The following is a 243,793-nucleotide window of genomic DNA, read 5'->3' on the forward strand; positions in this document are numbered from 1 at the left end:
TTTCACACAATCAGCGCCTGGTGTGAGGCAGCGGGATTCAAAACCCTAATTTGGCCTGATTAAAGCTTAATGATTCCAGCTTAATGATTAAAGAAGTGCCCCAATTTCCTCGTTCCAAGCAGCCCAGCCTGCCAGGACTCAGGTGGATGGACACGGCTGGGGCTCGGCCTAGGAGACACCGGCAACAAACCGGGCATTTCAACAGCTCGGGCACAGAGAGGAGGATCCCGGATTCCTGCCCGCAGCTGAGCCGCTTTGGAACGGCAGGGAGACATTAAAGCAGATTAATGAGGATTTCAAGATGAAAAACAACCTGGCCGCCTCTCAAGCAGCAGAGAATCGCTGTGTGCAGTCATTTGGAGAGCCCAGAGCCCAGGCTGGGGCAGGCAGGCTCAGCCTCCGCTCCCCGTGTCACCCGCAGCCCGCGCTGGGTCACCCCCGAGCCCCCCAGGGCTGGGGCAGAGGGACAGGGACTGCACAGAAACGCTCCGGCTCCTTCCCAGCCCTCTTCAGGCAGCGTCTCTGGAGCAGCCCTGGCAGAAAATGGAGCTCCCCATCTGCACACGAGCTCTGGACCCCATTAGAGCAGGACCAGGGGGAGCGGGGTGGCCGCAATGCACACAAGGTGCTCTCTTCATGAAAGCATCTTTTGATTATGTTATTGCAGCTATCAAAATATTGCCGAGTTCAGAGCATTCCTCTGGGATCCCCGAGCTCTTCAAAGGCCGCAGCACCACGGCTGGGGAAAAAGAAGCCTTTAATTATGTCGGCTTCCACGCTCGTTCTGCCGTGGTTTCCTCACAGAAAAAAGGCCTTTAATGAGGAGAAGCCCATATGGCTGCATTGTTCAAGCAGGGAAATAAAGCTGGTTTTGGGGCTTGCTCTCATAGATGCACAAGTTCCCTCCCAGCCCCACGATGTCACGCAGCCCCACATTCCGAGGGGCTCTGGAGCACAGGGACGGCGCTGTGGAAATTCCAGCCTGGCTGTGGAGCTGCTCCCATCCCCATCCCCATCCCCATCCCCATCCCCATCCCCATCCCAGCCCACACTCCAACCATTCCCCATCACTTTCACACCCTCCAGCAGTGTTTTCCTCCTTCCCTGCTCCGTCAAGCCCCACGCACGGCAGGAAGGAGAGGTTGCAGGGGTGCTCTCCACAAACCCCCTCATTTTGCTCAGGTTCCATTTGAATTTCAGTGGAAATCCTCATTTTTACCCCCAAACATAAATAGCAAAGCAGAGCCGTGTGTTACACACGGGCCAACCCCACACTTTAAAGAACTTATTCAGTATATTCTGCTAATAAATTCTCCCATCTGGGGGATGTAATTAAAGACCAGCGTGTGCTGCAGGATCCCAGCAGTTCTGCAAAGCTTTTGGACGCTGGGAGTCCTAATAAAGAGAGTTTTGTTCAAGAAGTCACAGGGAACAACCACAATTAATTGCCAAGGAGGGCGTGTGCCTCGCTGGAGTGATTAAACGCGAGAAATGATGGAGCAGAGGTACAAAAAAGCAACAAACCCAGGGGATTTTTAACCAGAGTGAGGGCGAGTGGCTGTGACACCTCGGTTCCTGTCCTTCCCCACATCCCACCCTGCTTCCGGCTGGATTCTCCGGGGGGTTCTGAGCAGTGAGGAAGTTTCTGTAGACAGCACGTTTCAAATCCACACAGTACCATGGAATCACGGAATGGTTTGGGTGGGAGGGCACCTTCAAGCTCATCTCATTCCATGGGCAGGGAACCTCCCGCTATCCCAGGCTGCTCCAAGCCCTGTCCGTTCACGACGGGAGAAACAAACCCACAAACCCAAACAAGGCAAGAAAACCCAAGAAAAGTCACTCACTGTGAGTAAAAAGTTTTTTCTGGGAATGTTTTCCCATCCTCCCTCCCTTGAGGCTGTGGAGTAGAGCAGGATTTGTCCTCCCTTTTCCTGAGCGTCAGGATCTGTGGGCACAGTTTGAGTCTCACAGGGGATCACGTTTACTACCAAAATACAAATATTTATACTTCAATTAAGGAAGCGTTTCCCACAAAGGATTAAAATCCACCTGAAGCCCGAGGTTCAGACTTTCCCTATTCCACATCATCAAAAATCCCCAACCCCCCAGTCCTCTGCTTCCCAGCCGGAATTACAAAGAGCAACTTCTCAAGGGTTGTAGAGGCAGCAGTGGCATTTTAGCGATTTTATCTGCCAATTCCTTTACTTTCCACGTTTTACATGACAATTGAGGGAAATCTTCCCCAGACAGCAATTCCCGTCCCGGTCAGCGGGACACCGGCACCACAATACACAAATTACAGCGCTGGCAGCGAGGAGCAGCCGGAGCTGGAGACGCGACATTGATGCCAAAAAATTCCCATTTCAAGCCACCACAAAGGCAGAATTTTGCTGTGTTTCCCATGCAGATAATCAGGCAGGAGAGCAGTGGCACCTCTGGCTCGGGGAGCAGAGCGGGGTCAGAGCCAAGGGCAGGGCTGTAAAGTTTAGGGAAAAGCTCTGACAGCATGTTCGGCATCTGGGCAATCCGATGGATCCGAGCCTCAAAATCCCATGGATCCAGCCCGCCCATGGATCCGAGCCTGCCACGGATCCCACCCTCACTGCCTGGGGGTGACCCCAGATCCATGCCCACCTCCAGGGCAGGGAGCCCCTCAGCACCTCTCCCGTGCTCCCCCTGCATCCCAATCCCAAGATATCCAGGACATGAACAGGGATTTGTCGCATTCTCCAAGCCCCTGATGAACCCCAGAGCTGGACACCTCCTGGTCAGGAGATGTTTCCAGCTGGACATTCAGTGGCATCCGGGCTCTGCAAGGATTCAGGGGCTGGAGAATCCCAGACGAAAGGCTGGCTGTAAATCCAGCCCAGGCACCTGCCAAGGCCAGGGCAGAGCCTGGGGCACGGAGGGATTTAATGCCCCAGTTCCTGAGATCACAGCCCTCACTGTCCCCAGCTGGGGCCGAAGATGTGCTTCCATGGCAGCCTGCGGGGATGCAGGAGCAATCCACATGGATGCCAGAGCAATCCACAGGGATGCAGGAGCAATCCACACATGCAGCCCACATGGATGCAGGAATAGCCCCCACGGATGCAGGAACAGCCCATATGGATGCAGGAGCATCCCACATGGATGCGGGAGCAGCCCACACATGCGGTTCACAGGCCCCTGGTTTTTTTAGGAAGGAGCTCTTTCCAACCTGCTCAAGTTCCGAGCTACATCCCACAGAATTCCTGCCAGCTCCTGCTCCAGAAGCAGCTCAGCCGGGGGTGCTGGGGGTGGCACCCGTGTGGTGTTGGGGCTCCCCAGGCTCTGCCCGCCCAGGGGATGCCGCCGGAGCCACGCAGGGATGCAGGAGTGGGTCTGGTCTGGCAGGAGAGGATTTCCATGAGTGTTCCCAAAATCCCAGCCCAGCAAGAGGCTGCGCCTGCCTCCTCAGCCCTGAACACTCCGTGCTGCAGCCACGAACATCCCGCCTTGATTTCATCGGGCAGGAATGCTGCGAGCTTCCAGAACAATTTATTCCCTGCAATTTCTTCTCTGGGTAGAAGCGGCTCGGTTTTCCAAGAGTCACTTTTTTCCAGAGGAAAGCGGGAAGTTAACCATTGGAGTGAAGGCGCTCGGCTCCCTACCGTGGCCTTCCAGAACTGGGATTAGAAATGGAAAGAGGCACCTTTAAAACTTTAATACCATTTAAATGTTGCGGTCTCCCTCCTGCACCAGATCGTTCCGTAAAGCAGCTAATTAAAAAATGGCTGCTGTGATGACAGACTCGATTAATAGCTTTTGAAGAGCAGCCAGTGCACCAACTGCTCCTGGAGCCATGATGAAAGCTAATAATGTAGAAAATTCTGCCAATTCTTCTAATTCATGAATATTTAAGCCTGTGAAAAATCTGTCAGATTATAGCACTTCTCTGGTGATTTTCTGCTTAAGTACAGGGATGGGTCCATGCCAGGGGCTCCCAAACTTCAGGGAAGTTTTATTGCCTGCAGCTCCAGAGCCCTGCGCCCTCCTCCAGCTCTTTAACCTCTGCCAGGGCAGCAGGAGCCAAGGAAAAGGCTGGGCTGGACTCAAAGGGACACCCAGATGGACACAGGCACACCCAGATGGACAGGGGGGACCAATGGAGGCATCAGTGCTGGCATCTATGAAGGGGTCAGTGCTGGCAGCAGCGGAGGGGTCAGTGCTGGCATCTATGAAGGGGTCAGTGCTGGCACCAGTGGAGGGCTCAGCGCTGGCATCTCTGAGGGGGTCAGTGCTGGCATCTCTGGAGGGGTCAGTGCTGGCAGCAGCGGAGGGGTCAGTGCTGGCATCTCTGGAGGGGTCAGTGCTGGCAGCAGCGGAGGGGTCAGTGCTGGCATCTCTGGAGGGGTCAGTGCTGGCATCTCTGGAGGGCTCAGTGCTGGCATCTCTGGAGGGGTCAGTGCTGGCAGCAGCGGAGGGGTCAGTGCTGGCATCTCTGGAGGGGTCAGTGCTGGCATCTCTGGAGGGCTCAGTGCTGGCATCTCTGGAGGGGTCAGTGCTGGCATCTCTGGAGGGCTCAGTGCTGGCAGCAGCGGAGGGGTCAGTGCTGGCAGCAGCGGAGGGGTCAGTGCTGGCATCTCTGGAGGGGTCAGTGCTGGCAGCAGCAGCAGCCCTGCTGCCCAGCTGGCTCTGCAGGGCCCAGAACAAGGGGCTGTCTGAGGCACGAGTGCTCTGCTGGCAGCAGCTCCCTGGCAGCGCTGCTCTCCTCGTGGGGGGCTCGTACTGCTCTGCCAGGTGACTCATTTGACAGCGATTTCCAAAATCCAAATAAATGCACCCGGTGGGAACGTCAGCAGCTCCTCTGCTGCGCCGAGTGCTGGTGGCTGGCACTGCCTGGGAGCGGGGGGTGATCCTGCAGACTGCCACACGAGGGATGCTCTTTTCCATCCTTCCCAGCATTTTCCCCACCAAACTCGTCTGATTCTCAGTGCTGGACTTTGCTCTGCCAGGTGGAGCTGGAGGAGGATAAAGTCAAACAGCAGCAACAGCAATGGGCCCTTCTCCTCTCCTTTCCCATCAGGAAAGTTCACCCAGGGGGTGGGACGTGGCCAGGGCTTGGTCCTGCCCCTCCAGCCGGGATATTCCTGTGGGAAGGGTCTGTGGGCAGGGCAGGGCAGGGCAGGGCAGCTCTCCCTGCCCATGGGGGAGGGCAAAAAGGGGTGAGAGAGAAATCTGTGAGGGGATGCTCAGCTGTCCCCCAGTGCAGGGAGGCCTCAGTTCCAAACATTTCAGGAAGTGAAGCACGGAGTGACTTTGAAACAAAAAAGGGGAAACAAAAATAAACATTCCCCACACATTACCTACAGCTGGAAAGGCAGTGCATCCCCCAGCCTGGCTGGCCGACGGAATGCTGCCATGGCACCACACCCCGGGCTGCTCCCCCTTCCCAGCCCTGCCTGCACACCCCCGCTGCTGCCAGGGTACCTGAGCCCCGCACATGTTCCATAAACATCGCTCTGTAATTAAGGGCTTACAGGATTTGCAGCTCTGGGTTTCGTGGTGGGAAACAGGTCCATTAAAGCTCTCAGGGTTTAGGTCAGCCTAACCCCAAGGAATTCTCACCCTCAGGAATACCTGGCCATTCTCCAGGAATACCTGGCCAACCTGGGCTGGCTTGGGCACCTCTTGTCCCGGGAGGCGAAGTTGCTCCTGGCCCCCTTCCTGCAGCACCCACAGGTTCTCTGTTGCACTGGGAATGAGCTTTTCAGGCTCAGGGGGGACTTCTGACCTTCACCGAGGGCCAGGATTTCTGCCTGGCTGCTGGGGGATCCACTCATCCCATCCCCAGAGAACCCCGAGCACGGGAACAGCCGAGCCCCCCTTCCCCTGCTCGTCACAGACCTTCAGCCACTTACAATGTCACTTCAGCTGAGTAATAAGCAATTATGATTTAATTACTCCAATGCTCTTCAGCAGAATTTTCTGAATAATAATAGTCACTTTTATGGCACCTCATTTATCCTTTCTGCTCCTCATCTGGGTTTATCCCGCACCGCTGCGAGCCTCAGCACTGCCAGAGCCACCAGAGCCGGTCACCTTGCCTGGGCTGCCACCAGCCAGGCCTTTGCTTTTCCCACCATGCCTGCCTTTGCTTTTCCCACCATCCACAGTTTGGCACGGCGGAATAGCAGCCACACTCACTCCCATCCTGGAAACTCTCAGCTCACAGAGAACCCGACAAGTGCCGCTAATTCATAAATATTTAACACCCAAATCTGCTGCCTCCTGATAGCTTTTTCCAGAGTTTCTATTCTAATCCATATTCCACCCTCTTCCCCTCCCCACCGGCCCTCCTCGGTTTTTTTCCCTTCCTCTTTGCTGGGCACAGATCCAAGTGCTGAGATGACTGTTTCACTTCCCTGCTGTCATCAGTTGTTTTTATCTTATCTGGCCCGTGGATGCCAGTCAGCACCCGCTGCGGCCCTGCCAGCGCCGCCTGACCCGCGCTCAGCCCCGCCGCGGCCTGTAGCCAGCAGATACGGTTACTCAGCGTGTCCGTCAGCACTTCTGGGGGGAGACGGGGAAAAGGAGAAAATCCCGGCAGGAGCCGGAGCTGACAGCTCGGGGCGAGGAGCTGCCGGGAGCACGGTGGCTCCGGCTCCTTCCCTGGGAAGCAGCTGCTGGGCCAGGCTGTGGTGGGAATTCTGTGCTGGATGCGGGAGGTGGTGGGGCTGGTGCTGGGGGTCCTTGTCCTGTCCCTCCAGGCCTTGTCCAAAGTCCCTCTCCTGCTCTCCTGGAGCCCCTTGCCCCTTCAAGAGCTCTAAGGTCTCCTTCCCTTCCCAAATCTCTTCCCTTTTCCTGCACCCAGAGCCTCGTCCTTCCCACATTCCTCATCCCCTTCCCGCCTCACCTCCAGCCTCTCGCAGCACCGATTTCCACAGTTAATTTATCAGTTTAATAATGGCATCGCAGGGAAGGGCGAAGCGAGGCCAGCACTGAGCCAGCTCGACTTTATATATACATCTCACCCAGAGTAAAAATGTCATGTAAGATTTACTCAACATGCATTTTATCAAAGTGCTCAAGCGCTGAAGTAAAAGGGCTTTTAGTTCCAGCAGATTGAAGGGGGTGGCATGTGGGGAAGGAGGAGAGAACGGATGGATTTGAGCTCTGCCAGAAGCTCTTGTTGCTTTTGCATCAACATCTTTATTTTCTAAGAGAGGATTTAAGACCTTGTTGTGTATAAACAAGCGAGACTGGAGGAACTCGAACGGTGAGGAACTGTAAAAGGTTATACTGAAAAATGCTCTTAGTCTGCATGAAATAAGATTCTTCCTGGAAACATGACACTGAACATTGAAGGGAGGGGGAGGAATAGCTGTAAAATGGCTCCAGAAAAGGGGTTACAAATTAAATATAATAAAAAGAATCCTTTTGAATGAGATCTTAATTTAACCTCAACATCATGACCATATATTTCAGGAAATTAATCCCTTGGCCTCCAATAAATCCAAAGTATAACACAACCACTTATGGTTCAGCAGTGAGCCATTAGTATGGGCTACAGATCCTGCTAAACCACCAGAGCCATTATTTAGGAAGGTGCTGAATTCCCTGCAGCTGATGTGGCTCCGCAGCCATCGGGGCTGGGCTGCCCCTGGCACCAGCCACGGGAGTACCCAGGGGCTGCCAGATTCCTCCTCCACCCCATCCCACCCTGGCTGGCCTTCCCGAGCCAACACCTGCTCCTTGTCCGCAGGGATAACCTGGAGCTGGGTGCCGGCACTCACTCAGGGCCGCATTTGTGCAGAGCACAAGAACCGAGGACAGAAGTGCAAGAGAAAACTTCCTGGGAGCCTCTCGGAGCTGCTCCGCGCTGCCAGCTTGGCACCGGCCTCTCCTGCATATGCCCCAAGATGAGGAGAAGAGCTTCTAATGAGCCGGGAGTGCAACCTTGCTCTGAGAGGGAACATATGCCACCGCAGCTCCCTTGGCACCGGCTCCTGGAGCCGGCTGTTGCCAGGGAATGCTCTTCCCATCCAGCCTGCAGACACTTCGGGATCCTGAGCAGGAGCACTCGGACCAGGTGAGGAGCACTGAAGCTCTGCAGGAACCAGAGAACCTGCTGGGAGAGCTGCTTCGTGTCAGAGGGTTCCTCCTGGAGACACATCCCTGCAACCCCACGGGGATATTGAGGAGAAGGTGGGGGTCTGGGTGGTAAAAGGGATATTGAGGAGCAGGTGGGGGTCTGGGTGGTAAAAGGGCTCGTTACAAACAGCAGGCACCCCCCTGTGACATAACCCCACGGACAGGGACACAACGGCCCTTCCACAGGCTGGAATCTGAAAGCCAGCCCCACTCCCCAGCTGTCCTTCCCAGGCAGGAGGAAGCAGCGGAGGTGGGAGTGCGTCCGTTCTGATGGACAGCCCTGCGCAGAGCTGGTTCAAGCTGGAAAATGACATTTTGACAGGCAGAAAAAAACCAGTTCCCCATCAGAAAATGTTTTTGTCAACAGCACAAGTGCAGGGCAAAAGCCCAGCACTGAGTCCCAGAGCATCCCAGGAAGCAGTCACAGGAAAAGAGGCAGAAGTGCAACTTCTGGTGGGGAATCACAAATAGATGGGCAGGAGCCAGGGAATGGCTGGAGCTGTGTTAGGGTGGGTTTTGGGAAGAGGTTCTCCACCCAAAGGGTGCTGGGGCACTGACCAGGCTCCCCAGGGAATGGGCACAGCCCCGAGGCTTCCAGAGCTCCAGGAACCTTTGGACACCGCTCCCAGGGATGCACAGGGTGGGATTGTTGGGGGGTCTGTGCAGGGCCAGGAGTTAGAGTGGATGGTCCTTGTGCGTCTTTCCCAACTCACCATATTCCATGATTCCATAGGATCATTCACTGCCATTCTCTGCACCCCAGCAAACCCCTTTCACATGGAGCACCCGACAGGAGCCCCGTGACCACCACCCCGACTCCTTCACGCTGAAAACTTCCCAAATTTCCGGCAGGATCTCCCTCCTGTGGGGTTTCCCACCTGCAAAGGCCGCCTGCGGTGGCAGAAGGTGGGAACAAGGCGAACTCTATTTTCTCATCAAGCACCCAGGTTCCCGTTTGGTGCCCGGCGCGGTTCCCAAGTCGCCGGCGCGGGTCTGCCAGGGCGGATGCTGCGGTTTGGGGCCGAAACGCTGCACGGGGAAGCAGCGCTGAGCAGCAGCTCCAGCAGAGCAGCTGGAACAGAGCTGGCCCCGCACGTTCCGCTGGGAGCCTTTCAACTGATGGGCTTACAAGAGATGAAATATTCAGGAGGATTAAGAATTTAGAGGAGGTGGAAATCAAAGTGAAAAAGAAAACAAGCAAAAACAGTTTAATCTGGCCTTGGAGCGCTAATTGTCATTGGGATTCGGGCTAAAACAAACACAACAGAACGAGCTGCCAATTTGAAAGGGGAAGGAAGAGGGTGAAGACGATTCCCACCGCATCGAAAGCAGCGTTTGTTTCATCCCCGCAGCCACAGCCCCGGGGCCGGGAGGGAACAGCCCCGTCCCTTTCCCTGTCCCCTGCTCTCGCTGCGACCTTCACGGAACGACCGCCCAGGGGGAGTCTCCACCTCTGAAGGTGTCCCAGAAGGGCCTGGACGTGGTGACAAGGTGGACACCAGGCACAGCTTGGACTCGATGGTCTGGGAGAGCTTTTCCAGCCTCAGGGATCCCATGACCACCCTCCTGCCCAGGCAGGGGTGTGTTCAGCCATGGTGCCATCATAAACATCCCAAACCCCCTCAGAGCAGCCCCCCGGCCCTGCAGCCGCCTCTCCTGGCCCGCAGGGCGAGCAGAGCCCCGGGGCTGAGGCTCAGAGAGGCAGATTGTCTGCAGCCCCAGCTCAGTTATCCAACACTGCAATTTAAGTTGACAATTACATGGTAACCGAGTTGCACACAAAAAGAGGCTCTGGAAGTATTCCCAGAATACAGAAGTCTGACAGTATCCACCCAATTTGTTGCAACAACAAAGAATACTGGAATATGTCCTTTCATTTGGCAGAGGACTCTTCTATTTTTTAAGGCTAGGTGGGGAAATTTAGCCTGCTATTTAGGGAGCGTGTTGTGCCTTGAGAGTGACAAGCCAAGAGTTTCACTTGAAAGCCAAACTCCAACACAAATTGCATCGTGCCACCCAAGGAAGGAAACTGCACCAAGGAAAGAAATCAGTGGGATGCATCTGTTGTGGGGGGGTGTGGCTTGGGAAGGTGGGAGCCTTATAGAGCTCCCTTATGTGTCCTCCCTCTCTGCAGGAGCTCCAGGAAAAGGAGCATCCCAGCTGTAAAAAAAACCCTTTTTAAAATTCTCTGTCCATGGCAAACCCGGATCATGAGGATGTGAGGCCCTGGCACAGGGTGCCCAGAGAAGCTGTGGCTGCCCCTGGATCCCTGGCAGTGTCCAAGGCCAGGTTGGACACTGGGGCTTGGAGCAGCCTGGGATGGTGGAAGGTGTCCCTGCCCATGGCAGGGGGTGGGAGCAGGATGAGATTTAAGTCCCTTCTAAGGGTTCTGGATTCCATGTGGGACTGTGCCTGGGCTGCTACAGAGCAGAGCCTGTCTGGGGATGCCCAGCTCCTCTCTTCCAGCCCTGCTCCTGCCCTTTAATCACCCCCTGGGACTGGCTGCAGGAAGCTGGAAGGAAGTGGTTTGTGGAATGGTGGCAGCACTGAGCCGGCTCAGAATGTGGCCGTGGCTTGAGGTTTGTGCCCTGGAACGCTGACTAATTTCCACCAGAAACAAGACCACAGGAATAAAAAACCATCCCAAGAAACGCCTGTGTCACCAACTTCTGACAGGGACCTGCAGAACAGGTCAAGGGGCTCAGTGACCTGGGGGTGCCCAGAGCTGAGCCCCGGGGCCGAGTGTCCCTCCTGCACAGCCAGCACCAGCCCTGGGACCTGTGCCAGGGCCTCTCCACCCTCACAGGGAACAATTCCTTCCCAGTATCCCATCCATCCCTGCCCTCTGGCAGTGGGAAGCCATTCCCTGTGTCCTGTCCCTCCGTCCCTTGTCCCCAGTCCCTCTCCAGCTCTCCTGGAGCCCCTTTAGGCCCTGGAAGGGGCTCTGAGCTCTCCCTGGATCCTTCCCTTCTCCACGCTGAACATTTCCAGCTCTCCCAGTCCCAGGCTTTCTTTTTATGGGACTTTATGACCCAGTAGATCAAGCTGGGAAGTCTGGAGAAGCTCAGGGACAGCTGAGCCACTGCAGGCATCTGATTTTGGGGGAGGATGTGTGGGGGACCCCAGGGAACAGCACCAGCAGGGGAGCCACAAAGAAAAAGAGTCATAAAATTCATTTCACTTGCCCTCAAAATTGGTGCTTCACCAGAACCCTGTGGATGGGAGAGTGCAGCTCTCACTGTGCCTGTCAGCTGGTGACTAAGGCAACTGCTGCTGCTCCTCTTCCTCTTCCTCCCTGCCTCATGCCTGCCCTGCTCCCCATCCACAAAACCTTCCCACCCAGCAGCGCCAATCCCAGCTGCTGAGACCACGGCGTCCAACCATTCCTCAGCTCTGCCAAGGCCACCCGCGCTGTCCCATGTCCCCAAGTGCTGTGTCAGACACAGCGGCAGCACCCAGGGACACAGAGCTGCTTCAGCAGCCGGTGGGTTCCTCAAATGACTCACCAGAAGCCCTGGGGCAGCCCCAGGCGGGGTCCCTCCCCCCCTGCGGCCCGGACCCGTCCCATGTCCCCGTTCCCATGGCCCCACCGCCCCAGCCTGGCCCCGGGGGCTGGCAGCACAGGGGACAACGGGACACGGATCACTCCCATCCCACCTGCAGCCAGAGCCACCCTGCAGCTGCCCAGCCACAGAGGTTTGTTTGTTTTAGAGAATAGCCTGAAGGGGAAAAAATACCTCTAAAAAAAAAAACCAGACAAGAAAAAGAAGCCACGGCCACATCCTGCCTGAACTGTCACCCGTGCTGGGTGCGTGCCGAGAGGGTGCTCGGGCAGCAGCGCTGGGGGCGGGGGCTCTGCTCCACCTGCCCAGGGACCCCTCAGCTCTGAGTCACGGCACCGGAGCCACAAATCCACTTGATCTGAGCAGGAAACCACGGCAGCCCCTGGTGCTGCTCAGGGCCACGTGTGCCACCACCTGCTGCCACGAGGAGCTCTCTGGTGGCCAGCGGGACACTGCAGGGACCAGGGAGGAGCTCTGAGGTGACCAGGGGGACACTGCAGGGACCATGGGGGAGCTCTGAGGTTACCAGGGGTCTGTAGAGCCCCCTGTGAGCCAATCCTGGAGCTCCTCTGGGCTGGGACCCCGGGGTGTGAGGGGGACTGAGCCCTCCCAGCACAGGCTGCAGGGCTGGAGCATTGCTGTGAGCAAGGTGGGAGCAGAAAACTGGAAAATCATGGAATCACAGAGTGGCTCGGGCTGGAAGGGACTCCAAAGGCAATCTAGATCCAGGCCCCTTCCCAGCTCAACTCTGCCACAGCATCCCTGTGAGCAGCCTGGGCTCCCTGACCCATCCCCACGGCCATGCCTGGCAGTGGCGCAGGGATCTCACCTGCACCAGGTGCCAGTCCACGCCCCCAAGCCCCCCAGTGACAGGCATGGTCGGGCCCTGCACCCCTTGGAGAGGGGCTAGGTGGGAGGAGGCTCCTGGAACACAGCTTTGGAATGTGGGTGCTTTTCCCTGTGGGGTCAGAGACACTCAATGTGGGTGGCTCTGGCTCCTGGGCCCTGCTGCAGCCTCATGGGTGCTGCTGGTGAGGGGAAATCCGGCAGAGAAGAAATCCAGAGGTGCTGGAAAAGGGAGAGAGAATCCCGAGCAATTAGGGGCTGCAACCACTGGCCAGCTGGGACCCCCGGAGGGGCTCTGGAGTCCCCCTCGGTGTGACACTGGGGTGACACAAACACCCCAGCAAACAGCCCCAGCTCCGGCCACCCCTGGCCCCTCGGGCAATGCCAGCAGGGCAGGGGCCCCCAGGCCACTGCAGAGTGACCCCCAGGGCTGCTCACAGCGGGGCACAGCCATCAAACCCCCTGGCCAACCCCTGTCACCACAGGAGTTCCGTCCCCAGGAGGGCTCCCCGCAGTCAGACAGGGCAGGGCCTGGGTGGCTTCGGGCACCACAGCCATGCTGGGCTCAAGCACTGGCGCTGCAAACCTTCCCCTAATAACACCTGGGGGCTGTGGGAAGGGCTCAGAGACCACACAGGCACCGCACAGCCTCCTGCAGGCTGCTCAAACACCCCCACTGCTGCTGTGGGTCGGGAGCCAGGTGCCCCCATGCCCCTGGGCACGGCCCCGCTCCCCGCAGCCAGGATGGCTCAGCTCCCCAAAAGCAGGCCCCAGGCTCACACACGCAGCACCTCCTCCCCCCGAGCCAGCATTCTGCTCGGCAGCACAATTAGGAAGAGTAATTATGCAGTAGAAAAACATGAGAGAGAGACAGCAAAGCATGTTTTGGGGGGAGATGTTATCTGTGGAGCAGGATTGTGCTCTCAGGAGCTTTGACAGGTTTGGAATGTTTCACTGGGGCACCACGGCACTGGAATAAACCCTGGATTGTCAGGCAGAGCCACATCCCTGCCACCAGAGAGGCTGGCTCTGCTCCATTCCCAGCCGGACACGCACAGCCTGGGTGGACACTCACAGCCAGGCTGGACACTCCCAACCCGATTGGACACTCCCAGCCCAGCCCTTCCACAGACACTCACATCCAGCCTTTTTCCACCCAAAACCTCCTGCCAGCAGCAGCAGGAGCAACTGAGCTCCGTCTGTGCAGACCCAGAGCAGACCAACCCATCTCCAAGGGGCCGCCGAGCGCTCCGGGGCAGGAATACCGAGCGCCCATCCTGTGCTGTTTCATTAAAGCAGCGCTGCTGGAGCTGCTGGAGCTGCTGCAGCCGCCACGTGCAGCTCTCCCTGCCGAGGGTTTTGCTCCTGGCTCAGGTGATCCAACCTGTGCCCCGAGTTGGCTCAGCAGGAGCAGCACCCACTTCAAAACCCGGGCTGGGCTGGCATTCACCGCCGGCAGCGCTGCCCCGGGAGGAACACGGAGTCTCTCCCCTCCCTGCCGCCTGCCTTTCTCTTTCTTAACCTTTTTGGCTCCTTTATTAAAGCAACTGAAGAGTTTAGAGGGTTTTTTTTTCCTCCCCCCTCCTCCTGTGTGGCTCTCGGTGTAATCTGCCTTGAATATTTGATGTGGAATCTCTCGTGAGAGCGAGCAGGGTTTTTATGGGCGCTGGAGGAAAACTCTTGCAAGGCAGAAGTGGTAATGAGCACCCCTGAGTACCCTCTCGCTTTCACAACCGCCTGTCTTTAAAAATGAGCAGGAATTGGGCAAGTGGTTCTCATGTGGGAGCGGTGCAGCCTCGCGCTCCCAGCCCTGCTCTGCCTTCCAGGAGCTCGCAGCAGCCCAGCAACACTTGTTTATTCCAATTGAAGCTGACACCAGCAGCAGGCCAGACCAACCAGATGAGCTCGTGTGTGTCCTGTTTTATTTCCAACTCGGATTAACAGCATCTCTTTAATTCCTAATAGCCCGTTCTGGGATTTGCAGGCACTGTTCAAACACCAGCCCGGGCTGTGGCACTCGTGTCCCTCCTCTCGTGTGTCCCCTCCATGCCCAGCTCCGTGATTTCACACCCGGAGAGAGCTCCCAGCCCAATTACATGGGGTGAACTCCTGGGAAGCTTTTCATCACACCCACACGCGTTTTTTTTCCACATCCAGGTCTCTGAATTTAACACAGCAGACACGATTCCTCTCCTTTTCAAAGGCAAAATATTCCCTTTCATTTCCAGCCCTCTGTACATCATAACCCTGAGCAAACTCTGCGGGAGCTGCTTGACAGTGCTGCAGCTCCAGGTCGGGATAAACAGCGAGGAGAGTCCTGGGGGGTCCCTGCTCATCCCGAGAGGAGTTTGCCCCCAAAGCACACACCTGTGGAGCACCTGGCCAGGCTGGCAGGGCTGGGATGCAGGGAGCCAGGGCTGGGCTCTGGCAGGGCTGATGGCCCGGAGGTTGGGGTGATGCTCTGTGGGTGTTGGGGCTCCCTGTGCCTGCAGCAGCTCCCTGCACCCCACAGGGCCACCTGTATTCCAATAGGACAGTCTGAATCCCAGCAGGATCACCTACATCCCAACAGGATCACCTACATCCCAACAGCACAGTCTGCACCCCCACAGGATCACCTGCACCCCAACAGGGCCGGCTGCCACATGGGTCCAACAGAAAGCAGGATCTCGGATCCTTCCAGAGCAGCAGGGTCCCCCCTCACCAAGAAGCGCAGGGAGAGGGGCTGAGCAGCAGATGCTGTTCAAGGGCTGTGGCTCATTCACAGGGACAATGGCAAAGCAGCCACCAAGTGGGAGGAGAGGCCAATCCGTGGGACAAATGAGGCCTCGCTGGGATCCTGCCAGAGCCTTGTCCCTGCCCACACCGGCTACAGGAACTGCTGGAGCCAGGGCTCGGTGCCCACAGGGATGCCCGGCTGGGCAGCCAAGCCCAGCACCGAGTTCTGCAAGGGCCAGGGGTCCCTCTCGGCCAGGCAGGGGCTGATTATCGTAACGAGGATTAACGAGTTGATTAGTGCAGCTTGGGCAGGGCTGGGGGCTCCCGCGGCTGCCGGGCTTTGTGCCGGAGCAGCCCCGGCACCTCGTCCTTCCTGTGCCCCGGGGGGCAGCCACGGCCCCTCACCCAAGCGAGACCCAGGCGGGATTTTCCGGCTGCTCCGGACAAAGCCCAGCTCGGCCGTGCCAAGGCTGTCTCCAGGAGCTGGCTGTGTCCAGGAAGCCCCCGCAGAGCCCCAGGGTCACACCCGGTGCCCGCAGCCCCCCACGCCCTCGGGGACAGGGAAAGGGGCATTTCACAGCCCTGGTCTCCATGAGGGCTCCAGCCTGCCGGTATTGGCTGGAGGGACAACACAGCAGGACATAAGGGGTCCAGGAGTTTCCTGCGATGTGCTGAGGATAATTTCCTTCTCCAGGTGTCCAAGGCCAGGTTGGACAGGGCTTGGAGCAACCTGGGATAGTGGAAGGGGTCTCTGCCCAAAGGGCAGGGGGTGGAACGGGGTGAACTTTAAGGTCCATTCTGACCCAAACCATTCCAAGATTTTCTGATTCCATGTCCAGCGCCCTCTGTGCCAGCTGCACCCTCCTTGCTCCATGATCCAGACCAAGCTGGGCAGCTGAGGGAACACCAGGCCTCAGCCAGACTCTCAGCTGATCCAGCACGTTGCAGAAACATGGGAAGGAGATTTGGTTTCCCCTGAGCTTGCTCCAGCCCCTCCCCGCTGTGCTGCAGCAGGATCAGAGAACATTATTAAAATAGTGTCATGTTACCTATCAATAATAAATGACCCGAATAAATTCACTGCTCCCTGCTTAATAACCCTGCCAGATTTCCATATAAATATCTGCACAGAAATGGGTCCTCATTCCAGGAGCCCTTCAGATGGACACCAGTGCCACATCTCAGACACAGCCCAGGAGCACCCAGCCCAGCTTTAATGGGAAAGTGCTTTTTCCTGCTACAGAGGGAGGAAGGGGAACTTGGCACTGATGAAATGAATCCAATATCAGTGATGTGCTCCTGTTCAGATGCAGCCCAAGCATCCCCACTCTCAACTCCCCACCAGGTATTTGCAGCTGGGAAGTGCTACCCCTGCTGATCCCTGGATCCCTTGGCCAGCAGCACCCTCAGGGATTCATTCCCAGGGATGGCATCTGGGGCCAGCAGAGATGGATCTCTCTCATTCTCAGAGATTCAGCAGAATGGCAAAGCTGCCCTAAGGTTCCCCCAGCTCACAAGAGGCTGTGGCAGAGTCCCCAGGGCCCCCAGGGCAAAGGATGGCACAAAGCCACCAAAGCCCTTTTGACCTGCCCAGCACAAGGAGCAGCAGTGCTGGGAGAGCCTGATCCATCCTGCTGCTCCTCAGCCTTGCTGATCCCAAACCCATGGCCCTGGGCATGCTCTGCTCTTTCCCAGGCCTGTTTAGCTCAGATGGCTCTTGGTGTTACCCATGCCCCAGGCCCGAGGGGGCTGTTTGGCAGCTGCAGCTCCTCGAGGGTGATGGAGCCGTACCCGAGTGGGAGGTGCCTTACAGCCCAAGAAATCCCCTTTTCCACCACTGCCAAGTGGGACACAAGCAGGGGCTAGCACAAACAGCCCCCTGGCAAGGCCCAGCCGGCCTCTGGCCTCCTCCTGTGACACAGCCCATCCCAACCCCGCTGTGCCCTGCACAAGGGTGGCGGGGCAGGGCCAGCGCCCTCCAAGTGCCCACACGGGGCTGTGATCCAGAGACCCCTGGGTGCACAGAAAACCCTGGCTCTTCCTCGCTTCCCAGGAGCACTGAGGGGCAATGCCACACCAGGCAGGGAATGCCCAGCTCAGAATCTGTCCTGCAGTGGGACATGTCCAGTCCCAAGAGCAGCAAACACGGGGCTGGAGGGTCAGAGCTGAGCCCCCGATCCCAGCAAACCCCAGCTCGGAGCCGGGTGCTGCCGTGCCGCTCCATCCATGCAGCCCAGCATGCCAGGGGGCTCTTGCGTGCCTTTCATTTGGCTTTTTCAACATGTCAAAGCAGACTGCTTCCCTCCCAGCGCTCTCAGATGTGGTCGGATTGTTTTCGCCAAAACTTCCCAAATACAAAGTTTCAACCTAAAGCAGACGCTGCCCACAGAAAGCTTTCCCCCCCGAGCTAACTGTGAAGTTATAAGCAAATAAAACTGGATTTAATAATGGGAAATATTCCTCATTCTTGTGCATACGCCTCTGAAGTCAAACCACCCTCGTCGAAGACGTCCTTCTCCAGCAAAGGGGGTCTGTGCTGGATGCTCGCTGCTCTTTGGACCAAAGCACATGGAAAACTGGGTTTGTTTCCCTTCATGTGGGCACAACCTCCTGGCAGTATTTAAATCTCCTTCCCTTACAGTCTCAAAATTACTGAGGCGTTGCTTTGTTGCAGCCTTTTTTCCAAGGGCTCCCCAAGCCAGTCTCTCCCAGAAGCTTCCCAGCCCTCGGGTCCGCCAACATCCCGAATCCCACCGGGCAGCTCATGGACACAGGAGGGTCCTACTCCAGTTTTCAGTCAAAAACCAGCAATGAGGGGTATGAGGGCACCTGACAGCAGCTGCAGGAGGGCAGTGTGGAAATACCCGGTGGAGCAGGCAAAGAGCATCCCTGGCACATCCCACCCCACCTCCCCACCACCACTGCCACAGCCAGCAAGGTTTGGATTCGCTGTGGTCCTCAGCACCTCTGAGCTCTTTGTTCTTCCCATCTATAACCTAATTAAACCCGACCAACGCTGGGTTTTCCACATTCTCTGCCTTTTTTAATGCTATAAATCATGAGAGAAACACCCCTAAGTGCAAAAGCCCAACGCAGAGCCTCAGCAGCCACGCAAACATCCACGGGCAGCTTCTCACGACACGGAGTCGTCAGGCCTTTCCTAAATGCTGCTAATGAAATGGTTGGAATGACAGAGCCTCGTTAATGCCAGGCTCCCACAAGAGCCGGGCGCAGCGCCGGCCCCGGCGGGCAGGATCAGGCAGGAACATGTGTTTGGAGTGGGAGGCTCCGGCCCGGCCCGGGAGCTGCTGCAATTTGTTACGGGGCCTTGCGCAAGCGGCACCATCGGGCTTGTGGCTTTGTCTGGGGGGCCACTGCGCACCCCCTGTGGTGGGGCTGTGGGAAGGGCAGCCCGAGGTGCCCGGGGCACCCGCGGAGGTGCTGCCAGGCTGCTCCGACCCTCAGGCATCCCTGTGCCCCTCCAGTGCCACCCAGGCACTGGGGCGGGACTCGATTTGGGGTTTCACAGCTCGAGGTGTTCACCAGTGTGAGGTTTACCAAGGGGGTTGGAGACAGGAAAATAAGCAGGAAGATAAAAGTCCACTTCAATCAAGCACAGTGTACAGACAAATCTCTCCCAGGATGTGAGAAGGGAGGAAAACCAACAGTGCTCCAGGCTGTTTTTCTCTCCCAGGGATCTGGAGCAATGCAGAGGACCACAGCCAGTCAGAACAGCGCTGCACACACCAGGTGCATTGGAAATTTGGGATGGGAATGGCACTTTGCCTTGTCCAATAAAACCTCCAGCTCTTCACCCTGCAGCCCTGGGCCAGTGGGACTGAGCTGAGCCCGATCTGCTGGAGGTGCCACCGGTGCAGGTCCTCGTGTCCCCAGACTCTGGGGAGGGGACGTGGCGAGGCCAAGGTTCAGCGTGACGGCACATCCCTGCTGAGTGTTCCAAACAGAGCCCTTAGAGACACCCAGGTCACACCCCCGGGCTCCTTTCACCCCAAAAATAATGCAAGAGGTGAGAAGAGCTCACCTGACACAGGGACAATCTCACCCTCTTTCATCCAGGAGGCCACACATGCAGGGAGCATGCACATGTGTCCAGCAGGACACACATCCGAGCTGTGGTGAGGAGGAGGAGGACGAGGAGGCTGAGGAAGGACACAGAACACTGCGAGGAGTTCTGCCTCTCTGACACTGTTTGTCTCACTCTTTCCCAATCGCATCCACCACGTGCTCGTGCTCTGCCATCGCAGGGACAGGAGCCTGGGGGAAGGTCGTGCTCCGTAACCCCACATCAAGGCACCTCCCCAGCCGGGGAATTCATTATTCTTCCTGATAAGCTATGATCCCCTTAAAGACACTTCCCTGTATCCTTCCATCTTACACAGCTCTTCCCTGCCAGCCTGGGAGGTGCTTTGAGCTGCTGCCTCTGGTTTAAATGGAGGATCACAGGCGCGGGTGGAAACGCAGCGATAGGGAAGTGACAAATCTCCCGTTTCCCCAGGAGCATCCGCAAAGCACAAGCCTCCAAGCAAAGCTCCTCTTCCCTGAAAAGGAAGAGAAGGAAAAGAGCAATGCTTCAAAAATCAGAGCTTCCTTTACAGGGATTTAAAAGGGAAAAGATGCAAAACACCCCATAAATTCCCCTCTGTGTGAGGCAGAGCTGTGAAGGTGAGAGCGCAGTCGCCTGACAAGGGCAGCAGAGCAGAGTCCCCCCCTCTGGAGCACCTTCTTCCTGGAGCCTGGAGATCCATTCATTTCCACACTAGAGACAGGGATTCTTTGAGAGCATTAGGAAGGACAACATCGGCTTTATCCGAAAATTCTGGATCCCTTTGGAGCTGCCAAAAGCACTCGCCGTGTCCTCCCCTCAGCCCTGCCCACGGTAGCAAGGGGGTGTGGAGCTGTCAGGAAGGGCCAGGAGGCTGAAGGGGCGGGAGGGATTGGGATGAGCTGCTGGGATGAGCTGCTGGGATGCCTGGAGCACATCCAGCCATGAGCTGAGCTCTGGCTCCCGTCACACCTGTGGTGGTACCTGAGGGATGATTGACACACGCGACACCGGGTCCTGCGGGGCTCTGGTCCCTCCTGGTGCCAAGGGCGGTCCCAGGGATGGGTGACACAGGGAAGAGCCACCTGGACACTGCACAAGCTACCCTGATGCTGGGGGTTGGAAGAGGGAGGAACACAAGGGCCTCTCTGCCCCTTATTGATTTTGCATTCTGAGCCACCACTGCAAAACAAGCCCAAGCCGTGAATCCAGCCGGAACAGGCTGTCCCATATCCCAGTCACTCCTCTGCAGGGAAGGATTTACAGAAATCAAGAATTCAAGCCTGGGAATAATGTATCAATCTCTTCTTTTGGGCTCACCGAGTGGCATTCAAAGCGCTCAGAAAAAAACAGTGATTCATCTGTGATGTTATTGTTAAAATCCACACCAAGGTGCTTTTAACAAATATCAAGTGCTCTGAGGAAGAGCATCAGGAATAAAGTCCTTTAAAAAATTAGTATTTCTTTCAAAGGAGAGGTGATTTCTTCCATTTTAATCCTAAAAATCCATAGTCAGAGAGTCCAGAGGAGACCATGGGGAGGCCCTGGCACAGAGTGCCCAGAGCAGCTGTGGCTGCCCCTGGATCGCTGGAAGTGTCCAAGGCCAGGTTGGACAGGGCTTGGAGCACCCTGGGACAGTGGGACAGTGCCCTGGCAGGGCTGGCACTGGATGAGCTCTAAGGATCCCAACCCAATCCATTCCAGGATTCCTAGCAGCACGGGGGCTCCTGTGAGTGCTGCCCGGCAGATGGGGAGGGATGGAGGGATTGATTGTTCCTTCGCCTCTGGAGCTTCCCACGTGCTGCTGAGCCCCTGGCACAGCACGGCCCGACCAAGAACACCCAGGATCTGGGATCAGGCCCAGAACCAGGCACTGCACAAGCCCGTCATTACCCCTGTCTGGGATCCTGGAGGCCTCTGCCAGCGGAGCCGCTGGGGAGGGGAGCTGAGGGCAAAATGCAGAGGGCTCCAGGATCCCTCCCCCATCCCCTCCCCAGCACGGGCAGCCCCACATGCTAATGCAGATGCCAAACCCGTGTAAAATGCCTGCTGAATTCTGGGGAATTAGGAAATTTCCATTTCAATTCAAATACAAATTAAACTCCAAGTTGTCATCAAAGAAAAGAAGAAGATGAGGATCAAAGTGATGCAACACTCTGGGAAAGGAAAAGATTAAAGAAAGTAAATTGAACAAGATTTTAAAGAGATATTAAAAGGTGTTAATGCAAGCTAATGCGGCTAATGAAGAGAAAGGGAGGCTATTCAATTAACATTTGCAGCAAGGAGAGGAGAGCTTTCTACACCTCCGCTACAACATCAAAGGCTGGATGCTACCTCTTATTAAAAGGGAACATAGAATATTTAAAAGGCAGAATAGATTAAAATAGATTTCAGATAATTACGTCTACCCCCATAATGGCAACAGTTTATCATTATATTCCAAAAACAAATCTAATAATATGTGCCACATACTGCGGTTAGAAACATTCTTTGAAGTGTTTCAGAAAAGCAGCAATTAAACCCGAGCACAGACGGGTCTGTGGTTTCTCTGGGCAATGGGAACCTCGGGATGTCCAGCTGGAGCTGGGAATGGTGCCCTTGGCCGCCCCAGGGCCGGTGCCGGGCAGGATGCTCCGCACGGAGCCGGGATGTTCCCGGGATGGGCTGTGAGCAGGAGCTGAGGGCCCGTGCTGGCACAGCCCAGCCTGCGCTCACGGGAACGCTTGGCTGGGATTAGGGGCTGCCTGTTATCCCAAAGGCACCGACTGCTCCGCTCCCACCTCTGAGCCACACGCCCCGCTGCCCTCCCGCTCCGACGGGGCATGGGAAGGGGGAAAAACCCTGGGGAGCACCCACAGCCAGAGCTCAGCCTGGCTACCCACAGGGGACAAGCCAAAGCCTCCTCCTGACAGCCCCTGCGGGTTCTGGTGCTGCCGGCAGCGGGAAGCTCCCCCTCGCTCCCAGCGCAGCCCGGCACAGGAAGGCAGCGCTGGTTAACCCGGCAGAGGCTGGCTGGGCGGTGTTCTGCAATAATTACAGATAATTTGGGTATTTGCAGACACCTCCAAACCAAACAGTGCGGCCCCAGGACAGCCCTGCATCCCTGGTGGGCGGGTGCTCCATAGGTTGGGATTTTACCTGCAGGGTAAAATCCTCTGCATTCCCGCAGGGATCTGATTGTCACACGACAACACCAGGAAGAGAAATGGCAAACTTGAGTCCTGGGAAGAGCAGAGAGCCACGGAGCTCCCACTCAGAGGGAGCAACAAAGCTCCAAACCCAGGATGGGAGCAACCAGGGCAAGGCTGGAGAGCACACGTAGGAAGTGGGGGGTCTGTGCTGGAATTGGCTCCCAGCTGGAATCTCACTGAGAGGCTACAGGTGTGGTATGTGCAGAAGACAGGCCCTGAAGCCATGCCTTGTCCCCCGTCCCTGTGTCTCTCTGCTGCCCATGCCAGGCTGCAGCCAGAAGGAGGCAGGGAGATGCTGAGCTCCAGCCACAGCCCATCCCACCCCACCCCATCCCTCCCACGGCACAGACTTTCCCAGCACACAGCAGACACCAAAGCCCTCCGAAAGTGATTCCCTCTCTGGTTCAGGGGGAAAAGAACAGACACGGCGTTAACCCCCAGGCGAGCTGTCTGGGAAGCAGAATCGATGTGGTTTTAATTTCCGCCCGAGAGGCTCAGCTCCATCCTGGCTTCTGGGAGCTGCTCACATGTCCCTGGGTGTGGACACCTGAGCCAGGCAGGACTCGGCAGTTGCAGAGACTTGGACAAACCTGTCACCTGCTCCTGCAGCTGCTGGAGCCTTCGGTGTCTTCAGAGACTCTCAGCATTTCCCCTAATTTAGCTGGAGAGAGGAGCAGGGAAAGGGCCTCCTTGGCTCTGTTTTGGGGTGGGGCTTTGGCTTCATTTGACAGAGAGAACAGAGCAGCACGTGCCGAACTGGAGGTACGTGGCAGACCCCACGCAGAGGCAGTGGTTTAGAGGTGCTCCAGACAGCTGGAAAGTCGCTCTCACGCAGCTCCCTGCTGTCCTTCGGGGCACTTGTTGGCTCCCACAGAGCCCCTCACCTGCACAAAGGTGTCAGAGCCAGGGCAGCGGGATCCGGCACTGGATTGAGGCACCAGCCCGTGCTGCTGGATGTGGGCACTGCTCGTGTCTCATCCTCACCCTTCCCCTGGGCCAGCCATGCCTAGAGCAGCTCAGTCCCACGGAGGCACAGGCAGCTCCAGATCCCACAGCAGACCCCCTTTCCCAAGAGCATTTCTGCCCTCTCCTGCCCTTGAACCCTTTCAGCTCATTGATCTTGCCATGCAGAGGATTCACTTTGTCAAGATCTCCTTTAGCCTTCCCAGGTAACGCTCCTGCCCCGCACTGCTGTCCAGCTTGGAGCTGCCTCCATCCAACAGGGAGAGGAGTGGGTGGAGCTGTGGTCCAGACTCAGCAGGACCCCTCAGGGTAGGGACACCAAGGACCAGGCACAGATCTCCATGCTCGGGAAGCTCCTGGTTCTGCTCCTCCTCTGATCCCCTGCACGGAGAGGGAGGTGGCAAAGGGATGGAGCTTCCCCAGCCCTCCCCACCCTCCTGGCACCGCTGGGACCCCGAGCAGGAGGGAATCGCTCCCGGCCCGCGCTGGCTCCAGCTGGCAGGAGGTGTCAGTCCCCATCTCATCCCGCTCCCTCGCCCTTCCCAGGACCTGCTCCCGCCCATCGCAGCTGCTCAGCCTCAGCCGTGGCCATGGCCCTGGAGCAGGAGCAAACTGTGCCACGGGAGTGCGGGGGGATGAGGGAACCTCACATGAGGCGGGCGGCGGGGGCGAGAAATCCTCCCCAGCACGTGTGACATCCTGCTCCTTTCTCCCAGCAATCGCCACCGAGCCTGGCTGGAGCCCTGTGGGAGGGACATCCTGCTGCTGCTGCCCAGTGCCCTGTCCTGCCCAGGTGCCCTGCACCAAAGCTCACCTGTGCTCCCCAGGACGCAAGCGTTTCCCTGAGATGGAATCAATGATGCCCAGGCCTGGGGCCAGAGCGCTTCACCTCGAGGAAAGGCTGGACCTCTCCATCCCAGCAAGGATGGCAAAATACTGGGAATGAGCAGAGCTCATTATTTCACATGCCAGAGGATCTGGTGGAGATGCAGCAGCTCAGGAGCTCAGCATCACCCTGTGACCAGCTCAGCTCCGCCACGGAGCCTCATCTGACAGCAGCCAGAGTGGCCGGAGCGGGCTTGGCCACCAACACCCCAAGGATCCCCCTCCAAAGCCCACCATCACCTGCAGAGCCTGTCCAGACACCACCCTGGAAATCCTTCTTACCCCTGCTTGGAGAAACCCCCCGGTTTTGGGAATCTTTCACAGGCAAATGTCAGCTCTGCTGAAACATTTAAATTTTCCCATGGGAGACGTCTAAACAAAACATTAACATTTTGACTTAAAATGTCATTTCATTCTGGTTCTTCAATTAAAAACAAAATGACATTTCAAGTCAAAACGTTGATTTGAAACGGATTTTTTTTTGTTGTTTTACTTCAGGAACCAAAATTCAACTTCAAGTAAGAGAGACAAGAAAGGCTTGTTCAGAGCTGGTTCCTCCCAGGTTTGCTGAACAAACGCCCTGGGAAACCCAAATTCTGGCAACAACCTGTTTTAAGGGTTTTTTCCATTAAAAAAATCTGCCAGGAAGATGCTGCTTCCTGGGCTAACTCATCCCATGAAGCAAAGCTCAGTGAGGGGGGCTGGGACTGTCCCCATGTCCCCAAGGCTCTGCAGGGATTGAGGCATCACCTGAGCTCCACGGTGCCCTGCCTGGAGAGCCCCTCACCTGCCGCAGCCCCCGCTGTGCCGCTTGTCACCCTTGTCACCCTGGGACCACGGGCAGCCTTGGCTCATTTCCTTGGCACTCAACATTACCAGCCCAGCAAGATTTTCCCTCTGGTAAAATCTGAGTCGAGCAAAAATTCCCCGAGCAATTTACTGGAGGAATTTAACATCCTTTCCCTGCCTGTTTTCTTCTCTCTGCACATAAAATATTCTTTTCTGCGCTACAAAAATACTTTGAAACCGCTTTATCCTTAAGTGCTACAAGGCCTTTTCCTTCCAGCTGCAAAAACATCGCCGAGCAGGTTGGGCTGTCCCCTGGGAGGCCATGGCCTCGCTCCATGGCACCTCGTGGCACATCTGGAAAGCCAAGGGAAGGTTGTGGAGCCCATGACAGCGTCCCAGGGAGTATCCAGTGCTGTAATTTAGACACGGAATGAGCAGTTTCCAGAGGAGCAGCTCTGTGTTCGAACCTGCTGAAATGTTCACAGTCAGCTTCAAACCCTCCCAAACTCCCTTGGTTTTGGCACTGGGTGCAGATCCCAGCTCGGGCTGGATCTGCACAGGGGCCTATCTGAGAGCTGGCTCAGCCGGGGGCTTCTACTGTGGGGGAAGATCGTGAGGAATTCCACTGTGCAGTTTCACCTGGAATTCAGCCACTGCAGCCACCTTTGGTTGGGGCTCTGGGCCTGTGGGAAGGGGCAGAGCCAGAGCTGTGACCCCACTGCCACCTGTCCTCGGCTCAGCGAGACCTGGCACCGACACAGAGCTGGGGGTGGCTGTAGGAAGTGAGAGGGGTGGAGGATGGGCTTTGGGAACACCTCTGGCTCCTGCTGGGCCACGATTTTGGTTTATGTAGAGCTTCATGATGAGAAACCACATCAGTGTATAGAGCCATGGGGTCACACCACACAGCGTGACCATCCTGTGTGGGGCCACTGCAAAGTGGGACCTCTCCAGGCAGGAGACTGAGGGCGCCTCGGGCTGGACTGATGATCCCCGAGGGTCCATCCCAGCACAGGATATCCTTTGGCACATCCAGGCTCCAGCTGCTCCAGGGCTGTGCTGCAACCTGTGTTTGGTAAGAAGGGACCTTCCACCTTCAGCTGCCCTGGAGGCTGCTCCAGAGGCTGCTCCAGCCCTCATGGATCTGGAGATGGCAGCTGAGGGACACCCAGTCCGTGCACCCCGACGCGGAGGCAGAGCCCAGCCACTGAGGGTGAGATCCCACGTGGCTGAGGACTTGCATTTCCCATCTGGATGCTCACAGGAATAGCAAGGCTGGATTTAGATGCCCAAGTCATTTTGGGATGGAGCCTACGTGGCTCCCAGCAGGATCTGAGCCTGCTGCGGATACACAGACGTGGTTTTGCTCCAAGGAGGTCACTTATAAGGCAAGGCTGGCAGAGGAGAGGAAAAGCAGCCCAGGGTTGAGGAGAAATTTGCTCGAGGCCACCCCAAACCAGTGCCAGAGCAGGGAACAGCATCCAGGGCTCAGCTCCCACCCCAGGCCCTCGACACACAAACCACATCCAAGGGCTTTCCGGAGAGGAGCCAAACCCAACCACAGACCCGGGCAGTGCTCACAGCTCCCTTTGTCTGAGGCAAACAAAGAGATGGGGAAAGTAAAATCCATCCTTTCCCTCTGATCCTTCCCAAACCTTTCCCCCAAGGAGACACCGCAGCAGAGCCAAGCCCAGAGGAAAGGGAGGATGAGGTTTTGTGGATTCACCACCCCCGGAAGTGTTCTAGACCAGGTTGGATGGGGCTTGGAGTGGCAAGTCGTCCCTGCCCATGGCAGAGAGTGGGACTGGATGGGCTTTAAGGTCCCTTCCAACCTGAACTATTCCACAACTCCCTGGGCTCCAGCCCCCAGCCCTGTGCCGCGCTCCAGGTGCTGCCTACAGGAGCCTTTGGAGGTTGCTGGCACCGACCTTCGAGCTTCCCTCGAGGCTTCCAGCACTGATCCAACACCCACAGCCCCGTTCCCACATTCCCTGTGCTGGCAGGGCAGCCCTCCCGCTGTGCTGGCAGCTCCTGGAGCTCGAGTCCCTGCAGACGGGGCTGAGGAAGGACAGACCCGGCCCCTGTCACCCCCTGTCCCCTGCAGCGCGGGCGCCGGCAGCCGGGAGCTCTGCAGTCACACCGTGTTCCTTCTCCGTGCAGGGGAGAAACTGTCACCTCGCTCTAATTAGCCAATTAGGTCCCTTAATTAGCTGATGTAATTACTCCGAGGAAGTGATTTCATTTAAGAAAAACCTTATTCCCGAAAGCAGACGGAGCCAGCCCGGCACCAGCAGGGATGGCCGGTGGTGGCTGTCACCGGGGCGGGGACAGGACGGGCATGGGGAGAGGATGGTGTGGCGATGGTGGTCAGGGGGACGGGACAGGGATGGGGACAGAATGGGGATGGGGACGGTGGCCAGTGGGGAGACAGGATGGCGTGGGGATGGTGGACGAAGGGGACAGGACAAGGATGGGGACAGGACGGTGTGGGGACAGGACGGGGACGGGGATGGGGATGGGGACAGGGGCCAGGCTGCCCCAGCTGCCCGCGGGGCCGGCGGAAGCGGCTCAGCGTGCGGGGAACAAATGCGGGGACAAACCCGGCGTCATCCCCGCCATCCCCCAGCCCGAGCAGAGTCAGAACTCACAAAGCGCTTCCCACCAACAATTTGTTCTCTCACAAGAGATCAGATAAGCTAATCAGCGTGGCTCCATCTGTCGAAAGGATGGGGGAGGGGGGGGAAATAATACTGCTTATTTACATTTTTTCCTTTTCTTGATGTAACTTCTAGATCTAATCAGCACCAAGCTGTGCTTTAATTGGAATTATGGAGCAGACGTGCATTTCTCTACAGCTCCTTTGTCTCCTCAGCACAAAAAATCCCCAGTCCAGTGCACAAGGCGGCTCTCGGCATCCTCCTACCTGGCCTGGGACAGGTCGATGGGAGCTGAGGGACAGCCCAGCCCCCGCCGGCTCCTTTCCGCAGCCTGCGGGAGCCGGAGGATGGGTGGGAGATGCTGGAAGGGACCCGGTCAGTTGGACAAGCCCTGGGAGCCAAACGCCCTCCCCGAGCGGGAAGAGCTATTCCGGTGTGACGCCGGGAGCAGCTCGGCGCTGCTCTCCCGAATGAGACCCGACAAGCACAAGATCTTCCCCAGCCCTGCAGCAGCCCGAGCTGTAAAAGTCGCTGCAGATATTGTGACCTTTTGAGAAGGCAGAGATCGGGGAGGTTTAAATAGCGCACCACGGCGGCTCCCAGGCGCAGCCGCTGCCGCACAACCCGAACGCGGCGATTTCCAGGTCAGCAGAGCTGGAGCAGCGCGGTGACCCCGCGGCTCCTCGGGCACGCGGCGCTGGAGGCGCCGCCGCCGGGAAGCCGCCTCTGGAGCAGCCCCAGCCCAGGTTGTCGCTGTCACACAAACGGGCACCGCCGGAGTCGCTGCCGACGGGTTTGAGCTGCAAATTAGCAGTCAAAAGCTGTTAAGTGCTTCAATTGAAGCGCGGCAATCAGAAAGGGATGGGGACAGGGACGAGACACCCCGTCTGCTCCCCAAAGCACCCCATCAAGGCAGAATTAATGCGTGTATGCCAGGCGGGTCATTAGAGGACAGGGATGTTTGCATTCCTCCTTTCCCACAGCCCGGCTGGTGGCTAAGCTGGAAAAATCCCCGAGATGGGCACATGCCAGCACACTAAACTGCGGTTTATGTCACCTAGAGCATTCCGCAAAGTCTCAGTGATCTGCAAATAATTAAAGGAGAAAGCAATCAATCTTGTTGTTCAAAACAGCGATTAGCCCGGGAGGACCCGGCATTGTAATTCCATCGGCACCCACGGGGGAAGATGCCGCATGCATAATGAGAGCTGCGAGTCCTCACAAGTTCAAGGACCACGGGGTGTTCTCCGCTTGTGATGGGAATTTCCTGTGCGTCTCCGAGGCTGTGTCATCCCGTGTTTCACAAGCTCTTCGCCGGAGGAACAGGGGAACAGCTCTGCGGCTTGTCAGGCACAGCCCGGCTCTGCTGCCCGGGGCACAGGGCACTTGTCCCTGGGTTTTCCCAGGACACGATCCAGGTGTGATGTGGAGGCCGCGGAGCAGGAGAGCCAGGGCCCCACCCAGCCTCCAGCCAGGCAACCCTGAGCTGTCCCTGCGAGGGGGACAGAGCTCTGGGGAGAGGCCAGGAGGCTTCACCTGGACAGCCCTGAGCCTTTTTAGAATAATTTAGCTTGGAAACCGCTCTAAGATCAAATCCAACCATTCCCTCAGCACTGCCAAGGCCACTGCTAATCCATGTCCCCAAGTGCCACATCCCCACGGCTGTTAAATGCCCACAGGGATGGAGACTCCAGCACTCAGGGCTCGCAGTGACCACAGCCACTAAAGCCATGGCCTGCCCTTGTCCCCACGTGTGACCAAAGCAAAGCTTGTGCAGGAGCAGAGCGGAGGGCAGAACCCAAGCAGCACTGACTCCATCTCCTCGAGCCAGCCTCCCTCCAGCCTCAGCCACGCTCCAGCACGGCCAAAAGCCCAGCAGATCCAGGCAGGAACACAACTCTTCCCCCTGATTACTGTGGGAGCAGCAGAGAGAAAAGCTCTCCCCGAGCAGCACTTCCCACCCACCTTCTGTGGTGTGTTTGGAGTCAGACTCTGCGTCTGTGGCTGACGCAGCCCCCAGAGAGCCGGGAGGGATCGCCCAGAGCTGTGCCGGGCCAGGGGGGCTGGGTTGAGTCGTTCCGGCGGTTTCGCAGCTCCGATCCTGCCTCACCACAAGGCCAAGAGGAAATTGCAATTATTTGTTGATGGGTTTTCAGAGCCCTCATCCAAGCACGCTGCACAGGCAGCTCCCCTGAGCCCATCACTTCCCAAACGCTGCCACAGGAGCTCCTTGTTTGTGCTTCACCCCGTACCTGCTTCTTCCCAGCACGGGGAAGCTCCTCTGCCAAGCCAATTCCCAGGGCGGCTGTGGGAAGCCTTGGCTTGGAAAAAAGTAATATTTCACAACCTAAAAGGGAGAAAGGAAGAAAACTTTCCCCTCAGCCCCCCTCCACATTCCAGAGCTGCTGTGGCCATGAGGAGACCCCAGCTCAGAACAAGAAGGCTGTCCCTGCAGGGATGAAGCTTTCTGTGCCCAGAACCGGCCTCCATGGAAGTCAGGGAATTTCCACCTGCTTTTCCCGTACAGAGCTCTGAGTTCCTGTGTCCCCAGCACCCCAGAGTGCTGCCCCAGGAGCAGGGCATGGGATGGAACACGTGGATAATTGCAGTGAACTTGGATCCAGGCCTGATGTTTCATGTCCCTGTAGGGACTTTCCTCACAGAACTGCAGCGTTTGCTGCTGCTGGACTGTCCCTGCCAGGACAGGAAACAGAGTCAGAGTGGTCAGGGTTGGAAAATACCTCTCAGACCATCCAGTCCAGCCATAAACACGGACCCAGCACAGACAGGGCTGTCTTTGGCATGAGGGCCTCCCCACAATGGGTTCCTTCCTCCTGCTGCATGAGGAACACAAAGCCATGAGAGATCCAGACCCAGGGCAGATTTTACCTCCTGAACATCAAGACCCAGATCAAATAAAGGATGGATGGGCTGATGCTCAACTCCACCTGGCCTCTGGAAGGACCTGCAGGTCACTTTCAGCCATCCCTGAAGGTGAGATGGACAGAGCTCACTCCCCATTTAACAAAGCCAGAACATGAGTTTGGACTGGAGCCCAGAGCTTGTGGCTGAAGGCCCTGAGCCCATCACGTGCTCGGGGCTGTTCACGCAGAGCCAGAGCCAGCACCCAACACAGGAAACGGCTCTGAGGCAGCAGAGCTCCCACTTAGTGCCGATCTGAGTCAGCTCCAGCCCCACCATGAGCTGAGGCCCAATCTCAGAACTGCTCAGCAATCTCAGAACTCTCAGCACCTTCACCCCACAGACCCCCTCGCTTCAGGTTGGACATCAGGAGGAGTTTCTCCATGGAAAGGGTGCTCAGGCCTTTCAAGGGGCTGCCCAGGGAGGTTTGGAGTCCCCATCCCTGGAGGTGTCCAAGGAAGGTCTGGGCATGGCACTCAGAGCTCTGGGCTAGGGACAAGGTGGGGATCAGGCACAGTTTGGACTGGACGGGCTGTGAGGGCTTTTCCAGCCTGGGTGACCCTGGGATCCTGTAACAGTCCCAAGGTCTGGCTGCAGGGGAGTGCAGGCACCGCTGGCTCTGGGGAACATCCCTCACCCTTCCCCAGATCCAGACTCTGCTCCCGGGCAGGGCACGTCCGGCCCCGCGGGAGAACGAGGAGGGACTTGCAGGAGAACGAGGAGGGATTTGCATCTGCGGCTGAAACCTGTGGGAGCGGCGCTGGAATTTCGCGGGAGGCGATGAGAGGGGCCGTCCCAGCGAGGGAGGCTCGGCTGCAATTAGGAAGCCAATTTGGGTAATGTTTTGATTGGGAGGGGTTTACATGCCGGTGGTCTCCGGAGGCAGAACTCCTGCCTGGGAGGGTTTGCCTCTCAGCCCATCCCTTTGTGTGATACTCAGCCTAAGCTGCATCTGAAAGAATCAGCCTCACTTATTATCAAAGCCACAAACCATCTGGTTCCACTTTGCTGGGGAAAGGCAATGAGTGGAAATCTGGTTTCACTTGGGTTTTCCTTCCCTTGGTCATGGTTTGCTCCATGTTTAATGTTGTTACTGCAATTCGATAGTTGGGCAGTGGGTGGCCCGGTTCCCCCATTTGAAACTAATTTACAGCTTTGTCTGGCAAAATTGTTGCTTCCAATCAATTAGCACTGACACCGAAATTAAACCATCCTGGGGTCTCGACACATGAGGAAGCAGGTCCGCACTTTTTGGAAGAAATTTGCTCTTCTGAGGGGAATCTGGTGGCTCACCCTTCCCCTGTACTAAGCTGGATTTTTATTTTTAAAAAGATCCAGCCTCTGTTTCTTTTCAGGAGGTTTAATAGCCAAGGCTGAGATCCCTCGTGGATGCTATTTTTGTTTTACAGCCGTGACCTTGTTAAGGAGATGGACAAACAAGCCAGAAATGGAACATTAATAAATAAAGCCTGAATCCATCAAAACATCCCCAGCCGCCTCCATCAGTCCTGCAGAAACACTCAGTGCTCCCCAGCACCTTCCCCTCCTTTCCTGTGGCCAGGCCGGAGCAGCTCCATCCCATCCCATCACACACCACACGGTGCAGGCTCTTCCCAGAGGCTGCAGCTCTGCGTGAGCTGGGGATGGCACCCTGGACTCACCCCCTGGGTTTATTGTCCTCCTCGTGTTCTGAGAGCCCCCCATTAACAGAGCTGACTGAGGGTGGGGACACCCCACGCCAGCCCTGCTGAGCCACGGCCAAGGCTTGGCCAAAGCCCACCCAGGCACGGCTTAACTCCCTCCACAGGCAGCAATCCCAGCTCGGAGAGGCTTGGCTCCAAACGCTGGGATTTCAGAGTCCCAGAGGACAAACAATGCCCTGAGAGAGAGGCTCCATGGGGTGCCTGGGAGCCACAGGATTTGGGCTGGGAGCTGGGAAGGAACAGGACTCACTCGCTGTGGTGATGCCACCCTCAGCCCTTCCCTCCCTGCAGTCAGAAATCCAGAGCTCCCTTTGGATGGGACCAAATGGGGATCGACAACGGGCTGAGATCCAGAGCAGGACTCCAAACCTCCACACAGGGTTCAGTGCTGCATCCAGGAGCCAAACAAGAGTGGGCTTCCCACTCCAGGAATCCTGTGAGATTCCTTGCTTTGCCCTTTGCTCCCCGGGCAGGGTGTCCAGGGTCATACGCACGGCGGGGGACAGGTGACCTTGGGCAGGCTCCCTCTCTCACATCGCTTCTGCAAGGGCTGTGACCTCCCAGCTGTGCCTCCCCTCCTGCACGGGGCCAGAGGGCTCCTCGGACAGTCTCGCCCAGGGGCAAGGACAGCAGGCTCCGTGCTGCAGGAAACGCAGGAGCTCTGGGAAAGCAGCATCGCCGTGGAACCATGGAATGCGCAGAGCCTGGCACAGGCCAGGATTCCGGGGCTGCTCGCTGCTGGCAGAGGCACCAACCCCATTTGCTGTCAGAGCAAAGCTTGGCCCCAGGTGCTTTGCTGAGCCCCAGCCTTGCCTTGAGCCCTTTGCTCCCTGATCCCTCATCCTTCCCCATGGCACAGGAGCCCAAGTACTGCTGCTCTGGGACACGGCACGGACACCTCAGCAAAAACCTGCCCTTTCCAAACCTTCCCTGAGCATGTGGACCCTCAGCAGAGCTGCAGCAGCGTGGGCTGTTCAGAACGAGCAAACACGACACAAAAATGGAACCTCTCTCCCAACAGGAAGAAAAATATTTTTTAAAGCCTTGAAGTTTTTACAGCTGGTGAGAGGCAGCACCGGGAAGGCTGGAGGGCAGCCCTGGCCAGCAAATTCCAGCCAAAGTAGGAGCATGGGAGAATACCAAACCAGACAGGAAAAAAGAGATGAAGAAGAAAGGAGATGAAGCAGCTGAGATAAAAATGAGATAGCTGACAGGCTGGTGCCCATGGAGCAGGGCACCAGGGCCTCGTGTCTGAAGATGCACCAGCTAGAGCTGGGAAAATTCCCTGGCTTTGAAGACCAGGTCTTCCTGGAGACAAACAGCTCTAATCCACACTCCTGAGTAATTCTCTCTTTGGCAGCACATCATACCAGCATCGATTTAAACCTCAGGGCAGCTGCACTGGCTTTAATCTGGGTTTTATTTTTGTAAACTCCAGTTTCAAGGAGCTGCTCAGAGAGCGGAGCGGGGCTGGGTGGCAGGAGCAGAGCCAGAATCACTCAGAGCTGCAGTGGAAACACTTGAGCTTCTTCAAGAGCAACGACCAAATGTGAAAAGCTTTGATCCTAAAAAGGTAACAGCCCTGTCAGGGGGAAAAGGGGTCAACCTGTTCCACTTCTGCTGGGGCAGCTCCCTCTGCTGCCTTTGCTCCCCAGCTGTTCCTGAGGAGGCAGGGCAGGCCCAGATGGGCTCCCAGCAGTGGCTCAGCCACATGTGCTCATTACTCTCCTCTGTAAAGTTCTCACCTCCCAAGAAACAGAACCCAAACTTGAAAAGGCAAATGCCATCCCTGTGAGCTGCCCCATTCGGGAACCAGCTGGATGGGCCATGGAGAATAAATCACATGCACAGCTGCTGCGGAGCAGGGAGAGCCAGCCCTGCCTCCAACACCCCCTCACGTGGCAGCTCCACCAGCCCCGGGGGCTCGTGGGGCACGGCAGGAGCCTCCTGGCACGCAGCGATCCCTGGGGCTGCCTGGGTCCCACCCAGGACCAGTTCACCCAGTGCCAGGGGCAGCAGCCTCTGCTCGCAGCTCCCTGCAAGGGGGCTCCTCCTGGAAATCCACAGAGAGAGTCCTGCTCCTGGGGGACACGGCAGGAGGCTTCACCGCTTTCAGGAGAGAAAGATACAGCCCAACAATCCCAATTAAAGATCCCAATTAACACTTCCCCTGAGAGGCTGTGCCCAGCTGAGCAGGTGCACTGGTCCCAGCCTGAGCACAGCCCTCGCACCAGGCTTGTGCTGGAAGCAGCAGGAGGGACCAGGGATTGCTTTTGTCAGAAGCTGGAACTGACCCCAGTTGTAACCAGCTACAAGTGCTTGTAACAGGAAAACAGTCAGTGTGACACCTCTGGAAATGAAGAGATCAGCAGCTCAGCTCTGGATGGCTGTGAACCATGGCAGAGCCACTGCTGCTCTCCAGACAGCCCTGCTTTCTCCAGGAAAGGATAATCCAGTAGCCTGCCTGGCTGTCCTTATGGATTTTTAGCTTGTGTGGAACGCTGAGACTGAGAGATTAATGAAAGTGTCTCCAAGGATATTCCAAACCGGGGGAGATGCTCGTGGAACAGCCAAAACAGAATCACTGAGGGGCTCAGGTCGGAAGAGGTGACGCATGGGGTCCCCTGGTCCGACCTAAACAGACAGGATGGAAAAGGGATCTGGCACGAACCCTCTGGAACACACTCGGGACAGATTCCTTCCCATTTCCCCTCACTCTCCAGCGCTACCCCCGTGCTCCCCCAAAGCAGCAGCTCTGCAGCGCTGAGCTCTTGTTCCCGTCTCTGGCACCATCTGCAGGTGGCAGCGCCCTCGGCAGCGCAATTCCCTCCCGAAGGATGGATGCGTGGGAAGCAGAGGGATCTTCCAGCCCGGTGTTTAAACCCAGAATTCCAGCACGGCGGAGCCCTCCCAGCCCAGCCAGACTCGGGAATGATCCCTGCAAACAACTGCGAACCCCCAGGGCTCCTCCAGGGACAAATGAAACAAAACCCTATCCCTGGAAAGGGCAGTGGTGCTTGGGGGTGTCAGCAGAGTGCTCTCCCTCAGCCTGAGCCAGCCCCAGTCTCCATTACATCCCAAGTTCCACAATTCTCCCTCTTGTTTATCCTCCTGGAGAGCCGCAGCCACGCTTTTATCGGGAGCACACAGGCAGAGACATGGAGACAAGAGAGTTCTGGGGACCAACCCAAAGCCCGCCTGCAGCCAGGCCAGAAATCTCCCTCCCAGCTTCCCAACAGAGATCCTTTGTGAGAGAGAACCAGGAGAGCCCCTGCAGCTCTTTCAGCAGGGCTGAATAAACGTTTTGAAAGCTCCTGAGCTGAAGGGGAGGTGTGGGAGCCGCACAGGATGGGGGATCTGATCCCACACAGCTCCCAGCAGGGCTCAGCAGGAATGGTCACAGCCCAGAGCCTGTCCAGGACACTGCTCCTAAGGCAGGGCTGGAAGATCTCCCACGAGGTTCAGTCAGCACCAGGAACGAGGGATGCACCAGCTGACAGAGCCTCAGTTCCCAAACCCAGCCCAGGATGGTTTTTCCCCTGCCCCAATACCATCCTAGTCTCATGTCCAAACTGCAGGTGACCAGGGGAGGGAGGGAGGGAAGGAAGGAAGGGAAGGAAGGAAGGATACATTTCAGGGAGAACATGCCCACTCTGCCCCTCCCTGGGCCCTCCAGCTGCACATCCCATGGCCAAGGCTCTGGGCAGCACCCAGCCCTGAGCACATCCCACACTCCAGCTGTCCCCAGGCCCACCCCACCTTCCCCAGCCTGACAGGTTCACCTGCTCCAGGCCAGATGCAGGGCTCAGCCTGTTCCAGGAAGAAGGGATGAGTTTCCAACACTGGCTGGAAGCAGGTGGGAAGCACCTTCCCCTCACCACCCCCTCGCCCCTGCTGACGGCACTTCCAGCAGCGCTCAGCAGCTTGGCCGGAGCTCAGGGAGTTTATTTCTCTTTCTTTGGAGAAGAAAACAGCTGCGAGAGCTCTGGGGAAGGAACTGTGGTGAAAAGGAGCTGCCCTTCCAAGGCTGGAGGGTTCGGGAGGTCGGGAGTGCTGCAGGGCCGGGTTTGCTCAGGACAAGGGGGCTGGGGTGACCCAGGGCATGCAGCTCCCGGCCCACCTTGCACAGACCCAAGGATTTGCAGCTCCAGGCACTGATCCAAGCCCACTGTGGAAGGCAGATTGTTCACAGCCACCGGAGTCAGGTCCAGCTCCCATTCCACGCTCCGGGTGGGAGCGGGAAATTCTTCCCCTCGCTCCCTGGCACCGGGGCTGGCTGCTCTCCCAGCTCCCTGTCAGCCAGCCAGCACCTCCCATCAGGAAAAACAAACAAGCAGGGAGGCTGCTGAGGAGCTTTTGGCTCTGGATTTATCGTGGAATGGGCTGGGGATTGAATGTTCCTCGTTCTGCTGCTCTGAACACCTGGAAGTGGTTCCTCAGGTATCCACTCAGCAGAGCTTAGCTCCGAGGAAATTCCATACCTGAGACCCATTTTGAGCCATCCCTCTCACCCAGAGTCTCCACCACACATCCATGAATCCAGTAATTATCTTTAGCAGCACTGATACTGAGTACCTCAGACAGAACAGACGGAACCCAAGCAAAGAAATGGAAAAAGCCTTCATTCCACAGACTTTATCACTGAAGAGATTCCAAACACAGCATTCCCAGCACAATGAGAGATGCCGCAGGATTGGCACATTTCCTTCCTGAAGAATTTGCAAAATATCCTTTTTCTTTTTTTTTTTTTTTCCTGCAGCAAAATCAAAGCCAGACTCAGCCTCAAATGATTAAAGGTTAACGAAGACTTCAAACAATCTCACGCGATGGGTCCTTTTCCCAAGAATGATGGGACATAAACTGGGCTTGGGTTTAATATCTGCCTTTAATTAGGGCCATGTTGGAGGGCGATGAGCAGGAAAAGAGGCTCTGGTGCAGATGGGAGATTTGCTCTGGAAATTCTTCAGAAAGAAAAATATTGCTGCACCTGTTCGGGGCAAAATCCTGCCCTGGGGAAAGCATCCCGAGTTCGGGGTGAAGAGAAATGGGAGCTGCTTTAAAACAAGATTCCACTGAAATGCACTTTGGTTTTGTTCTCTGGAAAACAAGGTGTGCTGGCTTGGGATGTGAGGAGGCAAACACAGCCCAGACCTGAGCTTCAGGAATTGGTCACATTCCCAAGGCTGCCAGAGGTCCAGGAGCATTTGGACAATGCAGGCACAGGGTGGGATTTTGGGATGTCTGTGCAGGGCCAGGGGTTGGACTCAATGATCCCGGTGAGTCCCTTCTAGCTCAGGGTATTCCATGATTCTCTGAGGTTGGATTCTCCTCGAGAATTGGCCTCTGGAAAGCAGGAGCAGCGAAGAGAGGAACACAAACCCTGCACTGGGAACCAGCAGCTGCTCCAGGCACCACCTCCTCACAACCCTCCCCAGCCCTCACTGCAGCCCAGTCCCAGCAGCACTTTAATTAAAAGAGGTGGCTCCATGCACCTTTTTCCTATTGATCTGCAGTCAACAAGAGCCCATAAACCAAGAAATTAAAGCCATAATTTACAGCCCTTGGCCAGGCTGCCTGCGAGCTCTGGTTGCCACATTGTACACGATGGTTTCCTGCCTCTGCCAGGACATAAACTTGATACAACAGCTCCAAAAAGAAAAAACCTACCCGTAACCCCCCCAGCCTTACAAGGCTTCCTCCAGGAACCAGCTCCAGGATGGTTTTCAGCTCCCTGTGTCTGATCTGGGGCCAAGCCGTGGTTCCAATCAGAGCAGAGAGCTGCAGATGAAAGGCCAGGCCCTGGTTCTCCCTGGCCCGAGCCAGGTGTGCAGCTGGCACCGGGAGCCTCCCGGGGAACTGCTCCAGTACAGACATGTTAAAGTAATAAAAAGAAAATGAGGAACATGTGGCTAAAACCAGCAACTCATTTCACTGATTTCTATAAATGAGTTTTCCCAGGGCACAGTTTGGGGTTTCTTTAACACGAGTGTGACAGGGATTCCAGCACTTCGATCCCTGGGAGAGGTTGGAAATGCCGTGGAGAACTCTCCTCCAAACAGCCTCTTATTTACAGTTGTGAGGGCTCAAAGAGCTGACTGAAACCTTCAAATGACAACAATTCCTCCGAGGCAAGATGCCAGAGTTGAGCAAACAATTTGTACGGAATGTTAAGTGCAGGGGGAAGCCACGGAGCTTGTAATGAAGCCGTGGTGGTGTTTCCAATCAGGACTGAACCCGGCACGGCAAAGCTGCCGAGGGATCCGACAAACCACGGCCGGGGGGAGGAGAGGGGGAAGCAGGGCTGGGGTAAAACATCCTTTTCTGTGGCTTGTTGAACAACGTGACGTGGTTGCTGCCTGGTGGTGCTGGCAGAGGAGCACAGAACCAGCTGCTGCTCCGCATATTCCAGGGCAGATTCCAGAATCCAGGTGTTTTGAGGACTAAAGAAAGATTTTTAAATAAAATCGCTTTCATGGCCTTTATGCCACCTCGAGGCATTACATGTGTCCAAGTGACAGGACAAGGGGGAATGGCCTTAAGCTGAAGGAGAGGAGGTTTAGATTGGACAGCAGGAAGACACAGGGAGAGGAGAGAGATAAGGTTGCTCCAAGCTCCATCCAATCTGGCCTTGGACACTGCCAGGGATCCAGGGGCAATCACAGCTTCTCTGGGCACCCTGTGCCATGCCTCACACCCTCACAGGGAACAATTCCTTCCCAATATCCCATCCATCCCTGCCCTCTGGCAGTGGGAAGCCATTCCCCGTGTTCTGGCACTCAAAGCTCCACACTTTGCCCCCGGAGGCATCCAGCTGACACAGGTAATGTTACACCTTCTTGTAGCCCAAGGAAAATCCCTGAGCAGCGTTTTTAACCTCTCCTAGGCATCTCGATTTCATCAGGAACACGAGGCTCCTGCCCGAGCTGGGAACACACCAGATAAGCACATTCCTGGGGAGTGTTTTGGGGGCAGAGCCAGAACCCGGTGCTCCCTCCCCTCCCCTGGTGCGGTTCCCGACTCGCTGCAGAGAGAACTCCGGCACTCAGGGAAGGCAGCTGGGAGCGCTGGAGCCACAGGGCAGAAGAGCAACTCTGGCAGAGCTTGCAGGCAGGAGCTGGTGAGTACATGGCAATTAAATGCATCAGAAACCACCAGGGCAACGTGCAGCTTCCCGAGGCGGCTCTGACAGGAGCTGGGATGAGCCAGATACCTTCTCCCCCCACAGCCCAGCAGGCACTGCTGAGGAGCAGCTTTGCTAGGCCAGGTCTAGCCCCTGCTAGTTTTGCTCTTTCCTAGAAGACCACAGAGCCTTCCTGCCCCCTGGGCCCCTCCTAGCCCCAGAAAGGATCTGGAGAAAATGGACGCCTGAATGCCCCAAACCTGCAAAGAAACATCACCTCAAAGGGCTGAGAGCAGAAATGAAACCAGTTTGTGACACCACAGCCAGAGAGGGACAAGCCTGGAGACCCTTTTTCAGTGTTTTCATCACCTTTCAGCTCTGAGGTGTCTGATCCAGGATGGAAATGCTGGAAGCAGAGCCCAGAAGTGCTGATCAGTCAAACTCCCTGAGCCAGTTCAAACACATTCCCAAGCGTTGGCACATCAACTTTGCCCCGGCAGGCCCCGTGCCAGGGCAGTGCCCTCTGTCCTCACCTCCGTCCTCACCCTGCTCCAGCCAAGCAGGGACCACCTCTGTCCCCACAGGCACTGCCCCTTCCAGCTGCTCCCACAAAGGCACCGACAGGATCCCGCTGGAGGCAGAGGGATTTGAACCCAGGTGATCCCGTGACACATGGGAATGTTGTCAATGATCCCAAACCCAGAGCCAGAAAGCCCTGGAACACAGCCCCAGAAAGCCCTGGAACACAGCCCACGGTGCACAGCCCTGGCTGGGAGCTCTGCCTAATCCCAGGAGACAGGTACAGGACAAGGCACACTGGGACAAGCAGAAGCAGTTGTTCAGCCTGGAGAACAGAGGGCTCTGGGGAGACCTGAGAGCTCTTCCAGGGCCTAAAGGGGCTCCAGGAGAGCTGGAGAGGGACTGGGGACAAGGGATGGGGGACAGGACACAGGGAATGGCTTCCCGCTGCTGGAGGGCAGGGACGGATAGGATATTGGGAAGGAATTGTTCCCTGTGAGGGTGGTGAGGCCCTGGCACAGGGTGCCCAGAGAAGCTGTGGCTGCCCCTGGATCCCTGGCAGTGCCCAAGGCCAGGCTGGATGGAGCTTGGAGCAGGGGACAACTGCCCAAAGTGGCTCCGAAGTGACTTTTCCTTGCTTGCTCTGGGCCTGGGACACGGCCCCGCTCCAGCTGATTTGGGGGCACCAGAGCCTTTTCCAAGGAGTATTTGGAATGTCCCCCCCGTGCAGCTGCAGGGATTGAGAACAGACTCTCCCAAGCAGACCCCACTGCTGGATGGGGTTTGTTCATTTGACCTTAAAAAAAGAAAGGTAACAACTCAATCAGAATGGATAAAAATACCCTTAAAAGGCCCCAGCAGTCAGCCAGGGTTGGTGTTTTCAAAGGCACACAAGCACTTTAGGAACAGATTGGTTTATTTTTTCCATGTAATTTACTTCCAAATGTGTCCCTGGATTCCCCATTGCACTGGAGATATTGCAAAGGTGACCGGGGAAGGTTTTGTTCCTTCCCAATATCCCATCTGACCCTGCCCTCTGGCAGTGGAACCCCAGGGGGTGAGCAGTGGTGTGTCCTTTCTCCCCCCAGCCCCCCCCGGTTGTGGATTCCCCTGCGGATGCACCAGCAGGGAATCTCCAGAGCCCTCTCCCTGCACCATCTTCCTCAGGCCTGTTTATATCCTCACTCAGGAGAGGAAAAAGAAAAAAGCAGACTGCCAGAATTCTTCAAAGCTGCCCAAATTACTGCATTTTTGTACCCATCCCTCTCTCCAGGTGAAGCTGAAACCCCAGGAGAATCCTGCCAGCCTTTCCTCAGGTCCTGCTCTCTGTCCCCACACCCTCCTGCAAGGCTCTGCTGCTTGCCAAGGAACTCCCTCTCATCCCAGCAAGTCCCTGCTTCAGTGCCCACTGATTTCTCTCCTTGTTTACCTTTTAGCAGGAGTGGGATGTGAGAGTCGTCACAGCCTAGGGCTGGAGGAGACACAGCAGCAGGGTCACGGGATTTCTGTGGTTTCTTGTCAGAACCACGCAGGAACACCAAAGGTCCCGTGCTTCCCAGTGCACACTCCCACTCCGTGTTTGTGTGGAGGATTCAGCACAGCACCTCCAAAAACCTCAGACAGCTCGAGGGTGGCAGCCTGACGAGCCGAGATCCACACACAGAGCTGCCTTTTATCCGGATTTTCAGGAATTTGACAGCTCCAGGGAGCTGCAGCTCAGAGCAGCTGACAGCCAGGAGAGGAGATGGGGTCATTCCCTTCCAGGCAAGGAGAACATGGGTATCACTCCTGGGAAATCCACAGTCCATGCTGGAACTCCTGGCTGCTGCAAAATCAGCTGTTGAAGGCCTTGCAGGATCACCTGCACTTTAACTCTGCAGCCAAACACTTCCCTGCAACCCCTGCCAGAGCCCCCAATCCCCCATTTCTCCCCCAGCACCCAGAGGTGCTGCCCAGGCTGGAGCCATTTCCAGTACCAGCAGGAGAAATTACTCCTGAATGTCCAACTTCTGTCCCTCCTCTGAGCAGGAGCTGAGATTCTGCAGCACTCCTCACTTGTTTGTCATTGGGACAGAAGTCAAAACCTTCCAGAACTCCAGCAAGTTGTTCAGTGAGACAAGGACAACCAGAAGTATCTCTGAATTCAAACTAATTCTTACCCCAGTCCTAATCCTCCTCAGACAGATCCCATCTCCCTCTGAAATTCCTCATTACATTATAAAATTGTAACTTGATGCCCTGCTGAGAATTTTTAAATCTTCTCCACTGTATTCTTAAAGTATATAAGCAAAACCCCCAACACTTAATGAAGTGTAAAACTAATTATTATGAAATAAAACTAGCTGTTCACCAAGTGGAAAACCAGCTCATTTTCATGTCCTATTTTCCTTTGCAATGTATTCCCTCCCCTGCTCTGCAAATGTAAAAATAAATATCCCTCGCAGCATCGTGCTGCCTCGGAGGCTGCAGCCCACCAATGAAAACCTGCACAATTTAATGGCCCTTAAATGCTCAACATCTTTTTCCCTTCCTGTAAAATCCATCTGACCTAATGGCTGTGACAATTACGTGTATGGCTTTCCTATTAAAAGGTAATTTTCTGAGTTGGCAGAGCAACACAGGCACGAGATGACAAAAGCAGTAAACTCCAACTTCCCAGCTTTCTGAGCCATTTCCAAGTCAGCTCCTCAAGACAAAAAGGCAAAATTCCCTTTCCAAAGAGCTGTTACACAACAGAACCTCGTGCCAACACCCAGCTCCAGGCTCCATTACCTCGTTAATGTGGCGCTGCTGTTCCAGGGGACAGTGGAGCCTCTCCGGTTGCATTTGACATTCTGCTGACCTCCCACTTCCTCCTCTCACTCCTCAGCATTGTTCATTCCACAAGCCTGGAGACACCCCCATTTTTCCAGGATTTACACAATCCACACCTGTTAAAGCGCCAAAATCTACTGATATTTCTTGACCTTAAACAGAAATTGACCACTACCATGCAAAAAAAAGAAGAAACCATTTTATTGATGTTATAATATGGGAGAGATTTAGAAAAACATACCTAGAACTCCCTGGATAAGGAAACACAATATCAAAATAGGCCAGTTAGTACAACAAAACAAATCCTCTCCAATAAGTTTCAAGTAATGCAATCATAAAAGAATTTGGCTAAAAAGTAACTCTTTACTCTGAGATGTTTTCTGAAATAGTCCTCTAAGAAACCAAAGGAAAGCAGCAGCAGATCTGTTTAACTACAGACATGTATTTAGTAAATATATTAAAGGTGTTTCTATATAAAAACTGCCCTGCACATCCATCACTGTCTGCAGCCTCCACGTGGCCTCTTCAGTCCTACAAGACTCTGCCCAAAAAGGGAGAAAAAAGGAGATAAACATAACTCTACTGTAAAAAAAGGAGCCCAAGGCCTGGAGGGGCAGCTGGGGGAGCCCAAACAACACAAAGCAGAGAACTCTGACTTCAGCCCTCATTTTTCAGGAATATGGAGGGGAAGTTTGGCTTTTCTGCATCAGGATGCCACATTCCCACTTGGTGGTTATCAGCAAAGGCTTTTAACAAGTAAACTGAGGTCAGCACTCACTGGTGCTCAATTTAAACAGCCCCATTCGTTATCAGGCTCATTTTTCAATGGCTTCCCTTGAACAGTACCAAATTTCATGGGTTTTTTTAATAAAGCTTCCTTTTGGAAATCATCCTTCAGTTAAAAAAGAAGCCTTGTTTCATGGGAGATTCCAGCAATTAAAAATTCTCCTTTCATTAATCCTCACTATTGGCATCTTCCCCCTCAAAGAAGATTAAAGTACATTGTTTACAGCTCAGACTTCATGAGCTGGCATTTGAAAATCCAATACCTGAAGTGCCTCGTGTGCAGCTCAATGAGCTGCTCAGTCACACCCTAATGAAGGCCTAATGAGGAATGAAATTAGGCAGCAGCAGCACCATGGCACTGGGATCAAACTGCTGCTCCTCAAACCAGGCCACTCCAGTCCCACTCTTCCAGCCTGCAGGAGTCAGGCTTAAAGCATTCAGGAACAATTTGGGGGAAGGGAGTGTTAGTGTTTGGATGGAAAACCTGGTTTTTTAAGTCTTGTAAAAGCAAAGGCACTAAGTCTTAAGCTTATATATTAAATAAAGGCTGTAACTTGGCCAGCCAAGTTACAAGAGACACCTGAACACCTTCCTCTGCGTGTCACAGCACATCCTGCTCAGCCAGTGTGACAAATTAGCCACTTTCTCTTAATCATTAAGGGACATCCACAGCTACAACACTCAGCCACACTCCTCTGCACAGTTTATTTTTAACCATCCCATGAGAGTTCAAGTTCAAGGATCAACTGGAGCTTCTGGGTATAGGTCCTGCTTTAATAAGTGGTCAATCAGACATTAAAATAATTTAAACCTCTATGTCATCATTTTGACAGTTTTAAAAGATGTTCTACACCTTTTATCTATGTCATGAAAAAAGCGTCAGGCCTGAAAAGCCGTAGCCCTGGCTTAGTGTTTTATGAGAAGAAAATGCTTCAGCTTTGTGAGTTGCTTCATATTTGGAGGCTGTAATTGCAGCTTTATCACCATCACTCATTTAATATCGACATAAAGCCCCTGAAGGTTCTCACTCCCACAGCCACAGCACCCAGACACAGCAGCCCTCAGGAGCACATCAGCAAACCAGGCCCTGCCTCATCCGGATGATCTGGAGCAGAGCAGCCTGGACATCTTCATCCATGTGACCCTGGAGGAGCAAACATCAGTCACAAGCATTTAAAATCCCTCCAAGCATCAACCACCCACTCCCAGCATTAGGAGATTCTTCAACATCACCCAAAAGTCCTAACTCGTGGCTGTGTTTTCACCACTCTGGGACAATCTGAAATACTTGAGGGATCCTGTGGTTTTTTCCTCATGGACCTCTCAGACACAGCATTTTCCTTTATGAAAACACAATGTGGGAAAAAATGACTGTCCCAAACCATTCCTGGATTCCCTGACTGCCTGGGCTGAAGCAGAATCAAGAACATGCTCACCCCAGTAAGACACAGCCACGGTAGAGGCTGGGTTTCTGCTTGGACCAGTCCATTCTAAATTAAAACTCTCCACATGAAAACAGGTACTTGATGCTGGTTTCAGGTTTATTTGAGGTTACAGAATCGTGGAATATCCTGAGCTGGGAGGGACCCATCAGGGTCACCCAGTCCAGCCCCTGGCCCTGCACAGACACCCCAACAATCCCACCCTGTGCATCCCTGGGAGCGGTGTCCAAACGCTCCTGGAGCTCTGGCAGCCTCGGGGCCGTGCCCATTCCCTGGGCAGCCTGGTCAGTGCCCCAGAACTCTCTGGGGGAAGAATCTTTTCTTGATATCCAACCTAAACCTCCCCTGACACAGCTCCAGCCATTCCCTGGATCCTGCCCCTGATCCCAGAGCAGACATCGCAGCTGCCCCTCGGGAGGAGCTGCAGCCCCTGGTGAGTCCCCACTAAGGCTCCCTGAGCTGAACACTCCAAGAGCCCTCGGCCACCCAACCAGTGCCCAGTCAGAAACGTGTCTCAGGAACCCTCACACAGAGACAGGAGAGCAGAACAATCTGCCCTGGCACAGCCATACCTGGACAGCACTGAGCAGATGTGTCCGATACACCGAAACCACCTCCTGGTGCTGCCGTTTGGCATCCTAGGAGAGAGAACAGGGACAGGAGGTGAAACCCTCACATTTTTAACATCTGCTCCTGCCTTTCTGGTTTTGGGCACTGCCAGACCAACCAAAGCTGAATTTCCAGGTTAAAGTTTTATCCCCTCCACTAATCAAGGAAAAAAATTCACTGCTCTTTTGCTGAAAGGCTGCCAGAGCCAGCCAGGAGCTGAGTTCACAGAATCACAGAATATCCTGAGCTGGAAAGGACCATCAGAGCCCAACTCCTGGCCCTGCACATTTATTTCAACACCAGCATCATCTATTTTGTTAAAACCACCCCATTTAAGAACATTTTGCCTTGTAAGAATCAACCCTACAAACACTCTGATAGGTGTACTTGTAAATCTGTGCAGGAGTAGAACTCACTTTGCTCAGACACAACGTTAATAATGAGCTTTACTGAAGCCACAGGGGCCACAGAAGTGTGCACAAAATCCGAGCACTCAGGATGTGTCCCCTGCTCTGTCAGTGCTTCATGATAAACAACACACTCAAAAGCAAAGGAACACTACTCACAGCCATTAAGAAATTACCACCTCACCTTTCCAAGGTGAGAAAAAATACATGGGTCGGGTTTCTGTAAGAAATTACTAAAGCTGAGCCTGCATTCAGAAATGGTCTTGGCAGGACTAAACCTCAGTATCTCATAAGCACAAGTTCTCCTACTTTGCTTATATCCTTTTCATCTGGAAAAGCTGCCAAGTCTTGCAACTCAAACTGCAGAAGAAAGCAGAAAAATTTACTGAGAAGCAAGAACTCAGGGGAAAAAAACCCAAAATAATGGCTACTGTACTTGTGAAGCATCCGGCTGCAGTCACACCCCCTGCTCCAGCAGGCACATCCAGATTTCCCTGTTTATACAAGGAATTAAGCAATGCTACTGCACGTCAGACAACACCTTGTGTGAGCACTTACAGCCAGCTGCTGCTGGAGTGTTTTCACTTGGCTCTGGAGCAGTTCCACCTGCTGGTTGTGCCTCTTGGAGGGGATCCCAGTGGTGTATGTCAGCTGGGACAAGCCATTGAGAGCCTGCTTCAACCGCTCCACGTCATTCAGCAGCTCTGTTATCTTTAAAAAAAACAAGCCACAGAAAACACCATTTAGGGATGTCTCACTGAAAACTGTTCTTTAACATTCTTTCAAGTCTGATGAAGCCCAGCAAGCACTGAAGGGTCTTTGTCCCAGCTTGCTAAGAGAGGACTTTATTTTCCTGACACGCTGTCAGGATCCCATTGTGCCTCCGGGCACTGGGATGTGTCAGGTACACACCCTGCAGGTCAGCAGTGATGTAAACGACTGAAAAAAGGGAGGATCTGAGGATATTCCAGGTCTAACTTCTAGGAAGAACAGTGAACCTTTAGCTAAGGCAAGTCAGTGATGCCCCACAAACACAGCTCCAGTGGAAGGAGGAGTTGATACCCCCAAAAGTCTGAAGCTTTAACAGAATTTAAATACTGCACCATGTCCAAAACATACAAGGGATTGGAAAAACTTTGCATAATGCAAAACCAGGACTTCGGCTGCTTTGGGCCAGCCCTGGGTACCTAATGCTCAGCACACAGTGGTGCTGGAACACCTCAGGAGCTGCATTTGCAGCCTAGTCCCTGAATGCCAAGCTGAGAGCACCAGGAGCATGAACCCCAGAACTCTCACCTTGTTGTCCTTGGCTTCCACCTGCTTTGCAGACTCCTGGATTCTCTTCTGCAGGTCAATAATGGTTGTCAGTGATTTGTCACACCTTTCCTTCTGGTCCTTGATCTCCTGCTCAATGCTGCAGCTCCGCAGCTGGAGCAGCTCCTTCTCATCCTTGAGGGACAGCTCGCTCCTCCTGGCCTGCAGAGCCTCCTCACAGGCCTGCTCGTACTTCTGGTTCATGCTGGACAAGTGGCCAGCCATGCTGCTGACCTGGGCCTCCAGGGCACTCTTCATGGAGCTGTACTCTGCCACGGACACCAGCTCCTTGCTCTGCCGCTCTGCCAAGGCCTGCTGGCTCAGCTGCAGCTCCGCCTGCAGCCTCAGCACCTCCTCATTCTTCACTTGCGTTTCTGCCTCCTTTTCTTTCAGGCTGGTTTTGATGGCTGTGATTTCTCCTTCCAGCATTTCCTTCAGCTGGGTATATTCCACCAGAGGCACTGAGGACTTCTTCAGATCAGCCAGTTCCTGCTGCAGCTCCCCTACTCGGAGCGTTTCCTTGTTGTAACCCTCCTCCTTCCTGCTGAGGGCTTCCTTCAGCTCCTCCACTGTGTGACCAAGAGCCTCCCTCAGGGCCTCCATGTGCCGTGCCGGGAGCTGCTGAGCCAGGGGCTGGCTGGCCCTGTCCTGCTGCTCTTCCTGCCCCTCCTGCCCCATGTGTTTCCTCAGCAGTGCCCTCAGCTGCTGGTTGAGCTCCTCCATCCTGCTGGCACACAGCCGCTCCAGATCGTGGGATTTCTCTGCCAGGATGTAGTTCTGCTGAAGGTCATTCTGGATGGACAGAACCCCACTCCTGAGCTTCTCGTTCTCCTCTTTGCACTTCTGGGCTTCCTCCTCACTTTCTCTGCACTTCTGCTCCTGTTCCTGCAGCTTTGCCCTTAATTCCTTCACTGTGGCTTCAAAGCTCTGCTCTCTGTCCTCAAAGGAGGCAACCGGGGCATATTTTGACTTGATGCACTCTTGAATTGTGTCCAGTTCCTTCTTCTGGGCTTCAATTTCTGCATGCAACTGTAAGATTTCATCTTGCCCCCTCTTATGCTCAGCCCTAATGGCAGCATTGTTCTCCTGCAGCTCTTGCACGCTTTTATTTAAAGTATTTACTGTGGTTTCATGATCTTTTAAACTTATATACTCAGTTTTTATTTGGTTCTGTAAGAGTTTCACCTTACTTTTCAAAGCTCCGTTTTCCTCATTTACCCTCAGGAACTCTTGCTTTATCTCTCCAATTTTCCCCTTCAGATCTGACAGCTCCCCATTGGTCTTTTCCAGGGTGCTGTTCAGGACAGTTTTAACCTCCTCGTGTGTGGTCGCCAGCACATACTGATCCCTCAGGGTCTCCCTCAAGCCTGTGTTCTCCGTCACCAGTTTGCCCACTTTTGCTTGCTCCTCATCATATTTCTTCTGAAGCTCAGCAAGCTGCTTTTCAAGCTCAATCCCATTAGATTTTAAAGCTTCCACCTCTTTCTTGTGCTGCTCTGGAGACAGGTACACAGCTTGGAAGTGGCTGATATTCTCACTTAAGTTGTTCCTCTCTGCCAGCAACTTTTCAGCTTCTGCTTTGCTTTCATTGTACTTCTTTGTTATTTCAAAAAGCTTTTTTGTCAGGTCTCCCACAGCCAGATCGTTTGTTTTCTTCAACTCTTCATGAATTTTTAAAGGCACATTCTGGCTTTTAATTTCAGTTTTTAGCATTTGGACTTGCTGCTTCAGCACCTTGTTATCAGCCTGCAATCTTTCAAGTTCCTTCTGCAGGGTCTCATTCTTCTGTGATAGCTCAGAAATTGCCTTCCCCAGTTCCTCTTTCCTTTGCTCAAACCCACTCCTCATTTGCTCGTGCACTTCTGGCTTCACATGCTGAGCCAGCTGAGCTCTCTGACTCTCAGATTCCCTCTGTAAAAGCACAACCTCTGCTTGCAGCTTCTCTCGCTCCCCTTCCACCTCTGCTAATTTCCTTGCTTTCTCATTCACCTCGTTTGACAGCAAACTCTTCATGTTCTCAAACTTCTCTGTGCTCACAGACTGGGCCAATTTGGCTGCTGTCTCTTTGAGCTGCCCTTCCAACTCTGTGACATTCCTGCCCCTTTTATCTCGCTCCATCTCCAACTTCACAAGTTCCTTCTGCAACCTTTTATTTTCCTCCACCAGCCTTCCCTCGTCCCTTTGGAACTCTGCCACCAGCAATTCATTCTGCTTAATCTGGTTCCTCAGTTTCCCCACCTCCGCAGAGGCTCCCTCGTACTTGGTTTTCATCTCTCGGAGCTGCTCCTTGAGCTCCTCTGTCACCTTGGTGCTTCCCGAGGCCACTTCGTTGGTCAAGTGATCCTTCAGAGCAAGGAAGTGGCTCTGCATTTGCTTCACTTTGCCTTCAGAGTCAAACATTCTCTTCTGAACATCCTTTAAAGCATCCTCCAGCTGTTTTATCTGTCCATCAGACTCTGCCTTGGTTCTCTCGCACTCTGATGCCAGAGCTTTACATTCCGAGGCCTTCAGAGACAGTTCCCTCTGCAGTTTGCTGATCTCTTCCTTGGCTGCACCAAAGCAGCTCCTCAGGTTGTCAAGTTCTTTCTTTGAAGTTTCCTTCTCTGAACTGGGTGATGGGGTAGGCAGGGAGAGCTCCAGGGGCCTCAGCATAGACCGGGACTGAAAGGAAATTGGCACAAAAATACACATTCACAACTCTGACAAGTCACAGACACGTGTTTAGTACTTATCATTTAAAATGGGAACTTTCACCCAGGGAACTGTCTAAAATCCAGTTGATCTGAACATAACTCATACAAGAGATTTCTTTTGCTTTCTTAAAACCACGGAAAGTTATTCCTGCCCATAGTAGAGGAACAGGTATTTCAGCTTTTAACAGCAAAAATCTTGAATATTGCTCTACATTACTGCTTCCCAATCATGGAATGGTTTGGATTGGAAGGGATCTTAAAGCCCATCCAGTGCCATGGGCAGGAACACCTTCCACTGTCCCAGCCTGCTCCAAGCCCTGTCCAGCCTGGCTTTCCAGGCCACTTCCAGGGATCCAGGGGCAGTCACAGCTGCTCTGGGCACCTTGTGCCAGGGCCTCCCCACCCTCACAGGGAACAATTCCTTCCCAATACCCCATCTAAACCTAAACCTAGAGGGGCAGGTATAATACATTAATTCCACTTCCCTTGTTCTGCGTTCATATTTAATCACTCACCTTCTAGAGCAAATTTAATTTATTAAGATATTGCTCCCATCCCTCAAGCGTATGACAACAATTTTTCAGGAACCAGAACGGAAAATGTCATGGTTAACAGACCCCTCTTGCTGAGAAGGGTGAGGAATGCAGTCATTTGGAATTCTAGAAGGGTTTGGGTTGGAAGGGACCTTAAAGACTGTCTCATTCCACCCCCAAGGGTCTGGTGGACCTTGCTTACACCCAAAATGTAGCTTTAAAAGGTTGATATATTATCATATAGCAGGCAGGAAAATGAAATCTTCTGAGTATTAGCTGAATTTAAATTAGAAAAATATTATGGAGATGAACCCCAGTTTACACTGTGACTTTGTAAAACACGTTTAGGAGAGCTCATGACAGACCCAGCAGTTCCCAGCATTTACAGCCCTGTCACAGACAGGACTCTAGAGGGCACCCACAGTTAAAAAGAAACATGGAAAAGCAAGAATCCCTCAAAACCGTGTGTTCAGAAGCAATGCTCAATAAACACACATTTATAAGCACGTTTAGCTTTCCCCGCACGACTATCTCAGTTCCTTCCAGTGGTAAAATATTTATTACCTGGGATTCCACTGCAAATGCTTGGCCTTGTTTAAGTAATAAATCTTCTTTTCCTGGATTTTCAAAGCAAACAGTGATTAGGCTCTGGTTAAAAACAGTAACACAATCACAAGAACACTGATTTTCCTCTCTAGCTTTATTCTGGTCACTGGGGCCATGCTAGGCTGAAGGCTGGTGTTTAAGTGCTTGTTATTAAAACAACAACTACTTAATTAATCCCCACAGGAAACCTGGCCAAAGTCCTCCTAAGGAGGAGGGGAAAAGTGGTTTGCCAGGTTGGGTTCTGGTCCTGCAGAAGGGTCACAGCTGGCAGCTTGCCCAGCTCATGTCTGCACATGACCACAGCAGGAAAAGCATCCCCTGCACTCCACATCCATGACTCCTCCTGCCAGGCAGCCAAACACTCAAAATATCATTTAATCTGTCAAGAGCCCTTATGTTACACAAGTGCAAGGCAGGTCTGCAGCTGGGCTGGATGCAGGAGACTCCAGTTCCTGGAAATGGGATCATTTCTCACACAAGTGTGAGCTCAGGTCGCGTGCTGAAAGTCAAACCTGCTCCACTCCAGCTCTGACACTGACACAGCTGCTGCCCCTCAGCCAGGCAGGAGCATTGTTTAGCTTGGAAGGATGGAAAGACTGGGATTATGGATCCTGCTCAGCTCGTTTTTCACATCATCAGAGGACACAGCAGAGTCCCCAGACACATTTCCCAAGGCCAGGCACTCCTGGGAGATTGATCAATGGTGCCCTGGCAGCACCTACAAACACAGCTCTGCTCGGAGGGCTCAGGGGTGGACACAAGGCCTGGCTGCATTTCAGACCAGCAACAGGAAGAGATGACCAAAACTCCCTTGATCTCTGTATTCTAACACTGCATCAGGCACAGCAAGCTTTAAAAAATAACTGCACTTACTATTTCCAAAGTTACCGCCAGACCCCACAGAGTCACCCTAAAATCAAACAGCAAGAACAAAAATAAAGCTGAAAATTCATTTCAAATTTCTGCTCTGTGTTAAACTAGGGGTGAAGGGGCAGGGAAAGCTTTTACAGTGAGATAACCATTCAACACTTCCAGCAATTTAAAATGCTGAAGTATTTCCTACTGTAAATATCAATTGCTGTATCACATTTCAGATCACTCAACATACTTCATAATACTTGAGTTTAGCTTTGAGAGCTTCAATAGTCCTTAAACTTTCTTCCTGCTGCTTTTCCTTGGTAGTCAGGATTTTCTTCAACTCATCTTTCTGAAAGAGAAGGAGTGCCACATAGCCAAAGCCACAAGAATGGACAGGTTTATAAGACCTCGAGCACCTTTTCCAGGAGTTTAGACAGAACTTCAACCAAGATCAGCACCGAAAGAATCCCTAATTTTTTGCTTCTGAAGTTCTTCTTCAAGACTACTCCTCTACAGGAGGAGTCTTGAAGAATGAGTCAAGAATATGCACCAACATAATCCGCTACTGTTTAATTAATTCATATTTGTTAGTCTTGCATTACTGAAAGCCACTGAAGAGATGCTTAATATTATCAGTGTGCTGAATATCCTAAGTGTGCTTTAAAGGAGCCATGGGGACAACACATTATTTGTAGTAACAGAAATACTGTGGAGCTGCATAAACTGATCCAGAGCATTAGATGCTTCATTTAGCATTTTTAGGTAGCTTTTAAGTAATGTGTTTAAAACTGTACAGGAAATAAAAGAGAGAGAGTTGCTTCCCCTACTCCCCAGTCCTGTTACACCTGCAGGTGACACATCCTACCTCATTCTCAAGATCATCTGCAAACATTTGCTCCTGCAAAAATAACAAAAAAATCCCCCCCAAATCATTTCCTCAATTATGTTTAAGGGGCTCGCACAGAGTTCATCAGCTGACAAATCCACCCCAGTTTCTAATGCTCCCCTTCCAGTTTCCATCCAGCTTTATTGCTCTATTTTCTATTTCTCTTGCCACGAGTTAAGGATGTCTGACAGAGCAATGTCTCTGGAAACTGGAATATCTCCTCAGTTTCCTAGCACAGACACTACTGAGGCAGCAGAGTACAGCTTTTCAGAAGAAGTTTGCTGATTTGGGGACACGACTATTAAGAAGTTTGTTTTATAAAGGCAATGCTTGAACAGGAGTTCAGACGAGCCAGTGACTGCACTCAAAAATATTCTTTCCATCCATGGGCTACACTTAGGAAAAGCTGCATAAACGTACCTCTACAAAAATACAGCAAAGAAACAGCCTCCACAAAGCAAAAACCCAGCAAAAAATCTTCTTTATATTTTCTTTCTGCTGGTCATACTTAGCCCTCCAAAAAGAGGGAATTTTTTTTTAAATCGACATTTCAAATTTGGGTGAGAAACTTCTATTAAAAACCTTTGGTTTTGTTTTCTTGCCAATTGAAGACTTTTTTCTCTGTGCTTCCACTTCCAGTAACAGCTGGAAAACCAGCTGATGACAAAGTAGTGCCACACACCACCGACATTTAATGGAGAGATGAAGCTCAATCTCCAAATCCCAACACTCCAGAGCAGCCCATGGCTCAGCTGCACTGGGAGGCAGAGCCACAAATGGTATTGCTCCAATTCCTGGGTGTCAGGGAAGGACATTGCATCAGTCTCCTCACAATTTAACTACAAGACCAAAGCTTTTCCAGCAGAAAATAAGTGACACACATTGCAGTAATTCCCAGGAAAGCAATGGACACCACATCCTAATTCCATGTGCCTTCCTTGCTACTTCTCCTGTCACCACCAGCTGGTTATCCCAGATTTCCAGCCAGGTATTCCACGTCTTGGTTTACCTCACTCAGCTGCAGCTGTAGCCCACTGATTCTGTCCAGCAGCATCCTCTGCTCCTCCTGCACTTCTCTCATTCGATCTTTCAAATCTTGGTTTTCCAACTCCAAGTCCTTAAAAGTGAAATACGAAATTTAAAATAAATAATGAAGATCTCCCCCACTACACACACATTGGGAAAGGTAAAGACTCTGAACCAACCAATAGTTTTAACAGCCACTGAAGACTCCAGGCCCTGCCTAATCTTTTGAAAATGGCAATGACATGGAAATGTCATTGCCATTTTCAAAAATTAATGCTGGTTAGTAGAACAATTATGACACAGATTATTTTTAGTATGACACAAACATACATCTCTTGACAATGTTAAAAAGATAAATCTTCCTGGCTTGTGACTCTGATTTTACTACAGAGGCAGAAGGTTAAGAGATAGGAAAGGCACACTTCCAACTATTTATTACACAAAAAAGTGCCGTTTTTTCCTGAAAAAGTTTACAGCTCATCTGCATAATTGCCACACTCCACATCATGCAATTAGTTTTTAAGTAAACAGCAATATATGACCTTTGTTGATGGGATCATTAGTGCTCACTTCACCAGCTCAGCTTGTCTTTAGTGCCTCTGGCTCATTATCCCAGTGGGAATCCACAGGGCCCAGGATCCTCCCCACCCACCTGGGCGTGTGGTTCCTTTTGGAACAGTTTGACACTGAGCTCCTCCTGTGCTCCATAGCCCCGGCCCCGCTTCTGGGACATGCTGGTGACCTGTCAGTACAGCAGGAAAACATTCCTTTATACCCCTGTTGTGTCCTGTGAACATCCCAGCCTCCCTCCCAGCCTCCCCAGGGCCCAATCCTCCCCAATTCCCATTGGGACAGGTGTCACCCATGACCTCACCCTCACACAAATGGGAGGCCTGTCCAAACTCCAATCCTGAACAAGCCCATCATGGAATATCTTCCAACCAGAACCAGCCACACCATCTGATTACAGAGGGGACCTTCTCAGCCACAGAGGGAGTTAATTCAGAAAATACTGATGTTGTTTTGTGTCACAGCACAATCCTGATCCCCCTCTCAACACCCCAGTGATAAATGGCCTCAGGAAGTACCTTTCGCTCAGCCTGCCCTCTCTTCATGCTGTCTCTTCCTAAAAAAGCACCACAAAAATAGGAAGTTACAAAAGGCATTTCATTCAGGTTCATGCAACAATGCAACACATTCAGCTAATTCTATCCCCTTTCCACCCCGGGAGGGCATTTCAAAAAATAGCTCACCACGCCCCCAATTAATCAAACATGGAAACATTCACAAGCTTTTCTATAAAATAAAGGCTATTTATTTCTATGAAATAAAGGCTATTACTACCAAAAAAAAGGCTATTTATTTCTATAAAATAAAGGCTATTTCTGTAAAATAAGGGTAAATAACTTCCATAATCAATACTGTTAAGCCCTCAAGGCATCAGAGCCTGCATCCCCCTTAAAGCTTTAGTAAAACCAAACAACCCCAAAAAACTGTCTTTCCCCTCCCAACCAGACAGTTTATGACCTTTGTGGTCAAAGGACCACAGCTGCCCTCCAGAAGAGTTTGTGGAGACACAGGAGTAGGGACACAATTCCACCCAAAGGAAAGTGTTGTAGGTTCCTCCTACCTCTGCCAGAGTCCTCAACGGCAGCTTTTATTAAAGCCAAAATGTCAATATTGTCCCCAATCCTGGCATAGTAAGCACAGTCATGCCCAAGGCCATCAGTCAAACCAACATCAGCACCATTTCTGAGCAACACCTCCACGGCATCCTTGCAGCCATATTCACAGCCTAACATTAGGGCAGTCCTGGGATGGGGAGAGAGATGGGATTGAGAGATCCAGGGATCCCACTGTGCATCATTTACAGAGCTAACCCCTGGTACATTCATGTTTAATCACAGAAACTTCAGCCAAGGCACCCTTCCTCTGTCCAGAGAGGAAACAGCTTTCAAAAGTCACTTGGGCAATGTTTAAATATTTGTGAAAAAGCAAACAAACCCCCCATAATAGCAGTATTTCCATGAAACCAGCACAGATGTGCTGCCTTTGAGACTCAGCCACTGTCCGGAGAACTCCCATGACTTTGGTTTCCTCTATAAGACACAAATCTCAATAGACACAACAAACACCAGGCAAGGAGTTTAGACAAGGTTTGGAGAGGGGGGTGCCTGGGAGCCCTGGCAGTGCTTCCCAAAGACTTCCCAACTGCAGGACATGCAGTGCGAGTAGCCAGGCTTTGTCCCACGGCAGCCTCATGTCATGCAGGAGTCCTCTAAGAAATAACTGGCAAAAGCAGCAGCTACAAATAGAACCCTCCTCCCCTGACCCCAGGAATAAACAGGTCAAGGTCCCTTGGGAGCTCCAACAGACTCAGGACTTCTTGCCAGAGCACCACTTTTGCCATGGCCCATTTTGTAAATTGACCCCAAGGGCTGCTTTGGACAGACAGACCCTTCAAACAACCAAGTGCAGGTTCCCTGCTGGCAGGAACAAGCCTGGAGTATTTTGGATGCAAGCAGGAGCAGTACAAAAGGCCAGGTTTACCTGCAGAGTTGAATGTCTGAACTAAATCCCAGCTTCTCTTCCCCCAGGTTTAGCACATTTATTCTGCTAAGGGGCAGCTTCCCTTCACATGCCAGCAGGAATTCCAGTACTCCTCTGCAGGCCTTACCTGCTCTGTTTGTCCCTGGCATTGACATCGGCCCCCCTGTCTATGAGCAGCTGGCAGACCGTGGGGCGACACATCTGAGTGGCCAGCACCAGTGGTGTCCTCCCGTCCTGAGGGAGGAAGGGCAGAGGGTGAGGGAAGGGGGACGAGGCAGAGGAGGCCAAGAGCTCCAGCAGGTTTGTGCAGGAGGAGGGGGAGGGCAGCCCCTTACCCCGTCCTTGGAGTTGACGGCGGCGCCGTGGTCGCAGAGCAGCTGGATGCTGGCAGAGCAGTCGGACATGGCTGTGGAGAGAGCAGGGAGGGGAGGCTACACTGAGAGCAGCCTGGGGAGGCCTCAGGCACAGCCCTGGGCCTATCTGCTCCACCAAAATGGCCACAACTGAGTTAAAGCCTGACAAGGCTGCAGGGCTCAGCTCTCACACCACCCGAAGTATCCAAAGGAAATCCAACACTCCTGTCTGTGCCAGACACTCTGCAGCATAAGGAGGGTGCAGAAAACCCAGAGTAAAGATGTCTTAAACTACTCAAGGCACTGCCCTAAAACTCTGCTCATGATATCTGAAGATTTTACTCAATTTCATCTCAGACCTACAAGCCCCTTAAGACTGTTAAGTTCATTATCGAGGACAAATGCCATGACAATATAAAACACTCTCTCCTACTACAGTCACCAAAATTGAAAGAGAAGAATCCAGCCCATCTGGAAGTAAATCCATTAATTAAATCTTCATTTCTATACAGTTACCAGCAAAGCCAAGCCCTTCACCTGCATCATGAAGAGCAGTTCTTCCCTGGAGATCCACATTCTCCGTTGGACAGTTGTACTGTTAAAATAAACAACCCCAGTTATCAATTAGAATTCAGACTGCATTTACAACATGAAGTGTTTGAGGTTTGAATTAAAGCAATAAAATGCGATTTAAGCAAAAAATATGCAAGTTTGAAGCTACAAATATAGTGATAGACATGAAGGAATGAAATCTGGGTCTGTGCAATTTAGGCCTCTGAACACACTGACCAAAAGGCGTAAAAAAAGTTAAGACTGTGCAAAGAAATTGCACAATTCATTAGACTTTTTACAGATAATGGGCTATTTATATCTGCATTGAGACATGCAGCAAATAAACAAGAGTTAAAAAATAAACAAAAAACCATTAAAAATTACCAAAAAATTCCAATAATCATGAACGGAATAAATAAATAAGAAAAAAAAAAAATAAACACCACACAAACCTAAGACAACTCTCCAACGTTGTTTCATTAGTGAGAGTTTGTGGATATAAATGCCCAGCTTTTGAAGCAAACACTACTCTGGAGCAGACGGTGTTACTGCTCCTAAATCCAACTGCATTCAGACAGGGAACATCAGTCTTTAAAAGACACTCAGCCCCATTTTGTTCAAGAAGCACAAACTACAACTTGATTTGACTGTCTATGAAAAGAGTAACACCAAAAAGTTTATTCTCTTTATTTTAGCACTCTTTCCATCCCAACCTGTTATTTAACATGAAAGTCTTTTCCCATGACTCTTATTTTTAAAAAAGAATCTGATTGGTTAAGAAAGAAATCACATACCCCAATTTTGAATCAGTGTATTTAAAACCATGTTTTTCCCCTCAATATAAGAGCTGTAGAGACAAGCTGTATTTTTAGTACCTGCAAGAGCTTCTGCAAACACAAAGCATGGCCATACTTAGCAGCCAAATGCAGGGCGTTTCTGCCTAAAAAGAGAGCAACAGCAGTTCAGGGTTTGGCTTGAATGAATTTCTGATGAATATTCCCAGCATCTGAGATACAACAGCTCCTGTGGGTCAATCCCCCCAGATCTGTCTGTGCTGTGACATCTCCTGTCTACACCTCACTTTGTTACAGTCTTTTCTTATTTTAGTGAATCTTCATTCAACAATGAGAGTTCATTTCTGAAATTAATGTCAAAATACTGCAGCTGACTCCACACAAGCATTTAAAAAATAAGCTCTCCCACAAGAAGAGGAGGCCAAGTTTTCTCTATAATTCTCTTGTTTTCAGCTTCATATTAAACATGTTAAATTCTGAGGCAAACAATCTGAAAATTAGCACCTGTTTTTAACTGTCTCTTTATAAGACCTTCCACAAACTCTGCTATCACACAAAGAAATCTGGAAGGTACAGATGAACTCTGAGCTTCTGAGGCCCAGGTGGGCACACAAACACCTCCCACAACATTCCATTTGAATCCTCACTTCGAGTTCATTTAAAACTCTTCTTATCCTGTTGCTGTCACCCAGAAATGCTGATCACACCAGTGTGTCTGGAGCACATTATAAACACAATTACAGCAGCACAAACCCACATTCCTTAAGTTCTGCTGCATTCGTGACCTCCATGACAGGACACGACCAGTTTCCTCAAGACCAGCAACAAGTCACACAAATAATTCATTTTTTACCAACTACAAAAAGAAGGAAGAGCTATCCTGTGCTTCAGCTTCATTCCAGAATGAAACCCATCTGAGAGCGTTTTCAGGTTGGCCCTGAGCCAGGGAGGAAACCCACCTGCAGCATCAGTGGCTGTGATATCAACTCCATGCACGAGGATGGTGTTCAAGCAATCCAGGTTTCCCTTTGATGCGACAACATGGAACCTAAAAAAAGATAAAACCTTGCTTAGGTGCAGCTGGTTTGTACACAGAAATGGTAATATTGGCCAGGAAAGCCAAAGCCAAAAGCTGTATAAGGAAAGTGTTACAGGGGCCAGCTCTGGACAGCATCCAAAGTTAAGGGTTCTGTAGATGTTACTTCATGGAATAAGGCAACTTTCTTGAGCAACAATCAGTGTTTACCTGCATCAGTGAACCAGGTGAAATACCACTGTGGTTTCAGTTTCTCTTTAATATTCAAACCTGGCAAGATCAAGACTTTGAACACTGATCTTCACTTCCAGCGTAGTGAAGCTAGATTTAGATGAAGTATTACAGAGATCTCTGTATTCAAAAAGGCTTCTAGAGCAGCAGGAATATGATTTTCAGCAGCTTCCCACCACCATTCCCGGAGCTCTGGAAGTCACTTACGCGGATCTCCCTTCCACATCCAGCTTTGTAGGACTGACTCCTTTCTTGGCCAGGATGGATGAAACCTTCTCCACATCGCCCCTTTCAGCTGCCTTCATTAACCTGTCATCGTACTTGTTCCAGTCTGGGTTCAGCTGGGAGACAGAAGCAGGCAAGTGAGCTTATGGTGCACTGTGGATCCACCAAGGGCTGAGCCATAATGCAAATGGGACACAACAAAATCCACCTTGGTTTACAAACACCACTGTACCCACTGGATCTTTGGAGTTATTTGTGCCACATCCCCGTGACATGGCTGTTGGTATTGAATGTACAGAGCTCTGGGACAGCCTGGCTAAGCCACTTTGGTCCTAAAGGAGACCTTTAGGATCAAACCTCTTTGGTGTTCCGCATTCTGCTTCTGTGTGTCTTGTTCAGTCTTCATATTTCAACAACAAATGGATGCGCTAAAAATACGCTCCAGGACATGGCTTTTCCTGGCTGTGCCAGACTGTTCAGTGGGTCATAAATTAGCTAAGTGTGATATTCAAGGGAAGAACATCTACTGAGCTGCAGAAGACAGAAAGTCAAAGTTGATAGTTTTGAATTGCCTGCAATTCCCAAAGCACTGCAGAGGACCGAGAAAGGACAAGTCAGTTATAAATAAACCACCACCCATTCAGCCCCAGACAGTCCTCACCCCCCACTCTTCCCTTGTTTACTTCAAATTTAGAATTTCAGGCCCCAGGCCAAGCCTCCCACCTCAAAATGCACAGCTTGTTCTCTTCCCTGCCAAACCATCCCTTCTGAATGGCTCTGGGCTTTTCAGGAAACTGGTCCGTGACAGAAACGTCACATCCAAGCTGGACACCAACGACTTGTTATTCAAGGAGCTTTTAACAGAAGAATAAATCTTCCAAAGGAGTATTATACTCAAAATAGGAGTAATACATTCAAATCAAACTCTGCACAGCAAAATAACTTGCTGGTAAGGGTGAGACACAAGCAGCCTGTGGGTGTATGAAGTTACTTATCACTGTGGGTCAGAAATTCCTCAGCACAAAAAGAACATTAAACCAGGTAACCCCAGCCCAGGGGTTTTTTTAAGTAAAAGAGGGTACACAAAAAAGAACAACCCCAAAAATCCACTGCCACCACCTGGCATCTGTAGTGATCTGTAAAAGGGAGCTGCAATCATGTCCAGAGGAGACAGAGGGGGGGATCCCATCAATCCATATAAATATCCCCAAGGGGTGTCAGAGGATGATTCCACACTGCTCAGGGGTACCCAGGACAAGGAGCAAATGGCCAGAAACCAAAACACAAGAATTTCTACCTCAACATGAGGAAGAATTTCTTTCCACGGAGGTGGCAGAGCCCTGGAACAGCTGCCCAGGGAGGGCCTGGCATCCCCCTTTCTGGAGACATCCCAAACCCAGCTGGAAACATTCCTGTGTCACCTGCTCCAGGTGATTCTGCCTGTGCAGGGGGTTGGCCTGGAGGATCTCCAGAGGGCTCTTCCAGCCCTAACGACTCTGGGTGATTATCTTTACCCCGATTTCTCACAATAAACAAGATTACAGTAATCATGAAGGCTTAGCAGCAGCTAACCCAGGCCAACCCTCCTAGAAGTGACAGGAGTAATAAAAATAGAGCACTAATGAAATCAGCACCAGTGCTGCCCGGCTGAGGTGCAGCACTGACTCATCAATCAATTAACACATCCATTAGCCTGAAAGCCACAGCAGCCTGGCCTGAGAGGTCACTGCACTGGTGACATCACCAGTGCCATGTCCCTCCCCAGCTTGGACACACTGCCCTGCAAAGCCACCTCCTCATGCAAGGCTTAGCTCTTCACATCAAATACCCTAGAGACTGTACATACACAGCATCTAGCTCCCTAAATTTTCCTGGCACCTTCCCATCCTTACAGGACAGAGATCTCACCTTGGTGTTCACACTGGGGTGGGATTGCTGGGTTGTGCCTTTGCAGCTGATACCTGCCAGCACAACTCACCCAGATGTACAGAAAATCCTCCCAAATCCTCCCCAGCGAGTCCTCGCTCCCATTTCATAAAACTTCTGATTAACGGAAGCATTACTTAAAAAAACCCAACCAAAACCAAACAAATCCATCATCTTCATATTTTCTCCTTGTGATTATAACACTTCAGTAACTTGTATCCACCGCCTATGATGTACTAAGTTTAAAAGGGGATGGAGGGACAGGACACAGGGAATGGCTTCCCACTGCCAGAGGGCAGGGATAGATGGGATACTGGGAAGGAATTGTTCCCTGTGAGGGTGGGGAGACCCAAGCACAAGTTGCCCAGAGAAGCTGTGGCTGCCCCTGGATCCCTGGAAGTGTCCAAGGCCAGGCTGGACAGGGTTTGGAGCACGCTGGGATAGTGGAAGGTGTCCCTGCCCAAGGCAGGGGTGGAATGGGATGAGCTTTAAGATCCCTTCCAACCCAAACCATTCTATCATTAAATCATTTTACATTTAACAAATGCATTTCACGTTTAAGGAAAGTTCCTTGCAGGAAGAGTTGCTGAGGAGATACAACACTCATTAACTAAACAGAACTACTACACCACATTTGCACAATCCAAGCTTTCGCATTTTTGCAGCTGTAAATTACTGCCAGGATATGAAATCTCAGATAGAGCTATGAGACTTGCGATACCTACTGTGTCTTTGGCTGCACAAGAGAACCAACAAATCATGCTGAACTCGCAGCTTGTGCTGCCAGGAGAGATCAGTTCCCGTCACATCAGCTCACAGCGCCCTGAGCCCGAGCTCACAGCGAGGAACGGCTGCTCTGCACTGCCCGGGGCTCCTCCTGCTCCATCCTTCACTTAGCTTGGCTCCCCGAGGATATTTTCCCCATCTTCAGCATCATCTTCAGCCTTCATAACTCTGGGAAATGTCGCTGGCCAGAGGAGCCGTGTGTGCGGCCGCGCTGCCCGGAGCCCGGCCAGAGCCACGGTCTGTGCCGGACAGACGGACTGGGCTCCCAGGGAAATACTGCCCAGACCCCGAGAATCTTGTAAACAATACGTAGCCAGTCTCATCAGCCCGATCTATTTTCTGATAAGGCAGTACTTGATAGGCAGGCGATAGAAAGCAATAGCTATTAATACATTCCCGGCGTGCCCGTGCCCTGAGTCATGGTGTCAGGGTGTGTGAACTCAGGGGACAGGCACGTCCCCAGCCCCGCCGTGGTTGTTGTGCTCTGCAGACAGGCAAGCACTCATTTAAAATAACAAACATGGTCCTCACATTCACTGTGCACCGACATGAAGGAAGGTCACACTCAGCACCACTAATAACACACGAGGACTGAAATACTCCCAGGAGTAATTTTTTCCCCATTCCACCGCGCCACAAAGCCGAAACCAAACTCGGGCTCAGACTTCAGACAGTTACAACTGCGGAGCAGATGGAATGCGTGATCCTATTTTGACAGAAATGTAACCCATTTTAAATTAGAAAACACACATGCCTCTGCTTTAAAAAAATTCCCCTTTTACAGCACTGAAACCCTTTCTGAATAGAACCTGGTTTCAGCTTACTGCTGCTGCCAGTCTGTCTCCCAACATGTGAAACGAGAGGAGTCACAGAGGCTGTGAAAACATTAAATAGACAGCACAATGATTAACAGGAGGGAGATGGAGAGTCCCCTTTCACAAGTTTTAAATTTAAATGGAGATCTCCCAAGTGTCATATTTAGAGGAGTAGGTCAACATGACAAGCAATGCACTGTTTTGTCTGCAGGAGAGAAACCTGGTCCAGGGCCAGGAAAACCACTTACACACACCCTGGAGGACACACACGAGAGGCTGCAAATAACCTCATAAATGGATCTTCTCAGGAGAGAATTTTAAAATCACTCACTCAGATTGGGACAAATTCTCTCTTTCCCAGTCAGTTCTGAACTATCCCCCATCCCCCGTGTGAGCACCAGCCTTTGCCCCACAGCATCAACATTCCCCAAAGAATGTTCCAAGACCTTTCTGCAATTAGCATCCATGTGACAAAGCCACTCCAAAAAAGCGCAGTGACTGTGTTGTCTTCTGACCACAACCAAGTCTGTCTCCTCAAGCTAAAAATGGATTTTTTTTTGGCGGGGGGGGGGGGAATAAATACACCTCCCAAGTGGCAGCAACAGAAAAGCCCCACTTAACCAAAATAAGTTTGGTGAGAAATGTAGGTAAGACTGTGGCTTCCAGGTGTACAGTCTTCTCTGAAGTATTCATCCCAAAGGTTTTCCTTGTCTCCACTTCAGCTGCCTGCAGAGATTCCTTCTGCCCCGTGAGCTGCACTCATCCTGCAGCCCCTTTGTGCTGCAGATCCTCCTGAGACAGCCTTGACCACAAGATTTAGGATTGCTAAACCACATTCCCCAGCCCTGCCCAGCTCCAGCCTGGCACAGAGCAGCTTCCATGGTTCCATCAGCACTAAGCAGCTTCAGGAAACACGGCCCAGCTACAAACCCCACTGATTAAATGTTCTCCAAAGCAGCCAAATCCAGAGACCTCAAAGGGTAAAACCGACTTAAACGTGCTCTTTTAGAGTAACCAAAGTGTGGAGCCTAATTCAGACTTTTTTTCCAAAATTAAGACCAGAAACATCATCAGGCCCCAGCAGTGCAGATCTCTGGAGGTGCTACATCACCCTCCACACCACAGCTGCCTGGCCAAGGCTGATACTGCCCATTTTGTGTTAACACAGAGCACCTGTTTTCCTAAGCTCAGCCTGCCAGGAATTCTTCCCAACTCCAGGTCTCCAAAGATAAGGAGTACCCCACCTCCACCCTGGGCTAGGATCAGAAGCAGCCTCGTTGCTTGTGTGTGGTGTGCTGTCAGTGTGAGGCTCTCTCCGGAGCAGACAGGCCGGGTGTGTGCAGGCTCTGCGCATCCATCTGGGATCAAGGCCCCCAGCAGCCTGCTCAGAGGCAGAACACAAACTGACTGCTCCAAGTGCCCTCCTGGCTCTCAGCAAATGACAAACTTCCTGGGCTGAAAGAATTGCACTATCCATTTCCCCAGTTACTCCTCAAGTCCAGGCAAGCCTTGCGCATCCTCGACACCCTCCAGTAAGAAATTGTACAGCTTCAGAGCATGGAGTGACAGGACAAGGGGGAATGGCGTCCCACAGAAAGAGAGGAGCTTTAGGTTGGTTTGGAGGAAATTCTTCCCTGGGAGGGTGGGGAGGCCCTGGCACAGGTTGCACAGAGAAGCTGCGGCTGCCCCTGGATCCCTGGAAGTGTCCAAGGCCAGGTTGGACAGGGCTTGGAGCACCCTGGGATAGTGGAAGGTGTTCCTGCCATGGCAGGGGTGGCACTGGATAAGCTCTAAGGTCACCTAACCCAGCTCAGAAATATCAGCTGTAAGTCAAAGCAGCTCCTAAGCGCTTCACAGAGAGCTGGCATAAAGCTGTGAAAGTGAGCCCGGCTCCCGCTACCACGAGGCCAGGCTGATCCTGTCCCCAGCAAAGCCCAGGGGGGACACAGCCCCTGTAATGCCATTAGCAGGTGACATAAGCACATGGGAGAGCAGGGAGCTCTGGTGACACTGCCAGCACCAACACAGCACAGCTCACAGACTCTCAATGGCCCTTCAGAGAACCCCAGAATGGGCTGGAAGGAAGCTTAAAGCCCATCCAGTGCCAGCCCTGCCATGGGCAGGGACACCTTCCACTGTCCCAGGTTGCTCCAAGCCCCACCATCCAACCTGGCCTTCCAGGCCACTTCCAGGAATCCAGGGGCAGCCACAGCTTCTCTGGGCACCCTGTGCCAGGGCCTCCCCACCCTCACAAGGAGGAAATTTCCTCCCAACATCCAATCTGAACCTCCTCTTCCAGAGCTGGGGCAGGCTCACACATCTCTCCAGCTGCACCCTGATTCCCTGCTCTTTCTCCAGAGGTCAGAGTACATTTGTCATCAAAACCAACATGTGGACAGACACACCCTGCCATCTCAATGGCACAAAGTGACAAATGCCTTTGAAGTGCTTTGATTTGTTTTAAAAGTGCATAGACAGAATGGAAGGGTTAGATTAGAAAACTTTTTAAAAAATGCTCCCCAGGTACAGCTTCTCCTGCAGGGCAGGGGCACTTCACTAAACCCATCTCTCTTGAAGATTTTGGCTTACCTGTCTAAAAAAATACTGCACATACTGGGTTAAACCCCATTGGGACAAACGGAAATGGCATTTAATATTTTACAAGCATATCATACTTCCCAGAATATGTCTGTCTCCACATGTAAATGCTCTGGAGTGTCAGACTGCAGGAGTGAGATGTGGGGTTTAGTCTGTGCAAGGGAAAACCAGACACAGCCTGAACACAGGGTTCTTTTTTCACCCAGCACCTTCCCACAAGCAGCACTTTGTGTTACCACCTCATTCACTAAAAATCCTTCAAAATAAAAAAGCCATTGAATGCCACAAAGTGGACAAGGCTTAGTCCAAACAGGGATCAAAAACAGAGTTCCCTTAAGCCTGCTCTGGTTTGGCATCGTGCTGAAAACACTCCCGTCAAAACGTCACCTGAACAGCTGTGCTGGGCCTGGTGTTTAAATGTAACTGCAGCCTGTCATTAATGAAGGTTAACAGTGTCCTAACGAACAGCTTAAAGCAAAGCAAGCAACTAAATCTCATCCAGATTTTACTCTATTCTGAAGGCATTTTCCTCCCAAGTCAGCATATCCCATCAAGATCAATTTATTAAGTATCAAGAAACAATTCAAATTGACTTCTAGCTTTGTTATGTGTCAAAAAATCCTCTCAAAATTAACATTTCCCCCTACAAGGGGTTAGAGGTCCCTGAGGTCCCTTGCAGCAGTGCCAGTTTCTCTTTTCCAGGCTGGGCCAGGGGAAAAATCCACCAGCACCAGCCACAAGAGCTCACAGGCTACACTGGAAGTGTCAACAGATTCTGCCTACAACCCCTGCAGGAGGCAAAGCCTGCTCAAAGAATTAAAAACAGTCCCAGCTTTGTTTTGAAACAAGTTTCTCATGTCTCATGGCCAACACACAACTCCAGAGCCCTTTATTGATAGAACAGCCTCAGATTGCCAGCCTTGAGGCACAGCCTGACTTGGACACCAATAAAAGTGATCAGAGCTGCTGGGGCACTCTGGACACAAAGCAGTGGCTTTGCAGCTGCATTTCCAAACTCTGCTAAGGACATTTTATGGTAACTGGGGCCAGACTCACACACACAAAGAACATCACACCCTCCTGGAGCACCACAGCTCCAACCTCCCTGAGCCCTGCAAGCCCAGGTCCTGCTGCTGCCTGGCTTCATCCCACAGGTGCCCAGGAGAAATAGTTCCCCTTTAAACAGGGAGAAACAGGAGCAGGGTCAGAGTCCAGCTGCCTGTGCTGCCCAGTGGGAGCAGCACAGCTCCCGCCTTCCCAGGACTCCAGGCACAGCATTAGTTGGAATTTCTAAGCTCTCAGGCAAGGCCCCATTGATTTGTGTACTTCCATTTATTAAAACATCAGGAAATATCAGGGGTGATGAAACCTGACGTGACTGTTGCACACAGGGACCAGCCCTGAGCACATGGGGAAGGGAGCAACAAATCTCAGCCGTGGTCAGTCACCAGTAAGTGATGAGAACAGGATCAGTGTCAGATGTTCAAGCATGTGCTCGCTAATATTCATATTTAAATACTGACAAAGTACTCTGTAAGTTGCTTCTACGCAAAAGGTCGTATGAACTCCAACCAGATAAGCACAGAGCTTATCTGTATAATTACATGTGCAAATCAGCTCAGGATATTGAACTCCCAGGCCCCCACTGAACCTGCACTCTTTTACATATTTTTAATTGCTACATTCCAAAGTGATAAAGCATTAATACTCCTTTCTATGGAGCCTGAAAATTACAATGCACCTGTAAACAGGCTGCACCACAAAGCTTATGCTGCACCACAAATTGCCCGTTGTGCTTCTGCAGCTTCACCCCAAATATCACACAAACAAGCACTAATTCCAGTTAACTAAATGCAAATGAATCACAAAGAGATTTTTCCAAGAACAAACACATTAGCACGAGCCTGAATAAAGCTTCCTGGAACCAAACATGCTCCAAGGAAAAACCCCAGCCAGGCCAGGAATGACATTAGAATATTAGAATGCTGTGGGTGCTTGGCTGCGGTGCCTGAAGATGCCACGGCAAAGTCACCTCAGGCTGCCCCGGGGAGGAGGGACGGGACAGAACTGCTCCAGCCAACAGCAGCAACACTGGAAAAATTCTGCTGATGGGTCAGGGCACTGGGATCAGCCTGGCTGACAGACTGGTCTGTCCTTGCACAGGGCAGAGTCAGGACAAAATGCCACAAAATCTTGTTTGTGTACAAACTCTTGTGTGCCCCCAGCAGCACCAGGTTTTTCTTCTGTAAGTGATCTTGAATCTTTAAAGGGTTAAAATTAGCTTATCAAACACCTATTTTTCACTTCACCCATTCAGCTACTAATGTGCATTGGACAGCACACTGGGGCTACAAATCACTGTTAACATTTATGCTGCTGCACATACAAGGAGGTGTTGCTGATGAATTAGCAAATTCAAGCAGCATCCTTCATTCCCATAATAAAATGGATCAGCCCAGAACAGGAGGTGGTACCTGCTCTCTCTGCTGATGAGAGGGCAGAAGCAGATGTTTAGTGGTGTATTGGGTCACCTCACAAAGCTCCTCTCCTTTCCCAGAGGAAAACTCATCCATTTAACAGAGCTGGGCAGCATCCACAGGGAAAGAAGTGTTGACACAATCTTGAACAAGCTCAGCTGTCACTAACTCCAGAGCTGGTTCAGATATTCATTTAATAATCACAGCTCATCATACCAGGGCAAGTGCTCAGGTGTCCCTTTGTTCCTTGCACAATGGTTTCCGCTAATTATATGGCAGGTTTGGTTTCTCTTAATTAAACAAAATGCAGCACCACTTTTCCCAGAGGAGAAAGGATTGGTAGGAGTTTTCACATGGTTTTATATCTGCCCATTCCCATCACTGCAGGTGATTCCCATCTCCTGCAGGTGCTCCAGGTAGTGCTGGTGGTTCCTGAACTGTGGGGATCCAGCTCAGTGGCAGCTGCAGCTCTGCTCAGAGCACCACCAGGAACCCCACATTTCCCAGTAACTCCAAGTCCCCCTTCCCTAAATTCCAGGCTTCATCATAAGGGACAGCAAGGTTAAAACCCCACCTAAGGGGATAACACACCTGAGATTTAACAGAGCCACCTCCCCAGCTGTCTCCCCAGAGTTACAGAAACAAGCAGGTCCTTTTCCCCTGTAGAGGCCACAGTCAGAACTCATCACTGAAAGTCCATTTGCAAATGGACTGACCCAAAGACAACTTTGCAGAACAACAAACCAACCCCTCCCCAATCAGTTTCTCAAACAAAACCAAACAGTGAGCATCTTATCAGTACAGACACAATTTCTAACTCTGCTGGAAGAACACATTTCCTTATCACAATCCAGATCCCAGACACACATTTATAGTGTCAGGATGTATTGTGGAATCTCAGAAGCACAGGCAGTGGGAGCTGCTGTGGTCCCAATGGGATTGAGGTCCATTAATTAAGATCTTCCTTGTAAATGCTGGTGAATGAGGCACCTCCTTTGACCTTAAGGCTTCATTCCCCACAGAAGCCCACATCCAACTTTCCAGCCTGCACTCCTGCTAATGGCAGGCATTTGTCTCACTATGCAGAGCACCGAACAGGCTGCTCTGATGATTTTCCAAGCACCATCAGCCAGCTGGAGTTGGCAAAACCAGGTAATTCCACTTTCAGGCACAGCATTCTGGATAATCGTGGAATTGGTAATAACTAATATGGTTTTTACTTTCTGCTTTTTGTGGCTTCCCTCCATCAAAAATCAGTAATAAAGCCATTTCCAACAGCTCCCCATCAGAAGCCACGTAACTATTACCTTCACCTGGAGGAAAGTTTCCAAAAGCAGGCTGGATTAGGTTTCTCTCCACCCCCCAGGAAATAGCACTGGGTGGGGAGAGGAGAGAGGGATGAAGTTTCTCAAACAGGCAACGCTTGTACACTCCTTTCAAGCAGGATCTCTAAAGCTGCCGCTGGCAGGATTCCCACCCACTTCCCCTCCTTCCCAGCAGGAGAACAGAGACCCGGCTTCATCCCATCACCCCCCCCTGCGAACATCCACCCATGGGGATGGATTTTTCCCCCCTCAGAAAAGATTAAAAGTTGCTATTTGATGAGATGGTGGAGTGATCACATAACCAAAATATGTAATAAACAGGGGAAATAAGTTTATCATGGACAAAAATCCCTGCTTTTAAAGGATCCTGCTGAAAGTAATTTCCCTTCACGTATTTTAGAGTAATTTCAGCTCTGAAAGGTATTAAGACTGCTCAAACCTCCGCTGAAGAGAAGGTTTATTGGAAGTGAAAAATCTCCTTGTCTATTCAAAACCAAACACAGGTGCTGTCAGTCTTTGTTTGAATTTAATTATTGGGCTAATTTGAGAATAACAAACAACTCTAAAGTACAGGACAACTAATGAACACAGAGCAGTGCCAGCCCACACATGACAAATCCTCATAACAGCCTCATGAATCACTGCCGTGCTCCGTGGATCCTCGGGCACAGGGATGGGAGCTGTCATTTGCCAGGGAGTTCCATCAGCACCTTAGAGCAGCTCCAGCTCTTTCCCCACAAGCTGTTATTGTCAGGTAACAGCTTCAGACCCAAGGCAAATGCACAGGAGGATTTTAGAGATAGCCAATATCTCAAAGGACAACTGATAAAAGCCAGCGTCTCACATTCACCTCCCTGGCCCGCTATTCCACATAGCAAGCGGTAAGCTCAGCAAAGGAACACAGGGATAAGCTCAGGATGGATTCCCGGGGAAGCATTTACTGAATAGGCACAATTAAAGATGATTTACCGCGCGAAGCAATTTCTAAACACAGCTTTCTCTAGTTACAAAGACCTCCTCCCTCAACAAAAGTCATCTGCAGGGATGAATGAAGTAGAAAGAAAGACCAAGAAAGCCAGTTAAAGCCAGCTAAAACCAGCCTAAATTTTGGAAGTCAGACAAGAAGACACAGACAACTGCACCATCACAAAGGTGCATTTCCAGAGGTTCTGCCTCCCCCAGCTCTGCATTCCAGACTGGATGATCAGCAATCACAGCTGCGTGGTCACCAGCCGCTCTGAAAGCTTTCTGCCCACTTTCTAAGCAAATCCTCCTTCAAAAGCGCTCCGATTTTGCCACATTAATTCCTAGTGCAGAAGCAGCTCCTGCCGATGCCCTCCACACGGACTGAGCGAGCCCCCGGGGCGGCGGCCAGCGGGGGCTCCGCACCGGCTCCCAAGGCTCTCAGGGAAAAGAAGAGCGTCAGTTTGTGCTGGAGCCAGGAAGCAGCAGCCAAGGCACAGGTTCGGTGCTCCGAGCGCCGGACAGCCGGAGCCAGAGGCCAGGTGCCACTCAGGCAGGGAACGTCCTCACCCCGCCGCTGCCCTCGCTCAGCCCCGCTCCTCCAGCCCATCCCAGCTCCCTGAACACCCTTCCCACAGATCCCGGGATCTCCTCCCCCCGCGTTACCGCAGCTCCCCTCGCTCTCTGCTCCCAGCGAAGTCCCCGTTCCCCGGGGAGCCAGAATCCTCCGTGCTCTGCCCCTCCAGGAGCCGGGACACCCGGGCTCTGCGCCCCCAGGAGCCGGGACCCTCCGTTCTCCACCCATCCAAACGCCGGGACCCCCATGCTCTGCCCCTTCAGGAGCCGGGACACTCCGTGCTCCGCCCGTCCACGAACCGGGATCCCCGTGCTCTGCCCCACCCCAGGAACCCCCGGCCCCGCGGGGGTCCTGCCGCGGCACCCACCGCGCTGCCCCCGATGACCGCTTCGTGTTTCTTCAGGCGGGACTTGAGGCTCTTCATGGCGCGGCCGCGGGCGGGGAGCGCGCACCGGCCCCGTCGCGCTCCCGCCGCCGCCGCCACGGCCGGGACGCGGCAGCCCCGCCCCGCTCCGCCCACCTCCCACCGCAGCCAATCGCCGCCCGCCCTCGCGGGAGCTACAGCCAATCAGCGAGCGGGGCGGAGGGGAGGGACTTCCTCGTGTTCAAGGAGCGCTGCCCGGCGCGGAGCCGCCCGGCCGGCAGGGGGCGCGCTGCGGGCGGGGCGGCGCTCTGGCACGGGGCGGAGCCTCAGGGCACCACAGAGAGGGCGGGTCTGCGGCTTCTGAGGGAGAGGGGTAATGACCGGGATAAGGATCGGGATAGGAAGCGGGAAAAGGACCGACACAGGTGTATCTGGTGCCGGGGGGACCCCAGCTCCATCCGTCCAAGTACAGAGCTCCCGGTGGCTGAGAAGGAAGCTCAGAGGCCTCCCGCTCACCTGAAGCGGGCGGTACAAATCAATGGCCGCCGTGCAAACAGCCCCTACAATAAACATGACATTTGTGCACAAAGGAATGAAGAGGTCACACAGCAGAGGCCCGAGCTGGGCATAGGCCGTGTTTTAAACAACACAATTAACTCTAGCCTCGGCGTGAGCACTGTCAGAGTTCGAGTTCAGTTCTGCTCATCCCAAGTCTTATTTACTGTCCCCTTCTCACCCCATTTTCCTCGCAGCCCCATCACACTGCACTGATGACAGAAGGTTTTAAAACTTATTTGAGACTTACTTCATTACGGCACGTGGATTGGGTTTAAGACCTTGCTTATTAGAGCTGGAAAGGGGCTGTTTGATCAATGGATCTCTAATATAAGCAAGGCTGGAGGTAAATGTCACTGCCTTTTAATCAATCCGGCCAAACCCTGTTCAAACACTTGGGTTACTCTATAGGTGGCCTGTTTGGAAGGAAAGAAAATGGTGCCTTTAAATATGAGCTCATTTTGTGCACAGCAGGGTGGCTGGAGAGTCCAGCGACCTCCAAAATGGAAATCTTCCCCTGGGCACTCTGACCCCTCATCCAGCACGGATTAATCCCAGATTTGGGCTTTCTAGAGAAACACTGTTCACGCCCCAAATGCTGTTTAAAGTTTGTGGTGTTTTTCTCCCTAAAGAGCCATGTTTCAGGCAGTATCTCTCCTTTCATTCCTTCACAGAAGCCTCCACGCTTCCAGGGCACCGACAGAGCTCCAGCATGTCCTGGAGCAGAAGGCACAGCTCCAGACACCTCTCACTCGGCCGGGCAGCCCCACACCAGCTCTCCCAGGCCATCAGTCCCTTGGAACCCCTGTTCCCACCACTCCAGCCTGGCACTGCCACCCTGCCACCGCTGGCACAGGCGATCTGCCCCTGCCTGGCACAAAGCAAAGGGACAGCAGCACCTGGAAACCGGGGAGATCAGGATTCCCTGGTTGTTTTCTACCCGTGGCAACCAAGTGGTTTCCTTTGGTCTTTCCTTCCTCTTTCCAATAGCTGTGAAGGGACAGGATTGGAAACGCAAATTCCTCGAGCGTACCCAAGGTGCTGCACGTCAAAGGGGTATTTGCCCAGGGATGTGCACAAACATGAGGCAGCAACATTCATGTCCAATCAGGAATTCAAGGAAAACGCTCAGCCCCAGCACCAGCAGAACCTGGGGCAGATGAACTGGTTTGAGTTGCTCGGATCAGAACCATTGTCTGTCAAGTTGTCACAGTAAATAGTTGTTTCATTAAAAATAAGCTTTTATTACCAAAAGTTTCAGCTTTACAAAAATATTGTCACATTCTCAGGACCAAGCTAATAGCAGTAGCTTTCCCCTTTTCCCACCAAATCTGTGCTGTTTAAAGGAAGCTCCTTCTGAGTCATTCCAGTACAAGCGAAAGCAGAATCTTAAAAATAACTCCTTACTCTGGAGTCAGTGCCGAGAAGCTGCACGGAGCAGTTCCAAGTGCTCGGCCAATTCCGGCACCGTTCCCTGATAATTGCACACATCCACGCATTTGCCCCAGCCAGCATAGCCTCTGCTCTGCTGAGGGCTCAGCAGATGCTGCACTGAGAGGATGGCATCCAGCCTTGTGATCCAGCTCTGTCCCGCTGGAGCCGATCCCGGGGGAAGCGTGTCCCAGGCACACCACAGCTCTCACTGGCCGGCTCTGTGCAGGGTAGAGCCTTCAGCCAGGGCAGCTGGAGCAGAGCCTTCCCATTTTTCCCCTGCTGTCAAAGCAGGAAGTTCCCTATCTGAACACCATCTCCCAGCCGATGTGTCAGCACCAGAACAAGATGTTTCATGTTGAATTACTGGAGCCTGACTTGTCGGTGTGAGTGGCAGCCCCGGTAGCGCAGCTAACCAACCTCACCTCACAGTCCCCAGGCCAAGCCGGGCCGTTCCGGTGCGGTCCAGGCAGATTCCATGTCTGGCCCTTCCCTGACCACGCTGCCAGAACTATTCCCTCATTCTGGACACATCTACAGGCTTTTTCTCCGGAGTTCTCACTTCACTCTTCAAATTAATTCAGGCTGCTTCTGTTAAGATTCTTGGCATGTAGTTCCCACTACATCACCCCTCTGCACATCCCATGCCCTCTTTGCCTGTTAGCTAGATGATATATCATGGAATCGTAAAATCCTGGAATGCTTTGGGTTGGAAGAGACCTTAAAGCCCATCCAGTTCCAGCCCCTGCCATGGGCAGGGACACCTTCCACAGACCAGGTTGCTCCAAGCCCCATTTTTGTTCCTGGTCCCTGTTTTTGTTCCGCTCTCGCCATCACTCCATTCCTGGTTCCTGGCTCGTGTCCCTCATTGTCTGGCCAGACGTTCTCCCAGCTCTCTTGGAAGTGAGACGAGCTGGGACAAGCCAGCCTGGTGTGGTTTGTGTTCCCAGTGCGTGGGCACCGAGAGCAGAGCACAACCTGAGGCTGGTGAGATAAGGTCACTTCATGCTTTCCCAAACAGAAATCTGGAGCTCCTGCTGGAGATTTGTTCCCTGCTCTCCCCAGCTCCATGATTTCTCTGTCTGTGATTTTACCCTTCAAAGCACAGGTTTCCTTGGAGCAGTGGCTGAGACTGCACATCTCTGTGCACTGACTCAGGGCTTGGTGGATGTTGTGCCTCAGCAGTTCTGTGAGCAGTTCCGAGGGCCGCTGGGAGCTGCGGGCACGGCTGCCTGCACTGACACACACTTAGTGCCATCCCAGTGACCAGGGCTGGCATCTGAGCTCAGCAAGCAGCTTATGCAGCTCCCAAACCATACCCTGTGTCTGCTCAAATGGCTCATTTTTGTGACAACCTTCGCTTACAGCAGCACAACAAAGGGGAGATTTATCCCGACAATGTTTGCCTGATAAGTGCCGAGTTAATGGCACACGAAATGTGCTGGCTGGTCCTCTGCAGGCCTGGGATCTAATTAATCTCTGGCAAGTCCCCCTGAAATAGAAGCAGTATTGGCCTGCACATGTAGCAGTCGAGACCAACTAATTGGAGCCAAACTGTACAGCGAGGCCGGAGGAAGGAATTGCTGCAGCACGGTGGGATTTCCAGAGTTACAGTGCCAGAGCCTGTGCTTCTGCTCCATTGGAAGAGCATTTGGGCCATTCTCTTACCCCAGTCAGAGCTCAGAAAGCTTTTGAATCAGTCACAAAAGCACAGAACTAGGTGGTCATGCACTCCACAAAATGAGGTGGTACCAACTGTCTCAGTGGGTGAGGCCCATTTCCACAGGGATGTGACTCCGGGACCTCCACCTGTGCTCAGTGACACCTTCCTGCAGCCGCACAGGAGCTGGGGAGCTCCCTCTGCACAAGCCATGGCAACATCTGCCCCCAAAAAGAGGCTCAACAAGCTCTGGTTCTCAGCAGTTTCACATGACGGAGAAGCAGATCAGTGTGAATATATTCCACTTCTGCACGGAAGAGAATTCATTTGTAACGGGACATAAAAATCAAACCCCAGCACAACTGAAAGGGTAACACTCTTGGCTTTCTGTTTCCACCTGGGTCATTAAATTATCCAGCCACCTCCTGCATCACTTGCTGCCTTAATCATCCAGATAAATTAATCCCCATGCCAGGCACACACACGGAGGAGGATATAATTTTATCTCCCTTTGCTCTTGAGCCCAAGAAGAATCCCAGTCTCCACTGCAAGGATAGAGCTGGGCCTTGTTCCCATGGGATGTCTGACACCCTGCTGGGTGCAGTGTCCCTGACAGGACACACGTGTCCATCCGGTGTCCCTCAGACCCGGGTCTCAGGGTCACACCAGGCACATCCTGGGAGGAGCGATGGCCACACGGGCAGGAGCACACACACAGTCACTGCCGGGCCCAGCAGCCCCTGGAGCTTGGCTGACTCCCACCTCCCCAAGGGCAGCTCCTGCCCATCCCCAGGAGCGCCAGCCAGGTGTGCACAAACCTGCACTGCTGGATGGGGAGGGGATATGGCCCCAGGGTTGTACAGACAAGCAGAGGGAAGGTTTAACAACGCACAGCCAAAGCAAGCCAGTGTCCAAGCTCTATTAGAATCATGGAATTATAGAACTGTCAAGGTTGGAAAAGACCTCTAAGTTCGTCAAGCCCAGCTGTCAACCCAGCAACACCACCATGTTCAGCACTAAACCTTGTCCTTGAATGTCATATCCACGTGTTTTTTTGAACACTTCCAGGGATGGTGACTCTACCACTTCCCTGGACACCCTCTTCCGAAGTTTGATAACCCCTTCAAGTGAAGAAATTTTTCTTATTATCCAACCTAAACCTCCCCTGGAACAACTTGAGGCTGTTTGCTCTTGTCCTGTGGGTTGTTCCCTGGGAGAAGAGTGGATTCCCACATCAGTACAACCTCCGTTCGTCTTACTCCTTTCACCCCCATCTTGTCCTGGGTTCCCAGAAAGGGAGGAAGAAGGGAACATGTTTAGACGGCAACCTGCACTCAGCAGTGTTTGCACACTGAGCTCTGAGCCCGCCTGGCCTGAGGCCAAGCTCAGGAAAAACAAAGCGTGTGCCAACCTCTTGGGAGCTGAGTGCGACGAGTGCCCGGTGCCAACTTGGCTGCTCTCCCTTGCTCCTCGCGGCTACTTCAGAGCAGTGCCCGACAGGCACAGGGAACGCTCACCCTGCGCACGGAGCCGTGCCCGGACCCAGAGCCAGACCGTGCCTGGCAGGAGCTCCTGGAGAGCTACAGTGTGCAGCCAACAGGGCAGCGTTGGGAATGGGAACAGGTGGGAAACGGCTTTCCAAAGCTGTACGTCAGGTCAGAAGTGGGTGTAGAAACCAGGGCTGCTGCCTGCTGCCAAGAGAGCCAACAGAACAGGCTGTCCTGTGGATTCATTATGGATTAAAACATGCCCCAAAGAAGAAAACACCCCAAAGGAAGGGAATCTGTTTTGGCAGCAAGAGAGGGTAAAGTTCAGGTTGTGGATGAAGACTGAAAACAGCTCCTCAGTTTTTTCCCACTCACACGTGCTTTCAGGGAAGTGGTGAATTTAATTTTCTTGACTGCAGTAAACTCTTGTTCCAGATGCCAGGAGAAAGTTTTGGAATGCCACTAGGGAAGGTGTACAGTGAAGGCATCTTTGCCTGGGGCTCCAAGCCTTGCTGAGCACCTTAGCTGCTTCGAGAAAGCAAATTCACTCTCCGAGAAGTGGAGTCGTTGTGCTGAGGCACTGAGAGACAGCCAAGCAAACCCATATTCACCGTGGTCACAGCATCTGTGTGATAAATGATGTTAATTAAGCAGCACATTCCAGCAAGTGCAAGGGAGCTGAATTCCCAAGTGAACCAAAGGCAGCATGTCCCACACAGACTGAACTGTGTCACACGGGCTGTGGTCATACCTGAGGGTGGGAAGTAGAATTAGAAACAGAAGTGGGTGCAAGGGACATACCAAAAACTTGTCACGTTCCCATCAGGACATTGTTGCCAATAGTTTCTGGTTCCCCTTACCTCAAACAGAAGTGGGGTTTGCTGCTGCGTTGGTTTATCAGCAGGAGCAGGTGGGAGTTTCAATGGGATTATGCAACTCCTGGAATACAGGAGCAGAAGCAAAGGGGACCTCGGACCAGGGCTCCTGGGGCTGCACCAAGGGATGGAGCAATGGCAGGAGAAACCCTGATCTCCCCTGGACTGATTTGATCCCGGAGATAAAGCCTTACCATGACTATGGTAAATGGGAGGACAGACTAACAGAAGGGATAAGGAGAAGTGATAAGGAGCCAAAGGAATGTAAAGATCAAAAGGAATTTAACCAGAGCTGAATGCCTTCCTGCACAGAGCAGTCTGGCCAGGGAGTTACCATGCTGCAGTTTAACTGTTTCATTTGCAGCAAAAGAGAGAGAAAAACGGGTCTCTGTGGCAACAGAGTGTGCAAATACATCAGAGCACTGGCAGAGCTGCAGACAGGTCTTCAGGAGGACAATCTGTGGGGAGCCAGCCCAACTCAGGGGAAAACATCTCAAATAGCTGCTGTCATCAGCACATCTTCCTCCATCCTCACGGATGGGCTGGCCAGCTGCACTGGAAACCAGAGCTCCCAGGCAACCACAGCGCACTTTCCAAAGCTTTAGAGTCAGTAGCAAAGGCAAAGCTCTTCCTAAGCTTCTTATCCTTGTGTGTATGTGATGTCTGGGGTTGGACCATCAACAGCTTTGAACGTTGTTTAATCTCAAATGGATCAACAGTGAAACTGGAGCCCCGCGACCTTCAGTAGCTCCTTCACCCTATGTCTCTTCTTGGGAACTCCTGTCAGCACCGGAGAGATCCTGGATTCATTTTTAGGTTGATGAGGAGCAAAGCAAGCAGGGTCCCAGGTTAGCAACCATCCAGGCATGCAGGATTTGTAGTGTAATAATAGCAACCCCAGCGTCTCCCACAGTAACCCCAACCAGCAGCGTCTCCTGAAGCCAGAGAAACCCCACACAGCTCCCCGAGCCTCACAAATTAGCTCCATTATCTTGGCTGTGCCTTCCCTACTCTCCATCTGCTCTGAGCAGTGGGAAACCAGTGGGGTTTGAACTCCTGCCTACTCTGAGGGAGCAGCTGAACCTGCAGCAGCCAAATCAGCCTGGGCTCACAGAATGGAGCTGCAGCAGAGGAGGAAGAGGAGAGGCTGGAGCATGAACAACCCCCGGAGTGGCACAGAACAGGGTGACCTGGGGCTGGCACATGACTGTCACTCACACCAGTTGCTGCACCCCCGAGTTCATGGTACTCCTGCGAAATAAATCCTGTGCCTGCTGTTACTGCTCTCTCTTGGATGCTGGCCGATGGCAAACGGGGTCTGAATTTCCTGTGAATGGGATTCATTCTGCAAAGGAGCTTCGGATCCTGCTAGGCAGCAATCTGTGCACAAATCCGGGAGCTGATCTCGCTGTAGAGCAGAGGCCTCAGCCCTTGGAGCAGTCCTAGAAGAAGGGGCAGGCACACAGTGTCCTAATTCCACTGGCCCCTCACAGCTTGCTGGACAAAGCCGCTAGGCTGCCTGAAATACCTGCTGGATGGGTTCGGCAGCTGGGAAACCTGAGCCGGCTCCCTGCGGATCTGTGCTGCCGGAGCTATTCAAGGATGGGTTTTCTCAAAGTCTTGTCATTTCAAGAGGGGGAAAAATACCCGTGGGCAGAGCACCCAAACAGCCTGGGAACCTCTCCGGGAGTGCTTTGCTGTGCCCTTTTGGTGTGATGAGTGCCCGGAGCAGACACCAGACACAGTCCCGACATCAGCCCCTCCAGCGCCGCCGGGATGGTGCATGATGCAGGGCATCCCACCTGGGAATGCTTCCCTGGCTGCGTGGGCAACTCCTGCTCCTCAGTTCAGGGCTTCTTTTAGCTGGTGAGACTCCAGCCCTGCTAAACAGTGTCAGTGTCCATCGCTCTTGGATTCTGTTGTTTGAACACACTTGTCTGCTCAGTCTCTCAAGTGCAGTGAGCAATCTGCAAACTCCATGGATAAAATAACCTCTGTCCTGCTACAGGGCAGCTTCCACACTCAAATTCTGCCTCACATCCAGCCTGGGACGCATTCCAGAGTGGTCTCTGCTGCAAGAGCCTCTCGAACAATCAGCTGTACACAGAGATCACAGCGTGAGTGATTGCATGGCTTCGCTCCCTCTCCATCCCCTGCAGGGCCCAGCAGCCCTCCAGGACTGTGCAAGTAGGGGAAGAGGCACAGCTAAATCCAAACCAGTTCCAGTTCTGCTGGACTGGGGTGAACTCTGCCCTAGGGGTTTCCCCTGTGTCAGGCACCACTGCTCCACGTCCTCCTGCATTTCCAGCTCGAATGAGAACACAGGATCCCAGAATCCTAGACTGGTTTGGGTTGGAAAGGACCTTAAAGCTGCGGGAAGTCATTCCCCCTTGTCCTGTCCCTCCAGGCCCTTGTTCAAAGTCCCTCTTCAGGTCTCTTGGAGCCCCTTTAGGCACTGGAAGAGGCTCTAAGTTCTTCCTAGAGCCTTCTCTTCTCCAGGCTGAACATCCCCAGCTCTCCTAGCCTGGCTCCTTAGGGGAAGAACAGGAGGAACCTGAGTTACTTCAGAAATATTAATTCTGAAAACTTGGTAAACAAGGGCCAGGACAAAGCTAGCAGGGAAAAGTACTGAAACGGGGAAGTGAACAGTCAAACACAAGGTAATATTATGTCTTAAAAACCTAAAAGCTCAGGAGATCATGTTCAGGCATGAAAAACCAAAACCCCAATAAATGTCCTTTCAGAGTCCCTTCAGCTGCCCAGCCAGCCGTGTCCCCTGCAACCCCACTCGGTCACCACCTCCCTGTGACACCGGTCCCTGGCAGTGCAGTGCCAGGAGCAGCCGTGGGCAGGCAGGGATGTTTGTGCTCACACTAATGAGCTGCTGCTTTGCTGTGTCCTCAGCGGAGCGTTCCAGGCTGCTGCACATTCCATGTGCCGGTCACAGCTGCTCTGCGCTTGGACTTTCTGGTGTTCGCACCGAGGAGGGAAAGAAAATGACTTGTATTTTGAATAACAGCTTAAATCCTGGAGCACGAGACCCAAACACTGGGGAGGAGAGCCTGTTGCCAAGCCACCCTAATCCCAGCCTTTTCCTTCTCTGTGTTTAGCATTCCTGCTAATGGAATTTGGACTACAGCTAATGCTGATTAACATTTCCATGTTAGTTATTTCACATAATATCTTCTCCAGCTGTGGCAGAGCCTAGAGATGCACCATTTATCCTTGTTCAGTCTCTGCTTCCCGAGCTCTTCCCAACCAAACCACTGGGAATGAAAGGCTACTGTGTTTAGCTGCCCCTAATATGGATCAATTCCTAAATGCAGGAATGGTGTCCCTTCCCTCTAAACCTCCACCTGGATACCAAGATTGTGATTGCAGGCCAATCCTGGGGCAGGAACAGCACCGACTGGGAGGCAGCAGCACGGACACGACTGAGCCGGACGTTTCCGTGATGGAGCACTGGTAACCACCAGCCCAGAAATAATCAAGCTAATTTTACACCTGCACTCATTCTTCCCTGCAGGAATCCAGCACCAGAGACCAATGCCTAAAATTAGGGCAGGTTACAGACATGATCCTTTAACATGTTAAAAGTAGAAACATGCCAATGGATGCAGTGCTCTCATCTCACTGCTCCAGCCGCTTCCCACTCAGGTCACGGGAACATTCCAGACACCACTTGGGGCACCTCCCGGCTTTGGTTACAGGGCTCTGGTCGGGACAGCCCCCGGCTGCCACACACGAGGGCACGAGGTGCTGGGGTGGCACAGGAAGGTGCCCAGACTCTGCAGGTCAACCACCGAAACTTCAGTCGCCTGTGTCACAGCCGGCTGTGCCGGGCAGACCTGCCGTGCTCCCACCCCAGCTCCAGCCAGCTCGGCACTCCCGCAACCTCCGGCACTGCCCCGGGCTCAGGGATGCAGGAGCTGAGCGTGGTCGAGCAGAGGTGACAGGGTCCCCAAGCCAACCACTGACAGCTCTCTGTGACATGAGCTCCCCATCCTACTGCACCTTCTCCTTCCAGCACCAGCCTGCTCCACTAACCCTCACTTCCATCTGCCTCGGTTTTCCCAGCTCTTGGAGTATTGATCCCGTCTTCTCAGAGGACTGGCTCAGGCACCAGCTCGGGATTATTCTGGCATAACTATTTTTCCCTTCCTTTGGGGAAAAAAAAAAAAAAACCAAAACATTTTGTGACACAGCAGTTGTTAATCAAAATTAATTTTTCTCTGTCATTAATTCTCCAAGGGTGAAAAAAAAATACCACAGACATGTGTGACTGCATCTCTTTGCAATACATAATCAGAGCCCACTGTGATGTTGACTTTATGGAGGGACCAGCGGGTTTTTTTGCCCGGACCTGCGGGCAGGTGAGGCAGCAGCTGCCGCACAGATTCAGCTGGGGCAGAGACACTTCAGAGCAAATCACGGGGAACAGCTTCTGCTGGGAAACGCCGAGAGACAAAGGATCACGAGGAGCTCCTCCCCGGCCTCTCCCAAGCGCTAATTGCTGAACCGCTGGACCAAGAAGCACGCAAGGATGGCCCGGGCCAGTAATTATCCCTCCTCCTCCTCAGAGCATCACCTCCACCTGCGGCCGGGTTCAAGCGCAGGCTTAGAGGTGTCGGGGTCAGGGCTCCCCGCGCAGGTTTGGGTGTGGTGGCGATACCTGCCCTGGGCTGGGCTAGCAGCAGGACCGGGGTGTTGGGGCTGCCAGCGGCAGGAGGAGCTCGGCCAGCCCTACATTCCTCGCTCCCGGCATCACTCATGTACTGAGCAACCCAGGGAGGGAACAGGGAAAATCAGCACAGCCCAGTCCCTGCCGTGCAGCTCTCCTGCTCTGTCCCGCTGCCCCCTCGGATGTCAGCGGGCACTGGAGCAGCAGTGCTGGGCAGCGAGAGCGCCAGGAACCTGCCCTGCTGCTGTACAGGAGCCGCAGGTCCTGGGACGGGAAGGGCCAACCCGTCCCTTAAGCATGGAGCACCCTCTGAGTCCGGGGAGGGGACAGGGATCGGGCCATCCTCTCGGTCCGGGGAGGGCACAGCTGCTTGGGTGCCAGCTCGGAGCCCCGGCATCCATCGCCCTGCTAACACCAGCATGGCTGTGGGACTCGCGGGGATGATGCTGATCCCATTTCCATGGAGAGCTCGATAGAGATCAGAAGAGATGGAGAGGGGTGGGAGCTCCATTAGTACGATTCCGAGCACTGGGGCTCTGGATAACGAATCCCTCTTGTTTATACGGGAAGGGGACACCGGGTTTCCACTCCCCACCCAATACAGAAATATAAGCAGTGATTGTGGCAGCGGGAGCGTCCGGCTGATAGCGCACCCGCAGCTCCGCAGGGAGGTTGTCCCGAGCCAGCACACACCCGGATGGCTCCTGGAAAAGCCACTTCCCTCTTTCCTCGGGGTGTGCCCGCGGGCTGTCACAGGCTGGGAGCCAGGGCAGGTGCTCGGCCCTGTCTCCTGGGAAGGTTTCCCAGGTTCAGGTGTGCCCGTACCACACCGGAGACCCACGGACCCACATCTGCTGCGCCGCAATGGGGCCAACACCCCAGGAAAACAGCCAGGGACGAGCAAGTGGGAATAGGGACACATTTCATCCCAGTTTAGTGCTCCCGAGGAGCAGGAATCTGGACATGGTGCAGCCCAAGAGCCGTGAGCTCGACAGTGACAGTGGCAACGGCCAGCAGTAACAAATGCAACAACATGCCATGTTTTGAGAAGGAAGAATTTTGGGGTAGAACATTCTTTTGTCACACACCATTCTCCAAATTTCAAAAGCAAAGCCAAAACATCCCAAAACTTTCTAAAATGTTGGTGCCCCCTGCTCCCTGAGGCAACGCTTCATTGCAGCCCCTGGGGCCATGAGGGAGGGAAGGAGCGGGGCAGAGAAAAGAAACGAGACAAAAACCAACAAAGAACTAAAAATAGTGCAGCACCGAATTGTTCAAGTGCACCACAGTCTCTCACAACTTCTCTCCCACTTCACTGAATCCCAAGGAGCCCTGAGAATTCATGGGATCGCTCACAAGGCTGCTCCTAAAGCACTGGCAGCAGGAACGCTGCAGTGCAGGGGGACGCAGGGCCTCAGTGTGGGCACCTGAGGAACCTCTGCTGCCCAGGACAGCAGTGGGGGAAGGAGGGCTGGCCTGGCCACCACATCCTGCCTGTGCCACTGTGCTGTCACCCAGCTTTGATCTCTGGGAGATGGGAAGGAGGGAGCATGCACAGGTTTGTGCTTGCCAGCTCCATTAGCTGGCCTAACGAGGTAAGGACACCCCTGTCCAGCCCTGGCCTTTCCCAGATCACCGAGCTTCTCCTGAAAGGCTGCTTTAGAGAATAAACTAATTAGCCAGCAGCCTTCACTGCTGCATTGAGCAACCTCTCAGTGCCAATTACAGGTGACAGCAGCAGCTGAGCCAGAGCTGCTCCCTGGCCCTGCTGCCCTGGCTGCTCCCCCTGCTCTTGCCAAGGACAGGGACTGGATCCCGTGGGACTCCCACCCCCCACCCATTCATGTTGCCAGTGGGTGCTGCCTGGCCAAGGCCTTCCAGACCCTCCAGCAGCTGGTGGGTGATGTGAAGCCATGGGAATACCCTGGGAATGGAAACCTAATGGTGCCACCCAGCAGCAGCAGCAGGGTCCTTGAGGGGACACGTGGCTCCTGGCAGCCCCTGGCACCCCCTGCTCATGGCCCAGGGCAGCTGCAGAAAGCTGCTTTACTCCCAGAGAAGCTGATTACAGCTCCCTGACACCCAGGAAGGCCACACAGGCAGCAGAACCCACAGTGGGGCTGGATTCTCTGGTGCCACCTTTCCTCCAGAGGCATCAGCAGGTCCTTGGGGTGATGGGTCAGGGGCGCATCCTCTGCGGTGCCCCCTGCATCTGTCCACCCTTCAACTCATTAATTCCAGTTAATAATTGACAGGAATGAGTGTGGCAAGGCCTTGGCATAATCCTGGTGTGGCATTAGAGCCCGTGGAAAGCCCGGTGCACACATGCCTATCACAGGTAACAGGGAGCCCCATGGACCCTTAATGGGCTTTGGGACCCGTTAGCTCCTTATCCTCTGGAATAAGCTCCTTATCTCTTACAGGGAGCTCCAGAACCCCCCAGCAGCTCAGACAGCCCCAGCTCCTTCCCTCGGCCGTGTCAGGCCCCTCACTCTGACCCAGCCCCACGGTCACACGCAGTGCCCCTGTGTGATGTGTACACCCCCAGCACAGACCCCGGGCGGGGCACAGCCCCCGGGCACATCCCGAAGCACACGGACACAGCACATGCAGGACACAGCCAGGAGGATGCCAGGGACATGGTTATGGGGGGCACTCACCTGTGTGGATGCCATGGCTGAGCTCGGGCAGTGCCACAGGGATCGCTCTGCTCACTCCTCTCCTCTCCCGGCTGTCCCGCGGAGCCGAGGCAGCCGGGCTCAGGGCAGGGACCAGCCCTGGGGATGGAGGAACGTCGGGATCACATCTGGCACAGGCGCTGCTGTGCTGGGCAGGCTCGAAAGGGCAGCAGGAAAACAGGGCGAGGATGGACCCAGCCCTCCACACCCCGTGGCACAGGAAACCACCCTCACAGTGGAGCAAAGGAAGGAAGACGGCGACACAGTGCGTGGGGCAGGGTGCATGGCCAAAACACTGGGAACAGCACAGACGGAACACCGGGAACGGCACAGCCAAAACATCAGGAATGGCACAGCTGGAACACCAAGAATGGCACGGCCCCACCCTCCCACCGGGCTCACCCCAACAGGGACAGTTCATCATCGCTGCTCCCCACGACCTCCTCGTACAGTCATTTTCCATGTGTAAAAGCACCTTTTCCAGGAGGGAACTCAGCCAGCTGAGCTCCTCCAGGCTCTGTCACACCGTGCTGTGCCAGGGACTCCACTTCCAAGAGCCTCCCTTCCTGGGCACTGGGCTTGGCCCCCAGTAGTCCATCCTTGCAAAGATGTAATTTTCTGCTCTACAAACTCCTCAGCTTTCCAGTGGGTACAGCCCTGTCTGAGGAACCACAATGATGAGCACACCCAGCCTGTGTGGGGTCTGAGGGTACCCACAGGCTCTTAGCTCATCTTCCAGCTCTCCAGGGATCTACAAACTAAACACAGGGATGCTGGCACAGCTCCCATCCCTCTATCCCAGATCTAGCTCAAAAAACTGGGCTAAAGATGAGTCCCTACCAGTGATCCAACCTCAGAGCAGTGGTTGAGGCTGCTGTGCCTTGGAAAAGAACATGCACATCCCAGAGCACTGGGAGCAGGAGCTTTTATTTGTGTGGGTACAAGGCACATGTTGTAACCCTTCACCTTGTGAGACCCAGCCTGACCTCCAGCAGGGCACTTACTCCGGGCTTGGCATGGAATCCATGATCTGAGAGATCTTTTCCAACTTAAACAGTTCTGTGAAATCACTGCCTGGAAGCCGATGATTCCTCCGGCCAGCCCGGAAGAGTTCACCCTTCCCAGGAGGAGCTGGAAGGAGCAGAGGTGGTACCAGGTGTCCTCTCCCTGGGAACCTAGGTTTTTCAGCAGGACCCCAGGGACCTTCCCACATGAAACAGAATCACCAGAAAATCCGAACGGGCCTTGGTATAAACACTGTTCTGTGAACACGAGCACTGACAGCAAAAGGCCATTTCCACTCTTGGGGCAGCTGGCAAAGGATAAATCCATTGTTCAGATTGGAACATGATCCTGGCTCCGGGTAATGGCCAGGATAAATAACGAGCAGCAGCTAATTAACAATGCTGAGGTGAGCAGACAGTGATTGGAACAGCACCAGGAACCAGAGGAGCACCCACCTTCTTCCCACACGGCTCCAGCCCAGCCCAGAGCTGGGCAGGGAACCCACAGTGCCCCTTCCCTACTCCCTGCCTGCCCTGAACAGAATTCCAAGTAGGAACCCGCCTTGGAAGTGCCACAGCTGCTCCCAGCCCTGCCTCAGTTTCCATGGCAACTTCCCCTCACCCTATTGCTCAATATTGTTCTTTTTCCATGTAACAGCAGATCCTGCTGCCCTTTCAAACAGCTCCTTATCTAACCGGACCATCCCAGCCCTAGCACCACTAGGCGTTGTGCTAGGACACAGGACAGGAGGGCACCAGGGCAGGGTGGGACAGGACCCTGCTGGATTCCTGTCCAGGGAATGTGCTCACACCTTCCCTCAGCCCCGAGCAGCCCAGCCCATCCTCACCCCCAGCAGGTGCTGGGAGAGCACAGCCCATTTTGGGGACACGTGTGGGACCCTCCTGCCCCTCAGCCCCCGCAGGAAAGGCTCAGTCCCACCCCAGCTGCACCAGACCAGCCCTGGGGCAGGACAGGTCCCAGGTCCCTGGACACTGTGGCTTCCTGCAGTAACATCTGTGATTAAAACCTGGTACTTTGCCTGGAAAGAGCAGCTACTCAGAGCCCAGCCAAGTCCTGCAATGGCTTTGAGATCCAAACCCCTCATTCCCTTGGATCAGCCTGGCCAGGACACTCACACAGCAGTGACTGATGCAAACACAAACATCAGAAACCACATTTGAAATTAAAAAAGTTTATTTGCAGATCTGTAAAACAGCTCTGCGAAAGACCAACACTTGCAAACACTACGAGATGAGAATGCATTTTCCTATTGTTAGAATATAAAAAAAGTCACAGTCCTTCAACTACCCCAAGAAAAGCAGACATTTATGAACCAAACATCGAACTTCCAACACCAAAAAGTCACTGGGGTGAGTGAGACAGTCAATAGCACCAACACAGGTGACACAGCCCTCGTGGGTCTGTCATTACTATGGAATAAAGCGGGTAAGTGAGGCCAAGCCTCTGGGGAGAGCAGCCCTACGAGCACTGAGTTCAGACAATGACACACCAGAACACATTCCTCTACATCCCAGCGATGCAAACATCAAGCCAGAAACACCACAGAGCTCCCAGGAGCTCCGAGCTTCCACTTCAGGACAAGAAATTCCATTGGAGAACAAGAAATCTTCCGAACTTACGTGGCAGTTCCATTTCACACACACAACTTTATTCACTTTATGTTTACAGGAGCTGTGTGATGGGGAGGTGAAGGACGGGATGCAGAAGTGGACAGTGGTGCAGGATCCAACCCTTGCTCCATGGAAAAGTGGGATTACACCGCTTTCCGGTGGTACTCCGGAGGAGCCACCTCATAGTCACTGGCACTGAACAATGCAGAGGAATTCTTTGCTAAGTACCTACAAAAATAACAAAAATGTTACATTACTTCTTGCCCAAATTCTCTGTTGTTCAGTGGATTTGTGAATCAGGCGGTGTTTGCCCAGACACACAACAGGGTTTGAGAAGCACCAGTCCCACACGTAGCTGCTCACGTCAGCTCTGCCAAGCACTTACAGATCTGACAGCTCAGCCAAAAAGCCATTCCAAACAAGCTGCCAAGCACCTCTGGCTCCAGGTGAGCTCAGGCAGCTCGGGATTAACAGGATGAAGCCATTGATATTTGAGGTTCAGGCAGCTGCTGTACCAAGAATTGGTTTGCTACTGCTCTACTCAAAGGAGCAGGGGCAGGGAACAGGACACCAGGAAGCTCTGTCTGCACAAAGGTAAGAGTTATGTGCCATTAATTCTCATGGAATGGGTTCAGGATTTCTGGTCACTGGGTTCACATTTCTACCTCACAGCCAGAATTCTTCAGCACCTGCATTTACCTCAGACTGCCCCAGAAGACCATGGCTATCCCCCAGAGCAGGTTTTCCCTGACTACCAGGCTGATTCCTGTCAAGCTCTGCTGCAAGGACATCCTCAATATAGTGAGGGTTTTCTTTCAGCTTCCAATAGCTCCTAATCACAGAATCCTGGAATGGTTTGGGTTGGAAGGGGCCTTAAAGCTCACCTCATTTCACATTAAAGCGTTTTATTATTATCAGGTTGTTTTCCTCCTTAACATCCCATGGCTACAGGGTACCATAGCACACTAAAGCCCCAGTGACAGTCTGTCCCAGAAATAACATTCCTAAAGTTCATCAGTTTTTAAACATTTGCTCAATTGTTGTTGAGTAACTATTGTGTAATTTAATAGCTTGCTGGAATTATCATCTGCTTTTTTTAGCAGCTATAAATAAATGTCGAAGCATTTATTTTGCAACAAGGAGCAGACGGGACGGGGTAGAAGTGCAGATTAACAGAACCAGAGAAGTGGAGTCTGAGAGGCTTCATGGCAGCCGTGGGGAAGATCCCACACACAGGCCCCAGTTCTACAACAGTTCACTGAAAAGGAGCAGCCTCACAGCAGCCTGAGCTCCCTGACCTTTCTCCTTCTTGCTGGAAGACCTCCCAAGTACTCACTTTAAGAAGTCATGCAAGTAGTTTAAGAGCAAAGCCAGACTCTTCTCATCCAGGGGCGTGTAGGCCAGCATGGCTCCGATCCGCACTGCTCCAAAGGAAGGACACTTGTCACAAACACTGCTTCGAGTTGTTGTTGAACTCCACAACTTTACAGTAGCACAGAAAAGCAGCCCAGGAATCTATTCCAATATATACAAGCTCACCTAAACCAACCAGACTTAAAAACCCATTTCCATCCCAAGCCTCCCAATGGCTCTGAGCCTTTTGGATACATGGATAAGGAGAGAATGAACCCACACTTCAGAGCTGCCTGTCACAGACTGGAGAGAGGGAAAGAAGCACTTGAACACTTCCCACTGCTCTTCCTCAGCCCCCCAGCTGGCACTCACCAAAGAGCCTCAGGAGGTGTGGGGCACCGTAGACCTGGGACATCGGAGCATCCGGGTGATCCGCCAGGATCTCGGCGTACTGGGGCCTCTCGAACTTGTACAGCAGCTGAGTGCCCAGCATGACATTGAAATACTCCTTAATGCCAGCCACCACCTCGTTGACAGCATATTCCCTGGGGACAGAGAGCTCTGCAAGGCCTGCTCCAAGCACCAAACCAAGGACTGCTCCAGGCTTGGCTTGGGGAGACCACCAAAATCGGGAGGGTCTTTCACAGGCATTCAGATCTTGCAAGGAAATTTGTGTGGAGACCTTAAAATCTACAGCCACAGGGAGGAGTGCAATTCCAGACCTCTCTGGAAAATGGGCAGTTCTGACCTGAGCTGGGATTTAGGCAAACCAAGAGCAGCAGTTTTCAGTCATCCTGTCCAAGAGGTGCACTCTGGGAGCAGCCCTTCCGAAGCCACAGGCAGCACTGGGGACATTCAGCAGCTTTTCTCTTGTCACCCAAAGCTCATTCCAGCTCACACCAGGTTCAAAGGACAATACTGAATTAATTGCACTGAACAGAGGGACAGCCCCCCAACATTTTAGGCACCTGCTCCCTTCCTCCCAGGCCTCTCCTGCCAGATTCCTGCAGGCCTCCAACCTCACCCTGCCTGTACAAGAACTGGCAGTGACACTGAGGAGCACAACCCTCACCCCACCCTGCCAACAAATTTAGAACTGGCATCAGGACAATTACATCAAGGAGGTTAAAACACCCTGACAAGTCAATAATCTGCTTCCTCTTGAATGGAAGAAAATTACTTCCCCCTTCTGTTCTCCCTTTCAAACAGGAAAGTTTCCTGCAGAGTAAACACACCTTGTTTTGCTCAGGGCTGATTGCTGGGGTAATTACAAACAATAATTAGCTTTGCCCATCTGAGTATGTACAAGTTCTCGTGCACCTCCCTGGCCCCCAGCCCTGGGCTTGTGAGGGAGCCCAGGGGCACTGAGCTCTCCCCACACAGCTTTTCTGGGAAGTTTCTATCAGCTTCCTTCAGGAAAAGGCTTAGGGCAAGTGGGGAAGCAGAAATCATATCCAGAAAGCAGAACTGCAGTCTGGAATTACTCTCTCAGGGTTTCTGAACACCTCCATCTCCTTGGGCTTAGAACAGGGCACTGGATCTGGGGCTGGGCTGGGTTTCACAACCTTATTCCATTTTCCATGGAATCCAAGTCCAACAACAGCAGCCAAGGAAGTGTTTAAGGCTGGCAGTGACCACTACTCACTTGTTATCGGTATTTCCTCGGGATTTTTTGTAGTTTGCATAATCCTCTAAAATGGAGTCCACATTCTTCTTGGCAGGGAGGTAAAAGAGCTACAAAAGCAAAACAGAACAAATACAAGTTTGTCTCATTTTTGCAGACATTTATACCTGGAAGCTGAACTGAAACCCTTTCTCACCAGGACACTTCTAGGATGAAATCAGCAGGTTAAGCTGGTACAGGTTATAAAAGGAACTCCACCAACAGTTTTAGCTGGGCATTAAAATCCCCAACCAAGCTGGGCAGCCTGGGATAGTGGAAGGGGTCCCTGCCCATGGCAGGGCTTGGAACTGGATGAGATTTAAGGTCCCTTCCCACCCAAACCATTCCAGGATTCTCTGACTATATCCATGTGTCCACTTAACACTTGTGCTGCTCAACAGCAACCTGCTGATGAACTGGTAAATGAGATGGTTCCAGTAAAGCCAGGCCCAGAGTGACAGCTCCACAGCAACACACACAGCTGCCCCCCAGAGCTGGGCAGCTTTTCCACAGGTACCTGTTTCTGCCTGGTGATCAAGTCCCAGTCATCCACCAGCCACGGCTTCAGCTCTTCCGGGATCTTCACCTTCACTTCAACTCTGTTCATAAACGTTTCTTCCTGAGAAAAGCCAAGCCAGACTAATTACTCGCAGATACTAATTGGGAGCAGAGCACCCTTCTGTTTTGCACCCAAAATCCCTGGGAGGGAATGGAAAACACTCACACTTTCAACTGTTGGATCCACCCGAGCCCTCTTCTTCCTGGGAGGCTGGGGAGTCTCACTGGTGCTGCTCCCCTCTCCAATGCCTGGAGCTGTGCACAGCACAGACAGTAGCAGGAAAAAACAGCAGAGAAGATTTAGGAGAAGAATTTCAGAGTAAAGCTCAGATTTTTTTCAGATCACCTTTGCACCTGTTGGGTTTTTTGTTGTTTCAAATATTACTTGTGTTCTGGGAGTCCCCCATTTGTGCCAGTTTAAATTGCTGCACTGACACTTATCTGAGGGAGGTCTCTGCACTAGAACCAAACCAGTCTGTCATATTTTTGGGGGAGAATTTTTGGACCCAGCAGCTCAGCTTTGCAGCTGTGTCACATCGCTATCTCAAAAAGAAAACCTAAGTTTGACTTAGGAAATTATTTCATCAGATCAACTTTGCTTTTCAATTGCAAGAGCTCAAAATCCTGACAGACTGAAACAAGTAGATTTTTGTGCCAACAACAAAAGTGTGACCCTTCCCCCTCCTGAGCAGAGAGCCCCAGGAGTCCAGGAGGGACAGCACAAGGTGGCAGTGAATTATTGGGGCAGACTGAAGGTCTTATTTCAGCTACGAATCCTTCACTAGAGAGACCCACACAGATGCAAAATAAGACACACTTACTTTTCTGCTTGTTCTTTTTTGTTTTCCTGCAAGAAGAACACAAATTATTGCACATATCAAGAGAGTGGCACTTAAGGAAGCCACAGCAGAAAGCCAGAAAATGTTTCAAGCATTCAGCACAGGGAGCAGATCTGTAGGGGCCTGGGCAGTGCTTAGCTAAGGACACACAGAAGAAATACAAGCTATGACTCGGCTTCAGAGCTGTGGTACCACAAGATTCTTCATGGAACAGGTTAGAATTCACCATTTTTGGGATGTTTTGTCCTTTCCAAGTGCTCTTGGAGAACTACAAGAGATTTGTAGCTGTTTTATCTCAGACAGAATATGGCACAAGGAAACAGGAGTGCTGGGAATTCCCAGAAAAATCTCACTCAGCTGAATTAACTTCCAGTAAAAGACTGAAAAAACCCTCTAGTTTTACCACTGCAGCGGAGGGAAGATTCAGGAGTACTTTGTCTATTTACTACCCATTTTCAGGAAGTTTTACCTGGAGTACCACTACTCATTCTCAGTTTGCTCCCTGCCAACAGCAGCCTGCATCAACTGCTCAAAAGCTGGGCATTGGGTGGATAAACCTCTACCAGTCCAACACTGATTCCTCGGAAATTCAGCACTCTCTCAAGTGACTCTTGTTTTCAGGCTCTGAACTGCATTTATCAGGGCCAGGAAATAGGCAGAGTTCTGAGGAAGGGCTGGAGATAGGAAGAGTAAAGGGTTTGTTTAAAGTCAGAAAAGCTGAAATGAGGCTGAAACTCTGGGCAGGATAAATCTCATCCCTCAGAGGGAGCAATCCCAAGTTAAGTCACTAATAGTGGACTGCTGCATTGAAGAGAAAGGCTTTTCTTCCAAACCCAAAGTCAACAGGGGGGAAGAGGGAGTCCTTCCCAGGATTAATTCACAAGATAAAAATAATGTTAACAATTAGAACAGAATCAGAGTTTTTTTAAACTCCATTAAGAATTTAAAACCAGATGTTATTCCCTAATTAGTTATTCAGTGCCGTATCTTCCCTCCAGAACACTTAGTTACTCCTCCTATTTTTCAAGCACCCATTAACTCTGACTGTTTCCTGATTTTTAGGCCCATGAAACATAGAATAAACTCGTGGAAGTCGGAATTCAGCAGAGCTACATTTAACAGAGTCAGAAGGTGTTGCATAGGCAGCCATAAAACCTGCTTTAACTACACATTTTTTCTGCTACAGCTTCCAGTTATCAGAAGATGAGTAATTATTTTAAACCCAACCTGCATTTCATGCATATTTCTATTTGATCACAGATTGCTTCAAAGTGTTTGGAGCCAGTTGCTGCAGTTTGCAGAACAGTTGCTCTGAACAGACTCAAATTAAAATACAATACAAGGAGCAGGTGCTGAGCTCTCCCTTCCAACACCAGCATTGCTCCCAAGGCTCCAGAAAACTCTTTGTTACTGGTTTCCATGAACTCCAGGCTGCAGGAAGCAGGCAGACCCCTGGAACCTTCTAGAAGGATCCAGTGCCAAAAGTCTGGAGTCATTTGGACACAGGGAGTGTCCTCCCACTGTGCCCAGCCCAGCCAAAAAGATGCAGGGCAGAGGAACTGGAAAGGGGCTTTAACTAACCCCAAACAGGGCCCTGCTGCCAAACTACCCCAGGACCGCCGAGGGCTCCCAGGGTCTGTCCAGAAACCAGGAAAGAGGGAGGGTGGGATGCTGCGGTGGCAGCCCTGCTGTGACAGCCCATGCCTCACTCACCGTGTGGAGATGGCCGGGGTCTCCAGGCAGCAAACAGTGTGGGCTCCATCCCGCCGGAAAAACCTGGGGACAGCGCGGCAGGTTGGAGACAGGGTCAGAGCTCCTGGGCAGCCTTCACACGAGCCCAGGAACCAAACATTTGCATTTCTGGCAGCATATCACTACTGAACATTCCTGGAGGATAAGCTGTGCTTACATTAGTGACATTATTGCTTGGTTATCTGAATAATAAATTTTAGAATATAAATTACCTTTCCCTCAGATCCTCCAGGAGTGCCACAAAAGGTAAATTCTGAGGCCCACAGAGGTGGGCAGTGTTACCCTTTTAGAACAGTTGTGTGAACAGTTTCTCCCCCTCCCCACCACCAGTACTTTATTTATCAGCAATGAGCTCAAATGTACAAGGGAACAATCCAGAAGTTTGATTTTGGAAGTGTATTTTGGGATTTTCCAGAAGCCCTCTCGCCTTTAGCTGTGAGCAGATATAAGAGGAACACAACCCAGGGCAAGTCAGACCATTTCCTCTCCCTCAGCCTCCAAGAAGGGAAGAAACTGTTGGAAACAGTGCAGCTGTAGTTCAGAGGGATGTGCTGGATGTGGCACTCCCAGAGATGAAGAGCAAGATCAGTGCAAGAAGCACACAGGACCTGCTCTAACTCACATCCCCCAAGCCAGGCTGCTGCTTTCCCTCTGTCTTTTCCCAACTCAAGGAATCAGTTTTTCCAATAACATGAAACAGAAGTTTCACATAATTACCTTACACCTGCCCTGCTGGAGACACCATAAAAGCTCAGGGCAGTGATGGCAGCAGAAAGCCAAGGCCCTCCCACCCCAAAACTGGCTTCAGCCAGGAGTGAGGTCAGGCCTGGTAAGGTGGTTTAAGTTTATCCTCACACAGGGGCTCAACCCAGAGGCATCTTTGCCATTGGGCCTCCCTTGGACACAGCCCTGGGTGGGGTGAGAGGATGAAGCCAGCTCTAACTTTAGGCCCAGGTGACCACTCAGAGTTCACCCAGGCAGAGAGGAGAACCCCCCTGCTCCCATCCCTGGTGACTCAAAGTGGCAGCAGTGGCACCTCCCCTGCAGTCCCTCCTGCCCTCCTCTCTTCGGTGCAAACCACACACATTCACCACTGAGTCACACCCACAATCAGCTCCCCTCCCACCACTCACACAGGAGACTCAGGTGCAACAACCCCTTAAGCAGCCAGATTAGGAATGGTCATCATTTAGCCCTGTTTTAATGAGATTTTAATGACACTCGTTATCAGCTGCCTACACAGCTTTGGGCTGGGTTTTGTCTGACCCCACATGAGGACAGGTAGCGACTGGTCCCTGTGAGAGGTTGGTCCTGGGCTGGCAGAACTCACCTGACCTGGAGCACCGGAGCACAGGGGAGCATCCAGCCAGCACCAGGGTCCAGCATATCCACTGGGATCCCTTTTCCCCAGACCAGGAGCCAGCTACAGCCTTGGCCAGCCTTTGGCTAATCCCAAAGTGAAACTGCCCCAGGATCCAGAGCAAAACCCAGTTCCCTGTCCCCACCTGAGCTGCACTCCTCAAAGCAATGATTCACATTTCATAACAAACCTGCCCCTGAATGAGACATGAAACCTGAGGCTGCTGCCAAGTCCACTTCTGAAGAAGGGATGGCATTTCAGCAGCTTCCTTGTGAAGGCCAGAATCACAAATGAAGTTAGGAATTCAAAACATCCCATTAGTAAGGCCATGTTCATCATTAAGTGAAACCCTGCCCAAACAGAAGATGATAAACGAGCAGAGCTGGACTGACTGTCTGAAAATCTACCATAAAATCTGCCATCTGCCCTGAAACACCAAAAGGATGGAGTGAAGGGAATCTGACAGTCACAGCTCAAATTAAGTTTTTCTAGTAGATGCCTGAGCTTGCTTCTGGTCTCTTCAGATGCAAACTCCTTTTTAATTGTGTATTTATTGGTTTAGTTTTGTCAAAACCAGCCAAAGAAAGACTCTTTAAATGCAGTTTTGACAACTCTACCATGAGAAGGCAAGGCATTGTAAGGATTTTATTCCAAAGTGCTTGGAAGAACTGGGAAATTCTATAGAGAAACTGATTTTACTGAGATATACAAGAATAATGAGCAATCACCGCTTTCTGAGTGTCAAGTCACCAACTTAAATGGAATAAAGTGAGAAAAATGCAGAGTGTGTCTACTCAGCATCTCAACTCAACATTAACTCTGTACCATCTAAAAGGCATTTCAAATAAAATACTCTAACAAAGGCCTTTTTGATACCATTAAACAGCTTTTGCACAGGCTGTGCCATGAGAAATGGAGTTGACCTGCAGAGCCATTAATAGTAAAACTGACAAGCAAAAGTTTGGGAGGTATTTTGGGCAGGGTTTGGGGGTGACTTGCCTTGTTTGGGCTTTTCATTTGTAAATAAAAAGAATCTTACACTTCAACATTCTTCTGCTGCAGACCAGAAGTCTTCTTGCCCGGAGCAGCTCCTCTCATCTTCCCCTCTGCATATTGTTCCCTTTAAACAGAGCATATTCAGAAATAAGATTTTAGTGGAAAAAGAAGCTTCTTTGATTTTGGTTTGAAACTCATTATTTTCCCCTGATAACTAGATAACCTGATTGAAGCTCTCTTGAACAAGTATTCCCTGACAAGCACTTCTTCCACACTACTCACTGGTTGGCCTTCTGGAGTTCTTTTTGTTTCTGCAGGTTGGTGTCCACGTATTTGAGCACTCTGCTTTCTGGAACCCATTCATCCCAGCTGGAAAAAACCCAGAGATCAATCATCACTTAAAACCATCCCATGATTGCCTTCTACACACAACAGTCAATTAAAAGCTTCACAGAATTCAGGACTAAACTCTGCTTTGTGTCAAATCATGGACTGGCACAAGTCAAGGTCAAAGTCACCAAACATTCCCCACTGACTGGAGCTGGAATGATTTCTCTAGGGAAGTGTAACCCTCTGTCAGTTCCAGTTTCCCAAACTTGAAGGATGGGCAATGTAGGAGGGAGAACACTGTCTTAAATTCAAAGGAAGCATCACAGGAAAAAAAATATTCTATGCTTACATAATTATGGGATATCTGCATCCATAAGATATTACTGAGAAAGTTTCCTTTATCTATTTCAACATTTTATAGGCTAACAAATTCAGCAATAGGATCTTACTGTAAGGAGAAGAGCTCTGATTTCTGTCTGTGAAGGAAACCAAGATGGCATGAATATTTGAAGAATCTGAAGTGAACGATTTAAGAGAACAGGTGTTGGGGAAATTGCCATTACCAGCAGGAATTCCACTTCAACAAAGAGTGGCTCAGCTGAGCAATCTGACAACTTATCTCAAATAAAACACATTAAAAGTGGCCAAGGTATTCTGAAGTGCATCAGGTAAAGCTCTATAAAGAGTTCTATGCCATTTTTCAGTAGCTGCCAGTCTTGGAGCATCACGTGGCCAAACCAAACCAATATTGCTACAGCAGCACCAGGACTTCAGAGGGTAGACAAAAGACAAGGGCAGCATCTAAAAACTGCAGAGAAGCATCTCCAGCTGTACCCAAAGATTGTGGGGTTTGGGCAGTGCTTTGCTCAGCTGTTTAAGCCACTTATCCCACTCCTGCCTGTCCAGCTGCAAGAGACCTTCCAGAAGAGGTGTGACACATTTATACCCCATGGTGACACATTTACGTCCCACGGTGACGAAGCTTTTTGGTATCCTGAATGTTGATATTGGCAAAACAATTCCAAGTCAGGCCATTACAGCTGCAGAAGGCCAAATGAAGGCTGTGCTGCCCTGGCTCTTGCAGCAACGCCACTTTTAATGTACTTAATTGGAAGCTTGAAGGCAAAAAATAAAACTCAAACAGCACAAGCAAGAAAAGCGGGATCAGGACACCACTTCTGGCCCCCTTCATGGCATAAGTAAGGGAAGGAAGGGCCAAATTTATGCTGCCTCATTAAGAGAAGCCGCCACACAAACTGATTACGCTCCTGTAAGTGTTGTGTTTACACTGAAACATCCCCTGTCCCTCTGGCAGGAGGGGGAGCGGATACAATTAAAAGTCACATCTAAAACATGAGGCTCAGCTTTTAGTCACAGCACACAGATCAAGGCTGCTGTGACTAAGAGTTCTCAGCATTGAAATGAAACCAAACCAAACAGGAAACTGTGCTCTGAGACTTCTGGGTCTGAAGAGCCGAGGTTTTTAATCGCTTAGGAAAAAACCTCCACTTCTCCTGAATTCAAACTGAGTGGTAGAAAACAACTCAAAAAATGGGGAAAAAGTACATCAATATAACAACCTCATGAAGTTCTCACCTTTAATGGGCTCAGCATTTATCTCACAGAGGTGCCTGAAATCCTCAGCCATCTCTCACCTGGAATCCTGCCAGTTTTGCAGGAGGGAAAAGTATCTGCAAGTTTACTTTAATATGAGAGGCTGGAACTGAAACACAGGCTACACCTGCTGCTAATCCAGCCAGCCTGAATACAGCCCTCAGCAAGCTGTGCCCCAAAATCCCCTGCCAAACCTGGGGTAAAAGGCGAGGGAAGGGTATTTGAGTGGTTTTGCCCCACCTCAGTAGGAGCTGCCTTTCCTACCGAGGCATAACAAGGAAGTTTTCATGTCAGACATTTCTGCCAGGGAGGAGTTCCAGTGTTTCCCACCCTGAACACCCAGAACATTCCAGAGCACTCCCTCCTGACAGCTCTGCAGGAAATGGCCAGTTTGGCAACGTTCTCTTTGTGTTACATAAATCATCAGCTTAGGTATAAAATCTAAAATATAAAATTCTAGTCAATCCCAGACAATCTGCCAACAGCAGAGATGTGGCAGTGCTGCTGCACCCAGCTCACACTCAAACACAGCATCTCCCTGCAAAGGAAAGAGAAATCCTGCTTTCATTTCATGCAGTACTTACTTTTTATTCCAACCACTGTAATGGATAAAGTATTTCACTTGCTTGTCCTTTATGGCAACCTTTACACACTGGAACAGAGAAGAAAGGTCAGTCAGTCCCAGAGAAAACAAGGAGGTCTCAGGGAGCTTTGCTGCTTTAGCTTGCAGAGTTTCCCCTGCCCCTGAACTTCTTGGCTGTACCAATTAAATCCACCAACTCAACACTTCCTCCAGGGAGTTCAAGTCCTGTTCTGGAGGTGCTGAGATTGAGCTGCCACTGCCCCCCGGAGCAGTGACAGAATGAGGCTGCTGTAAAACCTGCAGGGTGCCCCTCCGGGGCTCCAGATTTGAGTCTCTTTAAAAGGAGTTTTTCTTCCTTTGAAGTAAAAACTACTCACAGGAGTTATAATTGGTATTTTCTTGGCATGCAGAGCCACCTCTAAGTGTTTGAGAGGGCGAACCTTTGGCTCTACATTTTCTCAACACCACACTGTGCTGTACCCTCTTCAACTAAGAGCTATTGCCAGAGAGGAACCTGTTTCAGGAAACACCTGCAAAATGCCACATAGGGAACTTAAATCCAGGCTCACGTGGACTTGCACCCAGGACTAAGGTTCTCCTGCTCCTGCAGGATCCTCTGCTGCACCAGTGGCTTGCTCTGACAGCCTGAATTAAACACAGCCACACACAGCCTGTGCCTGTCTCTACTTGTTTTGGAGAATAAAGGGGCTGAGTATGAAACAAAAGATGACTCAAATATAGTTCTGTGGCAAAATATTTTCCGTGCTGGAGGTTAGAAGGGCCTGAAGTGAATCTCCTTTAACTCTGCATTGCAGAGATGCACAATCAGCTCCTGTTTGCCACGAGCCCTCACACTGCTCCAACACAAAGAGCTGCTCTGACCACCTTGGTGTGGGACACCAAGGATGTGGTCAGGAACAAAAACTGCTGGACTGAGAACCACTTGAGAAAAACAGATCAAAGGAGTAGGGAGAAAGCCAAGGTTATTAGTCATTACTACTGACAAAGCAGCTTTTAAAATTAAATCCTTTAAAATAAACAAATAAAACCTTGTAAAATTAAACTTCAAGTTCATTCTGCCAGTGCACGAACTCAGAAGGACCCACTCAACACAAACAGCCAAACAAAAGCTACTTGTGAGCTGGGAAATCCCTTCCAGCACCCAGCTGGCACAGCCTGATCCTGCAACACTCATTCCACTCTGGAAAAAGGAGGGACACAGCATGGGCAAGCACAACTGCTGTCCAGCTCTGGGCTGTTTGAGTGACACAAGGTTATTTCCTCAGAACCAGAAGCCTCAATCACCCTCCCCTCTGCAGGTACTGGCACGACAACCCCAAGCACACATTCCCAACAACCTCATCCTCCTGTTCCAGAGATGGCAGAGAGCAGAGCAGGAACACCAAAGTGGGAATGGTTTAGAGCAGCCCAAACCCTCTCAGTGCTCTGGGTGTTATTTAAGCATTACAACAACTCTTTCTCCTGAAGAGAGAAGTCAAGTGTTTCTCCTGCCTCCCTGTGTTAACATTTACTGACACTAAATCCTAAAGGATTTAAATCCCTGCCTGAGGTACCCCAGGAATTTCTGCAAGCCTTCTGACCTACACAGCTATAAGAGCTCTTTCTTTCTCTTTCAGAGGGAGTGGGAGCACTTAAACCCAGAGCTGTGCCTGCAGTAACACTGAGGCAGCAGGGGCACAAATGCACAGTGCAGGTTCTTGTGGTCTAAAAGCCAGAACTGGGAAGCAGAACTGGGAATGCCACTTCCTTTGTCACTGCAATGCAGCTTCTCCTGGGCACTGGTGGTGTTGAAGACCACAGGCTGTATTCAGCCGCCTCCCCCTGAGGAAGCTCCAGGTGCAGGTGACAGAGCAGCTCAGGCACCAAATCCTGCAGGCACAAAGGCTCCCCAGTGTTCTGGGATATTCCAACAGCCTCTGGGAGCTTACCAGCATAGCTGCACAGTACCACTGGGCTTCCTGAAATTGTTCTGGAATAGAGCTCCAGGGTTTAAAATGGATTTCAGACAGGTTTTTGTTAATTTTAGTTCCAGTCCTTGATCCCGTCTAGAGGCACAGCAGGCAAACTAAAACACTCCCTTGTTTTCCTGGGGAGCAGCGAGAGCCACCTGCAGCCACACACACCTACCTTGGCTTCATAAAGGAGAGGTCCATGGAAACAAAGCACTCGCTCACCTGCAAGGGAAGCGCAGACAAACAGCTCAGAGCTCCAGAGGGCCATTTCCATAAGTTGTGTCATCAGGAACCACACAGAGCCAGTCCAGGGGCAGCCTGGGAAGCTGCTCAAAGAAAGGTACTGACTGGAGAAGCAAATTCACTCTCCCACGAAAGGGGATCAGAGCTGTGATTATTTCGACCCTGGAGCAGAGCTCCCTGACGATCTCCATGCAAGAGCAGCTGCACACAAACAGCAGTGCTGGTGACTTTGGCAGCACCTGGCACCAACCCCCACATTCCTGCCCCTCCCTGAGCTGACAGACATTCCCAGATCCCACAGCAAACCTGGCTGAGAACTCCTGCCCAGCCTCAGTTCCAGCTGCAGCCCCCAAACCAGGCTGGGCTCACGCACAAGCAGGTAAAGCTGCCCCTCTGAGGGGTTATTGGTCCAGGGCACTCTCCTAAGATCCTACCTCTGCACCTTAAGCTTCTGACACGTGAAAGCCACTGCCATCCGTGTCCTTTTCCCACAGGAAGAGCAGCCCCTGGCACTCCCAGTTCAGGGAAGTCAGGAAGAGAGGCCCCCCTGCTGCTTCCCACCTGACCCGCGGGCTGGGGCTGTGCAGCAGCAGAATCTCCTCACTTTTGGGCGTTTAAGCAGGATAAGATTGTCCTTCAGCCTGGTTTTATCTCCTCAACAGCCGAGTCTCATCCTGTGGTTACACTGTGGGAATTGCAGTGTACTTATCACAGGACATCTGAGTCCACACGTTTCCTTCTGGAAGCTGCAGTGCCGCATGTTTTTGGGGAGATGAGCTGCAGAACTGTAAAATGCTTCTGTGTATCAAGAAAAAAAAAGGCTTAGAAGGGCTCTCCCAGAAGTGCCCATTCTGATACATCAGACAGTCGGTACTTTTATTTAAAAACATCCCTACAGGCAGGGCTGACAATGAGAGGTGACGTTATCACTCTCATTGTCACAGTGCTCACTAGTGGAAGACACATCTCTGCTTCAAAGCTGTGCAATGTTTTCTAGGAGAGATGCCCACAGTCACTGAGGAATATTTATTTTTAAAAAAACACAAGGATGATTTGCAGAAAGGGTTCTTTGTCTCCATGATAACCTGGCAGGCTCATGCTCCCTCACACAAGGCCTGTCCCCTGGATCCACACACTGTTCCTTATCCCAAAGCTCATCCCATTCCACCCCGCCATGGGCAGGGACACCTTCCACTACCCCAGGTTGCTCCGAGCCCTGTCCAACCAGGCCCTGGACAGTCCAGGGACGGGGCATCCATCTTAAACCATATTGCTATTTTTATTAATCTTATTATATTACTCTCAACTACAACCGTTACCTAAAAAGCAAAATATAGGCAGAATAAGCCTCCCAAAAAGCCCAATTCACCTTCATTCACCTAAGCCCCGGTGCTTTGTTGCAGATGTGGATTCCGGCACAGCTGGAATCCAATGCTGCCTTCATGAATCCTCCTGCACTGGGCTCCCTTCCAGGGAACAATAAATAATAACCATCTTTCAAACGCATTAAAATAAAAATCCCGACAGACTTGAGGGATTTCAGCAGTTTTAATGCCAATGAGTGTCCGCGCAGGAAAATGAAAGATGTTTGGAATAACGGGGTGGGAAGGGCCCGCGTGTTATTGGGAGGAAAGAGAAGGGACAGGAAGGGACAAAGACTGCGGGAATTCAGCTTTCCCACCTCGTCAGAGCTGAGCAGGGAGCGATGAAAGCCAAACGGCCCCGAACCACGAGCACCGGGGCGAGACCCCCGCGCCGGGCGCGGCCCCGGCACCCCCGGGCCCTCCCTCCCCGCAGCCCCGGGCCCTGCCCGCACTCACCCTCCTGGAACTTGGGTTTGGGGTCCTGCTTGGGCGCCATTTATAAGGGCCGGTCCCTCCTCCGGCCGCTCCCCGCGGGGCCCCGGCGCTGCCCGGCCCGGCCCCGGCGCTCCCCGGCCCGGCCCCGCCGCGCAGCCGCGGCTCGGGCATGCCGGGACATGGAGTCCGCGGGCTCCCCGCCCCGCTCCGCTCCGCTCGGGGGTGCGGGGGCGGGTTGGCTGCGAAATGGTGGCTGCTTGAGCCGTGAGGAGCCAGAAGAGGGGAAAAAAATTAATAAAAACCGAAGAAAAAAGAAAAAGTAAGACACGCCCAACGTGGGGCTCGAACCCACGACCCTGGGATTAAGAGTCCCATGCTCTACCGACTGAGCTAGCCGGGCGCCACATGTGTTCTCTGGCGGCCTCAGGTGTCGGCACAGGCCCCCCCCGCCGGCCCCGGGCATTCTTCGCTCCGGCCGCCAGAGGGCGCGTGCCCCACCTGATTTACATATTTACATTACCGTATAATTAAACATTATCCCAAAGCCGGCAGGTGTGGAGCGCCGGCAGACGCCGCCGTCCCGGGAAAGCTGGGGGATGCCGGAGCCGCGAGCAGCCCCCGAGGGGTTAATTAATAGCGCCGAGTAATGCCAGGTGTACGCTCCCAGTTCGCTTTAACCTGAGAGAAAACAAAAAGAAGCATTGACGGGTAGCTCCGGCCGAGCAGAGGGGGGATATGACGGCATCATCCAAGCACCGGTTTTAGTTTTTGACCGAAAATTTGCCGAATTGTTTTGATTTTTCTACCGCAATCCTCACGGCGCGGCAGGCGAAGCACAGCGGCAGGAGACCGCCAGGGGGCGCAGTCGGGCCACGCCGGCACAGCGCGCTGTAAGCCACGCCCACTGATATGCAAACCCCGCTCGTGGTATTTGCATATCCCCGCCCCTGGTGCGCTTAGCCCCTCCCATGTGATTTGCATAGCCACGCCCCTGATGTGCATAGCCCCGCCCCGTCCGCGGCCCCGCCGCCGGCGCGCGGAGCCCCCAGCCCGCCGCAGCCATGGCGGCCCTGCCCGCGCTGCGCCCGCTCCTGCCCCTCGTCCCCGTCGCCGCCGCGCTGGCGCTGGCCGCGGGCGGGGGCGCCGCGGGGACAGGTCCGCGAGGACAGGACGGCGGGGACCGCGGGAGGGGCGCGCGAGGGGTCCGCGGGGATGAGTGCGGGACGTCCGTGGAGCGCGGGGTGTCCGCGGATGTCCGCGGGGCTGAGCGGGATGAGCGCCGGGTGGCCGCGGGGATGCGAGCGGGATGTGCGCGGGGATGCTCGCAGGGCGCTCGGCGGGGCCGGGGCCGGACAGCCCGGTGCCCCCGCCGCTGCCGCGCTCGCCCCCCGGGCTGGGCACGGTCGGACGTCGGACCCGGCGGCCCCGGCTCCCCGCGGCCGCAGCGCGGAGCCCTGGCTGGGGAGGCTCCGGGGCGCTCCGTGCCCGGGGGTGCTTTGCCCCCAGAGACGGCGCCCCAACACCGTTTGAAAGTGGGAATTTGGTTTTTTTGGGAGTTTTTTCGTTGGTTTTTTGGGGTTTTTTTTACTGGCAGTCGGAGTTTAACAGCGGGAGTGTATGCGTGGTAACCGCGGCCAGCCGGGGCAGAGCCGAGCTCCGGAGCTGCCCGAGCCCCCCTCGCTCACCCGCCCCCTAACCCTGACCTTAACCCTGTCCCACGGCAACCCCTAGCCCTGACCGCCGGAGGGCAGGAGGGGCAGGCGGAGTCCCTGCTGTCCCTGCTCCGTGCCGTCCCAGTGGCCACCAGATCCAGCTGGTGTCTGGGTGCCTGAGGCCACCGCCACGGGAGTTCGGCATCGAGCGGGGGGAAGGGGTGGGAGAGGAGAGGTGAGGAACCCTGCAGGTAACCACTGCACCCGCTCTTCCCAGATCCGCCCCCGCCGCGCTCCGGCAGCGACATCGTCCATCCCATCAAAGTCGACGAGAGCGGATCCTTCCTGTCCTATGACTTGTCCCACCGGGCCCTTCACCGGAGGTCTCCTGCCTCCAGGAGCAAGCTTCCTGCGTTCTATGAGCTGCAATACAAAGGGCAACCCCTGAAATTCAACCTGAGCCTGAACAGGCACCTCCTGGCTCCAGGGTTTGTCAGCGAGAGGCGTTTCGGGGGCATCGCCGGCGCCAAGATCCAGCCTCACTCCTACAACTCCTGCCATATGATCGGGGAGGTCCGGAGCCGGGCGCTGCAGGGAGGCCTGGCTGCCCTCAGCACCTGCGATGGCCTGGTGAGTACAGCCCCAATCCTCAAGGAGCCTTTATCCATAAGGCAATAGCAGGAGCTGGGTGAAACCCTTTCTTCTGCCAAAACTGATACCAAAATTCCCAGCAGCAGCAGTCAATGTCTCATCTATAGGTCTGGTGCAGCCATGGGAGAGCTGACTGTAAATTTCCCATGGATTCCAGTGGTTTGGGAACTCTCCGGGGCTGGGTTTACTTGTTTGTGTCCAAATTCCCAAAGAGCAAATCTCTGCCTTTTAGTCCATAAGTGTGGGATTGCAAGGAGCACATCTGGAAACCAGGGGCTTGGAGCTGGAGGTGTTACTGATAGCACAGCCCCTGGGTAGTGAAGCTGCTCGCTGCTTCCTGAACTCTCCACTGCCTTACTCCACTCTAGGTGTTTCCAAAGGCAAAAGTGACCTGGAAGAGTGGCAGTTGGGGGAAAGGGCTTAAAACCTCCTGCGGGTTTGCAGAAATGGCTCCAAATAACTGGTGATGCAGTGCTCATGCTGGTGTCTTTCACTTTGGAGGGAGGACAGCTCCATCAGATCCTCCATGGCTTCCCACTGCCGGAGGGCAGGGATAGGTGGGATATTGGGAAGAATCCTCCCCTGTGAGGGTGGTGAGGCCCTGGCACAGGGTGCCCAGAGAAGCTGTGGCTGCCCCTGGATCCCTGGAAGTGTCCAAGGCCAGGTTGGGCACTGGGACTTGGAGCAGACTGGGATAGTGGAAGGTGTCCCTGCCCACGGCAGGGCTGGCACTGGATGGGCTTTAAGGTCCCTCCTCACCCAAACCATTCCATGATCCTGTGATTCTGTGATCACTCCCAGTCCCAGGTTCCTCAGGGAGAGCTGGGGTGCAGGTGGCCTCACGGTGCTGCTTTGTGTCTCCCTGCCAGAAAGGTGTGTTTCAGCTCATGAATGAGGACTATTTCATCGAGCCCGTGTCCAGCAGCCCTCGGGAGGAGGGAGCAGCACAGCCCCACAGGATCTACAAGCGCCAGGTGCCCAAGGACAGGGCTGAGCAGGGCAGGAGACCCCCGGCTCCACGGGAATCCTGCGGTGTGCGAGGTACTGTCCCTTCCTCTGGCCTTCTGGCAAAGTTTGTGACACCAGTGACTCAATGGGTGCTGGACCTCAGGCCTCTTGCTCTCATCTGCTGCTCCCAGCCCTGCTGCAGGCGGGGAATGATGTGGGGACAGAGCATTTGCTTTCATTTCCATGAAAACTTTGCTTTTTGACCTGCCAGGGCATTGGACTTTGGGAGTGGAACTCGGTCGCTGCCCCGGGAGTTCCCGGGGTGGGCAGAGTGCATGTGGGTCCTTCCCTGTCCAGAGCAGATGGGTTGGATAAACTCCTAAATCCAAGATTTCAAGTACTGAGGAATTCAGTACATTCCCAGAAACTCATGGGCACGTTACTCCCTGATGTGCTGCACATTTCCTTGAGCTTTCTGCTTTCACAAACCGGGGTTTGTTTCTGTAATAGGGTTATCTTCAGGCATTCTTCTGATAATCTAAATTAATTATTTAATCTGTGGTAATAATCTTAATGGCTTCTTCTAAGCTTTGAAGTCTGTTCTTGACTCAAGTCCATTCTGGACTTTGAAGTCTGTTCTTGAAAATTATTTTCTCTGGGTATACCATGGCCTGTGTGTAACTCATGTGGATCTCCTCTGTAATCAGAGCTAGCGGGGTGGATGTGCTGTGCATGCCCTGGAGAGGAATCCCAAAGAAATCCCAAAGTCTGTAGGATTTTAGTGACTGCCATCCTCTCACTGAGCTCTGCTGTGCTGTTGGTTTGCTTTGCCCCACAACAGGCAGATACTGCTGGTGTTGTTTTGCTCCTGTCAATACATGGGGCCACCTGTGTGCACAGCTGGGCGAGTGTTGGACAGGGATCATCCCAGAGGGAAATGCCACAGGAGCCCCCCGGGACCCCAGGGGAACCCCCTGCTCTGCAGCAGCCTCACGTCGTGGCTGGGAGCTCAGCAGCCAAGGACACAATGGGAATGAGCTCCAAGGAAGCTGCTGCAATTAAACTGTCACAGTGGTATTAGCAATTCATCAAGTGGTCCAGATAGTTGGGATTTTTCATGCTAGGGGATAAAACGCCCTTTCACAGCTAACGTTCAGTACAGCCCAGAAAATGTAGGAGTCCATTGTTAGGGAAGTGAGGCTGAGCCCTCCGAAACCGGCCATGAAAGCGATTCCCACTGTGTGGGATGAGGTTTGTAAAGCCTTCACCCAGCTTGGGGCTGACCTTGACCTTGCTCTTGGAGCCACCTCACAGGAAAAGTCCCCGCTGGAGAATTCCCAGTTGCTGGTGTGCGTGAGGAGTGGCCGAGCTCTCCTCCGCCTCCGGACTCCGCTCAGCCCAGTGAACATTCCCATTGTTTCCCCTTGGGAAGGCGCAGTCCGGTCTCTGTGTGCCTGAGGGAGTCTCTGTGCTGGCCTGCAGTGTCTCGGCTTGCCCAGGACTCTGGCACTTGTGGGATTTGGCTCCAGTCACCAGTCCGGCTTTGGGGGCACAGAGTTTATTGTGATGGGAACTGTCCCTTCCTGAAAATACGCATTTGGGATGATCCAAAATGTTGAGCCACCAGGGTTTTTCTCAGGTTGTTTCTCAAGCATCTCTGCAGGGTCTGTAAATTCCTGTGCCAGTACAAACGCTAATACTGCTCTGGGAGAGTTCCTCGTTCCTTGTGCAATATTGCAAACCCTCTTCTGGTCAAAGAAATTACTTTGAATGCTTTGTTTATTTTTTTTGTGTCATGCTCATGTGCAGCAGACTGAGCTCAGAGTCCTTTGGAACAGAGCACAGCAAAATGCACACGAGTTATTGAGTTATGGGTCTAAGTGTGGAGCCTTCTCCACATCAAAGGTGATTCCTGTGAATTAAAAAAGATATTTTATCAAAGTTGCAAGCATTTTATCAAGGAAAAAAGTCCTTTTTTCCCCTTAAATCCCTCAGAATCTCAGGAAAGCCTGGAGAGGTCTGAGAGGCGCAGGGAAAGGTGGGAGCAGAAGCAGCACAGGAGGAGAAGGATCAAGCAGCGCTCCATCAGCAGGGAGAAGTGGGTGGAGACGCTGGTGGTGGCAGACACCAAGATGGTGGAGTTCCACGGCAGTGACAACATCGAGAAGTACGTGCTGACCGTCATGAACATGGTGAGTGCTGGGCCCTGCGGGGCTGGGACGCAGGGAGCCACGGAACCGTGGAATGCTTTGGGTGGGGAGAGACTCCAAAGCTCATCCAGGTGCACCCCTGATGTGGGGCAGCGTCACCTCCCACAGGCCAGGTGGCTGCAAGCCCTGTCCATCCCCTGCCCCATCCCGTTCAAGGGATGGGACAGCCACAGTCTCCCTGCATCAAAGACCCCAGGGCTTGCCAGGAGTGATCCCTGGTGGAACCTTGGCAAAACCCCACCAGCAGGTTGTTCCCACCCTGCCCTCGCCATTGCTGCTGTGCCCAGTGCCCCAGCCCCACAGGGGATGGGCAGGTGGCAGCAAACTTGATGCCAAAACCTCCCTGCAGGCAGGAACAGCTCAGCCAAGGCCATTTCACCTTCCTCCGGGGCTTGAGGGCTGTTCCCTTGTCCTTCCCTCCTGGGGACGGGGGACATGGCCTCCCAGGGAGGTGCCAGAGAGGACAGCTGAGGGAAGGAGAGCCAGGTTGTGGTGGTCTCCACTGGGAATCTGGGGGGGCTTTGCTGGCACCATGAAACAAGCAGATAAGTCTGGGGGAGGTGGCTCAGTCTGTCCCTCTGCTGCTGCCGAGGTTGCACCTCTGCATTCCAGAGGAGAGCTTTGGTTGATGCCAGGAAAGGGTGAGATTGGGCAGAGGACCTCAGGTAACATCCCTGGATTTCTGGGGGGTGGTGAAGGCACCCAGAGAGCACTGAATTCCTTTGAGATGTTAAACACATCCGTTAGAAGTGAGAGCAGAGGGGTTCCCCAGGCGTTTCTGACTGAGTTCCAGTGTCTACACAGATCGTATCGAGTGTAAATGGATTTCATGGCAGGCCTCACTCTAGGCCCGTGTCTGTTCTTGTCTCCCGTGTGGGGAATTCCCGAGATGTTGTCAACAACCTGCAGCAGCTTCCCCTGGAGCTGCTGCTCCTGCAGCTGGAGGTGCCAGCAGCAGTGTCCTGGGCTGCTCTGTGCTCCCAGCTCTGTTCCCATGGCTGTCCCACTGCAGGTGGCGGGGCTGTTCCACCACGCCAGCATCGGGAACCCCATCAACATCGCCATAGTGCGGCTCATCCTGCTGGAGCACGAGGAGGTGAGGGCACAACGGGGACTGAGCCCTGGCAGCCAGGCTGGGATGGGCTGGGAGCTGGTCTGGAAAACCAGGCTCCCTCCTGGGCTGTCCTCGTGGCCTGGCCGAGTGTGTGTGAGAGAAATCCAGGTGACCACATTTGCCTCCATGTCCTGGCTGGTAGAGCCAGGGGCAGTGTGGGCAGAGGAGCTGCAGAGTCTGGTTTCTGGGGTGGTTTATGATAACACAGTGTCAGTGAGGTGGCAGAGGGCTCTGGGTCACTGCATGGTCATGTCCCAGCTGCTGTGGTGGCTCTGGGGGGCCTGAGGCTGCTCAGGGGCTCCACAGCTGTGTCCTTCACCCTCAGCCAGCACAGGGTGTTTTCCTGCAGTGGTTCTTAACTCCTGTTACTGGATGATTTAATGTTTTGGTTGAATCACAGATGAAAAGAAAGCAGGAAAAGGGCTGTCTTCCCACCCAGCCTACAAGCTATAAACATGGAGCTATTCCATCTGAATGGCAGTCACTCCCAATTTTGCTCTCATGTATCTGGAATCAGACCTCTCCCCTCCCCATCCCAAAATCCAAACAGCTCCGGCAGATTTCCCTTTATGTTGGCAGGAGGACCTGAAGATCTCCCACCACGCAGACAACACCTTGAAAAGCTTCTGCAAGTGGCAGAAGAGCATCAACGTGAAGGGAGACTCCCATCCCCTGCACCACGACGTCGCCGTCCTGCTCACCAGGTGAGGAGCCCACGCGCTGGTTTAGTGCTGTAGGAGCTGCTCTGGCAGCTAAAAACACACCTGGCTGCAGGTGGGGGCAGGCAGGGGAACATCTCCGTGGGAGATGTTGAAATCTCACTCTCCCTGCCTGGACACATGCATGTAAGATCTGTAATGTGAAATCTGGAGATATTTGGGTCCTGATGGCTGGAACTGCCGTGGAAGGTGTAGGGGGGTTGGAATTAGATGATCTTTAGGATTTCTTCCAACCCAAACCATTCCATGAGTCTGTGATTCTATGAACTGGTCTCAAATCTCAGGTTTAAACGTGGACACAGCTCCCAGTTGAGGTTTCCAAAGCAGGTTTTCACTGTGGCCCTGTTGCCAAGCCCCAGAACGGCTGGATCCTCCCAGTAGTTGTACACAGGGATTAATTCTCCTTTTTCCCTCGGAGGCTGGGCTTGGCAGAGGAGCCTCTGGGAAGCCCCTGACCTCCCACGGAGTTGGCAGGAATTCCTGCCTCTGGCCAAGTTTGTGTACCTTGCAGTCAAAGCCTGGTTTGAGGCTTTCAGGCTGCCGTGAGTTTGCTGTTGTGGTGGTTTGGGTGATGATTCACAACCCAGAACAGATTTATCTTCTCTGGGAAGTTGCTTTGTAGCAGAAATGAGGCACTTCAGGCCTTGTACTTCGATGGAACTGTTCTTCCTGGGTGGCTGGAGCTGCCCTGGAAAACCACAGCACCTCTGGGATGTTTCCCCAGAGCATTGCTTGATTATCCCCAGCATCAGCTTTATTTATACGAAGGAATAAACGTAGCCAGACTGGCCAGCAGCTCCCATTAATCAGGCTTAATAATGAGCTGGGGATAGTGGGAGAGGAAAGGGGAAAGGAAAGGTCATAAACGTTTTCCCTGTGGAAGGATGTTGGATGTCTCCATTCTCACTCCTGTTTGGCCGCTGTCTGTGTGCTGGGTCCTGCCGCCTTCCAACGCCCTCTCTGCTCTGTGTCTGTCTGTCTGTGTGTCCTCATCCCCTCGGCCAAGGAAGGACATCTGTGCTGCCATGAACAGGCCCTGTGAGACCCTGGGGCTGTCCCACGTGGCCGGGATGTGCCAACCCCACCGGAGCTGCAACATCAACGAGGACACAGGGCTGCCCCTCGCCTTCACCGTGGCCCACGAGCTCGGACACAGGTAACCCTCTTCCTCCTTCTCTTCCTGTGCATGCGCTGTGGGGCTGGAGAAAGCACAGGGGGAAGTTGGGAGACGGTTCCCAAGTGGTTCCTCGCTGGTGCAAACCCTGCCTTGCTCCTTGGGGACTTCATTCCAGAGTTAAGTTTTGGGTTGTCGCAGGTTTAATGAGAGCCACGTAATCCAAGGCAGCCTGGAGAAATTGCACTTGTGTATTGTCCTGTGGTGGTTTGGGAAGGTTTTGGAGCAGGGGTTGCCCATTGAGAAATTTTAAAGTAGGATCTGTCTGTAGTATCAGCGAGAGAATTTTGCTTGTCCCAGTTTCAGTTGAATTTTGACAAGGTCACTTGAACATTGCAGTTCCCAATAGACAGACATCCGTGTGTGGGAAAACACCCACCACTATGATCTTGTTGAGTATTCCTGACTTTTCAGTGGGAAAGCTGAGATAGAAGCACAGGACAAAGTTCAGGGCTGTCAGTAGCACGTCCCCCAGGGCAGATCCCTGCTCCTGTGCCGGGAGCGGGGCCGGGGCCGTGCCCGGTGTCGCGCTGTGCCGGGAGCGGTGGTTGTGGTGGCTGTGGTGGTTGTGGCTCACCTCCCCTCCGTGGGCTGTGCTCTTACACAGTTTTGGGATTCAGCATGATGGAAGCAGCAATGACTGTGAGCCAGTTGGGAAAAGACCTTTCATCATGTCTCCACAGCTCCTGTATGACACGTCCCCACTCACCTGGTCCCGCTGCAGCCGCGAGTACATCACACGCTTCCTCGAGTGAGTGCTTCCTCCTCTTCTTCCTCACTGTGGGGCCTGGGGGGTCAGGGCCAGGGCACAGGGGGATGCTCTTAACTCTGAGATCGTCTCTCTAAGAGTGTTGGGGGTCTCTTGCCCAGAGCAGCTGTGGCTGCCCCTGCATACCTGGGAGTGTCCAAGGCCAGGTTGGATGGGGCTTGGAGCAGCCTGGGATAGTGAAAAGTGTCCCTGCCCATGGCAGGGGATGGGATGAGATGGGCTTTAAGATCCCTTCCCACCAAACCATTCCATGATTCCGTGAATCCTCCCTCGGTTGCCTCACTGTGCTGTGAAGGGGGGTCAGGAGTGTTTGGGGCAGGCCCAGGGGCTGTGGTTGCAGGGATAAAACCGGAGTGTTTTCCCTGATGCTCTCTGCAGGTTCTGCAGAATCTCTTCGATTCTCTCTGCCTGACATGGGCAAACCAGACCCAGCCAAATTCTTCCCTGCCTTTGTTTATTTTTAGCACCCGTGGCTGATTTTTCAGCCTGTTGTTAGGAAGTTCCGAGGAACACAGCCTGGAGTTTGGTTTGTCAGCCAGTGGCTTGCACTGGAGGAACATTTTCCTCCCTTGCTACGGGAAGGTTTGCAAACAGTGAGGAGCAGCGAGGGGAGAGCTGAGCCAGGGGCTGGCATTCCGTGGCCTGGAGACTGCCAGGGCTAGGCTCCCCCTCCCAAATCCCAGCCTGGGACATGTGGGCTTGGCCCCGTGCAGGGGGAATTACTGCTGATTTATGGCATTCAGAGGAATGGAGCTTTCCCGCATCCGCAGCACCCCTGGCCCTCTGCTTTTAACCTTCACTTTGGGATGAAAAATTTCCTGCTTGTGATGACCCTGAGCTGCTGCGAGCTGTGATGGGGGAGACAGAGCAGCTGGAAGCTCCTCTGGTGGGGTTTTGCTCTCTTTGCTCCCCCAGAAGGAGCAGCTCTTCCTTGGGAGTGGCGCAGGGCCCGGCAGGCGTCTGTCACCGGCTGTGACACCCCTGGGCCAGGGGGAGGCCAGGGCCAGCACAGACATGAGCGTGTTATAATGAGATGTTGGCAGGAGAATGGGAAGGAGGGAGCCAGAAAACGGGACCCTGCTGACCTGGGTTTGCTGGCTGTGCTTGGAACAGACCTCACGTTTGGAAAAACCACACTCTCAGATGATGGTGATTATTATTTTACACAAGATTATTATTATTTTACAAGCACTGCCGAATGTTTGAGCATCTGAAAGTGATTCCCGGCAGCAGCACAGCCCCAGCCCTGTGGGTCAGCACTGGCTGCAGCTGGGGTTGCAGGGTCAGGGTCTGCCTGGACATGCGGGGGCACTGGGAGAGGTCCCGTCCCTGCTGTGGCAGCAGTGTCCCCAGGGAAGGTGTCCCCTTGCTCAGAGCAGTGTAGGATGCTGGCACAGGGTGGCTGGTGATGCTCCCGCGGTGGGGGGACCTTTCAGTCTTTGCTGTACATCAGACAACCAGATTTTCAGCCTCTTTCCAGTGCTAAAGCTCTTCTTCCATCACCCTCCTCTTCCCAGGGCCTGGGGCCTGCTGCCCTTTCCCTGCCCATGCCACTCCTCTGCCCGTTCCACCAGCTCCGTGTTGTGCAGCTGATTCTTCCAAGCTCCAAGCCTTGCCTTTGTTTTTGCTGAATTCTGTCCTGGCTTTTTTGGACCCTTCCTCCAGTTCTCTGGGAGCTCTTGGAATTTTAATCCTGCTCTCAAATGTATCTGCAGATCCTCTCAGCCTGCTCACAGATGGGGATTTAATCATTGTTCCATCCACTCCATCCTCCAGCTCGTTAAGAACGGGCTGGAACAGGCAGAGCAGTGCAGGCCCCTGCGTCTTTCCCTGTGGACTGGGATTTACTGCAGATCCCTGAAAGCCAGAGGGAAACTCAGGCCAATTTTTCCCTGCTTGGAGATGTGTTTTGGCCAATGGAACAGACCGGGAGAATGACTGTAAAATATTTAACAAAGAAATAGATTCTGGAAAAGCTGGAAGGCTGAGGCAGATCCCAGTCACCCCCAAACTGGACAGAGACCCCTCCATAAGCTGGGCAGTGCAGGGAGTGCCCCAAGCAGGTCAGAGGAACAGGAGGCTCGGGACAGTTTGTGGGGGACCTGTGGGGCCCCTGTGCCGGGATGCAAACAGGCAGAGGGTGAAGGGTCCAGAGCAGCACAAGTGTGACACCTGGGGCTCATCCAGGATGAAGTGCTGGAGCCTGGACTTTTTCCAGTAAGGATACCATTCCTTCCATTTTTAGAGAAAACTCTCCAAGTGTAAAGAATGGGATGAGCTTTAAGGCTCCTTCCAACCCAAACCATTCCAGGATTGTTACGTTATGGAAATATGTGCAGAGGTGCCATGCAGTGACCCCCCTGTGTGCCTGACACAGGCTGCACCAGGACCCTGTGTCCAGCTGCCCAGTCCGTGCTCCATCCATCCCAGCTCAGCCCCACATCACCCACAGCGATCCTTCTCTTCCCACTGGGCTGGGAGCAGCAGGATGCTCCTGCTGTTGGGAGTTTGCAAATGGAGACTTTCAAGCCCCTGGGCTGCTGAAAGCAACCCATTTCCTGCTTTTTCCCATAGGGAAATATAAGTATATTGCAGTAAGGATATACATGGGAGTTTAAGGGGCTGTCTCCAGCCAAGGGAGCTGTTTGCAGGTGTCCAGTGTGGAACTTGGTGGGTGGGTTGGGAAAGGGAGGAGGGGGTGCTGGTTCTGCTGGGCATCACCCCAGGCACTGCCAGCACCCCAAAGCAGGAGCTCTCCTGTTTCCAGCCCTTGGTTCCGTGCTGCTGGTTTGGGTTAAAAAGGAATCTCATTTCAAGTTAATTCAGAGCTGTTCCCAATCACAACAAACCCAAGTAATCTGATCCACCACGGCAGCCTTGCCAGAGGTTTGGCCTTGCTGGAAACAAGTTTGTTTAAATCAACACTGGTGACAATTCCGTGTGCATTTGGGAAGTATCTGAGCAAAAGCAGTTGGAGCAGCGGGATGCACCGCCCGCCTCGGCCGCTCCACTCCCACCTCTGCTCCAAAGAAATCCTGTCCAGCCTGGTTTGAGCACTCCTGGGGTGGCAGTATGGGGATGAGCACGTTTGGCTGCTGATAATCTCCTTTATTCCTGTTAGCAGGATCTGCAGGGACATTTCTGGAGGTTGTGGGTCCACCGAGACGTTTATGGTTGTTTCCCCTTCTGTCTTTGCCCCTTTGCCTTCCCCATGTCCTGCTATCCCTGGGGGACATGGGGGCATCCCTCTGGGGGGCTCCCACCCTAAAACATACCCAGAGGTGCCCATCCACACCAGAACAGCTCCAGGGATGGCAGAGCCAGGGTCGTGTCAGTGGGAAATGCTGATTGCTCTCATCATGGGACATTCATCAGCTGCTGTTCCCCCTGGCATCTGCCAGAGGTGTTGGATGCCTGGGGTGACACTGCTGTGACCTGTCTCTTCCAGCCGGGGCTGGGGGCTGTGCCTGGATGACCCCCCAGCCCGGGAGGTGCTGGACTTCCCCCTGGTGCCCCCGGGTGTCCTGTATGATGTGGGCCACCAGTGCCGGCTGCAGTACGGCCCCTACTCCACCTTCTGCGACGACATGGACGTGAGTGGGGTCCCTGGTGGGCAATGGGCTCTGAGGGGCTCTGGGCTGGGGATTTGCTGGGGCTGTGCTCTCCCTGCCGGAGGGTTGGATCTGTGCCGGAGGGATGGATCTGTGCCGGGATCCACGGCAGGAACCGCGTCCCTCTGCTTCCCACAGAGCGTCTGCAACACGCTGTGGTGCACGGTGGGGAACACGTGTCATTCCAAGCTGGACGCGGCTGTGGACGGCACAGCGTGTGGGGAGAGCAAGGTAACGGGGGCGACACCCCTCCATGGCCTCGGGGCCCCGTGGTCCTGCACACACAGGAGCTGTGCAGGGTCCAGTGCAGGGATGGGCTCATCCTTGCTCTGCCCAAACACCCACTGCTCCCACTGCCCTTAGGGAAGCTTAAAAGTCCTGGGGAAAGTGACTCACTTGGGATTGCTTGAATCAGTTGGGAAGGTGAAACCCACAGTTAATGACGGTGGTGGGAGAGCACAAGGCTCTCCATCTGCTGCCATGGTGGATGGTCATCCCTGGGACCTTCCCCACTGCTGGGGAGGCACCTCTGAGCCCCTCTGGCTCTTCCCTCTGGGCTGACACTGAGCTGTGAATCCCCTTGCTGAGGGGTCTCCATGGAGGTTTGGGTTTGTTGCCTCCCTGAGATCCTCAAACAGCCCAATATCTATGAGTTTCCCATTGCCTGAGGAGCTCCAGGCTCTGGCAGAGCCCAGCTGACCCCAGGCACCTCCATGCAAGCGAAGCATGGATTTCCACAGGACAATCTGTGTGCTGCACCTCAGTGCTCCCCATCCTTAACCTTGTGTTCTCCCCTTGCTGCCTGTCCCCCCGCAGTGGTGCTTCAATGGCGAGTGCGTTCCCGTGGGATACCGGCCCGAGGCCATCGACGGCGGCTGGAGCTCCTGGAGCTCCTGGGCCTCCTGTTCCCGCAGCTGTGGTGCAGGAGTGCAGAGTGCTGAGAGGCACTGCAGCCACCCCACGTAAGCCAGCCCTCACCCTGGGGCTGCCCACACCCCCAGGACACCAGTCAGGAGTCACAGAACCCTGGGATGGTTTGGGTTGGAAGGGACCTTATTCCATCGCCTGCCCTGGGAGCGTTGCAGTGTGACTCGAACAAAGGGCAGAGACTCCACACTCGGAGATGTAAAACATATGCAGTGTCCTTTAGTGACAGAACAGCAAACCAGGCATTCTTAGAGCCTGATTCAGAGTTGTTTTGAAAAATCCTGCTGCAGTTTATCACCCTGCTGCATTCCATGAGCCAGTGCTGGCTCCCGCCTGCAAGTGTCCGGGCACTGCTGGAGGAGCTGCCATCTCCATCCCAGGATTTCTGGGCTGACCCATCTGCTCCCCAGATGTCCCCTTGGTCACCAAATCACTGTTGCACTGGATTCAGCCAAAACCCCCGGCTTGCCCTGGTGTCAGAGCACCCTGGGATGGGGAGGAAAAGGGCTTTGTAGTGATGTTCCAGGGGAATAATTTTTACATGGCGTGGGGAGCTCTGGCAACCACAGGACTGAGCTTCTGATGTGCCCAGACACGTGTTGTGCCCATCCTCTTCCTCGGGTGACTTTGGCACGTGCTGTTGGGCTCTTGAGGGAAGTGCTCTGTCATCTCGGTCCCGCATCAAGACCTGGATTTGTGTTTGACATAAACTGTGGCAGAGGTGCCGTGGTTTATGGAGTTTTGGAGTGTTCCAAACACAGCTGTGGACAGGCAGGAGAGCAAACACTGGGAATTTCCCAGGCATTTGTTTGCTTTGGCCACTGGAGGTAAATCTTTAGCTTTGTGCTTGGGATGAAGTGAGAAAATGTGTGCTGGGCATCCCCCCCTTCCACAGCCATTCGCTCAGGGCAGGGCATGTAAACACAGCCCTAAAATAATCATTAGCTTCATTCTCTTCAGCAAAGTGTGCCCAGGAGAAGGAATTTTCATGAGGTCACTGGGACATGGGCCATGGAGAGTAGCGTGACCAAAGGAAAAGGCAGCGTGGCGGGAGATGGTGGCCGTGTTGTGAGGGTCTGCTGGCATCTGAGAAAAAATTGTTGACACGTCTCAAGTCTCTCTTGCTTTAAAAAGTCCAGTGTCAGCTTTGCCATTCCCTGGGGCAGTAGAGGAGCAGAGTCAAGAGGACACCCTGGATGGGATGGGGAGCAGCTCCTCCGGAGCAGCTGCAGGATGGGCACCAGGCTGGACAGGGCTTGGAGGAACCTGGTCTGTGGAAGGTGTCCCTGCCCATGGCAGGGGGTGGAACAGGATTGGCTTTAAGGTCCCTTCCAACCCAAACCATTCTGGGATTCTCTGATTCTCAAATCTCTTTCACTCCAAGCCCTTCTGTGACTCCTGTTTTTCCCTGCCATGGACAGGCCGAAGTACAGGGGCCGGTACTGCCTGGGGGAGCGGAAGCGGTTCCGGATCTGCAACGTGAAGCGCTGTCCCCCGGACAAGCCCTCCTTCCGCCAGGTCCAGTGCAGCCACTTCAACCCCATGCTCTACAAAGGGAAGCTCTACAAGTGGACGCCGGTGCCCAACAACAGTGAGTGGAGGGCAGAGACCTCAAACCTGGAAATGCTTGGACGCGGTCCCGCAAACGGCTGGAGTTGGCTGTTTGTGTCCCAGCGTTGCCTTGCAGCCTGTTTGTGCTGTATTTTGTGTTTTACACTATGGCTGGGCTTGCAGGGTTGATTTGTGTTTTCGGAGATGGGCCCGGGTGCTGGGGTTGAGTCTGTGCCTGCTGTGCCTGTTCCCCAGTTAACCCCTGCGAGCTGCACTGCCGGCCAGAGCACGAGTACTTTGCGGAGAAGCTGCGGGACGCGGTGGTGGACGGGACGCCCTGCTACGACAGCGACGCCAGCCGCGACGTCTGCATCAACGGCATCTGCAAGGTGGGGCCTCGGGGGGAGACAGGGACACCCCGGGCCTGGGAGAACACGGGTGGGGGCAGGACGCACCTGTGGGTGCTCAGCGTCCCCTCCCTCCCATGCTGAGCCCACTCCTTTTGCCATTCCCCATTCGGGAGGTGTTCCTGATTCCCATGGGGTGTGTGGTATGGGCTGTGTCAGCCTCTGTGCTGGCCTCAAGGAGACAGAGCACCCAGGCCAGGCTGGATGGGGCTTGGAGCAGCCTGGTCTAGGGGAAGGTGTTCCTGCCCGTGGCAGGAGGGCTGGAACTGGATTGTCTTTGATGTCCCTTCCAACTCAAACCATCCCCTGATTCTATAAATCCTTTGGAGATGGTGCAGTCGGTGCTATGAATGATGTGGGAGATGCTGGTGTGGGGCTGACGGGGCTCTCTTGCAGAACGTGGGCTGTGACTACGAGATCGACTCGCACGCGGTGGAGGATCGGTGTGGGGTCTGCCACGGGGATGGCTCCACCTGCCACACCGTCCACAAGACCTTCGAGGACAGCGAGGGGCTGGGTAAGGGCACCTCCTGCTGCACCCAGAACACCGTGTGCCTGGGCCAGCACAGCTGGGCTGCTGCTGCTGCTCCTCCTTTGGAGGGGGAGTTTAATTCCAACTTGCCGATTTTTTGGGGCTAAGACTGCAGGGAACTCAGGTGGGCTCAGGGCAAGGGAGGGTTTGGTGCCCACTGGTGCCTTACAGAGGTGTAAGGATTGGCACAATGCTGGCACCCGGGGGACACAGCACCCACCCAGGGGACACTGGCACCCACTCAAGGACAAAAATCATCTCAGACACCTCTGACTCCACCAAGACCAACGCCTGGTTCCATTCCCAGGTTATGTTGACATCGGGATTATCCCCGTGGGAGCCCGGGAGATCCAGATTGAAGAAGTGGCAGAAGCTGGGAATTTCCTGGCGCTGCGGAGCGAGGACCCGGAGAAGTATTTCCTGAACGGCGGCTGGACCATCCAGTGGAACGGGGACTACAGGGTGGCAGGGACCACCTTCACCTACAAGAGGACGGGGAACTGGGAGAACCTCACCTCCCCAGGGCCCACCGTGGAGCCTGTGTGGATCCAGGTACGATGGATCCTGCCTTCCTTGTGGGGCTGAGCTGCCGTGGTCCCTCATGGCCCCTCCCTGCATCCAGGGGATGGGCTCGGCACCTCCTCGAGGTGTGTTTCTCTGGGAGCCAACGCTGGAGCAGCCAAGCACGTGCTGCTGGCCCGGGGAGTGTTTCCAGCCCACACCACTTCCAGCTGAGCCTCATCCCCTTTGCAGCATTCTGCAAAATATTTACACAGGAGAGGGAGAGAAGAGAAAGAGCCGTTTCCTGAGGCCTTTCCCCTATCTTATCAAGAGCAGGGAAAGAACCCCCAGTGCTTCTGGCTGGGCCGGACAGTCAGGAGTGAGGGAGCTGCCAGTTCATGCAAAAGCTGTTGGGAGTCAGTATCCTTGTGACTGAGGCCAAGCCTTCCTCTGGAGAAACCAGTGGGAATCATCCCACAGATGGTGGCACAGCTGGCACCAGGCTGAAATCCCTCATGGTGCCAGGTGTGGTGCAGAGGTGGTGATGGCCACGGAGCTGCCCTGGACCCCCAGGATCCCCCTGCCCCGGCAGTGACGACCCAGCCCGATGCACCCCCCAGAGCATCCCCGGCTTTGCACAGGTTCGCCCGGAGCTCAGACACCCTGAGCAGCCAAAATCTCCTTCTGCCTTTCCTTCAGCAGCAGCTCAGGGTGGGATGTGAATGGGATCCTGGGCCCGCTGCTGCCAAGGGCTGCTGTTAATGGGAACACTGGCGTGCTCGGCACCCACAAATCACTTTCTGGGATTCATAACCTAATTAAAACCTTTGGACAAGAATGTTTCGATACTTGTGGAGAGGTTTTGGAAAGACGCCCTGGCTCCCGCCAAAGCTCCAAGAACAACAAAGCTTTGGCAACAAAGGGAGTGCTTAGGCTAAGAAAAACAGGGATGAACTCCCAGCCCTCGCGAGCGCGGGTGTGGGAGGCGCTTTGAGCAGGACTTGTGTCAACCACAGCAGCAGCCAGAGCCCGTTTGGAGTGGGAAGCAATTTAGGAAATTCCACCCATGGGCAGGGACACCTTCCACAGACTGGGTTACTCCAAGTCGCATCCAGCCCTGGTGTGGAGCTGGGCACAGGGTCACGTCCTTCTGGCCGTGCTGGGTGGGTCCTTCTCTCCTGAGAAGCCCCCGGGGCAATGCCACCCCCCACTGCCCTGCCTGGCCACCCCCTGACTGTCCCCTGTGTCCCCCAGCTGCTGTTCCAGGAGACCAACCCTGGAGTAAGGTACCAGTACACGATCCAGCGCCCGGCTGACAGCGAGAACGAGATTGAGCAGCCCGAGTTCCTCTGGCGCTTTGGCTCCTGGACCACCTGCACGGCCACCTGTGGGACAGGTGAGTGCAGCCCCACGGGACACCCACTCTGAGCAGTGGAGCATCCCTGGGGAGCCTTAGAAATTCCTGGGTCTTGGGTTTCACGAGGTCTTAGGGGAAGAAAAAAGCGACATCTGCTGAGGTCACGGCTCCGGTGCCCCAGTGGCACTCACTATGAACCCCAGGGCTCTATCGGCGCTTTGCTCCCGGCTCGGTGTCCTGTTACCCGGCAGGGGATGGAGACAAAAGACCTTTAGAGAAATCAGGGAGTGTGGAAGGGCTGGTCTCCTGCCTGGCTGGGCCTCTCCAGGGGGGAGAATATCCAGGGTTTTACACAGAGCGCTGGGGTCCCACACGGGGTGTGTGGGTGGGTGTTTGCTTCCCCCTGTCATGCCCCACTGCACTGCTGGCTGGGTATCCCAGGGTCCCCAGGGCAGCTTTTGGGGCAGCTGGTGCAGAGGGACATTTCTGGAACTCTGCCGGGGGAGGCTGGGACCAACAAGTACTTCCTCGAGAGCAGCTGGCACTGGAAAAAAGGGGAATTCAAGGACACTCGTGCTTTCTAGGTAGCACAGAGTGCCAGGACATGGGCTTCATTTAAAACCAGCTTTCCTTTGTATGATTTGAGTGCTTGGCTTCCAGAACAGAAGGGAAATAGAGGAGTGAATCAGGCAGGAGTCAGGTGAGGGTGAGCAGCTGGAGGAGGCCTGAGCCCCTCTTCCTGCACTGAGTGATGGCGTGAGCTGAGACGTGGATTTGGGAGAGCTCACACTGAGCCTCTGGTGAGTCCCAGGGCCCTGTAAGCTCCCAAGTGCTTGAGCCAGAGCCCAGCTCAGCAGCTTCAGCAGGGTTCTGTCAGTCTCAGCTGAGCTCGTGGTGACAGCTCTCCATGTCACAGGTCAAGTACGTGTTACAGAAACAGGGACAGAAGCCGGAGCAAGACAGTGTGGTGAGGTCACCCTTAAAAACCCCTGTGAGCAGACTGGGGACACGAGGCTTTGGCCAGTGATTTATCCCTAGGCTGGGCTGGGGCAGGGCTGCCCAAAGAGCTGGGTGCTGCCCCTTGGCTCCCCACAGCCCCCAGAACTCCCAGTGCACACAGTCTCCAGTGGCTGGGTGTGACTCTGGGCAGTGGTGCCAGGACGGTGCAGCTCTGTGGCTGCAGCACCTCCAGCTGCCATCCTGCCCCAGCTGCACCGGTGCCATGGGGCTCTGTGAGGGTGTCACACCCTCAACACAAATCAACTTGCAGATTCAAGTGGTGGTTTCATTTTATTTCCCCTGTTTTGGTGGCTCAGGCTCACCAAGAACCTCCTGCCACCTTCTGCCAGAGGGTGCTGGGTGGTTCAGTTTGGTTTCCAAAGCCGAGCTGGTGCCTGTGTGGTGTCAGAGCCCTCAGGGCTGTCAGTGTCCTGTCGGTGCCCCCGGGGTGCCCTCAGTGTCCATCCTGCCCGCAGGGGTGCAGCGGCAGGTCGTGCACTGCGTGGAGAGGCTGGCGGGCCTGGTGGAGGAGCGGTTCTGCGACGCGCTCACCCGCCCCGATGACCAGCAGCGCACCTGCAGCGAGGAGCCCTGCCCGGCCAGGTGCGACCCCACCCTGCTCCTCCCCTCTCCCTCACGCTGGGGATGGGTCCCAGGCCTTGTTGGTCCATGACAGCATCGCTGGCATTGCCTGACTGCTGCAGGGCATTGCCCACCTGCAGGCTGAGCCTCACGGGAGCTCCCATCCTGGCAGGATGCTCCCCTCTGCCTCTGTGCACATAACCCTGGCACAGCTCAGGGACTGTCCCATCCCTGACCCTCTGTCCGGGCTCCCAGACCTTGGACTGACACATCTGGGATCCTCCTTTCCCCACGGCCCCACGTGACAAGCAATGGGATGGATCCTGCTGCGCGGCCACTTGCTCTGGCTGAGATCTTTCCCTTTCCCCTTTTCTCTTCCCCCTTTCCCTTTTCCCCTTTCCCAATTCCCTCTCTGCAGGTGGTGGGTGGGGGAGTGGCAGAAGTGCTCAGCCACGTGCGGCCGGGCAGGGCTGATGAAGAGGACGGTGCTATGCATCCAGAGTGTGGGGCTGGACGAGCAGAGGGCCCTGCAGCCAGCGGACTGCCAGCACCTCGCCAAGCCGGATGCCACCGCACCCTGTCACCCAGAGGTCCCCTGTCCCTCCCAGTGGGCTGTGGGGAACTGGTCCGAGGTGAGAGAGAGCGTCGGGGAGGTCCCATTGTCTTGCAAAGTGGTGGGAGCTGGGGACAGGTGCCCCCAGACACCCCAGCCTGCCCAAGAGCGATGGGTGTGCTCCTGGTCACAGAAGATCCATGGATGAGTCTGTGTGGGCTCAGCAGCTCCCATGGACAGGAATTCCATTGCTCGGAGAGGCCTCAGAGTGAGGAAGGAGCGTTGGGCATTTTAACTCTGCCCCATCTCTGAGCTTTGCAGCTCCCTCACACGGGGTGAGGGCCACACTCTGGGCTTGGCACAAGGAGGGCAGAAATGAGGTTTTCAACTAGACATGGCTTGGAACAGCCTGGTGGAGTGGAAGGTGTCCCTGCCCATGGCAGGGAGTAGAAGTGGATGATCTTCAAGGTCCTTTCCAACCCAAACCATTCCATGGGGTGATTAATGGTGACACTCTGTGTAACCTTGATTTATTTTTGTGTTTCTGTGAATCAGCTTAACCACAGGCTGAGGGTTTCAACCAGAAAATTATAACTCCTAATTTAAGCAGCCGTTCCAAAAGTGTTCAGAGTGAAGACAAATATCAGGAGAGAAAAGAGAGAGCCTGGGAACAGAGCTTGTTGCTAAGGAACAAATGGAGTCAAATGTGAACAGAGAATTTGAAGGCTAGATGAGAGCAAGTTGCAATTATTTTTCTAGGGGCCCACAAAAGCCACAATTAAGGGCTGAGAAAGATGGATGCAATGGTTTAACAGGAAAATTATGGCTTGTTGGTGGGTCAGTGCTGGGCAGGGCCAGCCCCAGCCCTCACAGTCGTCCTCTGTGGTGCTGGCACCAATGGATTTGTGAGCCCAAGAGAAATGTGGTTGGGATTTTGAGGTTCTGTAATTTTTCTGTCCTTTAATTTAAAGGGAGAGCCCTCTTTCTTTTCCATTTCCACCACCACTACAAGTAGGGGAATTGGAGGGGCTTGGAAGCCAGAACCGTGGTCCTTCTGTCAGCAGTACCAGCAGGGTGGGGCAGGTTTGTCCGTGCAGAGCCCAGGCAGGACACGTGCCCATCCAGCACCGGAGCACCCGGCACTGCCACGCCAGAGGGGCTCTCTGGAGCTTGGGTGGCAAACAAACTGTGTAAACACTGGGACTTAGTGCCTTAGAAGGACCCTGAAGCACTGTACATCCAGCTGTATGGACTTTCCAAAGAAGCTAAAGCAATCAGAAGGCTGGTTTATTGTTCATTAGTTCCCAAACAGGATGGCTGTGACCTGGCAGGAGCACATCCTGCCGTGCCAGCCAGCCCTGATGCCTCCTGCCCAAGGCTGAACCCTCCTGGAAAGCTTGGTGTGTTCCCACACAAGGCTCCTAGCAGCCCTCACTCCTTATCTGTGTCCCAAGGGCTTTCCTGATAACCCAGCCTTGGTAAATAACCTCCCTCCTTCCCCCCTGCAAGGGCTGTGATACCTGGAGTTATCTCCTGGATGGAGCTGGTGGCCTTTGCTGGGAAGTTTCAGCTTTGTGGGAGTTGACCTCTGTTTTCCCTGGTTTGGCAGTGCCATCCCAGGGGGAGGAGCAGCTCCTTGCAGCCCTCTCACAGGTGTTGGTGTGTGGTAGTGTTTGATTCCAGCTCCTGGAAATGCCTGGTGGTGGCCACGTGGTGTTGCCAGAGAATCCTGGAGCGGTCTGGGGTGGGACCTTAAAGCTCATCTCGTTCCACCCCCCTGCCATGGGCAGAGACACCTTTCACAAGGCCAGGTTGCTCCAAGCCCCAAATGCAGCAGAAAATGCTGCTGTTCTCCTTTCCAGCTTCTCAGATTCTTTTGTACTGATCCATGTCAAAGAGCCCATTATGGGGGGACAGGGTGTCCCCAACAAAGCTCCCTCCTGACCTTTGCTTTTTCCCTACTCGGACAACGCCCATGTTGTTATTCCCTGCTTCAAAGAATGCTCTTCTACAAGAAGAGATGCAATTCATGGCAATAGGTCACAAGAAAGACCTATTAGATCATCTTATCCCTGCCCTTCCCAAAGTCCATCTCCTGGGAAAACTGCTTCTGGCTGGAGTGCAGGTCAAGGATCACCCTGAGCAAAGTCCGCGCAGCACCAGCCCTGCTCTGTGATGGTCTGCAACGGGGGAAGCCCCAGAGGGCAATTTGGGCAGTTATGCTCTGCTTACCAGTGTGACCAGTACCCCACAAGTGGGACTGGCACAGGAGCTGTCCAGGGACCCAGGAGGGTGGTGGGAGCAGGCAGAGTGACATGGAGCCCCGTGCCCAAAGCACTGTGGCACAGGGGACAATGGAGCCCTCACAGAGGGAGCACCGGTGAGGGCATGGACACCGCTCCTGGCCTGGCCCTGCAGACCTGTCCCTCTCTCTTCCCTTCCCAGTGCTCCGTGACCTGTGGAAACGGGACCCAGAGACGCCCTGTCCACTGCAGCAACAGCACCGGGGCTGCGTGTGACCCTGCGGAGAGACCCAGCCCTGAAAGGGTTTGCTCCTTGCCACAGTGCCAGAAGAAATGGGATGGTGGCAATGCGGACTGGTCTGGCAGCGGCTCCTCCAGCAGGGAGATATTTAATGAAATCCATTACATCCCCAGCAACCACATTGCTAAATTTAACCCCTTAATCCCAAACATCCCGGAGTCCAATGATGTCAATGTCATCACCGAGGAGGACTTCTCAGCCAGGAAGGGAAATGTCTTTGTTGATGATTTTTACTACGATTATAACTTTATCAACTTCCATGAGGATCTGTCTTACTATCCCTTCACGGAGAAGGAGACCAAAGGTGAGGAGCCAAAGCCAGAGCTGAGCACTGATGACATGGAGGGGCCCCTGGAGCTGCCCACTGAGGCCCTGCTCACCACCGACCTGGAAGGAGAGAGCGAGGGCACCAGTGAGGAAAACACTTCAGCTCCTGTGGATGAGCAAGAGACAGAGCCTGGGGATTTAGCCACGAATGACCTCCTGAGTGTGGTCCCTGAGGATGTGGGATCAGTCACTCCCAGACACACCACCCCTGGCTTTTTGGGTGAGGAGGGGGAGGATACAGTGCTTGTGCCCCACTCTGAGCATCACCCACCCACCCAGAGCTCCGTGAGCCGCAACTCTGCAAAAAGCCACGGCCACCTGCCCTGGGATGAACCCCACCAAGCTGTGCCCACCAGGACCAGCCCTGGGCAGGATGCCCCAGTCCATGGCCTCGCTCCCTGGGATCCCCACCCAGCTGATCCAGTGCCCACGGGCTGGGGCAGTGCTGATGTGGATGTGTCCCATGGGCCGGGAGCGGTGGGCAGCGGCGGCGATGGCCTTGTGAGCACAGAGGGATATGGCATGGCTGGGTCTGCAGGGAGAAGCCACGAGGACTCCAGGGAAATGGGTCTGGCCATCACCAGAGACATTAATGGTGCAGCTCCCCAGCCCACGGGGCAGCACGGGTGGGCAGGAATGCCAGAGGGGATGTTGGACACGCAGGCAGGTGGGCAATCCCATGGGATGGAGAAAGTAGATCTCTCCTTGCCCACTCCACAGGCCCCGGGCTGGGAGGTGGCAGGGAGTGCTGGCAGCCCCCATCCTGCTGTGAGTCCCCCTCCTGTGGGTGCTGATGTGGCCCCCGTGGGGCAGGGAGGGCACCAGCTAGAGCTCCACAGCCCCACAGCCCCCTCCTCAACCCCCTCAGTGGCCACAACAGCCCCTCCAGTGTCCTTGTCCCCTGCCATGCCCGGGCCAGCCACCCAGCTCACCTCCAGTGGCCTCACCCAGCAGGATGCCCTGGCCCCAGCCATGCCCACAGCCCCAGCTCATGGCCCACCTGCCCACACAGCAGAGATCCCCCTGGAATGGGGGACAGAGGGGGTGTCCCAGCTGCCGGATCCAGCATTGCCCCACACCAAGCTGACCTCCCATGGGACCCCACTCAGCGTCACTGCACCAAAGGAACCCTCACCGTGGGCACCCCCAGGGACATCTGCCTCCAGTGACGGGGGACACGAGTTGTCCCAGCCCACCCCTTTGCCCCCCCCACTCTGGGAGAAGAGGCTGGAGGAGGAGGAGGCTCTGCTTCCACCATCGACCACCGCAGCAGCCACTGCCAAGCCCAGCTGGGAGGTCGGGAACTGGAGTGAGGTACGTGGTGAGCCCTGTTAAAAATATGACATGGCCAGTATGGATGTGAGACCTGTCCCTGTCCTGGCTGGCTCTGGGACATTGCTCTTGGCAGCAGTCAGTGGCTGGGGTCATTGGTGCTGGTTAAGAGACAACTGGTAACCAAAAGTGAAAGGCACCCCCAGGCCCAGGGTGCTGCCCCATTTTCCCCTGAGCTGTGGACAGCTGTGGCCATGGGAATCCTCCTGGGAGCAAACACTAAGGAGGGAGAGGAAGGATTAGAAAGAAACAACTGGAATGGGCTATGGAGGAGCATGTTCCTCCTCCTTCCCTGGGCTGAGAGCTGCCTGATGTGGGATTGCTTAGTGGGGAAAGGTCCTCTCCCCACATCATCCCACAGCCCCAGTTTACCCAGCACCCTCCCAGTGCCCATGGAAGAGGCAGGAGCTGAGTGCCCAGGGACCTTTCTGCTGGGTCAGCAGGCTCCCTCCTTGGCCAGACCCAGAGCTGGGGGGTCAGGGGCGTCGGGATGCAGAGCAGCAGGATCCCTGTGTTGCAGTGCTCGGCCACGTGTGGTGTGGGCGCGGTGTGGAGGCCCGTGCGCTGCAGCAGCGGCAGTGACAGTGGCTGTGCCGCGGCCGACAGGCCCGTCCCTGCCCGGAGGTGCTCCCTGAGACCCTGCTCAGCCTGGCGTGTGGGCAACTGGAGCAAGGTAAGGGAACCTGCCGGGAGGGAGTATCCCCAAAACGCACGGGACAAGGCGGGTGTGGGGTCACACCTGCTCCTGGGGAGGGCTCTTGCCCCATGGCTCACAGAGGCAGATGGTGGAGGTTTGCACTTGCCACAGAGTTTAAACTGCTCATCCCACAGTATTTTCATTCTTCCTGCTCTTGGGCTGGTAAAAAACGTCAGGAATTTGCAAAAGCTAAACAAAGTGATTTGAAAGGCCAGGTTGGGTGGAACTGGGCAGCCTGGTCTAGTGGGTGTCATCCCATGGTAGGGGCTTGGAACAAGATGGTCTTTAAGGTCCTTCCCAAACCATTCTGTGGTTCTATGATTTGTCAGTCTCTGGACAATGTTCTGGCCACTCTGCACTTCCAGGGGATGTTTGCAGTTGGGTTGGGTGAATTCGGTAGGTTTGGTGATGGGGAACAGCCCTCCTTGCTCTGGGTCATTGCTGTTCCTTGGGATCATCAATTCTTTAAGGCATAAAGACTGTGCTTGTCACAACTGGAAACCTCCTGGTTTCAGAGGGGTGATAGTGACAGATGAGCTGCACACTGCTCTAGCTTGGCATAGAGCAAGAGTGGAAAGGAGGTTGAGTGTCAACTCAACCCATCCCAATGCAGAGCTTGTCCCTGGGGTCACCTCCCATTCCCACAGGGATTCCCCCTGCACCGGCCCTCGCTGCCCTTCCCCAGCGTGGTGCTGTGTCCTTTCCCAGTGCTCCAGGAGATGCGGCAGGGGCACAAAGGTTCGGGATGTTCACTGCATTGACACCAGAGACCAGCGGCTGCTGCGGCCCTTCCACTGCCAGGCCGTGCTCTCCCAGCCCCCGGCACAGCTGCCGTGCCAGAGCGTGCCGTGTCTGGACTGGTACACGTCCTCCTGGAGAGAGGTAGGGGCTGGCCGGGGGCACAGCTCGTCCCATCCCCTGCCAGAGCACGGACACCTTCCGCTATCCCAGCCTGCTCCAAGTCCCGTCCAGCCTGGCCTTGGACACTGCCAGGGATCCAGGGGCAGCCACAGCTTCTCTGGGCACCCTGTGCCAGGGCCTCACCCCCTCACAGGAAACAATTCCTTCCCAGCATCCCATCTATGCCTGTCCTCTGGCAGCGGGAACCCATTCCCTGTATCCCGTCCCTTCATCCCTTGTCCCAGGTCCCTCTCCAGCTCTCCTGGAGCCCCTTTAGGCCCTGGAAGGGGCTCTGAGCTCTCCCTGGAGCCTTCTCCTCTCCAGGCGAAGACGCCCAGCTGTCTCCAGGGCAGAGGGGCTGCAGCGCTCAGCCCCTGACGGCGCTGCCCGCTGTGTCCCGCAGTGCTCGGAGCCGTGTGGCGGCGGGGAGCAGGCGCGGCTGGTGACGTGCCCGGAGCCGGGGCGCTGCGAGGAGACGCTGCGGCCCAACAGCACCCGGCCCTGCAACACCCAGCCCTGCACCACCTGGGTGGTGGGGTCCTGGGGGCAGGTGAGCGGGGGCTGCTCCCCTCCACGGGGAATTGCAGCGAACGGGGGGATCCCAGCCCTCCCGAGCGCTGCGGTGGCGCTGGGGGCTCTGCGGGACACGGGGAGGGGTCCCCCAGCCTGACCCCGGGGTGCCGCTCCCGCAGTGCTCGGCTCCCTGCGGAGGGGGCATCCAGCGGCGCCAGGTCAAGTGCATCGACACCAGGACGGGGGTGGCCGAGGAGGACAGCAGCCTGTGCGACCACGAGCCCTGGCCAGAGAGCACCCAGAAGTGCAACCCCCAGGACTGCGACAGCTCCGAGCCGGGTGAGCAGCAGTCAAAACCAGTCTGAAAAATGATGTGGGAAGTCTGTGGGGAGATAGAGCGAGTGTTTCATACATGGATTGTGTAAGGCTGACTTGGGTAATTGATAATTAAGTGGGAATGTTATAACCGTCTGTAAATGTCCGGAGCATCCGTCCCTCAAGGGGCCAAGCAGGGTTTTGCTGGCACGGATGTGAGCTGGGATGTGCTTGTTGGAGTCAGCAGTGTCACCCAGCACAGGGACACCCGAGGGACCCCTTGGGCTGTGGGGTGAAGGGACCCCATTCAGGGGCAAGGGGCATTCAGGAAAAGGAGGGCAGAGGGGAATAGCCAGTGATGGAGCTCTCAGGAACCTGTTTAGTGGTAAAGTCCCAAAACACAAGACTTGTGAAACAAGCTGGGCCCAGCATTAGAAAATGGAATAAAGGAAGAGTTCTCCAGCATCTTCAGGTGTGTCTGAGCAAGTGCCCCAGGGAGCCAGCCCCGTTTTAACCCATTTTTCATTTAACTGCCGTGCTGCAGCCACAGTGCTTGGCCACACCACGGGCACTCACTTGGCTTCTCCTGCCTCCTCCACTCACAGATACATCCCAAGCACCAGGCAGTTCCCTGGGAGACAGAAATCTGGGGGCTGCAAGGGTTAACAGCATTTACAGAAAAGCAATATCATAAGGGATTAGATGTCACTGATATCAGCATGTCAATCATTTATCAGCTTTATCTTTTTAATGTGTCTGTGCAAAAGAAAAGCTCTTTGGCTGCCGAGATAGTATTGTTGGACCTCCAGGAGGTTTGTTGGACACAGGGAGGGCTGAGAGATGGAGCAGGGTGGGCAGGGGGGCAGCAGTAGCTGGTGCCTGGAGTAGAGGCGCCGGATCCATGGCTGCATCCCTGCAGGTGCCCTCTGCAGCCTGGGACACCCATGTCACCCTTCCAGCTCTTTGTGTTTATCCCATGTCCAGGGTGTTCCTCCTAACACCTATTCCAGAGCGGGCAGGAACGTTAGCTTTGATTAACTGGGATTTGGGCACTGGCTCTGTTGGCCATCAGGATGTTTTTAGCCATTAATCTGCTCCTTTTTGGAGCATTTGCAGGGCCATGGAACACTCCGGTATTTAGGAAATGATGAGTCAGCCCTGCTCAAGAAACAGTGTGCGGTTCCGGCTGTTTTGGTCAGGGGAAAATTTCCATGCCAGGCTTGGTGATGAGAGCTGTGGAGCCAAGGCCAGACCAGAATAACCACTGAGATGTGTAGGAAGCACACAAATAACTGGTAAAATCCTGGATCAAAAATGACATAAATGCTCTGGCTGCAGCCCAGGGCAGGAAACGCCTCTTGGAAATACAAACGTTTCCAGCCAAAGCATGAAGGGGAACAAAACTTTCACATGGCAGGAAATCCCAAATGTGTAAATGCACAGTCAAAGGCTCCCAGAAAGACATAACTGTAACTCAGCCCTTTCCTGTGCTTTAAGGGATCTTTACTGCACAAGATGGATTCAGGCTGGAGCGATCCATGTTGCTGTGAGGAGCACAAGGAACCTCTCCCTCTTCTGGCATCAGGTGCTCTGGTACCAGCAGAGCCAGGGCTGGGTCTGTGAGTGGCAATGTCCTCACTGGATACAAAAGTGCCAATAACCCCAGAAGGGTTTAAATGTTCAAGCCATTATCAGATGGATTTTGAGCAGAGATGAAACAGATGAAGCACAAACAAACATCTCACAGCAATCGGCTACTCAATTAAAGGAGGTTGGGATTAATTAGAACCAGAGTCCTGAGCTGTTGCCAGGTTATAAATTAATTGAAGATTCCACCGAGGTTATTTTTGAATGTGGCTGCTGTTTTACAGCTGCAGCCAGCTGTGAGTGTGTCCTTAGATAGCTCCTGGGAGCTTCAGAGCCGTGGGCACCCCAGTGCCTCCATGTGATGCTCCAGAGGCTAGGGACATTTATCTGGGAATTGTTTATGGCGTCTTGGAAAGGAGCTGAGCCCCAGGTCCTGCATGAGGGCCTGGAAGAACCTGCTGCAGTTTATCCAGCAGATCAGAGAGGTTTAAACCAGAAAAGTGGGAATTGCTGTGTACAGGAGGAAGAAGCAGGGGATGAACGGAGCTGGTCACTTGGCTGGTCACTGCAGGGTGGGGGCTGTGCTGGACACGGCTTTTGGGCAGACCCTGGTGGTGGTGACACATCCCTGCTCAGGACAGAGCAGGGCAGCCGCAGGTGCTCGTTGTGGTCATGCCATGGAAGGAATCATTTCTCCAGATCCAATACCAGGGAGGTCTCTGAGTTCTCCAAATTTGCCCCAGGCAGGTGATGGGGCCAGTTCTTGGCTCCAACAGCAAACACGGCTGTTCCACAGGTGTCTCAGCTTGGAATTCCAGAGGGGTGAGGTAAAGACTTCACTGGCTCAAGGACAAGTGTGTATAAAGCGGTGCAGTTCCTCTGGGAGCGGGACAAAGCAGCGGGATGGAGCTCAGCCCCATGTCCCAGGAGCTCAGCCCCATGTCCCAGGAGCAGCCAGCACGGGGGATCGTGCTGGGGGGCTGTGGGAGCAGCAATGCCTGGGGGGGGGCCAAAGAATGAAGCCCCTGCTCACACTGGGTCAATCCCAGACACCCATTACTCTCCAACTGCTCCCGTTTGCCGGCTCATTATCCAGGGCTGGCTGGATCTCGAGTTGCCACAAGATTAATTGGCAATTAAATGTGGTGCTCCTGCTTGCTCTCAGTAAGGAAGTGAAATTGTTCATGGTTCTGCAAGTCACAGAGTTTGTCCACAAGGGATCCATGGGGGAAATAATTGCAGCAAATCCTAATTTTCTCTGTCATTTGAGCGTGTAAGTCCCTATCTGAGTGGTGAGGCCAGGAGGTGCTGCTGAGTGAGGCATGGAGAGCAATTAATTAACTGCTAATTAACAACAGGAGTCAGTGGGAAAGGGATGCTCTGGAAAGGACTCCCTCTTTTGATAAAATGTAGGAGAAAGATGTTGCCGGCAGCAGGACTGACACCTGAAAACTGGGGGGTTTGTGGTTTTCTCCCAGTTTTCCCAGCTGTGGCCGTGTCAGTGCCAGCCTGTGCAGGCCAAGCTGGCAGCTGGGGGTACATCCCATCCATCCCATCCATCCCATCATGCTGACCAGAGACCACAGGGAGGCACCTCGGCCCCAGAGCAGGACCCTGGGATAATTTACTTGTTAAATTCAGCCCTGGCTCTGAGAGCATCCCAAGGGCCAGAGGTCAGCAGCCTAATTCCCTGGATTTGCTAGCTCAGCTCTAAGCTCAACCAGCTCAACCTTTCCTTGTTTTTACAAAACGTGTTCCAGGAAGTTTATTTTTCCCAGGAATAAAAGTAAAAGCTTAGGTCTGGCTGGCAGAAGCTTAAATGAAATTTAAAGCAACTTCCACACCGACCTAAAAAAACAGCCCAAAAAAAAGTGGGGGTTTTCAGTCTCTAATGTGCTGACTTAGCCTGGATTTTTAAAGCCCTGCTTTAAGCTATTTCTTTAGCCTAAAATTTGGCATGGACTTATGGAACGTGTGTCCAAATGAAGTGTGAGGATTATATAAAAAAATTGTTACCAGAAAGAAATAGCAGTAAAAGGATTAAATGAAAATTGGGTGGGTTCTGTAGGTCCCCCTCTGAAGAGCTGACAAATTAAGTGCTTATTACACTTTCCCTTGCCGAAGACAAAATTCCAGGGAGGAATCATGAGCTCAGCCAAGAGTTTCAGACCTGAGCCTGACCCTGCACACATCCACCCTGAGACTGCATCAGGATCTGGGAAAGTGATGGGAACTCAACCCCTCAGCGACTCCCATTGACTTCACCGAGTTCAGGGAGCACTTGGAAAACGCTCTCAGGCACAGGGTGGGATTGTGGGGGTGTCCTGTGCAGGGCCAGGAGGTGGACTGAATGATCCCTGTGGGTCCCTTCCAATTCAGGTGTTTTATGATTCTATGAGGTCATTTTGCTTTGGACCCCTGGGGTCCTGCTGGGGTCTCCTGTAAGGTCAGCAGAGCCTCTAGCCAAGGGTGGTGGCTCTTCTCCCCCATCCCCAAGCCCATCCCAGCTGTTTTCCACAGTAATCCCATACCTTTGTGAATAAGGAGGTGTTCAGAGAGCAGTAACCCCTGGCAGGGTGGGCTCATTGCTGCCTGGGCATGGCGCAGGGACAGGAATTTCCTGACAGGCCCAGGGTGCTGACCCGCTGGAAGGGGATCAGGAAAGAGCTAAACCGTCACTCCAAGCCTGGAAAGCAGCCTCTCAGTGTGAGCCTCCAGCAGCCTGGCCTTCACAGCTCTTTCCAGGGAAGGCAGGAGGCAGCTTGGTTGTGATCCATAAATAACTTTCTAGGAAGCTGCGATAAACCCAGTGAGTGCTAAAAATACCGAGGGGCTGGGCAGGGTCTGCCCAGGCAGAGCATCCCCCACCAGTACCCAGGACATTCCCACCCATTCATGGGCATCCAGGCTGATTCCCACTCTCATGGAACACCCCTGAGGTGTTTTAGGAGCCCTGCTGAGCCATCCCTGTCCTGCAACAAACAGGAATACCTGTATTCCTGTGCTCCAACGTCCCGATGCAACAGGGCCCTGGGGGTTCAGGGGGTGCCTTGTGGAGCCACAGGGATGCCCCCAGGGAATATTATCCTGAGAGCCCAGTGGAGCATAGCACCAGCAAGTACTTCCCTTTTCCCAATGGCTCCAGTGCTCTCACAGCAGGTCTGGGATGTGCTGCACTCCTGGCCTGGCCCTCACTGGGCTGTGCGGAGATTTCTTATCTGCTCTGCTCACCCAGCAGGGAAAATCCCAGCACACAGGGGCTGGAGCGAGCCCCCAGCCTGGAGGGGTGCTGTGAAGCCGGGATCCCCTCAATTGCACTCTGTCAGCACTGTTGGATCCAGCAGTGCTGGTGATAAATGGCTTTTTTGGGACAGAGGGATGCTCTGGCCAGGCACAAAGAGCTGCAGCTCGGGAGGCAGAGAGGAAATACCTCAGCTGAAACAGAAAATAAATTTTAGAGCAGTGTAGTGACCTTCTCACTGCTGGGCTGGGGGAGGGGGCTGTGACTGAAATCCCAAACCAGGGGAGAAGTCTCTGCTCTGCATCTGCCGCGTCCTTCACATCGGCCGCGGGTCGGCTCATCCCGTGGGAATCGGGGCAGCAGCCGTTCCCTCGGCACAGCCTTTGTTCCCAGAGGGGACAGGCCGAGGGGCAATGGTCAGCGAGAGCTCCCCTGGCTCAGTCCTGGTGTTTCCCCTGCAGAGAAGTGTCCTGAGAAAGAGAAAAGCCCATTTACCTGCCCCATTTCTGCCCCTGCTCTGCATGGTCCTGGTGGACGGTGCCCAGGGAGAAGCAATGGGGGGGGTTGGCCCCAGAGTGCATCAACTCTGCCCTTTTCCAGAGAAAAGCTGTCATTTATTTTAATTCCTTGTACAGGAGGTAAAATTGGAATCACAGAATCACGGATTTTAAGCTTAGGCTCCTTTTTGAGTTGGTGTAATTTAAGCAAGTGTTATACCACTGGATGAGAAGCTGCAGGCTCAGGGAGTCGTGCCTTGCTCTGAGATAAATTAGAGAAGGAGGAAATCAGAAGTTCAAACAAACCAACTATGTATTCATAGAAACGGCGTGTATTTGGTGGTGGGTGTCTGCTGCTGGACTGAGCCCAGGCGGGGCCTGGTGGAGCCTGGTCTGGCTGGTTGTGGAGCTGGGGCTGCTGATCGTGCAGGGAGGGCTCTCCCCTCCTTGCCACATCCCAGCCTCTTCCCTGGGATGCATGTCCCACATCACCCATGGGATGATGTCTCACAGCAGCCCGTGGGATCCGTGGGGTGGCAGGTGTGAGGCAGTTTTAGGTGGGATGTCCCACCCACCCTCTCACTCCCTGGGCAGTGCTCGCTGTGAAACCCAAACCCCTGACCTGCTGCTCCTGGCCCTGGAGTGGGAGCTGGGATTTCCAGACGGTTTGAAGAGAGGAAACAGTTCCTGCAAACAGTTTGCTCAGCCTGGGGGTGACTCAGCTGGGGCGGCCAGGCTGTGGCCCGTGGGCAGCACGGTCGCTGCTGCAGCTGCCCGGGCACTCCCCCACAGCAGAGCCGGGGCTGCCACTGGAGCAGCCGTTCCCAAAACAAACTCCATCCTCAGAGCAGCTCCAGCGTTGTTCTGAGGTCTGCAGGACACCTGCAGGAAGCGAACCAGATGATGCAGGTTCTCAAAATAACCTAAACAATTCAAAGGAAGAGGAATGCTGGCCTTTCTGCCACTCTGCTGGCACTGGGGGGGGGGGGGCTGGGGACTGGCAGGAGGCGTCAGTACAGGGGGGTTTGTCTCCCTGCACCTCACCTCTGTTCCTGGGAGCATTGCTGCCCTGGGAAGATGTTTTGGAGCTGCCAGAAGCAGCACAGGTGTGGTTTCTGCTGGGAATGGGAAATGCCACGGCACGTCCCTGCACGGCAGTGCCCAGGTGCAGGAGGGCTCTGCGCTGGGGGAGCTCTGTCTGTGTCTCTCCAGCCAGTGCCAGCTTCCATAGAATCCTGGAATTGTTTGGGTTGGAAGGGACCTTAATGATCATCTCATTCCACCCCCTGCCATGTGCAGGGACATTTTCACATCAGACACCTGATGACCCTGGTGGCACTGGCACTGACACCCTCCTTGTCCTCCTCTCTGCCCTCCAGGTGTCCCCTGCGAGCGTGACCGCCTGACCTTCGCCTTCTGCCAGACGCTGCGGCTGCTGGGCAGGTGCCACCTGCCCACCGTCCACGTCCAGTGCTGCCGGAGCTGCCGCCAGCACGGGCTGCTGGCAGGGCCCGGCCGGGACCGCGGCGACGAGCGGCTCTCCCGGAGGTGACAGGACCGTCCCGAGGGCGCCGGGATCCGCGGTGGCTCCCTGTGGCTGCTGAGCCACGGCCAGGACTGGTGGCTCTGCCACTGCCCAGGGAGGCCCCGGGCTCTCTAATTCGTGCTACTCTCTAATGGTGCTCAAACCATCAGTAGGGCTGGTGGGGCTGGGGGTGCAGATCCCGCTGCTCCTGACAGAGATTCCATGACCTGTCGGGGTCACGCTGCCCTGGGGGACCAGCAGGGAGGCTTTTTGGGGAAGGGGAGCTGAAAACAGCAATAATTTGGGGAAGACCTCTCAGAAATGCTTATGGTGCTATCATTTGACATTTGCAGCCTCTCGAAGGTGTTGGCTGGCCAGCACAAACCTTGACTTTTATTATTATTTTTATATATCTGAAGTGAGCATCCAGCATTTTGCTGGCTCTGCCGACCCTTTGGGGTAGGGATTTTTTTCCTTTAAGGGACTTGAAGCTGGCAACCCATTCCTGTAATTTTCATTAAAATGTTTATGCACTGAAGCTAAATAGATTTAATTTAAGAAGTGGAGACAGGGCAGAGGACTAAAGTTTCAGCTTCAGTTGGGGGTGTGCAGGGCTCTGTACCCCATCTCCCCACTGCTGGCTTTCTCTGCCAAACCCATTGCTGTGTCCCTCTGGAGCAGAGGGCATCATCAGGGACACCAAGGTTTGGAGTCCACCAGCTCATTCCCTTGCATGTATGTGGGCAGGAGAGGGAAGCTGCCCTGGCAGTGGGTGACACATCCCCTCCTTCGTGGGCAGCCAATGCTCAGTCCCTGGATTTCTGTATGTGTAGCAGTTTAATGCTCAGTTAAGGTGTTTTTCTGTGGCCTTACAGGCTAAACCCTTTTTTTCCTGCTTATCTAGATTCTCCTCTGTTAAGGTTAGCTGATTTTTAACTAGAATATCCAATTTACTCTGAGGCACAGCCCCTACCGCCTGCTCTCGGAGCGGTGTGGGAATGAATCCCTCCCTGTCTTGGGGAGGGTTTGCTGGCAGGTTGGTCTCTGAAGGTGGGCAGGAGCATTTAGGTAGGAATTCCTTTCCCTATTACTCTTCAGGCTGTGGAGGATGCCCAAAAACTGGGGGACCTTTAGGGGCAACACTCCCTGCACTGGGCAGAGTCAGGCTGGAGCCCGTCCCAGGCTGCACAGCTCCAGATGCATCTCCCTGGGCTGTCAGGAGCAACACTCAGTCCAAACAGGGAAATTCCTGTGTGCGATTTGTATGTAAAACACAAGCCGTGACTTCACCATTTGTGCTTTATTCTGTTCCAAGGTGATGTAAATTTTTTATGTTCCAAGAGCCTGTGTTCAGTCCTGGTTTCTTTGTCCCCAGCACCATCTGTCCCCCACCCTGTCACCCTCCCAGGATTGCAGAGGGACAACCCTTGTGTTGGGGTCTGATGGCCACAGCTCATGAGTGTGTTAAATTAAACAGTTACTGAAGGAAACAGGTGGGTTTCACATTTTCTCTTCCCCTTGGGGAATTCTGAGGGAGTTTTCAGTTAATTTGAGGTGGTTCAGGCACTGGCAGCAGGAAGGAACGATCAGTTTGCATCTGAAAATTATTCACAGCTCGTGTTTGCAACTGGAATGTGTTGATTAAAACTTATGAGCTGGGTTGATGGGGTAAATCAGTTCTGCAGATCTGTGTTACAGGATCTGGTGAGCCCCTCCTGCAGTGCCTTTCCATGTGCAGGGTCCCATCTGTGGCTGGTTGAGGCATGGGATAATCCCTCCTGTGGGACACCAGGCCATGGCCAGAGCCCAGTGCCCACCTATGCCTCATGTCCCTGGGGTCCCTAGCAGGACCTTTGTGTCTCTTTGGCACAGGGAAATGCAGCAGCCAGGAAGAACCTTTTCCTTTCAACCAGAAACCTCTCAATTTCAACCCCAAACCTTCCTGTTTCAGCCCCAAATTGGTGTCCCCAGAAGGGCCAGCCCCACCAGGCACTGGGGTTTGCAGAGTGTGGTGGCCCCAGCCCTGCTGTGACCTTCAGCTGTCACAACAGAGCCCTGGGCCGGGGTGTCCCTCTGGGAAGGGCTGAGCCAAGCCCATTCCCAAGCACCTGGGCCAGGAGCTGCAGGATTTACTGCAAACCCAAACCACAGCAGCCCCCGAGCCCAGCAGTGCCTGAGGGGTGTGTGGACACTGGGGCTGGAGAAGGTTGGATCACAGTGTGGGAATTTCTGTATGAAGGGCAATTCATCTGATTTTTAGCCACACAACAAGCCAGGCCTCCCACCAGCACAGAAACTGCATTATCAGTGACAGGAGCACACATCTGGCTAAAGTATCTGCAATATTTTCTTGCAGTGAGACACCTCCAGTGAGTGTCTCTGGAAGGAGGCTCTTCACAAGGGCCTGGAGAGGGGGAATGGTTTCCCACTGACAGAGGGCAGGGTTGGATGAGATATAGAAATGCCTTTTTTCTTCTTCTAAAGATGCTTTTATTGTCTCAACACAAGCAGGATGTTAGTCAGACAGAGCTGCTGCAGTGGGGCAAAAGGGAAGGAGGAAAGGGCTCATGGATCAAAAGATGTTTGAAATAGGATCATGGAATGGTTTGGGTGGGAAGGGAGCTTGAAGCCCACCCAGTTCCTCCCCATGGCAGGGGGTGGAACTGGATGGGCTTTAAGCTCCCTTCCCACCCAAACCATTCCGTGATTCCATGATCTCCTGGAAGACTCTCTGAGAGAGTCTTAGGCTTCAGATCGGAAATCAGACCTTTGTGACTCCCTTGGTCACCTCCAGACATTTCCATACTGGAGACAGGAAGGAAGAGGAGCTTGTTAACTGGGAAGCAGCAGCTGCTTTTGCAGGAGCTTGTTTGTGTCTCAGATCCACGGGAACACTCCAAGCGCTTCCGCAGCCCCGGGAGCCGCCAGCTCTGCTGGCAGAGCACCTGTGGTTTGCAGCTCTCAGACCTCACCAAGGGCCTCTGTCCAGCCCAGATGATCTCAGCTGGAGCATTTTAATTCCCAAGGAGCCAGAGGGGTCATCAGTGCATCATCAGCTGCATGGACTGGGGAGGGGCACTGTCCCAACCCGGGCAGAAGAGGAGGCAGTGAATTCAGTGGAACCGGGAACAGCTCAACTCCCACCTGTCCTCTCCAGATAATAATAAAAGATTTATTTTCTCTTGCTCTTAAAACCTCCTTGAGCTACACAGAAAGGGTTCACAGGCACAGCACAGAGGGGCAGCAAAGCCAGGACAGCAAGGGAAGGATTAGAAAAATTCCACTGGTTTATCTTTTTGTTTGGATTTTAATTGGCAGCTGATCCCTGCCAACTGCTCCGGTGAGGAACAGCCTTCATCCACCCACCTCGGAGTGCTGCTCCAGCAGCTCATCCTGGGAGTGCCTGTTGCAGAGACAGGACATTCCCGGTGGGAAGTAAAGCACAGAAAACGGGAGGAGGGGAGGGGAGGGAGGGAAAGGAGCTGCCCTGCTCCTCAGCTGGTACCAAGGCACGGTGTGTTTGCTCACCCAGAGCAACCATTTGGTTGGGAAATTCACCAAAGCTGTTCCACATGTGCTGTGGGAGGGGAGGGAGGCTCCCCAGAGCCGGGGCAGGGCTGCCACAAACCCACAGCCCCCGGCCCCCGAGCTGCACTGAGGGAAGGCTCAGCCGGGTGTAAACATTTAGAAACATCTACCTGCTAAAAATAGCTCTGTCTCTTCACGCAACTGCTCCGCTGCCATGTGTGGTGAGTAATAGTTACCTCCCGAGTAAAGTGTGTGCAAACACGAGCCCTTTACGCGGCCCTGGGGCCGGCGGGGCAGCAGAACAGCCCCCGTCCCTCTTCCTCCGCGCTTACTCCTCTTTGCAAGGACCCGCAGCCTGGGGGTCTGGCATGGAAACGGGATTTCAGACCTGGAAACGCCAGCTGGAAGTCCAGAGGCTGCTGTAAATCCCTTTGCATGTCAGGGGTCTGGCAAAGGGGCAGAAGGATGATGCTGGCTCTGTCTGGGGGGAGTGAAGGTGGGGAATGGTCTCTGTGCTATGCTGAGGTTTGAGGCAAGCCAGGAGCTAAACCTGGGCTCGGGGTGCTCCCTCCTCCTTGGAGTGCAATTTGATGGGAAGGAAGGTACCCGCCAGCAGCTGCCCCGGCTGAATTCCCCGCAGCTCCGAGTGCTGGGGGTTTGCTGTGCTCTCTGCTCCTCTCCCGCCCCTGCAGGCACCTGCCGGGCTGCTCTGAGCCTCTGGAGAGGTGTAACCCCGGGAACGCACCCTCCTGCCGGGATACCTGGGGCCCCCCGTGGCGGGGAGAGAGTCAAGCCTCTTCCAGCTCCAAGTATTCCGTGATTTACCACAGAAAACAGCACCGAAAGGACAGAACCGCCACAGCTCAGCTCAAACCCTGCACTGTCCGTTCCTCCACCTCCCAGCTTGTCCAGAGCTTCTCCAGCAAGCACACCTGGATGGCTCTGCAGCCGCAGGGGTGCTGCTGGTGACGGGCACCAGGGGAGCCCGCTCGGTTCCCGGGATGGCCCCGGAGCCAGGCGGGTGGGGATGCTCCTCCCGACACAGCAGAGCCGTGGGTTGCTGGTGCCCTCTGCAGTTGTCTTTCCCTGCTGTAAATGCAAAGGATTCCTAATCCAAAGGAACAATTTTAGTACTTGGAGATCCAGGTGAGGGCGGTGACCCGTGTGTGTCTTCCCGGCTTTGGAGAAACATCCCGTGTTCTTCCAGGAACATCCCGTGTTCCTCCAGCACCTCAAATGTTGCCCGATGGGATCCCCCTGGAGCTGTTCTCCCCGGTGTCTCCTGCTCCCTGGCTATTCCTCTGTCACCCCCAAGGTGTCCCCAAAGCCCGATGGCAGCAAAGCCTCTACTCAGCCCTATCTGTGGGGCAGCAGCGACGGGGATGGACAAAGAGCCCAAGCCCAGTTAAAATGGAAATGCTGGAAACTGCAGCAGTTCCTGGGGAGTGCACCCAGCACCTCCCAGTGCCCCAGCAATCATCCACTCCCTGAGGAGCTGGGAATATTCCTGGTTTCAGAGGCCTGGTTTTGGGATCTGACCCATTTCCCCAAATGTTTGCTCTGGAGAACTTTTAACCTCTGTGCCTCAGCACAAACCCCTCAAGGCTAAGGATCCCAGGGCACTGCAGAACCAAGGAGAGTCATGGTCACCAGAGCATCCTATTCCCTGTCCTCCAAGCTTTTGTAAGAGCTGGGAATGCCATTCTGGTGGTGCCACCGAGCTGTGCAAGGGCAGTGGGGACAGAGAGCCTCCAGGAGCTCATCCAAGGAGAGGAGCCGCTATCTTGTGGCTACAGGATCGACAGAACCTCCTTGCTGGCAGAGATATCTGCATTCTGAAAAGAAAATATCAACCCCCCTGCTGGAGAGAAAAAAAAAAAATGCAAATTCCAGGAAAGAAGCCAACAGATAATGGCAGCTCAGACTCCCTGGAGCGTTTGATCCATCCCTGCAGGAGTTACCTGCCTGGATCCTTCCCAGCAGTGGGCTGGAATGCAGGACATGTGTCCCCCCGTGCTGGCACATTTGTCCATGGGGGTGCAAAGGAGCTTGACATTTAATTAAAATTTAATTGAAGCTGAGTAACTGAAGTTAAGAGAAGTATTTCTTCTTATGTGCAGGAACTGTTCTCTCCCCCACCTTTCTACAAGTCCCCCCCCCCCCCCCCCCCCCCCTAATTAATTTTTTCAGCTAACTTGGCACTTGAGGAGAGGGGCCTTGCTGTGCCATGGAGCAGTTCACTGGTTTACCAAGGAGAACGTTCCCCCTGTTCGTAACACTGGAGTCCATTCCATCGTTCCATGCCCTCAGGAAAGCTTTATGGGGATTATTAAAATGGCTACAAATCCCTGAAATCACAACAGATGTTTGCACTGCACTCCAAGGATCTCTCACCATGGAACCAGCCACAAGCCACTGGAGTACTCCAGGGAGGAGCAGCACCTTAAATCCCTCAGGAGCCACTACAGCAGATCCTGAACACCACTGCACTGGGAGGAGGAGCTGGCAGGGAACTGCCTAATTCTCAGGCAAAGGTAAATCCATGCTCAGATCCAGAGCTGCAATGGAACCCTGGGGAATGTCTCCAGTGAGAAACGCGGGGCAGCTGGAAATGTTCTGGATGCTCCAGGTAAGCTTAGTCAGGGAGCAGTGACAGGGAACAGGGGAGTGGGAGCCAGCAGAAGGAGGGGCTGTGGGATGCTCTCACCTCCCACTCTGCAGGAAAGTCGGAAGGAAAAGCAGGATCAAACTGGCAAGATCTTGTCCATATGGAACCATCACCCTCAGGGTGGTTATAAAGCAAAGCTTCCAGAATCAGAAATGTGTAACATCAACAGGGAAAAGAGCACAAATATTTAGCAGGAATTGTGTCCCAGTAAAAATCTCCTTGTTCTAGTCCAGTCCCTCAGCTCCAAATTCTTTTGTGAATTAATTTCAGCTTTAATGTTTATCAACACCAAAGAAGCTGAATGAAATTAATTTCTCTAATAGAAATCTAAACTTAATCCTTAAGAAAAAAACCAGATTCATGACCCAGAAAGCAGCATTTCAGTACAAGAATCTGTTTTATTTTTACAGTGCAGTGATTGAAACAATGTAGAAATTTAACTTGCAAAACTGAATTTATATCACAATGTCTCTCAGAAGGCAATGCAGATGTGTTGCTTTGAATCACAAAATATTCCTCTGGACACCAAAAATTACAAACTCTTAGCACTATACACTGGACTTTCTTTAGAGACTGATTCCTCATAATTTAAATCTATCTTATAAACAATTTGTCTTTAAAAAACATGTGGGAAAGTAAAAAGAACTCAAGTATTAAACTCAAGGCCTTGATTATTATAATTTTCCTCAGTCTGCAGCAGGGCTGTCCCCAGGAGCAGTGTCCCTAGTCGGGTTCAGTCACGCACTGCTCCACGATCTCCCGCAGGTTCGGGTTCTCCATCGCCGCTGCCACCCTCTCCTTGTCATTGATCTGCTTGTTGACTGCAAAACACCCGGGAGAGGGGGGATCAGGGGCTCCCAGGGACAGCCGAGGGCGTGGGGATGCTCAGGGGAAAAGGACATTACAAGGAGGATTACTGGAAATGGGGAACAAGGTAAATGAAAGCTCAGTCACAACAAAACAACCACTGGACATCAGTAATTCTTGTCACTCTTCTAGTTTAGGAAAAGCATGTAAGGTGATCCAATGACATGTCCCAAAATCAAGAGTGAAATTAATGATAAATTAGTAGCCCAGGTTCTCCAGGTTCAGTTTCTAGCTATTTAACCAAAACAACCTATTTTTGCCAGACACTGAATGCTCAAGCCCAGGGCACTGCCTGGACTCCACGGCTGCTTAAGGCAGTGCCTGACTCTGGCTGTGCAGAACATCCATGTCCTGCAAGCTTTACATCAAAAACTGACTGAGAAACATCAATTTTTGTTGTGCAGGTTTTAGGACAGCGAGATCAATGGGTGAGGCACCTCTTCATGTTAATTATTCAGCAGCACCTCCTTTTGTTCCAAACACAACGCCTGCAAGAACGGAGGGAGTTTTGTTATAAAACCAAACCAGCAACAAGCAGGTGGTCACAGAGTCACCACAGCTTTGGAAACACCTCGATGCTGTTTGGTTTTCAAGCTTTCACAGGGTATTAATTTCTGGGAAGGCAGGGGAGGAGAGCACCCCACAGAGCACAAAGAGGCTGAAGCAGCAGCATGCACAGGCTCTACTCACTGTCCTCCTCAGTGGAATGTGTGCCCTCAGAAATGTAGATTTCCAGCTAGAGAGAGATCAGCAGTGTTAGGAGCACCACAACAGTGGAATATATTCCTTCCTGAAGGTAAAACACTGTCCCCCCCAAACATAGTGCCTGTCACCTCTGCTGCTACAGGAGGGGACTGGTGGATAGAGCTCCCTTTACACTCTTCAGCTGGGAGGAGGGAGCTCTAAAAACAAAACAACCACCCAAAAATCAACAGCAGAAATCCTCAGGTAGTTAATTTATTCTTCAAATTGTTTTGGTGAAGTCTCTAAAGGTCTGTAAATCGCTGTGTTTAATTTAGGGAGGTTGCCATTCATTCATGCAGTTTAAAATAGGCTTCAAACCAGGCACTTTACCTTATGTCTAAAAGGCAAACATCTCTGAAGTTTTATTCTTAAACAAAGGCCTGTTAAAACAGAACACAAAAGAGATTTTCCTGTAAAATTCGAGGTTTGAGGTGCATATTCAGAGAATCCATATTTAACAATCAGTGTAACTGACAATGTCCTTTTGTATTCGGAGCAGCACAAGCCACAGAGGGACTAAATAATTCTTGGTTTGACCCTTTGGGTGCAGCTTCTCAGGTAAGTTCTGACCTGCCTTACAAGGTTGGGAGGTCTCTGCTCTCTAAACACCTCCTACAAACACCAAATAGAGACAAATTCCTGTATTCTCAGCTTTCTTTGGTATTTTTCATACAGCCTCCCAACCATCCTGTGGCTGCGTCTGTACTCAGGGGAGTGCCTGGGTTGTTCTTTAATATTTATTAAAAAACCCAACATAAATTATTTGGGCATAAGTACAGTAATTTCCTCACTGAATTAAAAACTTGATCTCTAATCTTAAAACACACTGAGAAATCTTAGTATTGATATTTTGAGTTTCTAACATTGGCACATTTAAACAAATCATGTCAGAGCTCTCAGATGTGACATTTTCAGATGAAATCTCACCACAAATCATAAAAAAAAAAATAAAAAGGAAAAATAAGCCAGTGTAAATTCTCATTCAACTTAATTCCTTTCCAACTCCTGATGGATCAAGACTTTTTGGGGATTCTTGGATAGCATGTGGGGATTTCTGGGCATGTGTGAGAATGAAGAACAGCCCACAGGGGAGGGAAAGGGGACAAGCAGAAAGTTGCAGGGTTTTTTTTGTTTTTTCTTTTTTTTGAACTAAGAGCTGAGAAATTGTCAATTAATAACATTAATGAAGTAACTTGGAGAATACAAAGGACTTTTGTACCACTTTCCAGCAGAGTTTTGAGAGGTTCTCTTTGAAGAGATTCCCTAACACGACACAAACAGATGGATGTCCTCATTTCTCTGGATTTGGGGTTTTTTTGCTTGGTTTGGTTACACTGATAATTGGAGTCTCAAGATGCAGTTCCTGGTCAGACCAACAGAGCCAGGCAACACTGAATCTGAACTGGGACTGATGGTATCCAGACAACCTCCAATTAAGCTTGTGCTCTTTGTTTCTCATTTAATTAAACAAATCTCACCGATGAGAGTGGCCAAGGAACAATGAGGTACTGTTGGTGTAAACCTGATGATGACCAGATATTCATCCTCCCCTATCTCCTGCACTTCCACACAGTTTTCTGTCACCACTTCCAGTTCTTCCAAAGTGTTCGGCTTCTCCGGGTCCCGGATAGTCCGGATTATATCTGAGGCACGAGACAAGTGAGCAACAATAAGGTATCTTCCCTGGATTTAATAAAAGGTATTTTTATGAGCACCCACCTTCCCGGCACTGTTGATGTTGCTCCTCTTTGGAAGCCACAACAAACGAGCCAAATAAGCCAAACACGGCCCCTTCTCCCTGCCCCACATGGAGCACCTCTAGCCCCTCGGGGCCCCCTCACCGCTCTGAGCCCCTCAGGACCGGCGTGGTTCCCCCACCTCAGCCCCCCAAGGGCAAATCTGGAACAGCCCCAGGGCTCCCCCCGGCCCCTCACAGCCCCCGCCCCACGGCCCTCGCGCCCTCCAGCCCCAGCAGTCACCGTAGACCTCGATGGCCCTGTCGTGCTCCATGGCGCGGCTCGGGGGGGCATGGCGAGCCCTACTCGCGGGGCTCCGCCACACCCGGCTCAGCGCCTGCGAGAGCAGCGCCAGCACCAGCGACATGACCCCGCTCCGCCATGGGCCCGCGGGCCGCGGCACTTCCGCGTGGGGCGGGGCGGGGCCGGGCAATGGCGGGCGGGGCGGGGCCTGGGGAAGGAGCAATGGGCGCGGAGATCCTGCGGCGGAGCCGCGCCCAGGGGCGGGCCCGGGGCGGGGCCGTTCCCCGTCCTCGCTGTCGCCGCGCGGAGCCGCGGCCTGGGGGGCGGTGCACGGAGAGCTCCGGGGCGGCCGCGGGCGGGTCACCGGCCGCAGGGAGCCACGGACGCGGCGTTGCCGTGTTTTAGGAACGCTCTAAGCACGGACAGAGTCAGGCTGAGAAAGGAGACGTTGTTTATTCTGCGCACGGTGCATGGGGGAGGTGTTTCACAAATCACGCACGGCAGGGAGTAAAAATCGGGAGAATTTATACACTGAAGTTTACATGAACCCGCCTATCTGCCTGAGAACATCTATTTGCGTTTAAAAGAGGGGCTGAAGGTGAAAATGGCGCCATGGGGGTCCATCTGCAAGAGAGATCAGAGGAAGGGACAGGGGCAGAGAAAAGATACAGAGACTTCAGCTTAAAGAACATTTTGCTTAAAGACGCGAGCGGCAGTCGCGGTGCCTGCTGGGAGTTGTAGTCGCGGCTCGGCGCCGTCCAGCTGACCGGAACGAGGGGCGGCCTCGCCAAGATGGCGGCGGCCCGGGGCAGGGGTGTCGGGCGGCTCTGAGAAGGAGGAGGAGGAGGAGGATGGCGGCAGCGGCGGAGGCCGGGGTCCCGGTCCGGCGGGAGCTGCGTGTGCTCCTGGTGCCCCGCTCGGGGGAGCCGCGGGGATGCCCGCGGGACGCGGCGCGGGTGCGGCTGAGCAGAGCCCAGGACGCTCTGGGCACCCTCCTGATCCCCGGCGGGATCTACCTGGAGTCGCTGTCGCCGGGCGGGGCCGGCCGGGCCCGGGGCAGCGTCCTGCCGGGAGCCTGGGCTGAGTAAGTGCGGGGCGAGCAGGGCGAAGGGCGGCCCCTGTGCTCGGGGCTGCGGGGCTGCAGACCCCGCCTCGGAACGGGGAGCTCTCCCTAAAGCCCCGGGGCTGCGGGGCTGCTGTGTCATATCTGCCTGTTTAGCTGGGCGTGTTCACGGCAGTCGATCCAAAAGGCAAAGCAAACAAAAAGGGATTGTCTGCCAGGCTGTTGGCTTCACACCCCTGTGCCCTGTGTCCCCGCGGGCTGCGCCTCCCCCGCTGCCAGCCCGGGTGACACTCGGCAATCGCATGATGGCTTTAACATCTGCTGCAGCAACTTTCGTGCTGAGTCAAAACCACGGTCACGTTTTAGATCTGGGCATCTGCAGTGTCCAGCAACACCAACACTGTTCAGAGACTCACAGAATCCCGGACTGGTTCGGGCTGGGAGGGACCTTAAAGCCCGTCCCGTTCCACCTTTGCCATGGGCAGGGACACCTTCCACTATCCCAGCTTGCTCCAAGCCCCGTCCAGCCTGGCCTGGGACATTCCGGGGATGGGGAGTGTTTCAGGGCTGTTACAGGGCTCTGCTCTCTGGTTTGCTCTGCCCCATCCTGAGCTGCTTCCTCTCTGCCGCCTCCCCGTCACCACGGAGCAGGTGTGACACACCTGGAGAGTTTCAGCCCAAACAACAGGGAAAAATCTGAAAATGGACGATGTGTTCTGCTCTCCCTTGCTGGCAGAGCTGGTGTTCCCCCTCCTGGAAATCCTGAAGCAGAGCATCCCTCATGTCCTGGGTGACTAAAGGGAAAAACACACGAGGATGGAAACCCCTTTATCTTAGAGAGGAGGAGGAGCTGGGATTCCTCAGGCTCTGTCCTGCCGAGGATGAAACAGTTCCGGTGCTGGGAGGGACGGGGTGGCAGCAGAGTCTTCACAGCTGAAGTGAAAGCGGTGCTGTCCATCAGCAGTGCATGTCCAGAACTGTTCGGTGTGGGAAATGGGGAAAGGAAATAAAGCTAATAACCCTCCTGAATGTTGTGTCTTCAGCTTCATGTGGGACAGCACAGAAGATGATGGTTTGCAATCAAACAAGACAAAACTCCTGGCTCTTGGTCAAGGTCATGAACTGTTTGTCTATGAATTCAGTGTAGAAGATGGAAAACACAACCCAAATTCCCTGCACAGTTGTAAGGAAGAGACGCTTAAAAAGCTTCTTGAAGCTAAAAACATGAGTGAGTAACTTTCAGTGTGTTCCATGTGTGAAATTATTGCAGGTCTGGTTCTGCTGCTCCTGGTGGGATGAATCAGGCAGTGGGACTGAGCACTAGGGAAGTGTCAGGTGCCTCCACACTGATGCTATGTGATCGGCAGGATTCATGGGCTTGAAAAATAATGGGGACTTTTCCGTATTCCAAGGTGACACTGTTAGAGATAATTAAACTCTTGTAGGGTCACATTTCAGTGATATAAAGTTAAAAATAAATTTTAATAAAATATATACAACCCTGCTCTCTCAAATTTTAACTTTAATATTGGAACTGATGGAAAGAGAACAGAGACAGGGCACCTCAATAACCCTGCAAAGACTAATTAAACATTTGACCTTGTATTTTATGATTAGCAAACATAGTGTGCAGTTAGAATGAGCCTTTGGTGTTTTACATGTTCTTAAACAGTCTCACTTCCTAAAGTATTTTATTTCCAAAGTCTGTAGCTTTTCTTCTCAGTGCTGACTGACTTATTATTTTGTGCTGATTTTTTATGTTCTTCATAGTATTGTCCACAGAAAAAGCCACATAAAAGTTTTAGGAAATTGTTCTAGAATTAGTGCCCCTGGCACAGAAAGTGAGATTTAAAACCAACCACCCCAACTCACAATCCCAACTTCTGTTAGGATGGTAACTGGGGCAATGAATTTGAGCTGTTGTTTTCTTGGGATTCTTTTTACAAATCAGAAGTCCCAGCTGGCTGTAATCCGACATTTAAATATCTTTAAATTTTCAGACCTGCCTTCAGTTTCCTCTGTGAAGATTTTGTCTTTTGGAAACAACAAGTGCAAACTTCTGCTCAACCAGTTTATCCTTGTGCACCTGACCTTTCCTGGGAAAGACTCATCCCCAGAGACCTGTGACTGCTTCACCCTGGCTCTGCCTCCAGAAGCTGTGGGGAGAATAACAGATTCCCAGTTCTGCAGGGGCATCCTGTTCCTGTTGGACAGTGCTGGCTGGATTTGTATCCTTTGCAGGAGAGATGAGCTCTCAGGGAAAATCATCTGGAAGAACAAAGTTGCTTCTCTTTGCTGCCAGGGCTGAGCAGAAATTTCTTCAGAGACATTTAAGTGAGATGCCTGCAAAGACGGTTGTGTAGCCAAATCGTGGTTTTTGTGGTGGAAGTGCTGTAGTTGTGTATCAGGTGTTTCCCAGTACTCCACTGGAGATCTGTTTCCCACTGGATTAATGGGTCATTAATGGGTTTGATTCATGGGTCTGTGTATAACAGGCTGACATCTACTGTCACCTAATTTCTTAAATGAAATAGAAATGATCTGCAGGTACACAGGGAATCAGAGTTCGGGAGGCAGATTTGTGTGTTGGGATGAGCAGGGGCTCAGACCTGTCAGTTCCACTAGGTGCTGGATTTAACCTCTTCCTGGTCATCTTCTCTGACACATTAAAGTATGACAAGGTCAGGTACCTTTCCCTTCTCTTACTGCCAAAATTCACCACCTTTACCTCCTGTGTAACTTCTCTGTTGGGCACTCCAGGGCCTGGGTTTTTCCTTGATGCTGTTTACAGACATATTTGACTGCTCTGATGGTGCCATCTTAGGGAAGGTCAGTGTAGCCCTGGGAGCTGGGCAGGGGGAGGGCCCAGCCCCCGTGTCCCCCCTGGCTGCCCTGGCAGTGTCCCCTGACCTCAGCATGGCCGTGGTGACCAACACCTCCCACGGTGCTCTCGCTGTGCAGCTCAACACCTACTTCAGGTACAGGGGAAGGCTTTGGGCTGAACTGACCTTCACAGGTCCCTAATCTTGGGCCTGTACTCATCGGGGTGCTGGCAGCTTTTCATTCTGAGTTCTGTGCTAGACCAGAAATTACTTCTTTGTTGAAAGATTGTCCTTTCATTATTTGCTCCTATTTACACTCTGTCACTCTAACAGAGGAAAATGTATCTATAACATCTCTTTATTTTAATCTATCTGTTAACAAATAGATAAACTTTGTCTTGCACTTTGTATTTTTTCCAGGAAGATTAGGTCCTCTCAGTGCCAGGGGTGGGTGGTAGCACCTTTTAGAAATGCCGTGGGGTATGGAATTATCAAACTCTACTGGTACAGCTGTGCTGATTTAGCTTGCTAAATTAGGGCCAGGTGGTAATTAAGAAGTGGTGTGCACCTCAAAGGAAAGAGGATCAGGTTTTGATGGTTTAGCTGTTACCCTGAGAGAACACTGCTTCACTGAGAGCTCTTGGAGGAGTTAAATATGAAAAAACATCTTAAATCATCTGAGCAAGGTGAAATTTCATATTTATTTCTTTATAGACAGTTCCCTGAACATTTGCTCTGTAAGAGAGATCCTGAAAATCTTCCAGTGAAGCCTCCTGAGGGACTGGATGAGGATGACCTGGCCAGTTCTGACCACAGCATGGAGCTCCTGTCGTCGCCTTTCCGCACAGACAGGTACAGAAGGGAAAAACCTCCTGGCACAGGCTGGGCCTCGCCTCCTTTGGATCATTGATAATAAACTGCTGATTTGTTCCTTTCAATTGTAGTTGTGACAGGTAAAATCAGCCCATTCTGCTGTAAATCTTTTGAATTTAGGATGGGCCGAGACAACTTCATGTACAGCACTGAACAACTTCCAAAGAGTAATTGCTGCTTAGGGGTTACCTTTAGGTCTTAGAGTATTGATATTAATAAAACATGTGAATTGTAACTTGATGTAAGAAAGACTCAGTTCTGGAATTAATTCAGTTCTACTATTTTTTAATTGATGGGCCACTTTCTGTGAGGAACAGGAAACTTTTTACTAAAAATGCTAAACATGGACCTTGTCAGCTAATGCAGCTGTGATCAGTCAGCTTGGCTGCAGAGAGTATTTAAATGCAAATAAAGAGGCCATGGTAAGGTTAAAATGCAGGATGCTGTATGGATTTTATAAGCTTAAGTGCATTTTATTTAACTGAGGGAGCTTTATCTGCCTTGTTCTTGGAGCAATACCTGGTGTTACAGGTGACTCTGTGCCCTCCCCAGGTCCTGGAAGGCACACTTATCCTCACTGTGGGACAGAGTAAGGAGAAGAAGGACACCAGGTTCTCCAGATTTGGTGAACGACTTGAATTTGCCTTGGTATCAGTTTTTTACCCATCTTGAAGGTCACGATCCTGAGCTTTGTGAGGATCCAGAGAAGATGGTGGCCTTTGTTCCCCGGGCTGCTACGTGGGCGGCTTCCCGAGTGCTCCAAAGCCAGGGTGCAGCCTGTGGGGCTGCAGGACAGCAGTGGACACAAATCCCCGTGGGAGCACCTCAGCAAGTGGTGAAACTGGAGTGTAAGCTGGTGACTGGAGCTAAAGCTGTGTTCGTGGTGCTGGCACAGGACACGGGGCTGTCGCTGGTGCTCTGGGATTTTGAGTCCCAGGATGTGACGTGTTCCCAGTTCGGCAGAAGCAGTGCTTATGTGGAGTGCAGTGCAGAAGTGCCGCTGTGTCTGCTGCTGACAGGTGAGGGGTCCTAAACTGCCTTGAGACAGCTGCTGCAGCAGTTTTTAGGGTTCTACCTGCTTGCCTGGCTGCTGTGGGGTAACTTCCATTGCATTCCTGCTCGGGTGAAATCCAAACAGAGCCGCTGCAGCTTTGCTCTTTTGGAAGCAGCAGTGGATAGAAGTGCTGCTGCCTAGCACGTGGCTGCTCTATCTTTAATTATGGCTTGGTTCTGTCATTCAGAGCGTGGTCTGTCCCTGGTCCTGTTTGGTTTAACTCAAGAGGAGTTTCTGACCAGGCTGATGATGTTTGGCAGCGCCGGAGTCGTGGATTCCGTGTGTCACCTCAATGGGTGGGAGAGGTGCTCCATTCCCATCCATGCCCTCGAGGTAAGGAGAGCTGGTTCATGTCTTGCAAATAACAAACTGCTGCTTTCAAGTATTGAATGCAGTTTAGCAATGTTAGTGTGGGTTTAAACACAATTAAAAGTATGCCTCAAACCTAGGGGCAAAAGGAAGTGGTTTAATTATTAAATAAACAATAAAACCCCAAACAGATGAGTAACCCAAAGAAAGAAATGCAGCAACAAAGTGAATGCACATTAATAAAATAAAACAGAGTAAAGCAGTGCTCAAAATTCCCTCTTAATTGGACCCAAAAGCAATTTTGCCAATTTCTGCAGCAGTTTTTGTCCCCTTGCAAAATGTTAAATATCAAAAGAAATCCTTGGAACTAGGTTTTTGGGTTTATTATGCCATTCTTATAAAATTGCTGTACGCTTATTCAGAGTCCTGATTCTCATAGTATTTAGTTTATATTGCTGCAATAACTTTTTGTGTGTGAAGATACAGGGCAGGGTTTGAGCAGAGCCTGTCAAAGGAGCCTGGCAGGGACTGAGCAGGTCACCTTGTTATTTCAGGCTGCAGGTGTTGCACACAGAGTTTAAATTCCTTCTGTTTTTCTGCATGTGTAGTTTGTCACTAAGTATGGGGTGAGAATCCCAGCAGTAAGTGCACAAGGTATGGTTTTAGAATCCATGCTTAATTGCTCTGTTTCATGTTTGTCTAGGCAGGTTTGGAAAATCGCCAGCTGGACACAGTGGACTTGTTTTTAAAAAGCAAAGAAAGTGTTTTCAGTCTCCCTGCACCCTGCCCTGGGCCTGAGCACTCTGGGGATGGTGCCTCCCAGTCTTACCTGAGAAGTGAGTGAAATACCTGCAGCTGCACAGGGGTTTATTTAATTACCTTTCTCCCTATGGCTGTGTGTAGAATGCAGATTTTGAACTGTTTCTGGAACCATTGCAGATTTGGAGGAGCTCAGGCCAGCTTTAAACTTGCTCTGCTCAGCAATCCAAGACAATGATATGGAGCCTCACAGCAAACACTTCTCTGAGCAGCTCCTGACCCTCACACTGACTTTCCTTACCAAGCAGCTGGAGGAAATCTTTGTGCACACAGAGGGTAATGTCACTCCTGCTGGGTCATATCTAGTAATGTGTCATCATTTAAATAAGTAAGAACAGCTACTTATTTTAATTAAAAGCTCAAATTTGCCTAGAATTAACATAAAATACTAGAGTTAAGTGAATGAAAGATGTTCGTTCCTGCGTTTTAGATTGGATTTACATGACTGATAATTGATTGGATTAACACAAAATTTTAGTTCTCATTTGCTGGTCCCTAGGAAGGAAAACCCCTCAAGTGAGGGCAGGGAGCTCTGGTGGGGTTGTGGCTGTGTCCTGTATCCTGACAGGGTGCTGGGAGTGCTGAGCTGTGCCACTGCCTGTGCAGGGGAAAGAGCTGATGTGCTCTTCCCTCTGAGGGGTTTCTGTTTATTAATCAGGACATTTATTAATTCAACATTGCTAGACATTATAATCCTGTCCGTTCATTCCCATTTAACTGGTGCCTTGGATGTTCTTGGCAGAACCTGATGAATTCCTGCAGAAGGCTGCAGATATTTTAACTGACTACATTATTAAACTGAGAAAATTCCTGAGGAAATATCCTCGACCACCAGTAACTCCAGGGCACGTGGGAGCTGACATGGACGAAGACCTGCCTGAGATAGAAGAGAGCCACGAGTGGGAAAAACTGACACCAGAGGTGAAAATGAGTAACCCAGGTTTTACTACTGTTATGAAGTTGATTTAAGGAGATCATTAATGTAGAAATACCTTAAAGTACTGGGGAAGAAAATCAACGTAGGGATTACAAAGGTAGATCAGTTTGTTCCGTGTTTTTCCTTTCAGGAAGTCATTGCTGAGGCCATCCTAAGCAATAAAATACCAGAGGCCCAGATCTTCTTCCGAAGGCACCAACATCCTGCTGAAAGTCTCCAGGAATTCATCCAGATAGGTTTGAACCTGGTCTATGACTGTCTGCTGAAGGGCAACACCAGGCAGGCCTCCGAGCTGCTGAGAAATATGGTGAGAGGTGTTCAGTGGATCTTCACACTGATTTGTTACTAAGGAAATGCAGGAGCTTGGGGAGCCTTTTGGGGCCTTATGGATGTACTGATTCCACCAGGAACAGGTGGAATTGCAGTGAAAATTCACTTGTTTGAAGAGCTGCTGAGGGAGCCTGTGTGTGGGTGTGTGTTGGCTGAAGTGCTGATCAGCAGAGTGAGGGTGGCTCTGGCTGGGGAGGTGTCACGGGGGGCAGGGTTTGTACCCAGGTGCTGGGGACATCAGGCACATCCCTGTAGGAGCTGGTGCAGGGACTGTCACAAGCCTGTTTGTAAGGGTTGTGTGCTTTGGAAGGAAAGCAGGTGTATATTCTTTATTTGATCGTTTTAGTGTCTTCTGTGGGCACATTTTACAGTTTGCATGCAGCGAGTGTGTTCTTTGTGGCAGGGCTTCGATGTGAAGGAGGAACTGCACAAGATCTGCTTTCACACAGAGGACAAACACGTACGGGATCTCTTGGTGAGTGCAGCAAAGGCTGTTTCAGTCCAGCTCTCAAGCCTGAAGCCTTGTGTGTGTTTGTGCTGAGGGAAACCCCTGTATTGAACTGACTTTCAGAGCAGACAGCCAGGGCTTGTCCCTGCATCCTTCCAGTGTAGTTCCTGGAACATCCCTGTTCCTTTGTCTTTGCAGTTAAAGTACAGAGGTGTTAAAATGTCATTTCTTTGTCCTGCCTCTGATCTAGTTCTCTCACACAGTCTGGAGTCCTCTTGTCACTTTAGTGTATGGCCCTCTGCTTCCAGCATTTTTTTCCTACAGTTGGTTAATTGTTGCACTTGCAGGATCATTTACAACTTGAATATATTAAAGATAGATGAAAATTGGAGGTAATTGGAGGTAATACTTGAACAACTGGAGCTAATATTTTAATTTGAATTAAAGGTGAAAGTGTTACGAGAAGAAAATTATTTTTCTGAAAAAGAGAAGAAAATGATAGATTTTGTGCATCAGGTTGAAAGCTTTTACTCGGAATCCTTCCAGGAAAATAAAGAGACTGAGTCTCTTTCCAGGTAATGTGGGTTATTAATTTTAATTATTAATTATTAACATTAATAGGATTTAAAATGTGCTGGGTTCTACATTCTGTGTGATTTACTGCACTAACAAGTACAGTCTTTAATTTCATTAATTTCACACTGGTCTTCGTTTGCAGAAATCAGAGTCAGTGTGGGGACTGAGTCATTTTCTCGTTAATGTAACAGTTGCTGTCATGTTCTCTCATGACAAACTATTGTGTGAGTCATGGCAAACTATTGTGTGGGTGGCAGCTCTTCTGCTTGAAACAAAGCATTTTTAATAATAATATTAGAATTACTACTCAATTATTCGTGTTCAGATGTTTGCTCTATTTTTGATCTATGATGTCTGTCATACAGCAAACTAAATAACCTAGAAAAATCATTTTACAGTTAAATAATTGTAAAACTGTTATGATACTCACAATTTGTTATGTCAGCTTTGGAAAAATGAAGTAATTCTTTAGTTCTCAAACCTGGAGCTCAAGTCCATCCCTCTGGCACTTCCAGAGCTCTTTAAAATGGACTGGGAACTTTGCTGAGCCTTCCTCAGCTCCTGTTTGTTAGACTGGGGACTGTTCATCACAGGAGCAGTAAAGCCCACCCTGATCCCACCCCCATTGCAGTTTCAGCAGCTGGAGAAGGGAGCAGGACCTTTCCCGACACCAGGCAGTGCTGGGCTTGGAGCTGGGCCGGGCCGGGCCCGGGGCTCACAGCGGGAGGCTCAGGGTGATGTTTAACTGGGCTCACTGGTGGGATGAGCTGGTGCAGGAGATGATTGTGCTGCCCAGGAAACCACGCCAAGGCAAGTATTGTGGGACTGAGGGCTTAAACTGGGAATGAAAATCTCTTTGGCACAGCAGGCAGGCACTGTGTGGGAGTGGCACAGACACAGTTAAAAGCCTGTGCTACCACCGAGGTCCCTTACGTTTGTCAGTGGAAGTGGGTAATGATGGGTTTCATCCTGGCCACGTGTAAATGCCACCCTCTGCCGCCTTCTGTCCCACTCCCTGCACTGAGGAATCACTTCCAGCTCTGCCAACATGAAGCTCTAAAAGCTGGAACAATATCCTTGATGTCAGCATCATATTTGCAGCTGTTCATTAGAAATAGGTACCTGGAAGGACAGGACAAGGGGAAGGGCTTCCCACTGCCAGAGGGCAGGGTTAAATGGAAAATTGGGAAGGAATTGTTCCCTGTGAGGGTGATGTGGCCCTGGCACAGGGTGCCCAGAGAAGCTGTGGCTGCCCCTGGATCCCTGGAAGTGCCCAAGGTTGGATGGAGCTTGGAGCAGGCTGGGATAGTGGAAGATGTCCCTGCCCAAGGAACTGGATGGTCTTTAAGGTCCCAGCCCAAACCATTCCACGATTCTGTGTAAGAAACTACCAGTATTTCCCCCAGAAGTGTTTGTGTGTGCTGGTTTCATCCATTTGCCTTTTTGAAATGCAGAACTCAAGACCTGCAGTCCTGAGGTTCTTTGGATGCACTTGACGGCCGAGCATGATTGGTTTAGTATTTGTTCCTGGATTGAGGAGTCAGAGCCCAGCCAGGCTCCCTGCAGCCAGGCTGCCTGGCCCCCCCTGAGCCCTGACATCGTTGACAGGAACACACTGTGCAGCACTTACATGAGACAAGACATCCTGAACAAGCTGGCCAGGTAGGGCCCCCAAAGCTTTACACTCTCTCTCCTTCTTACGTGAAGCCAAAATCAGAGCAATAAAATCTTTGATACATGATAATTTTTATATTGCTCTTTTTGGAAACAGCATGAGCCCATTGGTAAATGTAATTTTAGTCTTGTACTTCCAGTTGTCTAAAAGCATAAGAACCATGTGAGAAGAGCAGTCCTCCCTCAGCCCTTGGATGTTTCCCAGTGGTTATGTTCTTGATGCTGACTTTAATGCAGGGGAGAAAATTCTGGGCACACTCTGAACATTTCACTGCTCACACCTCGTTCCCTGCAGTGACCTGGAGTAACCACAGTGTTGTTTGTGCACAGGCACATGGATTTTGGCATGTTGTGTTTGCTTCAGTAGGGAATTAATCCCTGAGAGGGAAAGGTCTGCTCTAAATTTGAGTTGAAAACACCCATCAGAACTTGTCAAAGAGAGCTGTGTGATCAGTGTCTGTGCTTTTTCTCTTTTCTGACAGAAAGGGAATTTTTGTCCGTTCTGAGCTGGAGGATTTTGAGCTCCTGCTCCAGAGGGTGTTGTGCCTCGGGGGAGTCCTGCAGAATCCTCACCCTGTTCCAAAATACAGCACTGCCAGTGGCCTGGACTTCCATGCTCAGTTTGTCCTCCACTGCCTAGAGCACAGCCTGCAGTACCTGCTGTACACTTACCTGGACTATTACAGGTAGGAATGCTTTCCATCCCTCAAATCCCATGAGGGATCCCGGTTTTAAAGAAGGAAACACAATTTCAACAGTTGGTGGGGAGAGTTTTCCTCAGCCCTAGCAGTGTCATTTAACAGAAACTCTGGGGCAGCATGTGAGATTTTAAGATGTATTTTGAAGCTTTATTCAGCTTGTGTTAATATTAATTTGTATGTCAGTTATGAAAGGAAACAATTACAATTGTAATGAGTGTAATGCTATAAACAGTACAATCCTAAATGAGCCAAGCCAAGTTGCTCTTCAGAAACTCAGAATTTACAGAATTCAGAAACTCCATTGAGCACAAGTGCAAGTTGACCCTTGATATGTTCACAAATAAGGAAATTGCTGGTTTCCACCTAAAGTAGGATTAGTTGGGATTTGAAGGTGGTACCAATATTAGGTATTGGAGCTGTATGAATAATTTCTACTTAATGGATACTTGGCAATTAAAATTTCTGAGCTATAACTCCAGTCTAACACTGGAATTATCAAGAAGGTAGAAATGGACCAGAAAAAAAGCCAGTACATCATTTTCTAATTGTTTGTCTAACCATTTGTAGTTGGCATTACACCCATGAGATGCCTCAAATCTTTAATGCTGTGTTACATCAGTGGTTACAAGTCCTGTATTTTCACTGTGCTGTTCATTTATTTCCAGTTTAACCCCTTCAAACTGCCCTATTCTGAATAACAAGGTGTTGCACGAAGCACATCCCTGGTTTGAGTTCCTTGTGCAGTGTCGAGGGGTTGCCAGCAATCCCCGAGGTAGGAATCTCATTCCAGAGGGGGGGCTGATGTTTCTGCTCTAGCAGAATTAAACCTCTGCTCTGCTGCAAACCCTTTGGCCATGGCCTATCACTTTCCTGTCCCTCACTTCCTCATCTCTTAAGTCTGGATTGTAATCCCTACTTGAACTGTACTTACAGATCTGGAGACTGCACGTAAGTGGGAATCATTTTGTGTAGGATCATCGTTACCTCCAGTTCGGTTACATTCCCAACAGGTTGGATGAAAGGAGAATTCATAAGAAAATACACATCCCATTAAAATTAAACCTTCCTCTAGTCCCTGTGGTGCATTTTGATTTCTCTGCCCTTGGATTACGTGTTTGCTTCACTGCAAACCAGTAGAACTTGTGCCCTTAACTCACTTGCGCTTTTTAAGCATTTCATTTTCTGCAGAGTCACACATTAACAAAAGATAAAAATAATCCCAAGTTAAGCGTTTTTTTTAGAAAGTGTGATCAGTGTAGGATAAAGAATTGAACCACTACAGTGCTAAACTGTGGGGCTCAACCCCAGTCAATCTGTGTAGGCAAAGCTGTAGTTTGAAAGGGGGGAAGGCTTGGTAAACCTTAGCTCATCTTATCGGTGTTTATAGGTAAATTGAGAAAAACCAGTATTGACAACAAAAAGTAGAAAATTCAGCATTTTTCACAGTCAGAGGACAGTTGTAATGTGTGATTGATGATTTAATACTGATTTTGCATGGAATTAAATGTCACTTCTTTTTCTTTTAAGATCCCAAGATGATTTTCCAGGCGAGTCTGGCCAATGCTCAGATCCTGATTCCCAGCAGCCAGGGGGGTGTGAGCAGCATCCTGCTGGAGGGCAGGACCCTGCTGGCCCTGGCCACCACGGTGTATGGCCCTGGGGGCATCGACCAGGTACTGCCTGGGCACCTGATCCCGCCCTCTCCTCCTGCTCCCCTGCCCTGCCCTCGTGGCTTTGTTAGGAAAATGCCCCCTGAGCCACGTGTTGGAACAGAGGGGATGAGAACAGAGTGTCTTGATCCTCAGCACAGTCACCTGGAACATCAGGTGCTGGGGAAGACCTGTCTGATACAACTTAAAAGCATTTTACAGGAAAAAAATTATACTTTCTGTGTTGTCACTTCATGTCAAATTCCCATGAGGTAGATTGGCACATCCCCAAATTGTTTTATTGCTATTTAATGCAGTTTCCTCCTAATTAATTTTGCTTCCTTGCAATGTAGGTCCTTCAGAATGAAGATACAGAAAAACCTCTAAAGAAAGTTGATCCACAGCTCTTAAAAATGGCCTTGACCCCTTACCCCAAGCTCAAAGCTGCTCTCTTTCCCTCCTGCACTGCTCATGGAATTTTGCCTCCTGACATCTCTCTCTACCATCTTCTTCAGGTACTCAGAGTGCTTTTGGCAGGACACAGGGAAAGGGAAGCTTGTCTGCAGCTAAAGCCTGGGTGTGGGGGCCATGGGTTGTTTCTCTGGGATCCTTAATGTGGAGCTGGAGTTCACAGCTTCATCCTGAACTGCTTTTTCAAATGGTCTTTACACCCTGTGAGTTTGCAGTTCTGGAATATCAGAGAGGGATATTCTTGCAGTGTTTAGTGGGCAAGGTGTTTGATATTGCAGAAATTACAATAGTCAAATTTTAAAATGTTTGTAATGGTAAGAGAATTAGAAATTGAGAGTTACAGGACAGTGACGTGAAGTTGTTAAGCTGCCTCAATATATTTTGTTTCTAATCTTTCAGTCATTAATGCCCTTTGATCCCACGAAATTATTTGGCTGGCAGTCAACAAACACTCTTGCTGTGTCAGGTATGTCGCTTGCCAAGGTTTACATGCTTTCCTAGCCTGAGCACCTAAAATGAAATACATTCCAGGGGAATTATTTGGCAGATAAATTTATTCAAAAGGCCATTTCTTTCACAAGAAAAATAATGTAATTTACTAAAATTGTGTTTTTAACCAGAATTCTAGATTTTTGTGTTAAAAAAATCCTCGCAGACAGAATTTCTAAATACAAGATAGAAAAGCAATGTTTTCTTTTAAAAGCAAGCTGAGGTGATGCAGAGCTCTTATTTTCCAGTGAGAGGTGGAATTTCAGTGGGGTTTGGATACGCCAAGATCTGAATTAGCACCAGAGGAGCCATATTTGATTGTCACGTCACATTTTGTAGCTCAAGGCCGCTTCTGATGCTGAATTCAGCTGTTCCTCAGCTGACAGTGCTGATCTGTTGTTCCCAGATGCCTGGAGTGAGCTCCCTCACTTCTCGTGGCCCGAGCTGGTGAGCAGGCACGCCGTGGTGGAGAGGCTGGATTTCCTGTACTACCTGCTGCACGGCCGCCCCGCCTTCGCCTTCGGGACCTTCCTGGTCCAGCAGCTGGTGAAGAGCAAAACCCCCAGGCAGCTGTGAGTGTCCTCAGCAGGGCCAGGCAGAGTTCTGCAGGAGGCAGAACTGAGCACAGGGAGGGAATTAATCCTCCCCACAAGTGCTGAGCATCGGAACTGTGGGTGTCCTAAAGGTTAGAAGTCAAATATCACCTGAGAAGAGGTGAGCTTTATTTGGAACTACCTAAATAAAATCTGCACAAGGGGAGCAAGGAAAATATTCCAGTCATATCAAGCATGTGTGGGCTCTTCTTTTAGGAACCTGAGCCTCTAGATCACTTTGTAGGAGAATGATGCCCCTTTTCTTTGACATTTCCTAATGGTGACACTTCTTTAGTTAAATTAGTAAGGCAAAAAATGTACTGGAGGTTGATGGAATTAAATGTTCTGGCTGAAGCTTCAAAATCAGATGTTCAAAAGGGTGCAGTCAAATGACACATCTTGCTTGAATACGTGAAATTCACTACTTAGTGTAGGAATTAGAACAAATCACTTTGTTTCCAGAATGTCTGGTTTGCGTGTTAGTCACTGTTTGTTTCTGTCCATCGTTTCTACACAGATCAGTTTCTCTTGTGTAAACAGGTAAAACTGGGGCAAAAAGGAGAACATCTGTTAATGTAGAGTGAAATCATGGTTTAACAGACAGTCAGGGATACAGGGTTTTTTCAGTGACTTCTGTGGAGAAACCCTTTGGGTACATTTTTCTCTTAGCACCATCTGCAGGTCAGAGTCAGGTTCCTGGTGCTGCAGTGGATTGTGAACTCTGCGAAGGCACTTTCTGTGCTCAGCTGCTGAGGGGGTGTTTCATTAATTATAAAACCAATTCCACTACCTTTCGTTTTTGATAAGTGTATTAAATTGCAAACTCTGCTTATCATGTGTGAGCCTTTATTCTCATGCCCACATTTTTTTATAAATATGAAACTTTTAGCTCATAATTATCTTTGATGCTGATGAATCGGAGAGTTCAGTAAACCTTGTAGGTGCTTGTTTGCCTGGGGAATACTCGTGTTGGAAATGGGTTAAAAACTGTGTGTGTTCCCTGTTGCAGGATCCAGCAGGCAGGACAGGAGGCCCAGGTTTTAGCTCTGTCCTCCTTCAGTGTCCCCTCAGTGGCAGCAGCCTGTGTGTGTTTCCTGGAGCTGCTGGGCCTCGACAGCCTCAGGCTCCGCGTGGATGTGAGAGTCGCAAAGATGATTTTCAGTCACAGGACGAGGAATGAGGCCTCTCATCACAACCAGATCAGAGACGCTTTGGGTAACGTTGTCTTTGTCTGCTTTGGAATAGGTGCTGTGGATTTCTGGGAAGAGAAGCAGAGGGATGCAAAGATGCTGCCTGGTGGCTCAGCAATGCAGTAAAAGCACCTAAGAACTTCGTTATTCTTTTATTCCTGTTTTTTTTTTACTAATTTTGAAGGTGCATTTTGATCCTGTCATGTCAAATAAGGCAGGAAGACTGATATAACCTGTATCAGGATCTAACAGGCACTGTCCAGCAGCTGCCCAAGACTGATATTAGTGAGGTTCAGCCTAATGTTGTAATAATACTACAGAGAGTTAAACAAAGTCCATTGCCAAATCTCCTCTCTCCTTCCTATTTGAAAACTGTCTTCCAGCTGCAGGGAGATCAGGTGTTCAAAGCTGTAGGGAAATTAAATTTATCCTAGAAATAACTTCAGAAAGTTGAATTTCTAACTCTAGGACCACAGGTGTCTGCTTTCCCAACTAGGAAGCTACTGGTACTTTTGGAAGTGCTGTCCTGACTCAGATCCCAAGTAGCATCTCAGGAATGTGTTCTTTTAAACAGTTGAGAAGTTAACAAAGTTGGCTGACGGTGAGAAGGCAGCAGCAGCAGCAATTCTTACCTCCTTGGAAGAAGCCTTCTGGGATGCAATTGAGCACCAAGGAATAAAGAGGTGAGAACAGCCTGGTTTGAGGGATTGTCTGGGAAATGCAGACTGGGCACTGACTTTTGTTATTTGTGTATCAGATAATACTAAAGAGGTGAGGATAGGACAGTGTGCCTGCCTAGGTAGGTGGGAGCATCCAGAGGGTGCAGTGTGGAAGCTCCCAAGGGGATGTGACCTCATTGTGGTGAAGCCCCTGCCAGTGCCGTGTTGCTGTTTACAGACAGTGGGTCTGGGGTCACAGGGTCACTTCATACCTGAACATCTGGTGTAAATATTGCAGTTCATTACAGCTGAAGCTCTCTAAATTCCGTGCAGGACGTCCAGTGACTCCAGAAGGCAGTGGTCCTTGGTCATGCAGTTCTGCAAACTCCATAACCTCGAGCTGAGCACATCCTTCCTGAGGGAATGTGCCAAATCCAATGAGTGGCTGCAGTTCCTCATCCAGACCCAGCTCTACAGCCACCAGCCAGCCCAGGTGAGCTGTCTGTGCATTAAATAGTCTTGTAGCAAGAGAATATCCCAGCGTGGAGACAACAGGAGCCTCACCAGTTCCTGGGTTTTGGTTGCCTTGAGATGTCGATACCCTTGGACTGTGGTAGCCCTTCCCTTGCAGCCACACTTGTAAAGTTAATTTAAACTCATGTAGTTACTGCTTTTTTTATTGGAGAGTTGCCAGATTGTTCAGTGTAAGTTTTGATAAAGCCACCCATCTTTCCTTTCAAAACTCCAATTGATTTTTTTGCTGAAGATACTTAAACTTTAGAGAATCCAAATCTTCCACCTTTGGTTTTGGATGTGATTTAGAAATTAATAAAATACTGCCAATACATAACAGCTGTTGGGAAAAGTCATGTGAGGAAGCTAACTGGATAATTCCAGGTAAGATGATGCTTAGCAGGCCTAGGATTTTAACTTGGGTCTCCTTGTTGTTTTGAAGAATCTGTAATCCCACAAAAGCACCTGAGTAGACCCCTCTCATGCTCTGTTGCTGCACTACAAGAGAGAACAGAACTGAGGCTCTCTAGGAGGCATTTGAGCATCATGGGAAAGGATGAGCTTCAATCTTTCATTAGAATAATTCACATCTACAGAACCCTTTTTCCTCTCTAGGTCTCCAAAGTTTTTCTAAAAACCGAATTTGAAGAGCGTTTTATTTGTCTTTGTGTGTTCAGTGCTGCCATCCTCCTGCCCTCTCCTCTCTGGACCTCACAAGGTGTTGGTGCTGTTTCCCCAGGTCATTCCCCTCCTGCAGGATTTCCCTCCTGTGGTACAAGATCACCTCGTGCTGGCGCTGGGGAAGTTCCTGTGTCCTGAGCGCGGTGCTGCCGGCAGGGCCTGGGGCGGCCGTGCGGGGAGTCTGTTCCAGATCCTGCTGCAGTGCCAGGAGAATCCCAGCCCCTCCTGCTTCCTCCTGGCTGAAGGACTCAGGGAACACGCCCCCATCCTCAGTGTGCTGGCAGCCTGCTGCCCTGTGAGTCTGGGAGTTGTTTTCTTTTAGGGAAATAAGTAACGACAGCTGATGGTTGTGCCTAGTTCTGTTAAATGGTTGATCTGGAGTTGTGTTAAAAGCTGGTTTGGTCAGTTCCTGTGGTAGTTGTGCACAGTGTGACCTGTTTCACCAAGAGCTATACAACGGGGTGATATATAAACCCATCCTTTTGGCGTTTCCAGGATGCAAACCTCATTTCCTGCCTCTGTGTTTGGATCATTACCTCTGTGGATGATGCCACCAGGGCTGAGGCAGCCACCCACACCCAGAGCTGGGCAGAGAGCCCCCAGTGGGACCTGCAGGACCTCGCCATTATCTGGAAAGTCTTCTTGAGGAAGCAAAAAAGTAAAACACTTCTAAATGGCTTCCAGCTGTTTTTAAAGGTGAGGGAATGTGGTTTCAGTGGTATATTTGAGCGTGTCTCAAACGTTCTGGGCCTGTAAATCCTCCTCTCTCTTGCTTTGTGCCACGGATAACCTGGCTGTCCACTGAAATTCCCTGTCAAATTGGAAGTTCTTCCAATTGTCCCAGATTGGTAGATTCTACATCAACCTTGCATGCAATGTTAATAAATTAGAACTTCATTGTTCTACTGCTGAGGAAGACAAATTCAACTTTTATTGAATGAAATAATATATGATTTTTTAAAGTATGATTTATTTATTGAGGTACTTTTGGGAATTTATTATAACCTGGTTTTGCATCTTAAAGGGTTCCCCTTTGCTGCACATCCTGGAGATGTATGAACTGTGTATGAACTGTAAAAAGTACAACGAGGCTAGAACGAAACTGGATGAATTTCAGGAAAGCCTTGCAAAAGTAAGGAAATTCATTTTCTCTGGATGTCGTTGTGGGGATTTAGCAGTTGGGCTAAGAGGACCAGAGTGTCTTCACACACTGCTCCTTGTCTCTGAATGCAGATGTTTTAACAGTTCTTTCCTTTCCACCCCAGTTTTCTGGTTCCCTGGGTATGCTGCTAACTAGCATTCCCTGCCTTTAGTGGTTTTCCTTCCTAGACTTCAGGCTCAGGCAGCTCAGTTTCCTTTCCCTTCATGAGGAGATGTGCTTGGGAAGGATCCAGCAGTGTCAGGGACTGTTTGTCTAACAATTAATTCTATCTGGCCATTACTGAACCTACTCACATCTCTTACCTCCTCTTTGGTTAGCAGCAGTAGCTGGTGGTCACCCTGCTGTAAAATGTTCCACTTTCAGGTCCGACACACACCAGTGATGGCTCAGTGCTCCCTTGGGAGTGGCAGGTCATTGATCCCTGGAGAGGGACAGATCTGGTGCACCTTCCACTCCTGGTGCCATTCCCACCCAAATGCACAACATCTCTGCAAGAAAAGAGAAGCCCTAACCCTTAACCCCCTTCATTGCCACAGCTGAGAGCTGCAGGAGGAGCAGCAGCCACCGAGCTGCCGGTGCCGTGGTTGGAATCGCAGGCGTTGTTCCTCCTGGAGCTGATGCTGCAGCAGTGCCAGACAGAATACGAGCTGGGAAAGCTCCTGCAGCTCTTTGCTGCAGCAGAGAACCTCCTGCTGGGTGGTAAGGACAGGATGAATCCCAGGCCTTCTGGCAGGGCTGAATCCTGAGGGAAGTTCAGACTTCCCTGGGGTTCAGACCCCACTTTCATGAGCTGTTTGTCTTCTTTAACCCAGGCCCTTACGTGAAGAAACTCTGTGCCCTCAGTGAGGCCCTGAAGGACTCCTCCATACCAATCAATCGCTCCATCCTGACCTCCTACAGCCTGGAGGCCTTCCAGGGGGAGTGCAGGTCCATTCTGGAGCAGCTGCAGGAGAAGGGAATGTTCAGCCTGGCTCGGGAGGTGGCGGCACTGGCTGAGCTGCCTGTGGACAGTGTTGTCGCACACGAGGTACAGTGCAGTTAGTGACAGTCACCTCTTCTTCTGTTGCTGCCAGGATTGAGGATGCACATTCAGCCTTCCTGAAACATTAATTTGTCTTCAAATGATTTTTTATTTTAAATGCATGTGCACTAGGCACACTGGCTGTGTGGAGCTGCAGAGGATGGGACAACTCTCCTTATTCTCTTACTGTTTTTACTTGTATGCAGCTTTATTTGGGGAGAAGACCAGATGGATTTGTCCCTCAGGGGGTGGAACAAGATGATCTTTAATGTCCCTTCCAACCCAAACCAATTCTGTGACTTGTTGCATCTTGGGGGACTTACCTAAACCCGGTGTTTCAGTGCTGGCCACCCTGTGTGAGTTGGAGTTTTCTTTCTTGGAAAGATAATTGTGATAAACCTCTGTGAATTTTGCAGGTTCTGAGAGATCTACATCATTTAAGAGACACTGGACAGTGGCATCAAACCCAGACAAGAGCTGAGTTCTGGAAAAAGTGCAACGACACCTTCGCTAACCATTCCATCTGCAGCCGAGCTGCAGCAGGGTTCTTCCTCGATCAGGCCAACCATGTTTGGGAATCCTCAGGGCAGGAGAAGACAACCAGCATTATGGAGAGACAGCTGCTGCTCACCCTGGCTGGGCACTGGCTGGCCAAGGACACCGAGGTGGCCGTGCAGGAGCTGGAGGAGGTGGAGAAGCAGATCTGGCTGTGCCGCATCGCTCAGCGAGTGCTGGCAGCCGAGGGCTGGGGGCAGTGCCCGTGTCCCGGCCCCGCCGGGCTGGGCAGGGGCCTGTCCTTTGCCAGCCTGGCCCAGCAGTTCTCCTTTGCCAAGCTGCCAGCCCTGAACACGGCCAGGCACTGCAGGCTGGAGGCTCTGGCTCCCGGGGAGCCCCGGCAGGCGCTGGGGGACGCAGAGCAGGCGGCGCTGGGGACGCTGGTGGGGGCCCTGCTGGACGAGGGCAGCGTGCACGAAGCCACCCGGGTGTGCCACTACTTCCACCTGTGCCACAGGGACGTGTCCCTGGTGCTGCACTGCAGAGCCCTGGCCTCCGGGGAGGCTGGGCTGGAGCACCTGCAGCCCGAGGTGCGGGCCCTGCTGGCAGCCGGAGCGGGGACGCCTGAGGGCAGCGCGGCCGCGAGCAGAGCCCCTGGCAGTGAGTAACTCATGGATTCACCTGACACCTGCACTGGCTTTCCTCCCTCATTGCATTTCCCCAAAACCTCTGCAGAAATGAACCTCTTTCTGACACTCTCCTTGCTTCATAAATGCTCTTGTGAAAGGAGTTTGAAGCCTTGCAAGGCACGTTGCCCCTGTGTGCTCCAGGCAGGGTGTGCTGTGTACCATTTCCATAGATCCTGAACCTTTCGTTTTTTATAGCTCTCAATTCTGGCCCAGTAAAGCAGCACTGGGCCTCTTCCTGCTTTTAGAAAACACACTCTACTAATTTTTTTTTCTGTAGCAGAAGGAAAGAAATGCTTTAATTTATTTTTCTGACATCTTTGTGCATTATAAAGGGTTTAGTGTTTCTTGTTTAATAGCAAGGCTAAGGCTGAGAATGTTCATCAGTAGTGTTCTCTGCATGTCTGTGAAGTCTGAGTGACTAAGTTTCAGCTGGAACATCCCTTTCTAATACTGATGTGTAAAGCTGAATAGACACAGAAGAGCATAAATGAATCCTAAGCCATCAGCAAAGCTGCTCAATCCTTACTCAACTTTATGCTTAGAGATTTTGTATCTGAGATATTATTGAGGATATTTATGTTCTGTTACATTGTTTGTACCCTGAAAGAAATGTAAAATTTAAAAAAATCACAGGGTGTCAAGAGCTCAGTTTTTGAAGACTGAGAAAGTATTATGGAATTGCTGCAGATTTTGGGAGCCTTGCCCAGGTGTAAGGGTGTTGTCTGCCTTTATGAGATAGGAACTGATGGTTTTTTGTTTCCAGCATCCAGCCTGGAGGACTGGACGCCTCTGGGGGCTCCGTGTGAGGATGATCCGGTGGTGGCAGCGCTGAAGGCTCTGGCAGAGGAATGTGTCCATGGCAGGGGCTACTGCAGGCAGGTCCTGTGCCTCTACGAGCTCTCCAAGGTAACCCCAGGGACCAGGGCTTTGGGTCAGTTCTTGAATGTAGCATTAGTTTTTTTTTCCCTGAACAAAACAGGAAAAATGTTGGTATCGTCTTTATCACAGAGGTCTTTAGATTTTCCTACAGAATTTTTTGTGCTTCAAGTATTTGTACTTTAGGTCTGAGCTACTAAGAGTTAGTCATAGGGCTGCCTTGTCCCTCTTACCCCATCCATATCCTTCTGAACTGAACCTGGATGTCCACACTTTTGAATTAAGAGTCAATCAAATGTGGCTTTCAGGTACATTCTTTGATTAATTTGTAATTTTATAAAGTTGTGATATGTCACAGCAGAGTATTTTCAAAGCCTCACCAGCTCCCCTTCCAAACATGAAAACTAATTTACCTTTTCCCCTGAGAGTTTGTGGTGTGTGGAGAAGAGGAAAAGGAGCCTTGTAAGTCAAACTTGTGCAGTAAAACACAATTCTTTGTTCAGGAGGAACTGCTCCTATATTTCTGTAGGTATTTGGAATGTTGGGGTTTATCTTTGGCTCAGGAAATCATCTCTGAGCAGCTCTGGGATGTGAGGCTGCAAATCCAGAGCCCCTCCCTGCCTGGAGCCCGGGGCTACGGGAACGTGCTGTGGGTCAGTGATGCAGTGAGCGGGATTTTGAGTGCTCGTGTGTCCCGCAGGAACTGAGCTGCTCCTTCGGGGAGGTGTCGGCCCGGGACCCGCGGGAGGTGCTCGGGGCCATCCTGAGCCGCCGGGGGCCGGAGCGGGGCCGCAGGGCCCAGGCCTTCATCGCCTGCCAGGGGCTGCCGCCCGCGGCCGTGGCCCAGCTGCTGGCCCAGCAGATCACGCAGGAGCTGCTGGCCTCTGCTCAGGGAAAAGGTGGGGAACAGGCCTGGTTTGTGCTTGGTGGGTTTGGTCTCTGAGGGGGGGATTGGTGTGTCTGAAAGCAGCCCCTGCACTCGGGTGCCTGAGGGCTCATTACAGCCAGGAGTGTCTGAGCAGCTCTGCTCTGTGAGCATTGTGTGCCTCATGTAAAATTCTATACAAATGCTCATTTGTAATTATCTCTGTGTCCAGCGTGGTGTTGCAGTAGTTAAGGTTGTATTTTTATGGATATAAATTTAATATTTTTAAAAAGAAAGGATTTTTAACTGTGCTCTTTGCTGCCCCACATCATCTAACTTGGGAAAACTCATGTAGATTTCCCTGTGTACAGCATAACAAAGGTTTTCCCCTTTCTTTTTTCCTTTGTGAAATGAGGGACAGCAGTATGGTTGTCTAGTAGGATTTTGTTGGACTGAACTGGCAAAAAAAGTACTGTTTGTTAAATTTAAGCAATAACACCCAAAGCGTCTTTAGCATTGTAGTCCCAAGTCCTCAGTCAGTCTGAATGGCATCAGATTGCTTTGTTAATTAACGATAAAAAATAATTAGCAGTGGTGATATAATTCTTTTCTCTGGCCACAGGACAGAAGCAGGTTTGGAACCCTGCAGTGGAGAGCCAGGCATTTCTGCAGCTTGCCAAGCTGTGCCAGGATCACACCTTGGTTGGGATGAAGCTACTGGATAAAATCTCCTCTGTCCCCTGTGGGGAGCTGTCATGCAGTGAGTAAATGGCAAATCCTGCCTGGTGTAACCTGTGTGTAACCAATGTGGCATTGTGTGGTTTAAACTCACAGCTCAAAGAAGAGAAGCAGTGCTGAGGGAGGGCTCTGCTGCTGATGTCAAATTTGATCTTCAGTTAGTAGGGCTGAGGATATGCACAGTAGATAAGGGTGTTGCTTAAGGGTTTATTTTCCAAACAAAATTCAGATTTTTTTGTGCTAAGCAAGAGGTGGGAAATGCAGTCAGGGAGTGACCTGAGCTGTCATGGTGGTTTGTTACAGAAGGGGTATTGTGACTTTGTTCATATTCATCACAGTTAGAAACTGAATTTTTCAAACCCAAATGCAAAACTTGTGCCCTTCCTTTTCCAAATGCAGCACTGTCAGGCAGTGGAGTGATGATGCGTTACACATTTGTCACCTTTTGGTGGAGGAGGTTGGAAGTTCTGTGCTTTGTGTGTGTTTTGTGTTTTTTCTTCTGGAGAGAGGCAATAATTCACTTCCTCAGCCCTTTAACTGAAATACCCAAGTTTTTCTGCTGTTCAGTTACAGAGCTGCTGATCCTGGCCCACAACTGCTTCAGCCTGACGTGCCACATGGAAGGGATCACACGAGTGCTCCAGGCAGCTCGGCTGCTCACCGAGGAGCACCTGGCTCCCAAGGAAGAGTATGGGCTGGTGGTGAGTGTCTGGGGGGCAGGAGGGCTGTCCAGGGCTGGCTGTGTCTGCCCAGGTGGTGATTCAGCTGCTGGTGAAATGTGGTGGTCTGTGTCACTGCACTGTTGGGCATCTTCAGTTCGTGCCTTGAAGGAACTCCTGGAGTCTGGGACATGCCCAGTGGAATGGTGTCAGTGCTAAAAGCTTCACTGCCTATTTTTATGTGATAAAACGATGCCCTTTCACCTCACTGCAAAAAAGATGCAGTTTTGGTTGGTTTAGGAATACCCCCCGTGGCTCCAAGGGAACATGTGCAGCCCGGTGTGACTCGTGTGCCTGGCCCTGGGAGGAGATTGTTCCAGTTCCCTGGAGCTTCTCACGTGCCCTGGGTGTCCACAGGTGCGCCTGCTCACGGGCATTGGCAGGTACAATGAGATGACCTACATCTTTGAGCTGCTGCACCGGAAGCACTACTTCGAGGTGCTCATGAGGAAGAAACTGGACCCGGTACGTGAGGGACAAATGTGCAGGCAACTGTGTGGCTACATCAGAAACTGGTGTTTATACAGGGTGGAATTATCTGGGCATTTTACTTCCTGAGTGCAGGAACTGAGAGTCAAGTTTCATAGAAGTAAATTAATTCTGGGGTTTATTCTCATTTTAGTTGAACCATTTTTTTCTAATTAGTTCAGGGCTACAACAGGATCAGTATTGAAACTTGGCATTTTCAGAATTTTCACATCCTGCTTTGCTTTTATTTGCAGTTAAAGTTCCATGGGGGTTTTTAAAACCATACATATTCATAGCTTTGTTTAAAATAAGTGATAAAGAAATGTCACATTTTGACATTTGTATGTAAAGAAATGCACAGGTGCTGGATTTTCATACCCAGCTGAGCACAGGTGTGAGGCTGCTGTTGGGTTTTAGGGTGTAATAATGATCACTTTTTGGAACATTATGGTTAGGGTTAGGTTTAGGGTTAGCGTGGCTTGTGGGTGCGGGGTGTGGCCAAAGGCAGGCCCTCAGTGTGCCCTTTGTGCCCAGAGCGGGACGCTGAAGGCGGCGCTGCTGGACTACACCAAGCGCTGCCGGCCCGGGGACAGCGAGAAGCACAACATGATCGCGCTGTGCTTCAGCATGTGCCGGGAGATCGGCCAGAACCACGAGGCTGCTGCCTCCACCCAGCTCAAACTCATCGAGTGCCGGCCCTGGGGTGAGTGGGGGCACAGGGGAAGGATAGGGATGGGGGAGGTCCTTTGCCTGTGTCCTGAAACACCCCTGGAGCTGCCACTGCCTGGGGGTAGGCTGCTGCCTGTCCTCAACGGTTCCCCGGGTGTTTCCAAAGGGGTGAGATTTACAGCTCTTTCCGTGATGTGACATTCCTGTGGTACCTCCCATGGAGCGGGTACAGGCACAGCCAGGTTTTCCTCAGCCCATAGGATGTGCCACGGTGGGTTTGCAGGGGTTTCTGTGAAATGCTGGGGTTTGTGTCTGTGTGTGGCACCCATGGGGTGAGCTCTGCACACGGGGAGCTGTGGGGGCACAGGGAGCTCTGCAGCGTGGGCAGCCAGTGCTGTAAGAGCAGCTGCACCAGGAGCTGTGCCAAGGGATTTCTGAGTGGATCTGGCAATGGTCAGGGCTGGGGTCTGCCACAAATACGTGGTTGGGGTTTCTTCCCAGTCTTCAATCACTCGACTAGGCTCCAGCAATAGCTTTGGTCCATTAACTGAACAGGCAGTGTGTTTCTTCCTGCTTTTTTAGTACATAAATTTTGGTTTAGTCTGTTGGTGCTTTCTAAGACAACAGCAGGGACAGACTTGGCACTGGGAAGTTTTGTAACTTACTTTTTCACCTTTATAAATAATTGGTTATTCCTTCTTTTCTCCTGTTTCAGAGGAGTCTCTTCAGGATGTTGCAAATTTAAAGAAGCTGCTGCTGAAAGCTCTGACTCTCTTCATCGATGCAGCAGAAAGTTACTCCAAGGTAGAGTGAGATGGAGTGGAATGACTTGTGTGCAGCATTGGGAGCACAGGAGGGATGGGCTGGGTTGGGAGAACACAGGAGCTGCCCCGGGGAAGGCTGAGCAGGGTCCTGGCACAGTGCAGAAGGAATCTGTGTTGCTGCAGCCCAATAGCACCAGTAGCATGGCTGTAGCTGAGTGTGCTGTGCTGGCCTCTGCTCAGGCTTTAACCCCTGGAGTTACAGGTGGGTTCCCCACTTTCAGAGCAGGGACCATGAGCTTAATTAGCAAGGATAGAACAAATTAAGTATTTAAACCCAAGCGTAATTGTGATGGAAGTATTTGTGGGAATGAAGCTTTGTTTAACACTCATGGAATACGATGAATGTGCAGCTGCAGTGCTCTCAATCACTGCACAGCTCCGAGCTCCTCAGGGCTGCTCTCGGGGATGTTTCCAAATTCCCCTGGAAGCTCTCGGGCTGCTCTCTGTTCCCAGGACTCGTGTGTGCGGCAGGCGCTGCGCTGCCGCCGCCTGATGCGGCTCATCACGCTCCAGCTGCACTTCCTGGGCTCAGGGCAGAGCACGAGGATCATCAACCTGGGCAGGCAAGACCTGCCAGGTGCCATCCTGGCCTTGCCCAGGTTCTACCAGGTGAGCTGGGATCCCTCGGGGTCCTTCTGTCGGGAAACGACGTGGTCACAGCAGTGCCCGAGCACTCGGCTCCTTCCCCTGGCCTCCAGGTCCTGTGACTCTTATCCTGACTTTATCCCATGGTATACAAGGGATGGAGGGACAGGATCAGGGGGAATGGCCTCCCGTTGCCAGAGAGCAGGGATAGATGGGTTATTGGGAAGGAGCTGTTTTCTGTGAGGGTGGGAAGGCCCTGGCACAGAGTGCCCAGAGAAGCTGTGGCTGCCCCTGGATCCCTGGAAGTGTCCAAGGCCAGGCTGGACACTGGGGCTTGGAGTACCCTGGGACAGTGGAAGGTGTCCCTGTTTAGGGGCTGAGGAAGGTTATTCACAGTGCTTTGTTGACCTGTATTTCACAGCTGCTCTCAAGAACAGCGGCAAGGGATGGGTCTTGAGAAGAATCCAGTACTGAGTTCTCTGTATGGAACATGCTGTGCAATCCCCCTTCCCTGTTCCTGCTCTCCCTGCAGGCAGCCATCGTGGCAGAGGCCTACGAGTTCCTGCCGGACTGGGCTGAAGTTCTGTTCCAGCAGGTGATCACCAGGGGGGACTTTGTGTACCTGGAGGAGTTCAAGCAGCAGCGGCCACTGTGGCCCGGCCTGTTCGAGGAGGTGGCCAAGAAGTGAGTGAGGGGTTCTGGGGGCAAACTGCAGCTTTATCTACACCGGGCCCTTGAGGGGCAGGAGCAAAGCGTTAAACTGTTCAAACCTTACGGGGTAAGGTCTCATACACAGGGACTTGAGATAGAATTCCCAAATCCCAGAAGGGTTTGGGTGGGAAGGGACCTTAAAGCCCATCTCGTTCCTCCCCTTGCCATGGGCAGGGATGCCTTCCACTATCCCAGGCTGCCCCAAGCCCCAATGTCCAACCTGGCCTTGGACACTGCCAGGGATCCAGGGGCAGCCACAGCTTCTCTGGGCACCCTGTGCCAGGGCCTCCCCACTCCTCACGGCAGAATTTGTTGGTAGGTCTTGGTTCCTGAGTACAGCGTGGAAGTAGCTCTGATCCAGGCTTGTTCTTGAGCTGGACAGGAAGGGAGCTCAGGGCTGGGCAGAGCAAATCTTTAAAATGAATCAGAGCAAATAAACAACCACGAGATTCAAATGTAGGTGTTGAGCACAACCTCTTGTTGAAAATGTGGTTTCTGCAGGCCCAGAGCAAGAGTCTCAGGGGCCTGGGAAGCTTCTGTGTCTCAGTTCCATGTGCAATTGTTCCAGGGTCAAACACTCCCCTGCTGATGCTGCCCTGAGGAACCTGAAGCGGTTCCTCACTCACTGTGAGGATATCTACACCCACTACAAGCTGGCCTATGACCACAAGTTCTATGATGTGGTGAACTCCCTGCTGAAGGACCCTCAGACTGGCTGCTGCCTCAACGACCTCTTATCCAACTGAATTCCAGCTGAATTGCAGCCCAGAGCAGACTGCAGGGTCAGTGCTGATTAACACAGATTTTATCAATGACCTGCTCACAGGGCTCTGCTGCTCTGTAAAAGTTACTCCACAAAACCAGACAGGGTTGTAAGTATTTAAAATGCTGAGACTGTGTTAACCTAAAACTGTGTTTTGTACAATAAATCTTACTGTTTATAAACAATTTGAGTCACCAGCAAATACGGAGTGGCCCAGGTGGGGGGTAAAGCAGAGATCCAGCAGCCCTTTAAATTAGGGGCATGGGGGAGGAAGCACCCCAGGGACTGTAGCCGAAGAGGCTGAAACAGGTGTACAGAATATCCAGGCTAAGGGGGTGGAACAAGCAGAATCAGTGAAGGTTCCAGGTACACAGTAGGATAATGTGTTCTTTAAGTCCAGTCTGATTTTTAAAGTCTTGTACAGCTCTAAACAGCACATTCCTAATTCTGCTGTCTTGGAGTAAAAGAAATAATCAAGTGCAAACGTATTTTTACAGTTATTAAGTACAAATTCTTTTCCAGGCCCAAGCCATGGGCACACCCCCAGCACAGCTCAGCTCTGCAACTCTTCCTCTTCAGGTATTTTCCCTGTCAGGTCCCAAAAGAACTGCTCCAAGGCCAGCCTGGTGAAGTCCTCAATAGTGATTTTTATTAAATTAGTTGCTTTATAAAACATTGCAGATGTCATAATTGTTAACATAACAATTTGCCCAACTGTAGGAACTGCTGCAGTTTGCTAAGCAAGTTTGGTTTTTAATGAAAGAAAATGGCCGAGTTGTGAGAGACCCACCACAACCCAGGAGAGCCCCAAGGAAGTCTTGTGGTTTGGTTTGGTTTTTTTTTTTTTTACACTTAACCCCTTAATTAACTGTTAAAGAACACCCAACCCCAACAACTGCATTAGTAGAAATTTAAATGAATGGAACTAAACTTCATCCTTGAGACACAAGTGGGTTTTGCCTTGCTCTGCCCCACCAGGTGCTGTTCAGGTGTCAGGCTGTGGAGCAGTGGCTGTCCCAGGGGACACACTCCCAGGTACAGTATTCCACACTGAAGTTAGCAGTTCCCTTCCCAAAATACTGAAATCCTCAAGCTCTAACTCAAGACAAAGCGACTGGAACTCTACGTGCACACCCTGCCCTTGCTGCAAACTGCTCGTGCTCAGCCCTGGCCCTGGAGCAGGGACAGTTAAGGCCATGTCATGGAGCTGTGCTGGTTATAATCCTTCACCTTGTTCCAACTCCTTCCCAATTTAGTGGCTGTTGCTATAAAGTTAAATAGCAACAGTGCCCATTATCAGAATTTTGGGTTTTTAACTGCAAGTCACAGACCTGTTCCTTTCTACTCCTGCCCGGAGCGTCCGCCCGGACCTGGCACCTCCAGCCCCCAGCACACAGATACTGCAATTCTGATTGTAGCATTTGGCAGAATTTAAAGGAAGAAAAGTTGTGCTACATGTTTAAGGGATTATGGGCAACAGAAAGACAACAGAAGGGAGATAAATGTCACATGAAGTCTTCAAAGTCTTGTACGTACTCGCCGTCGTAGCCGCCATAATCGGCCAGGTCATCTTTCATCGTTGCCTTCAGCCCCCCGCCAGGCACAACACCTTTTTTCTTCTTTTTGGCTTTATTCTGTGACAAGAGGATGAGGATGGTTATTTGGGCAGGCCCAGTGCTCTGTCATTACCCCAGCCAGGGTCAGCCCAGTGGCCAACGCAGCCACACCCCACTGCACTGAACATGGCCTTGCCAATGGTTTCCACCCCACACATTTTCTCTTCCTAGGAAAGCTGTGACAGTTTCAGGTGTCCCCAGCTGCCTGCACCATAGCCCTGCCCACCTTTTGCCTTTCATTCTATTTCCCCTGGACTCTCAACAAGTAACTAATAAATGCAGGGGAATCCCAAGCAGGGCCTCTGATCCCTCAGGAACAGCCTCAGTCTTACCTTCTCTTGTTTTTGTTTTTCACTGCATAATACTGTCAGAGTGTTTGTGATCTTTTTCAAATCATCCACCTCCACTGCATGAGGGGAAAAAAAAAAAAGGAAAAAAAGAGTTTCCTTATCAATGTTGTTCTTATAAGGCAGCTAAATAACATCAACCATCTCCACAACTAGAAATAAGCATTAGTGTAACTATGGGCAATTACTTGATTTAAATCAGCAAAACACAGAGTGGGTGGTTCTGGTCCTTAAAATCCCAACAAGGATTCCAGCTGGTCCCTTGGAAGCCTGAGTGTTGTAAAAGGTGAAACTTGCAAATAAAGTTACTGAACACAAGAGTCTTACTGAGGCATTTGAACAGTAAAATACAGAGATGGTAAAATGTATCAAAAGGAGCACTGGATTAACAATAAATTATTATGTTTATCAATAAATGGTGCAAGAGGCTGGGAGTCCCTCCCATTAGGAGCTCTGGATTCCCTCCTGAGATGGAAGTTCCCAGCTGCCAGCGGGGATGATGGATTTACCCAGCTCCACCCGGGATCGAGTTACCCCTCTCTGAAGGACAACTGGGTACAGGACAGGGAACGATCCCAGTCAGTTCTCCAGCCACCAGGGCAGTGGGAAAAGGAGTTTAAATTACTTCATCTCTGTATAGTTACATGCTGAATTCCAGAACAGTTAATCTGTAGTTACAGAATTACATGAAGTCAATTTTGTAATAGTTTCCCTCCAAATGAAGTACTCAAATTAAAAGGATCTACTCTTATTATTATTATTTTAGAAATGGCTTCAAGAAAAACATGCAGGATTTAGATCAGTATAAAAATTCACACTTTTAAAACAACTGTCTTTAACCAACGTGCAGAAAGAGCAACTCTTGCACGAGGAGAGGATCCTTATTGGAGCTTGTGGGAATGGAATCAGGTCAGTGCTTCATTTAGTACAAACTACACAGAGCAATCCCCTCTGAACACTGACTATCAGCATGTTTTCCACTTCAGCTCCACCACAGCTCTGCCAGCAGTGTTGGACCTGTCTGGACTTACAGGAAATACAGACGTCCCGAAGTAACGCTTCCAAAAACCCGGCGTAATGTAACGACTTCTCGTACTGTGTGATTTTCTCCTTGAGGAGTTTCCCAAATTCCGTGAAGTCATCTTTTGAAGAGGGATTCATGGCATCTATTCCACAAGTGTTATTTACACCTGGCAGGGATAGGCAGGGGTGTTACAGAGAACACAAGCTGTGAGCCCTAAAAGGGGACCTGGCTCCCACCTCCCTGAGCTCTGCTCTTCCCACAGCCAGGGCCCATCCCTGGCCTTACAGAAAGGAAGGAAGTTTGCTGCAAAACTCAGTAATTTCATAGAATCCCTGAATGGTCTGGGTTGGAAGGGACCTTAAAGCTCACCCAGTGCCATCCATCCCCTGCCATGAGCAGGGACACCTTCCACTATCCCAGGCTGCTCCAAGCCCCATCCAACCTGGCCTTGGACACTTCAGGAATCCAGGGGCAGCCACAGCTGCTCTGGGCACCCTGTGCCAGGGCCTCCCCACCCTCATGAGGAACAATTCCTTCCCAATATCCCATCTATCCCTGCCCTTTGTCAGTGGAAAGCCGTTCCCACTTGTTCCATCATTCCATGCCCTTGTCCAAAGTCTCTTTCCAACAATTTTTGAAGCTGAGTCAAACTCAGTAATTCGATGCAGCTATTCCTGTTCTCTGGACAACCTGCACCAGGAAAACCCTTTTCCCTCAAATAAACAATTCCTGTGTCATGAGTGCAGAACTCAGCTGGTTCTTTGCAGCTGTACCCAGTGTACCCCCCTAAGCACTGTGCTCTGTGACAACTCACTGAGCATAACCTCCCCTGAGCAATGAGCTGAATCATTCACCATCATCAAGGAAACGCTTCAATGTTTGAGGAATGCTGCTGTGCATCAGCATCTTTGCTACTTCTTTGTTCTCAGTGCCCCAAGCTGTGTGCTGAGAGCCAAACCCTGCTCAAGCTTTGCAGGGTCCCACAGGTCCCAGGGGTTTATTTCCTGTTGCTTTAACTCACCAAAGGTTTCCTTTGCCAGCTCCAGGTCCGACTCCTCTTGTAACTTCTTTAGCCGTAGTTTGTCTGCCAACTGTTCTTCTGGTGTGAGCTCCTTCTGTTCCTCGGGTGCCTCTAACTGGAGGGAAAACACACGTGGAGAAGGTGGCACGTTAAAGACATGGTGCCTTCTCCAGAGCCACTGAATCACCTCGAGTCAGGGCACATGGAAAACTTGGACCCTATTCCCTGGAGTCCACATAAATTGTTCATTTAACAAGGAATGGGAAGAAACACCAAACTCCCACTCCTGCCTGTTCCATCACGTGCTGCACACAAAGGAACTGGGATAACACTGTTCCAATAACTGGTTAAATTATACAGGAATTAAAGCGCCCAGCTCCAGATGGGATCACGAACAAGACCTAAGTTTGGTTTATCAGACGAATAAAGACCTGTTCAGGTCCTGCCCAACCTCCAAAAAACCAAATCAAACCCACTCTCTCAATGTTATGTGACCCAGTAGAAATCAGGAGTTACCCTTTTTTTAAGCTCCTCTTGCTTTTTCTTCTGTAGCTTTTCTTTTTCTTTGATTTTTTCTGCTATTTTCTTTTTTTCTGAAACTTTCGGTTCTGTAAAAGGTGAAACAACAAACACAGCTCTCAGAGGTCTGATGATTTTTTTTTTCCCCACCCACAACCATAGAAACACTGGAAGCCACTGAGCTCAGCTACTGGGACTGAACACAGAGTTAAAGACATTTCTTGTAAACCCAGGTTGCAAACCCAGGCCCAGCCCCAGCCCTGCTGAGGTTTGATCCTCACACACCCCCAGACACAACCAGTGTCTGTTCCGATGCTGATACAGAGCCAGGGGTTACCTTAAAGTCTCACCTTGTTTTACCTCTGTCTCCTTCACCTCCTCCTCTTCCTCCTCATCATCCCAGTTATCCTGCAAAACAGTTAAGATTGTTTTACAGATGCCTGTAACCTCTTCCAATGCCCACAAACTCATTGATCTGGTGCCAGAGTGAGGAAGCCATGGGAGGAGCTGTACCTCAAGGGTTTTTGGGGCTGTCCACACTGGTTGGGGCCAGTTCTTACCATGAAAAAGGTAGATTTTGGTCAAACAATCAGCTTGTGTCAATAGTTACAACAGTCAGGTCATGAACAGACAAACAAACCCCACATAAACAGGACTTTATTCTCATTTCTGGTATTATGAGACACTGAACATCACTGGGGGGTGGGCCCAGCACAGCCCTGCTGGAAACCCCAAACCCTGCAGAAACCATGTTAAACCAGCACAGGCTGTTCTGTTCCACACCACCGCAGGGACCTGCTCCTTCCCAGGGACCCTCTCCTGCGCTGGGAAAAGCATTCCTGTGGCTGCAGGGATTTTCTGGGAGGCTACACCAGAGGCAGTGGTGCAAAACCCCACGTTCCACTGGGATGTGCTGATCCAAGCAAGGAGACACCCGAGTCCATCCACCAGCTCACCCTGGTTAATTGGCACTTGCAGGGGACTCGGCTTCCCTTCCACATTCCACAGAGCTGACTTGAATTTGGAGCAGCATTATTTTAGCTCACATCTAATTAAGTTTGTTACACCCACTGCTTAAATAGCTCCACTCAGCACCGAGGAGCTGCCTCAGCCCCGGCCCAGCCACGCTGGGAATCAAGATGCAAACTGCAGAGGAAGGGCAGCCTGGCCGTGAGGGATTCATCCATGGCACTGGGGTATCTGGGAGACTTCACAGAGGGCACGTGGGCAAGGACTCCACATCATGAGACATGCTCTGATCCCATCCTGCCAGCCAGGCCTGGTTTATAAACCCAGGGAATTCCAAGTCCTGCCAGCCCTGCCTGGTTTATAAGCTCAGGGAATTCCAAGTCCTGCCAGCCCTGCCTGGTTTATAAACTCCAGGGAGCTCTCTTGGAGGAAGAGCCAACTGCCTCAGCGCTGTGTCTTTGCAGTGATACAGTAATTCCAAGAGAACATCTTTATTCCACAATATTTCAACACTGTTTCTGCGTCCTTAACTACAATAGGGCTCCTAAAACATCTTCTCTGCAGTCGAGGCTGGGAAGTGACAGGGACTGGGCACTGGCTCCCAGCTACAGCAGAGCACTGGGATGGGAGCAGCCACTGCCCTGCTCTGGCTCTGCCAGCACTGAGTCAATAGATGAAAATTCCTTGGCAGAAGGCCCGACTTCTGGGAAACGTGTGCTGGGGAACACTGAGAGGAGTTTTGTTACCAAAGGTGCTAATTTTAAACCCGGGAAGTTGATGTTTCCCAAATTAACAGTTACTGCAAGTTCATTACTAAAAAACCTTCCAAAATACAGATCTGCAGATACAAAGCACATTCCAAAATGTGAAATACCTAAAGAAAACCATGGTCAGAAAACACTTCGTGCTGCTTCTTTAGACCACGTCATTTCCCTCACTTGGGGATTTCCCCACGGTGGGCCCTCGAACTGAGGGATCCAGAGCCTGAGCAGGGGCCTTTGGGAATTCAGCAGGAAGAGCAAATCAAAGGAAAATAAATCGAAATAAAACACCTTTCTTTGGTGGATCTTCTTTAGATGCAGCTCCAGCACTAAATCCATAATCCCTTGGAAATAGTTAAGCAGCTGCATCCTTACTACGTGTAAGATGTAAAATGTCCTCCCACTGCTGGAGGGCAGGGATAGATGGGATAGTGGGAAGAACTGTTCCCTGGGAAGGTGGGGAGGCCCTGGCACAGGGTGCCCAGAGCAGCTGTGGCTGCCTCTGGATCCCTGGAAGTGTCCAAGGCCAGGTTGGATGGGACTTGGAGCACCCTGGGACAGTGGAAAGTGTCCCTGCCCGTGGCAGGGGTGGCACTGAATGGGCTTTAAGGTCTCTTCCAACTCACACCATTGCAGGATTCAGTGATTCCATGTGGGGAATATTTGTGCCTTTATTAAACAGAGAACCCTCAGGTGTCTCCAAGAGTCACTCTAGTCCAGCTGTTCTGGACAATTCTATCCAGCAGGAAAGCTTCTTACCTTCTAAGGAAGGAGGAAAAGCAAATGTCACAGATAGCCTGAGCTACAAGTGTCTGTACACACCTGTCAATCACACAGGTGTCAATCACAAACACCTGTGTCAATCACAGAGGTGCCAATCGCACACACCTGTGTCACTCCCACCCTGTGCAGTTCCACACTCACTCCCAGTGCCTGGAGCTGCTGTTCACACACCTGTCCTTGTCCTGCTGCTCTAACGTGACACCTGGGACACTCTGGGCTGCGGCTATTACTGAATTTAAGAAGGAAAATTGCCAGCTTGTAACTCACAGAAATTTGGTAACTTTGGGGTTTTTTTAAGAGGTGATGAACTACTTTTTCCGTACTGTTTATGAGAACTCCACCTGAGCCCCAAGAATAACTGCTGGTGTTTCTCAGAGATTCTGGTAACAGTGTCCTCAAAACCAACTCTGAGTCCTCCCCCAGTGTTACAATGCCCCAGGGCTGGATTTGACACAAAAAAGGTCTTTTTTAGTTGATTATTCTGCTTAGAGAATGCCAGGATCGTTTGGGTCGGAAGGGACCTTATACACCACCCAGTTCCATCCTCTGCCAGGGGCAGGGACACCTTCCACTAGACCAGGTTGCCCCAAGCCCCATCCAGCCCGGCCTTGAAACCCATCTGGCTTGTTCCTTGCGCATCCCTAGCATCCCTCTGCATTATCCATATGAACATGGAGCAAATGGAGATTTCTGTGGCACCACCACCTCGCCAAGGGCAGCTGGAGCCGAGCAGGAGCAAACACCCTTTAAGGGAGCTCTGCCTTCAGAAGCACCAGAAATTATCATCCACACGTTTTAATCCCACTCCCGTGCAGACACCACGCTGAAACACGGCAAAATCCTGCCTCGTGGTGTCTGAAGTAGCAGGAAGATCAGGTGGAAAAGACGTGCTGGTAGAGCACAGAAGTTTCTGGTCAGCAGCAGAAGCACCATCACAGCACGGCCATCACCCGTCCTGACGCCTCACCCAGCGCACCCCACTCACCGCTACGGGCCCGAAAGACTGTAGACAGCGAGGGGAAAGCGCCCTAAAGCCTGGGAAGCAGCAGGTGGATCCCCCAGAGAGCAGGAGGTGCCACTTCAAGAGCGTCTGTCTGACCCTTCCTCCGCGGCAAGTCCCAAGGCAGCGACACCGGCTCCGGGCAAGGACCGGCTCGGGTTCTCTTGGCATTTGGACTTGTCACCGTGACCGACCCGGAGTCGCTGCCGCGCGGGCGGAGACACCGGGACTTGCCCGGGCCAGGAGCCCCCAGCGGGTCCGGCCCCGCCGCCTCCCGAGGCCCGGCCCGGAGCCGCGTAAATCCGCCCGGCCCGGTGGGGCCCCCTCGCCCCCGCCCCAGCGCCGGCCCTGTCTGGGCCCGCGGCCCCGCACTCGGGCGCCATATGGCAGCGGCCCGCCCGCCCCCGCCGCCCTCACACCGGGCCCCGGAGCCGCCGCGCCGCGAGGCCCCGGCGGGGCCCGACCGGCCGCACCTTCACGTCGTCCTCCTCATCCTCGCCGGCCCAGCGGTCCCCGGCCACCCCTGGCACCAGCCGCTTCGCCACCGGCTCCACCACCTCGAAGCTGTCGGCGTCTGTGGGGAGAGGAGCGCGGGTGAGGGGCGGGGAGCGGCGCGAGGGGGCCCCCGCTCGCCCCGGGCCCCGCGGCCCCGCCGCACCCACCCCATGAGTCCGCCGCCTCCGCCGCCATCTTGCCCCGACCGCGGCCGCCGGGCAGCGCCGCGCGGGGCACGCCGGGACGGCGGCGGACGGAGCCCGGCCCCGGACACGCCCACGGCGGGGCGGGGCCCGAGGGCCGCGGCGGGAACGGGAGGGGAGCGGCGGAGAGAGGGCGGGGCGGGAAGGGATCGGGATCGGGATCGGGATCGGGATCGGGATCGGGATCGGGATCGGGATCGGCACGGGGACCGACATCCCGCTGCCCCGCATGGTCGGTGGCCCCCGCCCGCAGCCTCGGCTCTCCCGCCCTGCCCCGCCCCGCCCGGCGCTATCGCGGGGCCGCAGCCGCGGGAGCCGCCCCGGCGCTGCCCCGGCCCCGCCGCACGCACAGCCCGGGAGGGGAGGGGATCGGGGGAAGGGGGGCACGGCCCGGTTCGGCACTCGCGGGCTCAGGCCGGGCCCGCAGCTGCCACGCGCGGCGGTTCGGCGGCAGCCGGGACAGCCGACCCGCTCTGCTCCCGCCCCACACCGGGAACCGGCTGTGCCCGGGCAGGATCCTGGCGGGGGCACCACCAGTGCCCTGTGCTCCCGCCTCACAGCACCGCGCCTGGTCACGGCTTGGCCACGCCACGCTCAGGTTTATCCACATCAGGGTGCGAGGTTCTCCTTCCCTCTCTGTCCTATAACATCGAATAGAGAAAAGCTGGAAGTGTTCACTTCATCCACTTCACTGCCAGCTCCCAATTTCTGTGAGAATCTGAGTAAGTGGAAAAGGAGGATAGATTTTGTCTGAAGATAATTTCGAATGTGTCTTTCATATAACAAATGAATGACCTCTGTACACACCTGTATAAATCACACACGTGTCTAGGAAAAACACACAGAAAAAACAGACTTCTAAATTTATCATCCTTTTCCTGTTCTTCTCCATTTACCAGACAATAGAAATAATAACAGAGCTATACCTACGGATCAAACAATGTCACAAGTTATATCCTCGCCAAATCTACAGTTTCACAGGCTCAGGGTGCTGTGGGGATAATCACAAAATTGACAGGAATTGTGCAGTAATTTGGAATACATTAATATTGGAATATGTAATATGGAATTCTAACAATTTACATAGAACATTTAAATTTTTCCTTGACAGTAAAACACAGACACGATTTCTTTCCTTCCACTTCAAGGCTGAAAACTGACAGGAGCAATGTCTTCACTTACAGAAAACTGAGTCTCAATGAAGAATGATATCAGCTAAAAATCATAAAAACAGAATCCAGAGTGTAAGTATTTAATTAAAATCTTTGTGCTTCTGTAGACTAGAAATGATTGCAGAAGAAACAGAAATCCATAGCACAGGACTTCTCTTCCCATTATATTTTACAACATTTGGCCCCAGCAGTACAATGACATTTTTGTAAATACCAAGAACAAAAACCCCTCCTCCTCCTCCTGGTCCCTCTTGCCCCGGGGCTCGATGCTTTCCAGCTGCACCAATCCAGCCATCCACACGAGTGCCCTGGAACTCCAGTGTGCGACAGAGCAGCGCTGGGGAGGCGGACGTTGCGCTGTGAAGGGCTTTTGTCACCCACAGCACCCCCGTGAAGTTTGATTCCACATTTCAGGGCTTTTCCCAAACCTGATCCATCTGTTCGCCGTGAGACCTTTGGCTGACACCACTCGTGGTTTGGGAGATCCCTAATCCAGTCTTGAGACAGTCAGGCTTCCTGCTACACTCAAAAGCAATGAAAAATGTCAGGTGGAATGAATCCAAGGTGGGGGGAAGCAGTAGCACCAAGGTGAGGGCCATTCCAGCTACAGAGTGACTCCAGGGAAAACAAAGGACTCAACAGGTACTGCCACCAAAGGTCTGCGAGATGTTGCTGTGCTGCCAGAACCAAGGTGCTCCAACCTAGAACAGAATCGACAGGGACATGGAAAACAGGCACACACAACCCAGCAAAGACCACAAAGGAATTCATTCAGAACTTTGGAAATAGGATGTTGTGCTCTCCAAAAGGACAGAAAACGGGAATCAGTGACCCAGCTGCACCATGCCCTGCTCGGGGGCCACAAACCACACTCAAGGCTCAGTAACACACCTGGCTGAGGCTCCCCCGGGCCTGGGGGTGGTTTTGAGGACACAATCTGACCCAGACCTTGGCACAGGAACAGGGAACTCCCCCTTGATACAAACACAACAGAAATAAAACCTGTGAAAAACTCTGCTTCACCCCAGAAGGGTTTGCAGGAGGCAGAACCACTGCAGAGTTCAGAGTGATAAACACCAGGCTTGCAGCACAGGAAAATATGAATATTTAATATGTTTACTAAGCAATCTCTGTCACTCCTGTTGTGCATCGATATAGAACTAAATCCCCTCGTTTACATTCGGGTTTCCCTCACAGATCTGATCAGCACAACACAGACACAGCTGGAAAGTGCAACATGCCTTTGGTTTCCTCAGCTCCGGAAGCACTTTTGGAATGGCTGGAGCCACAGAGGACCTGGGGATAAGGATGTTATTTGAACAGGTGAACATCCCATTACAGCTGGAAAAGGCCATGAACTAAAGCTGGGCTCATTCTGGCAGATCCATGAATTTTACAGCCATTCTGTGATGTCAAGAAATTGGGAGGAATCCCCCATTAGGCAAAGCTTCAGTGAACTCCTGAAGCCCCTCAGATTCAGATTTACATCATAAGGAACAACTGAGAAAGAGCTGGCAAACCAAGGGGCAGCTCCAACACAAGCTGCCCCCTTCCAGAGTCCATCCATCCATCTCTCCATCAGCACCACCACAGCCCCGGAGGCTGGGGCTGCCCAGGGGACACGGCTGCACCAAGCAGATGTAAAGGTAATGTTCTGTACATTTTATTTCAATAAAGACATAAGACAAACAGCGTAAAGATGCCCAGATGCCCTAAAGATAAATACATTTAAAAGATTCTCATTAAAATGAATCTGTAGTATTTCTTTCCTGCAAGCAAAATACCTTTCTTTAAATACAAAAAAAATCAGTATTCTGAATTGCAAATGTTTTCACTTTTTTGCAGAAAATCTGCCATGATGATTTTGTTTTTAATGAATAAGGATTTTCCACAAAACAGGCTTGCTCTACATGCTAAGTTTTAACAGTTCAGTGACACCATGTGCTAGCTACATACACAACAGATAATATAGTAAGAAAACACTCAACCTGATGAAAAGTTAAAATCTTCATTAATACACTGGAAAAAGTTGACATAACTCATGCCTTTTAAAATCAAAAATACAAAAATTAAATGTTTTGCTAAAAAGATTTTCCTTATTTTAAGGACTCATTTGAAAATGAAGCTGCATGTAATTTGTACAATAAAATTGTACAAGTAAACAGGTAATATACATAAAAAATTAATTGACATACTTCTCAATTATCAGCTGTCCACCTTTAATTTCCAATACTGTACTTTCTTATCAAGCATACAAAATAGCAAACTTCTCTTTAGAAAAAGTGCCGTTCTGTGACATCTTTTACACAAAACCAGTCCGAGCCTGTGGCATGGTAATGCAGTCGAGAGGCAAAGCTTCCTAACTTGTACAAATTCTACCTTCCATAAAAAGCCTCCGGAAAAGAAGATTCCCACCGCTATAAAAATATCACCTCCGGGGCGCTGCATTAGGAGCCACGGCCGGGCCTGTTCCCTCGGGAAACCAGTGGGATGGCAGGGGAGCCCTGCCCCAGAGAGGCTGATTGGAACCAGGAGTGTCACAGCGAGCCCAGCCCGGGCGGCGCCCCGAGCACGGAGCCCTGCCCAGAGGTGCAGTCCTGGAGCAAACGGGCAGCAGGAGCGGCCTCGCCGGACCTGCCAGGTGACCACGGCTCGTTCTGCTCCCAGGCCCGTGCACAGCAGAGTGTGAGGTATTCCTTGTCCATCGTGGTGCCACTGCCAGGTGTGCTCTGTCCGGAGTACGTGCCATCGCAATGGTTTAGAATATTCCGAATATTAGTAATTCTTATCTTCGTCTTATCTAGCCAGTCTCTTGATTTTTGAAAAGATTTCGACTACAGTAGAATATTACAGAAAGAAAATATAAATGCAGGGGTTTTTTTTTTTCTTTCTAAATGAAACTTACGTGGGCTAAAACTAGAGAATATTTTTAAACAAATATACAGGATGCAGGCAGACAAAGCAGGGAAACGGCCAGCCAACTGTTTAATAAAAAACTAACAAAATTTGGCTATTTCCAGAAAAACTATGAAGCGCCTCAACTAAAAGGAATGCATAATGAAATTCTAATCTAATACAGGTCAAAAATGTAAAAAGGTTATAAACCTTAACAGGAAAAATAAAACAACTTTTACTGGCCATTCCTGTTGAAATGAGAATCTTAAAAGTAACAGAAAAGTGGCTACAAACCCACTTAGAGCACCAAACAGAGAGAAAATCCGAGTCCATTTTCAATCTCTGTTGTATCATAAAATCCTGTGTTTCTACAGGTCAAACTGCTGGTGGCAGAAACAGAATTTTCTTTATAAACTGCAGATGTCCTGTACATAAAAAATTTCCTTGGAGTTGCACTAGTTCTAAAGACTTTTCTGTTCTAGCCTCCCTACTGCGGGTACTGGATTGTACTGATGGCGGCAACCTCAGGTGTAGAAAGTCTCTTTCTGTAACCCTTGATCATTGTTGGGCACCAAAGATAAGAAAAGCAAGACGGGGTACAAAAATGCAAAATTTCAACAGTAATGGCAATGTTTTGTATTAGTCCAACAGGGTCCTGCATTTCCTCCCCTCGGCAGTGAGAGCAAAGGCTTTAATCGGGGGGTAGCAAATCATGCAAGCGAAATCTGTCTCTGATGTGAGGTCGGACGTCTTCGTTCTGTGGGGGAAAGGGCAGGTTTAGGAGAATAAACACAGCCAGAAACCACACTGCAGCAGGGCTCCTTATCTAACACCCCTATTTTAATGTAACGAATATAAACCATGAATTATGTCATTCCAGAGACTTACAGAAGTAACTCCATAGCATCCACAGCAGTTCAGGAGTAATTTATTTGCCTTTTAGGAATAAAGACACACAGCACAGCCAGCAACAGGCACTGTGTTATCAAACTGCTCAGAGATTCCCAATTTCCTTAAGACTGATGTCGCAATCCCACAGCCCTGCATTTACAGCACAGTCAGCAACAAGTCCCCTTTTTGCTGTGTGAACACGTCCCTGAATCTTCATCAGCCTCTATCTCAGTGACTCAGAAAAGCTTACAATAGGTGAAAATATTAAAGGAGCTCACTGACAGTTTTGAGGAAGGCCACAGAAAGCAAACTCTTACCAGCTCTACGAGTTTCTCCAGAAATGGAATCAACTTTAGGAGTTCATTATCATTTTTATCCATGAACCAGCTTTCTATAGGAATTCCATTGGAAAGCTAAAGTTAAAATAGGAAAAAAAAACCATCAACACACAACTTATACTTAATTTGTCAACAAATATGACTTGTGAAATAGCATTTGGGGGGAAAATGTTTCAAGTTACAGATTTATGAGTATTGTTCCCACAGCTTGGTTTGCAAACTTCAATACAAATGTAAGCCCCAAACTTTCATAAGAAGTGAAATCCAAGTGTGAGGTTTCCCTGTCTCCTCTCAGGAAGTTTGCCCCCTCTGAGGTGTTTCCCACCCCAGCCCCTCACCTGGTAAGCAAAGGCTTGCGGTGAATTGTCGATGATGATGGTTTTGGAGAGGTCTCTGCCCAGGATGTTTAAATCCTTGATGTAATTCCCTTGTACACACACACAATGCTCGCGGAAGAGTCGATGCCTGTCATTAAAGGGAAATACTCATTAATTAGACCAAGGACAACATCCACACTGCACCAGGAGCTTTGCCAAACGTTATCCAGTTTTTTCTCTTCTGATCTCCTGTTAGAGAATTGCACCCTTTTTCTGCTCTCTTTAGAGATTTTTACTGGTAAAATGTGCAGTTCAGGTGATTCTGCGCTAACCCAGTTCTGGGGGTGGGGGTTTGTATTTATTCAGGCTCTTCTTTCTGACCCCTTTCACAGACAGGCCGACAAAGGGACCCAGAACACCCCGAGGATCTGCTAAGCCCCAGGTGCTGCAGAGAGCCAGTTTACTGGGGTTTATCATCCCTTTATTCTGTCCCAGCCCTCACAGAACGGGGCCTCCCTGTGCCACCTCATGCCAGAACACAAAGTGTCACAAGGAATGTTTCCTTTTCTGTTACACCTCTGCTGGCAATTAACCTATTTCAGTTATTTCATTTCAAAAACAAAGCCTTGGGGCCAAAACATCCCATCAACTCCTTCCCTTCCCACTAGTCTGCTCCCATGTAATTTATGAAAGAAGAAATGGACGGATTGACTAAAAGGACTCCGGTTAAAAAACCAGCAGGAATAAAACTCCCATTTCATGGCATATCCACAGAATTATAAATTGTAGGCAGATTTGGGGTTGCCCAGCTCTGTTGCAGAGCAGCTCCTTCCACGCTGCCTGTATTTTTAAATGGAGTGTTCAGAAGCTGTACATAGTGTGCCTAATTCCATGCAGGAGCTGAGTTCCCAACGTTGCCATGGAGGGAAATGAGCTGCTGCATTTATATATAGAGTGTGAGTCACACGTGTGGGGCCTGACAGGCACCTGGGGCTGGTGGCAGAGCTGGGACCAAGTCAGCTCAGCCACACCAACCCCAGACAAAGCCAGGCAGCACAGGAACATCTCTGCAGGCTTCTAGACCCGGTCTGGCTGCTTGTGCCATTGGCTCTTCCCAGTCCCAACACAGGAACAATCACAGTCCTGAACATTTGCATCAGGTGTCTGGAGAAAGGTTTGCCACCCCACTCGTGTTCTGGAGTGCCAGTGCCTACCTGGGCACCATCCTCCGGGCTGGCACAGCCAGGTTCAGCATTCCAAGCACTGAGAGTACTCCCAGGTCTAACACAGTGGAAAGGAGGCACATTCTGTGCCTGGATTCTGTGTGTCACATAACACAAGCAGTAAGACTGGCTCTGGGTAAAACTAGTGACACTTTATCCTTCTGCACTTCAGGAAAAGGACTTGGGATGTGCCCACAGCACTGAGTGTAACGCTGGATAAACCCACTGCTTTTTCTTTGCGTGCAGCAAATGCAGTTTCATTGCAAAATGTACAACACACAATGCAGAGGTGGCTGTGCAGTGATGTCACACAGCTCTGGCATCACCAGGGAGGGGTTCCCTGGCCTGGGACACCCCACACAGGGGAAATCCCTGAGCAGAAATCAATTTGGGTCCAACACTGCAAGGTACAGTCCCCCTGCCAGATGAGAGTGACAGAATCTCACCCCTGGAATTTCCTTCTGCCTTAAGGAACTGGAAAAGCCAAACAATTCCCAACAAAGCTCAGTACTGAGAAATGGAAAACCAAACCAGCTCTAATACAAAGCCAACAGACAAATGATTTTGTGATTGAATGAGAATTGAAAGCATGCTGATTGTAAAAGCTACACAAGTCACAATTTATAATAAATAACTCAAGTTTGAATAGTTTAAAAGTAATCAGATAGTCATTTCATTTCCTTTATTTGCAGTGTGTATTCCAAAGCACATTTTTGATCCCCAAGAGGTCATTTCCCATGAGCCAACCAAACAGAGAATGAATTGGTACAGGTTTTGGCCTGGGGTTATTTTATCACAAGGCACCAATTCCATCACTTCAGTCCATTTTTCTCCCTCTCTTAGGAATCAGTCAGGGAGACACTGCAGTAAGGAACACGTCCCATCCCACTCGTCAGGCACAGGACTCAGTTTGCTCACAACAGGTTCGTGCACACTGTTCTGGTTTTACCTGACCAGCTGCTTTTTGGGGTCCAGGATGTTCAATAACTTGTCTGCATATACCTTCTTAGAAGCAGTAAACAGAATGATCTGGGGATTGGAGGGGAAAAAGTCACCACTGGAGGTACAAGTAAGTGGATACAATTTAAAAATGAAATTCAAAGGTGGTGTCTAATAGTTTTACCTCATAAATCTGAGACATACGTTCCAGGAACTCTCGGAAGAACGGCCTTAGCCGGACATACACCTGCAGCAGAGAGGGGCTTTAGCAAACATTCACAGTCCGCCAGCTATCAACCTCCCCACTAAATTACACTCTGTGCAGTGGAGGTGAAAATCAGCGTCAGAAATAAACAGCAAATACCAACTTCTTGTATAATAGCACCCCAGTGACAGCAATATTCCAGTAGCTCCCAGCCTGAGCAGCTCAGAGTGAAGGCGTAACACGCTAACATCAGCCTTAACACAACTACTGGAAATTTGATGGAATTAGAAAAAAGATTTTAAAAATATAGAAGTTGGACAATCTCTAAGTTAAAAATGAAAACTGGTTGCTTTGACTAAACACCCTGACTCAGCTCTCACCAGCAGGGCAGCACAAGTTCAAGCCCTGGACACAAGAACTACATCCTCTTCTTAATAACCACTAACAATTACCTGAGCCTGGGGGTGTCAGAAGTGATCATAAAAAAAAGGCTTCAGTTGTGTCTAAATTTCCATAAACTCAACCTCCACCAGCACAGAACTGCGCACACAGAGAAATCATTCCCTGTAAGGAATTGTAGAGTCACAAGAGGACCCAGTCAGGAGGGTTCTGCCTCCCTCTGATTCCACTACAGGATTTGGGCTTGTGGGGAGGAGGTGCAGGGAGCTGCAGCTCCAGGCCTGGCCCAGGTTGTGTCTGGTTGTGCTGGGCAGCCCTGGCCGTGGCAGTGACAGCACATGGGGTGAGCAGAGCAGCCCCTGCTCTCTCCCAGGCTCAGAGAGCACCCACACGGAACTGCAGCTCTGAGGAGCTCCAGGAATATCAGAAGAGAAGGGAGGATATGGAGCTGCCTCTCATTTCACAGGGATTTCAGCTTTATCAATGGTTTAACAGCCACTGAGGAACAGGCTTGAGTTTTCCTTCAAATCACAGTACATCTCCACAAGGATTTGTAGTACATGAACTGACTTAGATCAAATTTATTGTGGACAAAACCCAGTGACCAGGGGGGAAGAAAAGGGGAACAATTTAAGTGAATACAAAATTTCTTGCCAGATCTGACACCTGCAGTTTATCACCAGGCAGGTGTAAAATGCCAGGCCGCTGCTTCTCTCTTCAAACAAGCTGTGAACAACTACATCCAGCAAGGATTCCCACAAAGCAAAATAAAAAAGTTTGTGTTTTTCTATTTACCTGGTAAATGACATCTTGAAAAAGAACTGGAAAAGTGAGTGCAGCATCTTCTAATTCATTTAGACTACAGTGCACTAATGTTTCATCCTAGGAAAAAAATTATATAAAGGAAAAAAGAGTGTGAAAAAACAATGTTGAAAAGAAAAGTCGTTTTCTGCATTTTATGTTCATTTTAAGGCAGGTTTATTTAGAATAGAAAATGTACTTTTGTGCAAGTGCTGTCAAGACTGAAGAAAATTCTTAGGATGAATTAAACAGTTCATTATTGTAATTTTTTTAAATTTTCACTAAAATTGTGTGCTGGGGGTGTAATTATAAGGAGGTATTTTAATTCTGTAGGCTCTCCTCTCATTCAGTTCCAGCCTGTATCTTTCACTGTGAATAATCCACCCATTCCTATGATCACACAAAGACGGCCCAACTGATGCTGCTCATAAAATCACATCATCATTAACAGGGTCTGAAACAACTTTCAAAACAGAGACACTGAAACAAATCATCATAAAGACAAATATATTTTGTAAGAGTATTTAAAAAAGTGGATTTGTGCCCTTTAAGAATAAGAATGTTCTAAAAAGTAAAAATCTAATTTTTCATCAATCTTGATGCAAAACACTCGCAACTGAATTCTCCTCTTTATTCCATCTCATTTTTCCACACTGGATTTAGGGAAGCTTTATGGGGAGAGAAACTCACTGTTTGAAATGTTAAAACTGTAATGCTTTTTTTTTAAAGCGGGATGTAAGTATTTGACAAATACAACACACATTCTATTCCTACCACAGTTAATTCTTTTTCAACTATTTTAAACTAAAATTACGCAACATTCAACAGTCTTTTTGTTCAAAGCAAACATAACTGATTTCCACAAATAAGGGAACACCCCCCTGCTTTGGTTTGTGTTTATAAAGATATTTACCAAGTCTAGAACTAATGAGAACTCTGGTGTGCTTCTGGTTTTCAGTGGGAGAGCTGGTTTCCTGTTCAGCTGCTCTTCTGTTAGTGGGGGGACATGTTTGATGAAATAGTATCTGAAAATACAGATTTTGCTGTAAAAATGTACATTATTGAACTGCAATGTTGTAGCCCAACTAAATATTTGAAATATTTAAGGCTGCACAAAAAGTATTTTCAATTGAAATAAACCCCACATAAGCATACACTTTTTTTAAGATAAGAGCTTTTGGAGTTCATTATCATAGCATGAAAATGATACAATTTAAATAGAAGTATCTTAATTCAATACTCCAAATGATTAATTTACTATTTCTAGTACAAATACTGGCACTTACGGATCAAAAACTTCCCAGTCCTCTTCATAGGTGGCTTCTGCATGAGCTGATGAGTAGCCATTGTCTGGAGATACTGGTGCTGAAATTCAACGAAAATGACCAAAACAAAAAATAAAACAAAAAACCACAAGAGCTGGTCTTATTAGTGCAGTTCTTTTAAGTGACAATTTGCACTTGAGACACAAGGGGGAAACAAGCGATGAACTCTCCCTCCAGCCCCACCTCCCCTGCCAGGGGCTCTCCTGGGTTGGACCCAGAGCAGCCCCTCTGCTCAGAGGTCACATTTACCCCCTACTAAAAAGCTGCTCATCTACCAGAGCTTGGAGGGTCCAGGGAGGGTTAAGGATTTGATGTTGCCCATGCACACAGAAACTCCATTTTATGGCTACAGTTTTTGTCAAAAAAATATGCTGTCTTCTGAAGAAAATACGGAAAATGAATGTAGGATCTGTGTGCTTCTCATTTCCCATGTGGTTCTACAAGATATCAAAATGTAGCCAATTTCTCTTTGGAGATCAGCAAGCCCAGAATGTGCAAGTTCAATGTTAACAATAATGCCTTTCCTCTGGAATCTCTGCTTCCACGGGAAGAAGTGTTACGAGGCCACCTGAGTTACACCAGGAATAGGTAAGTCTTGCCAAAACTGTGTCATTGGTGCATAAACCAGATTTGTCGATCAGCCATAAAAATCAGTATTAATGCTGTTTGTACGGCCCAAGGGAAGGGGGAATGGGAGTCCCTGCCAAGCGCAGGTGCTGACTCCCTGAAGCACCCTCTCTGTCCCCTGTCCCTTACCCGTGAGCGGGGGCAGGTCGCGGTCCCCCGGCTCCTCGGTGTCCCCCAGGCCGTTGTTGACAGCCCTGACCTGCACGGCCTGGCCGGGGAAGGCGGCGCCGTTGGTGGATGTGGCCGTGCTCGTTGTGATCTCGTCCACCTGCTCCATGTCCAGCTGCTTCACGATTTCCTCAGCTTCCACAGCCTGGCCCGGAGAGTCGGAGCCTGATGTTCCTGAGGGACATTTCCAAACACTCCTTACCTTTAGGCTGAGTTCCCTATCACAATGCTCAGACTCATTGTTAACCACACACACACAAAGTCTCAGAATAATTAAAGGTATCTGCACTGATTCATGCCACAAAAATAAGAACCAAACTGAAGACCATGACAAATGACTTTAAAACATGTTTGGGACATGGAACATAATCCCTTTTTTTTTTCCTTCTCCTTATTTTCTTTCCTTCTCCTTATTTTCTTTTTACTGAAAGGTGCACCACTAATACACCTATGAAAGAAATGTTCTAATGCTTGTAAGCTTATGGCTTCTTTCATTAACGATCAACCCATCTAGGAAAGAAGGAGCCTTTTACCTGGCAGCAGTGACTTGGTTTGTAAACCAGAATGAAAAGTGTACTGCCACTCAAACCACTCAAATCTGTCACACTCAGCTTTAAAACTATTGGCTTCTTTAATAATACTCACCATTTTTATTTGCTGGTGAAAAAAAATTGAAAACGGGAGAAAATATGGTTCCCAGTAATGTTGTTCGTGGGGGACTGCCTGTGGTAGGGTTATCTTCCAATTTTCCATTTTGCTTTACGTGTTGGTTCGTCATTTCATAACTTCCAGCTTCTGGAAAAGAAAAAATATGAGTTTTAACACCACCCAGCTGGGTTTCAGTTGCATCTGTTCCCTTATGGTCAGCATTTGCACTCCAGGAGTGAACTCTTGTTCATGGCTCAGCTGGGTCCATGAGAGTCAGCGACTTTCTACCAGCATAAACCCAAAAATATCCATTCTCAACACCATCTGAAGCTTCTCTCCAGATGAGGCAGCACTCCTTGTTCAGATAAATAGCAGAGGTGTAAATCCTCTCAGTGATTCGGTGGGAGGCAGCCCCGGAGCCGCCGTGCCCTGGCAGAGCTCGGCGCTTTCAGTGCCAGGACTCCACTAGAGGGAGGCACGAGAAAGGGTCAGAACTGCCTGGCTGAGCCTCCCTCCCAGCTGCTCCAGGGTCCATCGTTTGTTACTCTCCACACACTCACACAGAGGCACAAACACTACTCGGAAGGGAAAGAACTGTCAGTTGTTATCACAGATAACGAAGGACAGAATTAAATAAACATCCATGTTACAGATCTGGCATGTAACAAGGGTTATCTCTAAATCTTAGGTATGGGTATGTACATCCCAAAACTCAAATCCCCATCTCATGGCTGAGGGCCAAGGCAGTTCTGAGACTGAGATGAAGGAGAATTATTTCCTTCACAGCACTCAGGCTCTGAGATGTCTGTCCATATGGGAGAGAGTGAATGGATTTTGTGCACATGAGCTGAGACCCTCCCTGTCAGCTGAGCCTGATGGAGCTGCTTGAGGACTTCACACAGCTCTGGTTCGTGAGGTGTGCCAGCTGCAGCTCCAAGCCCTCCCTAACAGGGAATATTTAATGAAGAACTTTTATCCCTGTAACAGTGACCGGAGCTCAGGGTGCTCTGTGTGCACCCAGGATACCACAGTCACAAGATGGCTTGGGTTGGGTGGGAAGGGACCTTAAAGCCCATCCAGTGCCACCCCCTGTCAGGGTAGGGACACCTTCCTTGCCCTGTGCTCCAAGCCCGGTCCAACCTGGCCTTGGACACTTCCAGGGATCCAGGGGCAGCCACAGCTTCTCTGGGAACCTTTGCCAGGGCCTTGCCACCCTCATAGTTTCCTTAGAGAGGAAGCTTAAAACCCAGGTTTTTATGTCAGATTTGGAACCACAGGTGATGTTTTAAGTATCAATGACAATTTTATCATGTCATGAATAAAGATATTCAAGAGGAGAATTTTCACAGGGAAAGGGGAATCTCCATCCTTAGAGAGATACAAAACTTGCCTGGAGAAGGACACCTGGTAACTTCCGCAAAGGTCAAGAGTTGGGAGGTCACATTTCACATGTTATTTGTGAGAAAATGGGAGAAGAGCTAAATAAAATTATTATGGGACTTGGAGAAAAATAATTTAAAAAAAAAAAAAAAAGCTAAATTAGTTCCAAAGTAGCTGTTCTCACAGAGATACACTGCATGTGTCTGGGGTGTGATGGAAGTGTTGCTCACACCCCTGGAAATCCTGTTTTGCTATGATTAGCTCAACCCTGCTCTCACTGAAGTCAGTCAGAACCCCCAACAACCTCCCCCACTGCAGAACTGCCCTGGATCAGTGCACAGCTGGGAGATTAGAGAATTCCCACTGCACTGCAATGCACAATGTGAGGATTTACCGACCTCCATTCATCTGACTTTTCCGCCGCACTCGCGAGAGCTGTTTGTTGGGCTTCTCTCCTGTCTGAGGTGTGGATGTGATCAAGTTGTTATCAATATCCCGGTCAATCCGACTCCTTTTGGTAGGATTTTCTCTTTCTTCCTTAAAATAGAAAAGAAGGAAAAAAGAAACATACTGAACAGTGCCTCTTTTTCCATGGAACAGACCAGAGAATGTTATCTCCTGGAGAAAGTTCACCAAAGGTCCCTTTACTGCTCCACTTCCAGATGAAAAACATGCAACATACATCTGGCCAGCTGGGATTTTACATGACTTTAAACTAAATCAAAGTATGGGGAATGAAAACTGTACATGGAGCTGCTGTAGTTGAAAAATTGTCTTTACAGACAATCTATAAATATTTCAGTGCTGCAGAGGCTGGGAAATGCAGAGACAAAGCAACTAAAATTACTTGAGATTTGATTTCTTTGCCTGTTAAATAAACAGGAGGTGAACTGCCCAACAATATCCAATGTGACAATCCATATCAGTACAGAGCAAAACCCAGCTGTGAGAAATCCAAGGATTCTCCTTACCTGGAAGTAAGTGACTGCTCTTCCCTGCAGCACTCATGGCAATGAGACAGAACCAAACAATTCTGCACATTTTCTGTGCACAGCTCTATGTGCAGGCACACGTTTCTGACAGGTTTCTGCCCCTTTTCCCCCAAAACACCTACTACAACTCCATAAAATGTAAATCTGAAATCTAAAGCATGATCATCAAGAGTACCCTGAACTGTGTGAGACAAGGCAAAAGTAACCCAATTGAATAACAAATAACAAGGCCACAGACAATATCAAAGTTAATTAAAATTTTAATTTTAGAATTACAATATTACCTTGCTGGAGCAGCAGTTTCACATCTTTAAAAAGAAAAAACAGTTTGCGTGCTCCAAAAAACAGTAAATAGAAAATTCAGAAAAATTAATCTAAAGCCCCTGCTGTAACAGCAGCTAAAGGAAATACCAACATGGGGAGGTACTGAGAGTCACAGCAGAAGACAGGAGAACACCACTGATCCCACAAACCTTCTGCTTGACCAACAACCTTGGTGAAAACAACCTAATTACTAACACCTAGAATTAGTAATATTGTATATACCATAATCCATATATTGAGAGGAAACAGATAAAACTGATCAAAAGTAAGGAAAAACATTTCCAGGTTATTCTGGAGAAAACAACCAAAGAACTTCATTAACTTGGAAAAGCTATCCCTTGGCCTTCATAAATGAGGTGAGCTCTCATCCTGCCCTATGGAGAACAAGTGTAGAGAAGTTACAAAAATTCTAGTGAAATCAGGAAAACTTGTTGATGGGATCAGAGGCAGGAAGACCCCACTCCCTCTGGAGATCCCTCTGATCCTGCAGAAGAGGATCCAGCTCAGCAGGAAGCTCACACTGCTGTGCTCACAGTGTCCCGGGGAAGGGAATTCAGGTGAAGTGGGATGAAATGTTACTGGGCTGCTTGGTTTATCCATGGAAAATGTTGCTGCAGAGATGTAGAACTGAATATACCCATTGTATGTATTTACAGAGCCATCTGCTGGAATTCTGTCACTCCCCTGTCACCTGTGACATCACACCTGTGCCATAAGGGACATGGCAATGCCACAGGGACATGAACATTTATCTGCTTTTGGGTGTTTCCAGAGGCCAGGAATGTGCTAAGGACTGGCTTGAATTGAGACTGGGAATAACAACAGACATTTGAAGTCATGGTCAGATAAATGACCTGTGACTATGATGGAAATTGCCCAGACACACATTATGGGGACATTGACTGCCATAAATCCACAGAACCCCAGAGGTGACTGAGACTTTCCCTCCCCACGGCCAAACTCTGGGGTATCCAGAGAGCGGTGCCGTTCCCATGGCAGCCCCAGGACGAGCTGGGGAAGTCAGCAGGCTCTGGAAGCCGGCCTGGCAGAGTCACTGGCGGGCCATGCTCAGGCACTGGAACCATGCCAAGGCCTGCTACAGGCACGGGAGAGGACGGGGGAGGGAACAGCACAAAAACGGGGGCATTTCATGACAACAAACCTGACAAGAAAAAAGAGAATGGAAAGTAATCCCGGGATTTGGGAGAGGAAGAGAAGATGGGAAGGAAGGAAGTTCACAAAACCTTAAAGAGACATGGAAAAGGAAAACCAGACATATTTCCCTTATCTAAAATTCCAATGTAAACTTTTTGCTTAGATTTGAGTGCAGAGGTTTTGCAAACAAAATGTTGCACTCCTGAGATCCAACAGAGATACTGATTGTAAAATAGATCAATTATCACAGTTTAATAAAAAAAACCTGGAAGCAGATGTAACCATTAATTTTTGCTGAGATATTTCTTCTTTAGTATTTCACTGTTTCTAGGACAGGTTGTTTTGGTTTAACATGTCATGAAATACTCAATTTCACTATAATTTTAACAATTCAAGAATATAGTGTTACATTATTAGGATTATTTGAACTTCAACTTGTTACAAGTTATTGTTTCAACACTTAGTTCAAACCCGAGAAAATACTTCTGAATTTATACCAGATTTTTATTTATCATGTAGCTGATCTGGGATACATTGTAAATTAGTTACAACTTCTTGGCTAATCTTTCAAATCTGCAGTTACATAATGCCAGCATCTAAACTGCTGGGACAGAATGATGAGGGGTTTTTAACTGGCCTCCATCTAGAGAAAAAATGCCAGTTTTTGAAGCAATTGCAAGATTATATTCAGCCTATCAAAGTTTTATATATGTATGTGTGTGTGTGTGTATTTTTTGCCCTCAAATGTCCATGCAGCACATGCAACAGGTGTTCACATGGGCAGATCAGTAAAGCTCAGCCTTCTGGCTGGACCAAGACATGAGATTTTGTGGTTTTCCCCAACAAGATCTGGATGTGATGCTCCAAGCAGGGCAGTGCTCGCTGCAGGAATCACTGAGCAGCTGCATCTAATCCATGGCACTTCGATTTGTGAGGTTTGACCTTCATTGATTAAATGACACCTAAACAGTTTTGAATAAAATTGCCAGAAATAGTCAACAAATTTATGCCTACAGACTGGCTTTTCTAAGTTGTCAGTACTGATAATTCCTTGAATCTGGATTTGAGGAATCCTTAAAATAGAAATTAAAAAGAATGTACTGAATTTATTTGACATTTTTACAAAGAAACACCAGATAATAAATCTTGTGATTTATTGGACTGTTAACTACGCCTACAATTGACTCCTGAAGGTTTCAAAGTCTGCTTTACCTGACATAACTCACAGGCACTTGTTGCCTTCAATTCTTTTATGTTTTGCTTCCACCCCATGATTAATTCTTAACAGAACTGGTTTTCAATCAAATTTGAAGTGATTATGACTTAAAAGTAAAGCAGGAGCCCACAGCTGGCGTACCTTGGGTGTGCTTCCTTTAATGAATTTTTTGATTGAAGACAAGAGGCCCGTCTCATTTTTGGGTGGTTTTCCCCCGCCGCCAGGTAAAGGCTCCTCCACCTCCGAGTGTTTCCGCTTGGCCCGCAGCGCCCGCTGCGTGTGGAGCTGGTTGGACTGCTGGGAAGCTTTCCGTGTCCTCAGCCTCATCTTCATGGGTACCACATGGAAAGCTATAAAAGGAAAAACCAGGAATACTTACTCATTGAGGAAACATATTAAGCTGCAGCTCCTGAAACCAAGGAATTACATAACGCTGGTGGTGCTGTGCCGAGCGCTCCCCTCCCGCCGCACGGCTTCACTTACAGCACAGGGGAGCTATTTCAGTGAGAGCACCACACTGCTAGAGGAACAAATGGATATAATCTGGCCATGGATACAGCACCCAGCACATCAGTGAGTCTGGCATAACCCTCCAATCCGAGTGGCGGGGAGGAAAAACCTACCTGCTCAGAATGACAGAACTATCTAGGGTGGAAAGGACCTCTTGGATCATCGAGTCCAACCTGCGAACAATCACACCTTGTCAACCAGGAGGGCGTCAACTACCTTGATGAAAGGATTGATTGTAGGGTGCCTGTTGTCTCCAGCCCCAAATGACTGGACTCTGTGACCCAGAAGTCCTTCCCTCTCTGTGTTCCTCAAAATACTTCATTGCAAGTCTCCACATTAAATTTGAGATGAGGCATAAATCTAAATTCCTGTCAAGTGCTCACAGAAGGAATCATGAGTCTGTGCACTCAGTGTGGGTGAGGACAGAGCAGCTCTGAAAAGGAACCCAAACTGAGCTTTAATAGAGCTGAGTTTGGGATTCACATCAGACCTTGGGAACACTCATGCAAGGGCAGTATTTATTAAAGCAGAGTAAAAGGCCATTCCAGGGAATACATCCCATTTATCTCCAGCCTCCAAGTGTGCTGCTGGTATTGTGACACCCAAGCCTCAATGTCACTGTTCTCCGGGCTGGGGACGTGCCTTCTGCAGCTGCCCAGAGCTGGGCTGGTTTGAAGGGGCCTCCTCGCACTTAAAAATCATTCTTATGATGAATCAGGAGCAGAAAAATGAAGTAGCAAGAAATCCATCTGTGGTGTAATGCACAGAAATACTGGAAAGAAAGTAATTTGCCTTTCCTAGCTGAAATCATGACGAAAAGCAGGTTTTTAAAGAAAATTGTATGCTTATCCCGACAGGAATCAGTGCCTGCCTTTCTGGAGTCCATTTAGGGTAGATCTGATTGCTGCATAGACAGAATAAATATAGCATTTAACATATAAGTTGCCTTTCTGGAGTCCATTTAGTGTGGATCTGATTGCTGCAGAGACAGAACAAACAATCTGCAACATTTAACATATAAGTAATGTCACAACAGGCATGTTGTTTAGGAAAAGGCAACGGTGGCAGTGGGATGAGTCACAGACTGGGAAATACTGTAGTACTTTTGAAAACCAGTCCAAAACCTGTTACACAGCTGTGTTTGTTCCCAGGTAAATCTCAATCTCACACAAAGGTGTTGCAGCTAACGAGGAATGACCAAAGTACTGACACTGCTCTCAGACTTAGCAGGTAAAGTACTCCGTGGGTATTGCCAAGGGTGAAACATGATGTTACACAGAATTACTACATGGAATATTCACTGTAACTGCCAGCAAACATGGGGGGTCATTTTCCACAGGTCCATACTCAGCATTTTCCATCAGTGGTCAATACAGCAACATACTTACAGGCAGTTCAGTCCAACGATCCCCACCACTCACCCATGTCCCCAGGTGCCACATCCACACAGCTGTTAGATCTCTCCAGCAACAGGGTCTCCAACACTGCCCTGGGCAGCTGTGCCAGGGCTGGACAGCCCTTTCCATGAAGAAATTTTCCTTGATATCCAACCTAAACCTCCCCTGGCACAGCCTGAGGCCATTTCTTGTCCTGTCGCTGTTCCCTGGGAGCAGAGCCTGACCCCACCCTAGCTGTCCCCTCCTGTCAGGAACTTGTGCAGAGCCAGAAGGTCCCCACTGAGCCTCCTTCTCTCCAGGCTGAGCTCCCCCAGCTCTTCAGCTGCTCCTCACAGGATTTGTGTTTCAGATCCTTCCCCAGTTCTGTTGCCCTTGTCTGGACACACTCCAACACCTCAATGTCCTTGCTCCTGCTCCCTCCTCATTTCTTTCCCACATTCACTTCAGATCTTGTCTCCTCCTCAGAGACCTGACCAGCTCACTGAGCTAACAGGGGAAATTCCTTAATTTTTACACCATTAAATTAGTTTATAAGGGGAACCAGTGGGCATCCGAGCAATGCAACAGAGCGTCAGCAAGGGACACAGCTGGACATCATGCAGCCCATGGAGATGGTGGATTCTGGACAGCTGGACAGGACAGAGTCCAAGGATAGCAGGAAGGCAGCTGGGAGTCCCAGGAGGCTCCGTTCCCAGAGCACTCACCGTGGTGGAGCAGTGGGCTCAGGGCGAGCCCGATGCCCTGCAGAGGTGGGCAGCGTGTGTGTGTGTGTGGGGCAAGGCTCCAGCCATGGCACATGGAACAGGCACATCCAGCTGACTTCTGGGATCTGCCAGTGATGTCACGGAACCACTGAGCTTGGACAAGACCATTCAGACCACTGAGTCCAACCATCCCCCGGCACTGCAAGGCCACCATAGCCCATGTCCCCAGGTGCCACATTCACAGGGCTGTTAAATCCCTCCAGGGATGGGGACTCCACCACCAGCCTGGGCAGCTGTGTCAGGGCTGGGGAACTCCTCAGTGAAGAAATCTTCCTTAATATCCAACCTGACCCTCCCCTGGTACAACTTGAGGCCGTTTCCCCTCATCCTGTCCTTGATCACTGTGAGCAGAGCCCGACCCCCCCTGGCTGCCCACTCCTGTCAGGGAGTTGTGCAGACCCACAAGGTCCCCCCTGAGCCTCCTTTTCTCCAGGCTGAGCCCCCCTGCTCCCTCAGCTGCTCCTGGGGCTCCAGCTCCTCCAGGTCTCTCTTGCTGGGAGGGGCCCCCAGCTGCCCCCAGCACTGGAGGTGTCTCAGCAGTGACACCTCAGGGGACGGGCCCTGCCCGGGGCCTGTGCCCACACTGCTGCATTGGCCACACTAAACAAATGCAAAAACGAATTAAAGAAAACTGTAAAATGGGGAGACTGACACTAACAAAATTCCAGTGTGGTAATGAAAATATTACTTCAGATTTGCTCTAGTTTAAGTTGCCTGATTTTTCTAGAACTGAAAAAAATACCAGTTAGACAAAAGATGAACCAATTTAATATTTATCAATGGTGAGTATATATTTATCCAGCAGGGAAACGTTCAGCTCGTCTGTACAGCCCTGCCAGGGACTCCTTTGGCTCACTGCACATCCTGGGTATCAAGCCTGGGGTTATAAATATCTCTAATGGACTTAGCAACAGGTACCTACAATCCTCTCAGAGACAGGAGTTTGTTTTCCTAGTACTGGATCCAATTGGTGGGGGAGTTTTTATTGAATTATAGTCGTGGTTCTTTCCTGAACCAGGCTACAAAACTTAACACAGTCAAAATAATCAAGTCTAAACACGTAGGAGAATTTCCTTCCTCAAACCTGTGGGATTTGGATTTCCCCAGCACGTGCCATCCCTGACAGGCCCCACGGCACAGCCAGGTGACCAAGGACCTGAGCCCAGGCTGGCACTGCCTCTTCCACTGTGCCAGGGAGTTTTGCTAAGGGAAATCAACTCCCCAAAACCCTTCTGTCTTCAATTACTTCTACACTTATAATAAACCCAGAAAGAGTGTGGGGAAAAAAAAGGAAAAACCTTGTTCTTCAAGAGAGAATTACATGGCAAAGAAGGACTAAAAGGAATATCCAATCAATAATTTGTGGGACAGGAAAATAAAATGTAGGAGCTCTTAAAAAGCAGCAGCTGAAGGAGCTATGGCTGCAATAAATTCCATTTTCCTGAGTCCACACACACCAAGTGTCAGGCTCCCTACCTTGTGAATACTGTTGTTATTCCACGCACAGGTACACTGTACTTACAGGAAAGAAATTCCTGTGAATGACTCATATTTCCAACTGAGAGCACACCTCCATGGAATCTGCAGTTAGGGATGGTTTATTTCCCACATATGACACTGCTGTTTTCTCTACTTTTCCCCAAACTATTAAAAGGAAAATTAGGCAAGGCACATCTAATTACAGGGTTTAGGGCTTTCTGATACAGGAAAAAGTTGAAGATGGTAAAGGAACAATGGTGAAGAACAATAGGAAGAGATAAGTGACAAGAAATTTTAAAATTATAGTGTTGAACAATTTCTCCATTCAGTTTGGCACTCAGGAATAACACTGCACTGCCATCACAGAAATCAATCCATCCCAAGCCTCCACACCACAGGAGCTCCAGAGGATTCAGACACCGTGAACATGTCCGGAGTGTGACTTTGGTGACAGCAACACAAAGAGGTGGAAAAGTTCTATTTATTTATCTGGGCTTTTTCTTGGAACATTTTTTACACAAAGCCAAGAAAGTAAATAGTTTTTTAACATTTTTTAAATTTTGAGCAAGAGCATCAATGCACAGTGTAAACAGAGATGGAGACGTGACCAACTGCACAAAGCTGTGACCTGTCCCCAGATTTAACAGCTGTGACAACTGAGGCGTTTGAAATTGAGAGAGTGGCAGGTTCAGTGTCCCACTCCCAACCAGCCCAGCTGACACACACCTCCCTGCTGAGATGATGTGTGTTTCCTTCAGTCATTGCTGGATCACTGGGCAGATCCACAGACAGAGGAACCAAGACCAGATATTTTGTTCGGTTTCCTTTCAAACAAGTAATACCAGAGGTGTTTCGTTAACACAGTTCATGGCTGCAATGTGACCCAGATTTCAGGGTGAGGAAACATCCCAAGGAGGAGATATGCTCCCAGAGCTGGCTGGGATCCATTCACACGGTGCTCAGGATGCTTTCAGGAAACACAGATCCCTTGCTGGTGTCCAGACACCCCTGAGCCACCACAGGGAAGGGCCACGTTGGCAGGGCTGTGGGGACAGAGAAGCGTGGGCCAAACAGCAACCGTGGTGTATCCACCAAAGCCAAGGGGAAGGACTGGCAGGTAAAGCCCCTCACCCAGATAGGCCCCAAAGCACTTCACACACCTCAAGGAAATACTTTTTGTTAGTCCAAGATGTTGAGACTCTTCCCCCTCAACAACTCTTGGCCTTTTTTAACCAACTTATCCTCCTTCCCTAGAAAATTACAGCCATTTCATGTCACTCCAGCGGATGTATTTTCCAATGTACTGCACTACTTGCCACTCTTCTCCAATGTTTAGGTGTGTTTTTCTGCCACTGCAGAACTGAGAGAGCAATAAACCAGGAAACCCTGACTCAAAGGAGTCTGGAAGTGATGCTAGTCTGGGGTAGGTAAAAACAAAATAAAAAGATGCTGATTTATTAAAATAGCAAATCACCCAACATGTCCTATTCAAATGTTGATGCTGGGTTATGAAATCTGGATAAATGTATAAAGCTCCATCAAAAGTTCCATCAAAACAAAGTAAGGAATTACAACTACCAAAGGTGCCTCTAAATTCTCCCTGTTTAACTGAAAGCCTCTTTTCTGCTCCTCCCCACCTTCCAGGGCACTAAATCATTTCCACCTGAAACAGAATCCTGCTTGAAATCCTTGGTCTTCAGTCACCTTGTTCAAACCCTGATCCCTCAGGACACCTACCTTGTGTTCACTTCTACTCTCCCTAAAACAATATCTTTGTTTTAGGGAGAGTATCTTCCCTAAAACAAACATGTCCTTAGAAGGATTTTGCCAAAGGAGGATGGCAACTTTTTATAATTGGCCTCAACAGAAAATAGATCTTTTGTTCATTTATTTTTCTGCTCTACTCATCATATTTCTGTTTTGCCATTGCTTTGCTAGTGAGGCTTTGTTTTGATTATACCAAACGCATTTGGAACTGAAAGTTTATTCCCTCTCAGCCAAGATATTTTTCTCTTTGCACTGAGGGTGCATGCTGGTAATTAATTCAGGCTTTCCAGTTTGTGTCACACTAAGCAAGGAGGAAACATGGAGAGCTGGGGTAACCATGGAACAGCAAACCTCAGAGCAGAACCCCAAAACCTACTGCAGAAAGAAGACCTTATTTACAATCTCTGGTGTTGCCCAAGATGACAATTTCACATGAGTCACCTTCAGATCTTGTGGGGCTCCCAAGAGCTGAGAGGTTGGCAAAGGAAAGTTTGCAGTGCTCGAGTTTTAGACAAGCAGTAACAGATTCCACAGAACCAGCACTGTTCCTGTTGGGATTCTGGGAGGGACCAGCTGTCCTCAGGCTCTCTGGACATTTAATCCATACTGCCAGGCACACAGGGAGCCTATTTATGGAAGTCAAGTCCCTCTTGTTACAACCTGTGGCATAGACAGGTTGCAAACACTTCCTGAACAGACCTTCCGGGATGTTGTCTGACTACAAAACAACCCTAAGGAGTTACTTGTTCTAATTGTTCAGTTCACCCATATTAGTTATCTTTTTAACCAAAAAGAAAAAACCAAACCCAGAAACAAGCAGATTAACAAGCCCAAGTAAGTCTATGTTGGACTATGGAAGCCATGGAGTAACTCCTGTGTTTGTGAGGAGAATCTAGGCATTTCTGCAAGGTCTACACAGCAACAGAGCTCCCTTTTGCTTAACTTCACCAGAAAACCTAATCCTGCTCCACTGCACCTGAATCCTCCCAGGGGACCACAGACACAATCATGTATCCCACAGGACCATGTCAGGTTGCTATCTTTTAAAGGGATAGATAAGGGTTCTGGCTGCTCCTTTGGCCTTAAAAATAGCAGACTATTTTTATTGCAGGATAAAGACTCTTTAAATGATAATATGATTATTGCCCTGGAAAACACTTTCCTTAGTACACTGTATTCTTTTAGAACCTTTCACAAGAGGTTAAACTCTGCTCTCCCCTTTGCACAGGGCTGCTTTCATCATCTTCTCACACCTGGCTTCCCTGACTTAAAATAAAGAATCAACCATGCTGTTAAGAATGGGGAAAATACCAGCACAGTCAGGATTTGTATTACTCAGTGTCCAGACAAAGTTTAAACCAATAATTTTCCCTTATGAATACATGCTGAATTAATCCTGACTCTTTCATGGCCTCTTTCCTGCATGGAAAACTTCATTCTCACAAAACTGCAAATCTGAGATTAAATTGTGCATATACCTCAGTTAAAACTGACATGAAAATAAGTTTTAAAGATTTAACAGCTGTACTCATTTGTGAGTGACATTATGTTTGTACATATAATCTTAAAACATAATATTGAGACATGATGAACTTGAAACTTACCAGTCTCAAAAACTTGCCTGAAGTGAGTTTCAGGGACCTGTCTGATTCCATCACAATGAAGCTATTTTATACATTTTATTTTCATTCTCTTTTTTCCCCCGTTTTATTTTGGGTGAAAAATCCACAAGAAAAAAAAAAAAAAAAAACAACAAACCTTGTTGCCTACTCAGTGGGAAGTTATAGGAAGTTTCTGGTCAATATTCCAATAATACCAAGTACAATAAGCACAAGCTACCAATGACAACAGAAATTTTGTAGGGTAAAACTGCCCTGCATCCACACTGTAATGTTTCCAGTCGATTTCACTCTGAACTTCACTTCTTTCTTTCACAAGATCATCACCTCCAGGTTGATCTAATGTATCTCTGTCACTTTGAAATGTGCAACATGTAACGAAATAACAACTTTCTGGCTGTGAAGTGGCAGATCTGGCTCTGCAAACAGCCAGGGGATTGCCCAGCTGAGTGAGGAGATGGTGTTTGGCTCGTGCCTTACTTTGGGAAGTTTCGGTCTCAGGGACTTTTTGAGTTGGGGAAAAGGGAGGTTGTGCACCTGTATCACGGATTCATGTGCTGCAGCAGGAAATCTGCACAGGTGAGTGCCCTGATCTCCACACACAACCTGAAAATCCATATTGAGGGATCCTCAACCAGAGAAATCAGCAAGAACAAGAAGTACTGGTATCACCTGGGAGCTTACACGGTTGTTGGATTTGTTTCTAGTCATTCCCCAATATCAGGAGTGAGCTTGGCCTCTCCATCAGAAATGCTTACGATGAAGAAAGCACCAAGCCGCATTCCAAAGTAACACAAGTCTTGACAGTGGTTAATTTATCACATCACAAAGCAGCTACTTTAGAATTCGGGAAAATTTTACAGATCCTGAGGAGGCCTGAGTTAACTTAAATAACAAATTTAATGCAAGTTACCTTAAATACCAAAGAAATACCTGAAAGAAGTTAGCTGTCACCTTTGTGCCATGTGCTATATGACAGAGCACCCATCACTTCTCACTAGCAGTGCTGAAGAAACAACTTAGCAAAATTGTGGGAGAGTAGAAATGTTTTAATGGAAGTGAAAGGAATGCTTTCTATTTCCCATTCCTCCTTTCCCTACATCCCTTTTAGCCCCCATAGCCCTGCAGCTCCTGAGACAGCTCTGGTGCTCTACTGACCCTCCAGCGAGACGTGTCCTCAGGCTGGAGTATTTCCACATGGGAACAAGGGGTGGAATAAAAACACGTTACTCCTGGTAGGGGAAAGGACAGTTACAGCAGGGAACCACATGGCCCAGGGTTAGAGCTCTGTGCCACGACCATCCATGGGTAATTCCATAAGCCAGGCCCCCAGCTGTTGGCTCACTGGCACAGCCACGGTGGGATCAGCAGCACAGCATTCTCTGGGATGGTGCTCAGGAATGGCTCCAAGCAATCCATGGGAGAGGGCTGCTCCCTATAGGCAGCACCGAGGGGGTCACCCCACTTCCAAGGAACCCAGCCCAGCCCGGAGGGTGCATCCTGTGTCACGCTGCTGGCTCTCGGCCAAGGTACACATCCCAGCCCATTCCCTGGACAGAGGCACTGTAGCAGCCAGGAGACTGTTCCATGCTGCTGTGGAGCCACAGCTCCAGCTCCAGCACAACCACAAGCCTGGAAGTTGTGTGTTCATGTGATCAGGTCCCACATTTGCCTTTTATTTTCTGGCAAATTATTTTAATTAAGAAATCTGGTCACAAATTTTTAAAGCAACGGTATTTTCTATCATGGGTTTCATTTGCTCACTGCACTCTTTGATGGGCTCTGTCCTTCAGCACAGAAGCATCGATCAGCTTTTCCTAGAGAAAATAAGGCTTATCCAATTGCCACACAACTGTGTGTGTGTGTCAGTCCCCCCTGGGAAATGCAGAACCCATGGACCAGCATCAACCCAATGTCACAGAGGAACAGAAATTTCAAATGTACTCAGTTCCTGCAAGGTTTCTGAAAATTCAGACCTATGTAGGTAAGACGGACCCTTCAAGCATCGCAAGCAAAAGATAGCCACAGCGCAGCCCTTACCCCTTATCCAGTCTGGCTACACAGAGGCACATTCCACCTTGCCTCCTTGCCTAGCCCATCTCTGGAATATTTAAAAACTGGCACCTTAAAGTAGGAAAAAAATTCCTTGCTTCATCCTTTTGGTATCATGTATGCTATAAAAGAGAAATTCGTTTTTTTTAATTCTCTTTGAACACAGAGGATAAGCAAAGCCCACCCACCTGAATTTAAACAATCATCTATTGCCAAGCTCAGTGCAGGAGCCGGGGGGGAGTGTCCATGCAGCCACAGGGAAGGAGGAGAGCTGAGCAACACATGGAAAACCCTCATTCTGACATGTAGAAAACTGCAGATTCTCAGTGCTTTGCCTCCATCCTGTGGATGCTGACTGGGGGCTTTGAACCCTCTCTTACAGCCTTTTCACTCCGGTTTGTCCGTTCTATCACTGCCGTGGCTCCTCCCTCCTTTACCAAGGGGTTTAACACACACTTCACAAGCGGTGTGGCATCCTCTGCCTCCTCCTGCGGCCAGGGGGCTTGGACAGAGACCTGCCCCCGCTGTGAAGGTTGGGTCTGGTGTGGAAAATCCTCCTCTGCCCCACTCCCAGTGCTCTGCTTTAAGTGGGGCCCACTGCAGGATGGGGTCAGCCCGAGGTAAAACCCAGAAACACAAAGAACATCCCGCGGGTGTCACCCACCACCAGACTCATCTCGAGCTCTGGCCCTCGCACCACGTACCGACAATGCCCCGAGGGAGCCACAGAACAGCAGGGATTTATCGGCACAGTTACTTCAGTGCAAAACCAAAACCAAACTAGCAAACCAACAAACAAGCCTTTACCCCTGTAATTCTGACAAATATGAGCCATCTGCAGGCACCGAGCCTCCCGAATTCTCAGCAAATAGCACAGGAGCAGCTCCACATACTCCTCCAACCTCAGAGCCCCCAGCTACCAGGGACCAAAAAATCCATCGAGTGAAGAAAGAGCAGAGCAATCCTCTTGAAATGACGTTTTCGTTTTGAAAGCACATACCACCAATGACAAATGTTTATTTTCTAATTTTAAACTATTTTATGGTTTGGATCCCTATATTGTTAATTGACTTACAACATTTTTATATTAACTATTAATCTTTGAGATGGAATATTATCAAACCTTTTCAGGTATATAATAAACCAATCTACTATCAAAAGAGAATTATCTTCAAATAAGTCCAACAGGGTAATTACACCTAACAATTAAGTCTGACACCTCTTCACCTGAACCTGGATCTCTGCAGCCCATTTTTTCAACTGAGCTCTCAAAGACCTTTCTCTGAAAAGTACCAGCGAGCTTCCTAGTCCCTAAGCAACACAAAAGTAAAGGACTCTAAACACAGTAATTACAGTTGTTTAGGAATATTATTTTAGCCAAAATGAAGTCCTCAAAAGTTTCTTCCAAATCTGTAATTTTAAGAACATAAAAGCATCAAGATTACACTAACTTTATTTTCTTCCGTAATCTTTATAAGTTCTGGCCTGATAAGCAAAATAAACAAGCTTTTCCAATTGTATTTAAATTGATTTAACTACAACTGCTTGGTCTTGACATGAGCTCAAGGTGTCAGACAAACTGAGGTAGGTAATTCAATCAAATATACTGCAGTTAAATCCCACATTCACAATGCCTGCAAGTACCTTCAACATTCTTGTAGATATTCCTGCTATTTGTTAAATACTTCCTTTACTTTTTGTGTACTGTTTTTCCCCTCTGAAAACAAACCTTAAAACTTTAGTTCACACTCTGCTTTGCTTTGGCAAGCACCAACACAGAACTGTTGCCCATAGAGCTAATAAGGAGTTTTCTCCTGCTCCCTGTTTTTCTTTCTGAACTCCTGACCATTGTCCGTCATTTCCCAGCTGATCCCACAGACTCAGGGCTGGGGCACATCCCACCAGCCCACACTGCCAGGACGAGGAACTCAGCCCTCACCTGTAGGGTTTCCCTCCCAGGTGATGGACTGGAACTGGGTGACCACGCATCACCCACCTGCCCAGAGCACTGTTCCATATAAAAGGAAGCCTCCTGCACTTAAATGAGCACACCCAGGATAGTAAAATGAGAGAAGCTTCCAGGAAAGGGAGGAAAGAGAAGCATCTCAGGTGATGTTACATCCTCTGGAAGGGGTACTGGAGAACGAAGCAAGGACAATGGACAGGTCCAAGCTGCCATCTGGAGCCAGCCCCCTCCTTCCTGGAATAGTGCACACTCCAAACACAGCTGCCTACCAGAGAAGGGCAAACGTGGAGGGAACTACAACGAGTGAAGCAAAATCCCGGCACAGGGTAAGGAACACACACACTTGTGTTGGGCTCTGCTCCAGCACTGCAGTCCCTCTGTGCTGAGCAGAGGACACACAGTACCCCTAAAGCTCTGCCTAGACTAAGGAAACCTGTGCTGGGCTGGGTCTAAACCAGCAGCTTTCCCAAGGCAATGCTATCTGTTGGAAAAGGGAAGGGAAGGGGGAACGCTGTCAGCCAGCCAGACTGCGAGGCTCCCAGAGGGCACGTGCAGCCAAGGAACCCCTGCGTGGGGTTCCCCACTAACCAAGCTGGTGCTGTGGGGCCAGGGAAGCCCTTGTGGTACAGCCTCAGCCTTAGATTGAATTACCTCCCTTCCTCTAATTAGCACCTCCTAAAGTACAGGGTGAATCAAAGCAATCACGGGTTAGAATGGCCTAGGATAAACTGAGTTATGATTTAGACTGAATTGGTGCAGCACAGGCCAAACTGCTCAGAACAACTGCTCTGATTTGATCAGAGTTCCTGTTACTTTTTAAACTTAAATTAGCTATTCCCAAACACAGCCTAAATAAGGACAGGATCCTTCTCTTCCCTCTGAGGCTTTGAGGATGCTAACACGCCCTGCAGCATCACCTTCCTGGCCCTATTCTGCTGCTAACAACACTCTTCTTTATACATATAAGGTAATTAATTTACAGGTAAGTTCTAATCCAAATGCTTTAGAGTCCTAGATTCTTTTTTCCTACTTACACTTGGAATATTGGCAATGACTAGTAAGATGTATTTTTTGTAATTGTGCTCCTTTAAGTAAGTATCCATAGCTTATTTTCCAGATGCTGCGGAGTTAACAGCTCCTTTTAGTTAAACTTATTTTCATGACAGTATTATACTTAAAATTATACTGCTACACTAAATACTGTGAACACAGAACTAGAGGTGTTTCATGCATCCTAACTAGACTCCTCACCCACCAAAAAGGAATTCTGAATTCAGACTGGTTAGGACTGCTAGGGATAACTTCTATTTCCATCATCTCTTTTCTATGGAACTCCAGCAGAAGCATCACTTGGTGGGCAGTGGATCCTTGCTGGATCTAATGCAGCAGACAAGTACTTCCTAAATTTTGGCTTTAGGGTTATTTTTAGCAGGATGCACAGAAATCTGGCTGATGGGGCTGGACTCTCAGAAAACTTCCCCTGTGGGAAGCTGTATTTTGAATGTCCCAATACCGCAGAGATCAATGTGCTGCTGAGTTAATCCTGTCCACCAGCAGCTGCACACTTCCTTCCTCTGGGCTTGGCCACAGATTCCGGGATTACCATAAACACTGACCCATCAGATGGGGAAACTGAGGCAACAAAGGCTGTATCTCCTCAGATCCCACATGGAACAGTGCTGGAAGAGGTGTAAGTGCACTGAAGGCTGATGCTCAACTCCCTTGTTTTCTTATAGCAGATTGTCCTGACAAGGGTTTTCCTTGGATCACAGGATATGATGAGAGAACTTATAATTTAAGAAGTTAAGAGGACCTTAATCAAAGTAATTACTGAAACTGATCTGATTGGGAAGTAATCTATTTAGAAAAAGTTAGGACTGCCAACTGGGAAGCTCCGACCCAACCCCTGAGCTGATTGCTTTAGATGTAGATGATTTCCCACTTAATTTTTCAAGTGCTATTGAAAATGTCTTCATCTGTGAATGTCAAATATTTATTTTTCTAAAACACTAAATAATGGCCATCTAGGCATCTCAACATGTAAACAACATGTTAGATAGGCTTTCAAGCACCTGGGTGTATGTGAGTTTCTCTCAAGCAATCGGAAGTGCTGCACCTCACTGCAGCTACCGTGGCACTCCAGGGAATTCCCCTGGGACAGAGCTCTCGGTAGGGCTGGCACTGTCACATCCTGCCTGGGAGAGCTCCTCTTAAACCAGCTGCTGAGAGCTTGTTCTTCCCTCCCAGGATCTCAGCAATGACAGTTCCATTTGAACTGTCTGCCCCCTGAAAATCACAACCCATCATGAATTTGATTAATCAACTCTGCACTTGTGGTGCATATTTGCATTTTCTGCAGGTTTCGTTGGGATGTACAAACATCAAATCACAGATTGTAGAATGGTTTGGGTTGGGAGGGACCTTAAAGCTGATCCTGTTCCAGCCCCTGTCAGGGCAGGGACACCTTCCACTATCCCAGCCTGCTCCAAGCCCCATCCAGCCTGGCCTTGGACACTTCCAGGGATCCAGGGGCAGCCACGGCTTCTCTGGGAACCTGTGCCAGGGCCTGCCCATCCTCACACGGAGGAATTCCTTCCCAATATCCCATCTATCCCTGCCCTCTGGCACTGGGAAGCCACTCCCCCTTGTCCTGTCACTCTTGTAAAGGGTCTCTTTCCATCTTTCTTGTTGGCTCCTTCAGGTCCTGGAAGGGCACAGTTATATCACCCTGAAGCTTCTCTTCTCCAGGCCGAACAATCCCAATTCTCCCAGGCTTCTCCCACAACAGAGCTTCTCCATCACTCTGATCCTTGGTGGTCTCCTCTGGACTCACTTTAACAGGTCCATGTCCCTCCTGTGCTGGGGTACTGCAGGAATTTTTCATATATAACAGACAAAAAACAATCTCCTATTTAAAATGTACAAGAGATGGTGCCAGTGATTTAGGTGCCAGCAAATGAAGGGATTTCATTCAGACTTGGTCCTTTATTTTCTGGGCTAAGAGGAGTAAGAATCATCACACCCGATCTACTCTCAGTGATGAATGAGAAAGGCACTTGTGGAGGGGAATACTCCTGAGGAAGTATGGAATAAGGATGCAGTCACAGAGGGAGCGAGTGTGGGAAGGGGCAGCCTTTAAATCTGGGATAATCTTAGTAGTCCTACACTGACATTACCAAAGTCCAAAACCTATCATACATCGGAACTGGCTTCCCTGAGGAGACCAGGCTGGAAACACATGGATGGGGCAGAACTTGTGCAGGGCTTGGACAGGGAACAGCTGCACACCCATAACCCAGAAAAGGCAGTTTTAGGGTTCTACAATTACATATTCAGCTGTGATCCTGAAATGATCATGATGATGCTCTGGAACCCCAAGTTACTGTCCCAAAAGGGCAAGAAGCCTAAAGCTCCTTTCAGAGCACACATATGTCTACAAACACATAGGAATTTTCATTTTCTGTCAGATTCCAGTCTTACTTCATGCATCCTGCTTTTACAGCTTCCAGAATGGTTGAGGTAGGAAGGGAACTCTGGAGTTTCTCTTGTCCAACCCCCTTGCTCAAGCATTTCTTGCAAGTTCTTGCCAAAACAGTTCAGCCTGACTTTCAGAATGGTTTTTACAAAAATGTGCAAGTGCTCCAAGTTATTCTTCCACTTACACCTGTGGAAAAGATTCTTCCACAGGAATGAAATATGTGCATAGAAATCTGTCAAAAGAGCATATGTGATTCCTAAAGTCTCCTGCAAACACGATTTCTGTTGGTGTCAATCTCGCAGCACTACAAGAGATCAAAGAAAAGCCAATGCAGTATGGAAAAACTTGGGAAGGTGAAGACTCAGTTTCCTTTTGAATTCAGACAACTTTTTCTGTTTTTTTAACTGCTTAATGCTACTGAGCCTCTGACAGTGTCACATCCTTGTGCTGGGGAATCACCACCCTGGAAGGGAGTTACCAACACTTGCGGTGCAAGGCTGGGGATGGAAAGTCACCTTTCAATTATGAAATGCACGTACAGCTCCAGCATACGTGGAATGTTTACATCCTTAGAAAAATGATCCAACTGTCCTAGTCAATCTCCAGGGCAGACTGACAGGGGAATTTTTCTTTAATAAAGAACTTTGATGAAACAGGAATGTCAGCTTTAGTGCATGCTGCAGTGACTGGAACAGGATCAAGTCTTAACTAAGTTCCACACGATGTTTTCAGGGGAAAAGAGGAGAATGTTTCATGGAATTTAAGTTGGGATTTGGCTTGCATCCTAGAACATATATCTTGTTATGAAAACTGCTGAAACACTTTTAAGTGGGCAAGTCATAAGTGTCCTTGGAGCTATCCTGTCAACTGGAAGTCACACAGGCAGAACCTCCTAAAGTAGAAAAGCCTGAAATTGGGAGGGGGGGGTGAGGGAGGGGCAAGTAATCTTGGAATCCTATCTGTTATCCGGAACGGCTCGCTTGTGCCTACAGCATGAAGTAGTTATAACTTGTTTTCTGCTATTGTCACAGATCCAGGACGTTACTCTGGCTAAATCATAATCTCTTCCTGCCTCAGTTCATCCATGTGCAAACCTGGCTCGCTAACTCTTACCTTAATGTGTCATGGGGCTTAATTAATAACACTTAGGTCTTTTAAGTCCTCTACAAACATTAACTACTTCTTGTAACAACTCTCCAAGGTATTATTATCCCCATTTTACTCATGGAGAAACGGCAAAAGAGGTTGTCACTTGCCCAAGGCAACAGAGTAATAGTTACACTTGGAGATCTTCACGGACTACTCTAACAGTGGAAACATATCAAGAAAGGCAAAGACAATAATGACAAACTCGAAATTACTTTTGAAAGTGCACCATAAGCACCTGGAAGACGATGGAAAATCCTTCCCAGAAACAATAGGCTTGGGACCAGAAAAAGCATCACAACTGTCACCACAGAAGATGAAGTACCCTGGACAGACCTAGGCTAGAGCTCACCCAAACAGCCACAAAGAAACAGCCAGACCTGTCCTCTCGAGCGCTCTTAAGTACCATAAAATTGAGCAACAGGCTTGTACAGTGCTCTCCAGTAACACCGAGCGAGCAGATAATCAATGTGGTATGCAGCATGCTAATTCCTTCCGCCGCGTTCCCAGCAGGGACCGGGAATGCCAATAACGGCCCTAGACGGCGGGGGTCCTGCACGGTGCCGGCGGGTCGAGCGCGGCCACCGCCCCCGCCGGTGACAGCGACAAAGTTGGTGTCCCCCGCGCCCCGCTGCTCTGACATCCCTCGAGCCGCCGCCGGGAACCCTGCCCAGGCACCGCGGACCCCGACACCCGCCGGGACGGCCGACCCCGCCGTCCCCGTCCCGCTTCCCCCCGGGGCCGGTGACAGCCGCGTCCAGCGCTGCCGCCCCGGCGGCGACAACAACACCAGCAACAGGCGCGTCCTGCGCGGGACCCGCGCGGGCACGGCCCGCGATGCGCCCGCAGCGCTGCGGCTCCGGCCCGGCCCCGGGGCGCGGGACGGGCCGGGCGGGCGGGACCCGCCGCAGGCCTCGGCCTGGAGGGGCGGGCGGGGGGTGTCAGGCGGGGTGACACCGCTCCGCCGCTCCCCGCGGCAGGGCCGGCCCGGCAGGGCTGCGGCCGGGGCTCGCCCGGGGCTCCGCGGCGGCCGCGGGGGGCGAGCGGGGGGGAGGCGGTGTGTCCGCGGGCAGCGGGCCCGCCGCGGGCAGGCCCCGAGGGGACATCCCGCCGGTCACTCGGAGCGGCCACCCCGCGCCCCCACCTGATCCCGGGCTGGGACCCGCGCGGGTCCGCCGCGTCACTCACCTGCGGAAGCGGGGGCCGGGGAGCGGCGCCGCGGGGCCGCGCTGCGGGCGGGCGGGCGGGCGGGCGGACGGGCGGAGGGTGCTGGCGGTGGCGGCGGGTCCGCGCTCCGGGCGCTCGGCGCTCAGCGCTCAGTCGCCATTTCCCGCCTACCGACCCGCTGCACCGCACCGAGGGACCCGGATGGCAGCGGGGCCGCCGCGCAGGCGCGCCCGGCCGGGGGAGGGGGCCGGGCCGGGGCAGGCCGGGAAGGAGGGAACGGGGCCTGGCGCGGGAGCGGCGCCCGGAGTCGGCGGGATCGGGACTGGCACCGGGACCGGGACCGGCAGCGGTGCCCAGGGCCCCGCGCCCGAGCTGCGTCACCGGAGGAGGCACGGCCGCTCCGGTATCCTGGCGCCGGGCCGGGCTGGGCCGGGCTGAGCCGCCGCGCCCGGAGGTGAGGGGAGAAGGGGAGCTCTGAGGGGACCGCGCGGGCGGGGGCGCGGGCGGGGCGGGGGGGAGAGGGGGTGAGGGGGGAGCGGGAGCGAGTCCCGGCCCTTCCCGGCGGGTCCCGGCTCTTCCGGCGCTTCCCGGGAGCAGCGGCGCGGCGGCAGCGCCGGGCAGGACTCGCCGCAGACGGAGGACGGACCGGCAGCGGAGTCCCGGGCCGGTCGCGGCTCCGGCCGCCCCCTCTCCGTGCTCCCGTGGGCACCGCCGGACGCTCCCGTGGCCTCTCCTCGGCTGCGCCGGCCCGGCCCTGCTGGCTCGCTCTCCGTCCCATTCCCAAAGCGTAGGGCAGTGCTGGCTTGTGGTTTCGGTTGCTGTTTTAAGTCGCCTGTGGACTCTGGTGTGAAGTTTTATTTCCGCTTTTTTTTTTTTTTTTCCTAGGCAGCCTCTTTGTGTGTGAAATGCTGAGGATGCTGCATGCTTTACTATTTGAAGGGCTTAATGAAGCAGCTTGGCCATCTCTTGCAGTATAGGAGGATGTAGGGAGGCTTACATTTCTCTTTTCAATGCTACTGAACTTGGCTATCTTAATTTTTCTCTTGATGATCACTTTTACCCACCACTCTTTTAAACAGAAATCTTCAGTTCGCAGGTTCACCTGTGTTATGACAGGATAACATCTCAAGGTATTGCCCAGAATGGAAGGGTTTTACAGGAGTATCTGGCATCCTCTAATTTAGCAGTAAAGAAGCCTACACGGGTGTTGTGTTTCCTGGTACCTGTTGACTCCCTGCTTAGCTTTTGAACATGGATCAGATTATAGAAGTCCCAGCTCTCTAGTCACTTAAAATATTTATTGGCTTGTTAAAGAGAAGCACATCTGCTGCTGTGAAGCCAGGATTTGGTTTAGAATTCTGTCACGGGACTCTACTAGTCTGTCTTTAGCAGAAGACACTATAAAGCTAATTTTACCATAGAAAAGAGGTCATAGGAAGGCAGTGGAAACAGTGCAGTCCTCATTCAGAACAGGTAACCATATTCCTTTAGAGCATTCAGGTATTTCTTGTGAATTATCAGCTGTGAAAAAAGGTTAGTTTGGGCATGTTAAAGCCTCATTAAGATGGTTTGGCAGTCCCTTAGGAGGAACTTGTATGGCAGGATAACTGTGTGATGTCTCACACTGTGAGCCCAAAAGGACATTGATACTTAGAAAGTGGGAGTTTTGGGAAATGGTGGGTGGAAATACTCTCTCAAGCCATGTAATTAAAATGAAACGAGCTGCCACAGGAGATGATCCAGCAAGATTCAAAGCAAGCGGATATTTGTGTGAACATCAGCACGGCAAAAACACTCTTGAGAAGAGATTAAACGTGTGACTCAGGGTTCAAACTGATCTTTACAGCAATGAGAACTGGCCTTTTCTGTGTTACAGGATACCAAAATTTGTGTTTCACAGTGCCTTGTGCTCTCCTCAAGTTCACTGGTGCTGAATTAGGGAGAGGGGGCTGGACTGGCAGGAAAGGGAATATGGAAAATCATCTTGCTGATGGTGTTGCTGTGCAGGGAGAAGTTCCAAAGTCCCCTGCTGTACCCTGCTCCCCACGGAGCACGTCCCTCTACCCGAGCACAGCTTCAGCTCCGTGTGTGAAGTGTAAAAACCCTGTGCCGGCACATGGCGCCTTCGGAGCTCGGAATGTGTGTTTGGGCCAAAGAAAAGGCTCAGTTGGCAGCAGTGGGCTTCCTCCTGCCAGAGGATTTGGGCTCCAGTCACACTGAGACATTCGAGGAGCATGTTTGCTTCACAGAGAAACTGAAGGGGAAATGTGTAGTTGTCAGACCTCTGCCCATTCCCACAGTGGGATCCTGACTGCTCCTTGAAGGCCATTCCTCATGCTTTAGGATTTCCTCTCAACTCTTTTTCCTTGAGCCTTGCAGAGCCCTTAGCTCTGTGTTTATACAACATGTAAACCAAAGTGCTCCAGAGTGAGTTCCCTGCTTGTGCAGAGCTGATGTGGGCCGGGTTCACAGTGTCTTGGGCAGCTGTTTGCAGGATCTGCAGCTCTGGGCTGGGTGGGCTTTATTCCAGTTTCAGATTAATTTCAGCATCTGGCACTTCTCAGTAATCGCAGGAGTCTTCTTTGGGTTTATATCTTACTATTGCCCATTTTCAGTGTTTGCTGTTTCTTTTGCCTTTCTGAAGGGAATCAATTCTGTTGGATAGGTGACCAGAGTTAAAAGAGAAGCAGCTCCCAGGCTGTGCTGCTCCTCCATCCCCAGCGTCTGGGAGCCAATCTGGCTGTCCAGGAGCACTCCAGACTTGCTGTTCTCACTGCAGACACTCCAGCTGACAGCAACAGGGATTCATCTGCTCCCAATCCCCACAGAAACACATGGGAATGAACCTTGTGTTTGATCTGGCACAGTGCAGCACTGGAGAGTGGCATGAGACATTCCTCCAGGGATGAAAATGCACAGCCACAAGTAGTCAAACCCAGTTTTGGGAAGTTGAACTGTAGATTATCCATACCAGTAATCCCAGTGTGGCTACATCGGGTTTCATATAGATTGAGGAATTGGAGTATTATGGTTTCTATATTGGCATAAAGAAATTCAGGCATAAATACCATTACTCTTTTTCTGGCTGGCTTGAAAATTCCACTGCACTCTCACAAATAGGGAGGGATGGCCCCGGTTGGTTTTGTGGGTTTGTTTTCCTGTTTTATTTAAACTACAGAAATCTGGTCTCCTCAGTCCTGGAGCCAGCTGGAACAGCAGGACACTGCTCCTCCTTATAAAGTGCCAATCTCACATTTTCTAGTTTGTCACAGCGAGACTTTTGATCCTATCAAATATTTTGGTCAGTATCCTCAAGGAAGGGTCCCAGGTTACTTCAACTGGAAGTTCCATACTTGGGTCACAGGGTACTGAAAGCTCCGTGTATCTCCTGGAGCAGGGATTGCAGCTGACAGATTTATGGCACGTGGAAATTCTTCTTAATAGGGATAAAGGAGAAAGTTTTCAGATAGAGAATTTCTTCAGAGATATGTGTGCACACGGAAATGGGTCCTGCTGAGAGCTCGGGACCTCCAAAACCACCACATGAACCAGCATTGTTCAATCCAGCTTTCTCTGGTCTGCAAACTGTAAACAGGGGCAGTAAATAGATTTATAGAGAAGAAAACCTTTTGTACTTTCTGTATGTTCTACTGCAGAACCCTCACTCACAAGCTCTTCTGTCCTGCAGGCTTTGGATTTCCCACTGTTGCTGTGTTTGCATATATGAAAATGTAAAATGATAACATTTAATAAAATCCACAAACCATTATCTCGTGTCTGTTTCTTGTCACTTCAAAGTATCAAAAGCTCTTCATGGCTGTTAAAATGCTGAAAAATGTGGGGGTTTGTTTCATCCAGAACTGGGTTTCACCTTTTGGCAAGATCCTGCCCATCAGTTTGGTTTTCCTCATTTTGAAATTAAAATGGGTTCATCAGTGATTCTTTGTTTTTCTGGGATCCATGTGACTTTGGGAAAGCTTTGGCAGAGCCTGTTTGCTGAAAACCTCCAAAATTGGGCAGCTAGGACTGGCTGGAATAACTGGAGTTGTTTCTTTGGCTGTTGGGTGGAGGTGCATGCATTTCTCACACTGCCTGAACTCATCCCTCAGCCTTGGCAGCCGAATCTCAGCTCCCTGCTCCTTGTTTTAAATGCATTGCCACGTGGATACAATGGGATTTATAACTAGAACCTCAGACGCAGGACTGGGTGTGCTGCTGGAGCTACCTGGGCATGTTGGTTAAAATCCGGGCTGGGCCATGGTGGGAAGAGGCTTTGTTGGATTTCTCCTGTGGACCCCAGAATGTGAGAGCCAGTTTGATTCCCAGTGTCGCTGGGTGCTGAGGGAAGCAGCTGCTCGAGATCTGTCAGCGTTGTCTGTGCTGCCATTGCCATGGAAACGGGAATCGGCTGCACACAAACGGCACACGGATGTTGGAACAGCATTTTCAAAACAAACCCGAGCTGGTTTGTCATTCTCGGTGCTCAGAGCCCAAGTGCTGCCACACAGCCTGGCTGCAGGGACAGCTGCGGGCCCATGAATCTGCAGCTCCTGATTAGAGAGATGCTCCAGACCCCTCATCATCTTTGTGGCCTCCTCGACCCTCACCAGTAGCCCCCTGTCTTTTCTAAGCTGTAGAGCCCAGAATTGAACACAATACTCCAGCTGTGGCCTCACTAGGGCGAAGCAGAGTAATCACTCTGACAGAAAGAGGAAAAAAAGAGAATACATAGAATACAAAGAAAAAGAAAAGGCAGAGAAGCTCTTTAATTTAGGGGTCTCCCCAAGCTGTGCTGTGTGATGCTGCACTGCTTTGGAGAACATGGGGTTCAGCTGGAACCAGGACACAGCGCTGAGCTGGAGTTCCACTTTTTAAATGCAGAAACTGGGAGGAATTTTTTTTTTTGCCATTGACACTTGAAGTAGTAATAAATTGTCTTAAAACCCCATAACATAATTGTACAAGCACTGAACTTTATTTAAGAGCTTCACTGAGCTGGCAAGGAGCAAACCTGACCCATTACTTCAGCCCAGCACCTGAGCACAGGGATGAGTTCAATCACCCTCATCAGGGCTTACAGCCTGTGTCCACAGGAGCCCTTGGGGGAGCAGGGGGGACAATCTCCTTCGTTCCCACCACTGCAGAAAAGTGGAATCATCTCCATCAATTCTGGAAGTGCTTGAACACAGAATACAGAAAAGGGTCTGACTTACAGATCTGATGGAGAAAACCAAACCATGGAATGTGGTGGGTGTTCAGGTCAAGGGATCAAACTGGAAATTAACTAGAGTGGCTGGACCTGGGATGGACGCTCTGGGACAGCACACCAGCACCTACAGCATGTTTAGCTGGGTATGGGCTGGTCCTTCCATCGAGGGACACAGCTGCTGGAGATGTGCCTCTTACTGACACACTTACTCTCTTTAACACGAAGATTTCCTACAAGCTGCGAATTATTTGTATCACCTTTTAAATCAAGCTATTAGTTGCACAACTTTTTTGGGATGTATCAAATTACTCAAGTCCTACTATAGATTTCCAGCTCTAGCTACAAGATGTGGTCACTGTACAGGAGTTCAATGGGATGTGGTGCTGGGTTGCAGGAGGAAGGAGCAGTTATTGAACCATTCAGTTCCCAGTCCCTCTGACGTTCCATTCTCACCTGCTGTACAAACCCCAGCACTTGGGAGCAGCAGTTCTGCCACACAGGTGGGACTGTAGAAAAGGAGTCCTTGGCTGTACATGGCTTCCACAGCAGCTTTGTTACATCAGGTACAAACTGTACAAGTTCTCCAGGTTCCAAGTGTTCTAAATGGCAGAAACAGTTCAGCCTGTGTTTAGAGACTGGGTTTAAGGGTGGAGATTATTTCAGATAAGGACCAGGCTGAGTAACCAGCTCCATATAACAGCAAAGATGTGGGTTTAATACAACCTACAATAGTACAAATATGTACATATGTACAGAGCGGGTCCTCTTCACCTGCTGCTGAGCACACTCGGCACTTGATCCTCAGCTTCCTTGGAAGCAGGAAACACTGGAGTAAAACAGGTTCAGTTTTGCAGCACCTCAAGTTGCTGGGTTGAGCTGTCTGTGACCGGGGCCTACAGGACCCCGTCACTGAGGCGGGACTTGCTGTAGTCCCCCAGGTCGTTCTGCAGGTCTCGCTCCTCATCATCTGCAATAACAGATTGTAATTAAGATTACAATCAAAATTCTCAGATCTGATCTGATGTGGTATCACTGAAAAAATATCAAAGTACAGTTTCCCAGGACATGCTGCTAAAGGGCACAGCACCAAGCTGGCCGGGGCTGGTGATGGGACAGAGTCAGCAGGCACAGGATGTGTGGCTGTGCTTCCAGCCCAGCGGTCAGTGCTCCAGGTGGGGATCTCTGGCTGCAGGGCAGCCCCACTTCACAGACTGCCTGACTTCAGACACTGCAACACAGTCACACCAGCTGCTGGGCTTTGAGACTGCCTATCAAGCCTTCAAACTCCCCCACTAAAACCCAACTCCTGCAGACAGTCCCATTCCCAGAGTTGACACTGTGAGGCTTCACAGAGGCTGGGAACCTCAGGGACTAGCACTGGGACCCCTTCCAGACCAAGGGCCTCCTTCCCTCAAAAAGTGAAAAAACCCTAAAACTTCCATTTGTTCCAACGAATAAGCTTCTCCTGCACCTCAGTGCTAATCCTTTATATTAGGAAAGACTCTTGTTCACAGCAAAGGAAATCCAAGTTGAGTTAATTCATCTTCCGCCGGCTGCCGAGCTGCCTGCAGCTCTCCACACCTTCACCCCAGCACCCCAGGAGCCAGGCAGGGACCTGAGGGCTGCTCCAGCAGCAAAAGGCTGGAGTTCACCTGCATGACACAGGTTTGTTCCATAAGAAAACACCACCACAGCACCAGGACATCCTGGAGTTTATTAACAGACATTTTATAAGCTGCCACCTTCAAACATCCCCTTGCCCTTCTGCAGGTGCCTGAGCAAAGGAACCAGGCTGGGTGCTGCCCTGCCCCAAGAAACATCCCCCATATTGGGTATTTTCCCTGAATAATTTCAACCTAAGCCTGCACATTCCTAGAGGCAACAGAAACCATGTGGACTCCAGTGGCTTTGTGGCACATGCCACAGGCTCTGTTCAGCCTGATGCAGACCTGGGTGATGTTTTCCTGACAGCTTTTAGGCAGAAATTCTCTCTTGTTTTTTTTCCCCTCCCTAAACAATTACAACCACCCTCCCTCCAACCCCCCAGTTCTGCCCTCTCCTGCCCTGCAGACAAATGAATATGAAGCCTGAAACAGCCACTTTTTCTGGAATACTGACCCTGGAAGCACCACTGGCCACACTTAAATCACAGCTCAAGTCAACACAATAAGCTATTAAGGAAAACCAGAACAAAGCTTGGGAAATGTGGTCTGAGGTAGTAACACACTCTGCTCAGACCATCCCTCAGGAAGAAGCTTCCAGAAGTCACCCTTTAACCTTTACCACCAGCTCTTAATCCAGTCTGTCTATACAGACACAGAGGGGTTCATCAGGAAAAGGATCTTCCCCAAGTCCAAATTCCGAGCCACCAGAGCAGGGACCTTGCAGGGACCCCACCTGGATGGGAAATGGTTTTATGGGGTCACTGTCAATCAGAGCTCTGTTTTTTCAACCACCACTCACAGTGCAAGTTACACAAGCCCAATCTCTGTGGTTTAACATTTTTTCCACCACTTATATCTGTATCACACCTACCCTTTCCCAAGTGGCATTGGGGAATGCTGCCCATGTCACTGTAACTTCATGGTACAGCTGCTGCCTGAGCCATCAGCTCCCCTGGGAAGGCCCCCACAGCCAGGTACTCATGCTGACGAAGCAGCACAGAGCTCCAAGGGGCAACAAGAGCTGTGTGGGATGGGGACAGAGGCAGGGTACTTCATCCCTGCACCGTGTGGCAGCCACCTACAGCCACCTGACAGGGGCAGCCAGGTGGGGGTCTGGCTCTGCTCCCAGGGAACAAGGGACAGGACAAGAGGAAACGGCCTCAAGCTGTGCCAGGGGAGGGTCACATTGGATACTGGGAACATTTCTTCACAGAAAAGGTAGTCCAGAGCACCCAGGCTAACCCAGGCAGATGGCACCAGTCAGCACAGACTCAACCCCAGTTACAACCTCCAGAGCTGCATCCTGAATTACGGAATTCTGGTACGGAACTACTGCAGCGAGGAGCTGGGCAGGACCCACTGCTGACTGAGGAGAATGGAACTGAACTATGAAACCCCCACCCACAGGACTGCCAGGGCTTGCAGGGCTCAGGGACACACAGGACACCCTGCACTCTCTGTCCACAACAGCCCAGCACCATTAGGAGCATGGCTCCCATGGCCCCAGCACGGACAGAAACGCTGTCAATCACAGAATCCCAGGATGGTTTGGGTGGGAAGGGACCTTAAAGCCCATCTCATTCCACTCCCTGCCATGGGCAGGGACACTTGCTACTGGACCAGGCTGCTCTGCATCCCCCTGTGCCTTTGTGCAGCTGCCAGCCTGGATGAGCAGCTGCCAGCCCAGGGACCACCCGCCAGAAGGCCAGGTGTGACACACAAACCCCCTCTGAGTTCTGAGCACGAGGGGCACAGAACAGGCTGCAGCTGGAACAGCAGGCACTGCAGTTCGTTAGTAAGTTAATTAATTGCTACAGGTTCTGGTCCGTCCTATTCTTTCACTTGTGCATGAGTTTCAAACTCCCAGCCCAGCCCAGCCTGCTGACACTGCACTTAGCTGCGTGTTCACACAATCAGCTGCTTTTTACTGGCTTTGCCGATTCATTTCGCTTAGATGCCAGTTAAATACGGTGCCTGAAAAACCTCCAGCTAAAAGCTTATTAACTTATATAACTCAGTATGAGGGTCAAAATCAGGGAACCTGTAGGATTTTTGTCCCATTTCCTATTTTTTTTCCCCTCTTTATTTTACGCTTTCATTTAACTGGAAATATTCTCTATGTTTACACAACATTCTCGCCCTACAGACATGCAGGCCTGTCACAAATATCCCCAACAGCTGGATGGAGAAGGCAGACAAGGCAGGCAGAGGCAAGCGAGGGAGCTACATGCAGGACAGGGAATGGCCATGCACACACAGGTGTTAGGCAGCACTGGATCAGGAGCTCCGAGGTGGGTTAGCAGGAACACCACAAGCCTGTTGAATCTGTGTATAATGCACAAAAGTTACACCTGGAATCACCACCTGAGGCCTCACTGCACACCACCTCCAGGCAGGTGTGACAAAAGCAGGAGTCAAACCACTACATTCCTCTATTTGACAATTTAGGAATGTCAAGGCCCAAAGCCCTCCCAGCAAGGGGCCAGAGCTGGGGGTTTGGGTAAAACCATGTTTAGAATTTAGAGTCTTGCTTTTCCTAGCAGGAACCATACACAACTGCAGTGAGGTGCCAAAACCCTCTCACTCAAGGCTGTTGCGTTGTTGCTGTCCCACAGAGAGTGAGACCAAATTTCAAGCTTGTTTGTTCTGTCTGAGCAATTTGTCATCAGCTAAACCAGCAAGGCTTTACACAAATTCAACAAGTAACTCAGCATGGATTTATCACAATGGGATGGAGGTAAGGCCCAAGCTCACCTTGGACGTCTTCTTCTCCACCATCACCATCCTCTTCCTCATTGTAAGCCAGCTCGGCCTGTTTGTCTGCCTCATACTCACCCACGTTCCCATCATCCCCATTATAATCTGCCAGTTTAGAACCCTGCTGCGGGTCCACAGGGGATTCATTCTCATCAAAGAACCGGCCTGTGGAGTAGGAAAGGAGTGAGTCAGCAGCAGAGAGGAAAGAAACAGGAAGATCCTACATGAGAGCAGATCGCAGGTGGAGGCAGTCGGGGTCTGTGGTAGTTCCAGCTGGAGAGAAAGGGGGGAGAAGGGAGAGGGCTTGGGCAAGGGTTGAAGGAGGCTCGTGGAGCACCTCCATGCAGGAATGATGTGCTGTCACCCAGCACTTGACCTCATGACGCCTGACTGTCCCACACTCCTCTCTCCACCGGCAAGGGCTGGAGTGAGCACCCAAACAGCTCCACCTTGGATTGCCCACAGGCACCAACACAAGATTTCTCTAAAAGCACAAGAGCACTCACTCAGTGGAAGGGTTAGTATCCACTTTTCCTGAGGCCTGGCATTTTGCACACCCTGGCACACCCTGGAGTAATCCAACGCTGTCCTGGTGCCTGGCACTGCCTGCAGAGGGTGCCCTGCTGGCACAGGAGGGAGCCCAGCACAGGCCTGCCCTTGCCTCTCAGCTTGGAAACTCATCCAGCTGGCTTTACACTCTGCTTTCCTATTAAGTTTTAACAGTTTTCAAAATGTCCCAAATCCAGTATTTTCATCTCCCAACAAAAAATTAAGAATGGTTTCATATCCTGAAACAATGCACAAGAAAAACAGGAATTAGCTGGATATATGGAATGAGCAGACAATCACCCAGGCACACAGTGAGAGATTACTGGTGTGATGTCAGCTCAGAGCTGGTGTTTAATGGGATACAGGGAGACCTCTTCCAGCCCAGTCCTTGAGGGAAGCAGCTCTGAGTCTGCAGAGGTCACTGGCCTGGAAGGTTGTGTATAAATGAAAAAACTGGGATTAAAGTGTGATACAATCCTTACACACTGGGCACCAAGGCTGCTGGGGCAGGTGGTGATTCCCAGTGCAAGCAACTAATGGAGAAGTAAACCTGGAGAATGATTTCAACATCAGGATTAAAAATGGACAGATGTAAAAGTGAAATTATTTCCTAAAACAATGCATGTATAAAAACCAGGACAGAAGCAGTACCATGGTGCTTCTCTGTATGGGGGGGAAAGCACCAGAATCACACCTAGTGCAGCTCAAATGTACAGAACACCAGTTTCAGGTATTTTCTTAAAACAAGCATGAAAAAACCCCACGATCAGTTTAGAACTCCAAAGTCCCATACATTATTCATTGCCTGTTCATGTCTTATTGAGTGATCCTGGCTACTACTGTTGGTATTTTTGACACTGCATTATATACAAAACCCAGATAGGACAGTGGGATTTGCACATGTTAAACCCAAAGTGAGCCATGGAAGACAACGGCGTGTACCCAACGTCCAGCAAAAACAGCCTGTGGATAGCCAGAGATACTGTGACAAACAAGCACTGAATGAATTGAAGTTGACAGAAGGAAAGGGTAAAGTATGATGAAGAGATCTAAGGAAATGCAGCAGGCCCACACAGGCTACAGACTGAGCTCAGGGACCACAGACAGTCTGGCGAGCCCATCCTGTCCCAGCCCCAGCCAGGGCAGGGACACCTTCCACTATCCCAGCCTGCTCCAAGCCCTGTCCAGCCTGGCCTTGGACACTTCCAGGGATCCAGGGGCAGCCACAGTTGCTCTGGGCACCCTGTGCCAGGGCCTCCCCACCCTCACAGGGAACAATTCCTTCCCCATATCCCATCTATCCCTGCCCTCTGGCAGTGGGAAGCCATTCCCCCTTGTCCTATCACTCCAGGACCTTGTCCCAAGTCCCTCTCCAGCTCTCTTGGAGTTCCTTTAGGGACTCTAAGGTCTCCCCAGACTCGTCTCTCCTCCAGGCTGAACAGTTCCACTCTGCACCCTCTGCTTCAAAGCCCTCAGTTGCCAACACCCAGCCAGGCACTTGCCCATGGTGGGAGCTGCAGAGCTGGGCCAGAGCTGGGCTCTTCCATACCAGGGGTGAGTTTGTCACCAATGGACCTTTCTGAACATCTATCCTGACCATCAGGACAGAAACCTTACACAAACCTGGATTAGCTATTCCTTTCGTGATAAAGTCTCTCCCTCATTGCACCATTAAAACATACAATAGGAGTTATTCCAAATATGAAGACGCAAAGAGAACAGAATAATTGGGGCCAATTCCTGACTCTCAGGTACCCCCTCACAGCCTACAATGGAGACATTTCCTTCCCAGCTTCTGCCTACACAACTACGCCCCCATCATTTAATCCGTGACCAGGGAAGAGAGACAATGCATTAACAAACCCAACAACTGAACCATTAAAAAAACTAACAACTGAAATGAGAAGCCTTCCCACTCCAGAAGTTTCTTCCAGAAGCTCCTTTGATAAAATAATGAGCCTTGCACACCTCAGGGTACACAGAGTGGAAGCCAGGCCTGCCCAGTTTCTGTGACAATTTGTAATATGCTTGTCCCTGCTCCATCACAAAGTTCCACGAGTGATATTAAAACAACCAAAGTTTTCTCAGTTTTGGCTGAATTCTTACAATATTGTCCAAAAAGTGTATTGAAGTCAAGCAATAAAGTAACTCAGCATCCTGCATGTATCAAAGTTCTGGCTTAACCAATTTAACTGTGCAGTAATTTCCAAAAGCGTCTTAAATTCTGACAAGGAAATAATTTTTTAAAATAACTGAATATACATGTGGAAAATAACACATTAAAGCATATCTTTTACCCAGGAACACATTATATTCATTCTCAGGCTCCCTCTCCAAAGCCACCAGCTGCAATGGTCTCTATTTTCCAGACAGGCACTTACACAGATAAAAAATGAATGGATTTTTTTAATATATTGAAGTGTGTGACGTTGGCCAACTTACTTTGCTTAATCTTCTGCAAGTCACTAACTCGGCTCTTTGGGATTTTTATCTGGTCTGGCTCAATTTTGTGGTCTTTCTGGGTTTCCACATTTTCTTCAAAATTCAAGTGCTGGAGAGGATTTGGAGGGATCTGCTTGGCAATGTCAGCATTTCCATCACTGTCACTGGGCAAACCTACAACATTAAAATGTGAAGTTATACTCAGAATTTTAGCAGGACAGGATTGGAACAAGCCACCTGCAGTGCAGGTATAACCTGATATTTCTCTGACATTAAAGTGACTTGATCTGCAAGCATTGAGTTTATTTTCTTTGGGTTTGTCTCTTTTCTAACTGCAATTCTTCCAAACCCTTTCACTGCAGGACTTTTAAGTTCTCACATCCTAAACCTTTCCCACATGACCCTCAAGTAAGCTGTTCCCAGGGACAGGAGGACACCAAGCAGGCAATGGGAACATCTGACTGTGGCTACCAAGAGATCAACAACCAACTCCTGAGGGGGTGGTGCAGCCCAAATTAGTACTCTAAGGAGCAACACTCATTTCAGTTACTCTGTCCACTGGAGGAATCCTGAAGCACTTATCCTTGAAATTTCTAACTCAAATTTAGCTGTGATTGGTCAAAAGGCTCAGAAATTATTGGTGTGGAGGGTACAAGAAGAGATCATACAACAGCAGCCCAAGTGCCTCAGCCAGGTAAGAACACAACCTTGGATCCTGCAGAAATTTATCCTTGGTTTTCTTCTTGTAACCAAAGTATTACCTCGTCACCTGCTAACAGGAATTTTACCTGGTGCCAGGTTTGGAGCATGGGGCTGCTCAGTTGGAAGATTCATAACAGACTGATGACCTTCACTTTTAGGAGCTGAAATAAGTGGCTTCTTTAAAGCTAAAAAAAAAAGTCACAGGGACAAAAGCATTAACATGAAACAAACACACTATTTACCTGGTCTTGCTCTAACAGTCCTGTAAATTTCTGGTTTTTTATAGTTTCCTTAATGAAAATATAAAAGACAAGATTTCAGGAGGGGCATTATCCAAACCATTCCATTTTGGGAATTCAAACCTCTAAGGCACAGTACAAACGGTCTGATTTTACACCCCACTTGAATTTTATTACCATGGAGAGATTTTAAAAGTCTGCACTCACTATGAACCACATGGTGTTCACACACAACATCTACATCACCAAGACCCAAATGTGAAAGAATGAAGAGTATTTCTCCTAACCAGTGGGAGTATCTTCAGCTTTAGCAGGGTCATTATCTTCTATTTCAGGCATGCCTGCGTCTCCTCCGGGTTTGATTTTCTCTGCAAGACAAGAAAAGGATATTCTGCCTTACTAACCCTTCGGCCTGAACAGTGAATTTCCCTCTTGTGGAAGGCTCAAACTTAGAACAATCACTGCAGCTAATCAAGTTATCCGAGCCAAACAATTCCTTCTTCTACTTCAGAGAAATGCACAGTCTGGAGGCTGGCAAAGGATGCAACACAGCTGGCCCATTCTCTATCAGAAAAGCCCAAAAAAGGAAATACCTTTTCCATTTGCAACATGTTCTGAAGGGTCCTCATTCTTCACTGTGTCTTTATCTTCCACCTCTGCAGCAGTCTCAGGTATTGCCTGGTCACCATTGCTGGGACTGACTGCAGTGTCTTTACTGGACTGAAGTTTTTGTGTGGCCTGTTAGAACAAATAACAAGACAACATTAAACACTTCCCTGGAAATTACAAAACAAACGCCCTCAAATTCAAGATTACTTTGGGTAAGCAAAATTGCATTTATGAATTCAATGATCACCAAAGCAAAGAGCAGAGCCCTCTATGCACGAAGCTGGACCCTGGGGCTCTGGAAACACAACCGGACAGAAAATGTTCAATACAGCACAGCTGCAGGACATTTCTACTGCCATACACAGGTGTTAAGTACAACACAAACAGGTTAAGGTAACATCAACCTTAAGCCTCAGGTCAGAGCCTTGAAACAATTCTAGACTGTAAGAGAAGATGTGACTAACTTGCTCTCAGTCTGCCCTATTATTTGAGATGTTTATAGATAAAGTAAAGAAACAAAATTTTAAGCATCTGTTTGCAGCAAAGAGGCCCAAATTCTACTGGAAGCCTGTTTCATGCAATCACACTCTTGATACCATTCCAATACCATCACAATTTGCATCACATTAGCACCTCGAGGCCTCGGCAGAGCTCAGGCTCCCTCTGCAATAACCTGTGTAAGGCTCTGACAACACAGATCCCACCCTGGAGAGCTGAACAGCAATATCCATGTTACAGACAAGAACTGAAATCCTCAGCAATGACATCATGGAGGAAGGCTGGAGCAGAACAAAGAATTTGGCCTCAGCTTGGAGCTCGGTCCACCAGGTGAGACAATAGGCAGATTTCTTACCTTAACACCCACTTAGGTGTATCAGGGGGATACTGAACACAAAGTTAGGGAAGAAATGTCCCAGCCCTCCACATCTCTGAAGCAAACAGCAAGCTTTGGGCTCTTCTCATTCAATACACACTTTCTTGGCATTACCTTTTGTTCCCGTGCAATTTGGTCCATTAATTTCTTGATGCTCTCTTCATGCTGCAGTCTCATTTCCTTGATCTGCTGCCCACACTGCAGGCTTGAGGAGAAACACACCATTAGTTACACTTCATTTGTTGGATCTGCTCTCCCACAAATAAAGTAAGGGAAAAAATATGAAGTGGCACAAAAAGCCAAACCTGAGATATAACTAGAGTAGTCTGCCCAAAAAGCCTGGTCCTGGCATGTATGTGGAGTGGGAATGGACTGAATACAGAAGGAAAGCAGAACCGGAAAAAATAGGCACAGAGCAGAAAAAACAGTAAAATAAAGAGAACAGTCTTGAATATACTTCCTCCAGAAGCTGGAATGCAACCAAAAGGTCAATGTCCAGAGTTAATCTGTCTGCAAATATTAATTCCACTGGGAAGGCAACATGTCTCCCCTGGCTGTCAACGGAGAATGTGCACAACTGCCGCTATCAGTTACTGCTCCCAACTCAAATAACATGATCTGAATACACAGCCAGGTGTCCCAACTTCCTCAACATGCCATGACATCAGCCCAATCACCAAAAGTCCCATGTCCCACAAATGCTCAACATAGCACAGAAACACTTCATGTGTGTAAAAGTTTCAAACACTTTATCAAGTGTTAAGTCCTCCTCACTCCTCAAAGCTCCAGGAGTATTTGTTCTCCCTGTTTCTCTATCATCAACTTAAAAGGCTGAAGTCAACTTAAAATTTCAATCTACACAAGGTGCTTTCAGCTTCAGTAGAAACAAATGAAATTACACTACTAGAAAGGCAGCAATTAACAACGCTGGTGACACAGGATTGTGTCCTTTAAACTTTCACGTGTCAGTGAACTAAATCTCCATGTTATAAAAAATACATTGACTTAAAAATGCAGAACAATTCCACTAAGTCAAGATTTTCCTTAGCTCCTATCTCATGTTGGGAGAAGGACTACAACACCACAAAGAACTTGAAAGTCAAACAGTCAGCTCAGGTGCATTGCCAAGTGAGCACACTCGTGTTTGAGGATTAGCAGACATGAGATTAATTAGCACTGTTTAGTAAATACAGGTCCCCATCACACGCACCAACCTGCAGTTACCAACACTCCTGAGGACATACCTGTCATATTCCAGCCTCCTTGTCAGGTACGTGTTGTTCTTCTTGTACTCATGCAGCTGATCCTCCTGGCGGATGAATTCCTGCCGTAACTCTGCCAGTTGTTCTAGGCCAAAAAAGCAAAAATCAACATGAATACAGAAAGAAAACAAAAAATGCCCCATGGGAGATACAATTTCCAATATTGCTAAAGAAGTATCAAATTGCTCAAGTTTCATGTCCAGGCATACTTTAAAGATTCTTAAAACAATTTGAAGAAGATGCCACTTCACTCATGTATGCCAGATGGCAGCATGAATTAGAGACAAATTCTTCTGATGCTATGCCAATCCCCCTAAATGTTTCTGTACCTTTGCATTCAGAAGCCTTGCACAATGCTTTTTCACGTATCTGTTGGAAATCTCCATAATTTCCTGAAAGATTCTGTCACTCTGAGTAACATGGAAGTGCTGCCAGGTTACTCCAGGCAGGATGCTCAAACACTGTTTGTCTGCAGTAAGTGTACAAAAGGAGGCACCTTCCTGCTATCCATAAAGCCAACACGGATTTTCCGTCTTCACAGCTGCTCTAGTTCTCCCTGTTCTTCAGCCTACAAATAATGAAGCTCCCTACTACTTTAAGCTGCAGCTACATGGATACAGGCAGAAACCGTGTGTGTTGTATGCAGGCATGTTCACATCCGAGCACGTTCCGGCTCACTCTGAAGTACCCTGAATACAGCAACACCACAGGCATTATAATCATGTCTGTACAGAACTTCAGAGATGTTTCCTGGACCTTTTCTAACCCAGCATAACCATCACAGTGTTTCTGATCGGACTCTACTAAACTGTGTATTTGCCCATGAAAATGATTCTACTGTCTTGTAACTCAGCAGTGCCAGAATACACGTTCTTTCTGCAGCAAAGTAAGTGAGAGCCAACTCTGCACTTACCCACACCAGGTAACAAATACAATGAGATTTCACATTGTGAGATGTTCCAGCATCACCAGATCCTTCATTTAAACTGCATTCTGCAGCACCTGGGCAGTTAAAATGCACAACTTCAGCCTGCCAAATAAGTTTGGCCATGAATCCCTTACCCTTTAGCCGATGTATGTCTGCCATCTGATAGGAGATGTTGTTTTGCAGCTTCATCTGGAAGGAAGAAAAAGTTGGATAAATACAGGTGACCAGCAGGCTGGGGAGGGATGGTTTGGGCTATGAAGACTCAGGTGTGTCTGTTTGCTTTGTAAAGCCAACTTATGGACAGGATTATCGGAGTGATGTGCACAAAGTTCCTGTAAATCTAAGAAATGTGTATTTAGTGATCTGTAAATGACATCACCAAACTAAATACTGTGTTCAGGCTTTGCTAGCAGTGGCTTCAATTTTAATTCCAGAACATAGTTAGATCAAAAAAGTAGATTGCCTGGACTAAAATAAACATGCTGCATCAGGATACTGCAAGAGGGACTGTAAACAGCCAATGTTAAAGCACAGGTGGATAAAAATAAACACAGCATCCACAGCAAAACCAACTGTTACCTAAGGTATATGATATAATAGAATAGTTACATTTAAATAAATCTTTTATGTGTTGCTATCTAACATCCTAACACACATTTTATTTTGAGAGGGAATCTCACATCAGTAAACTTCTACAACAGCTTTTGGCATTTTTAGTAAGGAAAGAAATAGTTACAATAAGTAAGACGTGCATGTACACAAAGTCCTGAAGTAAAGATGCTTTGTTCTGTAATTACATAAAGACAAAAACCAGCAGGAACAAAGAGAAGATTCACGTGTGGAATATTCTAAGAAACGGGGTAAAAATCTTCACCCTGCCCCCAGGCACCTCAGGTGCTGTTTTTTCTTGCAGTTTCATGGTAGTACAAAGGGCACCTGCAGGAAGGTGCTGAGCAGGGCTGTCACGTGTAGATGACAAGGTCAGCATCACCTCTGGGAACAGCACACTGCAGTGCCAGCACAGCCACTTGGCCAGGACGTGCTGGGACATACACGGGGACACGCCTGGACACAGGGGCTGTTTCAGTTCCCCCCCAAGTCCCTGAAGTGTCTACATCAGTCACCCCTCCATTTCCTGTCAAAAAAACCCAAAACACATCTGCCCTGCCTCTAGGACTTCCTCCTCCTACCTGTGCCTTCCCTTCTATCAAATTATTCATTCTTTAAATATATTTCCCATTGTGTTTTTGTTGTTACAAGAGGCACTCTGACCGGGCTGATCCATTTGTCCCATATGGATACGATCAGGCATTCCTGACTACAGACTCCAGCCATGCAGGAACTGCAGGGATGGTGCTTTTCTGCAGCACACAGTGTACACAGGGCACGCACCCGACAGCTCCTGGCACACAACAGAGGTTCCTTGGGCAGCAGAGTTTTTGTGCCAGCCAGCAGGATCCTGGCTATCCCTGGCAGCAGAGCACTGCAGGATCCTGGTTGATCCCTGGAGCAGGGCATGCAGGAGTGCAGGCAAATCCTGACCCACGCCCAAAACAGAAGTCAAGAGGGTTCTAGGGCCTGGAGAGGCACCACTATGGCCCCCACTATGGCAGGACACAGCACTACTTCACAAGGCTTTTCCCAAAAAAAAGAAAGCAAGCAGAACTGAAAAATTAGGGACAGAGCAAAAAAAACCCAGTAAAATAAACAAAACGGCCTTGAGCATATTTCCTCCAAATCCTGGAACATAACTGAAAAGTCCAGCTCCACAGTTAATCTGTCAGCATTTATTAATTCCACCAGGAATGTGATCTTTAGGTAACCTGAGCCCTCTGACCACAGTGCTCTGAAACAGGGACAAAATTACTCCCCACAGGGACACTCAAGGAGCCTCCTGGCATGTCAAAGCCACGTTTGCCTCATGCTCTGCCCACCGAGGCATTAAGGGCCCCCTTACAGGATGCACAAAGCAACATCCCATCAGTGACAGCCCGGGTAGGACTTGCAGAGCTTCACTTCAAAAGCACAACTGGCCCTGCAGTGGGGACACACAAGGAAGCAGAAAACACAAATCACCACCAAGCCTCTCCATCCACTGGGCACCCACCATGCCAGCTGCTCCTCCAACGACCTGGGACAGGAGAGCAGGTACACACATTAATTTGTTGTGTTAATGAACAAGTATCTCCCCCTATTTTGCAAAACCACAGGCAATAACCACATTTTCCTGTCTTCCATTCTAATGCAGTTGTTTCCCAAAACCCAATAAACCTACAAACAAAGGAGATCCTGGGAAGTATCGGGGTCTGTTTTCAGACCCTCCTCTATGAGAATTCCTCACACACAAACCCTTCCCACTGGCTCCTGCTCATCCCATAACCATGTGCCTGGCTGGAGGAGGGCTGCTGTCTGTGAGCAGGAGCTGCATAGGAACATGCAGCACTTTTATCACACAAGCTTTCCTTTTGATGATTTCAAGTTTCAGAGAAGTGACAGAATTTATATCCAAACCAGCTCAGCTGACAGCAAATGTCCCTCATCTGAAGGATAGAAAGGGAAGAAGCTTTTTTATGATTCATGGGATCTGTTCCACCTACACATGCAAAACCCACACTTCACGAGCCATGGCGCAGGTCCAGTTCTTCCTAGGCCACGTCCTCCTCTGGTCTCGACCTGTTTGCATTGCTGAGCTCTCAGGGGCTCCTCAGGGCCTTTCCAAGCACTTGGGATGGAGAAAATAAACCCTCTGTAGCCCAATGAGCCCTGCACAGGAAAAACCACCAGAAATCCTGTGCATGGACATGTGGCAACCCTCCAGTGCTATCTGAGTTGTGAGTCTTGCCATGTAACAACTCCACATTGCTGCTGTCAAGCTACAGCTTTGCAAACTGGGGAGTTACCAAGTTTTGGCAACAAAGAACAGACCTAGCTGCTCCTGGGGATGTTTGACTTAACAGCTTCATCCCAAGCATTTCTGGGCAGGGCTGTGTTCCACACCCAGCATGGCCAGCAGCAGGTATGGAATGAGAGGTGCTCCCTGCACACTGGGCGCCTGCCACCTGGAAGCTCTCCACCACAGATTCCTGCCAGTCACACATTTTATTGCGCTTATTGCAAATGGATATGCAAAGCAATGGAAAAACCCCAAAACCTAATGGCATGCTGCAAAAACCCCGCGGAATACTGAGGAAGCTGATGCTACCTGTGCATGCAGCACCTGCCCAAATTCCAGGGTAGGCATTACCCCTGTTTGCCTCTCACAGGGAGCTCCAAAAGAGACCTCCTTGTTTGTTCCAAGGTCCAACAGACCCTCAGGAGCTCACCACAAGAGAGAAGAATTCCCAAGAATTCATGCTTTTGCTGTTTCTTTTTAAACACAAGACACTGGGTCACACTCCCATATTTGCTCTCAAGAGCAAACACCACCGTGGTGCAGTGTGACAGGCTCGTTCCACGAGCAGGGGACAGAGGGGAGAGCCAAGGGTTTGGCCTTGACTCCAGAGATCCCTGAGCCAAGAGGAAACTGCTGCAGAGACTGGAGCTGCCTCAGCACTGGGAAAGGCACTTGATTTATGCAACCACAAGGCAAAGGACCTCAGCTGAGGACAAAGGAGCACAAAGCAGAACTGACACTGAGAAGCACCAGAGCAGAATCTTCAAATGAGTTTTCCTTAAAACGAGCCTGAATTTGTTGTGATCACTTGATACCAATGTTGGGGTTTTATTTCAGCTCCTGCATTTCACAAATGGACTAAGATCACAGGTTACGAGCAGTTTGGTCAGACAGACTTGCCAAATTCTATTTTGAGAGGAAAAAAATTATCACTCAAGCCTTTTTTGGTCAGACACTTTATATTTACTACTGTTTCCTTATGACAGACTTTCATTCTCTAAAACAAAGCTTTATTCTCTACTCTCAGAGAAGTAATAGTCACTTAAATAAAGTCACTTAAAAGGTTTTAGAAAAAAAATAAACACTGTTGCCACTGAGAAAAGACAGTGGCTCACATGGGAGGAAAAATGGCCAGCTACTGTTTTTTGATAAAATCCTGCTATTCTGGACTCTTCGGGCACTCTGAACATTTTGAAAGAGGATGTTAAAAAGCTACAAGCTCTCACGGCCTTAACTGGCAGCTTCCGGAACAAAGAAGGAAGACACACAGCACACACTGCAGGCAATTAACACTAAATTTAATTTGGGATGTTTACTAGGCACGTTTCTCTCGCTGCCCTTCTGCTCTGCCCTGTGCAGTGTCACACTCAGAGCATCCAAACCCCAGGCAGATCTCTGGGAACACGACAGTGGCGGGCAGGCAGGGGCAGCCAGCAGCACCTGTTTGTACCCCATGCATCCGAGTGGGCCCTGGCTCCAGTAACCCAGTGCTGCACCCCCCAGCTTAGACCTACATCTTCTCCCCCAGTGTCCTACAAGAACACATCACAGATTTCCAAAAAAATACAAATTTATTGCATTAAAAGCACACCTTGCCATGCAGCCCAGTAATGGATCACAGAATCCCTGAGGCTGGAAAAGCCTCCCCTGAACACTGAGTCCTACTTGTGCCCCATCCCCACCTTGTCCCCAGCCCAGAGCACTGAGTGCCGTGTCCAGACCTTCCGTGGACACCTCCAGGAGTGGGGACTCCACCAGCTCCCTGGGCAGTTCCAATGCCTGACCACCCCTTCGAGGAAGAAACCCTTCATGAATTGTGCCTGATAGCTTACCTGAATCCTGCCAGTAGAGTTTTACACCCACAGGCAGTTACACTAACACACCAGACAAGCTGACTGCCCTTTTGCAGACAGAAGGGGAAGTGTCTTGGCTAAACCCCAACTGCTTTAGAATCACTGAATCATTGAGGCTGGGAAACACCTTTAAGATCATGAAGTCCACGTCATATCCAACTGGACTTTTTACTGCAATCTAAGGAAAAATAAAAATTAAAAATATGTTTGCTGAACACACAAAGGGCTTAATTGTAATGGTTCAGTAGGAAACTTTAATACAAACTTAATCAGTTTGAGGGAGTCTAATTCTGGAATGGGACATGTACATATTCAGCCTTTTCTGTGACAACTAAATGCATTTTCTGAGGCTGCTCATCCAATGTGTGATAGGAAAGGACCAGAAAAACAAACCTAGCCAGCAATTACCCTGGAGAGTGTGACATTTCCATAAATCCCACTGTGAGAACAGTGTTCAACGAGCAGAGTGATGACCTGCATGCAAATATACCCCACATGCCTCCTGAGCAGGACTTGTGTGCTGAGCCCCGTGAACTTCCCAGTTCAGGACGGTTATGAAAGCACAACAGTGAAAGCTGAGGCGTTCACTCATCTTCCACAACAAAAGAAATCCCCAGGCCACCCCCACTGAAAGGGCTAGCTGAATTTTCTATTAGCTTGGCTTCTCCAAGCCAAGGAAAATGACACGTTAGTCAGCAGCAGGGTTCTTTGTTGTTTTTTTTTTTCCCCAAGTACACGCTGGCAGCATAAAAATCAGTGTGCTGTACCAGGCATTCCAAGAGGCAAGCTCAGGGTGCTACTGAACACCACACTGGTTTCATTTCCCTCGAAACTGTAGTTTTACGATTGTGTCTGGTTTCTTGAATGATCACAAAAGACCAGATATTCTCAGCAGAGACAGAAAGCTAAAAAACAGTAAGTAAATTTGAAACAGCCGCCTGGAAACGAGCGATCTCTCGGGATTTCATTGTTCACTCACACACACACACACTGGACATCTTCAGCTCTTTCTGGGGACGTTTTCAGAAATCAGAGTTCGCTGCAGCTGTCCCAGCAGCACCAAACCTGCGCCTCGGGGCCTTGATTCACTCCGGGGCTGCAGAGGCTGCGGGGACACCTTGGGCAGGCGAGGACTAACAGTGACCCGGACTGAGCCTCCCCGCAGGGTACTGGGACCTCCCCGCCGCCCCCTCCCCTTACCTTGCCATCCTCGCACCTCTTCACCTGGCCGTCCCTGGCCTGCAGTTGGCTGCTCAGGTGGCTGTAGTCCGCCTCCTTCTGCTCCAGTTGCTTCCTGTGCGAGTCCACCTTGCCCAGGAGGTCCGAGTTCCGCCGCTCCAGGCGGCCCCGCGCCACCTCGGTGCGCTGGGCCTGGCTCTGCAGCTCGGCCAGCTCCTCCCGCAGCAGGGCCTGGCGGGACGCCGCGTTCCAGCAATGGAAGGCGAGCACGGCGATCACCGCCAGCAGCGCCACGAGCACCAGCGAGGGCAGGCGGCCGCCCCGGCGGTTCGCCCCGAATCCCACCATGGGGGAGGCCGAGGGCGGGGGCTTCAGGGGCAGCGGGGAAGGCGCTCAGGGGAGCCCTGAGGGTGCGGGGGGATGTAAGGGGAAGGGGTATCCTGAGGGGGGAAGAGGAAATGAGCCGGGGGGACTGAGGGGTCGGGGGGGGGGGGGGGGAAGGTGGGGGGCTGCGGGAAGGGAAGAGGCCCTGCGAACGGCGGGCTAGGAGAGCTGGGAGAGAACGGCGGGAGGAAAGACCCCGAGGGGAGCAGGCGGTGCCCAGCAGGGCTATGACGGTCCCAGCCGAGCAGCCGCCGCCGGGCCGTGAGGGACCGGCCGAGCCGCCACCGCGGCGCCCCGCCCGCTGCCCGCCCCTTGCGCCTTTCGCGAGAGCAGTGCACGGAGCTCTCGCGAGAGCTGCGTCCCGCCTGCCCTGAGGCGACTTGTGGCGAGCGAGCGGGCGGGTGGGCAGACGGCACGGGCGGGAGGGGAGCGTGACAGTGACGCTAAAGGACATTAAAACTTCCCAGTGTCACCGCCTGCCATGCGCAAGGAAACTTTTCACATTCACAGCCCCGTCCCACCTGGCCTTGGACACTTCCAGGGATCCAGGGGCAGCCACAGATGCTCTGGGAAACCTGTGCCAGGGCCTCCCCACCCGGGTGGGAGAATTCCTTCCCAATGTCCCATCTCACCCTGCTCTCTAGAAGTGGGAAGCCATTCCCCCTTGTCCTGTCACTCCAGGCCCTTGTCCCAAGTCTTTCTCCAGCTCTCTTGGAGCCTCTTCAGGCACTGGAAGGGGCTCTGAAGTCTCTCTGGAGCCTTCTCAAGGTGAACACCCCCAGCTCTCCCAGCCTGGCTCCAGAGCAGAGCACACTGTGGTGGGAACGTCATGGGCTTCTCAGCCCCACACCTGAGAGGTGTTTCCTGAGGGAACAAAGCGTGTCCTCGGAGTGAAGTGAGGGGATCAATCATTCATTTTATAAGAAACACTCAGATAACGCGTTTATTCCTGGGCAGATTCCTTCACACCGCGTTAATGTCACTGTGCCGCTGGTTCTCACAGGAGGAAATGGGACACAGAGCTGGGCTGAAACATGGAACCAGCTCCAGCCGTGGCTGCAGCCGCTCCCTCGGTATGAGGGGAGAGAGATCCCAGCAGTCAGGGTTTGGTGTGAAGGGAGAGAGATCCCAGCAGTCAGGGTTTGGTGTGACAGGAGAGACATCCCAGCAGTCAGGGTTTGGTGTGAAGGGAGAGAGATCCTAGCAGTCGGGGTTTGGTGTGAGGGGAGAGAGATCCCAGCAGTCAGGGTTTGGTGTGAGGGGAGAGAGATCCCAGCAGTCAGGGTTGAGTGTGACAGGAGAGAGATCCCAGCAGTCAGGGTTGGGTGTGAGGGGAGAGAGATCCCAGCAGTCAGGGTTTGGTGTGAGGGGAGAGAGATCCCAGCAGTCAGGGTTGAGTGTGAGGGGAGAGAGATCCCAGCAGTCAGGGTTGGGTGTGAGGGGAGAGAGATCCCAGCAGTCAGGGTTTGGTGTGAGGGGAGAGAGATCCCAGCAGTCAGGGTTTGGTGTGACAGGAGAGAGATCCCAGCAGTCAGGGTTGGGTGTGAGGGGAGAGAGATCCCAGCAGTCAGGGTTTGGTGTGAGGGGAGAGAGATCCCAGCAGTCAGGGTTGAGTGTGACAGGAGAGAGATCCCAGCAGTCAGGGTTGAGTGTGACAGGAGAGAGATCCCAGCAGTCAGGGTTGAGTGTGACAGGAGAGAGATCCCAGCAGTCAGGGTTGGGTGTGAGGGGAGAGAGATCCCAGCAGTCAGGGTTGAGTGTGAGGGGAGAGAGATCCCAGCAGTCAGGGTTGGGTGTGAGGGGAGAGAGATCCCAGCAGTCAGGGTTGGGTGTGAGGGGAGAGAGATCACAGCAAAGTCGGGCGTGCGGGTGTTCACCCACACAGAGACTTTGGGCTTGGTTTTACTCCCTGTGATGTGATTTAGTAACAGTTCTGCTGCACTGCTGTGGCCAAGCGCCTCGGGCAGCAGAGGTTCACGGTGAGCTCCTGGGCACAACCCCAGTACCTCCAGCTACAAATGGTGTGGGGAGGAGTTGGGAGAAACGGAAGGGGATCCGTTTTCCTCCTAAAAGAAGCAAAGAGGACAATGTTTAAGAAATAAAGTATAAAATACCTTCCTGAGACACAGCATACATTGTGCAGAATGTCAGCTGTGACAATGATGTCACAGCTTTCTCCTTCCCACCACATTCCATGCTTTGCATACCAGTATTTGCACTTCGGCTATTTAATTGCTGCTACACTGATGGCCCATTAATTTGCCAACCTGCTCTCTGCAGATGGCAGTGCAGATTCACATTCCAAATCCAGCGTTGCAAATCTTTCCTCCTTGTGAAGCTGGATGGTTCTAGGGTTTAAGTCTGCCCTGTTCAGCTTGTTCCTTCTGGCTGCACTTACTCTGTGCCAGCCTGACCACTGTGAGCCAGGAAATGTTTGTCTAAATAATGGAAATACAATATAAATGTGACAGATTTGAGGTCAGAACTATACCTGCGTTTACTTTATTTAATTTATACCTGGGTTT

General features: G+C 51.1%; 8 protein-coding genes, 2 long non-coding RNA genes and 1 other non-coding gene across 16 annotated transcripts; 4 read left to right on the top strand and 7 right to left on the bottom strand.

Annotated features, from left to right (window-relative positions):
- Positions 1 to 43,048: 43,048 nt before the first annotated feature.
- Positions 43,049 to 85,045, bottom strand: UACA (uveal autoantigen with coiled-coil domains and ankyrin repeats). 4 transcript variants are annotated; one of them, XM_048317819.1, is made up of 19 exons: positions 84,953 to 85,045; positions 59,755 to 59,888; positions 59,240 to 59,328; positions 58,362 to 58,426; positions 57,472 to 57,529; positions 56,917 to 56,987; positions 56,709 to 56,815; positions 55,662 to 55,843; positions 55,120 to 55,157; positions 54,684 to 54,773; positions 54,015 to 54,122; positions 52,985 to 53,017; positions 52,370 to 52,468; positions 52,135 to 52,171; positions 51,220 to 51,272; positions 47,412 to 50,090; positions 46,674 to 46,826; positions 45,672 to 45,737; positions 43,049 to 44,801 (listed from the first exon to the last, which is right to left on the bottom strand). In XM_048317819.1, exons 1-19 carry the CDS (start codon positions 84,965 to 84,967, stop codon positions 44,730 to 44,732), a joined length of 4,149 nt encoding a protein of 1,382 aa, XP_048173776.1. In that variant the 5' UTR covers positions 84,968 to 85,045; the 3' UTR covers positions 43,049 to 44,729. The 4 variants fall into 4 exon arrangements, with proteins under 4 accessions (XP_048173776.1, XP_048173772.1, XP_048173773.1 ...); XM_048317815.1 differs by lacking the exon at positions 84,953 to 85,045 and adding an exon at positions 71,607 to 71,729; XM_048317816.1 differs by lacking the exon at positions 84,953 to 85,045 and adding an exon at positions 62,424 to 62,584.
- A 2,106-nt stretch (positions 85,046 to 87,151) lies between these two features.
- Positions 87,152 to 102,811, bottom strand: MORF4L1 (mortality factor 4 like 1). Its single transcript, XM_048317886.1, has 13 exons — positions 102,691 to 102,811; positions 100,803 to 100,849; positions 98,656 to 98,723; positions 96,410 to 96,496; positions 96,171 to 96,251; positions 93,733 to 93,795; positions 92,002 to 92,027; positions 91,347 to 91,435; positions 91,140 to 91,241; positions 90,605 to 90,693; positions 89,332 to 89,504; positions 88,943 to 89,027; positions 87,152 to 87,834 (listed from the first exon to the last, which is right to left on the bottom strand). Exons 1-13 carry the CDS (start codon positions 102,728 to 102,730, stop codon positions 87,750 to 87,752), a joined length of 1,035 nt encoding a protein of 344 aa, XP_048173843.1. The 5' UTR covers positions 102,731 to 102,811; the 3' UTR covers positions 87,152 to 87,749.
- Positions 102,812 to 102,996: 185 nt separating this feature from the next.
- On the bottom strand, positions 102,997 to 103,069 carry TRNAK-CUU. The gene has a single exon. It is a non-coding gene; the product is annotated as a tRNA-Lys (tRNA).
- A 661-nt stretch (positions 103,070 to 103,730) lies between these two features.
- Positions 103,731 to 137,894, top strand: ADAMTS7 (ADAM metallopeptidase with thrombospondin type 1 motif 7). The gene is made up of 24 exons (XM_048317974.1): positions 103,731 to 103,824; positions 104,599 to 104,951; positions 105,842 to 106,013; positions 107,916 to 108,112; positions 109,143 to 109,226; positions 109,824 to 109,948; positions 110,970 to 111,119; positions 111,745 to 111,888; positions 115,355 to 115,499; positions 115,656 to 115,748; positions 116,334 to 116,479; positions 117,866 to 118,035; positions 118,251 to 118,384; positions 118,799 to 118,919; positions 119,242 to 119,486; positions 120,690 to 120,831; positions 122,268 to 122,394; positions 122,792 to 123,005; positions 125,372 to 127,111; positions 127,650 to 127,802; positions 128,535 to 128,708; positions 129,130 to 129,276; positions 129,419 to 129,578; positions 136,259 to 137,894. Exons 1-24 carry the CDS (start codon positions 103,731 to 103,733, stop codon positions 136,429 to 136,431), a joined length of 5,403 nt encoding a protein of 1,800 aa, XP_048173931.1. The 3' UTR covers positions 136,432 to 137,894.
- A 5,084-nt stretch (positions 137,895 to 142,978) lies between these two features.
- Positions 142,979 to 146,375, bottom strand: CIAO2A (cytosolic iron-sulfur assembly component 2A). 2 transcript variants are annotated; one of them, XM_048318269.1, is made up of 5 exons: positions 146,191 to 146,371; positions 145,690 to 145,854; positions 144,542 to 144,591; positions 144,158 to 144,203; positions 142,979 to 143,421 (listed from the first exon to the last, which is right to left on the bottom strand). In XM_048318269.1, the coding sequence occupies exons 1-5, from the start codon at positions 146,312 to 146,314 to the stop codon at positions 143,324 to 143,326; spliced, it is 483 nt and encodes a 160-aa protein (XP_048174226.1). In that variant the 5' UTR covers positions 146,315 to 146,371; the 3' UTR covers positions 142,979 to 143,323. The 2 variants fall into 2 exon arrangements, with proteins under 2 accessions (XP_048174226.1, XP_048174227.1); XM_048318270.1 differs by lacking the exon at positions 142,979 to 143,421 and adding an exon at positions 143,428 to 143,955 and having other exon boundaries at positions 146,191 to 146,375.
- Positions 146,376 to 146,959: 584 nt separating this feature from the next.
- SPG11 (SPG11 vesicle trafficking associated, spatacsin) lies at positions 146,960 to 174,811 on the top strand. The gene is made up of 40 exons (XM_048318337.1): positions 146,960 to 147,274; positions 148,297 to 148,481; positions 149,254 to 149,481; positions 150,045 to 150,231; positions 150,790 to 150,927; positions 151,501 to 151,967; positions 152,190 to 152,335; positions 153,015 to 153,147; positions 153,251 to 153,406; positions 153,873 to 154,051; positions 154,198 to 154,374; positions 154,801 to 154,872; positions 155,293 to 155,420; positions 156,053 to 156,231; positions 156,876 to 157,083; positions 157,578 to 157,781; positions 158,462 to 158,568; positions 159,324 to 159,469; positions 159,799 to 159,960; positions 160,316 to 160,382; positions 160,812 to 160,977; positions 162,008 to 162,213; positions 162,763 to 162,871; positions 163,181 to 163,340; positions 164,100 to 164,336; positions 164,537 to 164,737; positions 165,066 to 165,173; positions 165,740 to 165,902; positions 166,016 to 166,230; positions 166,641 to 167,379; positions 168,172 to 168,314; positions 168,985 to 169,183; positions 169,772 to 169,909; positions 170,455 to 170,588; positions 170,964 to 171,071; positions 171,609 to 171,777; positions 172,459 to 172,547; positions 173,021 to 173,176; positions 173,685 to 173,836; positions 174,432 to 174,811. Exons 1-40 carry the CDS (start codon positions 147,042 to 147,044, stop codon positions 174,607 to 174,609), a joined length of 7,272 nt encoding a protein of 2,423 aa, XP_048174294.1. The 5' UTR covers positions 146,960 to 147,041; the 3' UTR covers positions 174,610 to 174,811.
- Positions 174,812 to 175,253: 442 nt separating this feature from the next.
- EIF3J (eukaryotic translation initiation factor 3 subunit J) lies at positions 175,254 to 183,416 on the bottom strand. The gene is made up of 8 exons (XM_048318339.1): positions 183,329 to 183,416; positions 183,140 to 183,240; positions 179,504 to 179,561; positions 179,151 to 179,242; positions 178,635 to 178,749; positions 177,621 to 177,779; positions 176,575 to 176,648; positions 175,254 to 176,260 (listed from the first exon to the last, which is right to left on the bottom strand). Exons 1-8 carry the CDS (start codon positions 183,354 to 183,356, stop codon positions 176,132 to 176,134), a joined length of 756 nt encoding a protein of 251 aa, XP_048174296.1. The 5' UTR covers positions 183,357 to 183,416; the 3' UTR covers positions 175,254 to 176,131.
- Positions 183,417 to 183,840: 424 nt separating this feature from the next.
- LOC125332943 lies at positions 183,841 to 186,284 on the top strand. Its single transcript, XR_007206688.1, has 2 exons — positions 183,841 to 184,608; positions 185,734 to 186,284. It is a non-coding gene; the product is annotated as an uncharacterized LOC125332943 (long non-coding RNA).
- On the bottom strand, positions 186,178 to 217,786 carry CTDSPL2 (CTD small phosphatase like 2). The gene is made up of 13 exons (XM_048318338.1): positions 217,746 to 217,786; positions 200,521 to 200,729; positions 197,091 to 197,229; positions 195,310 to 195,459; positions 194,626 to 194,838; positions 193,831 to 193,909; positions 193,458 to 193,569; positions 192,539 to 192,625; positions 191,324 to 191,386; positions 191,150 to 191,229; positions 188,999 to 189,125; positions 188,640 to 188,735; positions 186,178 to 188,188 (listed from the first exon to the last, which is right to left on the bottom strand). Exons 2-13 carry the CDS (start codon positions 200,710 to 200,712, stop codon positions 188,123 to 188,125), a joined length of 1,404 nt encoding a protein of 467 aa, XP_048174295.1. The 5' UTR covers positions 200,713 to 200,729; positions 217,746 to 217,786; the 3' UTR covers positions 186,178 to 188,122.
- A 191-nt stretch (positions 217,787 to 217,977) lies between these two features.
- LOC125332632 lies at positions 217,978 to 221,493 on the top strand. Its single transcript, XR_007206566.1, has 2 exons — positions 217,978 to 218,178; positions 218,610 to 221,493. It is a non-coding gene; the product is annotated as an uncharacterized LOC125332632 (long non-coding RNA).
- Positions 221,494 to 222,677: 1,184 nt separating this feature from the next.
- GOLM2 (golgi membrane protein 2) lies at positions 222,678 to 241,346 on the bottom strand. 2 transcript variants are annotated; one of them, XM_048317756.1, is made up of 10 exons: positions 240,906 to 241,345; positions 235,094 to 235,148; positions 234,014 to 234,116; positions 232,884 to 232,974; positions 231,880 to 232,024; positions 231,574 to 231,654; positions 231,134 to 231,232; positions 230,346 to 230,519; positions 227,352 to 227,519; positions 222,678 to 223,900 (listed from the first exon to the last, which is right to left on the bottom strand). In XM_048317756.1, the coding sequence occupies exons 1-10, from the start codon at positions 241,230 to 241,232 to the stop codon at positions 223,827 to 223,829; spliced, it is 1,317 nt and encodes a 438-aa protein (XP_048173713.1). In that variant the 5' UTR covers positions 241,233 to 241,345; the 3' UTR covers positions 222,678 to 223,826. The 2 variants fall into 2 exon arrangements, with proteins under 2 accessions (XP_048173713.1, XP_048173714.1); XM_048317757.1 differs by lacking the exon at positions 227,352 to 227,519 and having other exon boundaries at positions 240,906 to 241,346.
- Between the last annotated feature and the right edge of the window lie 2,447 nt (positions 241,347 to 243,793).

Source organism: Corvus hawaiiensis, chromosome 13, assembly GCF_020740725.1.
Source record: "Corvus hawaiiensis isolate bCorHaw1 chromosome 13, bCorHaw1.pri.cur, whole genome shotgun sequence".
Lineage (NCBI taxonomy): Eukaryota > Metazoa > Chordata > Aves > Passeriformes > Corvidae > Corvus > Corvus hawaiiensis.

Excerpts from the sequence above, each read along its gene's own strand:
- UACA (XM_048317815.1), bottom strand. The coding sequence starts at position 71,663 with ATGAAGAGCCTCAAGTCCCGCCTGAAGAAACACGAAGCGGTCATCGGG. Across the intron at positions 52,469-52,984 it reads CAGATGATCTTGAGAATGAG|AAAGATGAGTTGAAGAAAAT; the intron begins GTAGGATGTGTC and ends CTTCTCTTTCAG. Across the intron at positions 45,738-46,673 it reads CACTCCAGCAGCAGCTGGCT|GATGCCAAACGGCAGCACCA; the intron begins GTAAGTGCTCAC and ends TCTCTCTCCTAG.
- MORF4L1 (XM_048317886.1), bottom strand. The coding sequence starts at position 102,730 with ATGGCGCCCAAGCAGGACCCCAAACCCAAGTTCCAGGAGG. Across the intron at positions 91,242-91,346 it reads TGGATCCAACAGTTGAAAGT|GAAGAAACGTTTATGAACAG; the intron begins GTGAGTGTTTTC and ends GGCTTTTCTCAG. Across the intron at positions 90,694-91,139 it reads TGATCACCAGGCAGAAACAG|CTCTTTTACCTCCCTGCCAA; the intron begins GTACCTGTGGAA and ends TTGCTTTTGTAG.
- ADAMTS7 (XM_048317974.1), top strand. The coding sequence starts at position 103,731 with ATGGCGGCCCTGCCCGCGCTGCGCCCGCTCCTGCCCCTCGTCCCCGTC. Across the intron at positions 103,825-104,598 it reads CGGGGGCGCCGCGGGGACAG|ATCCGCCCCCGCCGCGCTCC; the intron begins GTCCGCGAGGAC and ends CGCTCTTCCCAG. Across the intron at positions 106,014-107,915 it reads GGAATCCTGCGGTGTGCGAG|AATCTCAGGAAAGCCTGGAG; the intron begins GTACTGTCCCTT and ends TAAATCCCTCAG.
- CIAO2A (XM_048318269.1), bottom strand. The coding sequence starts at position 146,314 with ATGTCGCTGGTGCTGGCGCTGCTCTCGCAGGCGCTGAGCCGGGTGTGG. Across the intron at positions 145,855-146,190 it reads CAGGGCCATCGAGGTCTACG|ATATAATCCGGACTATCCGG; the intron begins GTGACTGCTGGG and ends CTCGTGCCTCAG. Across the intron at positions 144,204-144,541 it reads GTTTGCCTTTTAGACATAAG|CTGGAAATCTACATTTCTGA; the intron begins GTAAAGTGCCTG and ends ATCTCTCTCTAG.
- SPG11 (XM_048318337.1), top strand. The coding sequence starts at position 147,042 with ATGGCGGCAGCGGCGGAGGCCGGGGTCCCGGTCCGGCGGGAGCTGCGT. Across the intron at positions 155,421-156,052 it reads GAGACTGAGTCTCTTTCCAG|TTTCAGCAGCTGGAGAAGGG; the intron begins GTAATGTGGGTT and ends CCCCCATTGCAG. Across the intron at positions 170,589-170,963 it reads AGGAAGAGTATGGGCTGGTG|GTGCGCCTGCTCACGGGCAT; the intron begins GTGAGTGTCTGG and ends GGGTGTCCACAG.
- EIF3J (XM_048318339.1), bottom strand. The coding sequence starts at position 183,356 with ATGGCGGCGGAGGCGGCGGACTCATGGG. Across the intron at positions 178,750-179,150 it reads AAGAGGAGCTTAAAAAAAGG|TTAGAGGCACCCGAGGAACA; the intron begins GTAACTCCTGAT and ends TTTTCCCTCCAG. Across the intron at positions 177,780-178,634 it reads GCTGGCAAAGGAAACCTTTG|GTGTAAATAACACTTGTGGA; the intron begins GTGAGTTAAAGC and ends TATCCCTGCCAG.
- CTDSPL2 (XM_048318338.1), bottom strand. The coding sequence starts at position 200,712 with ATGAAGATGAGGCTGAGGACACGGAAAGCTTCCCAGCAGTCCAACCAG. Across the intron at positions 193,910-194,625 it reads CGACCTGCCCCCGCTCACGG|CACCAGTATCTCCAGACAAT; the intron begins GTAAGGGACAGG and ends GTTGAATTTCAG. Across the intron at positions 192,626-193,457 it reads TCTCATTAGTTCTAGACTTG|GATGAAACATTAGTGCACTG; the intron begins GTAAATATCTTT and ends TTTTTTTCCTAG.
- GOLM2 (XM_048317756.1), bottom strand. The coding sequence starts at position 241,232 with ATGGTGGGATTCGGGGCGAACCGCCGGGGCGGCCGCCTGCCCTCGCTG. Across the intron at positions 231,655-231,879 it reads ACATGTTGCAAATGGAAAAG|AGAAAATCAAACCCGGAGGA; the intron begins GTATTTCCTTTT and ends CTTGTCTTGCAG. Across the intron at positions 230,520-231,133 it reads TGCTCCAAACCTGGCACCAG|GTTTGCCCAGTGACAGTGAT; the intron begins GTAAAATTCCTG and ends TTAATGTTGTAG.